This window comes from Notamacropus eugenii, chromosome 2, assembly GCF_028372415.1.
Source record: "Notamacropus eugenii isolate mMacEug1 chromosome 2, mMacEug1.pri_v2, whole genome shotgun sequence".
NCBI classification, from domain to species: Eukaryota; Metazoa; Chordata; class Mammalia; order Diprotodontia; family Macropodidae; genus Notamacropus; species Notamacropus eugenii.
This window is the reverse complement of record NC_092873.1, coordinates 85,892,572-86,179,611: the sequence shown is the minus strand read 5'-3', so window position 1 is coordinate 86,179,611 and position 287,040 is coordinate 85,892,572. Positions and strand designations below refer to the sequence as shown.

At 41.3% G+C, this 287,040-nt stretch overlaps 11 protein-coding genes, 2 long non-coding RNA genes and 2 pseudogenes across 44 annotated transcripts; 8 read left to right on the top strand and 7 right to left on the bottom strand.

Annotated features, from left to right (window-relative positions):
* Positions 1 to 52,131: 52,131 nt before the first annotated feature.
* Positions 52,132 to 160,684, bottom strand: BTNL2 (butyrophilin like 2). 20 transcript variants are annotated; one of them, XM_072637597.1, is made up of 18 exons: positions 149,586 to 149,720; positions 126,218 to 126,329; positions 119,697 to 119,782; positions 105,819 to 106,044; positions 103,079 to 103,256; positions 98,880 to 99,054; positions 96,442 to 98,461; positions 84,821 to 84,907; positions 81,506 to 81,853; positions 79,699 to 79,980; positions 79,047 to 79,067; positions 74,461 to 74,808; positions 69,338 to 70,057; positions 66,247 to 66,267; positions 66,110 to 66,136; positions 65,337 to 65,363; positions 55,323 to 55,349; positions 52,132 to 54,039 (listed from the first exon to the last, which is right to left on the bottom strand). In XM_072637597.1, exons 8-18 carry the CDS (start codon positions 84,900 to 84,902, stop codon positions 53,516 to 53,518), a joined length of 2,427 nt encoding a protein of 808 aa, XP_072493698.1. In that variant the 5' UTR covers positions 84,903 to 84,907; positions 96,442 to 98,461; positions 98,880 to 99,054; positions 103,079 to 103,256; positions 105,819 to 106,044; positions 119,697 to 119,782; positions 126,218 to 126,329; positions 149,586 to 149,720; the 3' UTR covers positions 52,132 to 53,515. The 20 variants fall into 20 exon arrangements, with proteins under 20 accessions (XP_072493698.1, XP_072493703.1, XP_072493699.1 ...); XM_072637602.1 differs by lacking the exon at positions 149,586 to 149,720 and adding an exon at positions 149,085 to 149,288; XM_072637598.1 differs by lacking the exons at positions 126,218 to 126,329; positions 149,586 to 149,720 and adding exons at positions 86,768 to 86,825; positions 120,813 to 121,166.
* Positions 72,990 to 73,573, top strand: LOC140530389 (male-enhanced antigen 1 pseudogene; annotated as a pseudogene).
* On the top strand, positions 137,982 to 173,066 carry LOC140522324 (uncharacterized). Its single transcript, XM_072637629.1, has 11 exons — positions 137,982 to 138,022; positions 147,897 to 147,932; positions 148,326 to 148,346; positions 151,354 to 151,383; positions 159,869 to 159,889; positions 160,098 to 160,118; positions 161,528 to 161,548; positions 162,517 to 162,537; positions 163,603 to 163,623; positions 170,375 to 170,395; positions 172,223 to 173,066. Exons 1-11 carry the CDS (start codon positions 138,019 to 138,021, stop codon positions 172,678 to 172,680), a joined length of 675 nt encoding a protein of 224 aa, XP_072493730.1. The 5' UTR covers positions 137,982 to 138,018; the 3' UTR covers positions 172,681 to 173,066.
* On the bottom strand, positions 167,947 to 170,042 carry LOC140530388 (vesicle-associated membrane protein 4 pseudogene; annotated as a pseudogene).
* LOC140522327 (uncharacterized) lies at positions 172,944 to 233,495 on the bottom strand. The gene is made up of 6 exons (XR_011973286.1): positions 233,409 to 233,495; positions 219,770 to 229,004; positions 218,792 to 219,010; positions 218,064 to 218,181; positions 216,662 to 216,776; positions 172,944 to 173,030 (listed from the first exon to the last, which is right to left on the bottom strand). It is a non-coding gene; the product is annotated as an uncharacterized lncRNA (long non-coding RNA).
* On the top strand, positions 203,329 to 234,740 carry NOTCH4 (notch receptor 4). Of its 2 annotated transcripts, XM_072637593.1 has the most exons (30): positions 203,329 to 203,516; positions 204,341 to 204,422; positions 204,755 to 205,035; positions 207,377 to 207,721; positions 207,829 to 207,951; positions 208,092 to 208,328; positions 209,880 to 210,035; positions 211,032 to 211,226; positions 217,141 to 217,254; positions 217,850 to 217,963; positions 218,085 to 218,207; positions 218,509 to 218,659; positions 220,131 to 220,276; positions 220,534 to 220,686; positions 220,947 to 221,064; positions 221,258 to 221,345; positions 221,765 to 221,918; positions 222,920 to 223,104; positions 223,793 to 224,042; positions 224,349 to 224,461; positions 225,416 to 225,948; positions 226,577 to 226,960; positions 227,050 to 227,225; positions 227,583 to 227,808; positions 228,059 to 228,140; positions 228,245 to 228,383; positions 228,706 to 228,995; positions 230,321 to 230,468; positions 233,092 to 233,189; positions 233,431 to 234,740. In XM_072637593.1, exons 1-30 carry the CDS (start codon positions 203,462 to 203,464, stop codon positions 234,100 to 234,102), a joined length of 5,931 nt encoding a protein of 1,976 aa, XP_072493694.1. In that variant the 5' UTR covers positions 203,329 to 203,461; the 3' UTR covers positions 234,103 to 234,740. The 2 variants fall into 2 exon arrangements, with proteins under 2 accessions (XP_072493694.1, XP_072493695.1); XM_072637594.1 differs by lacking the exons at positions 204,341 to 204,422; positions 204,755 to 205,035 and having other exon boundaries at positions 203,361 to 203,516.
* A 1,117-nt stretch (positions 234,741 to 235,857) lies between these two features.
* Positions 235,858 to 238,929, bottom strand: LOC140522328 (uncharacterized). Its single transcript, XR_011973287.1, has 2 exons — positions 238,835 to 238,929; positions 235,858 to 236,427 (listed from the first exon to the last, which is right to left on the bottom strand). It is a non-coding gene; the product is annotated as an uncharacterized lncRNA (long non-coding RNA).
* GPSM3 (G protein signaling modulator 3) lies at positions 237,300 to 239,856 on the top strand. Its single transcript, XM_072637632.1, has 4 exons — positions 237,300 to 237,800; positions 237,980 to 238,079; positions 238,340 to 238,536; positions 238,857 to 239,856. Exons 1-4 carry the CDS (start codon positions 237,753 to 237,755, stop codon positions 238,992 to 238,994), a joined length of 483 nt encoding a protein of 160 aa, XP_072493733.1. The 5' UTR covers positions 237,300 to 237,752; the 3' UTR covers positions 238,995 to 239,856.
* Positions 239,857 to 240,454: 598 nt separating this feature from the next.
* On the top strand, positions 240,455 to 245,997 carry PBX2 (PBX homeobox 2). Of its 2 annotated transcripts, XM_072637617.1 has the most exons (9): positions 240,456 to 240,976; positions 241,877 to 241,950; positions 242,280 to 242,527; positions 242,628 to 242,818; positions 242,971 to 243,106; positions 243,316 to 243,469; positions 243,853 to 243,941; positions 244,134 to 244,220; positions 244,355 to 245,997. In XM_072637617.1, the coding sequence occupies exons 1-9, from the start codon at positions 240,756 to 240,758 to the stop codon at positions 244,445 to 244,447; spliced, it is 1,293 nt and encodes a 430-aa protein (XP_072493718.1). In that variant the 5' UTR covers positions 240,456 to 240,755; the 3' UTR covers positions 244,448 to 245,997. The 2 variants fall into 2 exon arrangements, with proteins under 2 accessions (XP_072493719.1, XP_072493718.1); XM_072637618.1 differs by lacking the exon at positions 244,134 to 244,220 and having other exon boundaries at positions 240,455 to 240,976.
* A 771-nt stretch (positions 245,998 to 246,768) lies between these two features.
* AGER (advanced glycosylation end-product specific receptor) lies at positions 246,769 to 249,870 on the top strand. Of its 2 annotated transcripts, XM_072637616.1 has the most exons (11): positions 246,769 to 246,855; positions 247,133 to 247,233; positions 247,334 to 247,526; positions 247,644 to 247,708; positions 247,814 to 247,901; positions 248,075 to 248,263; positions 248,435 to 248,565; positions 248,788 to 248,929; positions 249,271 to 249,297; positions 249,397 to 249,526; positions 249,606 to 249,870. In XM_072637616.1, the coding sequence occupies exons 1-11, from the start codon at positions 246,804 to 246,806 to the stop codon at positions 249,700 to 249,702; spliced, it is 1,215 nt and encodes a 404-aa protein (XP_072493717.1). In that variant the 5' UTR covers positions 246,769 to 246,803; the 3' UTR covers positions 249,703 to 249,870. The 2 variants fall into 2 exon arrangements, with proteins under 2 accessions (XP_072493717.1, XP_072493716.1); XM_072637615.1 differs by having other exon boundaries at positions 247,644 to 247,901.
* Positions 249,871 to 250,003: 133 nt separating this feature from the next.
* Positions 250,004 to 254,548, bottom strand: RNF5 (ring finger protein 5). Of its 2 annotated transcripts, XM_072637630.1 has the most exons (7): positions 254,492 to 254,548; positions 253,952 to 254,244; positions 251,258 to 251,276; positions 251,036 to 251,148; positions 250,868 to 250,922; positions 250,666 to 250,783; positions 250,004 to 250,558 (listed from the first exon to the last, which is right to left on the bottom strand). In XM_072637630.1, the coding sequence occupies exons 2-7, from the start codon at positions 254,089 to 254,091 to the stop codon at positions 250,461 to 250,463; spliced, it is 543 nt and encodes a 180-aa protein (XP_072493731.1). In that variant the 5' UTR covers positions 254,092 to 254,244; positions 254,492 to 254,548; the 3' UTR covers positions 250,004 to 250,460. The 2 variants fall into 2 exon arrangements, with proteins under 2 accessions (XP_072493731.1, XP_072493732.1); XM_072637631.1 differs by lacking the exon at positions 254,492 to 254,548 and having other exon boundaries at positions 254,145 to 254,444.
* Positions 254,549 to 254,574: 26 nt separating this feature from the next.
* Positions 254,575 to 265,866, top strand: AGPAT1 (1-acylglycerol-3-phosphate O-acyltransferase 1). 7 transcript variants are annotated; one of them, XM_072637624.1, is made up of 7 exons: positions 254,575 to 255,575; positions 260,652 to 260,860; positions 261,157 to 261,290; positions 261,811 to 261,986; positions 262,167 to 262,262; positions 262,461 to 262,533; positions 263,955 to 265,866. In XM_072637624.1, exons 2-7 carry the CDS (start codon positions 260,661 to 260,663, stop codon positions 264,137 to 264,139), a joined length of 864 nt encoding a protein of 287 aa, XP_072493725.1. In that variant the 5' UTR covers positions 254,575 to 255,575; positions 260,652 to 260,660; the 3' UTR covers positions 264,140 to 265,866. The 7 variants fall into 7 exon arrangements, with proteins under 7 accessions (XP_072493725.1, XP_072493724.1, XP_072493721.1 ...); XM_072637623.1 differs by having other exon boundaries at positions 260,605 to 260,860; XM_072637620.1 differs by having other exon boundaries at positions 254,749 to 255,346.
* EGFL8 (EGF like domain multiple 8) lies at positions 265,795 to 270,166 on the bottom strand. Of its 2 annotated transcripts, none has more exons than XM_072637627.1 (9): positions 269,446 to 270,166; positions 268,665 to 268,780; positions 268,374 to 268,496; positions 268,058 to 268,170; positions 267,847 to 267,942; positions 267,585 to 267,755; positions 266,849 to 266,928; positions 266,539 to 266,692; positions 265,795 to 266,200 (listed from the first exon to the last, which is right to left on the bottom strand). In XM_072637627.1, exons 2-9 carry the CDS (start codon positions 268,763 to 268,765, stop codon positions 266,151 to 266,153), a joined length of 888 nt encoding a protein of 295 aa, XP_072493728.1. In that variant the 5' UTR covers positions 268,766 to 268,780; positions 269,446 to 270,166; the 3' UTR covers positions 265,795 to 266,150. The 2 variants fall into 2 exon arrangements, with proteins under 2 accessions (XP_072493728.1, XP_072493729.1); XM_072637628.1 differs by having other exon boundaries at positions 269,674 to 270,166.
* A 386-nt stretch (positions 270,167 to 270,552) lies between these two features.
* PPT2 (palmitoyl-protein thioesterase 2) lies at positions 270,553 to 275,598 on the bottom strand. The gene is made up of 9 exons (XM_072637626.1): positions 275,442 to 275,598; positions 274,167 to 274,357; positions 273,739 to 273,892; positions 273,271 to 273,366; positions 272,881 to 272,988; positions 272,053 to 272,136; positions 271,795 to 271,879; positions 271,569 to 271,623; positions 270,553 to 271,393 (listed from the first exon to the last, which is right to left on the bottom strand). The coding sequence occupies exons 1-9, from the start codon at positions 275,461 to 275,463 to the stop codon at positions 271,250 to 271,252; spliced, it is 939 nt and encodes a 312-aa protein (XP_072493727.1). The 5' UTR covers positions 275,464 to 275,598; the 3' UTR covers positions 270,553 to 271,249.
* A 4,811-nt stretch (positions 275,599 to 280,409) lies between these two features.
* PRRT1 (proline rich transmembrane protein 1) lies at positions 280,410 to 284,300 on the top strand. 2 transcript variants are annotated; one of them, XM_072637592.1, is made up of 4 exons: positions 280,410 to 280,551; positions 281,634 to 282,071; positions 282,630 to 282,815; positions 283,185 to 284,300. In XM_072637592.1, exons 1-4 carry the CDS (start codon positions 280,533 to 280,535, stop codon positions 283,430 to 283,432), a joined length of 891 nt encoding a protein of 296 aa, XP_072493693.1. In that variant the 5' UTR covers positions 280,410 to 280,532; the 3' UTR covers positions 283,433 to 284,300. The 2 variants fall into 2 exon arrangements, with proteins under 2 accessions (XP_072493693.1, XP_072493692.1); XM_072637591.1 differs by having other exon boundaries at positions 281,634 to 282,172.
* The last annotated feature ends 2,740 nt before the right edge of the window (positions 284,301 to 287,040 follow it).

Here is a 287,040-nt window from a genome sequence, read left to right as displayed (position 1 = left end):
ACCATTCTGAAATAGGTTCTACAATGCTATCAAACAGCATTACGTTCTATCAAAAAAAAAAAAAACCTTTCATGAAAAGAAGAGTCAATCAGTAAAGAAAATGACGTCTTATTTTTTAAAATTTCCATAGCCACCCGTTTTAAGAAATTGCCACAGCCACTCCAACCTTTGCAATCAACACTCTGATCAGCCATCAACACTGAGGCAAGACCCTCCATTAGCAAAATAATTATTACTCAGCAAAGACTCAGATGATGGTTAGGATTGTTTAGAAATAAAATATCTTTAAATCAATATGTGTGCATCTTAGACATTTCCATTGCATATTTAATAGATTACAGTATAGTATAAACATAACTTTTACATGGACTGGAAACCAAAAAAATTCATGTGACTTGCTTTATTGTGATATTCACTTTATTGTGATGGTCTAGAACCAAACCTGCAATATTATTGAGGTATTCCTGCACAACAATTTCCTCTAGGAAATAGGAATGCTTTAAATGTAGACATATTTCCTTTTTATCTCAAATCCTAGTATATGACTGGTCTCTTAACAAATAGTTATTGAACTGAATTCCCCACAATTTTTGAAAGATCTTACAGTGACTCCAAATTCAAAATTAAAAACTGTTTCACTATTTACTAGTACATTTTGAATGTTTCTTTGGATCAATTCATTGTTTGTAATTAGTTGTTCAATGATTAAAAGACATTTAGATGTCTGTGTGACCCAATTTTCTCATTTGTCACAAGGATATAATACCTTGCTTACCTAATTTATGGGGTGGCTTTGTGTACTACAGGATATAATGAACATGAAAGTTCTTTACATATTTTTAAAATCTTTATACAAATTGAGAGATTCTTAATACTACACTCTCACACATGTAGTCAAATGCCCTTCAGATACTTCTACCTTGACTCTCTAACTAGATTGTCAGTTTGCTGAGGAAATACAAAAGGGCATCATTTGTCTTATATCCTGCACATTCCCCACATATCCTTCACATGAGTCTTTGGACACAGTAGGGAGTCAATTAATGATCACTCTCACTCACTAATTCTGGGAGCAGGATACAAAAATTCATTTATTGTCAAAGGGCATCCTTCTGCATTCACAGGATTATTGGGTCTGAAAGAAGGCTTGTGGATGATTTAAGCATTTGGAGGCAGTTGCTTCTTGAAGTTGTCAGGTATGTGAAGTTTTATTTAGCCTTCAGTAACCCACAAACCATTGTTGTACCAAGACAATTTAGTGAGAGAAAAGAGGATAGAGCCTAAAGGATCAAAGTGAGAGGGTTGATGAATATATGCCCTTTGCCCAGTTGGGGCATATGTAGCTGCCACATTTCTCCCTAGAATTTTAATGTATCTATGCCTCATTGGTTCTGATTAATATCCTTGATTAGCAACGGTCATTGCCATAGAAAACAATGAGGGCAATCTCAGTGGGAACTGTCCAGCAAAATGGAATCAAGGAAGTGGAGGGTACAATGGAATATCCAGAGTCAGGGTTGAAAAAGTCCAAAAGTCTCCAGAAAGCAGAGCTTGACCAAAACAAAACAAAAAAAAAACAAAAAAACAAAAACAAAAACAAGGCCAACTCAATCCTTCATTGTTTACCCTGGTACCTATCTCCTAAAACCTGACGCCAGGTTTCACCTTCAGCTGGACCTCCTGAAGTTGGTTTTATTCCAGTTCTGATACCACTCTCCTCCTCTGGGTTGTTTGCTTGTTTGTTTGTGTGTGTGTGTGTGTGTGTGTGTGTGTGTGTGTGTGTGTGTGTGTGTGTGTACATTTTCCCGTATTTAGGTTAAGAAGATTGTCTTACATCTTTATAAAAACTGACCATGTTTTAGAGCATAAAATGTCCAAGACACAATTGTACAAAAGCAGAAACATCAAATGCACTCTTTTAGACCATAATGAGATAAAAAATTATATTCAGTAAAGGGCCTTGGAAGCATATCTTAAAAATTAATTGGAAACTAAATAATCTAACCCTAAAAATAAGCATAAATTTTTTCTGATAAATGTCTTATTTCTAAGACAGACATGTGTGCATGCATAAATATATGTGTTATTGCTGCCGCTACTACTGTTGTTGTTGTTCAGCTGTTTCAGTCATGTCTGACTGTAACCCCATTTAGGGTTTTCTTGGCAAAGATACTGGAGTGGTTTTGCCATTTCCTTCTCCAGTTCATTTTACAGATGAGGAACTGAGGTAAACAGGGTTAAGTGACTTGCCCAGGGTTACACAACTAGTAAGGATATGAGGCAAGATTTGAACTCGAAGATTCTTCAGGCCCTGTATTCCGTCTACTCTGTCACCTAGCTGAGAAATACATACACAAACATACATATACACATATATATGGAAATGAACCAAATTTATAAGAGTAAGAGTCATTCACCAATTGATAAATGGTCAAAAGATCTGAATAGGCAGTTTTCAGAGGAATAAATCCAAGCTAGGAATAGCCATAAAAAAACAAATTCTAAAAGAACTTGTGTGCATACAATATTTATAGTAGTTCTATTTGTGGTATTAAAGAGTTACAAACTGAGGATTTGCCCATCATTTGGGGCAGGGTTGTACAAATTATGAACGTTATATAAATGTGAGGGAATACTATTGTTCTGTAGGAAATGATGAAGGCGGTGGTCTCAGTGAGATCTGTCCGGCTAAAGAGATCCAAGGAAGTAGAGTCATAGTTGGGTGTTTGTAAATGTCCAAACTCCTCCAGAAAGCAGAATGGGACAAAATAAAAGAATTGTTGGCCAGAGATTCTATGCCTCATTGCTTTCCCTACAGAATGACCCCAGGCCTCACTTGGAGCTCCTGAAATTGTTTCTATTCTCATTCTTGACATCATTGTCTGCCTCTGACCAGTTAGTACAAGTTTCTGGATTTAGGTTATTGTTCATCCTTCATTTTCTAAGAGGACCAATGACAACATGAGATAATGTTTTGACTTGTTCATGAATTGGATTTAAATGACACAGGGTTGTACAATGTCATCAGCCTCACTCCCTCTTCCAGAGTCATCAAAGTCCAGTGGAAAGACAGAAGGAAAGACAACTGATGATGTCCTGGGACTCAGTGGATGACCTTGACATCTCCTGTATCTGACCAAGTTCTAAACACTCCATAGTGCCTGCCTCAGCCACCTTCACAGCCATGAAAACAAATTATTCTCATCTGCCCATTCTATCAGGAGAAAACTTCAAATGCTTGGGATAAACATCCCCCAACTCACTGTTGGGTTTGAGACTTGTTGGTTACCTTTATCCTGGTTTAGTCCATTTGCCAAGATGATTTCACCAGGGGGCAGAGCCAAGATGGCAGAGTGAGAGCAAGGACTCACCTAAGCTCTTGGACAAACTCCTTCAGATACCTCTGAAAGGAGAATCTGACCAAATCCAGTGGGAGACAGATTGTGATGGATTCAGAGCCCAGGACAGACTGGAAGGTCCACAGGAAGGATCTGTTCCACAGGGGTGAGCCCACAATGCACAACGCAGTGCGTCCAGTGCAGCACAGCAGAAGGGCCCCAGGAAACCAGAGAGCAGCAGGGAGAACCAGCAGAGCAGCAGCTGAGGGTGGGAAACCAGACGAGCCAGTGAGAGCCACTGAGCACCAGATATCAGCGCAGCAGTTCCTGAGACTTTCAGTCCACAGATTAAACATTGGTAAGTCACCTACTTGAACTTCTGGGAGTCAGGATGGCAGAGGGATCATTAAATGCTCTCTCCTCCCCCACTGATGATCGTGAAAGAACCATAAAATATTTCCCCAGAAAAATCCTGGCTCAGCGGGAACAGCAGAGGGGGCAAATAGTCTCATAACACCTGAGGCTAGAAAAATAGCTAAGGTGGATTCCTCCTACTGTGGCTGAGGCAAACCAGAAGGTCAGAGGACCCAGGGCAGAGAAAACTCACACTAGGACCCAGGTGAGCCTCAGCACCAGGAGAAGAGCCCCAGGAGGGATGGGAACCTGCACTAACATCTAGGAGTGCCTCAGCACTCCAGGGGAAACGAGAAGACAATAGGGCAGCTGTGATCACCATCCCCTGAGCTCGCCTTTGCCTCAGTGCAGCTGAGGAGCTCTCCCATGACCAGACCACCCCTCCCACACACTTAACAAGCTAACCCCAGGGCTAATCTGGGAAACACAAAACAAAAATATGCTCTTAGCTTTTTCACATGTCAGCTCAACACCAAGTTCTGCAGCTTCTAACTGAAAGAACTAGAAGCCACAACACACAATCAACATCATGAACAAGAAAAAGCAAAAGAGGGGCGAAAAAACCATAGAATCTTTCTATGGGGATAAGGACTAAAACAAATACCAAAGAGGTCAGTACTGAGACTGTACTTCCATCTGAAACTTCAGAAGGGACTATGAACTGCTCGCATGTACAAACAACTGTCATGGAACAGCTGAAGAAGGAAATAGAAGAAAAACTAGCCAACAATTTTAAAATTATAAAAAAAAAAAAAAGATGATTTCACCAGGGTGTGGCTTTTCCAAATGCTACAGTTTCTTGGAGCTACTTCCAGATTCTCTCTGAACGGGAATTCCTTGATTTTGGTCATCCAGCTTCCCAAATGAGAACAAATGCATCTAGTGCCTTGGAACCTGCTGTGCCATAATCTACATTAAGTACTGGCCCCACCCTGGAAAGTTCTAGAGGGAATATTAATCTAATACATGACAACCATTTAAGTGAAAGAGACTTTGCCTCTTTCCAGTGGCCCCAATTCTGCCACCAAATTCTCTTAAGGCATAAACCAAGGTAACATACTGGGGTCATATATTTAGAATTAGAAGAGACCATAAAGGCAATTGAGCCCAGCCTTCTCATTTTACAGTTGGAGAAAGTGAGGCTCACACCAGTTAAATTACTTACTCAAGATCACAGGTAATAAGGGACAGAGTCAGGATGTGAAACTAGATTTTCTGACACCATACATAACACTCACTCTTTGCACCAGGCTAGATTGTAGGTCCTAATTTCTCCTTTTCCCCACCTCAGTACCTTTCTTTTATCCCAAGAGATGATTTTCAGATAATCTTCAAGTATCCTTCTAACTAAAAATAAAATCAATAAAAAATAATTTTTTAAATAAAATTTGCTGTAAAACAGACATAAAGGTTGGCAATTTGAGTCATTGGGATTTTTTTTAATTTCCAGCTTGTATTTTATCTCCACACAAGTAATACATCTGCATATACTTGTTTTATGATTTTTCTGAAGACAAGGGCATCTCCTCTCTTTTGTAAATGGCCCAAGTGTCTTCTTTCATCAGCCTACAACTCAAGCACAGTCATGGAGCAGTGATCACTTCAATGCTTCAGGGAACAAGGGGATTCCTTAAATCATTGGACATCATAATCCATCCACACCTACTCATCTGTGTGATTCCAGTCCATGTTCTCCCTTAGATCCTCTAAAAGAATCACACATTTCCAATACCTTCCATTATCATATACAGATGATCTAAAAACTGAGGCTCAGCAAATTAAAACAACCTTCAGATATCATTTTACACCCATCAGGTTAGCTAAAATGACTGAAGAGGAAAGAGACAATGTTGGAGGGGAGGAGGAAAAAATGGGACACATTCCCTATTGGTGGAACTGTGAACTGATCCAACCGTTTTGGAGAGCAATCTGGAATTATTCCCAAGGAAATATTAAACTGCCTATACTCTTTGACCCAGCAATACCACTACTAGTTCTATTTCCAATGATGATTAAGGAAAAAGAAAGAAGCTACATGTTCTGAAATATTTGTAGCAGCTCTCTTTATGGTGGCAAAGAACTGGAAATTGCAGGAATGTCCATCAGTTAGGGAAAGGCTGAACAAATTGTGGTATATGATTGTGATGAAATACTGCTGTGCTACAAAAAACGATGAGTTCGATCTTAAAAAACATGGATAGAGTTGTACAAAATAATGAATAATGAAATGAGAAGAATCAAGAGAACACTGTATATAGCAATAGCAACATTGTTTTAAGCACAACTTCCAGTGACTAAGTTATTTTAACTATTATAAATACCCAAATTAACTACAAAAGACCTATGAAGGAAGACCCTATCTGCATCCAGAAAAGGAACTGATAAACAGAAGTATGTATAGAATGATTTTATATGTATATGAACATACACATATGCACACATACATACATACATATACATACATACATACATATTTGTGTCTAATGGTAGCCATCTCTAAGGTAGGGGGGGAGTGGAAAGAAAAGAGGGAAGAAAAAAAGAAAGTTAGCTACATAATAACTTTAATATACACCATCCATATGTTGAACCACTGGTTACAGCAAAACAAGAGATTTTTAATACTGTTATTAATACTGATAATTTGTAATGTAATACTGTAATAATTGTAATAATGTAATAATTTGTTATGTAATACTGATAATTTCACTTACCTTGGCAGCATGCTTTCCAGGGATGTACACATGAGGCCGGTGCATGCATTGTCAGAGCTAGGGATTGGGAGGCTTGGAAGGAATGTGTAGGAGAGAAGAGTACCATTCCAGGAAATTGAATCTCTTCCATTTAAATTGTCTTAGGAACCTTCCACTTAAATTGTCTTAGGAACATTGTGAAGATCACATAGCAAGATACTAATGTCCTTTTTCAAGCTGATCTTTCAAGCATTCAAACTCTACTGAGGATATCACAACTCTGATTGGGCTAGCCACATTGTCTGAACGCCAAACATACATTTACCTACAAGACTATCTGTAAGGTCTGGAATTCCCCCACCTTTACCTCCCTCTCAAATAGTGGAGCAAATTTGATACCAAAGAAAGAGGCCAAGGAGCTCCAGATCGATCATAGGTAGTAGTTTAATCAATTGGTTTATTTACATTAGGGGAAGTATGATGGATCTTTGTCAAGAGATAACAATCTTTGGTCTGGGTTGGTGATCAGGCCACAGGCTGGGTCCCCACAAAGACCTCAGGAAATTCCAGTGATAAATATAGAGCACAAAGGGAGGAGGAGCTAGAGAGTGTATCACTACTTATTGGCAAATATTTTGGATTTCTGCTTAGTAATGAGCATATTTCCAAGCCTGGGCATTAAGACAATGTTGATGAATAAATGCTCAAACACAAGACTGTATACTGGTCATGTACTGGACATGAATTGGTCACTGTATCCATGTTAGGGATTTCATTATTCACAGTATCTGAGTTATGAATCAGTGTCGAAATAATGATTTTCAACAGGTCACCATGTCTAGGCTTCCACGCTTCACCAAGTTTAAGTCAGTGAATTTTCACTTCTTACCATATATTATGGATTTTCCCTAATCAGGATCCCACACATGGAGAACTCACACAAGGAAACATTCACATGGACATCAAAAGAAATAATACAAGGACACTCTCAAGGTCTCTCAGAAGAACTGTGAAATGTATTGTGAGACATGTGAGACATTGGCACAAGACCACTCAACATGGTATGCCTATAACAAAGAAGTCACTGTGTTCTATGAGCAAAGCAGAATGATAGTAGCTCAAAAGAAACAGGAGATGTGCACATTTAAAGACATCTCCACTTCAAACATTAATATAGGTTATTTGTGCCTGATGGTGGTAGAGCCTCCCAAGAGCATAGTGGTCTAATCAGCCACAGTCAGCCACACTGTACCTTCACCTTGACATAATGGTGCCATTTTGGTCCTCTTCAAGCACAAAGGGCAACACACATACTGTGTGTGTGGGTCTGTGTGTGCACAAGCACATGTAAACAGACAGACAGAGACAGAGATATACATACACATTACTCTTTTATGAGACAAATATAGTCCTAATAGTTTAACAGGGAAGGAAGAAGAACTATAGACTAATATAATTAAGAAATAGCAATTTAAAATTTTTAAATAAAATCTCGTCCAACAGAATACAATTATTCATCCAAGAAATCATTCATTAATGACTATTGCATTTTTATCAGATATGCAAGAATGGTTCAGCATTAAGAAAATATATTAAATTCAAAACCATTAAAAAACAATATGATAATCTCAATAGATACAGAAAAACCTTTGACAAAGCACAATATTCATTTACACTATTTTTAACTGTACAAAAAATTGACACATAAAGACTCTTTTTAATATTAAAAAAACCTCTGTCTAAAACCAAAATCAAGACTCATCAGCAACAAGAATACACTAGAATGTTTCCCAATAATTGTGGGAGTAAAGCAAGGATGCTTGCTCTCCTTATGCTAGCAATAGAAAGAAGACAAAATAAGGAAATTAAAGGTGTAAAGATAGATAAAATGGAGATAAAACTTTACCTATCTGATGATGACATAATGGTTTACTTGGAAAATAATATGGAATCAACAAAGACACTAACTGATACAATTACTTCAGGAAAGTTGCAGGCCATAAAATAAACTATTAAAAATCAATACTTATTTAAAGTCAATTACAAAATATTCCTTAGAGAAACAAAGAACAACTGAAATAACTACAGGAACTTTCAATTCTCATTCCTATATAATACAATAAAAATGACAATATTACTGAAGTTAATTTACACTTTTAGTGTGATGCCAATCAAATTATTAAAGGAATACCTTATAGAACTTGATAAAATAACAAAAAAATGGAAAAAGGAAAGTTTTAGTTTTAAGGAAAACTGTAAAGAAGTAGAGATGAAAGGGTGATAGCACTTCCAGACATCAGATTATATTATAAAGTAGCAATCATCAAAATCATCTGATATTGGTTTTAAAATAGAGATAGATCAATGGGATAGACCAGATAAGGAAGAATCAAATGTAACCTCGAAGCCCATGAGAATGGAACTCTCCTAATTGGTGGAGATGAATATTCTGCCTTGCATAAGGGACAGCACAGAGTTGGTGATAACAGGAGATTTCCAGCCTTCTTCAATATTCTTTGGGAGCCTTCAAGTTTCAAGTCACTTTGAGAACTTGCAGTTTCCAGGTTCAAGAGGAAGATGGAAGAAGCCAACCCTACTTCAAGCTGCTGAAGGAAAAGATTCTAGGAAGACATGAGAGGAGCTAGCAGACTCCATCATGTCCCTATCCTTGGTTTTCTACTATACAGACTTCAAAGAGTTTCCCCTTGGGTGAGATCTAAGATTATCTCTTGGTTGAACTGAGGTATCTTACTCCCAGTTGAAGAACTTCTTTGTTCTATATGGTCTGATATGTATTTTCCTATATACGCCTTCTCTGATTTCTGTTTTGTATATTTTGGATAAATGGGTTTCTTTTGTGTGTTAATTGTGAAACTGTTATTTGGTGGGAAAGGGGTCAAACCTTGGATTTAAAGAGTCTGGGGTCTCTTTATAGATCAATAATTAGGGATTATTAGAAGTATTAGTATAATAGGGAGTATTAGAAGTAATATTGAACCTGATAATATCCCCTAGAATGATAATATTTAAGGGAACAGTGGGGAAAATAGAGTGGCCTCTGACTCCAACTTTCTGTTTCCCCTCCTGGAAGGAATGAAAGCCTCCCTTGGGGAAGGGTGGAAGGACAAGAAGTTAGAAACATCTATTCTGCCTCCCTTCAAGTCACAAAATAATAACCTCATGCTACAGGCAGGGGAGTGAGAAAAGCACATGCCACACACGGGGCCTCACTACACATGAGTCTTCTCTACATGTGGGATCTCACCTACATGCAGGCTCCTCATTACAGAGAGAGAGAGAGAGAGAGAGAGAGAGAGAGAGAGAGAGAGAGAGAGTTTAATCACCTAGAATTCATAAACTAGAAAATAGAAATTACTTAGGAATGAGCTGTTTATTTGATGCGTGTTTGTCCTTTATTGCCAAAGAAGACCATGCCATCAGAGAAATGACATGACTTGCACTTAAGTTTGTTTTGAGTGAAGGATGGCTGTGCAGATCACCATCCTCACTTCTCCTCCAGAGCCATCTGAATCCAGTGACCAGATATTCATCAGGATGACTGAAGATGACCCAGGATGAGGCAATTGGGGTTAAGTGACTTGCCCAACAATTTCTGGGAATACCAGAAAGTGGACTCCTTGAAATTAGACTTAGACAAACACCTTATTCCATGTTCCACAACATATTCTAAATAGATACATGACCTTAAGTCATATTATAAAGAAATTAGAAGAGAAAACAGTCACATACATTTCATAGTTATGGGTAGGAGATGTATTCTTAACCAAACAAAAGATAGGGGCCAGTGTAAAAGGCCCCTAATACATCTCAAAAGACAAAATAGATAATTGATTACATGTAACTGAAAATGTTTGCACAAATTAAATGAATGCATTTAAGATAAGAAGAAAAATGGATGAATGAGAGAAAAAATTATTGTATCAAATTTCTCTGACAAGAGTTTAGTATCCCAGACATATAAACAACATAGTAACAGACATATATAACCATTCTCCAATAGTTATGTGGTAAAAGAATATTAATGAATAGTTCCCTAAAAGAATTATTGCAAACTATTAAGTCACTTGAAAGAATGCTTCAAATCACTAATGATAAGAGAAACGCAAATCAAAACAACCCTCAGGTTCTACATTGAAAATTGACAAAAATGACAAAAGATGAAAACAGCCAATGTTTGAGGGATTGTGGGAAGACAAACACACTGGTGCATTGTTACACCACTTAAAAAGCTCAATCATTTTGGACAGCAATTTGGAATTATTCAAATGAAGTGACTAAAATTTCTATGCCCTTTCACCCAAAAATTTCATTACTAGATTAATTTCTCATGGCAGCCATTGATGAAAGGAAAATTCTGAAACATGCTGAAATATTTGTAGCAGCACTTTTGTCATAACAAAGCATTGAGAAGAAAGTAGATGCTCATCATTTGGGGAATGGCTAGACAAATTGAGGTACATAAATAGAATATTACTGTGCAGTAAAAAAATAATGAATATGAGGAATACAAAGAATCACAGACCTATCTACATGAACAAAAGCAAAGTAAAGCAGGCAGAACAAAAAACAATAAAAACAATGATTACAACAATGTAAATTAAAAGAACAATCCAAAAAATCAATAGTAAATATTGCAAAATTACAAGGAGTAAGATTGGCTCAAACAAAGTATCATGAGAACACATCCCAGAGGTTGGAAGGCCACACGTCTTGTATGTAGCACATATTTTCAGACTGTGTTGATGTATTGATCACGTGCTGATTTTTTCCTCTTTTTTTAGTCTTTAGAAATATTATCTGTTATATGGGAGGGCATTCCACTGAAGTCAGAAGTATATTGGAGAAATTTATGGTAATATTGAAAACAAACAAAAGCAATAAAACATGTTAATTTTTTAAGAAAAACAACTGAAGGAATGATTGCACAGTACTAATATCTATCTTTTTAAAAATTGATTTCATTGATATGTGTAGAGGGCTAAGGGGAGTGCGAGTCCCATGATCAAGGCCATAGCTGAGGCAAAGCCTGTTCCCATGGGACTTGTGCTTACACAAACCCTGGCAAAAGCTCTCCATGACCCTGGAAACTGATGTTCCTGCAGATACTGACGTTTTTTGCGGAAAGTTGCAATTGGGCCTGGGAACTCAGGAACTAGCTTCAGGAGCAGGATAAGCTTTGATATTTGCTTGGGAGACAAGGATGTGGGTAAGTCATGGGATGGTGAAGTAATGTCATGAGATGATGAAGTAATGGGATGAGCTCAGCCTGCACATGATTGTGGTTACAGCCTTTAAATACCCTGACCCTCAGCTGAATAAACAGATTGCTCTCTTGCTTTCCCGCCTGCCCCAGTCTTTCTTATCAATTGCTTGCAGCACTCCGTGGATCGCTGGTCTCCTGCAGCAGATATGTTTTGTTTTTATGTTGCTTAAATTTTCTCCTGTATCCCACACACTCTTGGCTCCCACAGAACCCTCCTTAGTAACAAAGATAGACCCACTAATGTATTGTCAGTGGAGCTGCAAATTAGTACAACCATTTTGGATTAAAAATTGGAATTATGCAAACAATGTGGCTAAAATGTTCATAATTTTGGATTCATATATTGTACTAATAGGTACATGCCCCAAAGAGGACACTTACAAAAATGAAAGTTCTATTAACAATAACTCCTTTTGTGTTGCCAAAGAACTGGAAAGAAAGTAAAAGCTCATAGATTCAGAATGGCTAAACATGCTAAATTGTGGCACATGAATGTCATGGAATATCACTGTACTATAAGAAATGAGAAACATGATAAATACAGAGAACAATGGAAACATCTATATGAACTAATGCAGAGAAAAGGGCAAAGTTAAGAAAACAATGTACATAATGACTACAACAATGCATATTGAAAGGACAAATGAAAATATATGTGCAAAAGTATAAAGAATCAGCTTGACCCAAATGAAGAGATATCAGAAAAAACATCCCTTACATCCTGCTGAGATAGCAGGAACATGGATAGCAAAACACTGACTATAATGTCAAATTTATTCCACATGCAAATTTGGTTATCCTGAATTTTTAAATATTTTTTTTATTTTTGTTTTATCTTTTTAAAAAAAAATCTATATAGGATGATATTTTGAAAGTGGACAGGGGATAGAATCCAGGAGGAAATCTAAATAATATGTACAATATATAATATATACAAATTATATCAATGAAAGTCTACTTTAAAAGATAAATATTAGTGATGCCAAACCATTCCTTCTGTATCTTTTTTTAAAGCTTTCAAAATAAGTTTTTACTGAAGTCCTTTATTTTTTAACATCACCATAATTTCCACCCTTGCATACTATCTTCCTAGAGAACCACCTAATGCAACAAAAGGTATTTTTAAAGACAAAAAAGGGGGGGAATTTTGTGAGAAACAAAATTAAAGTTAAAAGATGGAATTAGTGTTGGGAATTAGGATTACAACTAGAATTATGATTATAAACACAGAATTAGGACTAGAAATGAATTTGGGTTAGAATTAGTGTTATGCTAAGATGAACATTTGATAACACATACCACAAAGAGCTGAAAATGATTATACAACTTGAATGTTAGATGTTGCAGCAGTTTTAAAAAGAAAATTATCAAGTAACTCTAATAGTTATGGTTATGAGTTTTTAACACCCAGACTGGTTAAAATTAATATTCTAACCAAAAAATTTCAAGCATCCACTATTCTCTCCAACTCCTTCCCTCATACTGGGGAACATCAACACACAAACTGACCCTCCTCCAAAAACACAAAACATTCAGTTCCTAAATCTATTCACTTCTGATGACCTAATCTTGCATCCTGTCTCAGCTTCACACAAAGACAGTTTGGTAGGGTTCAATCAGTGATATCATAAAGGGACCAGTGTGTCAAGAGAAGTATATAGTTTATAGTTGAACTGGTTTACCAGAGGATTAAGATAAGGAAAAGAGAAGAGAATGGCTAGTGCAGGGGTAATGGCCTGCAAGAGAACTAAGGAGTTGAGGGATTAGAGATCACAATGTGGACAAAAAAGTGTGTACCAAAGTATGAGAAGGCAGTTTTCAAGGCAAGTTTTTCAATTTTTTTACAAGGCAAGTTTTCAAACCCTCCTCAACCCTCTTGTGCATCTCCACCCTACCCCAACCAAGCTGAGAACCTTGCCTCATATTTTATAGAAAAAAGGGACATTTTTGAGAACTACTTTTTTCTCTTGGTTTTGCACAAATGCACCACCTCCATGTTCAAGAATTTGGAGGTCTCTTTATCTGACCAAAATCAGTTGATTTTCTCTCTCTCCCTCTGTGATTTATTCTAACAGCTTCCTAGAACAGAGAGATTACTTTCACTAAGATGTCCCTAGGTTTAAAATGGGTCAGCAATTTTTCCATAGATGCCTGAGGTAAGTCAAGCACCACCATTAACTTCTTTTCCATATGACCAAAGTTAAAAAGAAAATCACTCCCCAAGAAAGGAGGGGCTGAGGTAAAGTTATGTACCCAAAAAAGAGATACAGAGTTAGAAATATATGTAGACAGAGGGTGTAGGCTAAATTGACTCTGATAGGATAAGATCAAAAACCAAACAAAAAAGAAAATTAAGGAATGAGAAAGAGGATTGCACTAGAAGAAGAGGGAAGGGAGAGGTAGAATGGGGTAAATCTCACATGAAGAGAAATGAAGGACCTATTATGGTCGAGGGAAATATTGGGGGAGGGAGGCATTGCTTGAACCTTGTTCTCATAGAAATTGGCTCAAAGAGGAAATAACATACAAGCTTAGTTGGGTATAGAAATCTATCTTGCACTATAGAGAAGAGGTAAGAAAGATAACAAGAAAGGAAATTATTAAAAGAAAAAAGGAGAGCAGATTGGGAGAGGTGGTGGTCAGAAGCATAACGCTAGTGAAGAGAGACAAGTTGAAAGGAAAGAGAGAAGGATAAACAGGGGAAAGATATAATAGAGGGAAATAGACAGTTAGTAATCATAACTGTGAATGTGAATGGCATGAACTCACCCATAAAACAGAGGCAGATGGCAGAGTGGTTTAAAAACCAGAATCCTATAATATGTTGCTTAGAAGAAACACATTTAGAGCAGAGAGAGACATACACACAGAGGAAAGGCAAGAGGCTGGAGTGGAATTTATTATGAAGTAATAAAAAAAAGTTTAAAAAAACAGGGAGAACAGTCATGATCTCATAAAAAACAAAAAAAAAATAGATCTAATTTAAAATACAAGCAAAGAAACTAATCTTGCTAAAAGGAGCCATAGACATGAAGCAATATCAGTATTACATATACATGCACTAAATGATATAACATCCAAATTTCTAAAGTATAAGTTAAATGAGATACAGAAAGAAATGGTAAAAGTATACTAGCCATGGACCTCAACTTTTCTCTCTCAGAACTAGCTAAATCTAACAAAAAAATAAACAAGAAAGATATGAAAGAACAAAATTTATCTCAATTTAAATTTTAGAATTTTGAAGAAGTTAGATATGATAGACCTCTGTGAAAAAACTAAATGAGAATAGAAAGGAATATACATTAAATTCAAAGGTTTTTACACAAAGCCAATCCAACCAAGATTAGAAGGGATGTAGAAAACTGGGAAAGAATTTTTACAACTAGTACCTGTGATAAAAGCCTCATTTCTAAAATATATAGAGAACTGACTCAAATTTATAGGAATACAAGTCATTCCCCAATTGATAAATTGTCAAAGGATATGAATAGGCAGTTTTCAGAGGAAGAAAATAAAGATATCTACAATTACATGAAAAAATGCTCTAAATCACTTTTGATTAGAGAGATGCAAATCAAAACAATTTTCAGATGCCACATCACACCTATCAGATTGGCTAACATGACAAAACAGGAAAATGATAAATATAGTAGAAGACATGGGAGAGTTGGAACACTAGTTCATTGTTGGTGAAGCTGTGAGCTGATCTAACCACTCTGGAGAGCAGTTTAGAACTATGCCCAAAGGGCTATAAAAATGTGCATACCTTTGACCCAGAAGTATTGCTTCCAGGGCTGTATCCCAAAGAGATCACAAAAATGCGAAAAGGACCTACATGTACAAAAATATTTATAGCAGTTCTTTTTGTGCTGGCCAAGAACTGGAAATTGAGGGAATGTCCATCAATTGGGGAATGGCTGAACAAGTTGTGGTATATGAATGTAATGGAATACTATTGTGCTATAAGAAATGACAAACAGGTAGACTTCAGAAAAGCTTGGAAAGACTTATATGAACTGATGCTGAGTGAAGTGAGAGGAGAACATTATACAGAGTAACAACCACAGTGTGTGAGGATGGTTTTTGATAGACTTACTCCTTCAGAGCAATGCAAGGAACTAAAACACTTCCAAGGGACTCATGATGCAAAGTGCCTTCCACATTCAAAGAAAGAACTATGGAGTCAGAACACAGAACAAAGCAGACTATTTTTTCTTTTATTATGTTTTGTTTTGTTTTGTTATTCTCATGGTTTCTCCAACTCATTTTAATTCTTCTATGCAATGACTAATGTGAACATATGTTTAATAAGAATGTATGTGTAGAACCCATAGAAGATTGCATGCCATCTTGGGGAGTGAGGGGGAGAAAGTTTAAAACTTATGGAAGTGATTGTTGAAAACCGAAAACAAATTCATAAATTTGGGGAAAGGGGAAAGAATGAGTGAATCAAAGAATAAATTATAGAAACAATCAACAATTTCATTAAAGAGAATGACAGCAATGAGAAAACATACCAAAATATATGGGGTGTAGCACTTGGGCAAAAATTTATATCACTAAGTGAGTATGTTAAAATAAAGAAAGAGCAGGTCAAGCAATTGGGCATGTAACTTAAAAAAAACTAGAAAAAGGTCAAACTAAAAATTCCCAATTAAACACTAAATTGGAAAAAATGAAAATCAAAGAAAATAATAATAAAATTGAGAGAAAGCCAGTGAATCAATAAATAACACTAGGAGCTGGTTTTATGAGAAAACAACTAAATAGGTCAACCATTAGTTTAATTTGATTTAAAAAACAAAAGATGAAAACTAAATTACCAGTACCAAAAATGGAAAAAGTGAATTCATCAGCAATGAAGAGGAAATTAAAGCAATATTAGGAGTTATTTTGCTCAATTAAATGCCATTGAATCTGACAATTTAAATGAACTTAATTAATGTTTACAAAAAACAAATTGCCCAGATTAATAGAAAAGAAAATAGAGTGCTTAAATAAACCCATCTTAGAAAGAGAAATGTAATAAGACATCAATGAACTCCCTAAGAAAAATCCCTAGGCCAGATAGATTCATGAATGAATTCTATCAAATCTTTAAAGAACAATTAATTATAATATTATATAAACTATTTGGAAAAATAGGCAAAAGAGTCCGACCAAATTCCTTTTATGACACAAATATGGTGCTGATTCCTAAACTGGGAAGAGCAAAAAGAGAGAAAGAAAATCATAGATCAATTTCCCTAATGAATATTGATGCATAAGTTTTAAATACAATATTAGCAAGGTGATTAAAGCAATGTGTCACAAGGTTCATATATCATGAGCAGGTGGGATTTATTCAAAGAATTCAGGGCTGGTTCAATATTAGAAAAACAATCAGCATAACTGACCATATCAATAACAAAACCAACAGAAATGATGTGATAATTTCAATAGATGCAGAAAAAGCCTTTAACAAAATACAACACCCATTCCTATTAAAAACACTAGGGAGCACAGGAATAAATGGAACTTTCCTTAAGATGATAAGTAACATCTATCTAAAGCCATCAGCACACATTATCTGTAATGGTGTAAGCTAGAAACTTTCCCAATAAGATCAGGGGCGAAGCAAGGATGCCCATTATCACCACTATTATTCAATACTGTATGAGAAATACTAGCTAGTGCAAAAAGAAGAGAAAAAGAAATTAAGGGAATTAGAATAGGCAATGAGGAAACAAAACTACCACTCTTTGCACATATGATAGCACTTAGAATATTCGAGACAATCAATTTAAAAACTAGTTAAAATAATTAACAACTTTAGCAAAGTTGCAGGATATAAAATAAACCCATATAAATCATCAGCATTTCTATTTATTATCAACAAAGTCCAGAAGCAAGAGAAAGAAATATAAATTCCATTTAAAGTAACTGCAGACAATACAAAATACTTGGAAATCAACCCGACAAGAGAAACTCAAGAATTATGAAAACAATTATAAACACTTTTCACACAAATAAAGTCAAATGCAAACAATTGGGAAAATATCAGTTGCTCATGGGTAGGCTGAGTCAATATAATAAATATGACAAATCTATCCAAATTAATTTGCTTATTCAGTACCATGCCAATCAAACTACCAAAAAATTATTTTATAGAGCTAGCAAAAATAACAGTAAAATTCATCTGGAAGATGAATATAATTGGGAAAATATTACTTTAAAGGAGAAAGAGAGAGGCCAGGGAACTTCACACAATACAATACAAATACTTCACACCACACAAAGTCAGAGGGAAAGCCAAATGACTGACAGCAAGTCCTGTTTGCTTACCAGCTAAACAAGTCATATTGTGTGTGTGTGTGTGTGTGTGTGTGTATTTTTATATAGTGATTAAGGACTGGATCTATGACTTGATTGATATGAACAATGAGATAAGAAGCTTTATCATTTAATGCAGGTCTACCGCTATTCTGCAAGTTATAATCTTAGAGAGTTGCCCAGAGTTCTGAGAAGCTAAATGATTTGCCCAGGGTCACAATAGACAGTATGTGTCAGAACCAGGATTTGAATCCAGGTTCCTCTGGCTTTCAGGTTAGCTTTCTACCCACCATAGGGCTCAGTCAGAAAAATGAAAGAAAAAAAAGTAGAAACAGGACCTTTGGACTGAACTATTCATTCTTTTATGATAGTCATAAAAAATTATCATTAAATCAATGACAAAGACTTTTGAAATAATTATCTTCTGAGGTCTTTCTTACTGGGCCTTTCAGAAAGTGCTGACAGGGTGGTTTATCCAAGAATTCAGGGTGTGACATCTTAGAATGTCATGGGTTTTCATTCAGGAATAATAAGATTCAAAGGCAACAGGCTGACAGTAACCAAACTCACTCAAATCTCAGTTATAAACCTCATACCATTTTATTCATTTCTGTGTGGGATAAAATTGCCCTAAAAAAATATAAATCCACACCTATTCCCCCTTCTTGCAGTATCATAGCATTCCAAGAATCTCTTTAAGCAGGAGGCTATCTAGAGAGCAAAGACCAAATTGAAAAGGGAAGTTTGTCTTTAAAAGTATCAGGCTGTGATGAAATTCCCTATTGGGAATTACATTGTAATTGTAGAGTCCACTGGTCATGCTCTTCTCCTCTGGGCAGTTGTAAAGACATTCTCACTCTTCACTTCTCCTTTTCTATAAATATACTTTAGGTAGAGAAAAGGATGAAGAATAATGATTAAATTCATTATGCTGAAATGGACGTTATTTCCCCTCCCCCCCCAGAGCCCCTGGGTTGAGAAATGCCTGTTGAGTTTCTAGGCAGGGTTGGGCCTAGTAGCCACTTACTGTTAGTGGCTACACTTTCTGTTGTACCCCTTTGCCTAGCAGCTGTCTGGGCCCCTATCTCTGTTGTATCCCTTTGCCTAGCAGCTGCCTGGGCCCCCATCTCTGTTGTATCCCTTTGCCTAGCAGCTGCTTGGGCCCCCCTCTCTGTTGTGCCCCCTTGCCTAACAGTACCTAGGAACCCCTGTCAAAACTGTTCCATGAAAAATGTGTGCTATTGGAACCCCAAGGCTGTACCAGGAGGTGCTAAGATGCTTAAAAGGCACACACACCTTTGTTCAGGGCTGCCTCTTCGGAGGACAGCCGCCGGCTGATAAAGATGCTCCCAAATTCTCAACTGACTCTTGCCTGTGCCTGTCTCAGTCTGTCCATTACACTTGGAGGTCCCACCAAGATGGCTTTTGGCTCTGTGAGCACAGGCACCTGCCTGTACTTTTTTCCACTGAGACTGCCTTTGGCTCTGTGTGCACAGGCACCTGCCTGTGATTTTTCTTCAACCAAGACAGCCTTTTGCTCTGTGTGCATGGGCAACCTGTCTGTGCTTTTTCTCAATCGGTTCAACCAAGACAGCCTCTGGCTCTGTGTGCACAGGCAAACCGTCTGCCCTGGATGGCTGGACTGTGCTTTGACTTCAGGGGGTGGCCACTGGGATTGATGTTCCCTGGCCCAATCTCAAAGCACAGCCATGAGAACCAGGCTCCCGGTAGCAAAATTCCTCTGATCTGTCCATTTTGAGCGCGCTGTGTAGGTGAGTACTCTTGTGGCGTAAGTGGCAAGACTGGACACAGTGGGAAACGCCCCTACTGGCCTCCATGGGACGCCGCATGAGGCCCTGTGTAGACTGTCCTGTATTTTTGGGTTTCCGAGAGTCCAGACCGCTTGACTGACTCTGTGCTCTGTATCTTGTCTGGCTCTCCTGTATTTTTGGGTTTCCGAGAGTCTGGACCACTTGACTGAGTCTGTATTCTGCATTTTGACGGTCTCCTGTTTTGTGTTTTTGTTTGAGTCTGGACTGTCTAACTGTGTCCATGCATTTTGTCAGTCTCTTGTTTTGTGTTTTTGTTTGACCCCCAGTTTAATCGGACTTTGTATCTTACTCTCCTTTCCCGGTCTCATGGGCCAAAGACATTCAGGTCCCGAGACCCCGTTGCAGTTCATGATAAAGTGTTTTAAACAACTCCAATAAGCTGCAGCTGGTTATGGGTAAATAGTCTCCAAGGATAAATTAACTTTACTCTGTAAACAAGAGTGGCCCACCTTCGGGGTGGATTGGCCACCAGAGGGGACTTTTGATAAATCGATTGCAGGACGGGTGCGGAGAATAGTGAATGGGGATCCAGGCCATCCAGATCAGATCCCATATATCAGCATCTGGATAGATTTGATTCCCCGCCCTAACCCTAAGGTCTCTCTAAAGCCTCCCCACACACGGGGAAGAAGAAAAATTGAGAAAATGAAAAAAAAAAAGAAAGAAAAAGAAAAAAGAGAGAGAAAAAAGACACCTCAGAGATAGGGCTGTGAAACTTCCAAGTGAAAGGGAGGAGACTAGGCCCCAAGGGACTTTGTTCCAGAGTCTCCCTCACTTCCACTTGCAGTTTCACAACTTTTTCTTTCAAAAACTTTTAAGGAGTGGACACAGATGCGAAATTTTCTTGAGTAAAAGTTAGAACCATCAAGATTTTTATTTTACTCTATAATCCAGAAATGATGTTAGAGAAAGCAATTTGTAATCTGAATTTTGTTGAAACTAAAAGATGTTGGAAAAATTGTGTAAGGTCAGTTATATTATTTAGAAAACCAGATATTTTCACCTTTGCCTGTTAAAAAAAAAGTTACATCTAAGAAGCTGCTGTTTTAATGCTAAACCTAAAATTGGTAATTGATTACTATGTGTGGAAAAAAATGAATGGAGTAATAATTTATTTAGACTGGTTCTGCCCATTCAGAACAGTCCTCCTATATGTTTGGGATTGGCAGGCATGGGATCCAAGCCAATTCCTTTTATTTTGTAAAACTGCCAAGGCTCCTTTCATGTGGACATGGTCATCAGTCCTAAGAAAATTGTTTGGCTTATATAATTCATTAACAATGAATGTGACTTGCTCAAAAGTTGTAACAATTGGTTTTTATATCAGGACAAGTTTTAAATTTGAGAAGGAAGGATCTTAAATGAAATCTCTTACGTATGTGAGTCCTGTTAATCTTCATTGCTTATTTCAACTCCATGGGAATACAAATAACTGTATTTGGCTTTAAGTTGGGATTAGTGAAATTTGCTGTTTAAGATAAAAGCATTTGGGACCATAAATATTTTTGTTTAAGTTTGAAATTGGGTATAGTTGTCTGCATTAAATCAGTATCTGAAAGAATATGCCACAAGTTACTCAGACGGACTGTGATCCTGCATCCTGTTCTATTATCATGTGAAATTTGTATCTGGAGAGGAAACACCAAGAGGACAATTCTAGACTCAATCTAGGATGGGATCCTCCTGGTCAGTTTCCCCACTGTGTCCTTTTATAAAGGAATCGTTCCCACCTGACTGTTCCTGAGTCTGGCTATAATACAGATACTGCATGATTGGAAAATTTCACCCCTACCTGAATTCAAAGAGAGTCAAGGATGGTCCTTAGCCAATGTGAAATTATAGTCATATCTGAAACCTGATTACTGGAACTTGCTATTCTAAGATGTCATGGGACTATTAACTGCCTGTTCTTCTGAGTCTAACTCCAGGTGTGGATAGCAAGAAAGGTGGTCTGAGCCTTTGATCCATGATGTCAGTAAGCCTGTGATGGTAAAGTTGGGAGAACGGCTGTTCAGCCTGGGCTGAGGTAGGATTCTCCTGACTCAATTTCCCCACTGACACCTGGCAGACTTTAAGCCTGGCTGAATGCCAGCTGACAATCTGCTCCTGCCTGGAATTGATATGAAGTTAGGGAGATGTTGTTTCCCTGAAATGTCCCTACTCTTAGTGGCAATTTCCTATAGTCAAAGGTTTTTGTAAGTTTAATATCAGATTTATGAAATAACAGATTGCTGGTAGGGGAACATCTGAGGCTAAGTCTAAAATTAAACTATCAGGTTTAAGACTTTAGATCTGAGTATAAGATGTAAATACTGGGTTCTAATGTAGATTTCTTAAATATGACAATTGGCCAAAGTCCCAATTTTGATTTTGTAGAGTGATAAAGGTATAAAGCTTAAGAATGGTCATCTGAAATGGTATTAAGGTCAGTATTGTAGGAGAGTGGACATCCAAATTTCTACAAGAAGATAAAGAATGTGCAAAGATGCTGTGCTGAAGATGACTGAAGGAGCATCTAGATCAGAAAACTGCATCAGAGGATGTCCCTTCCCAGATGAGATGAAACCTCTGAATGGATAATTCATTGATCTACCTTTGTATCTTAAATCTCTGTATCTATACTTATAACATGGGATAGTGCCCTTGTAAATAAAGGGGATAGATGAAGGGAAGAATGTACAGGGGAAAGAATGTGAGGATTGTATTTAATTTTCCATAAGGCCTTCTCCTTGGATACCTGAGTTTCAGGTATCCAGGGCTTGTGGATGGTCGGTTGGTTTCCCCCCTTTACCATCTACCAGCATTCTTTGTGAAAGCGCTGTGGGCTGTAGCTGAAACCTGGAAGTCACTCAGATCTCCCCATTGTTTGTTGTACTGTTGTCTTGCTTCTCCGCCTCCCCTTTTTATTAAAGCCACATGAGCAATTAAGTGGGATTCTCTGAGTTAGGGTCTGTAAGTTGCCTCCCTCCACCAGATTCCCTGACCTGATGGAGGGACGTCCCTTTCTCAAGAATTGTAATATCACCTATCACCCTCTGAATCGTCAAGTTCCTCGTACTGGTTAAAGACCCAACCCCTCCAATGTTGGGACCCTGTGAGGCAGGGTCAGCCCTACGTCCAGTCTCAGCAGGAAGCAGTTTCAGAAGCCGAGAACTTCGTTCCTTATCCCAAAATATGTTGGGTCCCATCTGCTTAAAAGGGGACAGGGTGGGGTGCTTGAGTACATGTACTTGGGCCCCAGAGTTCAGGCCAGGTAGAAAGGATGACTAGGACCCTGAAGGAGCATATTGCCAAGCTAAAGGTTGAAACTGGCGAGACCTGGGTGAGTCTCCTTCCTTTTGCCCTGCTTCGGGATAGGTGTATTCCCCCCCCCCAATCCCACGGCTCTCTCTCTGGCCCCCTGCCCGAGGCGACTCCCGGGCCTTCGCCTTCTACTTACCTATCCCCGGTCTTCGCACGTCTCCGGCCCCTCTCCTGGTTGGGGGAGGGGAATTCCCTCTCCCTGTTGGGGGAGGGGAATAAACAGGCAGAGCACCCGAAAGGAGTTGCAGCCAGCAAGCTTTATTGCATTTCTTCTCCTCCAGCTCTTGTGGTCATCCCCTTTTATTATCCCCTGTCACCTCCCCCGTACCTCCCATGGGCAGGCGAGCTCCTCCCAAGTGCCTCCCCGTGGGTGGAGCCAGCCTGTTACCAGGGCCATCCCAGTACCCCACAAGGGGGCAGGTTTGGACCCTCAGGCGTCTCACGGTCCTCACGGGGGACCCCGGTCCAGAGCTGTCCCCCAACATCTCCCCCTTTTTGTTTTACATGGGTAGGTTGGGCGATTCCCCCCATGGGGACCTGCCCTCGCGGTGTCTCAGAGACAAGACATTGCCTTTAAGACTCTCCAGTGCCCGTGTCAATAATTGCAGGAGGAACTTCAGGAGGCATGACAGGACGAGACACATAAGGACAAGAACTGCAACGGAGGAGAGCACCCCTGGCAGTCAATGCAAGTCCAGGATTCGTTGTAACCAATCGAAGATGGAACACTCTTCTTGTTCACGCTTTTCCTCAAACGTTCTGGAAAGGTTATTCAGCTGATCAATAAGCAAGTCCAACTGATGGATGTCATCTGTGGCGTTGTAAGCCAGCATAGCCCCTGGAGGGCTTTGCGGACCGCCGGCCATTGATTGGGGAAGGTTGAGGAATCAATTGGGAGGTTAAGTATGCAAAGCGGGCGATATTTATAATGGCATTGTAACATCTCATAGCGTTGATGTAACGCCATTTGGTCTCCTAGCCAAATTACCGTGTCTTGCAGGGCGGTGATTTGGCTTTGGAGGAGATGGTCTGTGTGGTCCTGATGGTGCCACGCCGCTACCTCTGATTTCATGAAAGATTGGAGAGTGGAAGCTAATAATTGTCCTTCCTCTATTAGTTGTTGAATCTGAAACTCTTCATAAGGCGGGGAGTCCCTGTGCTAATGCCCAGTAGGTGTCGCCCCTTTGATCCGCGGCTCGCTGCTCTGCGGGGGTGGCATTGTACCATTTGGACTGGACAGCCTCGGACCCAGGAAGGAACTGTTGTAAGGCCATCAGAAGTGTGAGCATGGTTATCTCACGCTGTTTGCACACCCGCTTTGGACGGTGCCTTCCTCTCCGCCCTCGTCTCCTCCTTGCTTTCGGCTTCTCGCAGCTCAACTGCCCATCGTGTGGGGATCCAGATCTCCGTCCCTGGGTTGGCTCCATCTGGTTGGACACAAAGATACCCCTGACCTCTCGCTATAACTACTCCAGGGCCATGCCATTTGCCTTCTTGGTCCCTCCACCGGATTCGAGCTCCGGTGAGGCAGGCAGTAGGGGCCTTTAACGGCCTTTCCCTTCTGCCTCCCATCTCGTGGAGATAAAATCTTTGTGCGGGGCATGTGCCATCATCTCGGATTTGCAAAAAATTGTGAGTGAAGACGGCTTGTGCCAGATCACCTCGGGAGAGGCGCCCCGCCGCCCTTACTCCCCCTTTTTGTTTTAACAGAAGAGTTTTTATAGTGCGGTTAGCACGCTCAACAATGGCCTGACCTGTGGGATTATATGGGATGCCAGTAATATGAATAATAGAAAATTCTCTACAAAAGGCGGCAAAGGCAGAGGAAATATAAGCTGGCCCATTGTCTGTCTTTATGGCTCGAGGCACCCCAACCATGGCAAAGCAACCATAGAGGTGGTCGATCACTGCACGGGCTGTTTCCTTAGGCTGTATAGAGGCCATAATAAAATTGGAGGCCGTATCAATACAAACATGTATAAGAACTTTGCCAAAATGTGTTACATCCATTTGCCAAAGATCGTTAGGGAGATCACCACGGGGGTTAATTGCGGTGTCTCGGGCAAGAGGGCGAAATGGGGCACAATTGATACACTGTTTGATTATTTGGTGAGCGTTTTCTCTGGACAATCCATAAAGGCGTCGCAAAGATCGGGCAGATAGGTGATACTTATCATGGGCTGCCTGTGCTTCTAAATGCAGAGGGAATATAAGGGCTTTATCTACAATATCATTACCCTGATAAATGGGTCCTATGGTGGACATATGTGAGCGAATATGCAATACATAAAGAGGAGTAGAGCGTTGTAACATGGACTCTTGAATATCATATAGGATTTGAGCTATAGTTGAAGCACGGGGATTAATGAGGGCAAAAGGTAAAGCAGCAATAGCATTTGCACAATACAAGCTATCAGTAACAAGATTAAAGCTCTCATTAGGTAATATGGAGAGAGCATATTGTATTGCCAGCAATTCATTTTTCTGGGCTGAGGAATGCTCGGTGGTGTACACCTTAAGGAATTGCCTGGAAGGGATATAAACCGCAGCCCTATGGTTTTTAGTAGCATCCGTAAAAACAGTGGGTCCCGTAACTGGCTGTAGAGATACAATAGTAAAAGGCATATGGATAGGAAGGACTTCCCATCCTCTAAGCGCTGGGGGGAGCGGAAGCTTTATGGTATTACACATACATAAAAGAGAGGCCCATTCTGGAATCTCATCGGAGAAGCACCTTAAGGCTTCCTCTGATGCCTCTAAATTCAAAATGGGAAATCTGCCAAAAGCCAATAGGCAGTGCTCGGCACCTAAAAGAAAAAATTGGGCGACCATTCGCCATTTATGTGGAAGGGCCTTTTTGTTGCGAGGGGGGTACAGCCACTCCAAAATGCCATGTGATTGATAGAGGCACCCAATGAAAGTACTGGCTTTTAATATAGTGGCATAAATGGGTTGGTTGGGTTCCTGCCGCACAACAACTGTGGATCATCTGTTGAGGATGCTCTTGGCTGCCATTAAGGCCTCGGATGTCCAATGTCTGGGTGAAAGCAGAGCGGGATCCCCTCGCAGCAAATCATACAACGGGTATAATTCACCATCAGGGATAGGGGTAACTGCCCGCATCCACTGTATAGCGCCAATCAGCTTTTGAAAATCGTTGAGAGTGGTGAGCTGAGAAAGATCAATGCTCGGAGGACGGCGAGCAATCCATCTTTGTTTCAATTCATGGCCAAGATACTGAAAAGGGGGTGTAGTCTGTACCTTGTCTGGAGCCACAGTTAGCCCGTGGGCAGCTAAGGTATCGACCATAAGTTGAGTAAGCGCCATCGTGGAATCCTGACTAGGTGTGGCAATAAGAATGTCATCCATATAATGAATGATAATGGCCTTGGGGAAGCACTGTCTGAGTGGGGAGAGGATGGCGTGGACATACATTTGGCACATAGTAGGACTGTTTGCCATCCCTTGAGGGAGCACGGTAAAATGATACCTTTCATATGGCTGCTGGCGATTTTCCGAGGGAATGGAAAAGGCAAATTTGACTCTATCTTGTGGATGTAAGGGAATGCTATAGAAACAATCTTTGATGTCAATAATTGTCATACTAAAATCTCGGGGGATCGCAGCAGGGCTAGGGAGACCAGGTTGTAGCGCCCCCATAGGCAGCATGCATTTATTAATCTCTCTAAGGTCTATGAGCATGCGCCAAGATCCATTTTTCTTTTTTATAACAAAAACAGGAGAATTGTAAGGGCTTGTAGTGGGCTCAATGCGGTCCTGTTTCAAAAGGGAAGCAACTATAAAGCGTAAGGCGGTGAGCTTTTGAGGGGTTAGGGGCCACTGCTCAACCCACACAGGGGTCTCGGTTTTCCATGTTATAGGTGGGCTGCTCACCGTCACAGTGGCCCTGGAATGTTTAATTGAAGGTGTTCTGGGGTGGTAAGGTGTAACCCAAGTTGCTGAAGAAGGTCACGCCCCCAAAGGACGTAGGCAAGGCCGGTCAGTTTCAAAGGCCTAAAATACCCCTGATGATTCTCAAAGGTCCAATTCAAATGTTTAGCAGCCCGTAGTGCCAAACTGGCACCCCCTACTCCAGCAACCTGGGCAGCACCATCGTTCACCGCCCAACTGGGGTCCCACTGAGATGCATTGATGACTGAAATATCTGCTCTGGTGTCGAGCAGACCCATGATTGGGCGTACATCAACCAAAACTTGTACCATGGGGCGATCGCCCACAATGGGAGAGCACCAATTAACTTGATGGGTTTCCTGCCCGGACTCTTCAACCCAAGGCAGAGAGATACCCCTCCCAACGGGAGTTCCTGGGGCAATGTTTATGGGATAACAATGAGGATTGTTCAAATAAATGGTAGAGGATCCGCTAGCCAACAATTGAGTATGGACTATAAATGGCACATAGCCAGAGGGTCCCATCACCAGACGGGGGAAAGGAGCGGGGGGCACGTCGATCCCTTCAGTATGCCAAGGTCTTATAACTAAATCGGCATCGGGGGAATCCGTGGTAGACGTGCATATTAGGGTTGCAATTTTTGGAGAGCCTGTTGATACTGCTGCGGGAACGATAGGGGTACAGAATTCCCGGGCTGGGGGGCAGGGACAGGGCCTACAGCCTCCACTGGGAAGATCTGTTTCTGGGGTCGGGGGCCCCCCGAGGGAGGCCCCCTTTCCCATTTCTCGACCGAGGTGGTTGAGGCTGCTGCTTTAAACGGCAATGTTTGGCAATATGGCCCGGTTTCCCACAGTGAAAACAGGTGGGCAATGCTCCCATTTTAGCGACAGGGCACTGGCTCTTAAAGTGCCCCATTTGGCCACAGCAATAACATTGTTTCTGGGCCTTGGTACCTTGAAGGGCCTGAGTCACCCCTTGGGCCACTGCCGTCACCATGGCTTGGTGGGTGTCTTTAGGTGGAATGTCTAACAGCCTCTCTACTATCTCTTCGAGGGAGGCGAGAGGTGGGCTTGGGAGCATTCTGGACGCAAGCCATCTCAGACCAGCTGAGCTATCAGGGAATCCGTTCCTGGTCCCGAGCCAAGAGACCGCCGGACCGCAAGCTGGACCCGACTCACAAAATCAGTGGGGGACTCGCTAGCCCTCTGCTTTAGCCCTATCAACTTATCCCTCATAGTCCCCGGGGCGTCAATCTTGGCAAAACCCCTAATATGACAATACTGAACTGCAGCCATCACCTGAGGATAGAATTGGAGCTGGTCAATAAGCTGCGAGTATGGCCCTGCCCCTGTTATCATATTCACAGCGTCCTCTGTCTCTGCAATATTGTGTTCCTTGACATATCTGAGCACCTCTTGTCTAACGGCAGCGCCATAAGCCACTAACTGTCCTGGTGTAAGGATAGCCCCCGACACTTCCTTCCAATCAGCTGGGGCCCACGGCCAAGTGGCTGTGGTATTCGCAAAGAGATGCTTCACATAAGGTGACGAAGGGCCATATTTGGAAACGGCCTCCTTCAGTTCTTTCAATAATTTGAAGGGCACCGGTCGATGGAAACGGTTCTCGTTTCCCATCGGATCCCACTCCACAATGACAGGGTAAGCGCCGGCCCCCTCCCACTCCTCTAAATCTGTCTCCTGTCCCTCTGCCAAAGCTGCGGATAGGCTCTGAGTGAGTACACTCAGAGGCTCCGAGGGCCCGGACCGCCCGTAGGTAAATGACCGCGCTCCTTGTGATGATTGTGACAAGGACGTGGCGGCTGGGGAGAAGGAGAGGGCATTCAGCCCGACCTTGGGAGGACTGGGAGTTCCCAAATTCCATTGAAACTTCTTCCTGCGAGTTCCCCAGCCCTCTCTTGCTGTTTCAGGGACTTCCCATTCCTTCTTGAGTGTTCCTCCCTCATTGGACTTTCCCTTTGTCTTGGGAACTTTCCACTCCCTCTTGGGCATTCCCTCCTCATCAGACTTTCCCTTTGTCTCGGGAGCTTTCCAGGGGACCTTCCACTCCCTCTTGGGTGTTCCCTCCTCATCAGACTTTCCCTTTGTCTCAGGGGCTTTCCACTCCCTCTTGGGCATTCCCTCCTCATCAAACTTCCCTTTTGTTCTTCCCCTCGGGGCTCTAGAGTCCCGCCCCTTGCTCAGCCATGCACCACCTTGAAGGGCGCGGTCCTGGTCCCTGCCTGCACATTCTCTTAACATACCCCATGGATATAAAGGCTTGGGGTTGGGATCATCCTCATCGGATTCCTCTTCTTCTTCTGTCGTCCCTTGAAGGGACTGCCCTGTCTGGGTCTCGCCGTTTGATCGCCAGGGGGGACGGGGATCCGAGCACAAAAGTGCGGCGACCACTTGAAAGAACGTAAAGTCCTCCTCTGTTAATACACCCGGGTTCACCCTCTCATAGGCAACCATCTGTTGTCCCACTATGTATCATTTATCTGGGCGTAACCCACAATGCTCTAGCCAAGAGGAGACATCCCAGATCTTTTCCACAAATGCTCTACAGTCCCGAATGTGGGGCTTAAGCCCATGGATCTTACAAAGCTTATACAGCTGACAAGCAAGTACTCCTTTATCTTCGGGCTTTAAACTGGGAAAACTATTTCCCCGACCCATCCTGGCCACTTCCCAATATTAAGACTGCCTGAATCTTCCCATAGTAGCGAGGCAAGGCCACTTCTCAATACTGAGGCTGCCTGAATCTTCCCGCAGTAGCGGAGCAAGGCTACTACTGCGGGGCAAGGCGGATTCTCCTCTCCCTACGGCGGTCCCTGTCCGGGCGCCAGATGCCCGGGGCGACTCCCGGGCCTTCGCCTTCTACTTACCTATCCCCGGTCTTCGCACGTCTCCGGCCCCTCTCCTGGTTGGGGGAGGGGAATTCCCTCTCCCTTTTGGGGGAGGAGAATAAACAGGCAGAGCACCCGAAAGGAGTTGCAGCCAGCAAGCTTTATTGTGTTTCTTCTCCTCCAGCTCTCGTGGTCATCCCCTTTTATTATCCCCTGTCTCCTCCCCCGTACCTCCCATGGGCGGGCGAGCTCCTCCCAAGTGCCTCCCCGTGGGTGGAGCCAGCCTGTTACCAGGGCCATCCCAGTACCCCACAAGGGGGCAGGTTCGGACCCTCAGGCGTCTCATGGTCCTCACGGGGGACCCCGGTCCAGAGCTGTCCCCCAACAGCCCCCCTTTGAAATCATATTCAGAGTAGACCCCTGGTTGTTCCTTGAGTTGTTAATTCTGGGTGTTGGCTTCCCAACTTTTCTAATGTTGCCCTCCTTAAGTCCTTACAGGTTCTGCATGAGGTCCAGAGTGCTCTCAAATCTTTATATCAAGCAACAACTACCCCAGGGATCCTTGCTTGAACCTTGGTGGACCAGGCCTTTTCAAGTGATCCTGTCAAATTTATCAGTGGTTAAGGTCGCAGGACGTAAGGCGTGGATACATCGTTCACACGTCAAGCCAGTTATACCCCTTTGGACTCTGATGAGTCCCTCATTTAAATTAGTTACATGAAAAGGGGGGAGTGAAATGGACATTATTTCCCCTCCCCCCCAGAGCCCCTGGGTTGAGAAATATCTGTTGAGTTTCTAGGCAGGGTTGGGCCTAGTAGCCACTTACTGTTAGTGGCTACACTTTCTGTTGTACCCCTTTGCCTAGCAGCTGTCTGGGCCCCTATCTCTGTTGTATCCCTTTGCCTAGCAGCTGCCTGGGCCCCCATCTCTGTTGTACCCCTTTGCCTAGCAGCTGCCTGGGCCCCCATCTCTGTTGTACCCCCTTGCCTAACAGTACCTAGGAACCCCTGTCAAAACTGTTCTGTGAAAAATGTGTGCTATTGGAACCTCAAGGCTGTACCAGGAGGTGCTAAGATGCTTAAAAGGCACACACACCTTTGTTCAGGGCTGCCTCTTCAGAGGACAGCCGCCAGCTGATAAAGATGCTCCCAAATTCTCAATTGACTCTTGCCTGTGCCTGTCTCAGTCTGTCCGTTACAATGCATTAACGTGTCTGCAACATATGCTAGCCCTGAGCTGTGTTGGGGACACATACAAAAAAACTGAAGCAGTTCCTGTCCTGAATGCACTTGTGCAGCACATTATATGTAAGACACAGAAGGAGTGAGAAATAGATTAACTAGAGACAAAATCATTCATCTAGGGAGATGATAAAGGGAGGGAGATATCTTTCAAAAGAATGAGCTTATGACCCTTTTCCTTGATCAAGGCTAACATTAGCCACAAAGAACCAGCAAAAGGTGTGATTCCTGCCTTCTGTATTTAGGGTACATCACTTCAAAGCATCCATTTCCCATGTGATCGATTGTTCTATGGGGGCCCAGGGACCTACTTCAGCTTCTCATCCATGTCCACTGATCTACCTGTCCATAAGAAAATGTATGTGGGAAGTTGTTTTTTTTTTTCATCTTCCAGTTTAAACAGTAGTCTGGACAGGATTTTGATCAAGAATACAAGCATACCACAGAGGTATTGCGAGTTTGGTTCCAGACCACTGCAATAAAACAAATATTGAAATAAAACAAGTAGCACAATTTTTTTGGTTTTTCAATGCATATAAAAGTTATGGGCAATTATATGACACAGTGGCTAGAATGCCGTCAGGAAGACTCATCTCCCTGAGTTCAAATCTGGCTTCAGACACTTATTAACCGTGTGAACTTGAGCAAGTCATTTAACCCTCTTTGCCTCAGTTTCTCATCTATAAAATGAGCTGGAGAAGGAAATAGCAAAACAATTCTAGTGTCTTTGTCAAGAAAACCCCAAAGGGGGTCACAAACATTCAGACACAACTGAACAACAAAAATAAAAGTTATGTTTATAATATATTGTAATCTATTAAGTGTGCAATAATAGTATGTCTAAAAAGAACGTTTTTATCTTAATCAAAAAATAACCTTTATCTGAGCCTTCGATGAGTTGTAAACTTTTTGTTAGCAGAGGATCTTGTCTCAATGTTGATGGCTGCTAACTAATCAGGGTGATGGTTGCTGAAGACTGAGGTGGCTATGGCAATTTCTTAAAATAAAACAACAATGAAGTTCACTGCATTGATTGACTTCCTTTCACAAAAGATTTCTGTGCAGCATCTGATGTTGTTTGATAGCATTTTACTCACAGCAGAACTTCTTGCAAAACTGGAGTCAATCCTCTCAAACACTGTGACTGCTTTTTCAACTAAGCTTATGTAATATTCAATACTTTTAGTGCCCCAGGGAATAGGAAGACCCCAGGAGAATGACCAGTAGGTGGAGTAGTCAGAACATTTATCAGTTAAGTTCCCATCTTATATTGATGTTATTCATGGCTCTCCAAAACAATTACAAAAGTGACATTAAAGATTACTGTTCACAAATCAATATAACAATATTATATATTATATATCATAATTACATATTATGATATATAATTATATAAATATAATAATACTGTATACATATTACATTTATATATATAATCTATATTTATTTAATATATTTATACATAATATATATAATATATTTACATGTAATATAACAATACAACAGATATAATGATAATGGGAAAGCTTTCAATACTACGAGAATTACCAAAATGTGACGAAGAGAAAAAATGTGAGCACATACTATTGGAAAAATGCACCAATAGATTTGCCTGAGAGAAGGTTGTCACAAATCTTCAACTTGTAAAAAAAAATTTGAAATAAAAAATGTGTATATACACACATATGTATATCTTATCTATATATGTGTGTATACATATGCACACATATACATACATAACTGTAAAGCACAATAAAGCAAAACACCATAAAACAAGGTATGCCTGCATAGAAGGAGAAGCAGTTTCATTTTAGCCAAATACATGCAAACATAGAGATTGGATCAAGGGATATTTACTGCAAACTTTTAGTATTTGGTGTGTAGAATTTTTCCTAATTAACAGCTTCTAATCATAAAATAATTTTGATTGTGCAAAATCATTTAAGTTTATCCTTTCTTTAGTTAATGATTCTCCCTAGTCTGATCTCCATATCAAAAAAAGTCTGATATATATACCTGTGGGAAAACTACTACCACCTCTTCAAAGGAGTGAGACAGGCTTATTTTCATATCTCTTCCTTAAGACAAAGTTTATTTTTTATAATTCCACAACAATCAGTTTTGATTGTTTTGTGACTATTGTTCTTTCCATTTATATTGTTGTAATTATCTTGTATACATGTATTTTTTTTTTCTTGGATCTGCTCACTCATCATTCAAAGTTTTCCTTGAATTTCATCATATTCATTCTTCTTATAACAGTAATATTTCATTATATCCAGATATTACAATACATTTAGACTCCCCAATAGTCAGATATCTACTTTATTTCCAGTTCTTTACTACAACAAAAGATCCTGCTATAAATCCTTTCTTGTTTATGGAGACTTTTTTTTTTAATGGCTTCTTTGGAAGAACTATAGACCAGTATCTTTATTTTTCTATTTTTTATTTATTTTGTATTCAAAAATCTTAAATAAAATCCTGTCAAAGTGACTACAGGGAATTATGCAAGAAATCATTATGACCAAATTTATGCCAAGGATGCAAAGATAGCCCATATCAGGAAAATAATCAACATAATTAATCATATTAAAAACAAAAAATCCAAAAGACTACATAATTATCTCCACAGATGCAGAAAAGGTCTTTGACAAAATGCAATATTCCTTTATGCTTAAAAAAAAAAACCTATAAAATACTGGCATATTATACAGAGGCACCTTTTATAATATCATAGAAAAAATATCCAGGAGCAAGAATGATATGCAATGGTACAACAGCAATTTAAATGGAAAGATCTTTCTCATTAATTAACAGGTCCAGGTGATATGTTAAAATTCCCTGAAAGCCTGGGTCACATGTGGTAGGAGGAGCTTGCTGAAGAGGTGGAACAGGAAGGGTGGAGCAGAACTGGGAGGAAGTGAGTGAGTGGGGTCAGGGCAAAGCAGAAAGAATGCAGGTCAATTGACACAAGCGCAACTGACATTGTAACAGTTGATGGTGAGAAGTCCCTGGCTGGGGGAGGGGAAGTTTGAGACTGATACATTGTGACAGGTGATGGTGCGAATGCCCTGACTGGGGGGGGAGGAGGTTTGAGACTGATACATTGTGACAGTTGATGGTGAGAAGTCCCTGGTTGGGGGTGGGGAGGAGGTTTGAGACTGATACATTGTGACAGTTGATGGTGAGAATGCCCTGACTGGGGGGGGGGTAGGAGGTTTGAGACTGATACATTGTGACAGTTGATGGGGAGAAGTCCCTGGTTGGGGGTGGGGAGGAGGTTTGAGACTGATACATTGTGACAGTTGATGGTGAGAATGCCCTGACTGGGGGGGGGGAGGAGGTTTGAGACTGATACATTGTGACAGTTGATGGGGAGAAGTCCCTGGTTGGGGGTGGGGAGGAGGTTTGAGACTGATACATTGTGACAGTTGATGGTGAGAATGCCCTGACTGGGGGGGGAGGAGGTTTGAGACTGATACATTGTGACAGTTGATGGGGAGAAGTCCCTGGTTGAGGGTGGGGAGGAGGTTTGAGACTGATACATTGTGACAGTTGATGGTGAGAATGCCCTGACTGAGGGGGAGGAGGTTTGAGACTGATACATTGTGACAGTTGATGGTGAGAACGCCCTGGTTGGGGGAGGGGAGGTTTGAGAATGTGTTTGCCCTCTGCTGTGATCATGCTTATTAACTTCTTGGTCACCATGACAGATTTTGCTTTCTACTTCTGGGATTTGACTTTCTGGTGTTTAAACAAATGTTTTTCTTCTGCCTTCCATATGGAAAGTCTTATATTTTGTGATTGAGAACTACACTGGCATATTCATAGTCACCACCAGTGCTGTGAATATTGCCTTGTTGATACATTAGAACCTTTCCCACTAAAGACAGGATTAAAGCAAGTATATCCACTCTTCCATTATTATCCTGTGCCTAGAATTTGGTTGGTAAGAGTTTGCTAATTTCCAATTTTCCTCACTATGCCCAAAGGCTGGGTTTTACTTCAGGTTAACTTAATAGGGTTTCACATATTGCTCTTCCCTGTCAGAGAGAAGGAAGGCTCTCTTGAATGCAAGTGAGTAATACTCAGGACCTTTCCTTCATTAAAACATAAGTTTCTTGAGGGAAGGGACTGCATTTTTTTTCTCCTGCTTTAGTATTTCCCAGCACTTAGCACAGTGAATGGCACATCATAAGCACTTAAAAAACTCTCTCCCCAATCCTCGCAGCTGTCTTGTCAGCAGGTCTATTCTGAAACAGAAAAGTCATAGTCAGAAAACTCTTTGGTAGACCTTTCTACGCATAATTTAGCCTTTAGTCTTCCAGTACTAAGCTTTTTACAATATAAAGTATAAGGCTGAGGAAGGGAAAGGAGGTTTCTAGATGCTGTCTTCATAGCTCCGTTATCTTTCAGACTGAATGGCGGTCAATATCTATCCTGGTGAGTTACTCTCTTAATTCCTGGAGATCCTAGATTATCTACACCCAGGGATGTCAGGCTTTTTCTGCCAAGAAGAACCCACACATGACACACAGACCCTTTACCCACAGCCAGCTTGAGGGAAGTAAAGGATAGAATGATGGGAGTATGATGTCCTAATCCATCTTTTATCATTCATTCTAGTGCTTTTCTCTCTTCCCAAGAAAGGTGAGAGAATTGTCCCCTTTTTCAGGATATTCTGAGCATTGTCTCATATGTGTATATTTATATTTTCCTTTTCAGATGGGAGAAAGGAGCATTTTCAAGCATCTCAATAATGTTGATTTTGTCTTCAGGACTTCCTTTTCTCCTGCCCCAATTAAGCCATCCCAGACAGAAAATGTTCCATCTGATCTTTATAAATATCATCTTTCTAGAGAATAGTAAATACTCTACTATTCATGTGTTTCAAAGCCTATCACCTCCTTCTCAAGGTATTTTTTACTGAAATCTAGCCTTAATCTTTCCTGTTGCAAATGTAAGTCATTTTCCTCTAATTCAGTATTGAATATGAATGTGAAAACCCTATTATATCCCTCTGTATACAAGGCCTCTAAACTTTAAAACCATGAACTGCCTCTCCAGTCTTCTCTGCTCTGTATAATTCCATTTTGGGGAACTTTTCTTTATAATTCTTGCTGTCTAGTATTTCAGTTATATGCTATTTCTCCTCTTCTTCATCAGCTCAAATCTCTTTTTTTTCCCCTCATGATCTCCCCCCACTGAAAATAGACAAAAGTTTCTAGCTCCTACCTTTCCTCCTATCTCCAACTTCCTATGAGAATGTGATGATGAAAATGAGAATGTTGAATCTACCGAAGAAAAGGCTAAGGAATGCCCCTATGTAAGGGGGCAGACCAACCTGCCCTAATTAGGCAAATTGTAGGGTGGATACCCTCTGAGAGTATACTAAAAAAGAAGGGCTCATACTGGCTTGGTTATTAGTAGGTTTTATTAGGATTTATTAACTTAAATGGGTTGTTTTAGGGAGTTTATTAACAAGAGGTCAGTCATCCTGGGCAGCAGCAGGACAAAATAAGATCTTGGATCCCCATACCAACCCCAGGCCAGGTCAAGTATTATACAGAAACAGAGCAAATAAAGAAGGCAGAGTAACATGGTCCAGGGAAACATGCAAGTTTTCCCATGGTATAGCTGAAGCTTCTTTTACTGTTTACATTTGCTGTTTATATTTTTCTGTGGAGTCATAGAAAATGTTCTCACTCTAGACTGCCTCTATACACATTTTCTTCAAGTACAATAAGTCTGAATGAGTGACATGTAGAAGATTAAGGAATATATTCACAAAGAGAGGGATAGGAGTAAATAGACTTATGTTAAATAAGAGAAACTGTGATTGGGCAAGAGGAAGTACTTTTTGACAAGAGAGGGAAGAAAATACTCAAATGAGTGACTTAGAGAGATACCATACTTGGAATTTCTTTTAAATTTAAAAGGATAGACAAGTGTTAGCGCTGTATAGTTCAAACACGTTCCTCTCTGAGGATTAGGAGTTGGACTAGATGATGATGATTCAAAGTCTCCCTAGGAATATGTTATAATACATATATTCCATGACTCTGGATTACAGAAGTTATTATAGTATGAATATAACCCTCAAACTCCTTACATGCCATGTCCCTATTCTCCTAATCCACAACCACAGTACTTAAGCTAATAGATCATTCGTATTTATATATAGTATATACATATGTGTGTATATATTTATGTATGTATTTTAACCTGTCCTTATAGAACAAAATATTATTTTTGCTGGGAATTTCCAAACTTAATGTCCTATTCATGACACTTTCTTCCCATAAATGTGCAAAGTTATGGCAGAAGAGGTTGTCAATAAAGGGATTGCTTTGTTTATTTTTAACCAAAAGGAGATCCTTGCTCTATGAGAGGGGAGAGCATGAGGGGAGGGTGGAGGGGCATTTTCCAGAAATACTTTGCTTCGCAACAGAAAAGAGAGATAGCATTATTTGGGCAGAAGAGAAGGAGATGAAGCAATTTTCCCAACTCCTAAATAAACAGCAATGAAGGGAAAATAACCATAGAGGTCTGGAGGTCTCCCTGGGAACTACCTAAGATGTTGGTCCTATCCTGACCATAAGCTCACCTGAGGCAAAGCTTAGAATGTATGGGCTGGCCAAGTGTAAGTTATTAACCTCAAGGATTTCCAAAGGCTCCACTAGGAACAATGGGGGATCAAGACCCTTAGAATGAGGTGTCATTCCAATCCCCTTAGAATGAGGTGTCATTCCAATCCCCTTAGAATCAGCCTCTATTGGTGATCTCTCCCACAGCTCCTACACCACTCTTCCTCTAAGGTTTCCCTGATTCCAGCTCAAAGCTGACTCCATGTCTCTCTCTACAGTGGAGGTAACTTTGGATCCAGACACAGCCACCTGACCTCATTTCATCTGAGAACAGAAGATGTTTTACCTGAGCAAAGTAATCCCAGGACCTATCCAACTCTGATAAGAGATTTGACTCCAAGCATTGTGTGCTGGGCCTGGAGAACATCACTTTAGCGAAATACTTTTGGGAGGTAGAAGTTGAGAACAGGCCTGATTGGACCTGGAAGTCTGTAGAAATGATATGCGGAGAAAGGAAAACCTGATAGTGTCCCCTGAGAATAAGGATGAATACTAGACCCTCAACAATCCCCCCAACTTTACTCAATTTAATACAAAACCCACCAAAGAATGTTTTTTTCCTAGATTATGATACTGGAGAAGTCTCATTCCATGACAGTTCCCATATGTACACTTTTACTTTCATCTCATTCTATGGGGCTCTGTGCTCTTTTCTCAGACTTTGGTCTTCTGCTGCAGACCCCCAACCATCTCTCCAAAACCTTAGAGAAGTTTTCTATCCCTGACCTCTCTTGAGACCAACCTAGCTAGTTTGTACTTTTAGAGATGAAGTAGGGCTGTATAACCTCTAAAGATCTTTCTAGTGTTAAAATCTTTGAAAATTATAAGATGGGAGAAAGGGGAGAAGATAAAGGGGGGATCTCTGCAGGGGTAGTAGGTTAAGTAACCAGAAGGGAAGGTAGCAGGTAGAAAAAAAGTAGAGGAGTCTGGATGGATAAGAAATAGGAAATACACACAAACATAAAATAAAGCCAAGAATAGAACTGATTAGGAAAAAAACAGGGGTAGTAATCATGCACTATATGTCAGCCATATTAATATTGTTACAGACTGTTTAAAATAGCTAGACAGTATAAGATTGGAATATTGCTGTGGTGCAGGAAATGATGAGTAGGTAGACTTAGAAAAATATGGAAAGACTTGGACTTTAGAAGGAAGATGTTATCCAACCTGAATATGGTCTTATATAGATGCATATGAATGTGTATTTCTATATATGAGTATGATTATAGATATCTAATTATACGTATGGGTATATAAGTGTATGCATGTTTGTGAATAGGTATATGTTTGTGTGTATATGTATATATGTATGTAAATATCTGTTTAGATCATATGTATACATCTGTGTGTTTATATGTATGCATATGTATGTAAGAATTATTAAGATGTGTATATGTATGTATATATGTATGTGTGTTTGCATGTGTAAATATATCCTCACTTAATTATAGCCTGGGGGAAGAGGAAGGGGGTGGAAAGAACAAAATAAAAAGTACACAGCAGAGAACAAAAGAAAACTTACAAGAAGCAAAGAAAAGATGGACAGCTCTGAACACAATGTGTAGCATTTATTATATACACTTTCTTGAAATGGAAATTTATTGCTGTATATTTTGAATCCTCTCTTACATTCTGCTGTGCACAAACAAATGCTTTTTTTCTTATTTTGTGTCTGTTTTAGTATTTAAGCTTAATAAAACAGAAATTTTAGAAGATTTAGAAACTTAAGAAAAAAGAAAAACATAATGTAATACATGCTCTCATTTCTCTCCATGGAGGAAGTGGGTCTCATTGGGATAAACAAGTTCATTAAGAGTTTTAATTACCTATAGGATCAATGATAAAGAATATCAAAAAATGTAAAAAACATGTCAAAAATCAAAGTAAATTAAGAATGTTGGGCGCTTAATCTTTGAGGATCAACTCAACTTTGTCATGTGTGTAACCACAGTCTTCCCATAGGCTATATCTTGATGGCTGGATCATAACTTTAGTTCAGAGAACAACAGAAATATCTCAGGATAATTTTTTAAATGTATTTGTCACCAGTATATTTACAGGGGAAGAAAGAACGAACCTAAAGTAAAACAGACAGTGGGACTAGCACAATAGTTTTCTTTGGGAACATGGGTTGGCCATAACAAAGTCTTTAAATGTGAAAAGCAGCAATACAAGGTGTCCTAATGTACTTAAAGTCAATAAACATTTATCATCTGGATGGAGTTGCCCTGTCTTTGTCACGTTATATTTAAAGTCCAATAAACCTATCATACTTGTTCTGGGATCTGGGTCAGGAGGCACATACTATGGAACACATAACTTCTTGTTCATTAGCTATTGGTTCCAGGTGGCAGCACTATGAGTTAAAGAGTTCTCCCCAAGAGAAGACTCTTGAGATGCAGAGAAAGAGTTCTCACTTCAAGAATTTGCTCAGTCACTAGATGTTTGATTTTTAGGAGGGTCATTTCATCTCTGAAACTCTGTTTCCCCATCAGCAAAATGATGAGGTTGGATGAGGAGACTTATTAGCTCCTCCTGAGCTCTAACAATGAATTTAGATGGGGGGGGGGGGGGGAGGGAAGGAGGTGATAAAAAAAATGGATAGAATGCTGGACTTGGATTCAGACAGATCTAGATTTAATGCCACCTGTGACACTAGCCCCTCTGAGCCTCAGTTTCCTCATCTGTAAAATGAGGAGGTTGAACTTCTTAGATCCCTTCATGTTATAAAGCTATGATCCTATCAGACTTACTCTTCCTGGTTATTCAAGTCTATGCTCCAATCCAGAATAGGAATTTGATTTCTAATCCCTGAGTCATTTCTTTTTTGAAAATACGTCAATTCATATCTTTGGTTGTTACACCTAAATTTCTCCCAGGATCTCTCCCTATCTCCTCTCCAAAGAGACACTCCATATATCAAAGAATATTTTTAAAGAAATAAAAAAGAATACAAAAGGGAAAAAAACAAAAAAATTATCAAAACCAATCAATATATCAAAAAAAAAGTCTGAAAATACATATACCCTTGCACACAAGTGGACCTCTCCCCTCCAGAAATGTAGAAGGAAGCACCTTCTCATATCTCTTCTTTTGAGTCCTTAGGTCATTTTCATTCTCCTGAACTCTTCTTAGTACCTGATTGATGCTGTACTCCTGATAGAATTGGCTTCCTCTAAAGAAGAAGCCCTTTACTCCGTGGTTCTCAAAGTGGTCTGTAGATCCCTGTAGATCCCTGGTGGTGCCTGAGACCCTTTCAAGGGATCAATGAAGTGAAAACTATTTTCAAAAGTAAGAAGACATTATTTGCTATTAAAATGCTCCTCCTTTTTCCAGCTACATAACTGTGTGGGACTAGATCTTCGCCATTTCCTTCAGAACCAAAGTAACATACCACAATAGTGTGAATACAAAAGCAGATACGAGAATCTAGCTGCCTTTTATTATGCCAGATTTTAAAGAGATCTGCAAAAATATATAAAATGATGCCACTCTTCTAACTATTCTTTTGCTATGGCAAGTAGTTATTTATCACTAAAATGTTATTTATGCTAATACACAATAGCCTAGAATTCTGGGAAATGTGGTTGAAATCCAGCTTCAGGCAATTCCTAGCTGTGTGACCCTGTCTCTTAACCTGTTTACCTCAGTTTCCACATCTATAAAATGAGTTGGAGAAGGAAAGGGCAAACAAATCACTCCAGTATTTCAATCCTGTCTGACTCTTGGTGACCCCATTTGGGGTTTTCTTGGCAAAGATACTGGAGTGGTTTTCCATTTCCTTTTCCAGCACATTTTACAGATGAGGAAACTGATTTAAACAAAGATGGAATGACTTGCCCTGGGTCACACAGTGACTGACAAACACTTAGCAAGTGTCTGAGGATTTTGGACGGGCGCTCTATGCACTGCGCCACCTAGCGGCCCAAGGCCTCCCCCACAGCCCGGATCCCCCCGTTGCCGCTACTGCAGCGGAGGGCCGGGCGGAGGGTAGGGGGGATTACAGAAGGGCGGGGGCTGTGCGGAGAGGGCTGCCGCCTTCGGACGCGCCCCAGGGGAGACTTCTCGAGGCCCAGATCCTCCCCCAGGCTCCCTGGACCCAATCAAGACTGGGACGATCCACAGGAAGGCCCCGGCTCACGTCCAGTCTCCCCCGGCTCCGGCCGGCTTCCAGACTCCCCGCTGGGCCTGAACCCCGCAACCTGCCGCACCAATCATCCCATACCGGGAGACTTGCAAACTCCTGATGATGATTTCCGCCCTGCCCCCACCCCTTCATGGGTGGACCAGGGGCAGGAGCAGCAGGGACCTGGAGAGAGGGCAGACGCTGGCGGGGCCCACGCCCCCCCATCCCGACCCCGCGAGGTGCAGACGGATGGTGTGGGAGAAGGAGACCAGGGGAGCCGCGAGGATGGGCCGTGGTAAAGAGCGGTCTGGGAGGGCACGTGAACTCGGGAGAGCGTCTGGGATAGGGAGCTGAGGCACCCTCTCCTGCAGCTGCGAGCAGCAGCCTGACAAACCCAGCGTTAGAGGCCTTCCTTATCCCGAGGTTACTGGTCCAGCTTGCTGATTTCTCTTACCTACGCAGTTCCAAATTGCCAGAGGCTGTTCACCTTGGAGACCTGCTGCGGGTGTGGGTACGACCTGCAGGGAGATAGATACCCTCTCCCCGTCATTTTCTGGGGCCACCGAGAGCTCACTGGAGCCAGCGGAACCCCAACCCTTTCCAAGTCACGAACTTGGAAATCCCTAAATGGGAGCCACTGATCCATCTATAAAGTCTGAATCAGAAGTTGTGAAGTCAGTCTCTAAAAGCAGATCTTAGCTTTGTTGCACTTTACGTTTGTGACCATGGCCTTAGCTCTCTATTCCTTTGTCTTTGCCCATCTCTCTTTCACTAAAGAAGATTAGATGAGAGTGGATGGATGGATGCTCAGCACTCTATGGTGGAAAAAAAAAACAACACAAAATCTTGAACTACTGGGGGGAAAAATGTTTCCGTGCATTCATTGTAAACAAGAACATGGCTTCCCCTTACTGAAAGGAAGAAACACATCATTTTCTGCGGTAGTCCAGCACAAATAGACCTGTTCACTGAATGCGGTTTACTTCACTCAAACTGAGAACGTAGCTTTAAAAAGGGACAGGGTCTCCCATTGCATCCTGGACCATCTCCAGTTATCCTGATGAATATATCTGGCCACCGGACCCAGATAGCTCTGGTGCAGAAAGTGAGGCAGGTGACTTTGCACAGCCCTCCCTGACTCAAATCCTATTCAATTGCAAGTCATGTCGTCATCTTCCAGATGCCATGGTCCTCTTCGAAAATGAGGGACATACCACAACCACAACCAGATCTATTTAAAGGCACCTGATCTCTAGGTGAAAGATTGGGGAAAAAGGAGAAAGAAAGTGGTTCAGACAGTGGTACAATAGCGGTAGAGCAAGATTCAAGAAGAAAAGTAGACAGATTAACTGTAAACCTTTGTGTGTTCATCCTTTGTTGCCAAAGAAGACCATGCCATCGGAGAAATAATGGCATGACTTGTACTTGACTTTGTTTTGAGTGAAGGAGGGCTGTGCAGGTCACAAGCCTCACTTCTCCTCCAGAGCCATAAGAATCCAGTGACCAGATATTCATCAGAATGACTGGAGATGACCCAGGAGGAGGCAATTGGGGTTAAGTGACTTGCCCAAGGTCACACAGCTAGTGAGTGTCAAGTGTCTGAGGTGAGATTTGAATTCAGGTCCTCCTGACTCCTGCACTGGTGCTCTATCCACTGCGCCACCTAGCTGCCCAACTGTAAACCTTTAGAACTAGAAGAAATCTTAGGGGTCATCAAGTCATTTTATAGACTAGGGAAACTGAGGCATTACTACAAAAAAATATGTTTTCTATCTTCTACCTCTCCACTTAAAAATTTCTCTCCAGAGCTACTCTACAAGGCTAGTACTGTCACTGGAATCATGAATTAAGAAAGCAGATCAAGATCAAGAACAGGTCAAAGATAACAGAATAGGCAAGGTTTGAGTATTACCGAGAGTGAAGCAAAGGTCAAGACTCAGGATTCCAATTTACCCAGAGGCATAGGCAGATGCCCCTTGGGGAGATCTTAACACATGAGATGCCCAGTTACAGAGTATCTGTAGCATCCTGGGGATGGGTCCACTTAGAAAAACAGATTGCAAGATTAGCAAATATGACAGGATAAGACACAATAGAGCCCAGTAGAGCCTCACAACTATTTCAACAAACAACACCAGACCAATTCATGATTGTCAAATCAAAGGGAAAAGTATATTGGGTCATTTTTCCAGCTCAGGTCAGTATAGAAAGACAATCATTAGTCTGTGGGACACTGTCTATGTGAGGGAAAATGAGCAAAGCCTCCCAACACAGTCACTGAACTGGGGCCTGCAGCTATTTATACAAGGGCTAGATGTGGTCAAAAAGGGAGCAGCATATGCAGGGAGCAGAAAGAGGATCTACTAAGGAGAGGATCTGTTTGGAAGGACAATCAACCCGCAGCTAAGAACCCTACAGAAATAAATAAAAATCTATTGAAACAATTAACATATTCATCAAATATGCAGGATATAAAATAATTTCATACAAATCATTGTTTTCGAATACTACCAATAAAACCGAAAGGGAAGAAAAAGAAAAAAGAAATTGCATTTCAAATAATTACAGAATCCATAAATTACTGGGAAGTCTAACTACTAAGCCATATACACAAGAACCATATAACAATTACAAAATAGTCTGTGCAAAAATACATATTTAAATAATTGGAAAAATATTAATTGCGCATGACTAGGTCAATCCAATGTAATAAAAATGATACTACTTAAGTTAATGTGCTTTCAAGGCAATAAAAACCCCAAAGAATTATTTAATAAAGGTTAAAAAAAAATCATCTTGAAGACAAAAGGACAAAAATCTCAAGGGAAATAATGAGAAAAGAGGATAGGAAGAGATCTCAACAGGACCATATCTCTCTCAAATTATATTCCAAAACTAAGTCTCCAAAAAATCTGTTTAAAAAATAGACTGATCAATGGAACATATTAGGTATATAACCTATAGAAAAGCAAATATACCTAGTAAAATAGCTAGAATGTATGTATATATGCATGTGTGTGTACAGTCAAAATGTGCATGATATAGCCAAAGACATCAACTACTAAGACTTCACCCTTTGACAAAAATTTCTGGGAAAATTGGACAGTTGTCCAATGGAAATTAGGTTTAGAAAAATGTTTCACACATATTTAGGGAATCTATTCAAATTTACAAGAATAAAAACCATTCACCAATTGATACTAGTCAAAGGATATAAATAGGCAATTTTCAAAAGAAGAAATTCAACCTATCAAGGACCACATTTTTTAAAAATTTTCCAAATCATTAATAGAGAAATGTAAGTTTAAAAATTAAAGTTCTACTTCACACTCATCAGATTGGCAAAGTTGACAAAAAAGGAAAATGACAAATGCTGGTGGGGTGACAGGAAAATAACCACCTCAATTCATTGGTGATGGAGCCTTGAGTTGGTATAGCCATTCTGAAAAGCAATTTGGAACTATACCCAAAAGATCACTAAAATGTACATACCCTTAGACCCTGCAATATTACTATTAAATCTATACCCCAAAGAGATTAAGGAAAGAGGAAAAGTACTAATATTATGAAAATAGGTGCTCATTGACTGGGAATAGTCAAGCAAATTATAACATATCAATGTAATGGAATATTGTAGTGCCATAAGAAATGAGGAAAGGGGTGATTTCAGAGAAACTGGCAAAGACTTTTATGAATTGGAGCAGAATGAAATGAGTGGAACCAGGAGAACAATTCCAACCCAAGTCTTGGTGGGTTCAAGAGCATTGAGAAGACCTATAATTCATTCATTCAAATGCTACCCTTCTTCCTTTAGGCTTGCAGATCACAGGGTAATGAATTGGGTGAAGTAAATTGAGGGTTAACTAGGGAAGTTACATACAACAATTGTATGCATGGTCACATACAGATGGGGAAAATGAAGACTAGATAAGTCAAATAACTTTCCCAAGACCATAGAAGTATCCCAATAGATTTAATGAACTCAAAGCCTTTAGGAATTCCACATCCACTGGTTTTGAGGTCGACATTCTCTTCCTTTCTTAATTAATGCTTACTTCACATTACTCATGTCATCTCCTATTTCCATTAATCTTCTTTTTATGGCCAAGCAACCTCCATCTCTCTTCTTTTGTTCTTAAATATGACTGATGGCATCAGGCAGAACCAAAATAGTGGAGAGAAACCACGAAGTTGCCTGAGCTCTCCCAAGTTTCTCTCAGAAACTAAGTTAAATCAAGCCTCTAAATGGATTCTGGAGTGACAAAACCTAAAAAAAGACAGTGAAACAATTTTCAAGCTTAAGATAACATAGAAGGACTTCAGGAAAGGTCTGTCTCACTTGGGTAAAAGGGGAATGCAGCCCAATGCATATGGTGTCCAGGCAAACCAGCAGGAAACTCTTAGCCATAGCATAGATCAGCAACTGAGACCCCTCAGTCCTGGCTCAGCAGGCCACCAATGAAGTCTAGCCTCAGCATGGAAGGGAAATTGCTAGTTCCAGAACCCTGGCACAATAGGCACAGATAGGCTAGACCACTACCAGCACAGTGGGCAAGCAGCAAGCTCTTGGGGCTCTGGCATGGAAAGCCAGTGATCAGGCCCCTAGTTCCTAGCATAAGAAGCTTCAGACAGTGCGCTGCCTCTACCCCAAGAGCAGAGTTCAACTTTAAAAATCACAAAATAGACTTGAAAACAAGTAAGAAACAGAAGAGAGCTCTGAACAGAGAAAGCTACTGTGGTGACAGAGGAGATCAAAAACCAAACTCGGAAGAGGACAACGTCAAGATGCCTTGATGTAAAGATTCAAAGGGGAGTATGAATTGGTTTCAAGCCCAAAAAAGTCTTCTTGGAAGAGCTGAAAAAGGATCTTAAAAATCAAGTAAGAGAGATAGAAGAATGATTTGGAAAAGAAATGAGAGTTATACAGAAGAATTATGAAAAAAAGTTAACAGCTTGGAAATGGAAATACAAAAATTGATTAAAGAAAATGATTCCCTAGAAAAATAGAATTGACTGAATTGCTATGGGGGAAATCCACTGAAGAAAACAATTCCTTTAAAAGTAGAATTGGCCGAATGGAAAAGTACAAAAGCTAACTGAAGAAAATAATTCCTTAAAAATTAGAATTGGACAAGTGGAAGCTAATGACTCTATGAGACCTCAAGAATCAGTCAAATAAAAGCAAATGAATTAAAAATAGAAGAAAATGTGAACTACTTCATTGGAAAAACAATTAATCTGGAAAATAGATGCAGGAGAGATATTTTAAGAATTAATGCACTTCCTAAAGGCCATGATCAAAAGGAGATCCTGGACAGCATCTTCCAAAAAATTATCAAGAAAAACTGCCCTGATATCCTAGAACCAGAGAGTAAAATAGTCTTTGAAAGAATTCACCAACCACCTCCTGAAAGAGACCAAAAAATAAAAACTCCAGGGAATACTATCACCAAATTCCAGAATTAAATACCACAAACATCGAGAAAAAAAAAATTCAAATCAAGGAGCCACAGTCAGAATTGCACAGGACTTAGAGGTTTCTACATTAAAAAATCAGAGAGCTTGGAATATGGTATTCTGGAAGGCAAAGGAGTTTAGATTTCAACCAAGAATCAACTAGCAAAAATGAGCAGAGGAAAAGATGGACATTCAATGAAAGAGGGAACTTTGAAACTTTCCTGATGAAAAGACCAGAACTGAACAGAAAATTCAGTATTCAAATGCAAGACACAAGAGAAGCATAAACAGTAAAAACAGAAGAAAAAAACGTTATCCAATAGGGTTTAAACTGTTTTCCCTACACAGAAAGATGATGCTTGTAATTCTTGAGAACTGCATCTCTATTAGGGCAGTTAGAAGAAGTATATATAGACAAAGGAAAGGGTGAAAAAAAGATTGTACAGGGAGAAGAGGAAAGGAAAAAGAATAGGGTAAATTACATCACCTGAAAAGGTACAAAAGACTTATTACAGTAGAGGGAAAGAAGGGAGGGGGTAAGCATTGTTTGAACCTTACTCTCTTTGGATGTCGCTCAAAGAGGGAATAACATACAAACTTAGCTGGGTATAGAAATTTACCTTACCATATAGGGAAGTAAGAGGGGAAAGAAAAATAGAGGAGGGTTTGATTGAAGGGAGGGCAGAACTAGGAGGGGAAAGGGAAAAGAAAACGGGGTTCTGATGGAAGAAAGGGTAAATTCAGAGAGGTCATGGTCAGAAGCAAAACTCTGCTGAGGAGAGGAAAAGTGAAAGGAGAAAAAAAGTATAAATAGGGTGGAAAATAGGATAGAGGGAAATACACAGTTAGTAATCATAACTGTGAATGTGAATGGAATGAATTCTCCCATAAAACAGAAGTGGATAGCAGAGTGGATCAAAAACCAGATTCCTACAACATGTTGTTTACAAAAAACACATTTGAAGCAGAGAGACAGTTGTTATCCTTTGTTCTCGAAGAGGACCAAAATGACATCACTATGATAAAGCCAAGTTTCAGCATGTCCCACTGTGGTTGATCAGACCAATATGAGTTCGGAATGCTCTACCACAAATTGGGTACAGATAGTCTGTGTGAACATTTGGGATGGATACTCTAAATTTGGGCATCCTATGTTTCCTTTGAGCTGTTTAAATTCTGCTTTGCTCATAGAGCACAAAACCTTTGATGTGGGCATGCCATCCTAAGCAGTCCTGTGTCAGCGTCTTCCATGTCACACAGTCAATTCCAAAGTTCTTGAGAGAAACCTTGAGAGTGTCCTTGTATCGCTTTTTCTGACCACCACGTGATCATTTGCCTTGTGCGAGTTGTCCATAAAATGGTCTTTTTGGCAAGCGTACATTTTGCATTCAAACAACATGGACAGCCCATCAGAGTTGTGCTCTTTGAAACATAGTTTTAATGCTTGGCAGTTTAGTTCAAGTAAGGACCTCAGTCTCTGGTACCTTATCCTGCCAGGTGATCTTCAGAATCTTCCTAAGACAGTTCAAACAGAAGCGATTCAGTTTCCTGGCATGGCTCTGGTAGACTGTCCATGTTTCACGGGCATACAACAAAGAGGTCAGCAGAATGGCTCTGTAGACCTTCAGCTTGGTAGTCAGTTTCATACCTCTTCTTTCCTCCAGAACCTCCCAAACCCTGAGCTAGCTCTGGCAACGTTAACTTCATTATCATGCGTCAACTTCATTATTAATGTGTACATTCCTGGAAAGTACACTACCAAGGTAAGTGAACTTATCCACAGCATTCAAAACTTCTCCATTTGCTGTAACCAATGGTTCCACATATGGATGGTGTGGTGGTGGCTGATGGAGCACCTGTGTTTTCTTGATGTTAATTGTTAGGCCAAAATTAGCACAGACAGCAGAGAATTGATCCATACTTTGATGCATCTCAGCTTCAGAGGCTACACTGAGTGCACAATCATCTGCAAACAGAAAATCTTGTACCAACTGTCCCTTCATTTTGGTCTTGGCTTGTAGCCTTTTCAAATTGAAGAATTTACCACCAGTGTGGTAGCTGACCTTGATGCCCATGTTCATCCTCCTTAAAAGCATTTGACAACATGGCTGAAAGCATCATACTAAAAAGCATGGGAGCATGCACACACCCCTGTTTCAATCCATTGGTGACTGGGAAGGCACAAGAGCTTTCTCTGCTAATCAGAACCCAGACAAACATGCCATCATGAAATTGACATACAATGCTGATGAACTTCTCTGGGCAACCGAATTTTGACGTAATTTTCCATAAACCCTCACAACTAACAGTATCAAAGGCCTTGTCAGATCTACAAATGTTGTGTACCAACCTCTATTCTGTTTCTGACATTTCTGCTGGAGTTGTCCGGCAGCAAAGACCATATTCTTCAGCACTTTCTGAATTTTAGATTCATGCGTAAATTGGATTTAAGTGAGTCAGAGTTGCACATCAGCCTCACTCTCTCCACCAGAGTCATCACAGTCCAGTGGCAGGACAGAATCAAGATGACTGGCAATGGCTCAGGATGCAATGGATGATCTCGGCGTCTTTGATGTCTAGCTCTAAGCATTCTGCATTGCCTGCTTCAGCTGCCTTCATGGCCATCGGAACAAAGTGTTCTCATTCACCCATTCCACCAGGGAAAGTCTTTACATGCTTGGGGTAGACACTCTCCTAACTCACCAATGGGTTTAAGACCCCTTCATTACCCTCAACCTCGTTTGGCCTATCTGCTGAAACAGTTTACGGGATGTGGCTGCTGCACATGCTACAGCTTCTTGGAGCCACAAGTGAGAGCTGGGTAGAACAAGTGGACACTGAAGGTGGAAACAGCCCTGAAAAGGGTTCAGCAATCATCACATCAGAAGTACTAGTCTTCCATGAACACAACCTACACTCCAAAGCAGAGAGATGCACACAGAGTATAGGTAAGAGGATGGAACAGTTATATCATGATTCAGCTGAAGCAAAAGAAAAAAAAACAGGGATAGCAATTCTAATCTCAGGCAAAGCAAAAGCAAAAATAGATGTAATTAAAAGGGATAAGGAAGGAAACTACATCTTACTAAAAGGCACCATAGACAATGCAGTAACATACATACTAAATATATATACACTAAGTGGTATAGCATTCAGTTTCTTAGAAGAGAAGTTAAATGAGGTACAAGAAGAAATAGACAACGGAATTCTACTGCTAGAAGACCTCAACGTCCTCCTCTCAGAACTAGATAAATCTAACTACAAAAAAAAAAAACAAGAAAGAAGTTAAGGGTGTGAATAGAGTTTTTAAAAAGTTTTGACAGACCTCTGCAGAAAATTGAGTGGGGATACAAAGTAATATACCTTTTTCTCAGTGGTACATGGCACCTACACAAAAATTGATCATTTACATTACTAATGTAAAAATGCAGAAATACGAAATGCAATCTTTTCAATAAAGATTAAATAAAATTATTTAAATAATAATAATAAATAAAAATTATGTGTAATAAAGGGCCATTAAAGATAGGCTAAAAACTAATTGGAAACTAAATAATGTAATCCTAAAGAAGGAGGGGATAAAACAACAAATCACAGAAACAATAATTTCATCAAAGAGAATGACAATAATGAGACAACACACCAAAACTGCAGGCAAAGCAGTTCTTAGGGGAAATTTTATATCTCTAAATGCTTACATGAATAAAATAGAGAAAGATGAGACCAACGACTTGGGTATGCAACTAAAAAAAAGTATAAAAAGGACAAATTAAAAAGCCCAATTAAATGCCAAATTAGAAATTCTGAAACTCAAAGGAGAGATTAATAAAATTAAAAGCAAGGAAACTATTGAACTCATAAATAAAACTAAGAGCTGATTTTGTGAAAAATAATAAAATAGATAAACCTTCAGTTAACTTAATTTTTAAAAAAGAAAGAAGAAAACCAAATTACCAATTGTGTTCATCCTTCAATGCTGAAGAAGACCATGCCATCAGAGAAATGATCACATGACTTGCACTTGACTTTGTTTTGAGTGAAGGAGGGCTGTGCAAGGTCCACCAGCCTCACTTCTTCTCCGGAGTCATCTGGATCCAGAGAGCAGATATTCATCAGGATGAATGGAGATGGCCCAGGATACAATGGGAGAACTTGGGCCCTTTAGGCCAAGGCCTATTAAGTACTTACTTAGGGTGAGGTAATGCCCATTCAAAAAACAGGCCTATTTAAGAAGTAGTCATGGGATGGCCCCTTTAATGAGGCAAAGAAAAAATCACTAAATCAAGCTGGGAGAGAAATAGCAACGGTTTATCAAAAATGAAAAGGGTGAATTCACCACAAATGAAGAGGAAATTAAAACTATAATTAGGAGCTATTTTGCTCAACTCTATACTAATAAATCTGACTAAATTTATCTAAGGATGAATATTTACAAAAATACAAAACTGCCCAGATTAACAGAAGAAATAAAATACTTAAATGACTCCATTTTAGAAAAAGAAATCAAACAAGTCATCAATGAACACTTTAAGAAAAAATCTCCAGGGCCAGATTGATTTACAAATGAATTTGGCTAAACATTAAAAAAAATTAATTCCTATACAATATAAACTATTTGGAAAAAATAAGTGGAGTCCTGTCAAATTCCTTTTATGATATAAATATGGTGATGATACCTAAACCAGGAAAAGTCAAAATAAAGAAAGAAAATTATAGACCAATTTCTCTGATGGATATTGATGCAAAATTTTTAATAAAATATTAGCAAAGAGATAACAGCAATTTATCACCACAATAATACACTATAAACAGGTGGGATTTATATCAGCAATGCAGCGATGGTTAAAAGTTAGGAAAAGTATCAGCATAATTGACCATATCTATAACAAACTAACAGAAATCATAGGATTATCTAAATAGGTGCAGAAAAAGCTTTTGACAAAATACAACACCCATTCCGATTAAAAACACTAGAGAGCACAGAAATAGAGTTTTCCTTTAAAAAATAGCCATATCTATCTAAAATCATCAGCCAGCATTATATGTAATGGGAATAAGCTAGAAGTATTCCCAATAAGATCAGGGGTCAAACAATATTATTCAGTATTGTACTGTGGCTGAATACTCTTGTGCTATAAGAAATGATAAGCAGGCAGATTTCAGGAAAACCCAGAAAGACTTACATGAAGTGACGCTGAGTGAAGTGAGCAGAACCAGAAAAACGTCATACAGAGTAACAGCAACTTTGTGCAATGATTAACCATGATAGACTTAGCTCTTCTCAGCAATACAATGATTCAACACAATTCCAAAATACATGATGGAAAATGCTAACCACATCCAGAGAAATAAGTATGGAGTCTGAATGCAGATCGAAGCATACGATTTTCATATTTTTGGGCTTTGGTTTTTTTCTCATGTTTTTTCCCTATTGTTCTGATCTTTCTTTCACAACATGACTAATATGGAAATATATCTAACATTATTTTACATGTCAAATTGCTTGCTCTCTTGGGGAGGGAGGAGGGAAAGGGGAGAGGGAAAAAATTTGGAAACCAAAATTTCACAAAAATCAATGTTGAAAACTATCTTTACATATAATTGGGAAAGAATAAAATACTATTAAGCAAAAAAATAGGATTAATGGACCTGATTCTAGATTATCTCTAAGCATTCTTTCTCAAAGTCCAGGATTCTTATACTCTTATAATTAAAAGGATTAAACAGACAGAGAAGCTCCCTGAAACAAAATTTTTAGTTTTATTTTTCCTGACACAGAAAGAACCCAGAGGAAGGTGTCATTTCTTCTGGCATCATTCCTTGCATGGAGAGCAAAGGAGAAGCAGGCTGATGGAGAAATAACCTAAAACAATAAATTTTTAAAGCATAGCAAAAACCAATTAAACTTTATTTTGGAACAGGAGTCAAAAACAAAATTGGAGGAGGGAAAGTGGTACCCACTGTGGGACACCTGAGAATTGACAGAAAACAAGGATGGGGCTTGGTTTAAGAATTTAAGGACACACACCTCCCTCTCACCACCACTCCCTCCCTGTCCCTTCTAGAATGAGATGGAAGACAGGTAGGCAGAGACAGGGAATTTCTCTAAGTCTCTGGACAGATGATCACGGGAGTTTTGTCACACGACCAAAGTCTAATATAAGGGCAGAGGGTCCCAGAAAAGGACTGTGAAGTAAAATTATACATATGGGACCCATCATTCATATTGTAGAATGAGACATCTCCAAAATCATAGTCTACAAAAATGGCCACCTTGTGAGGGGACTGTCTCAAGGAGAGGCAAGTTGGAGGGGAAGAGAGGGCCAGATATTTGTCATTATACAGCCTGAGAGCCCAGAAGCCATTCTCAGAGGATACTATGACCTCTCCTTTCTTTTTCACATCCTCTCTACAAACACCCAACTCCCAGTCACCTCTGTTTCCAACCTCTACCTCCCAGTAATGTCTCTCTGAGATGATCTTCTCTCGGCCCAAAACACAAAGCAGAGAGTCAAATCTCTTAGCAGTGTCAGGATAATCCTGGGTATTTTCTCCTCGGATAACATGCCTCCATTTCTCAGATAAGATAAGCTCTGGATGTGCTGTGTCTGGATCCAAAGTCACATTCACTGCAAAAAGAGCCATGAGGTTAATGCTCCATCAGTCCTGTGACAGATGATTAACTGGACCTCTGTTTTGTTGGAACCCTATTTTATTCCAATCAGTATTAATCAGTCTGATATGATTTCATAGGGCTAGCGATTATAAGTTCTGATATTGGGCCTCAGATGTATGAACTGCAGATTGTAAGTTCACTTGCTTGATCATAGGAAGCTAACTAGAGGACCTCTACCCTTATTTTTCCTTCTAATGGTGACCCAAGTCCAATGTAGTGAAAGTAACTCAATTACATGGAAAGCCCCCAAGCTATTTTGGTTGTCACTCCAACCCTTGTCATCCATCCAATGCCCAACATGGGGAGATGATCATGAGCACTTGACAAACAAGTGGCCCTGGTTGCCAGCCTGCACCCTACATTTCTACCATTCCATGGTGTGCTCATCAGGACTTTCTGAAAGGTTAAGATAGGTCTGTAAGGGTCTGTTCATTAGCCTGTAAACCAGTGGGCTCTGTATTTTGTGTAGACTCTCCTGGAGGGTCAAGAGCAAGGTCTACCAACCAATGAGATTGTGTAATTTTGGTCTGTTCCACCTGTATTGTCTGAGTGACAAGAACTATAAAACTATGGCCCCAGAGGAAGGGGGCATCTCACATTGTGAGGAAGAACTATGGTCCACTTCATTAGAAGGGACCATGGACCCTTTAATAAAGTGCCATTGGCTCAGATCTCTGCCTCAGTGGGTTTGTTTTTTACAGACTGAACAACTTTAAATGCAACAGTCCCAATGATGTGAGATTGTGATCTGAGATGTGCTTAACTCTAAGGGGGGATATTGGGGGGAAGTGGGGAAGGGAGCCAGCTCAATCTGGAGAATTTCTAATGATTCTCAAGGATAGTTGCCTAATTCAACTTGGCCTCAGTGATCATAGAAGTATGACTTAGACAGAATAATGAAGGGTCCAGTCATGAGGGACAGGACAGGGATCTTAGGCAATTGTGATATGGATCATCACATCTCTGGCTGCTCTTCCTTCACTGACATCCATATGGAATTTGATACACCTGTTCTTACCCTCCCCCAAAGAGTTACTCATGCCTCCATCATATCTCTTAGGGTTAGGAATCTGGAAAAATGCATTGAGGAAGTTCCCTCTTCCCTCCCCCATTCTCTCCTATCTTTGGAAGTCCCTCTATTTGTTACAAAATAAGAACATCTCCTAAGCTACTCCCCTCCACTCATCAACAAAGCAACTGGGGGTGAGACTTAAAAGGAAAACTCAAGGTACTTACATGCCTGGAACTGTTCTTTCCTCCAGTCTGAAAAGAAACAGCACAAACAAACACACAATGAAAGGTGTAACACAACATATCTTTTGAGGAGTTCACAGATTTGCTCAGCTTCTATTTTCATGATCTTTTCCAAAATGGTAGCATTCCCAAGAAAGCTCTCTGAAATAACCTGAACAAAGATATTCTCTCTCCCCACTGCTCTGCTTTTAAAGGATTTCCCTCTAGTTTGGGAAAATTGTGAGGAGGAGGTCACTTATAGGAAACCATATATCTATTTACTTAACATGGTCTGAGAGGGAAGGAAAAGAATAAAGGCCCAGATTTGGGGGAGTGGGAGTGAGGGGGAGGAGAGGGATCTTTATCAGCTCCCCTTCTTCAATACTTTTTCAGGACTTACTCCATTTTATGTATGTGCTCTGTTTATCCAAGTCTTTGGTTTATTCAATTCCTGTTTCTCCTTACAACACTATACCACCTCCTCCATTACTATTTCTTCCTTCTTAAATTTTTCTATATCCTTCTCCTCCAAGATTCAGCTCAAGAATTCTCTCCTCATAGAGTCTGGTAGTTGGAATGTGGCTCAAAAGTCAACTTGTCCTCTACTTGAGCAGTAATCCCTTCTACAATATCCTGGACAGGTGGTTGTGCAGCTTCAGCTTGAAGACTGTTACCTATGGAGAATTCTCTACTTCTGGAGCTAACTCATTTTATTTTGGAGTAGCTCTAATTGTTAGCCAGCAATTCCTAATTCTGCATTGCTCCTAGCCATGTCCTCCTGGGTCAAGCAAAACAAAACTAATCTTTCTTCCTTATAATAAGCAATCAAATACTTGAAGACTAAGATCATTTCCCTTTAAGTTTCTTCCTCTCCAGTTCTCTTGACTGTTCTTCACAGGGTAAGGATTCCTATGCTATCACCATCAATGATGATTTTCCTCTGAATGTTCCCAGCTTGTCTATATTCATCCTAAAGTTTGGTGCCCCACAAATGACAGCAATTTTCCAGCTTATGATCAAGGAAAAGTAGTAGTAACAATAATTCTTCTCCTCTCCTCAATTTCCTGTGGTACCCCAATCTCCTCCTATCAAAACATTCAGATATTTTCCCTATTTCCTCCTTCCATAGTCTCAGATAAAGAGGTGGCCCTTCTCCTGACCAAGGCAAACTACTCAGGAAGTGTCCTTGATCCTATACCCTTCTGACTCTTCCAGAATTATTCCCTACCCTTTTTTTTAAACTTCAGGCTTTCCCAACCTACTGATTTCTTCCATGAAGGCTGAAAATGTCTATCCCATCTTAAAGAAGCCCTCACTTGGAAGATGGCAGAATAAAAGTGGTGATATGTTTGAGCTCTCCCCCAAGTCCCTCTAAATACTTATAAAAAATGACTCTAAACAAATTCTATAACATCAGAATGCACAAAATGACAGAGTGAAACAAATTTCTAGCCCAAGACAACCTGGAAAGTCAACAGAAAGGATCTGTTGCACTAGTCTGAGAAAGGAGAACAGTCTAGCATGGACCATGCTGGCACAGACCAGGCCCTCACAAACATGGAGCAGGCCTCAGGGGACTGAACCACCAGCAGTTGTGGCAGTTTCCAGACCCACGAACACCAAAGACAACTTAGGTCAGTAGGAAACATCTATTAAACCTAGGTGAGACAGGAGCACAGTCTGGTCCCAGTCCCATTGTAGCAGCAACTGTTTCCAGAGCTCTCAGACCTCAGACAGTGGGGGAATCTAGTTGCTGATCATAGGGGGATTGCAAGGCTGATGCTGAGGTAGGATTCTCTTGCCACGCTGCTTAGTTCTGGGTCACAGTCCTGGGTGATGGTCCTGGGGTAAGAAGAAGTGCTGGTGTGGTGGAGCTTGTGGTGGCAGAGGAGAGGGAATTCTCCTCACAGTTCCAAAGCAGAAAAGAATGCTTGTGGTCAATCATAGACCAGAGGAGAAGTAAACACCTTTCCTTTGATCGTACCACCTTGGAAGAACTGAGAGTTTATAGGTACCTAGAAATATCTCTGAAAACAGCTACACAAAACTCTTGAAGATTAGAACAGTACACTCACCACATGGGAAGCAGACCTCTACCTTAACAAAAATTTAAATACTCAAGTAATTGGTTTGAAAAATGAGCAAAGAGCAGGATAAACTCAGACTATAGAATCTTACTTTCGTGACAAAGAAGATCAAAACATACAACTAGAAGAAGACAACAAAAATCAATGCTCCTACATCTAAAGCCTCCAAGAAAAATATGAATTGGTCTCAAGTCAAGGAAGAACTCAAAAAGAATTTTTAAAATCAATTAAGAAATGTAGAGAAAAAATGGGAAGAGAAATGAAAGTGATGCAAGAAAACCGTGAAAAATGAGTCAACAACTTGCTAAAGGAGACCAAAAAAATACTGAAGAAAATAGACTCATTAAAAAATAGACTAACCCAAATGGCAAAAGAGGTCCAAAAAATCAATGAGGAGAAGAATGCCTTAAAAAGCAGAACTGGTCAAATGGAAAAGAAGGTCCAAAAATTCACTGAAGAAAATAATCCTTTAAAAATTAGAATGGAAAAAATGGAAGCTAATGACTCTATAAGAAATCAAGAAATTATAAAACAAAACCAGAAGAATGAAAAAAATAGAAGACAATGTTAAATATCTCATTAAAAAAAAACAACTGGTCAAGAAAATAGATCCAGGAGAGAGAATTCAAAAATTATTGGACAACCTTAAATTCATGATCAAAAAAAAGAGCCTAGACATCATCTTTCAAGAAATTATCAAAGAAAACTGCCCTGATGTTCTGGAACCAGAGGGTAAAACAGATATTGAAAGAATCCACCAATCACCTCCTGAAAGAAATCCCAAAAGGAAAACTTCTAAGAATATTATAGCCAAATTCCAGAGTTCTCAGGTCAAGGAGAAAATATTGCAAACAGACAAAAAAAACCAATTCAAGAATTGTGAAAACACAATCAGGAAACACATCACAAGATTTAACACCTTCTCTATTAAGGGATAGGAGGGCTTGGAATATGATATTCCAGAGGTCAAAGGAGCTAGAATCACCTGTCCAGAAAAACTGAATATAATCCTTCAGAGGAAAAAAATTAACATTCAGTGAAATAGAGGACTTTCAAGCATTCTTGATGAAAAGATCAGAGCTGAATAGAAAATCTGACTTTCAAATAGAAGAATCTAAAGAAGCATAAAAAGGTAAAACAGGAAAGAGAAATCACAAGGGATTTATTGAAGTTGAACTGTTTACATTCCTACATGGAAAGATAATATTTCTAACTCATGAGACCTTTCTCAATATTAGGATAGTTGGAAGATATATATGTGTGTATTTATGTGTGTATGTATATATGTATACAGAGGTCATAGGGTGAGTTGATTATGAAGGGATAATATCTAAAAAATAAAATTAAGAGATGAGAGAGGAATACATTCAGAGAGGGAGAAAGGGAGGGGTAGAATGGGGTAAATTATCTCACACAAAAGAAACAAGAAAAAGCTTTTACAATAGAGGGGAGGAGGAGGAAGGTAAGAAGGAATGAGTAAACCTTAATCTCATCAGGTTTGGCTTAAGGAGGGAATAACATACACACTCAGTTGGGTATGGAAATCTATCTTACTTTACAAGAAAATAAGGGGGAAGTTATGAGATGGGGGAGGGATTATAGGAGGGAGGGCAGATTAGGGAAGAGCTAATCAAAAGTAAACATTTTCAAGGAAGGACAGAGTCAAAAGAGAGAATAGAATAAATGGCGCTAGGATAGGATGGAGGGAAATACAGTTAGTCTTTCACAATATGACTATTATGGAAGTGTTTCCAAGACTACACATATATAAATGATATCAAATTGCTTGTTTTCTCAATGAGGGTGAGTAGGGAGGGAGGGAGGCAGAGAATTCGGAATTCAAAATTTTTAAAACGAATGTTAAAACTGTCTTTACCGCAAGTGGGAAATAAGATATACAGGCAATGGGATATAGAAATCTATCTTACACTACAGGAAAAGAGAAGCGAAAGGGGATAGGAGAAGGGAGGCAGTGATAGAAGGGAGGCCAGATTTGGGGAAGGAGTAATCAGAATGCATGGTCCTGGAGCAGGAGGAGGGGAGAGAAGGGGAGAAATTTTGGAACTAAAAGTCTTGTGGAAGTGAATGTTGAAAACTAAAAATAAAGAAATTTTTTTTAAAAATTAAAAAAAAAGAAACCCTCACTTAATTTTCCCATTCCTCCCAGCTACAATCTTGTAATTCTCCTGCTATTTGTGGCTCAATTTCTTTACATCTACAAGTGGAGCCTCTACTTCCTCTCCAAAACTCTTTGAAATATGGGAAAGGGAAAATGGTTTAAGTGATTATATAGTGCCTACTGTATGCCAGGTACTGTGATAAGCACTTTACAAATATTATCTCTGTTAATCCTCACAACTGATAATATTTAATATAAATTTTAGACTTTAATAAGGTTCAAAGTTTGAATTAAGAAGAGCCTGAACCTAATAGTCCCCTTTGTTTAACTTAGAGGATGCCTTTTGATGTCAAGCAAATGGGACTTCCTTACCAGACCCTTCTTCTAGTATCCTAGGGATAAGAGAAAAACACAGATACCTTGGGTTGTAACTTCAGCTTTGTCAACTCTGTTAAGATAAACAACTTCAAAGGCATGCTAGGGAAAGAAGATGCCCAGAGCTTGGGATCATAAAACCCAACTGATGCCACTTTGTTTTCAGTGTGTTTATCTAAGAGAACTCCTTTCTCACGGCAAAATGTATATAAGCCAGAAGATTTCTGTACTGGGTAGCCAGAACATTTCTGTGCATTATGTTACCGTTGCCTTTAATAGGGAATTGATCAATTAATTAATTAAATCATAAAATGTATGCATTTAGCCTATTGCCTTTTCTCTAATCAAGTTTTAAGGTCAACACAACTCTACAGGGTAAGTGCTGTTATTATCACCTTTTTACATTTGAGAAAATTGGGACAAACAGGTTAAGTGGCTTGCCTAGAGTCACACAGCTAATAAATATCAGAAATCAGGTTTGAACCCAGGTCTTCCTGACTCCAGAACCAGTGCTCTATCCAATTTGCCACCTAGCTGTCTCATATGACTTTCAACTTCATCATTCAGCTGAAACTGCCTTTTCCAAAGTTATCAGTGCACTCTTAATTGCCAAATCTAATGACCTTTTCTCAGTCATTGCTGATCCTTGATGCTTCTGCAGTATGTATTTTATTTTTGAAGAGTATTTTATCTTTTCCCAATTACATGTCAAGACAACTTTTAGCATTCATTTGTACCAGATTTTGAGTTCCAAATTTTCCTCCCTCCCTCCTTTCTCCTCCTCCTAAAATGGTAGACAATTTGATATAGACTATATTAACGTGTTATCATGCAAAACATATTTCTATATTAGTCAGAATTGTGAAAGAAGAAATGGATCAAAAGGGATAAAAACACGAAAAAGAATAAAGTAAGTGGAAAAAAGTATGCTTTGATCTGCATTCCAAATCCATCAGTTCTTTATCTGGATGTGGATAGCATTTTCCTTCACAAGTCCTATGTATTTGTCTTGGATCATTAGGTTCCTGAGAAGAACTGAATTATTCATACTTGATCATACATTGTTCCTGATATTGTGTACAATGTTGCTAATACTGTGTGCAATGTTTTCCTGGCTTTGCTCATTTCATTTTGCATCAGTTCATGTAAGTCTTTCCAGGTTTCTCAGAAATCTGCCTGTTCATCATGTCTTATTGCACCATGGTATTCCATTACATTCAAATACCACAGCTTTTTCAGTCATTCCCCAGTTGTTGGGCATCCACTCAATTTCCAATATTTTTCCACCACAAAAAGAGCTACCATGAATATTTTTGTACATATAGGTCATTTTCCCTGTTTTGTGATTTCTTTAGGATGCAGACCTAGTAGTGGTATTGCTGGATCAAAGGGCATGCACAGTTTGGTTGCCCTTTGGGCATAATTCCAAATTACTTGTCAGGATGGTTGGATCAGTTCACAACTCCATCAACAATGCATTATCCCAACTTTCCCACATCCTCTACAACATTTATTATTTTCCTTTCTTGTCATATTAGCCAACCTGATAAGTGTGAGTTAGTACCTCAGAGTTATTTTAATTTGCATCTCTTTAATAAAAAGGTGATTTAGAGCACTTCTTCATATGTCTATAGATAGCTTTGATTTCTTCATCTGATAACTGCCTGTTAATATCCTTTGACCCTTTATCAATTGGGGAATGACTTGTATTTTTATAAATTTGACACAGTTCTCTATATATTTGAGAAATGAGGCCTTTATCAGAGGCAATTGCTATGAAAATTGTTTCCCAACTTTCTGCTTTCCTGCTAATCTTGGTGGCATTGATTTTGTTTGTGTAAAAGCTTTTAATTTAATATAATCAAAATTATCTATTTTATATTTTGCAATGCTCTCTATCTCTTGTTTGGTCATGAGCCTGTCACTCACTTAAATTCTCCTCTAATAATTTGGAATCTACACCACTTGGTGCACATATGTTTAGTTCTGATATTACCTCATGATCTATGGTACCTTTAAGTCAGATGCAATTTCCTTCCTTTCTCTTTTAAATAGGTCTATTTTTGCTCTTGCTATGTCTAAGAACAGGACTGCTACCCCTGCTTTTTTTTTACTTCACTTGAAGCATAACAGATTCTGCTCCAGCCCCTTACCTTTGCTCTGTGTGTCTCTCTGCTTCAAATGTGTATCTTGTAAAAAAACATATTTTAGGATTCTGCTTTTTTATATATTCTGCTATCTGCTTCCATTTTGTGGGAGAGTTCATCCCATTCAGATTCACAATTATGATTATTGTGTTTCTACCTCTATCTATCTATTTTTCCTCTTGCTCATTCTCTCTCTCCTTTTACCATTTCCCTCCTCACCAGTGTTTTGTTTCCATCTACCACTTCCCCTGATCTGCCATCTCTTCTGTCAGCACACCACTTTATGTAATCTCCCCTCCTACTTTCCTATTAGGTAACATAGATTTCTATATTCGATTGATTGTGTATATTATTTCTTCTTTGAGCCAATGCTGATGACAGTAAGGTTCAAGCAATGCCTATCACCCCCTCTCCCATCTCTCCCTCCACTTAATAAGTTTTTCATGCTTCTTCACATGAAATATTTTACTCTATTCTACCTCTTCCTTCTTTCTGCACCCGGTGTACTCCTTTTTCTCATCCTTTAATTATTTTTATGTCATTGCCTCAAATTCACTTTATACCCATACCCCTCTATCTATGTACATTCCTTCTATCTATATTATCAGTGGTACAATTTTTAAGAATTATAAGTATTATCTTCCCATGTATGGATGTAAACAGTTCAGTTCCATTGGGTCCCTTATGTTGTCTCTTCTTTTGGCTTTTTAGGCTTCTCTTCAGACTTAATATTGGAGATTAAATTTGTTGTTTAACTCTCGTCTTATAAAAACTTGAAATCCTTCTATTTCATTGAATACCCTTTTTTTCCCTTGAATTATTTTGCTTAATTTCATGGGGTAGGTGATTCTTGCTTGTAGTCCTAGCTCCTTTGCCTCCCAGAATATCATGTTCCACGACCTCTGATTCTTTGATGTTGCAGCTGCTAAGTCCTGTGCAATCCTGACTATGGCTCCTCAACATTTGAATTGTTTCTTTCTGGTCACTTGCAGTACATTTTTCCTTGACCCAATAGTTCTGAAAATTTGGCTATAATGTTACTTGGAGTAACATTTGGGGATCTCTTTCCAGACATGATCAATGAATTCTTTCAGTGTCTTTATCTTGCCCTCTGGTTCTAGGACATTAAAGCAGTTTTCCTTGATAATTTCTTGAAAGATGCTGTCCAGGTCCTCTTTTTGATTATGGTTTTCAGATAGTCCAATGACTCTGACATTGTCTCTCCTGCATCATTTTCCAGATTAGTTGTTTTCCAATGAAGTATTTTATGTTTTCTTCCATTTTTCCGTTCTTCTGGATTTGTTTGATTGACTCGATGTCTCACAGAGTCATTAGCTTCTATTTGTCCACTTCTAATTTTTAAAGTGTTGTTTTCCTTAATTAGCTTTTGTACTTTCTTTTCCATTTGGTCAATTTCACTTTTTAAGGAGTGGTTTTCTTCAGTGCATTTTTTTTGCATCTCATTTTCCTTTTGGCCAATTTGATGTTATAAATAGTTGTTTTCTTTTTCCAAGCTGTTGACTCTTTTTTCATAAGTCTCTTGTATCACTCTCCTTTCTTTGCCAAATTCTTTTCTACCTCTTCTGTATGATTTTTAAGCTCTTTTTTGAGTTCTTCCAAGAGTTCTTTCTGGAGTTTTGTCTATAAGAATTTTGACATTGTTTTCCTCTTCTGAATTTGTATTTTGATCTTCCCTGTCACCATAATCATTTTCTATGTTCAGATTCTTCTTGTTGTTGTCAGCTCATCTTTTTTGGCCTATTTCCTTTCTTTTAAATTTGAGCTTTGCTCCCAGGATGAAAGGGGCACTACCTCAGACTTCTTGTGCCAGAGACAGCAGGCCCTGGCTGTTTACCTGATACTGTACTGAAGGGAACACATGTATCTGGTGATGAACTGAAAGGGTTGGGGGGTGGCTGGCACTGCTGGAGGCTGTAGGGGTCTGGAAGTTAACCTGGTGCTGAGTCAGGGTCCTAGTGCTATTGTCTGGCATGTGCTGAGGTGAGTGGGGTGTTTGTGTGTTTCCTTGGAGCTACACTAAAGCACGTGAAGGTCTAGCTACTGGAAGTTGCCTATTTGTCCTGGGCTACACTGAAGCACATAGTTCTCAGACATACAACATCCCCCTTCCCCAGCTATGCTGAAGCACATAGGGGTCCTGGTGTTGTCTTTTGCCTGCTCCACTGTACTGGGGCTCAGAATCTCTTGCTGGCTTACTGAGGTGGGGCCTGTTGCTGGCTTACTGGGATGCTTCTTGTCCTGAACTGTAATCTTTTACCTAAGTGAGACAGACCTTTCTTTCTGTTCTTCCAAGTTTCTTGGGCTAAAAGATTGTTTTGCCCCATCTTTTTGCTGATTCTGCTATTCCAGGATTTATTTTGGGGCACTGCTTTATGGTTGTTTGGGGGTGAATATGGGAGACTTATAGAGATTTACTGCTTACTCTGCCATCTTGGCTCCCAGAATCTTCAGTATTATTAAGACTATTGATCACCCTCTCCTCTTGGATACTTTCTCTTTTGTAAGTTTTTGTGAGTCTTCTATCCTCTTCCCCTTCCTATCTGTCCAAATGCTCCTTCTCAGTTTGCTTTACTGTTTCTTCATATCTTTTTCACCAACTGTGACTGTTTTCTAAAACTCTGTCCTGGACCCCTTTTTCTATCTCATTTTGTGATCACATTAGATTTGTGTATTCTATTACCATCTCTAGGCAGATGATTCCCAAATCGATGTATTCAGCCCTAACCTCTCTCCAGATCTAGTTACTCACCTCCATCTCCTTCTTAAATATCTTGAACAAGTGACCCATGGGCATTTTAAATTCAACATGTCCAAAGCATAATTCATTATCATTGCACTAAAACCTTTCCCCATCACACCCCTATTACTGAGAAGGGCACCACTATCCTCCCAGTCACCTAGGTTCACAATCACAGCATCATTCCCCCGTTCTTCACTATCACTCACTCCATATATCCAATCCCTTGCCATATACTGCTATGTCTTCATGCACAACATCCCTCTTATAATTGCATTTCCTTTTACTCATATGGCCACAATGCTAATTCACAACCTTATAGACTCTTGCAATAGTTTTTTAACTGGTCTCTAATATCTTTCAGCTCCATTCTCTATTTAACTACCAAGATGATTTTTCTACAGCCTATGTCTGGCCACATCATTCACCTTCTCTCCCTATTACCACCACAATACTCTCTGGAGCTATACAGAATAAGTCTAATCCCAGTGTTGATGAGGACTGACAAGAGAGAATAATGATATCACTTACCAGCATAGATATGGGCCTTTCTCCAGTCTGAAACAAACAAGCACAAAGAAAAAATGATTGGGGATAGAAAGGAAGCTTTTTCATCAGGGCCCTGACAGATGTGAATGGGAGGAAGGGAAAATCAAATTGATATTGTCTTATCAGTGTCATATACATTTAACGCCTGTCTTTTTTTTAATTCTGTGGCCTAACCTGGATTTTCCTCTCACTATAATTTTCCCCCATATGCAGCAATGATAACAGAGAGTCATCTGTGACTCCAAGAAATATCCTAGAAATGTAGCTTCTTGCTTATCTCCTCTGAACCCCTCATTTTACAGACAAGGAAACTGAGAACCAGAGAGGGTAAGTAACTAGCCCAAGACCATAGATGAGGCAAAGTCAGCTCACACCAGATCTTAAGAGTCAGTTGTTAAATTTGGGGTGTGAGCATTTATACTTCAGAAAAAAATCAGGGTTTGGTTTATTGTCTTGTCTATTGTAAAGGCTAAAAAAAGTGATAGGAAAATGTTAATAAGGCATATTAAACTTAAAAGAATGTGATGTACTTTTTTTCTGGATGACTGGTGCTTGAAATTTTAGTAGCACACTTCTGATTAGAATAGAAAACCTTGTGAAAACACAAGGTTATTTCCATTTTACCACACTGCCTTAAATTAGAAACAACATTAAGAGATTGAACCCTCCCCTTAGGCTCTTCATCTTCAATCCTGTAGCAATAATATGTATTTTCCTTTTTCTGGGAATAAAGAGAAAATATCAGGGTCACTCACCTTCCTTGTATAGAGTCTTTCTTCTCTCTAAAAGGAAACACAGAAAGAGAGAGAGATATGTCACATGAGATAGAGGCAGAAACCACTTATCAGAGGAAGAAAGTAGAGCCAGATTTAAAAGGAAAAATGAAACTTACCAATTTCTTCCTGGAGAGAAACTGAAAAAGAAATGAAAAGAAGTTCATTATCTAAGGAACACTAAAAACTAAGAGACTACAAATTCTTCCAAATACCCTAGCTGGTTCTACCCTTCACATTCCTATTCCCTCATCATTCCACCAAAATTATTGTCTTCAACATTACCAATGATCTCCCTATTGCCAAGTCGAATGGTTTTCCCTCAATCCTCATGCTTCTTCAACTCTCTGAAGTTATTAACACTGTCAATAAGCCTTTTCCCCTTGATGCTCTCTTCTTTCTAAATTTCTGGGACACCACTCTCTTCTAGTTTTCTTCCCACCTGTCTTACTGGTCCTTTTTTGTCTCCTTTGCTAGATCCTTCTCCAGATCATGCCTTCTAAACTAAGAGTCCCTCAGGGTTCAATCTTGGTCCCTCTTCTCTTCTCCCTCTATACCACCTCACTTGATGATTCCATCAGCTCCCCTGGATTTAATTACCCTGTCTTATGCTGATGATTCTCAACCTCCCTGTCTTGCTCTAATCTCTCTACTGATCTCCAACTGCCTTTCAGATATTTCAAATTGGACATCTAGTAGATATCTTAAATTCAATAAGTCCAAAGGTAAATTCATTATATTTATCCCTAAAGCTTCCCCCATCACCTCCTAACTTCCCTGTCACTGTGGAGGGCAACATCACCCTCCTAGTACCTCAGGCTTAAAACCTAAGTGTCTCTCAATTCCTCACTATCTCTAACTCCTAACAGCCACTTTGCTGCTCAAAACCTGTCCATTCCTCATTTGCAACATCTCTCAAATGGCCCCCTTTCTGTCCTCAGATACTTCCACCACTCTGGGGCAGGTTTTCATCACCTTACACCTAGACTATAGCAATAGCCTGCTTGGAGGTCTGTCTGCCTCAAGTCTCTTCTCACTCCACCCCATCCTACATTCAGCCATCAAAGTGATTTTCCTAAAGCATAGGTCTGACCATGTCACACAACACACACACACACACACACACACACACACACACACACACACACACACACACCCCTTGCCACCCACACAATCAACTCTAGGATCAAACACCAAATCCTCTGTTTGATGTCCAAAGCCCTTCATAACCCAGACCTCTTCTACCTTTCCAGTCTTCTTACACTTTACTCCCCTCCACATGCTCTTTGATCCAGTGACACTGGCCACCTTGCTGCTCGTTGAACAAGATGTTCCACCTCTTGGGTCTAGGAATTTTCTCTGGCTGTCCTTCATTCCTGCAATGCTCTCCTTCCTCACCTCCACCTCCTAGATCCCCTGGCTTCCTTTAGACCTTAATTAAAATCCCCTTGCTATAGGAAGCCTTTCCTAACCCCTGTTAATTCTGGTACCTTCCCTCTTTTAATTATTTCCTGTCTATCCTATGTATAGCTTGTTTGTATACATTTGTTTACTTGTTGATTCCACCATTGGATTAGTTGCTCCTTGAGGGAAGGGACTGTCTTTTTCCTCTTATTTGCATCCCTAGCACTTAGCACAGTGCCTAGCATATAATACGCTTAATAAAAGTTTATTGACCGACTGACCAACTGATTCTTCCCTTTTGGAAAATTCTTGCAGCTCTGGTTCTAGGGCTCATGAAGATTCAGTTAAATACATGATAAGCAAAATGAGATGTGAGGGGTAAGGGGAGAAAAAAGGGAAGATAAAGACAAGAAATCAGGTAAGCAGGGTCATCATGCATCACTTACTCACCCTTAGCTTCAGAGACTTGGCCTGTGCTGAGAAAGGGGATGAAGAGACAACAACCAGGAAAGTTCAAGGATCTCGAAATCCTGGCCTAGTTCTCTCTAGAAAAGAATCTTTTCCCTGCCTGCAGACATACTAGGAAAGGCAGTCTCTGGGATCTTTTGTAGCTCCAGGAAAGAGAGTGAAAATAGATGGAGACCTTCAGGACCAGCTGTTGGCCCCTAGAGGGCCAGGGCAGTTTAACTAGTCCTCCTCCTACTGTTGGATGGGCATCAGGGTCAGGGTCAAGGTCAAGGTCAAGAACAAGTCTACGGTGAAGTCTAAAATAGTGGAGGTGGAGACTGATAGTTTTTCTGAACATTTGAAAAAAAAAAAATCTTACCTAATACTGAGATTTTAACCTATCCACTGGGATGCACCTAAGAACTCCTAGACTTCTGATATACCTCTAAACCATTCTTTTAAACATGTTTTTAAAAGGGAAGTGATTCAGTGTTTTAACTGTGGGGAATGTATTATGGAATTTGTCTACAAAGGAGCAATATTTATGATCATCACAGTACCCAATTAGAGTGCTAATAAGAGCTTTTATCCTAATAATCCTCATGGAGGGCCCTGCAGAGGGACAAAGAAGCTAACTACCTGGGTATTCCTGGGCAACTGTCTGCTGCCACTTGCTACCCAATGTCCCAGATTCTAGGTAGGATCCCCAGGAAGGCCAGATTCATGTCAGCTCTGAATCCCTGAGCTGCTTACAGGCCAAAAATCCCAAGCGCGAGAGCTGGCCCTAGGTTGTAGCCCCATTTCCTGGGATGAGGGTAGAGGAAACAAGAGCAGAGAAAAAGGTAGGCCATCCATAGTACCACTGGGCCATGATCCTTTCCTTCCTTTTCTTTCTTATTCATTTATCCTCAATTTCAAGGACCTTCCCTGTGTTAGGAAAGGGGAGGGACAAAAAAGAAACAAACAAGTTGGGAGATTTCTAAGTTTAGACCTAGCTGTCTCTAGGGGGAAATTTTTCCTGCCTCCAAATAGGCCTGGAAAGCAGAGAAGCAAAGCACAGCCCCAAGTCGCTGACATATCTCCCTGAGATAAGTTAAATGAATGAAAACTGGTAGAGATTTTCTACTCTGGAGGTCAGCAATTCAATTGATTCTTCCAAGGGCTGACTCCCCTTTCCCTCTTGAGGAGATTATGTGATTTATTGTCCTTCATTCATATGTCTCCAAAAAGAATCCTATATATCTTGTGGCACAACCTTCTTTGCCATGTTAACTGTGTCCTGGTATTTTGTCTTCTTGCCTAGATTTTCTTTTTCCTCAACAAATTTAGTCATCCCAAACAAGTCATTTGTTTTCCTACCTTGAGATTTCTTCTCTTTATCAAGATCTTCTTCTTTTGGAGTAAATGAGTGTTTCTTTACACCCAGGAACATTGCTTCTTTCTTCATTGACCTTTTCTCTGTTTTCAAGGACTCCTTCTCTTTAGCCAAGACTTTTCTCTCTTTGACCAATAATTCTCTCTCTTTAACCAATGACTCTTTGTCTGTATCCAAAGATTCCTTCTCTTTAGTCAAGGACTCCCTCTCTTTAGCCAAGGATTCCCTTTCTTTAGCCAATGATTCTCTGTTCATATACAAAGATTCCTTCTCTTTATGCAAAAATTCTCTGCCTATATTCAAGGATTCCTTCTCTTCAACCAAGGATTCACTCTCTTTATTCAAGCGTTCCCTCTCAGCAGCCAAGGATTCTCTTTCTTTACAAAAGGCGTCCATTAGTTTGGTCAGTGACTCTCTCTCCTTGGCTATGTATTCACTTTTTCCCCAGTACTCTGAGTCTTTTTCTAAGTCTTTCTGCTCTGCTCGACTACTTGCATAGTGCAATGTATCCAATGACTCTCTGAGCACTTGGTTTTGCTCCCACTCTGATGTCTCTCTTTGACAACGTTTTCTCTGGCATATGTGCTGCTTTCCAGTGTCTTCTCTCTTTTTTCTCTGGCAATTAATTTCCTTATTTATGATGAGACAGATAAAAAGAGCCACACATACTCGAAGCCCAGTTGTTGATATTCTGGTCCTTGTAACTAAAAAATAAAAAATAAATTCATTCAGAAACTCAGGGACACATATAAAATGTCTTTCTATTTCAGAGTATTTTTCTCTGGAACCCCATAACATGCTCAGCCCCAGACTCATCCCTTAGCTTATAGGCTCCATTGCCTAAAGCAGAAATGCCTGTTGCTTGTCCCGGGGAGACAAAGGGTCTTCTCACTCCTTTTCACCTCATTAGAACTTGGGACAGATTCATAATTAGTTTTTCTGCCCATGGGCTTTGTTTAACTTTTGCATTTTACCTGGAAGGCCTTATATACATTTCCCACCTCTCTGCTTCTTAATTACTTATTAATCACCTATAGCAATTGTCACTCAGAGACATACAGGTAGTCATTGTAAACCAAATATTTATGGGAGCAGTTCTATGTAGCAATACACAAAGGAATATAGGCCATCTCCCAAGTGAAAGCACTCATCCAGGAATTGTGTGAGAGAGGTACAGACAGCAAAGACTATAAGGATTCAAAGAATTGAACTGGACTTTGGAGGATAGACAGGACTTGGATAAGTGAGTAAATGGAAGGGATTCCAAACAGAAAATTGGTAAAGAAAGGCAGAGAGGAATCTGTGGTATTTCATACTTCTCTATAGAGAAGAAATCAGTTTAGTTGGAGCAGAGGGTTTGTAGAGGGAATACTGGAAGCTCAAATTGGAGAGTTAAGTTAGGGCTATAGAATGGAAGGCTTTGAATCTCAGGCTCAAGAAATGAAAATTTATCCAACACTTTCCTAGGAAATGTTGCAATTTCAAACAGAAGCAGAGAAGGAGTTATGAATCACATTGGGTCTGGGCTACCATTAGGATGTTGGTGAAACTCTATATATCCATTGCTTCAAATGGACCTGAGAATCACCAACTACCAGACCAAACATCTGAATTTATATTTTCATCCCCAGTGTGGCTTCTCTAGACACACACTTTCTAGGAAATAGGACTAAAAATGGCCATCTCCTGAGTATGAATATGGCATACTTTTACTAATGTTTCCCTCCAGAATCACTTCCTTCATTAATGCTGTCCTCCCCACTATTTCTCGCCTCTTTACTTTCATGCCCCTTCAGCCCCATTATGATATTGGAACAAGAAGATAGAAATGGGAGGGAGCAGAATCTTATTTTCATGCACTCTGTGTCCTTCTTAGAAGAGTCTTACATAGCATGAAATCTGCTACCAGCCTGACAAGGATAGGTTGGGCAAGGCCATCAACACTGGATTCAATTTCTGTCATAGCTACAGATAGAGAAACTGTTAGAAGGTCTATTCAATTAGTTAAATGAGGAAGATGAGAGAAATATGTCCAGTACAGAAAGGGGATTATGAATAAATCCCAGCAACTCCTCTGGGATTTATGGGGTTTTTTAATTTATCTATTATTGTTTTTATCTGTTATTATCTTAATTTATATTTATATGTCATATATACCTATTATTATCTTAATTTATATATTTTTATATTTATGGCTTATAGCTTTATGTTTGAGGGCAGATTGACAATATGTCTAGGTATTCTCTGATATAAGAAGTGTATATGAGCTGTGTCATACACAGGAAAAAGTGACACAAAGAAGGGACAAACACCTCCAGTGATCCCATGGGAAATAGAAGGAAAAGAGAGCAGACTACGTGACAATCATCAGGCTCCTGAGATCCAAAAACAGCCAACCCTGCTCATGGCAGCAGATTTAACAGAAGCACAACTTCTCCTCAGGCTGGGGGGTAGGAAGATAGCAGGAGATACAGGATAACTAGAAGTGGGAAAAGGAAAAACACCTTTCATAATTATTTAATAGCTTACATTTATTTAGCACTTTGTTTTCACACATACTATAATTTATCTTTGTAACAATACAGTAGGTAATGCTTAGGAAACTGAGTCTTAGAAGGTTTAAGTGACCTGTTCAATGTAAAAGCTAACACATGGTAGACCCAGGAATCAAAGTCAAGTCTTCCGGCTCCCAAATCCCTGATTTTTCCATATTCGTCTCAGAATAAAAAAGCAGAAAGTTTTAGCTACACACCTACAGATATTTCTCACGATATTCGTCCATGGTTCCCTACATCTAAGAAAACCATTCTCAGGAAAACATCCTGAAGTTTTCATAGAAGAATATACAGTAGTAGGGTAGAGTGAATATGACCCATGACGCCTCCCAAACCTTTTGCTTCACAGTCCCACTTTGTGATATTCTGTATCCACACTTCTCATCATACTCTCTCCTCCCTGAACAGCCAGGAATAGTTACCCATTCCTAGGACAGAGCTGGGTGTAAAATTGAGATCTTTCAGGTGGTGGGTTGAGACGGACTAAGAACACACTTAGACAGGTAATTCATGTAAAATCAACCTATGGAAGGCACAGATGGAGTGAAGAGGACTTTCCTTCCTCTTTTCTGAAAGTCAGAGAAGTTGATTCCTCTTCAAAACACATCTGTCTCCTCTTAAATCCAATTCATACACAAGTCAAGACATCACCCCATGATGTCATTGGTCCTATTGGAAAATGAGAAAATGACTCTCTTTAGCTACTGATTCTCTTCCTTTGTGCAAGCATTTTCTCCCTTTGGACACTGTGTCTCTCCTTTCATCTAATGGCTCTCCTCTTTGGACTATGCTTCCTCTTTCCTTTCAGCTAATAAATTTGGGAATTTTTTTCTGCCAAACACTTCTTTCTCTTTGTGGCATCTCTCTCCCTCTCTGTCTCTCTGTCTGTCTCTCTGTCTATCTCTCTCTGTCTCTCTGTCTCTGTCTCTGTCTCTCTCTCTCTCTCTCTCTCTCTCTCTCTCTCTCTCTCTCTCTCTCTCTCTCTCTCTCTGTCTGTCTGTCTGTCTCTCTCGACATTGTCCTTTTATATTTCTCAAGAAAGGGTATAAGAAAGTCAGGGAGGGGGTTCAGCTGTGGGCTCAGAGCAGCCCAGTCCTGCATGGCAGCAGTAGTTTTGGGGGAAGATAAGATGGGACATGTGTATATCTTCCCAAATCAGTATGAGGATCAGGATCAGCATCAGTGTTCCGCAGATGGCACAGGTGACAAAAGCAGCAAAGAACCTGAGGAAAAGCCTGAAGATTTCTACCAACAAATTATTCCTACTAGTCTCTGAATGAGGATCCTGAGCAAGAAGAAGTAGATTTGGTACTAGTGGAAGGGGGTGAAAATACTATCACTGACATTCAGGGGCATATCCCGACCCTGGGGTTGCACCTGCCTCATCCTCCTGTGGAAAATGAAGAGGAGGAAGAGGAGGGAGCTGGAGCACAGAGTAATAGAAGCTTCAAACTCATGGACCCAGAACATGTGGAGCTAATGAAACAGACAATGGCCTGTCCCAGGAGTCCCTACATTTCAGATGCCCAGTAGGATGATGTGATATAGAAGACTCTCAAGGCTCAAGAGGCAATCTCTACATGGAAGTGGCTAACCCCGAGAACATGCTTATTTCTTTTTACCTTAATTCTAAACCTAGTGGAGTCACAATGTACAACTAGATAAATCTCTGGTCTCAAATTATTCCCTTTTATTCCCTTCTCTATCACAGTCAAACTTGGACTTCTTTCCAGTGACCCACTTTATTTAGTTTGTATATAAGGGAGCATCTCCCCAAGCCAAACTAACCTTAGCATATAAAACTTTGCACAGAATAAAGTACCTTGTGTACACATACACACACACACACACACACACACACACACACACACACAGGAGATGGCATGTCTTTTTGCAATGGATTTTTAGTTTTCCTTCATTAATCTCTCTTTTTTTAACATATATTCTCCTTTTTCCTGTTTTTTTCTCAATTTAGTCTTCAGCTAAGTTGTGAGTGCTTAGAGAATAAATAATAAATAGAAAATTAATAGAGAATAGAAAAATGTGAGAAGCAATACAAAGAGTGAAAATTTCTCAAGAGAGAAATTTCTCATGAATCTCTAATTAATGTAGAAAAATTAAATTAGAAATCTAATTCCCAATATCCCCAATCTTACTACTGATTTCATTTTCTATTCCACAATGTCAGAATTATTGTCATCCTCCAATCTATCCATTGAGTCACCAATACACATCAGCTCTAGTCAACAAGGTTTGAAAAAATGTATCTGTCTTCACTCTCTCCCTGTTAACTGTAGATTCTGATTTCCAACCACAATTATATGAAATCAATAATAAACATTAAGAATAGATGGGAGAAATTGAAAACTTAAGAGTAAGCCTCCAAATCTATCAAATTTGTATGAAAGTATATCTGATTCCTGTCAGAATGTAGATAATGAGGAACGTATAAGTGAAAAAATAATTCATGTTTTAATCTAAAGATTAGTAATGCTCTTCAGTATGAAATATTATCTAATTTGTTCTATATAAAATACAAACCAATAACTTACCGTCTACTTTTATTTTCAACATGGCTCTTTGAAACACTTGATTTTTCTCAAAATAGCACTGGTATGGACCACCATCAGAAACTAGGATATTTCTGATTTTCAAATCATCACTCCCATTAGTGATGGTGTCCTTTGTGAATAGTGTTCTTCTTCTGTATTCTGCCATCTGCTCATCTTCCTGATCTTTCTCATCCTGATACATGTAGACAGTATCAGAGAACTGGGATTGAATCCAGCACACCTGCATGTGCTGAGCATTTGCTTCAGGGAACAGTTGACATGGCAACAATGCATCTTCACCCAGACTGGTGATAATGAACTCTGTAGGTTCAATCACTTTTCTCAAAGCTGTTGGAAAAAGTAGAAAACAAGGGTTCAAACTAAAGTTAGCAAGTATAAGAGTAAGAGACTTTCTATGGAAGAAATACTAATGAAAATGATACAAACTGAGCTTTCTAATAACTAGTACTCATATAGCACTTTAACATTTGCAGAGAACCATACATATCTCATTTAATCCTCACAACAATCTTATGAGGTAAGTGCCATTATTATCTCCATTTTACAGATGAGCAAACTGATACTCAGAAAGGTTGTGACTCGACCAGGGTCATACAGTGAGTAAATGCCTGAGGTGGGATTTAAACTCAGGTTTTCCTGACTCTAAGTCCAGCACTCTTCCTTACTGCCCCCCCTTAGCTATTATAGCTATTAAATATTATTACATTACACCCAGGTTTAGAATGCTCTCTTCCCTCTTGATTTTCTTGAACATTTAGCACTGAGCAGTAGAAGTTCCATACCTCTGGACCCTGAACATGTGGAGATGGTGAAATGGACATTGGCCTGCCCCAGGAATCCCTACATTTCAGATGCCCAGTAGGAGGATGTAGTATAGAAGACTCTCCAGGATCAACAGGCAGTCTCTACATGTTAGTGACTACCACTGAGAACAGCCTCATTTCTTTTAACCTTAATTCCAGACCTACTATCACTTCAGTGTATAACTAGATAAATCTCTGAGGGACTTTTCTTGTTTCTCCAGCTGTCACTGTGCTCCCCTTCAAAGTTACCTTCTGTTTCCTTCATATGCATCTTACATATGTGTATATATTGTCCTCCCTGTTTGATGGTAAGCTCCTTGAGAGGAGTGAGGTTTCACTTTTGATTTTGTATGCACAGCACCTAGGACAGTGCCTGGCACATAGAAGTCAAATAATAAATGTTTGTTAATTGAGGGATTTATTGATGATCTCATTGGAGTCTCATAACAACCTGGTAAGGCTAGTAGTATAAGCAACATTATCCCTATTTACCAAATGAAAAAACTGAATTTCAAAACCTCTAGCGACACTCTGTCAATCAACTCACCTAATTACATAATTCACCATCCCTGAACCTCCTAGGACCAGAGCACCCTTTCACTGCCACCACTCCTTTACATATTGCTTTCCCCTATTAGACTAGAACTCCTTGAAGGCAGGGACTGACTCATTTTTGTATTTGTATCTTCAATGCTCAGCTGAGTTCTCGATGCATAATAAATACTTTTAATAAGTGCTTTTCGAGAATTCATCCAGCAACTTCCCTAAAGTCTCGTAAAACTGGTGGACCTGGGACTTGAATGCAAGTCTACTGACTCCAAATTCAGTACTTTTTTCTTCATGATACATATTAAATGCAGGCATTTCTTTTCCATCAAAAGAATATAGAATAAAGTCTCAAAGGGACAGAGAAAATAACTACTCTTTCCTCTTGGAAACAATGTTTTATCAGGAGCAAAACCTAATAAAATGCCTGAAGTGCTGTCAGCATGCATACCACCATGATTACTACTATTTGATATAGTTTTACAAATGTTAGTTATGGCAGTAAGATAAGAAAAAGAAATTGAGATAATAAGTCTAGGAATAAGAGGAAATAAAACCATAGTTTTTACATATGACATAATGATTTATTTTGAAAATCCTGGAGAACTGATTAAAAATTCATTGAAATAATAAATTCAGCATAGGATACAAAATAAACCGTCATAAATCATCAACCCTTTTGTATATTATCAACAAAGAAAGTGAGGGAGAGTAAAAAGAGAAATTCCATTTGAAAAACCACAGTATTTATTTTTACCTACCAAGAGACACACAGGAACTACAGGAATACAATTACCAAATACTTTATGGAAATAAAGACATAGTTTAATAACTGGAGAAATGGTAGTTGCTTATAGGTAGGCCAAGTAAAGACCATAAAAATGACACTACAATCTAAATTAAATTATTTTTCAGGGCCATATCCATCAAATTGCCAAAGGATCACTTTATAAAACTAGAAAACATAATAACAAAATTCTTCTGAAGGAAAGAAGTTCAAGAAAGAGAAATATTTTTTTTCCATAGGAAGGAAGGGAGCCTTGAATCACCAGATGTCAAACTATATTACAGACAATCATGAAAGTAATTTGGTATTGGTTCTTTTAAAAAACTGAAGAGTTAATCAGTGGAACAGATTGGGTAAACACCATACTGGTACAGTGATCAGTCATTCTAAACACTCCAGTTACTGATTTAGGACTCATGGTTTGACAAAACTGTTAGGAAAACTGGAAAGTAGTCTGACAGAAATTAGATTTACACTGACAACTCACACTACATATCAGGATAAACTCCAAATGAATGCATGATTTAGATATAAAAGTTCACATCATAAAGGGGCAAGAAAAAAAATGACCTTTCAGATTTATGAACTGGGAAAGAATTTAGGACCAAACAAGGGATACAGAATATAAAATGAACAATTTTGATTTTACGAAATTTTAAAATTTTTGCACAAGCAAAACCAATATATCTAAGGTTAACTGGGTAGGTGGGGAGCCTTGGTAGTAAATCTCTCTATCACAGGTCTCATAAAATAATGACAATAAGAGATATTATTTACATAATGCTTTGAGGTTCAAAAAACACTTTACATAGACTATCTCATTTGATCCTCACAACAACGAAGTAAATAACATTATTCTCTCCGTTTTGCAGGAGGAAATTGAAGCAAAAGGAAGTTGTGACTTACCCAGGGTCACACAGCTAGTTTGAGGCAGTGCTTGAGCTCAGGGGTTCCTGAGTCCAAGTATCTCTATCTGATTCTATTCACTGTACCACCGATCTAATATAACTTTTCTAAGATGTACGAAGAATTAATTCAAATTTATAAGAATAAGAGCCATTCTCTAATCAAATGACTTAAACAGGAAGTTTTCAAGGGAAGAAATCTAAGCTATTAAAAGTCACCTTTAAAAAATATTCCAAATTACTTATCAGTAGAAAAATATAAATTAAAGCAACTGAAGGTTCACATCACACACATCAGACTGGAAACGGGAAATGACAAATATTGTAAGGAGTGTAGGGAGGAAAAGAGTTCATTAATATAATATTGGTGGGGCTGTGAAGTGGTCCAGCTATTATGGAAAGCAATTTAATACTATGTCCGAAAAAAGGTACCAGACTGTGTATACTGCTTGACCTAGGCTTAGTCGCTAATGAGATAAAAGAAAAAAGAGGAAAAGAACTCCTCTGCACAAAAATAATTTAGCAGCTTTTTGTTGTGGCAAACAACAGGAAACTTTGGGGGTGAAGAAAGTCTGAACAAATTATGACATATGAATATAGTGGAATACCATTGTGTCTGTAATAATAAAGAGATGGATGCATAGAAAGCTGGGAAATTTTGTATGAACTGATATAGACAAAAGTGAATAAAACCAAAAGAACAATTTATACAGTAATACAACATATTAAAAGTATTGAGAAAAAAATCTATTCATTAAAGTGACTAGAGGACTGATGATGAACCATGCTACCTACATCCTGACAGAAAGTTGATGGATACAAGATACAAAATGAGATGGAATTTTTTGGATATAGCTAGTTTGAGGACTTGTTTGCTTGACTCTTCATAGTTATTACAAAAGTTTTTATTTGCTTTCCTCTTTTTTTCAATGTGACTTGGAGTGAGAGAAAATAAATACTTATTAATGTTTTAATTTATTTTGTAAACAGATAAAAGCAAAAAAAAGAAAAAAGCTGAGTCACCTATAACATCAAACTTGGCCAGGTATTTCGAAAGTGAAAAAATAATAAATTCAATTAATAATTCTTCAGTTATCATTATGTGCTCAGAGTTATCAGGGTACAAACTACATATGGGGTACCCCTCAAAATAGGGAGTTTTTGTTTCTCTCTTAGTGTCTACCTGGGAGAACCAGGGTTCCAGAGTTCCTTTGACCACTATGATGATATTTGAGATTCTTCGCCCCATCAGCTTTCTATCCCAGAAAAAAAAGAGGCAACAATGAATGGATTTTCAGATATTAAGAAAAGGAAATAAGGATGTTAGGAGTATGGGAGGGAAGAAGTCAACCTTTATAGACACTGAATTAAATGTCAAAGAAAATGGAGTCAAAAGACAAGATCTTAGTTAGACAATAGGATTCTGTGAATAAGAAATGGTAATGGTGGAAATAAAGTTAATTACTTGACTATATCAGGAGAGACAAAGAGCTAATTATTACTTGAAGGGGGGAAATAACTCACCAAGTTCTTCATCAAGCTTTTCTGAAAAACAAAAAATAGATGTAATCTTATCAATCAAAATCCACAATTAGAATTTGCAGAAAAAAATAAATGACAGTGAAAGCAATTATCTTTCCAATTATAATTTACAAAAAATAGTGACAGACCATAGTAACAATAATTATTGACCCCAATACATGTTTACATTGCTAGTCATGGCTCCTCTCTGATCCACAAAGCCTAGGCAGGGGTGGGGAATCTGCAGCCTCAAGGCCATATGTGGCCCTCTAGGTCCTCAAGTGCAGCCCTTTGACTGAATCCAAACTTCACAGAACAAACTGTGTGGATGCAAAGTGTTGCACTTGAGGACCTAGAGGGTCACAGGTGGCCTCGAGGCCGCAGGTTCCCCACCCCTGGCATAGAGTATAAATTCGAAAAGAAAGAGAAGCACACAATTTTATCTCTTAACCAAATAAAAATGTATCCACAGATTTGGTGCTTTTTTGATAGTAGGAACTTAACTCCCTCTCAACCCCACTAACTCCTTGCTATTCCCCTTTCAGAATGAATGTTCTCCCTGAGGGATCCAAGTCTCTAACAAGATTTCAAATACCTCTCCTCTTACTCTATCACCTACAACCACAGTAACCTCTTTGATACTCTGTTCACTGACCTGGGATATAAATGAAGGACACCTTCTCCTCATCAAGGATCGGATTATAGATAGAACAGGACACATTTCTCCCAGAACTGTCTTCTCTAATCATGAGGGACATTTCCACATGGAATAGCCCATCAATGACTAGGATCTGAGTCTTTGAGGAAAGTGGTTCTTCTCTCCCAACATATCTCCACTTTGCCTGGGGTTCTGGGAACCACCCCCTTGACGTACACACTAATCGGATTCTTTTGTTGACAGGCCTCTCCATTCTAATATGAGGGGCAGTGCCGAGACCTGGGAAAAAACCAATGAACTTGAGTTCCAGAAACTCTTTAAAAAATTGTCCCTCACATCTTCTGTCCTCCCTCTCCACAGTTCCCTGGACTTTTGGGTTCAGCTTGTAAGGTCATTGACCCTACAAGTGCTAGTAGAAAGGAAAGAAAAATTAAGTATATGAGAATCTGGGATTCAGGCAAGAACAATTCTCCCCATTAAATAGATGGGAAAAGAGAGAATAAGAAAAGAAAGAGGTCAGGATTTATCTAGGGTGATATATCAAATCAGTATCAGGGCTTTGGTTGGATTGCTGTCCTTCTGTCCCCTGGGATTCTTCTCTATTCTCAAACTAAGACTAAAAACACTACTAGATCACTCAGGAGACTTAGTGACAAGGATTTCACACATTTATATGTAGAAATGTATTGATGAGAATAGGCTCTGATATCCTGAATTCATTCCAAAAGAATTTTATGCTATTGTTGAGTTTTGTTGGTCTACATTAATTCAGTTAAGGCAGCATTGTCCCTGGGCCCTTAGATTGGATGTAAAATCTCTACCTCAGAGAATGGATCCAGGAACAAAACCATCTCAACAGGAATTTCCAAATTCCTCATTTTACAAATAAAAAAGTTGGAATCTGTAATGGTTAAATTCTTTGCACAAATTATACAGCTACATGGCATTTTCATTCAAATTCTGAAACAGAAGGTTGTAACTATCTTTTAGACTGTTGTGATCTTCATTTAAGAGAAAGGATTTATTGAAATTATCTATTTTATAATTTTCCCTAAAATATGCAATGTATTATTAAGTTCTGGGAAATTTCTAGTAGAATAATTAGGAAAAATAATTAGAAAGATTTATAATTTTCCTCATTTTCTGGTATGTGCAATAAATAAGGTAATAGAAATTAAGGAATACACATGTAATACTGAATTAGATGAGCCTACATTTAACTTAAAGCTTTGTTATTGCCTTATAAACCTGTTGATATGGTTTATAATTAAAATGTCTTTATGAAGATGAAAAAAAAATCATAAAGCCACTTAGTGATGCCAAGCCAGCTGCTTCTCCTTCTACAGAGATCTCAAAGAAGTTAGGTACTTTTTATATTTTCTTAGAATTCTTTGGGTGTTTTAATCACCTCTATTAGAATACAGGCTCCCTGAGAGCAAGCATCATGTTTTATTTATAAATAGTTGTATCCACCACAGAACTGGGGATATTCCCTTGCACATAATGGGCATTTAACAAATGTTAAATGGAATTAGGTAGAATAAATTTAATAAAATTCAACATTTTTCGGACAGTACAGACAAAAATAATAGCAAAAAGTGAAAAGAAATAGGAAGGAACTAGAAACTAAACCACTGCTATTTATGACAAAATCATGAAGTAGGACTTACGGACAAAATATTGGTACCTGAGATACTGATAAATGAAATTATTTCCTCTCCTTTCCCACTCAGTGGAAGGAAATCTCTCCAGTTTTTTTTTCTTAACCACTAGAAATTTAAAAAGACAAAATCCAGCAACTCACTTGTTACAATCACCTCTGATTTGGCTTCTCCATATTCAAGGTTTTCCTGAAATCGGCACCAGTATTGTCCACTGTCTGATAGCCTGACACTTCGGATTCGCAGGGTCACATTCCCCTCAGCAATAGTGTCCTTGACAAGCTCAATCCTTCCTCTGTACTCCACTGCCTGCTCTTCATCTTGTGCTTTCCCATTCCGGTACACAAAGACAGCATCGGAGAAGTGAGATCGGAACCAACTCAATTCCATGTGTTCAGCACTCATTTTGGGGGAGAGGTGACAAGGTAACAGGACATCTTCATTCAGCTTAACAAGGATAGGCTCAGCAGGTCCTATCACTGTGAAATGGTCTAGTTGGTATAGCAGAAAACAGGGGAGAATCAGAGAGGAGCCACTAGTAGGGTATCATGCATATGAATCTATAGCAGAAAGATAAACTCACCATCATGGTCTTTTCCAGCGATTATCTGGAATAGAATATAAACAAGGGACCACTACAGGCTGCCAAATAACATAAACCCCAGGTGAGATATTAAAAATTAAAGAAAATATGAAAAACAAGTTCAAAAAAGGAATATGGTTAACTGGAATCCCCATTCTGTCAATGATATACTATGAAGCCTGCCCAAAAGCAGTCCCTAGAAACCACATCAAAAATGCACTCGGTGGAAAACAGGACACTAAAGTTATCAAGACACTGTGATGATGTTTCCATTAAGCAGAAATGTAGACAGCAGAAAGCAACATCTATTTAAAAAAAAAAAAGGTCATTTAAGAACAATCCATGAAGTCTTCCCTAATCACACTTACATGGCGTACATATTGAATCCTTAAGGGCAGGGACTGCATCAATTTTTGCCCTTGTGTCTTCAGCACCTGGGATAGTGCTTTAAATATAACTGGGTCCCAAACAATTAATCTTATGACATGCCTGCCTATATTCATATTTGTACTATTCAAGGTTATAATTATATAAAATATGGTAATTGGTTCCAACTCAATGCAGGACTTCAAATAATGCAGGTTGTATATTGTGATTTGTCCTTCATTCTCAAAGAAGACAACAACATCAGGAAGATATTGCAATGACTTGCAAGTGAAATGAACTTAAGTGACGGTGGGCTATGCAAAGTTACCAGCCTTGCTTTCTCCTCCATTTGGGTCCAGTGGCCAGATGTAGATCAGGACAATTGGAGATGGCCCAGAATGCAGTGGGGGACCTTGGCCTTTTTAAACTAATGTCTTTTTGAGTTCTCATTTTGACTGAAGCAATGCTCACTGAGAGATTAGGGATGTGTAAGAAGTAAACCAAGGTAGGGCCCCTTTAATCCGAAAAAAAAATCAAAGTACTAGGAGAAGATCCTCGGGGTTTCCAGTCAAAAGAGAAACAGTTACTATTTACATTCATTCTGAGCAATCAGGGACCAAAAAATAACCACTAAGTGATGTTTAGATAGGGACCAGCCAAGGAGAGTCAGAGTGAATTGGGTTTAAGGTATAGTTTTTAAGAAATAAATCTAGCCTATCAACCCCAAAATACCAAAGTAGGTTTCAGCCTACAAAATTTACCTTCCTTTGGGGAGAGCATCCTCAGGTAAGGGCATGATACCTGAAGTGGACAGAGTACAATTGGAAAAAAGAATACTGAATGTATGGTTGGCAGAGCTGTGAATTAGTACAACCATTCTGGAAAGCAATTTGGAATTTTTTAAATAAAATAATTAAGATAGCAATACATTTTGACCCACAGATTTTTACTACTTGTGTTGTTGTTATGTTTATCCTTTGTTCTTGAAGAGGATCATGACATCAGGGAGATGATGCTATGACTTGTAGTTGACTTTGATTTGTGTGAGGGAGGGCTGTACAAGGTCATAAGCCTTACTTTCTCCTCCAGAGCCAGATATTCATCATAGCAATTGGAGATGACCCAGAATGTAAAAGAATAGCCTTTTCAGGCTAAGGTCTTTTTCAGGTTCTCACTTTGAGTGAGGTAACACCCATTCAGTGAATAGGCCTCTTAAGAAGTAAGTCAAAGGATGGCCCCTTTAATCAAAAAAAGAAAAAACTCAAACTGGGAGAGGAAGACCCTAAGGATTGCTGGCCAAAAGAGAAACTATTTACATTTACTCCGAGCCAGGAGGGCCCAAAAAATAACCATTAAGTGGTACCTGGGCAAGGACCTCTTGTCTAATCTATTAACTCCAAGTGAAATGGGTTTAAGGTTTGATCTTTGAGAAAGTAAACCCCAAGTCAACTAGGCAGATTTTGACCATCATAATTTTATTTTTTTAACAACGCATTTGGGGATGGTAAAGAACTAGAAATAAAGTAGATGCCTATAAATTGCGGATGCTAAACAAATTGTAAATTGTGAGACTAGTGGGATATTACTGCCCTGTAAGAAACAATGAATATAGTGAACACAGAAAAATTCACATCAACTGATGCAGAGTGAAGTAAGCAGAACCAGGAAAACAATATAAGCAAAGACTATGACAGTGTAAATGGAAAGAATAATCATCACACACACACACACACACACACACACACACACACACACACTCGCACACAAAGTGAATGTTGTCAAATATCAAGCAAGAAGCTTAGTCCCAAAGAAGAGCTATGAAAAGATTCTTCCATCAACCATTCTTCAGGGGGTATGTATGGGGGTGAGCGTTGTCCACAGATATGGAACACTGAATATAATATCAGATTGTTTTGACATATTGATCAATTGTTCTGATTTACTCTCTTCTTCCTTTTCCTTTTTCTCTCTTTTATAAGCTCTTTGCTAAAGGGAGGCTCTCTGGAAGACAGGAAAGGAAGAATACAGAGGGAAGACTAGGTTATATCAATATAAAAGATATCAATCATAATCTATTAGAATTCATTTTAAAAAGAAAAATCAATCAATAAGTTGGTGATTGCTTTGCAAATTCATCTATTCTGAAGTTTGTTTGGTATTAATAAATTCCCCATGACTTAGTCAACCCTGAAAGAACACATATAGTCCAGTTGGTATGATGGAAGGTTACAAAACCAAACACCTCACTAGAGAAAACCACACCAGAGAGAAAGAAGTCTAAAATTCTTCCATCATATACTAGTTTCCTATAAATGGATCTTATCAATGGGGTGGAAGAATTGATCTCTACACATGGTACCCAAGAGTGGGATCATATCTGCTATGCTGAGCTGTCAAGAAGTCTTGAGTTTTCCCAATGGAGAAACTTGGCTGACGCAAACTGGGCTAACTATAAACTGCTCCATTCATTTGAAGAGCCAATACAGGAGAGAGAGAGAGAAATGCTTACCTGAAGTTCTTATGACCAGAATTCCAAGAAAGCCTGCTATGCTAGCACTGACACTCAGCACAGTCCAGGATGTGGCATCCATTATGTCTGTGAAAACAAAAGACCAGAAAACAACATAGGAGATTCAGGCAATGGCTATAATACAGGAAAAGAAGATTTTAATTGGGAGAATTAATCTTCTATACTCTCCTCCTCCCTTCTCCCCTCAAAAGAGCTAAAATTACCAAAAAAAAAATTTAATTCTTTGTGTGTAAGGAGGATTTTGTTATCCTTTTTGGAGTTCAGTTTCTCAGGATTCATGGCCATGGCAATATCTAGTTTCCAGGTGTTAGATAATAACTCCCAGGTTAGCCCCAAGAATCCTAGCTAGTAATTGCTAGAATCATAGTGATAGTCCTACTGAGGTTGCACCAGGAGATATGAGGGTGACATAATGTGACATTTACTATGCTTGTGCAGAATGACAATATTGCTAAAGTTAACCAGAGAGCTTAATTTTGCAAGATGCCTTCTTTGTTGCCCTATATAGCAAGTGGGCACTGGTCAGTGAGGGGGAAACCACAAGGAATCCATAGGAGAACCCATTTGGGATTTGAGTAATGCATAGAGGAATGTATGTACCTGCCTCAACTGGCCCCTATTGAGGCTTGAGGGAATACAGGGGAGTGCAGAAGCTGTGCCTGTCTCGAATGACCCCATTGAGACACAGGGGTAGTTGACCCCCCGCTCCCCACTCCACTTCTCACCAGCCTCTGCAAGAAGGGTGATTATCAAATGCTGCAGGAGCTGGTGTTCCCATTATCAACAACTTCCTTGAGGAAGATTAGATTAGAATAAAGCTGATTATTAACCTCTCCGAAGTTGTCTACCTGTCTGACTAGATTAAGAGTTAACCTATTAAAGATTGGAGTCCAAAACCTCCAGTGTCTCCTACGTGTTATCTGTGAAACACCTATGATCATTGCATTTCTACTCTGTCCTATTGAAATCTCTGGCTTCAGAACTTTGAGTAGCCTATTTAAGATCACATTTCAATTCTTTCTCTGGATTTGTTGGGGCTCATGTAGGTCTGTGAGCAGTTTCTCAATGATAAGACTTTTTTCTGTCACTGCCCCACATTCTGGCCATATTTCCTTGATCAAATTAGATATGACAGACCTTTGTCAATTATATAAGGGTACCTTAAGTCATATACCAATATTTCAGCATTTCGGAAATTGAACACATGCTAGGGCATACAGAGCTTACAAAATAAAAAATGTCAAAATAAGTGAGTACATCCTTTACAGACAATAATGGAATAAAAACATTTTTAAAGTAAGTATGAACAAAGGACATAAGAATAAATAATGGATAAGTTAAAGAAAATAATAGAAACAACAAACAATTGTAGAAAATTATAACTGTAAGACAATAAACTAAAAATTTGTGGGATGCAGCTAATGTGGTCCTTAGAGGAAAATAAATATTTCTGAACATGTGTTTAAACAAAAGAGAGAAAAATAAAACCATTAAATTGAGCATCCTAGAGATGAGTATCAGCTATGGGACTGAGAGAGAACATTTCATTCCAAAAAAAATCAGACTTGTTAGTAATTTGTAAAGCAAGTTACTTTATTAGTGCTTCTTTTAAGTCATGCGAAGAGAGGCTCAGGATTCAAAGTATAATACCTAGGGGCAAAAGCATGTGGGAATAAGGAACAGGGAAAGACACCACCAGAGTGGTAACCTAGAGCCTCAAAGTGGGCTGGTCTTTAAGCATTCAAAGTTGGTCATTTGGAGAGGCTGTCTTCAGAATCAGCACGCCGGCTCCAATGAGTTCTCCATTATCCATCCTAAGTCATTAAAAGACTGCGAATGCCTTCGCACAAGGGCAGCTTCCTAAGAAAACCCAAGATTATGATTTGGTGAGAGAGGATACAGGAGGAAATGGAAAGAGGTTCTTACTGATTCAGTTGGTTTTCTGGTTGGTTTTCCAGCTCTCATGTCACAGACAGAGATATGCCTGGTATAAATGGGAAAAGATCCAGTTGAATCAAATAGTGAGTATAAACACAGTATGAAATTGTAGTCCCTGTTCCCAAAGCCTCTTCTACAGAAGAAATAGCAATTTACGATCTCTTTAAGGAAAAAAGCTAAAAAGAGTTACAGTTCTAAACAGTGGAATCAACTATACAGGCTCAGAAGAGACAATTGCTAAATTTTCAGTGTAAACATTTAAACCTCAGAAATAAGTTAGGTGGCTCAGTGTTTAGAGTGGCCTTGGACACTACTAGCTGTATGACCCTGGTCAAGTCACTTAATCCTGTTTTCCTCACTTCCTAATTTATAAAATGAGCTGGAGAAGGAAATGGCAGACCACTCTAGTATCTTTGCCAAGAAAACCCCAAATGGGGACACAGAGAGTCACACGTGCCTGAAACAACAATAATAACAAAAAAAATTAATTTATTTAACTTAATTTATTATTTTCTTGATTGTCTAATTTTAAAAATGGAGAACATATTAATAACAAATTTAATTGAAAAGTATGCCGTGGGTATATTTAGTTTTCAGACAGTTTCTTATTAAATATTTATCAGCACACCACCAGTTGTAAGTATCTTTATATGAAATGTTTCTCTTTGTGGAATCAGGAAGATTGTACATGACTTTGTCCTTGAGCCATGAGGAGCTATAAGATAAGCCAAGGAGAAAACGAAAAGATGAGAAGAAACTTTTTTCTTGCCAGAACTGCCCTAACATATTTTATGAAGAAATATTATGAAGGAGTTTTGTGAGTTCAGAAAGAGACTGTTAAGGGTGATATCTTGAAACTACATCCCAAAAGCTATTAAATTATTCCCACTCAGTGATACCTCTACTTAGACCTATGTCTCAAAGAGATCAAAGTAAGAGGGAAGAGACCCATATGTCCAAAACTATTTATAGTAGCACTTCTCATGATAGCAAAGAAAGAAAAATGAAACTAAAGGATTGCTCATTAAGTGGGGAAATGATTGAATAAGCTAAAGTATATTTAAGTGATAGAAAGCTATTGTACTGTAAGAAATGAGGAAGAGTATGATTTTAGAAAAACCTGAAAAGATTTACATGAACTGATGCAAAGTGAAGAGAGTAGAACCAGGAGAACAAGTTATCCAAAAAGCAAGACTATAATGACAAATAACTTTCAAAGACTTAGGAATAGTGATCAATACGAAGGAACCAACCACAGTTGCAGTGGACTCATGATGAAACGTGGTATCTATTTCTAAATAAAGAGGAAATTGGTGAATCTGTGCCCAAAAGAAGTACAGATTGAAAGACAGATCACCCTTTTTTTAATGACATGCTGGGATTTGTTTTGCTTGACAATTCATGTTTATAATTGGTTTTGTTTTTATTGTTTTCTTAATGAGTGGTATAGGTGAGGGAGGAAGTGGAGAATTATGAGCTAAAAATTAAATAAAATTGAATTTTAAAAATTTTGAGAGTAATGCCTTGCAACAGACTGAAGTTATTTTCTCAGAAAGAAACTGAGAGATAATAGGAAGATAACAGGGGGATATCTTCCTTCTTTATTGAATCCATGATCCACTGGGGACTGGATTAACTAGAGTTTGATAAGGCCTCAGCTTTACCAAGTGCTCTGATATGCATTGCCTAGATCTGAAGAGTAATGGCTCCCAAGCAATCTGGGAAGCAATTAGACCAGATAAAGGAGGCACACAATTTCTCTCTCTCAATGCTTACTCATCCTCAAGCAACTTCAGTTAATACTCCTGGCGTTGCAATAGATAGAGCAATAGGCATGAAGTCAGGAATATCTGTGTTCAAATCTGGTCTCAGAAACTCACAATCTGTGTGATCCTGGGCAAGTCGTTTAACTTCGTCACAGTTTCTTCTATTATAAATGAGGATTATAGCAGCACCTACCTTGCTGAGTTATTGTGTAGATCAAATGAAATAATATTTGTAAAAAGCATTTAGCACAAAGTGCCTGTGCTAATATTCATTATTAGCACATGTTAGGTACTATGTAAATGCTTATTCCCTTTCCTTTTTCTTACCTCTTAGAATCATGAGGAAAGTACTTTGGGAATTATCCAAAAGCTCCTTTCTCCCCCTTGATCGTGCATTAGAATGACAGCGTATGTGTAGAGTGTGCCATTCCCAGGATTCTGACTATAGCCTCCAAGCAAAGAGTGAAGGACAATTGGATTACTAAATAGAGACTCAGACAATTCCAAAAGACTCATGATGGAAAATGTTATCCCCATCCAAAGAAAGAACTATGGAGAATGAATGCAGTTTGAAGCATACTATTTTCTCTTTTTTTGTTGGTTTTGTTTATTGATTTTTCTTTCTCATGGTTTTTCCCTTTTGTTCTGATTCTGACTAATGTGGAAACAGGCTTAATATGATTGTACATGTATAACCTATATCAGATTGCATGCTGTCTTGGAGAGGGAAGACAGGAGGTAAGGGGGAAAAGTTAGAACTCAGAATCTTATAAAAGTGAATGTTGAAAACTAAGAATAAATAAATACATAAATAAATTTTAAAAGAAAAAACCAAGTCAGAGGTCGCGTAAGTAGGTGCGAGGAAACATGCCAGAAGAGCCAGGCTAGTGATCAGCCCACACAATAAGTAGAAAAGTTAATTGTTTAGTAGCATATCAAATCTAACACTTATGGTGGAACTAAAGGAGGCCAAATGGGAAAGAGAAAAAATTATTTTAGAAGGGAAAGTCAGCTTGTAATGAATATATTTCTAGAGAGGAGGAGACCACAGGCGTGTGTTTTGTCCTAGTTGTTCCTTTTTTAGCTGTAGTCTCAAACTATGTGCTTTTCATGCAAAGAATTATACACATAACCTCTAGTAGCTAAATTTAAATATTGCCTGTTATCTCTCTGTTATTTCATTAGCCTATAATCATTTCAGCTGAAAAGACTCATGGAAAAATCAAATGTATCTCCTTCAAGTCCTAAAATAATTTATGTGTTTTGACTTAAAAACACCAATTACTTAACTGCATTCTGACTCCAAAAAACTGTGCCTTAGACTTCTTTTGTGTCCCTAACAAGGAGCACAATCATTCATACACTGAGTCAGTCAACTAACACTTATTAAGAGCCAAACTATATGCCAGACACCAAAGCTAAGCCGCTCAATACAGTTACTGAAATATGGACAGGAAACTGCATCATGCACCAAGGGAGACATAAAGATGAAAAACAACTGTGGCTGTCCTTGCAGAACTCACAGTTTTGAAGGAGAAATAAGATACTAGCAGAAGTGTCACATGGGTGTGAAGGAGATATAGATTTTAAATCAGAAGACCATACTTCAAAACTCAGTTCTTCACTATTTATTCGAGCTTGAGCAAATCACTTAACTTCTCTTTTCCTCAGTTTCCTCATCTATCAAATGAGAGGTCTGAGCTAGATGACCCCTATGGCCCCATTTTGTTCTATGCTTATCATTTATTTGTTTGTTTGTTCATTCATTCATTTGGTTGCTTGTCTGTCTAGTTATCTATTTCTTTTTAGCTTTTATTTTATGTATTTATCATCTTAGGAACCAAACGCTTTAGCAATTCCAATAAGAGAAGCATCCTCGATGTGACCAAGGAAAGCTTCACGGAGGAGGCAGCATTATTTCAATAAATGAAATAGCAGAAGAGCATCTCATCTGAAGGGTAAATTATGTCATAGGCAAGAATCAGAAATACACTATCTAAGAATTCAAAAGGATTTCAGCACACATCCATGCCTATACAGGAAACCCCTCTAAAATATCTCCAGGTGGTCATCTAGTCTGCATATCAGGACCTCCAAAGAGGGGAGAACTTATTACCTTACAAGGTGGCCCATTTCACTTTGGGATAGTTCTTACTGGAAAATTTTTTCCATACATCAAGTCTTAATCTGCCTCTCTACAAGATCTATATGTTGCACCTAGTTCTATCGTCTACAGTCAAGCAGTGGGTGACAAGTTTCATCCTTTCAATATAATGGGTCTTCAGAAATTTGAATATAACTATTCTACTCCCACTCCATTCCCAGCTTTTCTTCCCCAGGCTCATCAACTCCAATTCTTCATCTGATTCTCATATGTCATAGTCTCACAGTCCCCTTGAAATTCTTATCACCCTCCTCTAGTATGATCCAGTTTGTCAATACCCTTTATAAATTGTGGCATCCAAAATATATGAAGTAGGCCCAGCGCTATGTACAGTGGTACCATCACTTCCATCATTCCTATGTTTTCCTTTATGTGATCAAAGATCACTTTAGTTGCTGGATTATATTGAGCTTTCAGGTTATTAAAGATCTATCATATAAACTTGTGTCAGGCTATGTCTCATTCATCTGGTACTTGTGAAGTTAATTTTTTTTAAGTCAAATGTGATACTTTATATCGATGTCTATTAAATGTTGTTCTTTTAGATTCAGCCCACTAGACCAACTATCTCTTTAGGATCAGGATGCTGCCATTCAGTGTATTAGCTATCCCTTCCAACTTTGTGTCACATGCAAATTTGATAAGTATGTCGCATATGCCTTCATCCAACTCTTTGATAAAATTGTTAAGTAGCAAAGGGTCAACCACATATTCCTAGACATTCCAATAGAGTCCTTCCTCCAAGCTGACATTGACCTATTAATAACTACTCTTAAGATCCAGTCATTCAACCAAAAGGAGAAGTTTTAACAAATATTTTGCTGACATCATATTATGTCTTTACAGTTCTTCTGCTCTAGTAATCTAATAACCCAGGTAAAAAAAAAACTAATATTAGGCTGGTATGACCTACCTGTGAAGAAGCCATGAAAATTACTCCATTTCCCATTCTAAACATTCACAAATCATTCCTTTAACAATGAGTTCTAGAATTTTGCTAAAGTGATCAAAATCAGAGACACTCTCTTGCCTATTTTAAAAACCAAGAATTTTGATTTTCCTTGTCTTCTTTACTGCAAATTCTAAAAATGAAGTAATCAGTTCAACCCAACTCCTGTCATTTCTATTTTAGCAACCAATTCTTTCTTGATCAGACTTCATCCAGAAGTATAGCTTCCTTCTCCTCTTTCTCTACCTTCTAAAGAATGATGTTAAACTGAGGCACCCAAAGGTCTACCAGGACTTCTTGTAGATACCATAAATTAGAAAGTGATCTCCATGAAAGTAAGAAATATTTTGATTTTCTGTTTGTTAACCTAGTGCTTTTTCATTCATTCATACACATACAATTTTACAATATTCTCATAATCCCCAAGTAGTTCGTTGATTTAGCTTCCTAGAAATAAACTTCTAAGTCCTAAAAGCAATTATATGTAAATTAGCTTTTGGGAAACAATCCAATGCAGCCATCATTACAATGCACCTGTCCTTTTGTTGCTGAAAGGCAGATTTTCATTTCAGTCCTCTCAGAACTTTATGTGTCTCTTCTTTAGTAGTTTTATCTGAAGGGATACTTTTCCCTCAGAATTACTTGTTATTCTCCTTGAACTACTTTCTCTGCCTTTCTCATATCAATGTTCCTTTCATTAATTAAAGTATCCATATAAGAAATGGATAATATCTTTTTTTGTTGTTGGTAAGTTGTTTCAGTCATTTCTGATTCTTCATGATCCCATTTGAAGTTTTCTTGACTAAGATACTGGAGTGGTTTGTCATTTCCTTCTCCAACTCATTTTACAAATGAGGAAACTGAGGAAAACAGGGTTAAGTAACTTGCCCAGGGTCACACAGCTAGCAAATGTCTTGGCTGGGATTTGAAATCATCCTGCCCTCAAGAAGCTTATATCATAGTGTAGAAGATGAGCCAAAGAGGGTGGGGAGGAGGCGATGATGGTACTGGTAGGGGCCAAGGTAGAGAAAGTCTAGAGAAGAGTACAGCCTGGAGGGGAATGAAGACATGGTTATCCTGGGCATCCTATTTAAAATGGAGGTTCTGGAGGAAGCAATCAGAGGGATAATCTACAGGGGAGGAGGACACTCATTGTGAGTAGTTCAGGGGTGGAATCAGTTTATGGGGTGAAGAGGTTTTTATGATCTGGTAGAGAAAGTCCTGTGGAGAGTCAGGAGGACACCATTTTCACTTCTTGTTTCTACATTTCTGATACCCTGTAACATCCTGGATCAGAAATAGGAGTTAGCATACTTCTTACTCCCCATTTCAGACCCTCCCACTGCCACTCAGAAACCTCTCCTTTGATTTTCATTCCCACTGTCCATATCACCCTCCTCCCCTTCTCTTTCCTCCCCCCCACCCCGGCCCCATTCAGATCTGTATGGTTATCTTCTATCAAAATCAACCTCACTATCCCTCTTCTGTCAAGGAGACCAGGGTAGGAAATGTCTTTCTGCTTTTTTTTATATTCCCAACATTTAGCACAGTGCCCTGTACATACTAAGGGCTTAAAAACCATTGCTGATCAATTAGATGCAATAAGGAAACCAACATGATTTTGGTCAGATTGAAAAGCAGCAACAATTAAAGGATGTTCTTGAAGAGAGAATTTTCCCAGAAGCCAATTACCATTAACGGTGAATATATTCATTTTTAATGGGGTATTGGACTATCTCTAAGCCAGTTTGAAGACCAAACATTTAGATCACTACTCTCTCTTCAATGTTGTTTCATCATTGTTTTGTCCTTGTATGTTCACCATTGTATTTTAAGGGTTTTGGGTTTTTTTTTTTTTTAATTTCAACAATAAAGAGGGTCAGGTTGACCTTTTTCTGGAAAAAAAACATTGTTGACTCAGCTGGTTTAGATTATGTTATTATTATTACTATTGCCTTTGCCTTCTTGTTTAGTAAATGTTTGTGTTTGAGTTAGGTGCTCTCAACAATTGTGATGCTTTTGTGTCATTTAAAAGCACACCAATAGAAAGGGTTCAGAATTTAAAGCTCAGCTCAGAGACCACATTCTTGCAGCCTTTTCAGATCCCCTGCTCCACCCATTTATCTCTCCTTCAAATTACCTTGTATCTATTTATCTCTGTATATGTTATACCTGGGCTCTCAGATTCCCCACAGAATCAAAACTACTGGACTTGCGTTTACTGTTTCATTTTTGTGTTTGAATGCCAGACATCCAGCATAGTGCCTTATACACTGTGATGTTAAGTTGTTTGCTTGTGTCTAACTCTTCATGCATAGACTTTGTCCATAGGGATTTCTTGGCAAGGATATAGGAGTACTTTGTCATTTCCTTCTTCATGTCTTTTTTTTTTTTTTTTTTTTTGCAGATGAGGACCTGGAGGCAAACAAGGTTAAATGATTTCTCCAGGATCGCACAACTAGAAAGTGTCTGAGGTCAGATTTGAACTCAAAGCTTCCTAATTATAAGCCCATATTCTGTCCACTGCACCACCTAGCTTCCCTTGTGTATCCTAGGTACTGAATAAATATTTGTTGTAGCTGTTTCTGCTGCTGCTGCTGTTTTAAAAGGTAGAAGAATCAAGGACATGTTTAAGTGAGGCAATCTGGAATCTAGAATGTCAATTAAATTAAATTAGACTGAACTAAACACATATTATTATACCTATTAAGGATTCTATGAGGTAGCAGTAAAGAAGTATGAAGAACAGCTGGGAGATGAGAGAAGGGAGGGAGAGTGTCTAGTTCAGGAAATATCATTCAACCAAGCTGGAACGTAGAGTGTGTAAAGAAAAACAATGTGAAATCTTACTTTCTAAGAAGCATAGGGACCAAGGCAGGAGGCACTCCAAAATCTCAAGCAAAAAGTCCAAAGCAAAATTGTTATTGCTATTGCTGTTTTAAGAGAAAAGAGTCAATAATTATATGACTGAATGAGTCACTTCACCTTCTTTGGAATTCGATTTCCTCCTCTTAAAAATGAATGAGTTGGAATAGGAAATTTCCAAGTTCCTTTCCAACTCCCTAACATGAATCTATGATTTGAATACTTACTAATTTAATTTCAGGATTTCAGGCAACAAAATAGAATATACATGCAATTTTGTTCCTTTTTTTCTCTTTTCCAAGAAAATCATAAAAATGAATCAAAATATCATGTATAAAGTTATATCTCTATCTTACTGGTGAGGAAACTGAGGTTCAGAACACTGAAATGACTTTTCCATGGTCATGCAGTCAGTGTTAACCATGACCTAGAAAGTAGTCTGTGTGTACCAGGTAAGTCTGGCTAGAATTAATTGAAAAAAACAACATGGTGTTTCTGGTGTTTAAAAAAATCTTATGAAAAGTGATACATAGTCAACTCAATTTAATTTAATTCAACAAACATTTATATAGTGATACCATGTCTTACCTAAGCAGAGGGCTTCCTTAGAAAGGTCAAATGATGTTATATGATGAGTGGGAAAAAATCTCCTTTAATCCACTGGCTATCTCACTCACTTTCATTCCATGTAGCTCTAGAACTTTCACTCCACTTTATCACAGGATCACCTTCATAATCCATGTTGCACTCTTCCCTCCATGCTCAGGTGGAGACTCAGCACACACATCTCAGTGAGGATGTTCAGGGTACTCTAGATCCTCCACCACTCCCCTAGGAAGGTTTTATTTCCAAATAAGCCTTTCTACAATCAGCTTCAGTGTTTTCTCAGGGGCCCTCTGAAAGCTCCAGTCTTTCCAGCCACCTACTCTGAGACCCAAAACTATACAGGACTTTGTACTGGAACACACCTCTTGCCAGACACTTTCGAAATACATGTAGCTTTCCAATCATCTCAATTCAACAAATACATCATGATAATGACACTTGGTTCAGTTTAAAAAAGTACTGTGCTTAAAGTCAAAGGATCTAAGTTCAAATCTTATCTTTTCCACTTTTATTGGTGTGACCTTTCAGGGGTAAGTCACTCTCTGAACCTCAGTTTCCTCATCTATAAAATAAAGGGGTTTGACTAAATTACTTAAGATTCCTTCTAGTTCTAAATCTAAGTTCCCATAATTCTCACACCCAGAGCATACAGAGAAAGGAGAAAGATTCAGGACTGAGATATTAATTTCTTTGTATATGAGAAGAAATCATGGCTATGACAAATTATGACCATCCAATGAATAATACTCATATAGGCACAAGGTGAATTCTGGGGCTTACCCTGTTGAAATCAGTCTTGCTCACGTTCCACTTCTGCAATCACTTGATTTGATTTATTCTCACAAAGGTTAAACGACACAATTCAATTCCTTATGGATATGTTCTGTTAACTTCTCGAAGTCTGAATTACTAATCTGAGGCCAGCAGGACCTTCAACATCTGTGCTTAGCAATCAATGAAAGAATCATATTGGGCAACTAATTGGAATAGTGGCTACAGCACTGAGCCTGGAGTCAGGAAAACAAGTTCAAGTCCAGCTTCAGGCACTTACCACCTGTGTGATCCTGAACAAGTCACTTGACTCCAGTTCTCTCCATTTTCTTGTCTGCAAAATGAGCTGGAGAAGGATATAGCAAAACCATCCCAGTATTCATTGTAAAGAAAACCCCAAATGGGTCTCAAAGAATCAGACATGACTGAAACAATGAACCACAGAATCATATAAGCTAAAAGGAAACCTTTGAGGTCATCTAGTCCAAAGTCTGCATACAGGTAGAGATAATAGTTAACACATAGACAGCGCATTACTTACTAGCTGTGTGACCCTGGGCAAATCACTTGACCCTGTTTGTCCCCATTTCCTCATCTGCAAAATGAGCTGGAGAAGAGAGCAGCAAAACCACTCCAGTATCTCTGCCAAGAAAACAAAACCCAAATGGGGTCATGAAGGACGAGGCACAACTGAAAAACAACCCAACAACAAATAAAGTACTTTAAGGTTTGCACAACATTTTACATGCATATTATTTGATCCTCACAACAGCCCTGGGACATACATGCTATTTTTGTCCGCATTTTACAGATAAGGATTTTAATTCTGGGAAAAGTTAAATGACTTGCCCAGGGTCACAAAGCTAATTAAATGGCCAGGTCTTCCTGACTCTGACTCTCACACTTTATCCTCTGCGTTGCCTAGCTGAAAGGAGCCATACTACAATATCCCTGCAAAGTTTCTGTCTGGGGGAACTCTGAGTTTAACTATGAAACAAAGGCTCTCCACCACCCTTACTCCACATGCTATTGCCATGGGAAGAAGTCTAATATAAAGGAAATGCCAGCACCATACCCTATACTGAGAAGACAGGAACTTAGGAAATTGAATCCAATGTGTTATTTAGCAACCAGTCATTAAAAGGACGACTAAGAGGGAGCCCACTACTTCCTCTCCTCAGAATGCCACCATTCTTTCAATAATATTGAGTCAAATTTATTTACTATGTGACCTCAGGCAAGTCATTTAGCCTCTGCTTGCTTCAGTTTCCTCACCTGTAAAGCACAGAGTTGTTGTAATCGATAAAATGAGATAATCTTTGCAAAACACTTTGCAAACTTTAAAGCACTCTATATATTTTAGCTATTATTTTTATTGATTATCATTTTTTCTAAGGCCTTTTCCTCACAGCAACTCTATGGGGAAGGTCATGTATCTCATTTTTATAGACAAGGGAACTGAGGTACACAAAAGTAAAATTACTTTCCCCAGGCCACACAACTATTAAATCTTGACTGTAAATGAGTATATGGGCTGTGAATGACCTTGGTAAACTTGGTTATAATGCATTAAAACTACCTGAGAGGGGAACAGAGAGCAAAACTAGATTCTATATAATTCAGGAAGTACTTACTGAATAATTGGTATGGGCCTAGCACTATCCTAGAACCACATAGACTTAACATGGTACTTGCTACTGCCTGCCCACCTGGCATCCTAGACCGCCTGCCTTGGAACATAATGCCCTTAAACACTGGGAGAGATGTTCACCCTGATGCTTTTTGGCCACATTCTTGGGATCTGAAGTTGGTCTGTCAAGAGAATTGACTGCACTGTAGTGAAAACAGTACTGAACCTGAAGTTGGAAGATTTGCTTCCAGTCCCTGAGCTGCCACTTGTTAGCTATGTGACCTTAATAGCTTGGTAAGCTAATAACTCTTCCTCCAACACTCAGTTCATCTATAAATGAGACTAAAAAATGCTTTCACCCACAGATTTGTTTTATGGATAACTTTATAATCTCTAAAGTGCTCTATGATTAAAAACTTACTTCAAAACTTAAGATAGATCTATGATTTCCTATGTGAAGGAAAGCCAAAAATATCCCCTCTTTCCTTTTGGAAAACAGTTGTAATGAGTTGCTGTGGCCCAAAACCTTCATGACCTAGTTTTCAACCCTCTCATGCTGTGCTTCCTCACATTTAACTTGGTTGTTTTAGACAGCACACTCCCATACTATCCAAGGGCTCCACCTGAAGCTGTCTTATTTGGTGAGACCCTCCAGAGCTTGTATTTTGGTCACAGATCTTGCCAGAAGTCATATCACAATTGATTGGCAAAGCCATTGGAGGCACTACCAAATCTGGGGACCCCATACTCAAGTTGGAAGCACCCCCTATCAACCAGTTATACACATAATAGAACATCATTTTATCCTTAATAGAGAAGGCTCCTGCATAGTTTCAAGTGCCCTCAGTAATAAGAACACTGCTGTTCATTGGAGGAAATTCCATGACATCATCCTTGCAGTCATGCACAGAGTACTTCATGAGGTGCCAACCTGGAAAAGATAGAAGTGAAATGAGAGGGAGCAGCACACACAGAGATGTCAGGGGGTACTCGAGCTGATGTCAGCCAAACTGAAATAGACTGTTGTCAAAGTTTTCTCACCAGGCAATGCCAACCACATAATCTGAACTCAGAGGACAAGAACTAAGGAAACTGACTCCATCACATGGAAGTCAGAGCCCAAAGGGCTTTAGTAGAATTCCTTCCTTCCAGTTACTAAAAACATGCTGGAGAAGGCAGTGAAACACTTGCCCATTTCTTCACCCTATCCACACATGAACTGAAGGACAGTTTTGTTTCTCCATCTCTCACCTCAGAAGGCAGGACAGATTAAACTTGACACTATCTGGAGATAACAATAATAATAGCTAGCACTTATCTAGTGTTGTAAGGTTTGTAAAGCACTTTACCTATGTTATTCCACAACAATCCCAGAAGGTAGATGCTAGTATTATCCTTGTTTTACAGATGAGAAAATAGAGACCAGGAGAGGTTAGGTGAGGTACTCAGGATCACACAAGAGTGGGAGGCACTATTTCCAGTCAGTTCTTCCAGATCCCAACTTCACTCTATCCACCTTGCAACCTAGTTTGAGGAAAGGGAAGGAAAAAGAACTCATTATACCTTTAGGGAAGTTAACTTGCCAAATTCTTGAAACTGTGGCATAGCTCAGTCAAGATTTTCTGCACACAAAGAAAGATACTTGGAGGTCCTCTCCCTCAGAGGAATAATTTCTCACTCCTGTCCCAGATCTAAGAAGAGAAAACCACATGCAATTTTTGTCATCTATCAGCTTCCACAGAGACTTGGTTGAACTTCGTGGTCCCAACTTTGACTGAGTGTTTTAGAATGCTCAGAGGTATCACCTTCGAGGAGTGGGAAGAGCAGGGGGAGATCAAACACCTCCTGCGTATAACTGTCTATAGTTGTGATTGGTAAATTTCTGAAAAATATTAATAACTCATGCTTCTATCTGGCATTCCACCCTACAATCATTCTGAAGATCACTGCTGCCCCTAATACTAATACAAATAAATCAGACTGCTACCAGAATAAGGCATAGGTGATGTAAGGACTCCAAAAGTCACAACAGACTCATAAACCTAAGGAGCTGGAAAATACATAAGAGGTCATCTACTAAGAGTTTGTGACTAGAAACCATTTTTCCAAAGTTATTGTATAGAGGGAGATTGTGAAATATCTTTCTGTTTTATCAAGAATACTTCAAAATTGCTTCAAAGTGAATTATATTCCAACCAAATTGATCCTGGCATGAGACAGGAAGAACTTTGCCAGACATAGATAACATTTTATAGGGGCATTTTACTCCCTTCAGATACCATAAATTACTCTGAGGGCATTTACATTCTCAGAGGACTCTGACTTCCCAAACATATATCTCCATTGTTAATAGGGTGTGAGAGGGATAAAGTCCATTAGTAACTCTAATTGGTGATCCCTTTTTATTTCAAACAGGGAGTGAGTGGAAACTAAAGACATGTTGTAGTCTGTGTTATCCCACTATGAAATCACAGATCCCTTGTGGACCATCTTATTGTGGATTATGATTTCTGGGTGTAGTGAAAAAGAACTCAGCAAATAACTCTGGAAAAAGCTATAGATGTGACCCAGAGAAGGTTAAGTGATATACTCAAAGTCACATAGCTAATAAGTGTCATCAGTGGGAGCTGAAGACAGGTCTTCTGGGCCCCAAGTCCAACATTCGAAGAGCAAGAGAATCACTGACTTACACACAGTAAGGAATTTACCCTCACAATTCTAAGTCCCACAATAAATGATGAGATCAAAATGCCTCTAGATAGCTGGTCAAAGTCAAAAGAGAATCTAATTAATTTAAAATAGACCACACCCTATGATTGCAATGGAGTATTATTGTGCTATAAGAAATGACAAGGAGGGTGATTTCAGAAAAACCTGGAAAAACTGACATGAAATGGTGCAAAGTGAAGTGAGCAGAACCAGGAGAACATTACACACAGTAATAGCAATATTGTATGATGAAGAATTGTGAATGACTTAGCTATTCTCAGTAATACAAGGATACAAGATAATCCCAAAGGACTCATAATAAAATGTGCTACCATGTTGATATTGTCTGAAAACAAACTGAAGCATGCTGTTTTTTTACTTTCATTTTTTTGTTTTTGATTTGTTTGAGTCTTCTTGCACAAAATAATCAATAAAGAAATGTTTTACATGATTGTACATGTGTATGTGTGTGTATGTATGTGTACGTGTGTACATGTGTGTACGTGTGTGTGCGTGTATTATTGGATTGTTTATTGCCTCAAAGAAGAAGGAGAAAATTTAAATCTAAAAACTTTTTTTTTAAATGTTTAACATGTAATTGAGAGGAAAAATATTATTTAAAAAATAAGCCAAATCTTTGGCAACAGAACATTGAGAAGGGGAAGAGGATTGTATTGTAACTGGTGTTCTGATAAATGTGCAAAGAATGACCCTGATGACCATGGTTTGGTTTTTTTTTCCTTCTTCATCTCCACTTGTGAATTTATTGGTGTAGACAACTCTATCAATGCAGATTTTAGAAAGTTACCTGAGTGATAGAGAGAGCCCAGAGTGACACAGCAAGGATACATCAGAGATAGAACTTGAACTGAAATCCCCCTGAATCTAAGGCTAGCTCTCTGTCCATTATACTATATTATGTCTTACTTGGTTATCAAGGAGAGACAAAATCTGAGCTTTTCCCACATTGTGCAGGGAAGAGCACCCTTTCAGTGGGCAACAATGTGGAAAACAAAATCTCTGTCACTTTGGCCTTCAATTTCTTGTCTAAGTCTCCATAATTATCTCCTAAATGGGCATGTTGCTCTGCCCTTTCCAGTCCTTCCTCCACAACGTTACTAATGACACTAAAAGGCCCAAGGTCTCCCAGTGCATCCTAGGTCATCTCCAGTCATCCTGATGAATATCTGGTCACTGGATCCAGATGGCTCTGGAGGAGAAGTGAGGCTGGTGACCTGCGCAGCCCTCCCTCACTCAAAACAAAGTCAAGTGCCAGTCATGTCATCATTTCTCTGATGGCATGGTCTTCTTCAGCAACAAAGGACAAACACAACAACAATCACACTCCTCTGCTCAAAAAACTTCAAGGTTTTTCCCACTCTTTACAGAAAAGACTATTAACTTCTTACTCTGGCATTCAGGTGGCATAGTGGATAGAGCACTGGGCCTGGAGTCAGGAAGACTTGAGTTCAAATCTGGTCTCAGACACTTACAAGTTGTGTGACCCTGGGCAAGTCACTTAACTTATATTTGCCTCAGTTCCTCATCTGTAAAATGGAGACACACTAGAGAAGGAAATGGCACTCTAGCATCTTTGCCAAGAAAACTCCATAGACTATGTCAATGGGGTCACAAAGAGTCGGACATGACTTAACAACGGCAACAACTGGCATTCAAGGCCTTCCAGAATCTGACCCCAGACCACTTATCTAGTCTTATCTTGTACTACTCTCCTACATGCTATCTGTATTTGAATCAAACTGATCTACTCTCCATCTCCTGTTCTCATCCTACCTTCTCGTATGTTTGTGTCTCCAACCCTATCCTTGTTGTTAAAGTCCCTTCCTTTTTACAAGGTCCAACTCAGATCACCTTCTTCATGAAACCTTCCCTAACCCTTACATTCCTAGGTAAAAGTGATCTTTCCTTCTTCATCTCTCATTGTACTCTTCCTGAACTGCTTTTTTTATTTCACCCTCCCTGACAATCAGTCCATAGATATTTATTAAGTTCCTACTACATACCAGATACTGTGCTAAGCACTGGGGATACAAATGTTGTTCATCCTTTGTTTTCTAAGAGGACCAATGATAATCACAAGTAATGTGTTGATTTGCTCATGAACTAGATTTAAGTGAGGCAGAGTTGCAGAAAGTCATCAGCCTCACTTTCTTCCAGAGTCATCAGAGTACAACAACAGGACAAAAGCCAAGATGATTGGCAACGGCCTGGGTTGCAGTGGATGACCTTGGGTATCTTCAATGCCTAACCAGGTCTAAGAAGCCTGTTGGTTTGGTTTTTTTTTTTAAATGATTGCTAAAATTAATTGGATGAGTACTATGAAATATAGTTGGAAATGTTGGGTAGAGCCAGACTTTAGAGCTCCTTAGACACTAAGATACCAAGTTTATTATTTATGTAATAGTCAGTGAGGAGCCTCTGAAGTTCTTTTGAGCAATGGAATGCCATAAGCAAATTCATTCATTAGGAAATTTATTAAGTTATGAGTGCATAGGATGGTACATAGTATAGAGATTAAATAGGAAAGAGACTTGAGACAGGGACAAAATAGGAAGCTACTCCCATAGTAGTCAAATAATGAGAGCCCAGACTTAGGGTGGTACCAGGGAAAATTGGGGGAAGGAAATTGACTTGACACTACAAGGAAGCAGAATCAAGACATCTGCCCTTCTCTAACATATTTTGTTAGACTTTGTTTACCTTCTAGGAAATACCTCTCTTCTCTTTCTTTCCTTTTTAGAAATAGAATAGATATTTCTTATCTATTTAGTTGGCTGTTCATATTGATACCCAAGGGCAGAACAGCTCATTAACTTACCTCCTTTCTTCCACTTCCCTTTTTGACACAAAGTTTATGAAATTTTTCTCAATGGCAGAAATCTTATTACTACTAGGAAGGGTCATGAATCTTCTTCTTTGAGCCATCTCTCATTTACTCCGAGGGTCCTCTTGTCAGATATTTGGAGGGATACTCCCTTCTAGATATTTTGGAAAATCTGAAATATTCCAAGAGATCTAACTTAAACAACTCCAGCATCCTGACAATTCAATTCAAACTGACACATCAAATACCTGTGTGCAATAGGGATATTTTTTTAAAATAATGTGATTCCTATTATTCAAAAGCTTGCATTCTGGGAGAAAGAGTACTAAAACTTTAAAATAAATATGTATAATTATTTATATATATTTTATTTATATTTTATAAATATGTTTAACATTTATTAAAAATAAATCAGTGTAATAATTAGAAAGTAATCTGGGTAAAAGGAGTGATTCATACAAAGGCTGTAGGAAAGTACGAAGGGGAGAGGAGAGTACTCTCACCTGAAATAAGCCAGAGAAGTTGAGGGGAAGAGACTGTCCTTCTGTGACTACAGGAAATTCTTCTACCTGCCTTCTTTCTTGGCACTTTCCTACTTAGCTCTTCCACTTCTAAGGCTCTAGTCCTTTGTTGTGACATAGCTTCTGGAATATTCTCAAGTCACACGCCCACATTCTGTTTCAACCTTATTAGAGGGAGCTGCTTTCAACCTGCAACACCTTTATTCTCTACTCTCCTCTATTTTACTGCTTTCCCAGACTTAGGTCATTCCCAGCACCACACAACCAGAAAGAGTATGATAATGGTTGGCAACAGTGGAAACTGACCATTCACATCTCTCAGACACAAGAAGGCAGATGGACTGGAACGTGAATTTACTGGGTAGGGACAAATCTCCTCTCTAGGACATTCTTCTCTGAACTCAAACCTTCATTTTCCCTTACTTTCTTTTCTATCATGATATTTCCTTTCATTTTTACTTATTTCCTCTACCCCATCCCCCAATGAATCTTATTCATCCCCCACTATGAGTATCTCTCATCAGCTGCTTTTTCCATTCTTTTTCCCACTCAGGGTGTTAATCTTTGCTGGAGAAAGTAGATATCCTTCAGGAATCTTCTCACCTCCCATCCTCCGCATCATAAATCTCATTTTTTCCATTTTTCCTTTGCTCTCAGAGGGAAAATTGTCTCTAATTGTCTAACTCAGGAGTGGGGAACCTGCAGTCTTGAGGCCACATGTGGCCTTCTAAGTCCTTGGGTGCAGCCTTTTGACTGAGTCCGTTTTACAGAACAAATCCTTTTATTAAGGGATTTTTTTCTGTGAAGTTTGGCTTTGGTCAAAGAGCTGCACTTGAGGACCTAGAGGGCCACATGTGGCCTCGAGGTCTGTAAGCATAAGCAAAGTGAGTTGTTTTTTTTTTCTGGAGTTCAGTTTCCTAGGCTCAGATTAAATTGTAAACATCTGAAGGATTAATCTCCTTTGAACCCTGATATTTCACAGTGATACTGAACCAAGTAGGTTCTGAACCAATCAAGGGCCGAGTGTTATATATTCTGGGAGGTTGGCATTTTGCTTTGGGGGCTCTCTCATGAGAAGGACCTTTTGATTCTCTGGACAGGACTCTATGTAGTCATTTGTTAAGAGCCCCCCTATTCCTCAGATGTCTGTGCTTTCCCAGGCTGGTGGTGTATGTAGGTGATTGTATTCTGTTTAGACATTTGGAGCCCTGTCTATTGAATTCTTTCTTGGACTACTTTTCTTTCCTTATCTGTTAATTAAAGTATGACTGTTAACCTCTTTAAAGCTATCTTTCCTTAAAAAAAGCAGATCAAAGAACATGTGCTAGCATCTCATCCTGTATGCTAGTATGGTTGCTACTGCAAGGCCACAGTTTCCCCACCCCTGATCTAACCCCCTTCCTTTGTGCCTTTCTTCTTACTGCCCTCCTACTGCCTCTTCCAAATAACCCCTGTGCTTTTTATATCTTCAATCACATCCCCGTCTTCCCTACAAATATACTCAGACTTCCTTTGTTCTTTAAAAAAAAATCCCTAAATTCTACTTCCCTTCAGAATCAAACCACCATCCTCCCTCTGTTTCCATCTCTACCTGTCCATGTCTATGTCTTTATCTCTGTCTGGCTCTTTCTCTGTCTCTCTGTCTCTGTCTCTCTGTCTGTCTGTCTCTCCCTTTCTCCCCTTACTATTAAACTTTTAAAAACAATAGTCCATAGTCACCATCCCCGTTAGTTCACTATTCAATCACCGCATAAGCCCTTACAAACTCATTTCCAACCCCATCACTTTACAGAAAATTATATCTTAGAAGTCACCAATGGTCTTCCCTCTGTTCTTTTCATCTCTGTCATCCCTGTAATATTTGACATTGTTAATCATCCTTTCCTTCTTAATCACCATCTGATTCAGGATTCCAAGTCCAGTGAGCTACCTACTATGACAACCAACCGCCTCTTGACCCATATCTTTACTCTAGACAAATTGGGCTACATATCCTGCTCCTTCCATATATTTGTCTCTCTATGTTGGATCACAATTTACCCTCTACAAAAAATACTGTTGTTTCAGTCTTCAAGACCCCACTCAAATTCTATCTTCCCTATGAAGACAATTGCTTCTCTAGCAGAAAATATGCCCTATGTTTGCACCTCTCTCATTCCACTTATCACATAGTGGCAAATGTTATAATTATTTGGATCACTGTTATCTCTCACCTACTGACTGAAGCCTCTTGAGTGCAGGGATAGTATGTCTGTTAAAACATTCTTTAATGGCCCTCATATTACAGACCCTATTTGGTGAAGGGTGCTGGAAGTCAATAGAAATGGCATATGTCTGATGGTTTGGTCATAAGGTAAATTCAGGTGAATTTCTCTTTCAGCTGTTCTTCTGGCTTTGATCTTCACCATTCTAGGACTCGTCGCAGTGGCAGCTCTAGCTCTGAAATATATACGATACAGGAAAAACTGTGAGTCATGATAGGATAACAATTTTTATGAAAACTGAGAGGGGAAGGGAGGAAGGGAAGGAGGGTTAAAATGTTGGCAATGTGCCTTCCCTTATGAATATATATATGTATGTATGTATGTATGTATGTATGTATGTATGTATGTATGTATGTATATGTGCGTGTCTAGTCGGTAACTAGTCTCCTTGCTCTAGACAAAGGTACTAGTGCAGAAGTCTGAGATTCCTTGGATTTCTGACTCCTCTGTTCTCACTTCACCTCATAGCTCACTATGACTAATTATGTCAGCCCAGAAAGAAATATTACCTAATTGAGTCTGACAAAAAATCAACACATTGTCAATAAAAAACACTGTTAAGAAGAAATTAAATCAGAAGGAAATCCTTTGAATAACAGATAGGAGGAAGAGGAAGATCTTTATATTAGTGACTTAAAGAGAGACACCATGACATCATGGATAGAAAACCAGTCTCAGAGTCAGGAAGACTTGGATTCAAGTCTAATCTCTGACATGCCCTGGCTAAGTGACCCTAGCAAGTCACTTATCTTCTTAGTGCCTACAGGCAACTCTCTAAGACTATAAATGGCAGAATGATTGGCTAATCTTCATTAGCAGAGGAAGTTTCCTCAATTTCTTCATAGGGTATTCCTATAGCAATAGTCCAAGGTCCAGACTGAAAAGAAAACTACTAGTGGCAGTTCAGAGTTGTATGGAGACAGGCAATTGCAGGAATTTTTAAAAGTGAAGGAAGAATCTAAAGATAGATAATGACTAATGAGAAGCATTAACCAATCTAGTCTTGGGTAAAGAACACAATGTTAAGAGTCAAAAGACCTTAGTTTTATCCTTGGATCCACTACTTCCTAATCATGTGGCTTTGGGGGCCTCTCTGGACCTTAGTTTTCACCTCCAGCAAATAAGGAGGTTGGTCTCTACAATACCTTCCAGTTCTGACACTCTGTGTTTGTGTAATTCCATAAAAAAGGGGCCATGGAACCAACCTAAACCAATTGCCTTTGGTAACAATTTCCTGAACTAAGATTTGGTGTTTGCCCTAGTCACCTGCATCCCCACCCTGCCATTAACTCTTTAGTCCCTCCTTTCACTCACTGAAATGTAGGGAGTAGGTGGAAATAGTTTCGGGGTTAGTGGGTAGGAGAGAAAAAACGGGACAAGAAGGGATAGAAAGTAGGTGCCCTTTTAGCAAAGAACACTATGGGATGGGGATGGCTCAGGGAGTTAGATACCACAAGCAAGTGGTCAACAAAAAAAATTTTCCTTTTTTCTTCCCTAGTGTTTGGACCTTGCAATGCAGAACAACGTAAGTGACTATATCCAAGAGAAAGTGACAGGTCAAGTGAGCTGTTGTTTAATGTTTTGCCCTATCCATTCAATAGTGCATAAGATACATCCATTGGAATCTCTTGCCAACATATGAACTCTGTCATAATGGAAACAAAACATACAATTCCCACCTCCTTCCCTTAAAAAATACCATCCTTTCCCAATTGATCTTTTATACCTGGTTGCCTAGTTCAAAGTTTGGGATAACCTTTAATATTTCCTCCTTCAAAACTTGACTCAAAATTCTCTTCCAGGTAGCTTTTTCATGATGATGTATTCCTATCCTACATTTCCCAATTAACACTTTCAGGAATCATATAAAGAAAGAAAAAGAAATCAATACATGAAATGAAAAAACTCTAAAACTATTGAAAAGAATGAAAAATAGAAGGGAAGGAACAAGTAGAGGAGTGGAACCTATGGGAATAGGGTTATAGATTAATCAAAATGAATAGTAAGGAAGAAAGAACTAACCTAAGAGAAGGAACCCAAAAAATATATTACATATGAATGGACCATAAGAAATGACAAAATGGACAGTTTCAGGGAAACCAGGTATTATCTCTATGAATTCTGATGCAGAGTGAAGTGAACTTAACCAAGAGAATAACTTATACAAAAATGTTAATGCACTCCCATTTCACTTCTGACTCTTTGATTCCCTGGCATTCCTCAAGACTCAGATCAAATCTCATCTTCTAAAAAAGGCATTTCCTAGTCGTTGTCCACTTCCCTGCCCCACTCCAACAATTGCTAGTACCTTTCCTCTGAGATTACCTCCCTTAACATTGTAGATGTCTTGAATATACACAGTTGTTTATATTTCTCATCCATAAGAATTTGAGCTGCTTGAAAGGACCATGATTTTGCTTTCCTTTGTATTTTCAACATTTATTACAGTACCTGGAACATAGTAAGCACTTAATAAATGCTTGATGATTAACTGACTGGCAACATTATAAAGGAAAATATCTTTGGAAGACTTGAGAACTCATAAATGTAATAACCAACTGTGATTCTTATTATTTTGATAATGCAGATTATGAAGTGTGCTACCTTCTTTTTGGCAGAGAAGTGGTGAATCCAAAATGCAGAATACGTACATTTTTGGACACAGATAATATGGCAATTTGTTTTGCTTAACTATGCATATTTAATACAAAAGGCTTGTTTTCCTTTATCCTTTTCCAATGAAAGTAGGACTAACCGAGGGGAACAGTGGATAGGGATGGGGAGCGGGGAGAGAAAGGAAGAAAATAAGATTATGGAAATATTTATTTAAAATTCAGGGCAGAGAAGAGAAGGGAGGCCAGAAAGAAACAAGACAAGTAAGACAGCTTTGAAAGCTACCAACTGTATTCACCACATATCTAAAAAGAAAAGTAAGCTCCATATAATGGAGATCTACAGTTTCATGTGCAATTTACTTTTTCTATTCTACAACATTTATGAAGGTGACTTTTTTGTCTTTTGTAAAGTTCAGAATAAAAACTTTTTAAAGCAAAAACAATGAGACAATATACCCAAATGTCTGGGATGCCGTTATAAAGCCGTCCTAAGAGAAAAAAGTATATCCAGAAAAGCATATATTAGCCAAATAGAATTTTAAAAAAGAGGGTTAATGCATTAAATATCTTTTTTAATATAGAAAACAAAATTAACTGGGGGAAAAGGAAAAAAGGAAATCTTGAACATTATAGAAGAAATTTATGTTGGAAACCAAAAAGAGTATGGTACTTATAAATAAAACTAAAAATTGATTCTTTGAAAAAAAACTAACAAGACTGATAAACCTTTAGCTAATTTGATTTTAAAGAGGTGAAGAAAATCAATAAAATCAAATCTGAACAAACTAAAAATGTAAGAAAATAAGAAGAAACCTAATTATTAGAACTTACATATGTCAACAAAACTAAGAAGATAAAGGAAATAAAGGATTTCTTTGGAATAAGATAACAAAACACTAATAATCCATTCTCAGAAAAATTCTAGCTGTAAAGGACCTATCAAAGAGGGGGGAAGTGCTGACCTTGATGAATTTGTGGGAAAATTCTACCAAACTTTTAAAAAACAACTAATATCTATGCTACAAAAGTAATTTTTATTTTACTTGAGAAAGAAAGCAATCTATTATATTCCTTTTATGAGGCAAATATATTCTTAATACCAGAAATAGGAACAGATAAAGCAAAGTTTTCTTTGACATAGACCAATATAATTAACTAATACTGATTCAAAAGTCTTAAATACAATCCTGATAAACAGAATAGAATTTGTCCCCCAAAAAAATCATTCATTATGACCAGGTTGGATTTTTATCATGTATTCAAGGATAGTTCAACTTTGGGTAAACAATCAACATAATTAATCATGTCAAAAACAAAAATATCAAAAGTTACATGATTATCTCAGTAAGTACAGAAAAAGCTTTTGACAAAGTACAACCCTCATTTATGCGTAAAAAAAACTTACAAAATATAGGCAAAGAGAGACTTTTTAATATCATTAAATGCACCTATGTGAAACTAAAAGCAAATATTTTATTTCATGAGTATATATTTGAAGCTTTTCCAATACAGGGAATAAATACAGGGATAAAAGAAGGATGCCAACTCTCCCTGGTAATATTTAATATAGTTCTAGAAATGTTAGCAGTACCATAAAAAAGATTAAAGGCTTAAAAATAAGCAAAGGGAAGATAAACTGTCCCTATTTTCTAATGACATTAAAACTTAGAAAATTCAAGGGAAGCAACAAAGAAATTGAGACAATAGTTTGAGACAATGGCAAAATTACAGGCTACAAAATGAACCTAGGGGAAAAGGGGGCATATCTAATAACAAAATTAATGAGGTAATAATAGGAAGGGAAGATCCATTCAAAATAATCACAAAATGCACAAAATAGATGAGTGAATCAACCAAACCACACTCAACGCCCACATAGATTCAATTACAAAAATGTTCTTTAAGGAAATCAAGAGCAAATTAAATAGCTGGAAGAATATTCAGTGCTTGTGATTGGACCACATCAATGTAATAAAAGAGACAGTGCTACCAAAGTTAATTTACAACTTTAGTGCTATATTTAGTTCAATATGGCTACTTTAAATTGCCAAACTGATACTTGACAGAGATAGATAAAATAATAACAAACTTCATTTGGATAAATAAGGGATACAGGATATAAAGGGAAATATTGAATAATAAAGGGAGAACACTTCAAGATCTCTAATTATAAGGCAGTAATCATCAAAATCATTTACTGGTGCTGGTTAGAAAACAGAAAGTAGATCAGTAAAACAGACTAGAAGCAGAAAAAACAGATGCAAACTAGACTGGAGTTCAGGAAACATGGAGGCACTCAAGAGAGGCCCTTAGAACATATCCAAGTTGCTTAATTTGAAGCCTTCTGCATCCTCTACTATGAGGGAAGAGGTAGCTTCCTTTGACTGACTACTTGCAATATTAAAACTGGCAAGACTGATCCAGCTGATCCTTTTTTCCTGCCACATTTTTCTTTCATTCACTCTCTTTTTAGGAAAAGAGTGAAAATAGCAGTTCATCCATGTGGAAGTGGATGCACACTTCCATATTATCTGAATTGGGTATATCCAGATCAGCCAGCAGATAGAAGCTACAAAAAAAAAGAATTCAGCTGTGAAAAGTGTAGCAAGAAAAGAATGCAGAAAAATAAATGAATAAATAAATAAATGGAAAGGCAAATGATTCAACCTCACCAGTTTTAAAGATATAAGCACCCATTAAAAAAAAAAAGGCTACTCCATTCACATGGTAGAGAATTCAGTAGGAAGGTTGTTAGGCAAATGGGACATGCTCAAAAGATCCCTCAAGGGCATCTATCTCCATGTTAGAATTAGGTGTGCCCAGAGAAGCCCAGGTTATACAGATGTAATTAAATACTGCAACCTAATATTTAATAAATTCTTGCTTAATAAACTTTATATTTGATAAGAAATGTTAGGAAAACTGAAAAATGGTGGAAATTAGACTTAGACAAACCTCTTGCACTAAATTTCACAATAAATTAAAAATGGATATGTAACCTAAATATTAAAAATGAATACATTTTAAAAACAGGAAAGAAGCATAAAAACCTTTCACATGTATGTGTAAGAGATGCATTCTTAACCAATTAAGTGACAGACACAATTAGAAAAGATTTTTAAAAGATAATTTTGATAATATCAAATTGAAAACTTTTACACAAACAAAATAACGTATCTAGAAAAAGGAAAGTAATGGACTGGGGGAATACATTCTTCAATCAAATATCTCTAATAATAGTTTGATATCCATGATGTAGCAACAACTAACCAAAATATATGACCAAAATCCACTTCACAATAGAGAAATGGTCAAAGAATATGAACAGTTCTCAAGAGAATCACAAATTATTAACAGTCACAGGAAAGAATTCTCCAAATTACTAATAATAAGGAAAAAAGCAAAACAAAACAATCATTTTATTCTGAGAAAACTGAAAATGATGACAAAATGAAGACAAAACTGGGGGTGGAAGATGGCTGGGGAGAAACAGAAACACACACATCCATTGCAAGTGGAGCTATGACTTTGTCCAATCATTTGGGAAAGCAATTTGGAATTATCCAAATTAAATTTCAATATATTCATATTCTTTGACACAGAGATTCTACTGCTAAGCACATCTCAAAGAAATCAATGGCAAAAAAATAAGGGCTCTATATAAATCAAAATATTTATAGCAGCCCTATTTTGTGGCCACAAGGAGGTGTAAGTAAAGTAGCTGCCTATGTGTTAGAGAACGGCTAAACAAATTGTGATATTTGAATGTAATGGAATATGATTCTGTTGTAAGATATTTCAAACAAGATGAATACAGAGTTGTATATATAGCCAGACTCTGAACTTATTATTTAAACCCATCCATTCACTAGTACTTTAGTTCCCTTGTATACAGCTGCCTACCTCTCCCCCTCAAGATTCTAGGGCACCCCTGAAGGACAGTACAATTCTTCTGATGCTATTAGCTCAAGCCCTAATTCAATAGGTGCTCCCCCAACACTAACAATTGTCGGGTACCAGTCAAAAATCTCAGTGCCACTGATACTAGCAATTGTTCAGTTGTTTCAGTTGTGTCCAACTCTTCATGAATTTTCTTGGCAAAAGATACTGGAGCAGTTTGCCATTTCCTTCTACGCCTCATTTTTATACATAAGGAAGCTGAGGCAAACAGGGTTAAGTGACTTGCCGAGGGTCACACATTAAGTGTCTGAGGCCAGATTTGAACTTAGGTCCTCCTGATTCAAAGCCTCTATCCACTGTGCCACCTAGCTGTCCAATTGGCAATTGATTAGTGCCCCACTATCAATTTAACCAGTTGATTTATGCTCTATGTCAATTAACCAATTAATACCAATTAGCTTTTACAAATGGATATTTTCTGAAAAGATATGGTAATCCTCAGGCACATTATCCATTCTACCTCCTTGGTTCCTGGGGAGAGTGGCCTCCAACTTACAGAGTCAGTGGACTCATCACTCCCCAGCTTTCAAGGCACAGAGTCTTGGCTGCTGAGCACATTCACTACTGGCAAGGGTTAAGTAGTTAACTTCTCAGAGCTGGCTCCTTACCAGGCTTAGCTGCTGGACTTCCTAGACTGAGCTGCTGTAAGCTCATGGTTTCCAACCTCTCAAAATCTCACATGGCTTTGTACCAAAGGAAAGAAAGCACAGAACAAAAAAAGGTCTCAACCTAGACACGTTTTCTTAGGAAGCCATGCATTCATTGATCAGCAGAAGAGCAATCTCACCTCCATCACCCATCTGGAGCTCAAAGAATCATCCTTAAACTTCATGGCCAACAGGAAGAAAAAAGGAAATATTTAAACTGTTCGTGCATTTTGAATGAAGGTGGCTACTTCATAGCCACTTAACAAGGCTTTTCTTCATCACAAAGGAAAAGGACAGAAACTAGAGAACATCTGTGCATCTTCTAAAGTGGAAGGCCATGATCAAAAGCAAACTGTGTCCAACACAGGCATCTGCCTCTGTTTTCTTCAGTTTCCTCAACTGTAAAATGGTCTTAATAATATTGTCTAAAGGATAGTTGTGAGGATCAAATAAGTTTCTATTCGTAAAAAACAAAGAAAAACAAAAAAACCATTTAGCACAGTGCCTGGCATATATTAGGTACAATAAAAATCTTATGGGTTGCCAGTAGGCAATGTAGATTGAGCATGTTCCAAGGACTGGACCTCTATTGTGATCCAGTTCATTACACATGGAAAGATTTACATGAACTGATATAAAATGAGGTCAACAGAGCCAAGAAAACAATGTACACTTACTGCAGTGAGGTAAATGGAAAGAACAACCACAAAACATTTGAAACAAAATGATTTGAAATTATAAAGAGCAAACTCAGCACTAAAGAACGAATCATTAGAAGTTGGCTCAACCCCATATCCTTTGCAGAGGTGGGGTCAAGTCCATGGATATGGAACACTTCCTACAAGTTTTTTTTTCCTGTATTTCCTGCTTTTTCTTTTAAAAAAAATCTCTTTTTTCTTCTTTCTCATAAAGGATGACTCTCTGGAAGGAGGGGAGAATACAGGGTGAAATGGAGGCAATGACAGAACAAAAGATGACAAGAAAAATCAACTTTAAAAAAAAAAAGTAGACACTTCCTTTACAGGCTACGAGGGTGCGATTTATAAGGTTCAAATGAATTAACTCAAAATCAAAAAGGGAATATTTATATAAATAGGGGAAGGGAAGATACATATGTAACATATATAAAACAAAAAGGGAATATATATAACAAATATATAAAACAAAAGGGAATACATATATAAAGGGAATGCTTTATAAGGTGGAAACGTTATCACTTGAAATCTGAAACCTTATATTTTATTGTCTTTATTACCTGGCTCTTGTATCTTACATTTTATCAAATAGATCCAGGTGACTCAGTTCCTTAGAATTTTCCTGTCCAATACTGCTCCTTCACAGATAAGCACTAATCATGACAATAGTGTTTTGTTCCCTAGCACCAAGTCACATAAGTGAATAAGTGGTATGACCTATATATTATGGTTCTTTATGTTTGCATATACCTGGACACTGCTTTGTAAATGCTCAGATACCTTGTCATATTCATGAATTGTTTGTGCCCTGGAACAGGGACCATCTCTCTCCTTTTGTATGCCTCCATTCACCTTTCCTGGTTCAAGCAACATATTCTACTTTTGGAGTAGAAGAGTTACATAATGAAATTGGGAGTTGGGGGATGATCTGGCAGTGGTGTGAAGGATGGGTGAAGCAGCAAGAGAGAGAACAGAACCTAATCAGGAGATAACTGCAGAAACTCAGGTTAGAGGGTAATAAGACTTAAGTCAGGGTAATGATAGGAAAAATGGAAAAGGGGATATAAGAGATGCCTCAAAATAATAGAACTCAGTGACTGAATGAATGTGATGAATAAAAGAAAGGGATCAAAAACTCCCATGCCTATGAAAAGAATGGTAACACAGAATTGGGGAGCTAAGAGGTGGAACTGACTTGAAGGAAATATGAGTTCACTTTTAGTCAGGTTGAATATCCTGTTGTAGGAGAGGTCAAATATGGAATATTTGTGAGTCACAGTCAAAGCCAAAAGAATAGACAAGTTCTCTAAGGGAAAGTGACCACAGAACTAAGGATCAAGTTTTGAGGAACATTCTATAATCTGGGGCAAAAAAAACTGAGGAGATATTGGTTGAAAATGTAGAAAAAGAACCAGAGTAGTATAGTACTTCAGAAGCTGAGAAATGAATGAGCTCCAATGAGAAGATGACATTGAATAAAAGACTAAAAAAAATTTTCGAGACTATTTTTCCCTTAGTAAAATAGGAACAATCATCCCTGAACACCTACCTCACAGGGTTGTTGGAAAATTTAAATTAGATAGCGTCTAAAATGCTTTGGAAACATAAAGGACTATATGAATGAGTTCTTTTCCTCCTTGTGTATCTTAAATAAAGCTCAGCAGTATAGATAAATGTAGACTTCATTTCTACATGTTATGTAGAATAAGTTAAAATAATGCAATCTAATCTCTGTTTTTCAGGAGAGTGTCTTTTGAATTGCCAGGAACGGAAAGGTAAATAGACTTGGAATTGATAGGTGACTAATGAAGGTTTTTGTGCACCAGAGGACAAAATAAAATACTGGCTCCTTTGCAACATGTCTTGTTAGATTAGTGTGAATCTATTAAAATATTCATCGATCCATCTACTAACCAATAGGAAAGGATTATGTATTCTCCTTCAGAAAAGTCAAATTTCTGCACATCCATAGAAGAGATCTTGAACTCACAATTAACCTTTCTTAATAAGTGTTTTATAAATGCCTACTAATGCCAGGAACTAACTAGTAAAGATGCAAAGACAAAGGTAGTTAGGTGACCTAGTAGATATAGCCCTAGGTGTGGAGGCAGGAAAATCTGAGTTCAAATCCAGTCTTGGACAGTTCGATCCTAGGCAAGTCACTTAATCTGTGCTTGTCACAGTTTCCTCAAATGTAAAAATGGGGATAATAATTATACATACCTCATAGGGTTGTTGTAAGGTTAATATTTGTGAATACCTGGCACAGTAGTAGGCATTGTACAAATTTTTATTCATTCCCTCTCCTCCCCTGTCTATTCTGTCAAAGGAGAACCATGTACATCAATGGATACAAAACAAATACAATGTAAAATTGTAGCAAGCAAAGCATTAGCAGATAGAATTAGGAGCATGGCCAATTGGCATCCAGCCAATAGACAGTGATCTTCTAATTCTACTACAGGGAAATTTTTACATTTAATAAAGGGATAACAGGGCAATACTTTGCATTTCATCAACCAATGTTATTCATTACTTATGTTATCTTGGGGGAGGAAGAGAGATGGGAACCAAACAATCCCCCCAGAGAAAAGCACACATTCTATTTCTCGATGAGCTACAGCTTATATGTTTCTCCAAAGGGTCCCCTCCAGCACCCCCAGAAATAATTGTGTTCATCTTGTCTCCTACAACTCACTTAATGGATATCTTTGTGTTTGTTTTTCATTTTTAGCTCTGTGTGACAGATCCATCTGTAAGTGTCTTGTCATTTTTATTACTTCTAGATATCTAGTGTTTGCCACCTACCATTTCCGAACAAGACTGACTACCAAAGCTTGAAAACTGACTTTTCTCTTTGCACTAAGTTCCTCCCTCCCTCAGTTGCTCCAGGTCCTTCCCCACCACGCCTTACTGGTCTGCAGATCCCAGAGATGAAGTTGCTGGGTGTACCATGGTCTAAAGTAGAGAAATCAAATGTTTGGGTTTGGGGAAATTTTAACCATAATTTCATTTAGGCTGGGAAACAATGCCCCTAGAGAATTTGGCATGCTTTCCTGACACTGACCATGTTCATTCTGGGTAAAAGGATTTTAGCCTCAGTCTCTTGCTTCTCTACTGCTCAGCTGTCCCGATCTAGATCATTTATGGAATTTCCTATCTTCCAGGACAAGGTCCCATTTTCATCTGTAAGTGAATTATAGTTGATTTCATTCAGACTAGAATTATGCCCCTCATTGTTCCTAATACACATCGCCCTTTCCCAGGCCATAATGGGACTATCTTTTCCAACTCCCAGCAGCGTTACCACAAATGGAGTCGTTCTTCATCTGGGTCCTAGGAAATGTTTTTAAAATATGAATTTTGATAACTATTTTAATATAATTGGTTTTCTTTATAATTCTGTTTTTATATATATTTGAAAACATCAGTCTGAGAAAAGTTTCAAAAGGTTCACCAGTTGTCATTGATCACTGCAGAAGTGCACATGCAAACACACGCACATATACACATCCCACTTTACAGTACTGATAGCATTTACAGAGATTTTAAAAAAAAATTTCCAGACTATTAATCCTGTCTAACAGTGCCACAGCGACATCTGCTGGTTACAAACAGTTATTATAGCTTTTCGACAAAAAGTTGATGGGTCTCAGAAAAGAATGAAGAAAGACAAGGAAATAAAAATAGGAAGGAATGGAGAAAAAAGTGGCAGCAAGGAAATATAGAAATCAATGTTAGGCTAGTATTATGCCCCTTCCTCTTCCACAAAACTTCCAGCCAGGTCATGACAGAAAAAGTCAAAGTAGATTTAAGAGTGTTTGAAGGATTGAGGGCATGGCAGACCAGGGTAACATGGGTATTTTTCCTTCTCCAAGGTCCTGGGCAAGACTGTGAGGTCCAGGCTGTTTGTGCCCCATAATGGAAAATTCCTCTCCCTAACACTTGTTAGTATAAAAGCATAACGCAGGAATGAAGCTGAATATCATCATGGATAAAGATCCAAAGTCAAAGGTTACCTGAATGGGACACGTTAGATGAGGAAGGACAGAAAGCTTCAGGAGTTCCTGAATCACTCTCAACAGATGGAAACATCAGAGCTTTCTGTCATGATCCAAAGGGGAGGCCAGGAAAAAAATCCTCCCCTTGGGAACAGCTGGGAGGGGTGGGATGGAGAGAATTGAGGGAGTTTGAGGAAGGGCCTGCTTACTGCAGAGGATTGCTGTCTGAGTGAAGGATTAGGAATCTTGTTTGCAGTGGACTGATTCATTGATATCACTGACTTTATTTATTTCTGATATTCTGATGAATATTTTTATGACATATTTTGTACCTGAATCGATGAAGCACACAACCAGTGATATGATGAAAGGGAAAAGTCAATAGGATGCGGATTATAACCATGAGATTTGATTAGATAATCCACGCATAATAAATCTAGATTTCAAAGACAACTCAACAGCAATTACAAAGGGATAGAACTAAGGAAAGATAAGAAAGCAGTTATCTGGAAGCCAGAGTTTAAAGTTACCTTACGTAGACCATCCTCTCTTGTTAGGTGGTGTGCATTCTAGGTGGGAAGTAGCATTTGATAGCATCTGTTCCTTACTGTGGTTTGTTAGTCACAGAATCCTCTAGCTGTTCACCTGATTGGATTTTATGAGTCTATTTATTTGCTTGTTTAATATTGGAATATGGGTTTTTTAATAAGTTTAGAGCAACCTACATATTTACCTAGAAATTTTTTACAAGAATTTCTGTTTATTGCTCCTAGTGCGAATTCCATTCTGAATATAACTGCTGGATTTAATTGTGCCTCTAATTTCATTGTCTGACTGCACTGTCTTGCTTATTACTTTGCTTGATTTTGTGCTTAAGTTTAAAATCTATTGCATTGCTATGAATGCCATGATTTTAGGTAAAATAGGAAGACTTTGGAGCACTGCTGCAATACCTTAGAATCAAGTCTCCATGAAGAATTTTTGATATTAGAAGTGCCTCCAAGTACTAAGGGAAAAGACATTAAGGATGTCCTTCATGACTCCTTGAATACCTTAGAGAAATGAAAAATATTTATTCAACATCACAAGGAGGTAAACAGGACACTCTGTAATATATGTTAGTGAAATCAGTAATATGTTCAAAAAAATCTGTGAAAGAAACTGTAAATTCAACACTAGATTCCTCCCCCAAAATATACAGAGAGAGAAAGACAGAGACAGAGAGAGAGAAAGAGAGAGAAGAGATATAAAGAAGAGATATAAAAAAGCTCAAGACTCTTGTATAGAGTAAAGAATTGTCTGAGGATACAGTGAGACCCATGTATGTGAGAAAATCAGGATCTGGAAACGGAAAACATGCTGGATATAAGCCAATGTAAGAACGCTACTTAGTAAGTTACACACTTTCTCAGGAGAGATGCTCAGGCCATGTGGAAAGGAACTGTTTGACACTAAAATAGTACAGCACTGCCTGTATTGTATGCCAGTTTCATGATGGCATACTTGCATGAGTTCTGGATAATGAATGATGCTCTCACACTTTTCCATTTACCAATGGGGTGAAGCAAGGTTGTGTGCTTGCTCCCATGTTTTTTAGCATGATGTTTGCAGGGTTGTTGTTAAAGATGCCTTCAACAAGTATGAAAATAGCATCAAGCTCAGCTACATCACTGAAGGCAAATTATTTAACTTGAAAGACTATAAGCCAAGACTAAAGGAGAGTTGGTTGCACAACTTTTTGTTTACGGGTGATTGTGCCCTCAAAGCAGCTCCTGTGACTGAGATGCGATAAAGTATGGCCTGAGAATTAATCCCAAAATGTTCTCCACCAGCCAGCACCATACCAAACATGGAACTATCAGTAACAGAAAATGGAGAAATTTTGAATACTGTGGATAAGTTCACTTACCTTGGCCGTATACTTTCCAGGGATGTACGCAGAGATGATTAGGTTGATGTATGCATTGCCCAAGCTAATTCAGTGTTTGAGCGGCTCTGAAGGAAAGTAAAGGAGAAAAGAGGGATTAGGATGCCTACCAGACTGAAGGTAAACAGAGCCATTATGCAGACCTCATTGTTATATACCCATATAAAGTGGACTTTAACTGAAAAACTCAGAAACTATATTTATGAAACTCAGTTTTAAGTGTATACTGGCAACTATTAATTAACTTATATTTTTACCAGAATGAAACTGGACTCTAGCTGTCTGGAAGGGGATAGGAAAAGGAGAAGCCACATTCTAGTAATGACATACCCCATTTCATCTAAATATGCAAAAATATGCCCAATCATCTAATGAGAAAGTATTTATAGTTGCTTAGGTATTGTAGGACAAATATTTCCATGTATATGTCCTTGCAAGGTTCTACTCTGACAAAGAAAGAGGTTTTCAGAGAAATCTACCTCTACTTTGACTTTGTCAGAATTCAAGAAATCTAAAACTATACCTTACCACCCTCAAGGAGACCCATAGCATTTTGATCACACAACGTAAAATAAAAGGAACCCTGTGACCTGAAGGGAAAGTTCATTGGAGTCAAACATGGCATTCCTAGTGCATGCAAGCAATGACTCAAAGAAAAATGCTACAATATTTACAACATATCTTGATATCTGGGAGAGAGTCACATTTGCCTCCTATGCTTTGAAGTCTCCAAAGATGAAGAAAATGTGGAGACTCAAAAGTACATTTCTCAACTGAGAGATTAGCTAAATGGGGCATGATCCCAACTCAAAATAGCTATGATTGAAACAAATGACATTATGAGGCTTGAGTTCACTGTGAGGACCTTTGGGAAGAGAATGGAGTTCTAAGATGAAACATTGGTGTCTAGGGAAGATACAGTGGAAATGTAACCCAAGTAGTTGAGAGATTCGGCAATTTGCCAGTTCATGCTCCTGCTCAAGAGGGTGATCAGGATCTTGGCAAGATATTGCCTAATGAGGAGTTAGACTGCATGAGTAGGAGAGAAGGAGTAATGGAGAGCCAGATGAATGGACTTTAAGGAAGAAAGTTACTCACCAGCAGAGTCCTATGATCCGTTCTAGGCTGTACAACTTTACACTAATAAGCTGGAGAATATCCTGAGAAAGACAACCAGCATAATAAAGGGTCTTGGGTTCATTTCAAATGAAGATTGATATTTAGTCAAGAGACAAGAAGACTAACAGGGGACTTAATAGTCTTCAAGCATTTGAAGGAGAAGTATTGGACAGAAGTTGCAAAGAGGTAGATTCAGATTCAATGTCAGGAAAAGGTGTAACAATTAGAGATGTCCAAAAGTGAAATGGGCTACTTCAAGAAAGTACATTCCCCCTCCTTGGAGGTCTTCAAGCAGAGGCTGCTGTTATCAATTATAATATGTAAATAAATATATAAATTATATAATAATTAAATTATATGTAACAGCAAGGGCCCTGACATAAATAGGAGGGGCTGCTGTACAGGTTCTTAGATCCGCTTTTCTACAAGAAAAGCAACTTCTGAGGGATCAACAATTTACTTTAATCAAACACATATATCATTCATTTAGTTCAGGGGGAAAAGTAAGCACCCTGAACTTCAGAGAAAATACAAACAGAGAAATAAAAACTAACAGACTGGGCTTCCAACTGTCTGACCATAAGCAATATATGGTTACCAGAGAAAGAAGCACCAACATCTGGGTTTTCAAAGTGGAGTGGGGAGAGACCCTTCTTAGCATTTACCCAGAGTCTCATCTGGTCAAACAAACAGTTCTAATGAGTAAGCCCCAAAACAAAACCTCACTTCAGAGTATATGTACACTTTTCAGAGCCAGAGGGCATCACAGTCCTTGAGAACCAGTGCCTCATTAGAAATTAACAAAAGGTATGAGCCTTCCTACAAAACAAATCTCCCTTAATCAAACTTCCCTTAATTCCATTATACTTTCTATGTGTTGGACCAAATAGTTTCTGAGGTCTCTTCCAAATCTCAAATTCCCAGATTGTGTGTAACAGAGGATTTGGTACTCTCAGAGGTGCCCATTTCTGAAGTTTTCCCCTAGGACAAAGTAACAATAGAAATGGCAATTTTTTTGTAACAGAAAATTCACCCTGATTTCTTTGTTTTTATTTGAATAGCACAATCTACAGCCTCTTCTTACATTCCAGGTAAGTTGTGTGTGTGTGTGTGTGTGTGTGTGTGTGTGTGTGTGTGTGTGTGTGTCTGATACCATTCTGGTACTACAGTGTCTCTGGGGTTCTTCCCTGTCCCAGAAATTTCCCTCTCTACATGTCCAGTAGCTGAAGGTCACACTTGTTTCCATCCTAAGTCCCAGCACATCCCTTTATTTATGAGGCTTTAATCTCAAAAATCAGACTAAGGATCGCCTCTAAGGACTGGGTCAGTCAGACTGGATCTCAAAGCAGGACAGGGCTCATTTCAAGTGTCACCTCCTGCAAGAGGCTTTTCCTGATTCCCCTAGTTGTTAATGTTCCCATGCCCAAAATTAATCATACCTATTTTGTATAAATACTGCATTTATTTATCCTAGTATGTGTTATGTATGTCCAGCAGTACCCTGAGGGCAAGAACAGCCTTGTTTTGGGGTTTGGTTTTTGGTTTGGCTCTTTTTTTGGTCTTTGTATCCCCGGTTTCTAATACAGTGTCTGGCACCCAGAAAGTATTCAATAAGTGCTTGTTGAATTGAATATGTGGCAAGGCAAAGACTCAAATCCAGGTCTTTCAGACTCCAAGTCCCTTCTCTTTTCACTATACAACACTGCCCTGTTGTCTTAATTAACTCCTGAGTGTGTTTTCTCTTTCGGAAAGTTACTTTAATTTTTTTAAGAATTATTTTCATTTTTCTTGGTATTGTTGGAGATTATATTTTTCCCATAATTTTTGGTAGGATTGTTCCAAAGAAGGAGAAGAAGACATAGAAATTCTATACCACTTTTCTGAACATCTCCCTCTCTTCCACCTCCACCATCCATATTTTACTGAAGCTTACATGGAGGGTTCTGATACACACGGGAACGTTCTAATGCTTTTCTCTGAATAGAGTGTTTGTGTGAACTGTGTTGTCCTTATGTCAGATGAGCCACACTGATTTTTATGTCTATGTTTCTTTTTTAGCAATATCTTCAGGCAGTCTAAGTAAGTTCCTTGTCTGTTTCTCTACTCTCATGTCCTTTGACCTCTTCTGGTGTCTAAAGGAAATGTTCCTGACTGGCCCTTCCTATTTCTACTTATGAGACTTAAGGCTCATGTTTCTTAACCTGGCTTGCTTCCTCATTACCCATCCTAGGTTATGAGGAATTTTTATACAGCAAAAGTCCCATTAAATAAAATGAAGAAGAAAAACAGAGGCAAACACTTTGGTAATAATATTATTTTCTAGCTTATCAACATCAAGGACAGGCAGCAAGACATAGCAGATAGAAAAGTGGTCTTAAAATCAGAACAGTCAAGGTTAAGATTCCATATATGTAACCTTGGGCAAGTAAGGTAACTACTTAGTGTTCCAGGGAAATCCCTAAGACTTTAAATGTATATCAGTGAACATCAAAAGAAAGAGTTTCCTCAAGACATAGCAGATAGAAAAGTGGTCTTAAAATCAGAACAGTCAAGGTTAAGATTCCATATATGTAACCTTGGGCAAGTAAGGTAACTACTTAGTGTTCCAGGGAAATCCCTAAGACTTTAAATGTATATCAGTGAACATCAAAAGAAAGAGTTTCCTCAACCAGGATTCTGTTAAGTGTGAAATAACAGGTCTGATAAAAAAAAAAAAAAAAAACCAGTTTCAAACTGAAGCACCTTCCAAGATAAAAGACAGAATAAGTAGAGGAAAAATAAAGGAGATGAGGAGGCAGGTAGTAGCGAAAGGGTAGAAAAAGGATGGGAAAGGGAAACGTAGGCAACATTTTAGTTTGCATAATATTCCTTCAATTCCATGGAAGATTCCAGGCCTCAGAAGTGCTTAAAAAGAAAATAAGTTGAGTCCTCAAACGCAGAAAAACTCCAAGGGGCTGCTAAAGGCTTTCTACATGAAATTTGCCCACAGACCCAAGCCCTCCACATTACAGATACTGAGGCTTAGTAGTGTGAGGGTAGTGTGGTGTAGTAATAGGACAGTGGAGTTGGAATCAGGAAGTCGTGGATTCCGCCTTAGTTGAGTCACTCATCATCTCTGTCCCTCAGATTCCTCACCTGTAATGAGAAAAGGATTGTACTTAATGATGCTATGGTCCTTTCAATTCTAAATCTATGATCTTATGATCCATTTATGAAAATGTTCCTACAAGTATTTCTGAAGAATAAATTTTCTTCAGTCACAGGAGCCTTATTGAACTAACTCCTTTTTAGCTGAACCTTGGTCTCTTATTTTTTCCATTCTGAGGATTATAATCTGTAGGGTCTGGATAGAGCTTGCCCTGCCCTGCTTGAATCCATTTCCTACCAGATTCTTGTATCTAAAGTTCATGTTTCTCCATCTTCTTATTTTCCCCATCTCCCAGTAACCTTTGGGTTATTGATGAATTTTCAGAAAGTAGATGCCTCACTGGTTACAGAAAGGAATTCGGAGGACAAAAGTCTTCTGACCCTAGTTGTTGAGGGCTTGTTAATACCAGCCAGAATAAATCTCCAATCTAGATGGAGAAGGTAAGAAGAGGGGGAGAGGAAGGACAGAATGAAAAATAAAAATAGGGAGAAAAATAGAAGTACTAAAGGTTCTTAAGAGAAAAATTATTCTAGCTTCCTGAGAGTCTCCATCTTTTTGTGGACAGAAGCGGCAAGGACAGGGAAGAGGGAGTTTTCTTACATGCTCACAACCATATTAACAGATCTTCCTAAACCTGAACTGCAAGATCTGGGTCTACTAGGATGCTTAATCTCCCATCCCATTTCATATTGAGCAAAATGGACAGTTTGGATCATTGAGAAGTGGTAACCTGGAAAGAATGGAAAGTATGTTCTCTGTTTTCGTATTAAACCATCTCACTGACTTGTCTCTTTCTCTTTATTTCCTTTAGCTTCAGAGAGGGGTAAGTTTTTTATCTGTTTATCATCTCATATCATTTGGTCTTTGAGAAGAGGGGAAAGAAGGTGGGGTACATGCACTGCCGTTTCCTACAGTTTATATTTCTCAGCCTCCTTTCCTTCCCCATTAGCAGCACATATACTTTTGGGTTATTGATGAAATTTTAGAAAGTGGCAAATTCACTGAGTTTTTTTTTAGAATAATGTAATAGGTTCTTCAGGGATTTATAGGAAATCTCCCTTTCCCATTTTTCCTGAATCTACTCAGGATTAGATTCAACATGGTCTACATTATTTCAGCCACTTCTCCCACTAGAAACTCCTATCTCTTAGATATAACGGTTGTTAACAAACCGTTTAAACCTCAAATAGTAACCAAAAATAGTGTCATATGATATTTCGTGCCCCCCCTTATCTATCTCTCTAATACACACATATACATGCATTCATGCACTTGTACATAAATATTAGATTAGGAAAATGTAGTAATGTAAAGGATTATAATCATCATTCAATATAAGGTTGCTAAAGTTTTAGTGTATTTTTAAGTTTTAATAGCTCTAAAATGCAATTAGACTTTTAGGGGACCATGTATAACATATAAACAAATACCCATAACTTTTATTTCAACTCTTAAAACCATCCCCTCTACCCCATTATATCTCCATTCCTACACACACACACACACACACACACACACACACACACACACACACACACACACACACACACACCTATGCTGACTAGAGCCAATATCGCCTTCCCTCACCTCCAAGTCAGAGTCTGATTGCTCTTGTCTCCTCGTACAGCTTCCAAGTCACAGAAATGGAAGCAAGATAAATTTTTCATGGGAATGACTGAGACACTAACAAGTTTTGCGAAGGCTGATTACCATGGACCTCTGAGACAATTATGGGACTTGTTAGCTAATCCATAATTGGGTTCTCATGCAGCACTGTTGTTCTGGCTTATCATAAATGGAAAGAAACTATCTTGCACCTAACACATATGAGACAGATCACTGTCCGTCTCATAATAGCAGGAATGAGGCATGCACAGTGCTCTGATCACAGTATCCATTATCTCTCTTCTCCATATCTTTTTTCTTTTTTTTCAAAACTCCCAGAGATAAATGCTTAACCATTCAGAGTAAAATTCCCATGAGCAGGAAGAAAGAGCAAAGAGGGTTGAGATGATATGTCAGCATTCAAGCAGAGTATCAGAATGTCTCTTTTTTTAAGAAAGACAAAGATCAACTAGGTCTAATTATAATGAATGGATCCAAAATGGATTTTGAAACTGTAAGTGGGAGAAGAAAAAACATTTGCTTCTATTCATTTATGTTTTACATAATTCCCAAGAAGTTCTCCACTCTGATGTCCTTTGCTCTCTTATACACTCCAACAACTTTTCCCTACTTCAGATACTTCAGTTTCAACATCTTCAGGGATTTTGATGCTCTTTGCTTTCACCTCTGCCCCAGATTTCCAGATCAGTACATGCCAACAATTGAGAGAACTTGTATAATGCCTATGAAAAAAGGAGGTTGGGAAATTGTGGAGAAAGTAGCAAACTTTCTTTGGATTTTGCCTTTGAACTTGACAGAGTCAAATTTGTATTAAGGTCATTCATATACATAACATCTCCCCTGCTGTTATAACTTCCATGAGGACAGAAACTATAACATTTCATCTTGTATCCACGGTCCCCTTACCCAATAGACCCAGTGAGGAGGAAGACGTATGCATATGTATATACGTCAGACATAATTTGTGAAAGGATGGATGGATGGATGGCATGTGTGGGTGTGGGTGTGGGCATTTGTATGAACAAAAACACATGGAGATGGTGTAAAGGGGAATAGTAGAAATGTGAAGAGATACTATATAAAGGAAGCAGCCACACATAGACACTGTGTCTATATATTCATATATACAATGTAAAGAAAAATGGTGGGGTATGTGTAACAGAGTGATACAGGGAGACAGTATACATGCCAGAGTGAGGATGGTAAAAGGACAAGGCTACAATGTGGATCACGTGGAAAAATGTCCATTTTGGACAATGGTGATCTCATAGCAAAAAAAGGGGGGAAAAGACTTGTTTTGATTCCTACCACTACCCAGCTCCTGTTTCTTGTCCCTTCCAGTATGTGCTAGAATTATTCTTTTTTCCCCCAGAAACCCTATCCACAAAATTTTCAGAATACCAGAATTACAAAGAACATATTTATAAAATGCTTCTCTGGATTAGGTTGTTATGAACTTATTCTTAGATAAGCAGACCCTTCCATTCTTCTGAGAATCACTTCTGTCAGAGATCAACCTCACCATCCAAATACCTTACCTAATCTTTCACAGACTCAAATTCTTGGGAGCAAGAAAGCCTCTATAGTTCCAAGCACCCACCAATAATTTTATGCCCAACCATTCCATTTGACACATGAATTCAAAGTAAAAGACATTTTATAAAACCAAGTAGCAAGGCAAGTAACAAGAAATAAAATTTCTTGGCACCCATCCATATAAAGTGGCTGCTCCCTCTTTTTTCTCCAGTTAACTTCACAATTTGTCCTCCTGATTCTTCAGCATGGCAGGAGAACCATTTAAATTCATGATCCTCTTAGCTCTTGAGGGTAGAGATTGCTGCTCATCCTGGATAGGATATACTAAAGCCTCTTGCCATATCCCCACAAACACCATGAGTTTAAGAACACCAAGCCAAATGCCTTCTTTCCCTACCTCAGGCTATTGCTGCTGGCTCTGTTGCTTTTCCCATCCTCCAGTCATCCCCCTTCTCAGACACCTGTACCACCATCACTTCTCAGTCATCCACATCCCTACTGACTCTGCCACAAATTTCAGAATCTCTTGCAAAACTCCCACTGTCTTTTTAAACTTCAAGCAGAATTATCACCCAATTAGATTCCATGCAAAGTGATATCACCATGAGCAGACTCATACATGGACTTCTCGGTAATCTAATCTAGAAAATTTGTCCCATAAGTAAGCCTTTCTCAGCCTCAACTATTGTGGGAAATGGAATTTACAGATAAATCTATTTATGTAAAAATCTATTTAAAATAGAATTTTAAATCACAAAGTTGAAAGAAAACTGAGAGATAATCCTCCTAGGTTTTTTCAGTTAAGAAAATTTTATTTAATTCAATAAATACTTAGTAAGGCCAGCTAAGTCAAAGTCCTGCATAGGACACAAACAAGGAAGGAAAACATAAGACCAACGGACTAAAAAAGTGTAAGGCAAGTTGTGAGAAAACAATCTAGGACAAGGTTATTGGGGACACTGAGGAGTAGGTAGGTGGCCTTAGTGAAGGTAGTCAGATCACTCTATTCTATGCCCAGAGAAGAAACTATATAGGACATGTTTGGGATGCTCTTTGCATTTGCAGATATACACTGAAGACATTATTATCCGGGACTCTCGTGAATGACCTCTGTATGCATTTGCAAAGATCCATCAGGCAAAAATTAGTATTTTTGTTTTGTTTTCATCCTATAAATGGATACTATTTTCTGATTTGTTTTCTTTCCAAGTCAGATCAGCCTCTTTGACATTACTTCTGCATGGCGAATTGCATGTTACTGATATCTATTGTATTACTGTGTCCATTCTGAGTCTGAAAGAGGACATGAGCATTAAAATACTTGTACTTAGGAATTTGACTAGAGACCACAATGGGAACTCATCTTTATTATTTTTTTTTGTCCATTCATTTTACTTTTGAGCAGAAGCCAATGGGTTTTTCTCAATCTTCATTCTCCCAGACCTCTCCGTAGCCTTTGACACTGTTGATCACTCCCCCTTGACACTCTCTTCTCTCCAATTTTCAGGACACCACTTTCTCTTAGTTTTCCTCCTACCTTTCTGACTGTTCCTTCTCTGTCTGCTTTACTGGATCCTCATCTGGATCACAACTTCTAACTGTAGGTATCCTACAGGGTTCTACCCTGGGACCTTTTCCCTTCTCTGTCACTACTATTTCATTTGTCGATCTCATAAGTTCCCACGGATATAATTACTATCTTTATCATCAAATCTACCTATCCTGCTGACCTCCAATCTCACTTCTCCAGCTGCCTTTCAGACATCTCAAACTGGATTTCTAGTACACATGTTAAACTCAGTATGTCCAAAATGGAGCTTATTATTTTTGACCCTAAACCCTCTATCTCTCCTAACTTCCCCACTACTGTTGAATGTAACACTACCCTCCCAGTCCTTAAGGCTCACAACTTGGGTGTCATCCTTGACTCCTTACTATCTCTCAACACCCCCACCCACCCCCATATCCAATCTGTTGCCAAAGACCTGTCAGAATTCTACTTTTGCAACATCACTCACCTCTTGGCTTCCCTGGCTTCCTTTAAGTCCCAACTAAAATCCCATCCTCTACAGGAAGTCCTTCCCAACCCCTCTTTCCCTCTTTTAATTCTGTATATAGCTTGTCTGTACATATTTTTGTCATCTCCCCCATTAGATTGTGAGCTCCTTGAAGGCAGAGATTATCTTTTGCTTCTGTTTGTATCCCCAGTACTTATCATAGTACCTGCCACATAATCAAGGTTTATTGACTGACTGACAAATCTAGATTGTTTGCCTTACTGTGGCATAAGTATAGACAAATTCATCTGAGATTCTTATGGATCCATATGATAAGATTAGCCCAATGTCCTATAGACCGCAAGTACTTATTTCTTTTTAGAGAATCTCACAACTGTGGGGGCAATTTTGATTTCTTTTTAAAATAACCTGCTACAGCTAGAATTTCAAAAATCAGGTCAACACATGGGGCTTCAATATTCTGTCATATAGTTGATGCCAAATTAATAAAATTTCAAATAAAATAAAATAATATGCTAGTCCTGACAGGAGATAGGAGGAAGTTCGTATCTCTAATTGGAATACTTTAGGTATGGTAGCAGTTCTCTGAAAAAAAAAAAAAAAGATGTTGATTGTCCTATATGATACAGGAACCAAGCGTTATTCACCTAGGAGAGAGTACTTTCTCATCAGAAGATGAGGAGGTGACTTCTAGTTACCCCACATCCCTTATTCTTTTGAGATGTCTATTTGAGATCACACTTTCCATCTATTTCCCTTTTCTTTGCTGTCTTTGGGTTGAAGTTGGTCTTTGTAAAGAACTAAGACAAGCAGTAACCTATGAGAATTTTTCCAAAATGGCATTTGTTTGTTAAATTGTATAACCCTATTTTTGGAGATAAGTATAAATACTAGGCCCATTGATTGCAATAGACCTGGGCACTCATGGATACTACTATATCTAGTCCCAGCCTCTCATTTACAGTCTAAATAGTTGGCCCAACTTCACACATCTAATAAGTGTCAGAGGCAGGATTTGAATTCTGACTTCTTGTCCAACACACTATTCCTCAAGGCACACTGCCTCTTGACAGTGTTTGGGCCTCCCCAAAGTCACTGGAGTGTTCTCCAGATTTGGGACAGTGGAAATATGTCCAAAGTGACACGGTGCATTTGCTGAGGACAACAAATGTTGAAATAAGGAGAGAAATCAACAACTCCTTCCCCCCTCACTACATTAGGATCAAGTCTGAGAACACTGATATCAACAAGTACAGAGTAAGGTAGGAGTCATCAGAAAAAGTTTAAAAAGAAGTCAAATAATTGGAAATTAACACAAAGTCATTCGGGTAACATATGCTAGAGAAGGCAGATGATGAGAGTAATTCAGAGCTGTGACTGGGCAAGAGAGAAACAAAGGGTGGGGCAAGAGATTCAAGAGTACAAGGCAATGTGTCATGGAAATGACTAGCTGTTGGACTGGGATTTGAGAGCAAGGAAAATGAAATCGGAGCAGACATATGGCTTGAGAAAGTACTGAAGGTTGGAGGTCTCAATCAGAAAGATAAACATACGCAGGAGAGGTGAAACATGGGGAGATAAAATGATAGGAGATTATGGTCAGATAGGGAAATGTCAGACTTTCTCATTAGCAAAGTAGAACATTTTTGGTTAAGGCAAGATCTAATGTGTGAGTATCTCAACGTTGATGCTAACGTAAAGGGAAAAAGTAGCTCATGGGAAGTTGAGGAAACAGGATGTTGGGGAGTTTGAGGGCACATCTACATGAATGTTAAAGTTCTCTATCATTGGGGCAATAGTTGAGAAAGGAAGGTGGTGAATCAGACAGTGAACCCCTTGCCTGTAGAGGACTAGAATGTTTTCTTTGAGAAAAAAAAATCAGAACACACTGGGTACAACAAGCACCAAACGTCATAAAAAGTAAAATTGTATTTTGATAGGAAAAATTCATTACAGATGTATAAAGTGATTCCTGAACAGCTGCAGGCAGACAACCAAATTGTCAAAACAAATATTGAAATTACTACAAAACTAAAAGGAGAAAAATATGTTTTACAATTGGAATAACTGTATACTTGACAAACTTATCTGAGACATCAAAAATGGAAACCAGAGTAGATAGAATAGTAATAACAATAGTACTTATTGCTGCACTTATTATGTACCAGGCACTGTACTAAGCACTTTGCAAATATCTCATTTGATCCTAACAACAACCTTGGGAAGCACAAGCTATTATTATCCCATTTTACAGATAAGGAAACTGAGGCAAACACAGATTAAATGACTTATCCAGGATTGCATGGCTAGTAAGTATCTAAGGCTAGATTTGAGCTCCAGGCTTCCTGATTCCAGGCCCAGCACTTTATCCACTGAAACACCTATCTGTCTTAGGATTAAGTTTATTTCATATAAATATTTATTCATTCTAAAATTATCTACCATAAAAATAAGACTAAAAGGGCCTAAAAAGTCCCTTAGTCAGCAACCTGTTATTTGCCAAGTAGAAAGAGATGGCAGCCAAGGGCAATACCAGTTTAAAACACCAACTTTTTAGTAAAAGTTTAAGAAGCATGCTGGAAGAAAGATTATGAGCAGTAGGGGGTCAAACCAGTTTAAAAAAAACTTTGCAAAAAATCCCTCTAAGCAAAGTCATCCTATGGGCATTAGGGATGCAAGTGGAAGAACAACAAATGGATAAAAAAATGCAAAAGGTCTGTCAAAATGTTTATAACAAAGTCTTTTCACTATCAAGAAAAATAGAGTCACCACATTTAGATTCTAACAAAGAAGGGGTGGAAATAGCGCCAAAGAAAACAGGGAGAGGGAACTGATTCAGATTAGACCAAGTATACACAGAGGAGATTTTTGAATACATCACAAATATGAGGTTATCAAGGAATAAAATCACAAGGTTTCTGAAGGAGGTGAAGGTACCAAAAGTATAATTCAAAAATAAAACTAGACTTCTGTCAGTACTTACCCCTCTAACCAGAAAAAAAATCACCAACTCTAACCCAAATGTGTGTCCCCATCTTTATCAAATTTCTATGGAAATCATCTATATGTAGATCAAGGGCATCCTTTATAAGGATGTTAATAGAAAACAGGCAAGACTTTCTGTAGCAGTATCCCATAATAAACCATATCTTTATCATCATAAAATTAACTAAGAGATATAAATACAAGATACCACTGAGCTTATGATGACTACCAAAAAAAAAAACCTTTTGATAGAGAAAATGCCACCTGGTAGTCTCTCTTCCAACAAGGTTTGTTTTTGTTCAGTGGTTTTCAGTCACGTCTAACTCTCCATGACGCCATTTGGGGTTTCTTGGAAAAGCTACTAGAGTGGTTTGCCATTTCCTTCTCCAGCTCATTTTACAGATAAGAAAACTGGGGCAAACAGGATTAAGTGATTTGCACATGGTGACATAGCTAGCAAGTGTCTGAGGCTGAATTTGAACTCAGAAGGATGAGTCTTACTAATTCCAGGCCCAGCACTCTATCCACTGTGCCACCCAGCTGCGTGCCCTGCCCATCACCCCCAAACAAGATATCTCTCAACTATTTGGAGAAGTGGAGAGCACCTGTTACTTTATTGGCATAGAAAATTCTTGATAAGTCTTGAAAACTCTCTGCCAGCGCAGACGGAGGGATGTAGAGACTTGCCTAGGAAACCTAGGTGATGTAAATAAAGTGCAGTGAGATCATTGTGCACAATAACAGTAATGCTGTAATGAAGATCAACTGTGGCTACTCTGATCAATACAATTATCCAAGACAGTTGCAAATGACTCATGATGAAAAAAACGTTATCTATCTCCAGAGAGAAGACTGACAAACTCTGGATGCAAATTGAAGTATCACTTTCTCACTTTATTTTTCTTGCTTTTTTTAAAATCTAACTAATATGGAAATGTTTTGCATGATTTCACATGTATAATTGATATATTGCTTGCTTTCTCGGTAGGTGTGAGAGGGAGGGAGAGAATTTGGAATTCAAAATTTAAAAAGAAAAGAATGTTAAAAAAAAACAAACAAACAAATGTTTTTTAAAAGGCATTCAACCTCAGTGTTTGAGAGACATAGGCACAATCTAAAGTTCCAGATACATTGTATTTATGTCTCTATGTACATGTTGCTCTCTACCTACCATGGGATGCAAATTGAGATAGACAGAAAAAAAGACAGAGACAGAGACAGAAAGAGAGAGAGATACAGGAAGAGAAGGAGAGAGAAGGGGGAGACAGAGACAGAGAGAAAGACAGAAATAGAGAGGGAGAGAGGAAGAGAGAAACAAAAGAGAGAAAGAGAGAAAAGAGAGAGAGACATAGGGAGGCAGAGACAGAGACACATAGATAGACAGAGAAAGAGATAGAGGAAGAGGAGAGAGAGAAGGGGAGACAGAGACAGAGAGAGAGAGGGAGGGAGGGAGAGAGAAACAAAAGACAGAGAGAGAAGTAGGGAGGGAGAGAGACATACACCCACGGAGACAAAGAGAGAGTTCTCTAAGGTCACACAGTCAGCAGATCAAAGGCAGGACTTGAAAACAGGTATTCCTGGCTCCAAGGTTGGCTCTGTCTTTTATTAGAATTATTTTAGATTCCTTGAAAGATATAAAAATAAAGATAACTTACTTCAATGACCTTCTGGGAATTAATATCAAGTGACATATAAAACAAAAATGTGTCCTTGACAATTGCATTTCTCCCCGTCATGAAGGCAATATAATATAAAGTCCAAAGTAAATAGGGAGGGACTCTATAAATTCTCCAGATGCTCCTCTTTGTGGACGGCATTGCTATGGTTGCATGAAGTCCCAGGGCACTGTAGCAATGGATGGATGAGAACTATAACCATTCCAAAAAAGTGTGAACTAATGATACACAAGGACAGCTAAGTGGCAGAGCAGAGCACCAAGCCTGGAGTCAAGAAGACTCATCTTCCTGAGTTCAAATTCAGCCTCAGACACTTACTAGCTGTGTGATCCTGGGCAAGTGACTTAACCCTGTTTGCCTCAGTTTCCTCATCTGTAAAATAAACTGGAGAAGGAAATGGTAAACCACTCCAATATTTTTGTCAAGGAAACCCCAAATGGGGTCATGAGTCAGATATGACTGAATCAACCAACAACGACAATGATGCATAAAGGAAAAGTAAAGGAGATAAAGAATGCCTGCTGTTCAGATTACCTCATGTAAATAGATAGACAAACTTAAACCACATTCATCAATATATAAATCCTGGACAGAAGGTGTAAATGGATAACAAATAGGCCCAGAATAAAACGGGTGTGGGGGAACAAACTAGATTGCCTTTCGGAATTTGCAAAGCAGCTTTAAACTTCTCCCAGAAGCAAAAGCCCATAATTTTCGTGCCACTGAGGCTAGACAATTTCAAGTCATAAAACATTTCTTTTCCCTCTTTTCTAGTTTTCTTGGCAGTAGTCCTTGGGGGGTTTGAAATGTTATAACCCCTGTGTAGGGAGAAGTGAATAGCTTGATAAGGAAAACTAACTTTCCTAAAAGGGAAAGTCCACTCTCGCCACCTGCTGCTTACAACTGGATGCAAAGTAAGCATCCAAAGAATTCATTTCCGAAACTGACATCCTCATCCTCACATCAAATGGTTCATACAATAAGTAACTTAGAACTAGGTGTTTAAAGTCAGCTTCAGAATCACTCTCTGCGCATGTTCTCAACATCAGCAGTCACTTAGAACATCTGCCTTCTCAGCACAGCTACAGTCAGCGTAAACTCCAGAGCAGTTCTTAGGAGCAGCAAGCATCACTGTCATAATCAAGGTCCAGAAAGAATGCTGAAGAATGAAGCACATCTGTCATTTTCTTCTCCATTTCATTTCTTCTTTTCCAGTTCCAACCTGAACTTCTCACCTCCCATCTCTCAGGAGATCTCTATGAAGTGTCACTGAATCAGCTTTAATAACCAAGCCCCAGTTAGTTGTGGACATCTTCTAGAAACCTCTTACACTAATCAACAGCAGAAAACAGCAGTCAAAAAAAGCTAATGTGATGTGATTGTATTAAGAGAATATGACTTGTCAATTGGGAAATGGCTAAGATGGCTTTAAAAAATTGTGATGCATAAATGTAATGGAATATTTCTGTGTAATAAAAACCAGTGATAAGGGAAAATTCAGAGAAACATAGGAAGACTGTTAGCTGAGGCAAAATGAAGAAAGTGCAAACAGGAAAAAAAATATGCACAATGATTATAGCATAAATGAAAAGATCAAAAACAACTGAAAAGTTTATAAAAAGCAAACATGTCTACAGAGATGATATCAGAAAATACACCTCTATCTCTTCTTTGCAGCGGTGGAGCACAGTCATACTCAGTTAATATGTTTTGTTTGTTTGCTTAGCTGCGTGTTTTTTTCTCTCTTGTTTATTCTTTGATACAAGGAATGACTCAGTGAGTAGCAGAAAAGAAGGCATATGTTTGAAAATTAAGGTATAAAAAAAATATGAAATAATAGTTTAAAAAGAGAATAATTTCCAAAACAATGGAAGCCATAGTCCTGCAGTACTTTATTTTGGTCAAACTACATATGGAATACTGCATATAGTTCTAAGTACCACATTTTAGAAAGACATCTAGATGGTGTGGTGGATAGAAAGCTAGATGTGGAGTCAGGAAAATCTGAGTTCAAATCTTGCCACAGTCACAAGATTTATTAAGTGCCTAATATGTGTCAGGCACTGTGTTTTTCACAAATATTATCTCAATTGATCCTCCCAGCAACCCTGGGAGGGAGATGTTATTATCCCCATTTTGCACCCCTCACCCCAACCTCTTAGAATTCTGGTCACATATTTCCACTTACCTATTGGTTATCTACACTGTGATATTGTGCTAGCACTTCAAACCCAATATATCCAAAACTGAACTTCTATTATCCTTTCAAAATCTACCTCTCCTCCTAATTTATCTATTTCTATTGATAGTTCTAATTAAATCATTCCAGAGTCTGACTTAGTCCCTCCAAGGAGATAATAACATACAAAGGAGACCAATGAAAGCCTTTCTTACTTCAATCAATCCAAGAGAATATTTTACCTATCTAGGAAGCATGATCAGGGTCACTCCCACATAACCAAAGTTACACAACAAGCTTCATCAGATTACTCAAACTGGCATGATCATTAATCTATACTTCCAAGAAATCTTGGTGGATCATGACTGCAAATTCTCTCTAACTATTGATCCAATCCTCTCTGCTTTATCTGGTTTCCTTAAAACATATTCACAGCAGGTTATTATTGCTGGTTCTGCCTTTAAATAAAGTTTAAATTCACTCACTGTTGCCCTAAACCCAGAGTGGGGAACCAAATGTGGCCTTTGAGGTCTTTGGGTGCAGCCCTTTGGCTGAGTCCAAGTCTTGTAGAACAAATCCTTTTATTAATGGGATTTGTTCTGTGAAGTTTGGATTCAGACAGAGGGCCGCACTTGAGGACCTAGAGGGTCACATGTAGCCTCGAGGTCAAGGTTCTCCACCCCTGCTAGGCATTCACAGCCCTATTTCTTTCTGGAACCACTTGATCAGTGACCATAAGGCTTATCTTTTATTGTGTGTGAGCCTTAGTTTCCCACACTTGATCTAAACTACTGTTCAAAACCTAGATCCCTTGTAGGAATTTCCAACAAGTTCCTAGATAAAACAGACACACTCTGCAATCAAATAACATTTCACTCTTTTTCCTGACCCAGGATGCCTGCCCTCATCTACTTTTTCTGCTCTCAAAGGGATGGATGAATTATTGCCTAAATCTCTTCCCTAAGAGACTTTTTTTTCAGACTCCAGATTTGTAATAGAATGAAAAGTTACCTACAGCAACAGATGATGGACAGTTGTCCCCTAAACTAGAAAAAGAAGCTCAAAAGGGTGTTCATGGCTTTACAGAACTCAAAAACTCCACAGACTAAGAGAAATAGTAAAAAATAAACTAACACTGCCCTGTTCATGATTATAATGACTTGACAATAATAAAGAAAATGGTCCCTTCAGACAGTTAAAGGAGGAAAGATCAGACCAGATGGGTCACTGGACCCAGATGACTCAGGAGGAGAAAGTGAGGTCGATGACCTTGCACAGTCCTCCCTCACTCAAAACAAAGTCAAGTGCAAGTCATGTCATCATTTCTCTGATGTCATGGTCTTCTTCAAAAACAAAGAACAAACACAGACAGACAGAGGAGGAAAGGAAATTTTTTCATGGAACATGAATAAGGAAAAAAAGAGGGAAGAAGGAAATGAAGACAGGACAGTATCCATGAATAGGATTTTGCCAGTTCTTTACTTGGTAAGAAATCAATGAATATAATCTCTTATCTTTTGTCCATCAAGTTCAGGAGTTCAGGGAAGCCACTAGAAGTGTCATGTCATTGTGCATAATGACTTGTTCAGACATTAGCACTACAGTTGACATGCAGAGGTTCGGTGCTCTTTGGAAGCCCTGTTTTAATAATCATTCCCACACTCGAGAGCAGTACCTGATGGCACAATGGATGGGGTGCTGATCTGGAATCAGAAGCCCTGAATTCCACTCTGGCCTCAGACACTTCCTAATTCTGTGACTCTAGGCAACTCACTTGTCTCAGTTTCCTCAACTGTATAATGAAGCAACTACCTCCAAGGGTTGTTTTGAGGTTTAAATGTGATGGTATTTGCAAAAGTGTTTACCACAGTCAAGCAGGTAGTTAATAAATTCTTATTCTCTTCCCTTCCCTACACCCCCAAAAATATGTAAGTGGGAACCTGTGAATTCTTTGTGTCAGGAAAACTAAAATGATTTCTCCATTTATGTTTTTATTTCAGCAAGACTCTCAAGATCAATGGGTAAGTTCTTTATTCGTTTGTCAGTTCTGGGATCCTTTGGTGCTTTACAACGTCTAAAGCCTTTCTCTGTCTCCTCTACTCCTGATTTCAGGTGCTCTTCATGAGCTTAGAGTTCTTCTTGCCTCCCTGTCCTCCATTACTACCTCATATTTCTGTTAAGTTAAGCAGATCAGAGTCATGGTACTGTACATTGATCTATGAATTTGTTGTGAGGCAGCTAATTCTATTAAGCACAAACTACCTCACCATGCAAAAGAAATTATGTAGCCCTTCCCAGTCAGGGAGGAGGGAGAGGAGGAATTGTCATTTTTATGGGGAGGGGGATGAGTATAGAAAGCAAGGTACCTCATAGAAAACCTGAAAAAAGGGTGGGAAGTAGGGAGGTGGAAAGTGAAGAACCATAGTTATATGAAAGGACATTAACCCACATTACAACTACTATCAGTGATAAAATGAGGAAGGAGAGAGAAAGAGAATATGAATGAATGAAAAGTAAGGTATAGTGGAAAACATCTTACTAGATTTGAAATTAGAGAACCTGGGTTCAAGTTCCAGTTCTCTGCCACTTACCTGCGTGATATTTGGCAAGTCAGTCAACATTTCCCAGGGCTCAATTTCATCAGTAAAATTAGAGAGCTGCATTAGATCAGTGGCTTCCATAGATTTTTGTTCTATGAATACCTTTCCAAAAAAATGTGCTGTGAGCCCCCTGAGCAATTTAATATACTATTCATAATATTCTTTTTGATTTATCCATTAAATGCTTATGATAATAACTTTTATCCTCCAAAGTTTCAAATATAATTTTGTTATGTAAGTATATAATAATTATGAAATAATTATATAAGTGTATAATATGTATAATAATAAGTATATAAAATATAATAAGTATATAATAATTATGAAAATCCTAATTATAAAACTCTAGTTGTAAAATAATCAATATTTCATATGGGACACTGTAAGAATTAAAAGAAGTCATGTAGCAAAATCTCATATGTTTACTATTACATGTAAGACTTCATATTGATTTTATTTTACAAACTTTGTTGATTATAAATAATATAAATTATAAATAAGTTACAATTTGGAAGATGTTTAACATAATGTAATAATCACAGATAAGTTTAACTTCAATGTTAGACATTTTTATTTGAACAAAGATCTGTGATATTTGGCACAACACCAGACCAAAATGGCCTTAAATCTGGTTCCACATCAAGTTTATTTCTGCATTTCAATTTGAAACAAGAATAAAATATAAGTGCTTGTTTATAAAACTGTGTGGTGGAAAATGGTAAAAGAGATTATCAAGTTCTCTTACTAAGGAATGGAAGTTAATTTTTTATATTAAGCCACCTAGCCAATCAATGAAAATGAATAGCTAGTTATAACGTAAAATATTTACTTTTCTACTAGATAATGGCAAGCTCTGTATTAAATAATAAATGTACTTAGTTCTTATTTTTTACATCTTTATTTTTAACAATGTTCATATACAGATTGGTCTTTGTAAAGAAACAATTTCTTCAAATGTAATTTTCTTGTGTTCTACAACGGGCATACCAGCTACATTCTCACAGAAATTCTATTTATTGACTGATGAGTTTTGCCAAATAGTTCATTTGAAAATCCTCCAGAGAGAAGAATAATAACATAAGCAGAGGACAAATTTAAAACAAAAAAAAAGGCTTAATAAGAAAAACGCAATATAAGGTTTGGGGTTTGTTTGTTTTTTCCTGCAATATGTTTGTAATGGTCCACAACAGTTTCAAGATGGCATGTAATGCATATCCAGAAAACACAGTTTAAACAGCCTAACATCTGCACTGCAAGAATGTAAGTGTTTATAACATCTCAATCATGTGATTACACAGATAATGAGAAATTATTCTAGGACAACAGAGGAATGAGGGAGCTACTCTGTTACAGCGTACAGAACACAGCTGAGGTATGCTCATACATCTGACCATCTGTTGGGAATCAGTGTGTGCTTGAATTTCAAACTCTTGTGGTGGTCTAGAAACAATTTGATGAAAGGTTGAGAAAATGCAAAAACATGTATAGGGTGGGAACCTACATGTTGTGAGGCCCACATGTGGCAAGGGCTGTCCTTGTCCTTGTTCTGCTCAAAGGAAGACAATTGGGGCTGAAAGCCACTCTGTTCTCCTCAGAGAAAAGGAATACTGGGCTAGAATTATATCTTTCTACTTCCTTAAATATTATTAGTCTAGGGAATATGTTCAGTTTCAATCTAACATCTGATGACCTTGTCATTGTTAGGGGGGAGGCAAGTTCTATACCCAAAGTTTGGCCCTTTTCTTACCAAATATCAGTTCCACAATGAAGAAGATCTGTTTATCCAAATCATAACAAAATAGAAATCCGAAAAGGTAAACATATAAGAATATATATACAGCCACACAGAGTAAAGGAGCTCTTCTATTAGGAGTCAGGTGACTCAGCTCAACTAAGAGAGAATCCTTGATCTCACATGAGAGAAACTCTTTGTAGTCTTTAGTGTAACAAACTAGGAATGGGGACATGATGGAGACTGCCAATTCCTCCTACATGTTCCCAGAGTCAGCCTTTGGCAGCCTGAATTGGAGTTGGCCTCTTTCATCTTCCATCCAGAATCTGAAAGCCAGAATCACCCAAAGCAACTCAAAGGTCAAAGAATACTTGGAACTTGAAGAGTCCCAAAGAGGACAGAAAGAGGCTAGAGCTCTCCCACTCTCACCAACTCACCAATGCCCCTCATTCACCTCCATTAATAAGGAAAGAGCCCCTTACCAATTGGGACAGGGGTTACATAAGAGTTTAGAAGCTATGAGAGACTGATGCAATCACTACATGAACACCAAAATTATTATGTCCATAATCATAAAAGTTTCAAATCATCGCAGAAACAAACCTATAATTCTCCAAACACACACATGCTTCTTGTCACAAAGGAAAAATATATTCATAACACAACTGAGTAATTATTTACAGCTTAAGGAAGTATTAAAGAATTTTTAGTGGGAATCCCTTGTACTATCATCATGAATTAACTCCCAAAGAATTAAAGAACCACTACATGGGAACCACTAGACTAGACTCCCAGTAAGCTACCTTCCAGCTCCATTTATGGTCCTATGAAATGGATAAAGTGGGTAAGGAGGAAAAGGGTAAAGAAAGAATGGCAAAATATGAGAGATCAGAAAAACTGTCTACAGAGCAGTTGTGTTGACCTCATTATTGTATGCCTGTGAAAGCCAGATAGTATACCAGTGCTATGCCAGGAAACTGAATCGCTTCCATTTAAATTGTCTTAGGAAGATTCTGAAGATCACCTGGCCAACTAAGGTATGGGACACTGAGGTCCTTTCTGGAGCTGAACTGACAAGCATTCAAACTCTACTGCAGAGAGTGCAACTCCAATGGGCTGGCCATATTGTTTGAATTCCAAACATGTGTTTGCCTAAAAAACTATTTTACAGAGAACTCATACAAGGTAAACACTCACATGGAGGTCAGAAAAAGTGATATTAGGACACTCTCAAGTTGTTTCTGAAGAACTTTGGAATCAACGGGAGATGCTAGCAAAGGACCACTTAGCATAGCATGCCAGCATCAAAGAAAGCACTGTGCTCTTTGAATGAAGCAGAATTGCAGTAGCTCTAAAGAAATGTAAGGTGCACAAATTTAGAGATGTCTCCATTCCAAATGCTCATGTGGACTATTTGTGCCCAACCTGTGCCTTCCAAGTTCATGCTGATCTGATCAGCCACAGCAGGACACACTGTACCTTGATGTCAACAGAGTGATGACATTTTGATTCTCTTCAAGACTGAAGGACAAAAACCACTGCCTTTTGAAATTCCCATGAATTTTCTAGTCTGGCACTTCATCATAGCTTTTTCAATACTTTTTTTTTCAAAGTGGCATTTTATTTTCAAATTTGAAAGCTCGTTTTTGAAATAAAATTCATCATGGTATGAAATCTGAAGATTTAACACAAATGTAAAGGCATGACTTAGAAATTTACTCTGAAACTCTGAGGTATGTCAGCTTAATAGCATTCACCTGAAGATGAGCAAGGTTTTATTTCATTGATTTAAAGCTTTTTTTCCTTAAATGAGAGGAGTTTTTTAGTCTATGTAATAATAGGGATGACCTTTGGTGGGAAGACAAACAAAAACCTCAAGTTAAAAAAAAGTCATAAATATATGCAATTTTTGTAACATGAAAATTCATTCATAGGACTTCTGAAAAGATAGCAGAATAAGAAGAGTCAAGGAGTCAGTCTCTTCATAGTCCCTCTAAATACAGTCAGAAATGCTTTTTTTTAAGTTCTAGAAATCTTAACAACAAAATAAAATTCATCTGAAAGACAATGAACAAATCTGAGAGAAGGCTCTGAAACAATTTTATTTTGTTTAAGAAAACAAAAGGAAAATTTGACAATTTGGAAAATTTGAAATTTTGACAAGAAGACTATCAATTTGTACTAGAAACAATTTAAGAAATAAGGCAGGATAAGTTTGATTAATATAACAAACAGTTACACAGAATTAATGACAATTCAAACTCAACCATGAATACAACTAAAGTATTCTGGAATAAGACAAGAAAAAAATGTTTTTAAAAAATGACTAAAAGAAACATGATTGGAAGCAGGAAAAAAACTAGAACAAATGCAAAGAACAGCAAAGAAATCCAAGTGGAAGAGCAAATCCATAAAGCACTTTTTTTAATCAAAGGCAATTCAAGGAAGAATATTTATCTCATTTAGAGACCTGATCTAGAAAAATAAAGATTAGAATTGTTGGTGTCCTAGAATACATTGAAAAGGAAAGGAAGCAGGGCATTATATTTCCAGAATTTACTTAAGAAACACCACAAATATCAAGAAAAACAACACAGTATTCTAATGTGAAGAAATTTTAATTTCAACTTTCCAAAGCACGATACCAAATTTAAAAATTACAGACACACACAAACTTCTAGAAAGAAGAAAAAGTATATCCAGAAGCACCCATTGGCAGCTCACCAATTTATTTGAGAGAAGGGATGATGACAAAATTTAAGTTAGAACTGATTATTTAGTTCCTAGTTGAATAAGAATAGACCTACAGCCTAGAATCTAAGCAAGCTCAATCATTTTCTTTGAAGGTAAAAGATCATCACTAAAATAAATATGGTACTCATGCTAAAGACCGCTAAAGACTCTGAGCTTACATGGACCAGGTCCCATCCTGGAAGCTCAACCCCACAAGTCAGGTTTTCTTTGTGATGCTGTTCCCAACTCAGAGTAACTACAAGGAAATTTCTAAAAACAAAACAGATATGGCTTATTTCTAGGATGGTTCCCAAAAAAAATGGGTATCAGAATCCCCTCTCACAAAAATATTTTATATTCAATAACAGTGTGGGATACCATACAGAAAATGCCCAAGACACAAAGGATACAAAGGCACACTTGAACAAATATGAAAAACAGAAAACATCTCCACTAGGTCATACATGTTGTCTTTCTCATCAGAACATGAGTTCCTTGAGGGCAGGGACCATATTTTGGTCTTTCTTTGTATCCCCAGATCCTTATCCTTTAATCACTGCCTTGTCATAGTAGAGGACCTTGCACAATTCAATAAAACAATGAGCTAAGCTGTGCAGAATTACTCAAGATGGACAGGTCGTAGTGGATGATCACAAAAAGTGATCCACTGGAGAAGGATATGACAAATCACTCCACTGTCTTTGCCAAGAAAACCCCATGGACACTACTAAAATGATAAAAGAGATGATATCAGAAGATGACCCCCTCAAGATGAAGGGCAGAAGCACTCCTAACAACAAAGCTAGTGGAGGTGATGAAATTACAGATGAGTTAAGTACTCCACTCAGTATGCCAGCAAATTTGGAAAATAACATTGGCCACTGGATTAGAAAAGATCAGTTTATGTCCCAGGTCCTAAATAAGGGCAATACCAAGGAATGTTCCAATTCCTGAACAAATGCATCCATTTCACATGCTACTAGGCTTCAAAAACATGTGAATTGAGAATTACCAGAAGAGCAGGCTGGTTTTCAAAAAGGCAGAGGAACTATAGAGATCAAATAGCCAACACTTACTGGATTATGGAGAAAGCAAGAGAGTTTCAGAAAAACATCTACACTAAAGCCTTTAACTGTGTAGATCATAACAAAATGTGGCAAGTCCTCAGAGACAGGAGTACTAGATCATTTTATTTGTCTCCTAAGGAACTTGTGTGCTGGACACGAAGCAACAGTTAGAACTGAATGTGGAAAAACAGATTGGTTTAAGATTGGAAAAGGAGTATGGCAAGGTTGTATATTGTCATCTTACTCATTTAACTTACAAGCAGAGTACATTATTTGAAAGGCCAGACTGGATAAATCAAAAACTGGAATTAAAGTTTCTGGGAGAAACATCAACAATGTCAGATGTGCAGACAATACCACTTTAATGTCAGAAAGTGAAGAGGAATAAAGAAGTCTCTTGATGAGGACGGAAAAAGGAGAGTATAAAAGCTGGGTCAAAGCTGGCTTAACATTGAAAGAACTAAGATCGTGGCAATTGGTCCTATCATCTCCTGGCAAATAAAAGGAAAAGAAATAGAAGCAGTGTCAGCTTTTATATTCTTGGGGTCAAAGATCACTGCAGATGGCAAATGCAGCCACGAAATTAAAAGAAGTTTGCTGCTTAGGAAAAAAGTTATGGCAAATCTGGACAGCATACAAAAAAACAGAGACGTCACCTTGCCAGCAAAGATCCATATAGTCAAAGTTATGCTTTTCTCAGTAGCAATGTATGACTGTGAGAGTTGGACTACAAGGAAAGCTGAGTGCTACAGAACTGATGCTTTCAAATTGCGGTACTGGACATAAAAGAACAACTGAAAGGCAACAGGACAGTATTATTTTATACCCATTACATTGTTAAAAATAATTAAACTCTATTTTTTAATTAGTTTGGCATTAGGGAAACATATGCCTTCATAAATTGTGAATCAATTGTAAAATTTCAGCCAGGCGGTTAAGTGGATAGAGCATCCTGGAGTCAGGAAGACCTGAGTCAGAATCCAGATTCAGACACTTAGTAGCTGTGTGGCCCTGGGCAAGTCATTTAATCTCTTTGGATTTTTTTTCAGTTTCTTTATCTGTAAAGTAGAGATAACAATAGCACTAACATCACAGAGTTGTTGTGAGGGTCAAATGAGTTATCATATGTAAAAGCACTTTGCAAATCTTAAAGAACTGAATAAATGCTAGGTGGCTATTAGGGCAGCTAGATCATGCAGTGGACAGAGTACTGGTTCTAGAATCAGGAAGACCTGAATTCAAATCCAGCCTCAGACATTTATCTGCTGTGTGACTCTGATCAAGTCATTTACCCCGTTTGCCTCCATTTTGTCATCTATAAGATGAGCTGGAGAAAGAAATGATAAACCATTCCAGTATCTGGAAAGGAAAGGGAAGGGAAGGGAAAGAAAGGGAAGGGAAGGGAAGGGAAGGGAAGGAAAGGAAAGGAAAGGAAAGGAAAGGAAAGGAAAGGAAAGGAAAGGAAAGGAAAGGAAAGGAAAGGGGAGGAAAGGGGAGGAAAGGGGGGGAGAGGGGAGGAAAAAGGAGAGGAAAAAGGAGAGGAAAAAGGAGAGGAAAGGAGAGGAAAGGAGAGGAAAGGAAAGGAAAGGAGAGGAAAGGAGAGGAAAGGAGAGGAAAGGAAAGGAAAGGAAAGGAGAGGAGAGGAGAGGAGAGGAGAGGAGAGGAGAGGAGAGGAGAGGAGAGGAGAGGAGAGGAGAGGAGAGGAGAGGAGAGGAAAGGAAAGGAAAGGAAAGGAAAGGAAAGGAAAGGAAAGGAAAGGAAAGGAAAGGAAAGGAAAGGAAAGGAAAGGAAAGGAAAGGAAAGGAAAGGAAAGGAAAGGAAAGGAACCTAAATGAACTCACAGTTGAAAAACAACTAAGGAACAAATTGATGTTGTTAAGAGCAATTTGACAGCAGAGAAAAAACTGATTTAATACTTTGGACCAGTGATCCCCTTGCTGAGAACATATTCTAAAGATACAACTGTATAAAAACATCTCCCACAAAAGTCTTCCAATGCTACACTGTAACATAAAGATGATCTGAGTGTATCTAAGACCATGCTTATGGAACACGAGCTACAATGGGATCATACGAACTGGAAAGATTGTGCCTAACGAAGCAGAGGTAGGCTCATCCCCAACAGACAGGTGATAAATTCTTTGGACTTGGAAATGCACAAAACAAAACAAAAGAATAAAATGGCTTTCAATAACGTATGTCCCATGCTTACTTCTGCAGTGACACTAAAAGGACAGAAAAGGGGGCAGAGGATGCTAAGAATAATTTATTTCTGAATTACCAAGTTTAGACTGCCTACAAATATTAATATAGGTATGTGAGACGGGAGAATTTTGTTCAGTGATAAACCAGGTCATTGGAGGAACTGCAGCACAGGGATATTGACATATTCTTGCTATAAATGTAGCCAAAAGACACAAAGAAGTTGTGGCTAAATGACTCACAAAAAAAGTTGTCAGTGTTGCTCTTGCCTTAAAACTTATGATGAGTTTAAGCAGAAAGATTAGCAGGAGAATGGAGTTTCTGTGACAATACTTGTTACAGAGAACGAAAAGAACTTCACAAGACTCTCCAAATCAATATGTATCTTGCTACATGGTAACTTAAATGTGGAACTGTCCACAAGGGAGAAGGGGGAAGAGACAGACACAGACACAGAGAAACAGAGACACAGAGATGAAAATGGATATGACAAATACAAATAGAGACATGAATATGGATCAAGATATGGTTATAATACAGCTACTGATATAAATATGGATATAAATAATATACAGATATATAAATATGGATATTTATGTGAATGATATAGATTAATATATCCAGATATACCTATAGATATATGCATGAATATAGATACGGATATAAATATCATTTAGATGTTGATGTAAGTAACAACATTGCTAGATTATATCAAGATATAAATTAAGATATAGATAATATAGATATGTGTACATGTATATGTGTATATGTGTATGCTTATTTACGTATTCATGTGTACATATATGTATATATACACATATATACATATATGTGTGTATGTGTATTCATGCCAGAAAATATGGTTCAGGATAAAAAATGTTTTGTATGTTACTAATAAATCTCATGCCTGTAAAGGTATATTAGAAGCAAGCTGAGAAGAATGTTAAATGCCAAGCAAAGGAGCTTGTACTTAATCCTAAAGAAATAAAGGGAGTTACTGAATTTGAGCCACTCTTATACTTCAAGATGATTATTTTGACTACTTTGTGGAGGATGAATTAGAATAGAGGGGAAATATCAACTGGGAGTACAATTAGGAAGCTATTGCAACATTCCAAGAGGGAGACAATTAATGCCCAAATGAGGGTGGTCATCATGTGAATAGAGAGAAAGGGGATGTCCTGAAAACATGTCATGGAGATAGGATTAATGAGATGTGACAACTGATTGGATATGATGAGGAAAGGAGAGGGAAGGGACACAGATGAGATTCTGAGGTTGTGGACCTGAGTTACTGGAAAGATGGTATTGTCCTCAACAGGAATAGAAAAGTTAGGAAGAGGAGTGAGTTTAGAAGGAAAGGGAATTAATTTCCATTTTGGATTTACTGAGTTTTAAATTTTCTACAGTCAGTCCTATGAGACAGATCTGCATATTTCACTTCATGGATTGTAAGATCCTTGAGGGTAGCACTTTGTCTTGTTTCACCTTCCAGTCCCCAACGCAGTATCTCATAAGCACTTAATAAAGGCTTTTGGCATAATACTTGATTTCATTGTAGGTGACATAAAAGAACATAGAAGATCAGGATTATCATGTAAGTTTTCTGGCTTTCCCCTGGTTCCATTATGCATCCTCTGTTGGACATAGGGGGTTTCCCTGCTCTTTTCATTCCCTTTTCCCTAGTCTGTGATAGTCTAAGGTGCTTCCCAACCTTGTCTCCTTCCACATTTCCAAGAATCCCTCCTACAATAATTAAGTTTGTCAAAGCAGAAACTCATGAAATTTTTCATCAATTAAAAAGCAAAGCTAGAGGAGAAAATCTACAGCAAAGGCTGCTTGACTCCTCAAGTTTCCACTATAGCTAACATGGAGGGCTGGATGTTTTTAAGGGTTCCATTTCTGATGTTTTCTCCCACCCACCTCCCCCAGTCCATATCACTGGGAACCATTATTTCCCCACTGATTTATTTTTTTGTTTGTATTTTAGCGGGAACTGCAGAATCCAAAAGTAAGTTCCTCTTTGGTTTCTTAACTGTGCTATGTCTTCATCTCCTATCATTTCTGAGATTGCGGGTGAGTCCCCCAGGAGGCTGCTCTCACTTCCAGTGATGCCAGACTGGAAACTCCTACTTTTCCCTAACTGCCTCATTCATTCAGTACATAACTATCTCAGAAGGTTTCTAAATATTTGTGAGGAAACTTTGCCATTTTGCTATTTTCATATCCCCAAAGATTTGTGAAAACTACATGTGTGTGACTATCTCCGCTCAACTTCCCTCCTGGCTTACAGCCAGGTCCTCCACCCCTAACAGCAATCAGACTATTTCATATATGCTCCAAGAGGACCTCTGGCAAATCCCCTTTATGCCATATACTGCTGTTGAGCTTAGAGACACTGAAAAACCTCTTAAATCAATATGAAGAATCATAATCCTAGCAATTTTTCCCTTGTAATGATCCAAATGATACATAAATATTAAAGGATTTTCCCAAACTTAAGGAAACCCCAGTTTACTGGCCTTGAAAAGCCCCCAAGGAGGACTAGGGAAGACTGGAACTCCCAGTCTTCTCAGACATTCTGCCCCGCCCTCTGCAAGGCATAGCATTCATTTCCACCAATCAGAAGGGTTTGGGGACTAGGATTGCATAAAGGAAAAGAGAAAGAAATAGGCAAATTCAGATGGAAAGGATGGGAGAAGAAAGGGAGGGAAAGAAAAAAAGTCATATAAATTCAATAGAATCTTACCACTCTTCTGAAAGATGTCAGTGCCCTGTACAGGAAAGAAGAGGGGAGTGGCCCTTTCTCCAGTCCAGGACTTCCTTCTTCTTCCAGTTACCCAATTAAAACAGCCCTGGAATAATAAGCCTCAAAAAACTTCTATACTTACTAGTTTGAACATAACTGCTCTGTGTGTGTGTGTGTCTGTGTGTCTGTGTCTGTGTCTGTGTCTGTGTGTGTGTGTCTGTGTGTGTGTGTGTGTGTGTGTGGTTGTGGGTGGGAGTGGGTTGGGCTGCGTGTGGGTGGTTGTGAGAGGGGGTGAGGGGGGTGGGGGGGATGGGGAGGCGTGGGAGTGGCAGAGAAATTAGAATTCCCTGTGGGTCTATTTATTTGCACTAGAAGGATTGTCCTTGGGAAGCATGCTCTGTTTATGCCAAACTCTAATGAGTTTGGGTTTTTTCTTGTTTGTATTTTCCAGTGCATTTCATAGCACCCATCCATAAATTCTATATATTACTCAACTCTTACCCACTTGTAGTCTTTACAATATTAGAAGGACCGTCTTCTTGGGCTGCTGCTTCCATTTCCAGAGGTGCAGGGACTTAGGGCTCATTTTTATCAGTTTCTTATATCCCCATTACTCTGTATCCTCATGCACCAGAACTGATTTGGGAGAAAGTAGAAATCCACTAATTAACATAAAGAACAAAGAATAGAGAGAAAGTCTCTTGACTGTGGTTTATAATGGCCTTTCACCCAGTGAGGAATTTAAATTGATGAAAAAGGTCTGAAGAAAAGAAAGAATATGAGGTTAAGAGGTAAACAAAGGCAGCAGACTAGAAATGGAATGAAATTTTATCACCCTGTGAAGGCTTTTAGGACTATGCAGTCAAGAAAAAGAAGAACCCATCCTTAGAAGTTCTGCACCCAGGACAAACACCACAAAGCACACCTGAGACAAGCAAACACCAAAGAAAAGGAAGGTGCAATGAGACACCACCCTCAGGGAAGTGAAGCCAAACCTCCAGGACACAAATTTGAAAACACTGCTGGGTTGGCTGTCACCCAGACTGGGGAAAGAAATTACCCAGCATGCCACCTGGACGCTTCTTCTTTCAACTAATTTTCTTTCAGATGAGTTGCTTGAGCTCTGTTGTTTCTGTGTTACTGAAAGACTGCAAGTACCATCAACACTATCTAAATGTGTTGTCCTAGAGAAAAGTTCTAACTGTCCCAGCCTAGTTATGGCTCTGGAAAGAATAAACCACCCCCTTTCCTATGTACATCTCAGATTGAGCAAAGAGCTGAAGCCACCAACAGCAGTGCCTGGCACATAGTAGGTGCTTGTGTGTTCATCCTTCATTGCCAAAGAAGACCATGCCATCAAAGAACTGATGACATGACTTACACTTGACTTTGTTTTCAGTGAGGGAGGGCTGTGCAGGTCACCAGCCTCACTTTTCCTCCTGAGCCATCTGAATCCAGTGACCAGATATTCATCAAGATGACTGGAGATGACCCAGGATGAGGCAACTGGAGTTAAGTGACTTGCCCAAGGTCATACAGCTAGTGAGTGTCAAGTGTCTGAGGTGAGATTTGAACTCAGGTCCTCCTGACTTCTGCACTGGTGCTCTATCCACTGCACCAGCTAGCTGCCCTGAACATAGTAGCAGGTGCTTAATACATGTTGATTGGTTGATCTAATAATAGTGGATGAAATTATCCCACTCCCTTACACTGAAAGGGTACGATCTAAGAGTTTCATTACTGAAATCCAGTCCCCCAAGAAAAAGTGTGTTCTCTTTATGCAGATCATCTTCACTGGCTTTTTTGTTCATGTCCGCCTTTTAGCTGGACCTAGGTGACCCATTAATAAGTTATTTGTTCTGATTAGCCTCATTTGCCTTCAGAATCTGATGGCAGTCTCACCCTATGTTAGCTGAAGGCCTTTGAGGCTAATAATTCCTTTGCCTCTCCTGATTCCTCGATACCCAGAATCCCCCCAGGTTAATCTACAACTCTGTCCTGATTTTTGAGTCTCCTCCAATATCTGCAGGAAGCTGAGCCTTACAGTGGCTGCACTTTTTTGAAGTTCTTTATTTCTTTGATCTCTCTTGCTTACCCAGAATCCTTCTAAATGATTAAGAATTGAGGAAAATGAAAACCACGGCACTATAATAGGAGATAATGAATGATCTCAGTACACCAAATCATACCCAACCCTGAATGTGGTGATCCTCAGGGAGACAGTTTTCCTCAAGTCAAAAATGACACCCTGACTTGTTTTGTTTTTCAGAGCTCTCTCAGAAGACAAACAGATTCTTACGTAAGTTGCCTGTGTCTCAATTTGAGTGTCACTTGCTCTTTTACAGTCCCCAAAATCTTCCTCTAACCTTTATATTTATTTCTTTCTAGTTGTGCAATTGCTCTAAAATCCATGTGTCTCAGATTGGGGGCGAGACACTACTCTATTACCAACAACTCTTGTGAGGATCAAATGTGTTTGCAAACCTTAAAGTACTCTATAAATGATAGCTATTATATTATTATCCTTCTGATTATCCTGGTTTTTGTTTCTTTTTTTACACATTTATTACTTTCTTATTTTTAACATTCTTTTTTAAATTTTGAATTCCAAATTCTCTCCCTCCCTTCGCCTCTTCCCCACCTATTAAGAAGTGAAGCAATGTGATGTCAATTACATAAGTGAAACCATACAAAACATATTTCCATATTCCAAAAAAGCAAGAAAAAAAAGTGAGAAAACTAGAGTTCAGTTTGCACTCAGTTCATCAGCCCTTTCTCTAGATAGAGGTAGCACTTTTCTAGAATATTCTTGGATCATTATATTACCAGAGTAGCTAAGTCTTTCACAGTGATGATCATTTAAATAGTGCTGTGACTGTGTACAATGATCTCCTTAATCTGCTTACTTCAGTTTGCATCAGTTCATATAGATCTTCCCATATCATGATTTTTCTTAGGGATGAGAGTGGAGAAGAGAAAGGTTGTGTTCCTGGTGGAGATAGCTAGGGAAAAGTGAACACTTTGTGATCTTTCACCATAACTCCCTTGTTTATGCTTGGTGGTGATAACAGGGTTTTTTCGTCCAGTATTTCTATGGTTGAACTTCACCTTTGGTTTTGGGTTTTGGCTAGGTTTTTTTTGGTTGGTTGGGTTTTGGTTTGTGGTTTTGAGGGGCTTTCGGTTATTTTTTGTAGGGAGGAGGGTTGGTTCTTAGTCAACTACTCTATTATAAGAATCTGCATTCTCTGGCATTAAAGAAGGAATCATCGTTTGTTGAATTAGATGGCCTTGAAGTTCCAAGCAGTCAGGCAAACTTAATGAAAAAATTGAATATAACAGCTACTAAATTCTCAGATTGGCTGCAAATGTCTCTTTATTAGAGTGATTCAAGTTAAGTAATACAAACCAAAGATATTTCTGGCACATAAACTACTTGCCTCACATCTATAAAACCCGTTTTTCCCTGAATTTCCTAATCATAGTTTAAAGTTTCATTTGTACTTTTCTTTCTTGGAGGAAAACAAATAATAATCATCCAATTTTTTTTAAACCAACTTCTTTGTATGGTTAGCCCCAGCTTCTTATAGTCTTTATCCCCAAAGCAGCTGTTGTTAATGATGATGAGGATTGATGATGATGGTGGTGGTGGTGTTGATGATGATGAAGGGAGTGACTCTGAACACATTTATGAAAATGAAAAAATGAAAACAATGCTTTAAATGGTGTGTTGGTTTCCAGTCTGCCAGCCAGCCTCTAAAAGTCCTCTTAAAACTTTTGTCTATAAAATCAGAATATTACTTATCTGGCCTACATCCACAGGATTGGTATGGATCAAATAAAAAGGATGTTTGTGAAACTGCTTTTCCACTTTCATTTCCAGGAAAATGTGACCAAGTTCAAATACACTTTGCCCTGTATTAAATAAGCTGCTTTGTTAACAAACTAAACGGCTTCCCAGAACTGAAAAAAAAAACAGGCAGAGAATGAGGGAGGATGTAGAAAGGATCAGAGAACAAGAAGAAAGGAAGGAAGAATTGAGGGGGGGGAGAAAAAAGGGAGAGGAGAGGGGATAAATAAGATGAGAGGGAGAGCAAAGAGAAAGATAAGTAAAGATAAGTAAAAGAGGTAAGAAAGAAGAAAAGTCAGGAAGGAAGAAAAAGAGGGAAGGGAAAGATCTAGTGAGGTGGTAATGACAAAGAAATATTTTAAAAGTAGAGAGGGAATCAGTAAGAAGTAAAGGGTAAAACTCATGGAGGGAAAAAAATATGGAAAAGGAGACATCAAAGTTGAAATTAAGAAACTAGATTTCCCAGTTTTTAATGACTTATTACACCATCAGGTGGGCAGATGTCTGCTTTGGGGCCAAGGTAGCCTTTTATACAGTTGTAGACAACCTATGCCTGGCTTTGTGACAGGTCATTTCTACATCCAGTGGAGATAAATTCACAATGAAGTGTGCTTTTCTGAGGAGACTGTCTATAGCTTAGAATCAGAAGCAATAAACATTAAGTACCATGTCCAGGCACTGTGCTACATGCTGGAGATAAAAAGACAGAGCATAAAAGAGTCCCCACTTTCAAGGAGTTATCTACTGGGGAAGACAATATATAAAAAGAAGCTAAAAAGTTAGAGAAAGTTGAGGGAAAAAATTACCCAGAGCTGGATGAAATCCTGCTACCTGGGTAGGAAGTAGTCTATGGAAGTGAGAGTTTCAGATTTGATTTCACCTTGCAGAATGATGAGTTTGTGGGAATCATGAAGTCCAGGAAAGTAGCTGAAAGGAAAGTGATAAAGTGAATTGTCTGGGTATCCTTCAAGAGTGGAGGATCTAGCAGGGGTAGGGAGCCTGAGGCCTCGAGGCCACATACAGCCCTCTAGGTCCTCAAATACAGCCCTTTGGCTGAATCCAAACTTCCCTCCAAATTTCCCAGAAAAAAAATCCCCTTAATGAAAGGATTTGTTCTGTCAAACTTGGACTCAGTCAAAAAGTCGCACTTAAGGACCTAGAGCGCTACATGTGGCCTGGAGGCCACAAGTTCCCCATCCCTGATCTAGAAGAATCTCTCCAATCAGAAGTGTAGTTTAGTGGAGTAGTATTTGAGAGTACAGAAGCCCATAAACTCTGACCTCAGGGGAAAGAATTGCCCATTAGTGTTTGTAAGAATGTTAAAGATCAAAAGGACCCCTTCAATCAGGCAGCACCAATTGTGATTCACTCTCCCTATCACCATAGCCAAAAGGCTCAGTTTAGATTGTAGAGAAAGATGTCACGCAAGCTCCTTCCTAAATTCAACCCCTCTGCTATGACTTCTGAAGGGCAGCTAGGTGGCGCAGTGGATAGAACTTTGGTCCTGGAGTCAGGAAGGCCAGAGTTACAAAGGTGATGTCAGGTACTTATTAACTGTATGACTTTAGGAAACCTATTTTGCCTCATCTGTAAAAATGAGCTGGAGAAAGACATGGAAAACCACTCCAGTACCTTTACCAAGAAAACTCCAACTATGGTCAAGAAAAGTCATGAAATAACCACTATGCATAAACTAGGGAATTATGGAGAAAGGTCATATACTATTCACTTTTCCTTGACTGCCTCCTTAGGAAGATGACCCCTCTCTTCCCTAAGAAAAACAATAATAATTAATTAGAAGAATAACAATATACTTTTAACTAGTATTTAAATAGCACTTTAATGTTTACAAAGTACTTTACATATGGTAACTCACATGAGGTAGGTGCTATTATTATCCCCATTTTACAGATGAGTAAACTGAGACACAGAAAGGTAAAGTGATTTGCCCAGGGTCCCACAACTAGTTAGTGTCTGAGGCAAATAGTTTTCCTGACTCCAAGTCCTCCTGTCTATCTACTGAGCCATAGATTACCTTATAAGGATGGTCATTTAACCTGAGTATAGTCATAGCATTTTAAATTCAGAGATGAAAGGGATTTCAGAGTCCATCTAGTCTATCTCCTCCCCTCACTCCATTTTACAGATAAGGAAACTGAGACCTAGCAAAGGAGTCAAAGTAGCATGCCCAAAATCACAGATAGTATCAAAGACAGGATTTGAACTCAGGATTTCAGACTCCAAAGTTAGCAATGTTTCCTTTTGGCTAGGCAGCCTCCTTTCCTTAGAGGTAATTATATCTTTAACAGTAGATGAGAAACAGCAGAAGGAAGGAGTGGACTTTTTTCTAGGTTCCCTAATTGAGAGGTGAGAGGGAAAGGACTTATCCCCAACCTCAGGTTGCAATATTGCAGAAGATCTCCTAGATTTCCTTATAACTTACACCAATTAGATACTCTTCACCAGAAAGAATATCAATGGGAAATGTGTTCTTGAGCTAGACAACTGAGCTAACCTATTTGGGTTTCTTTTCTGTATGCCTGTCTATCATTTTCATTACTACTGTTATAATATATGATCTCCTTTGGTCACCCTCCTAGAACTTCAAAGATAAAAGGGGCCTTTAGAGATCATGTAATCCAATCCCTTGATTTTGTAGAGGAAGAAATTGAGGTCTGGACAAGTTAAATGATTTGCCCAAGGGCACACAGAAAGGAGGTTAAAAAGGTAAGACTAGAATCCAAGTCTTCTGGGGTCTCTTAGGCTCACCACAGCTTTTTCCACTACACCAAGTTAGTTCTCCTGCTGTGATGCCTTGTCACTCCGTCATAACTTCTTATTCATAATGTGCTGTGATCGTCTTATTCCCACCATGCACTTCTCCATTGTCCTATGTGATACTAATGATTTTGAATTCATTAGAGACTGTGGTGTTCCATGACTTGCAACCATATAACAACACTGGTAAAATACTGGTATTATAAAGGGAGGCCTTCATTTCAGGGAAAAGTTGGGGGGAGGTAATTAAAATAATTTTACCTATCACAGAGGTTATCTCTTTACTCTCATTCCTCTTTTTCAATTCTGGGATAGATATGTTGTCTAAGATAAATACATTGGGGTCCTATGTCATTCAGCAAATTGTACATCATAGTCAATCAACCAACAAGCTTTTATTACCAACCAAGCAGAGTGCTAAGCACTGGGGATACAAAAGCAAAAATGAAACTGTCCCTGCCTTCCAGGAGTTTACATTCTATTAGGAGGAAAAACATGTACATAAATAAGTTTATACAAAGTAAAGGGGATAGGGGAAATAGGTGGGAGAAACAGGAAGTCTTTCTATAGAAGGTTTTACTTGAACAGTTTTGAAAATAACGAGATTCTATGAGGCAGAGGTGAGGGTGTCAGGCCTAGAGGCCTAAGGGCTACCCGAGTCTTTCCTTACCTGTCACAGGTCTTCGGCTGGCCAAACCGGATAAACGTATGAGAGAAGAGACTCTCCAGAGCTGAACAAGGGTTAGGCTTTATTCAGGGTCTTGGTTACATATGCAGGGTGAATTCTTCCTTAGGAGAGAGGAATCCTCTTCCCAAGGAGGCAAAGATCTTACAGTAAGAGAATGGAAGTGGAAGTGGGAGAGGGGAGAGGGAAGAGGGAAGAAGGAAGAGGGAAGAGGGAAGAGGGGCCTTCTGTCCTCTAAGGGCCCCTCAGAGCTAAGAGCGCCTTCAGGCTTTCCTGACCCTACTTAAGCTCTCCCACCGCGTAGTTTGCACCTGAATACCATGCCTGTTCCCAGCCCTTAGACAACAATAGGTGTACTCAGACTATGGATTAATCTCGAGGGCGGGGATGCTCTCTCCAGCAAGTTTCCCACGGGGAAGAGGCGGAAATGCACACCCCGGGTCTCACACCTCAATTCCCAGCTGTTCCCTGGGGGGCCTCATGAGAACTCTAAGGTTTAGAAGTCCTCACCTTTACCTGCCCGAGACTGTCCACACAGAACTGAGCTTACACCGCCAACATGAAGGGAGAAGTACATTCCAGAGATAGGGGACAGCTAGTACAAAGACATGGAGGAAGCTAGGTAATGACTTGGAGTCAGGAAGACTTGAGTTCAAATCTTGCCTCAGACACTTAGTAGCTTTGTGATCCTGGGCAGGTCACTGAACCACTTGTGGCCTCAGTTTCCTCATCTGTAAAGTAGAGATATTACCTACCTTACAGGGCTATTGTGAGTACTAAATGAGATAATATCTGTAAAGAGCCTTGCAAACCTTAAAGAGCCATATAAATGCTTGAGGAGGAGGAGGAGGAGGAGGAGAAGGAGGAGGAGGAAGAGGAGGAGGAGGATTATAGGCGAAATGTCCTGTTGGGAACAGCAAGAAAGCCAATGATCTGACCAATAGGTATTCTTTATCCTCTTCTTATTGGGGGTGTTTTTCCTCTGTTATTTGCAGATCAAATTCCTTTGAGTGATTATTCTCATCCAGGAAACTCTCCAGCGTTCCAGGGCTTGATCAAATCAGTACAATGTCTGTTAACAGAAAGATCTGGAGCACCTCACCATGTGTAGGGAATATCTCTGTAACACGGACTTTATGCTGGATTTCCTCCACAATAGTGGCAAACACCTTAGGAAGCTTATATCTCACTGTTTTATACCTCCTCTGATATTAATGATCACAAGGTCATCCTTGTTATTTCTTTCAAGAAATTCTTGAATAATTTTGATATGTGCATGGGACTATCTTGTTGGAAGAAAGCATTTAAAGTGGCCAGTCAAATTAAATACTTTTGCATAGTGAACAAACAAGTAGAATGAAATCTTGATTGTAATTCTATGGTTACTATTACGTTTGACTGGAACTTCACTTTGGAAATTTTATCAATTCTCTTCTAACTTAGCAAGAATACTCTTAAGATTCCTTAATATGTGGACAGAGTGTCCTCTTAAAAATTTTATATAGAGGGAAAATAGTCACAAAAGTCAGTGGTTAATGTTCTCAGGCATCTTTTGGGGAATAAATCTGAAATTATATTTTAATGCCTTTGGCAACTTCTCCTTCAGATGTCATGAGACTGCATACCTCAATGCCCTCACATTTATATAACCTCCAATGAAAGCCTCTTCTGTGTATACAGAATCTAGTCCATCTACTTTTTCCCATATCTGCTCTCTTCAGGGTTATCTCTACCCCCTCTGTAAGCATATCTGGGATGGGGATATTAGAATCCAAGTATGATGGCTCTACTGTACTGGATGGTGAAAAAAAAGTTTGCTATAAAAATCTTTGTACATTTTTTCCATCTTTTATCTGTTTATTTATCCCCTTCCAGTTTCACCATTAAATGCCTATGCTAAGTTGAATACCTTTCCCTGTCTTGTCTGCTTCTCTCTCTAGGTGTTATGGGGACTTGAGGTTCAGTTTCTTTTGTTTCCCCACTACTCTAGTATAACCCAAGTTCCAAAGCCCATTGGTATGGGACTTTGTTCTCATTGGTGGAGATCAATGGCCCACAACTATGTGAAGGGAGCAAGAGAAAAGTGAGGCTCCCTGAGTCTCTTCTGGTTCTTCAGGCTTTGGACACTGTAGTCACCAGACAATGTCCCACATCTGTGTGAGGAGTGAGGCAAAGTTGGTGAAAGCAAGAAAATTTCAAATCTCTTCAGTTTCTTTGGGCTCTTCAGGCTTCAGGCTCTGAAGCTTCAGGTGGTTCTGTCTTCCAGTTTCAAGAGAAAAAAAAATGGAAGATGCCACTTGCACTTCAGATTGCTGAAGGAAAAAACTCTGGGAAGAAACTGGCAGTCTCCATCATATCCTTCCCCCAGCTTGTTACAATAGAAACTTAGAAGAATTACCCCTTTGGATAAGATCAACAACTCTCTTGGTTAAGCAGAGTTTTCTTGCTTCCAATGGAGGAGCTCCTTCACTCTCTGTTGTCTGGTATATATTCTCTGATGTTTCTCTAGTTTCTGCTTTGCTATGCATTTGGATAAATGGGTTTCTTTACTACTTCCTATGTGTGTTCATTTTGGAATTGGTATTTGGTAGGAAGGCAGTTGAGTCTTGGATATAAAGTTTGATCTCCCTTTCCCCACTAAGAAAAAATAATTAGAAGTTTACCCTGAACCCAAAAACCACATCCCCTAAATCAGGGGTGGGGAACCTGTGGTCTCAAGGCCAGAAAACTTGTAATATTTAAGGAAGCAAATTCTAGTCCAGAGGAAAGCAGCCCCAATTTCAATCTGGCCTCAATCTCCTGATTCCTTTCCTGCCAGGAAATAAATTCTCCCTTGGAGAAAGGGTGGGGGGGAGAGAAAGAGGCTAGTGATGTCTCCTCTACCTCCCTTCAATCCAGACAACAACATTCCTATGCTACATGGGGAATATGCTACATGAACATTGGCCCAAATCATTGCTGAATCTCAGAGAATGGAAACTGCACAGATTAACATAAAGAATTTTTTCTTTGGAAAATCCCTCTGTCAATGATTATGATGACTTGTCAACAACCAACAAGGACAGTAGGAAGGGTGGGGGACAAGAGCGAGTGGGATGAGAGAAACAGAGACAGAAATGAGGTTTAGCTAAAATCAGATTTTGAAAATGCCTTCCAGAATTTTATTCCTTTTTAAGGTATTGTAGAAGGGGAAGAAAGGACCTAGAAGCCTCTGACCTAGGCTAATCCTACCTTTTTCTGATTCTCTGGTCTGAGAAGACCATGAGGCAATATTATATATGACCCAGAGTTGCATCATTATTGCAAAGGAAGCTTCCTCCCCCACAACCCTGCACTGAAGCTGATAGTGATGGCTCAGTGTTACTGAAGGTTACACTTTTTATTTTCTTTAATGAACAATACATCTTTGGGAACTGTATTCCGTTTCTGCCCAACAATCTCTTGCTGATTTCTGTTGCTTTGTTTTGTTTTTAGCAATTTCTCGAGGAAGCATGAGTAAGTTATTTCTTTTTCTTTCATTATTATAATAATCCTTAGTGTCAAGAGGACCTTTCCACATTCACATCCAATATCAATAGACTCAAGGTTACTGAGGGTTCTATTTCCAATGTTTTTCTATGACAAGCACATTAGTGGGCACTATCTTCTACCAGAAAGGATTTATTTCTCTGTTTTGTTGTTTGTTTGTTTGTTTGTTTTTTAGTTCTCCCTCATGGAGCCATTGGTAAGTTATTTCATTGTCTTTCTCTTTCTCTGATATTTGTAGAGTATAAGGACAACCTTTCTCTACCATTGCTACTCTTGTTTCCAGGCAATATATTGGCTACAGGTTCAATTTCTCTTGCCTTCCCCATTACAAAACCTTTCCCTAATTATTAGAGTCTGTAGAAAATGAAAACTCTTTCTGATTAATATAAAGAAGACAGGTCAATGGAATATTCCTGTGACAGTGGCGATGATAATTTATCAATAACCAACAAAGATGTTCTGAAATAACAGAGAAAGGGGAAAGGCAGAAGAAAACTTGGGCAAATTACTTAACCTCCCTGGTCTTCAGTTTCCTCCTCTGTAAAATGAAGGGTTGTACTATAGTCTCTGAGGTCCCTTCCAGCTCTTGACCTATTAACCTGATGAGTAAAAATGAAAGAAATGAAGACAGGTTTACCTGTGGTGAGACATTAAAGCTGTCCTCAAGAACATCAATCTTTTTCCATAAATAAGATGGAGAACCAAATGACTTCAACCGTAAGTTGTACCCAACACATTTCACTTTCACAAGTCTGAAAGAAATGTTAAAACAACCTTTCTGCCCAGTGCTGAATCATTCCCACCCACTGTGCTCTGTAGCTAACACAAAGAACTTGGCATTACTGGGAATTCCATTTCTGATGTCCTTTTATGGAAAGTGTACCAATGGAAACCGTGATCTCCTGCCAGACAGTCTCTCATGGACTTCACTTATTTGGCTCTGCTTAGAGAACTTATTCTTTTTCTTTAGTTTTTCCATGTTCTTACAATGTAATACCCTGTCTGTTTCTAATTCCAGGGGATGTGGGGATGTGAGGCTCAGTTTCTCTAGCTTTGTCCCTTACTCAGCCTTGCCCTAACTTAATATTAAGATTCTGAAAAGTGGGAAATCTGCTAATTGAGAAAAGAGGTAAAACTAATAAATGTTCACCCTGGTAATGATTGGGTTGGCTTGTCAACAACCAACAAGAATACTCTGAAACAACAGGGAAGGAAAGAAGGACTAAAAGGCGATGTATGAGAAAAATGGAAGCAGGAATGAAATGTTTTCAGGAGCAAGATCTCAATAATGCCCTCAAGACAGTCCCTCTTTCTTACGAAGAGAGGAAAGGGAACAGAGGGGATAGAAGCCTCTAAACTTGGCTGTAACTTGCCCTTTTCAGATTCACTAAACTACCCAACTACCTGTAACAACCCTACCACCCAGAGCTATATCTTCTTAACAGGTGATGCTTAATCCACCACTACCATGAATTGCAACTGATACAGAGAGCTTGGGAGTTACTGAGCATCTTATTTCGAGTATTCTTCTATAGGAAATCTATGAGTGACAACTGTATCCTCCTGACAAACAATCTCACAATTTTTTTTGTTTTTTGTTTTTAGCTCTACCTCCAGGAACTATTAGTAAGTTATTTCCTTGTCTTTCTTTACTCTGGTGTTTTTACAGGAGCAGGGGACCTTCTCTGCCCTAACTATTCCTGTTTCCACATAATACAGAGCTCCTATGGAAAATGAAAACCCTAATAATTAATACCACAAAATATAACCATCAGGTGGCACCATTGAGCTGTAACTTGCGCTAAGAAGAAACTTAAACAGATCTCTTCAAGGAGGCATAGATTTCTTAGCAACTTATTCTCCTTCCTTTTGTGGGAGTGTAGTTTTCTTAATAGTTCACTCCCCTCTTGCTTTCCAGTCTATCATATCTTTCTTCCTACAACTATATCATCATCATCATCATCATCATCATCATCATCATCATCATCATCATCATCATCATCATCATCATCAATTAACCCCCTACCCACTCTGCACTACAGCTAATACAAAGGGATTGACATTAGTGGGAGTTTCATTTCTAAAGGAAAATACATATTCCCTTGCTCTGGGTCAGTCTCTTGGTGAGGATCAAAATGAGGGTTGCCAAAAAAAGGTAAATTTCCTCCTGGTAATTATGATGGCTTATCAAAAACCAAGAAGGACATCCTAAAATACAAGAGAGGGGGAAAGGGAGACTAAAAACAGGAAGAATGAAATAAATGGTGGCAAGACTGTGGTTTAGTCACACTAAAATTTTGATAGGTCCCTCAAACATTTCAATCCATTTTATCAAATAAAGGAAAGTAAAAAATGGTAGCAGATGTCCATACCCTGTACTGAACTAAGAGGAATCAGAAAGAGCCAGGGCTGCAATATCATAGGCAAGGGATGCTTAAACCCCACCTCCCCACACTGTAGCTGATACAGAGGTCTTGGAGTTAATGGAGGTTTCTGATATTCTTCACTTGAAAACATTTTAGATGTTTGGTTTTTTTTCTGTCGGACATTCCCTCATTGATTTCTGAGGTTTTTTGTTTTGTTTTCATTTTTAGCTATTCCTCACGGAGCCATTGGTAAGTTATTTCTTTCTCTTTTCTACTCTGGTGTCTTTTTTTCTTCTACAGCATCAGGAAGACCTTTCTCTAACCTGTTCCTGTTTCCAAGAAATAAATTAAATAGATTAGGCTCAGTTTATCTTTCTTCCCTATTGCCCTAGTCTTGCCCAAAAATATTGTTGAGTAGAAAAGAAAGTGAAAATCCTTCTGATTAACATAAAGAAGAAATACCAGTGGGCTATTTCCTGGTAGTGACTAAGATTATCAACAACCAATAAGGATATTCTGAAATAACAGAGGGAGGGGAAAGGGAGAATAAAAACTGGAGGCATGAATAAGATTTTAAAATAGGGGCAGCAATGAGATTTAGCAAGAGTAAGATTTTATTACTACCCCCAAGAGTTTTCCCCTGTTTCATGGACTAGAGTTGGGGCAAGGGGGAAGAGGGAAGGAAAAACAGGGAGCCAGAGACCTCTAGTTCAGGTTGAGTCTTACCTTCTTCTGTTTCTCTAAGTTCAGAGAACTCTGAAGCAACCCTATTGCCCAGAGCGGCATCATTACATTAGGAAATACTTAACCTTCCGCCCGACTGTACTACTACTAGTTCAGAGGGCTTAGTGTTACTGAAGGGTATAATTTCTGATAGTCTTTGATAGAAAACATTTCAGTGGGAGCTGTGTTCTCTTTCCTCTAGGGGAAGGGTGGCAAATACACATTTCTGTAGTGCCTATTATGTACCACACACTGTGCTAAATGTTGATCTCATTTGATCCTCACCAGCCTGGGAGGTAAGTGCTATTATGATCGCCATTTTATAGTTGAAGAAATTGTGGCAGACATAGGTTAAATGACTTGTGCAGGGTCACACAGCCAATAAATGCCTAAGGTCAAATTTGAACTCAGGTCTATCTGTCTCAAAGCCCAAATGCTCTATTCACTATACTAACCAACCAATCAATAAATATTTCTTAAGGTCCTACTTTGTTCCAGGCACTGTGTTAAGCACTGGGGACACAAAAAGAGGCTAAAGTCAATCTCTGCCCTCAGACAATTCCTCACTGATTTCTCTGTTTTGTCTTTTAGCTGTTCCTCAGGGAGTCAAAGGTATGTTATGTGTCTGCCTTTTTCTGTTATCCTTACTTCATCTGCCATATCTGTTTCTATTTCCAAGCAATATAAGAACTCAAGGTTCAGTTTCTCTTGCTTTCCATCACCCAGCATTACGTAAGGTTACCACAAATTCCGTGGGAAAAGTGGAAAATCTACTGATAAACATAAAGAGAAAAGAACCAGTAAAATATGTGTATGTACACAATGCTTTGATATATACGTGTATATACATATATATGCATATTGATACATGTATACATACACATATGTAGAGTTACATATACGCATTCATATACATATACTTTTTTTCTGGTATCCCCTGGTAGTGATAATGATGACTTTTTCAACAGCTCAAAAAGGATGTTCTAAAATTTTAAAAATAGGAGTTGGGGAAAGAAGGGGTAGTAAAAGGCAAAAGAGGTGAGAGAAATAAGAGGCTGGAATTCATTTTGGGTTTGTTTTTTTTTCCAAAAGACACTGCCACAAAGACTGTAAAGCTGGGATCCAAAGTTGAAGTTTACAAGGAGGCAAATTTCAGCTAAAAATGTTCCAACCGTTAAAGGTATCCCAACAGCAGAACCTCAAAATCCAGTGTGTCACCCCCTTCCTATCCCTAAAAGTGTTCAAGCAAAAACTAGATAACCTTTCTCAGGGATGGTGTAATGGAATTCCTTCATTGTCCAATAGGAGTTTGTATAAAATGACCTCTCAAATCCCTTTGATTTTATAAGCTCCCAGAAAAACACATCAGTGTGAGTTCTCTCTGCTGGGTCAGCACTACTGAAATTATCTGGTTGATTTCTTTCTTAGCCATATCTGAGTCAAGCATCAGTGAGTTCTTTGCTTTTGACACAATATATTTTCATCACCTACAGTGAATGAGAGACCTTTCCCTTGCTTCCCCTTATGAGACTTTGTCTTAAGGCTTGGGGAGGTTCAGGAGTGTGTCTAAATTAAGACTTAGGAAAGTTCAGGATAAAAAAAAAAAAAAACAAGGAGCTCATAATGAGACAGTAAAGTAAGCCAGCTTTATTGAAGGGGGATAAAGGGGAAATCAGGGAGATTAGACACAAGGCTAGAATTCTGGATAGAGTTAGGCACCCCCTGGGACCCCAGAGAGAATAGGGCATTTTCTCTGATATTGGTTCATGCTAGGGGGAGGCACTGAGGAAGAAATGCCTGGGGAAATAGCAGCTAGTTAATAGTCAAACTCTGTACTAGCAAGAAAGGGGTTTTGGACAGTTATTATCGTTCTTGATGACCTTTCTCTGACAGGATAACTCAGGGGGTTTTGAGCTCCTCCTCAACTTCTTCTACTCATTACCTAATGCAAGAAACATTACTCAGCCTTTCTCAGTTTAGCCATTACCCTGAAAGTGTATAGGCAACTATAGATCTGGGGAAAGCCCAAACTCTAGGGGTTAGCATGAAACCTGACACGTGATTTCCTGGATTTCAAAATCTCCCAAAGAGAAAATTCCTTCCACCAGTGCTTTTATCCTGGAGAGCTGCCCAGGTTCAAAGAGTCAGTATGTGTCAGAGATAGCAGTTTGGGGCCAAGTTTTCTCCACTATGAAGTCAGTTTTCTATCCAGTATGTTACACTACCTCTTAACATAAATTAAAAAAAAAAAAAACACTAGAAAAAAAAGCAGTCCCCGGCATTGTTTATAAAAGAGGAATCAAGAGTGAGGAAATAGAGACAACACAGTTTAAGAAAGAGCGAAATCTTGCTAGCCCCCAGAAGCTGGTTGAAAATTTAGTGCCTAAAACTAAGAACTGTGAACCACTCCTATGTTTCTTTTTTCCTTTCTCCTATAAGTCACTCAGACTAAGAAGTGGGATAAAACCACGCTACAGAAGGCCACAGAACAATAGTGGGTGATGCTTAATCCTCCCATCAGACTTCCTCTTGATTTGCCAACTGTCACCCACAAGCATTCCACTTCCATCCTCCTGATGGCAGGAAAATCCTTTATCTGACCATAATTTGTTGTCTTTCCACTGCTTGAAGCTCCAAAGTCTGTTTGTTGTTCAACCTCACTAAGATCTCCACCTCTACTATCTCCAGTTCAACTCTATATTGTTCCTTTCTCTCCAGGCCCTTTTATCTAATCACCAATCTTGCCCTGCCAAATCTCTGTCTTGTATAACTCCCACCATCTGCTGCATTTGCTCCTACTCATTTGCTGCTGAATGAAACTGGAGAAAAATCACAAGCCATACTGAGTGGGTCCACTAAAAATCTAGGTAGCAAGATCTCAGCTAGATTTTCAATTTGCAAGGAAATGCTTTTACATGATCCCAATCAACTCACTTCTACTCAGCACAATGACTTCTCCCACCCCAAACCCCATCCTCCCTCAAAACTCCCAACACTCTCCTCTCCCCTCACCCTCTCTGCTGAGGACCTTGTTTCACATTTCACAGACAAACAAGGCACCCTCTTCTTCCCCTCCTCCTCATCTCATGTTACCCAGATGTCTTCTGTCACTATCACCTCCTTCACTCTTGTCTCACATGAAAAAGTGGGCCTTCTCCTTGCCAAAGCAAACCCCACTATATGCACAAGTGATCCCATTCCATTCCATCTTTCCCAGAAGAGTGCCCCTCTGTCTCTGCTGTCTCACTAATCTTCAATCTCTCCCTGTCTACAGACATGTGCATGCCTCACCTATCCTCAAAAAATCCTCACTTGATCTGTCCATCCCTCCTAGCTATCATCCCATTTTCTTCTTTCCTGTCCTAGCTACACTCTCTGAAAATGTCATCTATAATGGGTGCCTCCATTGGCTTTTTTCTTACTCTTTTCTTAATTCTCTACAATCTGACCTCCAACCTCATCATTCAACTGAAATGTTACTCTTAACTGTCAAATGTTTTTTCTACTGATCATGTTTTTTTATTTTTATTAATTAATTTATTTTTAGTTTTCAACATTCATTTCCATAAGATTTTAAGCTCTACATTCTCTTCTCCCTTCCCTCCTTTCCTCCCCAAGACAGCATGCAATCTGACTCTACATATACATTCATATTATACATATTTTCACATTACTCATGTTGTAAAGAAGTTAATGACCTTTTCTAAGTCCTCATTCATCCTAACCTCTAAGGCTTTTGTGATACTTCTCTTTCCTGACTCTCCTCTTAACTGTCTGGCTGCTCCTTCTCAGTATCTTACTAATTGTGGGTATCCCCCATGTCTCTATCTGTACCCTCTTTTCTTTTCAGTAATTTTCAGTTGTGCTTGACTCTTCATGACCCCTTTTGAGGGTTTTCTTGCCAAAGTTACTGGAGTGGTTTGCCATTTCCTTCTCCAGCTCACTTTACAGATAAGGAAATTGAGGCAAACAGGGTTAAGTAACTTGCCCAGAATCACACAGCTAGTAAGTGTGAGGCCAAATTTGAACTCAGGAAGATGATTCTTCCCAAGTCCAAGCCTGTCACTCTATGCACTGCACCATCTAGCTGCCCCCAAAACCAAAGGTTTTTGGATTTGACTGTGGAAGTTGTTGTTGAGTCATTTCAGTTGTATCTAACTCTTCGCTACCCCTTTTGGGGATTTTCATGGCAAAGATACTAGAATGGTTTGCTATTTCCTTCTCTAGCTCATTTTATAGATGAGGGAACTGAGGCAAACAAGGCTAAGTGACTTGCCCAGGGTCACATAGCTAGTAAATGTCTGAGGTCAGATTTGAACTCATGAAGATGAATCTTCCTGATTCCAAGTCCACTGCTCTATCCACTGCACCACCTGACTACCTGGTCTTTTTCCTCTATACTCTTTTGTTTAGGGATCTCATTAGTTTCCGTAAATTTATTATTTTTATGCTGGTGATTTTCAAATCTATTTATCCAGTCATAACCTCTCTCCTAATCTCTAGTCTCACACGTCCAACTGCCTATTGGACATCTTGAACTATTTGTTCCATAGATATTTTAACTCAGCATGTTTAAAATTTGAACTCATTATCTTTCCCCGAAAGCCAGTCTTCACTATTACTATCAAGGATACCACCATGCTCCCAGGCTCACCACCTAGGTGTCATCTTTAGCTTCTCAATCTTTCTTACTTCCCATATCCAATTTGCTTCCAAGTCCTGTTGATTCTATCTTCAAAATATCTCTTGAATACACCCCCTTCTCACATTGCCATCACCCTGTTATGGGCCTTTATCACCTTCAAGCTAGGCTTTTGCAATAGCCTGTTGACTAACATACCTGCCTCAACTCTCTTCTCAACCTACAACTCATCAGACAAAGTGATCTTTTCTTCTTTAGTTATTCATTAAGTTAAGATCAAGAAATATGTTAAACTTTCAGCATTAGCCAGCATGTGATTTTTTAGATACAGATAATCCAATTGTGGATTCCTCAGGCTCCTGGAGACTTCTCCTACATCCTGCCGATTGTTTTTGGCCATCTCGTGGCAAATGAGTATTTCTACCAGAGAACAGATGGTAACCAGAGAAAGGCTGTCGAGCCCAAATCATCTGATTTTTGTTACTTGTTAGCAGCTCTGGAAAGAGGTTTTGTGGAAGGCAAAATACTGGAACAAATGGGTTTCCTTTATTCCTGATGTCTTAATTTCTCTCCTATTCCTGGAGGGAAAAATGAAAGTTAGCTGTTTTCTATTGAAATGTGCCCTACATATGTTGGAGTCATGATTCTCAAACACTCCACTGATGCTCCCCTTTCCTTCAATCTCATTCCCTGCCTTAACTGTGCCAGCCTGTGCTTTAAGATTGATAAGAATATACTACCAAAGCCCCAGAGCTGAAAAATAAATTGTCACAAATCTACATACAAGCAAATTGGGTTTACTGGAATGTCTTTAGTCACAGTTGAAAGTTGCAGTATTTAAAACATAAACATATGGAAACAATTTCTAAAACCTATTTTGAGAAAAATTATCCACTTTGTAATAATTAACTGAATGGTTAACATCCCTTTTACATAATGTTTCCATCTTCTACGTATAATTTTTACCTCCCACCCTATCCCTGAACTTAATGTAATAATCCCTACCTCTCTAATTTACAGCAGGAAATTGTGTTAATTATAAATATCATATCTTTTAACTCTACAGATAATGTATTGGCAAGTATCTAGTTGCAAATTAGGCTCCTAAAAGATGGTAAAGTAGATGTTTCTGTTTTAAAAATAAACTAATAAAAGCATATTTTGGTGACGGGAAGGAGGCCAATTAGGAACTTGTCAATGTTTCCAATTTGAACTTGAGTATTTTTACTTCTTAAGAAAAAAAAACTTCTGAAAGTCATATACTTATTTCATTCAAGTAGGCAGCAATTTCCTTTTTTTTTTTAATTTTCCCAGAATTGTTTTATTTTAGATCTCTGGTTGTTGCCAAATCAAGTCCGATATTTCAGGACAATAGGATTGACGATAACTAGCTAAAGAGTAAGAGCAACCAAAGCCATGATGGCCTTCCTTTTGTATCTGTACCACCATATTTGTCTTTGAAGTTATTTAGATTTGTTGCTAAAGATCAGCTTTCTGATTTGTCTTGTAACTCATCCAGTCTCTCTCCTCATTCAATCACTTTTGTAACGTTCTCTCTAATGACATTAATTACTTCCTCCACCTGATTCTGTACATACTTAATTTTGTTATTCCCAGGTCCAAATGTTGGTCCAGATGGGCCCCTTAAGAAAAGGAATCCTCTTCTTCATCTGAATCTTTTTCCAAAAAGATTTCTCCTTTCACTTTTCATGGAACCAGTGACATCATTATCATTTCAGTGGTTCTTCTTGAATTTAGAAGGCACCTTTATTATTCAAAAAGTTGTTTTCCTCTTCCCAACTTTAACAGGCAGATATATACCACCTGGGTACTCCTTGGAGCCAGGCCAGGAAAGGTCAAGAAGGGAAAGAAAGAGAAAGGAAGGAGAAAAGGGAGCAGGGGGAGAGGGAAAAGACCTTGATCAGGACCCAGCATCAGCCACTCGGCTCCTCTACTACTCCCCACTCCAGTGCTCATTCAGTTACTCCCAGGTCTGATCATGGCACTCTCATACACATAAACACACTCCTCCCTACTCAGTAAACTCCAGTGGCTCCCTATTACCTCCAGAATCAAATAGAAAATCCTCTTTTCAGCTTTAAAGCCCTACCTTTCCAGTCTTCTTAGATTTTACATCCCTTCACAGATCCTATGATCCAGTGATGCCGGATTCCTTGCCTCCTGCTTTGAATGTTACACTCCATCTCCCAGCTGTGAGCATTATCACTAGCTGTTGCCCATCCCTGGAATTCTCTCCCCACATCTCTCTGCCTCCTGACTTCCTTCAAGTCTCAGCTAAAGTCTTACCTTTGCCAAGAAGTCTTTCCCAGTCTTTAATCTTTAGTGCCTTTCTTCTGAAGTTTTCCCCACATATTCCTACACTGTCCATATCTTATTTGTATATAGCTGTTTGAATGTTATCTCCCCATGAGATGGTGAGCGCCTTGAGAGCAAAGACAGTCTTTTTCCTTTCTTTGTACTCCTGGTGCGTAGCATAGTACATGGCACAAATTAAGTGCTTCAGAAGCCTTTGGTGGTGTTTTGTGGTTTGTGATTGTTGTCATTTCTAACCAACGATGGTCAGTACATGCTCATGTAACTGAGCAGCATGGAAGCAAGAAAACAAAGGAGTCTCATTTTAGACACTCCAGAAAAAAGTATTAGAGGGAATTTGGTTCTTGTGCCAAACAATTCTCAATGATTTCTCTGTTATTTTTTCAGGTGAATCTTCAGGAAGCTATTGTAAGTATTCTCCTTCTTCACACTAGTGTCCTTTGGTCTCCTGGGATGTGTGTATAGACATGGGAATTGCTGGATAGGGGAGGTAGGAAAGAGTATCCTCAGGTCTGTGTTTCTTATGAAATGTAGAGGGTGGAAGAGGAGGAGAGAGGATTGAAACTCATTTCTCAGTCTCTTGCTTTCCAATTAAGGGTCAGTCCTACAGGGCCACAAGATCTAAATCTATAAGTTATCTATTAAAGACCACCTACGTGTAATTCCCTCATTTTAAGGATGAGGAAAAAAGAGACCTATAAATTAAATCAGGGGTGGGAAACCTATGGCCTCGAAACCACATGTGACTTTCTAGGTCTTTGGGTGCTGCCTTTTGACAGAGTCCAAGTTTTACAGAACAAAACCCCCTTTGACAGAATCCAAACTTCACAGAATGGATCCCCTTAATAAAACGATTTGTTCTGTAAAACTTGGACTCAATCAAAAGGCTGCACTCAAGGACCTAGAAAGCCACATGTGGTCTCGAGGCCATAGGTTCTCCACCCCTAAGTTCAGTGATTTGTCCAGGGTCATATAGCTAAAAATAACAAAGGTGGAATCTAAACCAGACTTCAGACTCATTCCCCTATAATCTGCTACCTCTCTTATGCCCCGCCTCCTCCTAACTTGATGACTGGGGGCAACTGAAATACTCCATGGAATAATTTTTTAAATAAAAAGAAGAGGACAAAGTTCCCAATGCTTTTTGCCTCACCAGGATGATTCCCATTACACTCAAGAGTCTCATTCTTAGGTAGTAGCTACAGAAAGGGAAAGGGCACAACAGCCTCTACACTACGCTTTTCAGGTGAATTAGAGTGAGAAGCCTCTGCCACCCTATGACCCAGGGCTGCCAACAATGCTAAATGTCTCCACCTCACTGCAGTGTTTCTGACATGGGAAGGGGGTGGGGATCAGTCTTAGTGGAATTCCCATTTCTAATGCTTTCCCCTTAAAGTTTCACTAGGAACTGTGTTGTTCTTGTACCCAGCAACCGTTTCTGATTTCTCTGTGGCTATACCTGTTTTATTTGGGATTTCCTTTTTAGGGAGAAGAGGTATTTTTTTTAAGTGCTATCCCAGACAATAGCAAATTCAACTTCTTTATCTTAATATTAATTTTGTTGTCTTTGCGGCCACCTAGTTCAGGAATTACAAGAACTAGAAAGTGCTCTCTTTCTCTTTCTCTCTCTCTCTCTCTTCCTCCCTCCCTCTCCCTCTCCCTCTCCTTTTTCATATTCTCAGTCAAGGATAATAATGTTTAGCCAAAAAAGGGAGAATTTGCATAACTAGGTGGGGACCAAGAGCCCAAGAGCAATGAAAAGATTTTGAGAACACCAGCTACTCTCAAAAAGTCTTAAATCTTTTGACCTAGAGAAATTGGGTTCTATAGTACTGAAAGGGAGAAAGGAATAAGCACTTATATAGGGCCTACTATGTGCCAGGCAATAAACTAAGCACTTTTTTTATTACCTCATTTGATCCTCACAACAAAGCTGTGAAATCGGTGCAATTATGATCCCCAATTTACAGTTGAGAAAACTGAGGCAAACAGGTTAAGTGACTCAACTAAGGTTACACAGTAAGTATCTGAGTCCACATTTGAACTCAGATCTTTCTGACTCAAGGTCTAGCACTCTATACATCATTCCACTAGCTGCCACTAAATTGTCATCAAGATCTCAAGTTATGACCTCAGGCATAAGGTAGAAGTATGGGGATCCAATTTCATACAAAAAAAGTGTAAGAAGAGAAGAAATATTTCACATCTGAATTATTTGTTTCATTAAATTTCCAGGTTACTTGTCTGGAAGCACCCCAAATATCATCCAAAGAGATATCTGGGTACAAGGAATGATTGAAGAATGCATTGACTTAGGAGTAGGAAAAATCCACTGTATCGAAGAGGAAGACTTCCAGGAAAGGGAAAGGAAAGTCAGCAGAAATAAAACTGAGGAAAAGCTGGAAATGGATGTGGAAAGAAATGAAACTGTCCTTAAAGGCAAAGGAAGGGAAGATAGGCAAACTAGACTGAACAAGGAGAACGAAATCAAATCCATGTTGAAGGGTGAAGGAAAGAAGGAAAAAGAGATTGAAGATAAGAAATCAGAGAAGGGTGAAGAAAAGAAGAAAAAAGAGACTGAAGATAAGAAATCAGAGAAGAGTGAAGAAAAGAAAGAAAAAGAGATTGAAGATAAGAAATCAGAGGGGGAGGACAAAGGGGAGGACTTAGGGGAAGAAAGAGTTCTGGAATAGGTGGAAATGTGGGAAGACTGAGAGGTGGCTGGAGATGAAAAGTAAAAGCTAAGGACATTTTTTTAAAGGAAGCCAATGGGGTGTTAAGGAAGAGAAAGTGACCCAAAGGAAATGATCAGCTTACTAGAACTCCTCACCTCTGTTTCCTGTGCCAGTCATCAGTTAGGATAGGAACATTCTTTTAGTCTATGAATTCACGAACTTTCTACTCCTCTGTGTGTAATTTGAAAAAAAAAAAGTCCTTCGGAGGTTTCATCTTCTTAGTTCTCTCGGTCACAAACCTCGGGTTCCAAATGTCTGTTTTATGAGTTCATGTTCATATTATTGTGTCAGGAAGAAATGAGGATTTTCTGAAATAGAGTATTGATTAAAGCAACTTAGAATCACTTCCTTTGATTTAGTCTGGCATCTCTGTGGGAGCCTCTATCAACCCAAATGAGATTAATTAATTATCTATTATTAACAACAATAATAATGGCAGTTTTGCATTTATGTAGAGCTTGTTACAAGGCAGCTAGGTGGTGCAGTGGATAGAGTGCTAGGCTTGAAATCAGGAAGACTCATCTTTCTGAGTTCAAATCAAGCCTCAGACACTTACTAGCTGTGTTACCCTGGGCAAGTCACTTAACCCTGTTTGCCTTAGTTCCTCATCTATAAAATGAGCTGGAAAAGGAAATGGAAAACCACTCCAGCATCTTTGCTAAGAAAACCCCAAATGAGGTGACGACGAGTCGACAAGACAAATGCCTGAAGCAAAACACCTTTCCAGTGAATAAAGGCTTTCCTCTGTGTTTCTACTGCCCTCCTGTGGCTTCTAGACCTCAAGATGTTGACTTTTATGCTGAAGAAAAGATCGTGCTGGACTTTTCTGCTGCAAAAATGGGAGGAATTCAGAGAACCTCAGGAATTCCCCTGAGAACCAGATGAAAGGAATCTTAGAGACAGTCTAGTTGAATTCATTTATTTAATAGATAAGGGAAATGAGGCCCAAAGAGAGAAAGTCACTTACTTACTTCTCTGATAGGAAAGCATCTCTCCCTAAGTCCCGATTGGCCCCCAAAGCCACACTCCCTCAAACTTGTCCTGAGACACTAAGGTATTTTAGTAGCTTGGGGTCTGGTAACTGAGGTCTACCCTGTTCCTACTCCTCAGCCTCCACTTCCCCAACTGCCCATCTCTGCTGCTTTGGGAAGCAAGGTTAGGGGCTCATGGTCACATAGCTAAGAAGCATCAGAGGCAGGATTTGAACCAAGACATCTTGATTTGAAGTTCAGCTCTTTATTCATCACACTATATTCCCTCTGTCAGTTTGATGAAGTGATCAGGTTAGAAAAACAGGGCTTAAATATTCATGTGTTAGGACAGGAAGCAGTTATTAAGCATCTGTGCTCAGCACAGAGGGGGAGACACAAAAGAAATTATCTGGTAGGGAAGACAGGAAATACATGAAAAACTCAACCATTTATATAGTTTAAAAAAAAAATTTCCATGCCTTGTTCAGAAAGAGGAAACAACAGGATGCCCCTGCTAGTGGTGAGGGAGAAAAGATCTGAGCTCCAGACACAGCTGAAACATTCTCCATGCAATCCCCTCTACCTACCCACTCAGTTTCTCAGCCTCCATTCCTACAGCTGTAGACATAAGAAGTGAGAAAAACAATCTTGAGTGCTCTGCTGTAACTATAATCTGGAGAATCTAAAACCTGTGAACCACAAAAATCGCTTGTTGATTAATCCACAGCTTTGAGTGATAAGTTCAAAGAGACTAAAAACTCAGAGCTAATGCCTTGCCTCAGCCCCAGAAGATGTGGACAATTACACTACTTGATGAATGACTGATACTGCATGCCAAAAGTTGGGGGGAGCGGGGAGGAAATAGAGGGAGAAGAGAAAATAACACAGAAGGATATAGGGTCACTTCAGTGATAGAGAATAGGAGCTAAGAATAAGGTCACAGTGTGGGGAAATGAAATCTGATCAGGGAAATGATATGGGGGAAGTGCAAGGAGACAGATGAGTAGCTCCTTTACGCCTCAAGAAGGGGATAAGAAATCTGTCACCAGGAAATGGAAAAATGCATTCACTAGGGGAGGAGGTGAAGTCCAAAGAAGAACAGTCATTGTAGAAGTGCAGGAAGAGGACATGGTCAGGGGTCCTAGACACTGTGACTATTTGGAGGTCCCATTAGTTCCTGTTGAGAAAAAATATATGACAAGCCATTTTAAGAGCTCCCTGTTGAGACCTTATGCTCACTCCAAACCCCCCAACTCCCCAGGAAGGAAAGGGGAGGAATGAAAGAGTGAGGAAGATATGTTGTAAGCAACCCGACTTTAGCCTCTCTCCCTCCCATCTTTACCATTCTGATAACCACCATGAACAAGACATCAACTACTAGGCCAATGATGAGTCCCACAAATGGGAAGGGGATCCTCTGAAGCTACAGGTGAGGAGATGGCAGCAGCTCTGGGAGGCAAGAAGCTGGAAAGAGATGAGGTGAAGTGAGCAGTCTTAACTCTGCTTCCAGGACTTAGCCCCCTGTCCTCATCCCCTTGCTACAGTATAGAAGTTCACAAGCCCTGCCTCAGGGCATCTCTTCCAGGGATACAGCAAATCACCCAAAGCTCCTTCACCCATAAAATCAATTCCATTTTAGTTCAAAAATCCCTCCAAAGATTTAATCCTGCTGGTTTTCCTGGCACTGCTCAAGTCCTCAATTACGTATTAATTTGCCGGAGCCAAATGTAGGGAGAATATACACCAAGGCGTGGAATTTATTTGCAGGCCTCCAGCAGCCTTGTTTATAAAAGACTGTAGTACCTACTTAGCAACAATAATTAGTTAAAATTGTGTAACTCTTAAAGAGACAATTGAATGTGACTCTCCTCATTGGTTGAGACTAGTTTCTCAATGTCTAAGTGAGGAAAGAGGTTGGTGAGACAGGGAGAGAACAGATATCCTGACTCTTTGGTTTCCAGCTTTGAGAGAGAAAATGCAGGATTTCAACTTCTCTTCAGGTTGCTGAAAGAAACTGAGAAGTCAATGTGAAAGGAGCTGGCAGTCTCTATCATACCCCTACTCCACAGCTTGTTACACTGGAGACTTCACAAAATTTCCTCTTGAGTGAGATCTGGGATTTACTCTCTTGGTTGCACTAAGTTATCTTTCTCCCAAAGAGAGAGCTCATTTACTCTGAGCTCTGTGGTATATATTCTCCTTATGTGTACTTTCTCTGATTTCTGTTTTGTTATTGATTTAGATAAGTGGATTTATTTGCTTTGTGTGTTTACTGTGGAACTAGCATCTGATGGGGAGGTCAAACCTTGAATATGAAACTTGGGGATCTCCTTGCCTGTTAAGAAATAGCAATCAGAAACTTAGCTTAAACCAGAAAGATTGCTTCCCTTAGATTAACTACTTAAGGGAACAGATATAATTCTGGCTCAGCAGCACCTCTAAGGAAAACAGAATGGCCAAGGTAGAGGAGACTTCTGGCAAAGGCACCATATTACATTGCCACAACATAGCAATCTCTAAACTTAAACTGAACACCCAACACAAAATTTACATGATGGTTAAACTCATTACAATTGCTCCTGCCCACACATTTCTTTTGTAACTTCTCTTTTCTTTCAAAGCTGTCCTCAAAGTCCATTTTTACCACATTTTGCCTGGATACAAATGTTGATGTGACAGAATATTTTGTTGTCCTGCTTTGTACTCCTAGGAATGGTTCTGGTCCTCTGGATCCCCTGTCTCCCTCTTCCCTTCCACCTACTATCTTACCCCATTTCAGGCTGAGGGATTCATTCAGCTCCCGGTGATGCACAGAAAAGGAGTACCTCTACTCCTCTCCCTAGAAAACATTTACAGACACCCGATTCTGGAAGCCTCTATCTCCTGCTGGTCATGTCATATTCAGCATTCTGAATATCTTCTTCCTCATCTCTGAACCAAGCCACTGGAGTCTCAGATCTGGCACCTCCAAGTAGTCATTTCATTAGGGTGGGTCACATTCCTTGTTGGAGTCACTAGAAAGGTTGTGAAGTAAGGAATGTCCCCTTCAATACCCTAAATCCCCTTCCCAAACAAAGGACTTCTTCTTGTCACAAGTAGATATGCTGAGTTTGCTCCCCAGAGAAGATGGTGGGAAGAAGCTTGATATACTCCTTTATACTGAGATATGACAGATGACCTTTATTTCTTCAAATATTTAATAATTTATTGTGAACTTCATTTTAAACATCCATAAAGCTTTGGCAAAATCAATAATCAATATGCCATACAAACATTTACATTTGGAAAAAATATATGTCAACATGTAAAATATCTATAGCAATTTATCAGTTGTTCCTTCTGTCTCCTCCTCAGCTTTCATTCACTAATCTTGCATATATATTCTTATGTCCATTTTCCCCCTTCATATAGTCATAGAATATATTCTTGTGGTTCTACTTCCTTCGCTTTGCATCACCTCATAAGTGTCTTTCTATGTGTTTTTATATTCTTTATATCTATCACTCTTAAATGTGTTATAGTACTCTACAGCATCGACGGAACAAATTTATCGACTCATTCCCCCAAATGTTAGGCATTAAAGATTATTTCCTGTTGGGGGTGTAAGCTCAGTTTTCACGTGGACAGTCTCAGGCAGGTAAAAGTGAGGACCTCTAAACCTCAGAGTTCTCACGAGGCCCCCCAGGGAACAGCTGGGGATTGAGGCGTGAAACACAGGCTGTCTTGTGCATTTCCACCTCTTCTCAGTGGGAAACTTGCTGGGGAGAGCATCCCACCCTTGAGATTGGGCCGTGGTCTGAGCACACCTGTTGTTAATTAGCTAGGGGCTGAGAGCACGCACGGTATTCACGTGCAAACTATGCGGCTGGGAGAGCTTAAATAGGGACAGGAAAGCCTGAAGGTTCTCTTCTGGATGCAGGGTCCCCTCCGGGGGCTCTTCTTGCTGCGGGGCCCTTAGAGGGAAGAGGGTCTCTCCCCTCTTCCACTCCTATCCTCTTGCTGTATGATCCTTGCCCCTTGGGAGGAGGAGGATTCCTCTCTCCTGAGGAAGAATTTGCCCTGCATATGGATACGTAACTAAGACCCTGAATAAAGCCTAACCCTTGTTTGACTCTGGAAAGTCTTTTCTCTCAATACGTTTATCCAGTTGGCCACTGAAGACCTGTGAAAGGTAAGAAGACTCGGGTAGCTCATCGGCCCCTAGGCCGAACAATTTCCATTGTTTTTGCAGTTACAAATAATGCTGTTGTAACCATCTTTGAGCAGAGAGCTCTCTTTGTTATTTTCATAACTCTCAGGATATTATCAAAAATGGGATGTGTGGGTCAAAGAGTATGATTACTTTTTTAACTCCTACATTATGTTACCAGTTGTTTCTCCATAAAGACTCCACACATTTTCCACCAGCAGTGTATTCATGCAAATGTCACTCCATAACTCAACAAGCACTGGGATTTTTTAATTATTTCTGATGGATGTGTGGTAGCACCTCAAATTTGTTTTAATTTTCATCTCTTTGATTAATGAGGTTATACTTTTTTGAGAGATTATTTATAGTTTGTGTTTCCTTGACCATGCAATATCTGTCCATATTCCTTGATTATCCATTCATTAGAAACTATATATGCTATAGAACATTTAGCTCCTTACTAATTTTAAGTAAGTTTGGAATTTGTTTATTTTTTTAAGTATGAACCTGTAAATTCATTGGCATAGTGAACTCCTGTGAGGAAATTCCCTCTAACAATGCAGAGAGGTAACTATCCTATGTAGTCACCTGGACTAAGTTATTTGATTGAAGCAGGTTTTGTCCTGGAAATAGTAGATTATCTACCACAAGATAGTCTCTTGTTCTGGAGTGATACATCCTCTTCTCTGAACAGGGGAAAAGTGACTAGCATGGTCACCTCTGTCCTTTTGCCTCAAACTCCATAGAAACAGAAGAGTGAATAACTGTTGTAACATGAATTCAGTATTGACTTTCAGTACTGACATTCAGCGAGGTGGCGTAGTGGATAAAGCACTGGGCCTGGTGTCAGGAAGATTTCCTGACTTCAGATCTGGTCTCAGACACTTACCAGCTATCTGACCCTGGCCAAATCACTTAACCCTATTTGCCTCACTTCCTCATCCATAAAATAAGCTGGAGAAGGAAATGGCACAAACCACTCCAGTATCTTTGCCAAGAAAACCCCAAATGGGGTCATGGAGGATAAAATACAACTGAAAAAACAATCGAACAACTGACTTTTAACAAGCGGTTAACGGTAATTTGCTTATATAAATAAAACCAATGTAGCCAGGAATAGAGGGAATGCAGAAAATTGGGGGGAAGGGGAGAACTTTCATAAACAACCTCTCAGGATGTGATTATGCTGAAATATTGCTGTGGTATAGAAAATAATGAGCTGGCTGATTTAAAAAAAACATGGAAAGACTTGAATTTGTGAAGGAAGATACGATCCACCTTCAGAGAAAGAGATGACAAGTGGAAATGTGCATAGTACAGTCTTACATATATGTGTGTGTTTACAGTTATCTATGTATATGTGTGTATATGTGTATGTGTATTTCCACATTTAACTGTAGCTTTCTTTAAAGTAGAGAGGGAGGGAGCGGAGAAAAAAGTGAAAAGTGCATGACAGAGAACAAAAGAAAACCTACAAGGAAGCAAAGAAAAGCTGGGAAGCTTTAAAAACAATGAGTAGTATTTATTACCTAGGTTTCCTTGACTTGGAAATTTATTGTTTTATAATTGAATTCTCTCTTGCGTTCTACTGTGTACATGGCAATGTTCTTTTTCTTTTCTTGTTTTGTATTTAAGTTTAAAATGAATTTTTTAAATTACCCAAAAGAAACCCCAAAAATTTGGTTGGTCTGTCAATAAATAGTCATTAAATGTGTACTATGTGCCAAGCACTGTAGTGTTACATTAGAAAATTAAGGAGCATGATCTTTTATTAAGTTTATTAAGTTTATTAATTAGGCTAGTAGTAATCAATAAGTGGGTCAGTGACCTCTCTCGATGACCAAAGAACCTGAGGTAGGGCTTATTAGCCTTTGGTTGTTGTCCATTCTCCAAGGGGACCCAAATGACATCACCATGATAATGTTAAGTTTCAATGTGTCTGACTGTGGCTGATCGGAACAATTCGAGCTTGTAATGCTCTACCACAGACTGGGCACAGATTACCCACGTGAACATTTGGGGTGAATACTCCAAATTTATGCATCCTATGTTTCCTTTGAAACGTAGTTTTGGAAATTTTGGGGGCAAGTACAAGAGAATAAGAACAGAGTTGGGTAGGTGGGAAAGACAATGCAATTGGTTACAGAGTAGAAATCATGGTGGGGGGGACACAACCAGATTGGCTAGAAATTGGGAATGAGGATCTAGCCACAACCTCTTCCTTCCGTTCTGTGACTAAGAAATGTTCACTGTTTGAGTCCATCTACAAGATTAGAAATAATGGACGAGACTTCTTTGGATAACAAACCACACACCTTTGAAGGATGGCTCAGTGGTGCAAAGATACTAGACCAGCCTCCCTGGTGTCTACCTGTCTCCTTCAAGGGTAACAGATTTCCTTGAGGTAAGAATAGTACAGTGATTAGCAGAAGAATTGAATTTCTAAGCTTAACTTATTACAGGCCAGCTGAATTACATTCAGAGACAAAGAAGCTTAGCTTATTCAATCTTGTCCCACTCTTTGTGTCCCTGTAGGCCATAGCCTGCCAATACTGTTCATAGAATTTTCCAGTTTCTCCAAAGGGCTTGTTGAGGCGTTCCCAGGTATTCTAAACCAATTACGAATTATTGCCACATACTAGCAGAAAACCACAGACCAGATGCCAAGACAAACAAACATGAGGTAGTTTGAGGCATTAGTGGAAAGTCTTCGTTAAGTAAAGGACCTCCTCTGCTTGGAGAAGTTAAAAATATTTTTACTGGCCCAATTTCCAGTCTAGAAGGAATATTCGTGGAGTCTCCAGGAATGCCCTGGCTGAGGTTTTAATCAGTTCAGGAAACCCTCCTGAAAGACCACACAGCTTAGTTGAACAGTCTTGCCACAGACCTTGTGCTCAGATTATTAATCTAACCATGGTTCAGGAATCCCTTCCTGATTGTTCAAATTGTCAAAAAACTGGATGCCAGGTTTTTAGCACCAGAACTGGTGGTCAATTAATGGCTAAGGAAAAAACCCATGGATTATTATGCCTATGCTTTTGGTATAAAAGGAACCTCCTGGGGAGATAGGAGTCCCCCAATGACCTTTGTTTTCTAAAACTAAATTCATAATGCCAAACTCACCCAGCTTAGGAGTCGCTGCCAATGAATTCAGTCCTTTGCCAAGGGACCTAGTTTATAAACTAATGGAAGGCAAGATTAAGAGCTAAACGTAGAGACCAGTTCTCTCTCCCTAAACAAATCAGAGGGGTGTTGCCACTCAATGCCACTGATTAGAACAAAAACAAGCATGCTGCTATTACCACACACACACACATACACACACACGCACCAGGCTGATCAGACCAAGAAGGAAAAAAGCAGCTTGCTTTATATTCATATACATACACTCACTCACACAAATCCCCTTTACACGAATAGTGGGATATAAATCAATTTGCTCTGTATGCCCCAAGGGCCTCAACCAGGAGACTATAATATCTCAGGAGGTTCCTCAATTTACCAAACAAAGGAAACACCAGTAGCAATCATTCCAGTTAGAAATATTATTCTCAACTCCTCAAAAATATTGGGGAGCCAATGGAAACAAATTAGTGTTTGTTTTCCTGGTAGGGAAGTAGGACTCCCTCAGTTTCTCCAATTCGGAAAACATCAAAGACTTGGTGCACATTCAAGTTGATCCCCTAATTATCTCCCAATCCTATTTGAAGAGACTTTATTTGAAGGAAACAACTCCCTTCAAAGGCAGTCCAGGGAACATACCAAGGTTTTATTGCCAATTATTTCCAAATGCATAGACAACATTGCAATTTTTAATATAAAAAATATCCCCAATGGAGTACTTGTCTTCCTTGCCTTTCAGTGGAGAGTCAGATCACAGCATAAATTCCCTAAAAGAAAAACCCTCCCTTCAGATGGAAAATCTCCAACAGGACCCAAAGAAGGAAGAGAGTCTTCTTTTTTTTTTTTTTTTTTTTTTTTTTTTTATTAATTTTTTAATTTTTTTTAATGTTTAACAATCACTGCCATACAATTGCGATTTTATCCCTCCCCACCCACCCCCCACTACCTCCCTCCCTCCCCACGACTGCATACAATTCTGTATAGATTCTACATATACTTTCCTATTGAGTATATTTTCACTATCGTCATGCTATGTAGTCAGACTAAGATAAATGAAAGAATCCGTATAACAAATCAGAACATGATACACAAACAGATACACATACACAAACATGATCTGCTACATTATGTGAGTGACTTCCATATTTCTCTCTCTGAGTGTGGAAGGCTTTTTGCCTTGAGGTCCACCATTGGGATTTTTTTTTTTTTTCAGAAGTTCTTGTGTTATTACAAAAATCTAAGTCTACCAGAAAAAACTCTCACACACTGTGGTTGTTGCTGTGCATAAAGTTCTCCTGGTTCTGCTCCTTTCACTCAGCATCAGGTCATATAAGTCCTTCCAGGCCTCTCTGAAGTCTTCTTGTTCATCATTTCTTATGGCACAATAGTACTCCATTACATTCATATACCATAATTTATTCAGCCATTCCCCAATTGATGGACATCCCCTTGACTTCCAGTTTTTGGCAACTACATAGAGTGCTGCTATAAATATTTTTGTACATGTGGGACCCTTTCCCATTTTTATGATCTCTTGGAAGAGAGTCTTCTAAAGAGTCTGGGGGACCTGGCTTTCACCCCTAAATCCTGGATAAGCCCCCAAAACTGTGATGAGTAAAATTTCAACAACCACCATTTTCTCCGGTGCAAGATATCATTTTTATTAACAGTGATGCATTATACTGTTAGCAAAACAGGTCATGCTGGCACCTCAGCAAAAAGCTAAGGACCTGAGCATGATCAATTTGATAGCCAAACATCTAGAGTGAGGGCCAACAATGCCTTTTAAACTTAGATGTGTCTTCCTTCTAACAACCTGACAGTACATCATTTGGAACTCCCCTGGCAAAGACAAGACAATTCCAATTGGCAGACATTTTAATGAGGTGGGTTGAGAGTTACCTTAACTCCTCCCTCTTACTTAATCTTTGGGATTTAGAAGTAATCCCAAGTAATAGGATTAGTCTGTAGTTGGAGACTTCTGGACTTCAGATGTGGTTGATTATTCACCTCTGACATTTGAGGAATGCTAGTTGTTTTATGAGATCCAAATCCCTTTAGCAATCTGGACTAGAAAACCAAAAACCATTCAATCAGGTTGCCCCCAGTTTGTCCTCCCCTTTGGAGGCCAAGCCACCCCTAACTTTGAGAAGGAAAGCAAGGACAGGAGAGTTATCCCTTGGAGGGGGCCTAGTCTAAGCTGATTCTCTGTTTGGTTATTGTCCTTTGTGCTGAAAGAAGATCAAAGTGACATCACTGTGTCAGGGTCAACATACAGTGTGTCCAACTGAGGCTGATCAGACCAAGATGAGCTTGGAAGGCTCTCCCACAGGTCAGGCACAAATAGTCCTCATGATCATGTGGAGTGCAGATGTCTCTAAATTTGCATATCTCATTTCTTTTGAACCACTGAAATTCTGTTTTGCTCATAAAGCATAGCACCTTCTGTGATGTGGGCATACCAGGTTGGGCGGTTCTTTGCAAGCATCTCCTATGTCTCGCAATCAATTCCAAAGTTCTTCAGACAGACCTTGAAAGTATCCTTGTATCACTTCTTTTGACTACCAGATGAGTGCTTGCCTTGTATGAGTTCTCCATAAAATAATCTTTTAGGCAAACAGGTGTTTAGCATTTGAATCATGTGCACTGCCCATTAGGGTTGTACTCTCTGAAGTACAGTCTGAATGTTTGTCAGTTCAGCTGAGAAAGGACCTCAGTGTCTAGTAGCTTGTCTTGTTAGGTAATCTTCAGAATCTTCCTAAGACAATTCAAATGGAAATAATTCAGTTTCTTTGGCATGGTGCTGACATACTGTCCAGGTTTCACAGACGTACAACAAAGAGGTCTGCTCTGTAGACCTTCAGTTTGGTAAGCAGCCTAATACCTTTTCTCTGCTACACTTTCCTTCGGAGCCTCCCAAACACTGAGCTAGCTCTGACAATGCATCAACCTCATCAACTATGTGTACATCCCTGGAAAGTATATTGCTTCTCAGCCTCATGGTCTACACTGAGTGCACAATCATCTTGCAAATAAAAAGTTGTGTACCAACTCTCCCTCTGCTTTAGTCTTGGCTTGTAGCCTATTCAAGTTAAATAATTTACTGTCCATTTGGTAGCTGACCTTGATATCATTTTCATCCTTGTTGAAGGCAGCCAACATCACTGAAAAAATGCTAAAAAGCATGGGAGTAAGCACACAGCCCTGCTTCACTCTACTGATGACTGGGAAAATGTGAGAGCATCATCTTTTATCTGGAACCCATACAAACATGCTATCATGGAACTGGTATACAATAATGATAAACTTCTCCAGGAGACCAAATTTGGCCATGAACAAGCCCTCCTAATTGATAGTATCAAAGACCTTGGTCAGATTGACAAATGTTGTGTACAGACCTCTGTTCTGCTCCTGGCATTTCTCCTGGAGTTGTGAGGCAGCAAATACTAGATCAAATGTTCCTTGGCCCTTTCTGAAGCCACACTGGCTCTCAGGAAGATAACCATCTTCCAGGTGGAGAATCAGCCTATTAAGAAGGACTCTGGCAAGAATCTTGCCAGCAATGACTAAGAGAGAGACTGCCCCACCACCACCACCCCATGATTGTTATAGTACACCCTATTTCCTTTTCCTTTTATAGAGATGGACAATGGAGCCATCCTTGAATTCCTGGGGGATAATCTCTTCTTGCCATATAACCCAGAAGCTTCCAGTCAGCTTATGTATGAGCAGTGGACAGTTTGCCTTGTAAATCTCAGCTGGAATAGAATCAGCACCAGATACTTTGCCACAGGAGAGGAGCCTAACGGCATTCAAAAAATCTTGAGTTGAAAGTTCAGCTAGAGAGGGACTGACTTCAACCTGACATATATGGTCAATAGCTTCAGCACTGATGATAGTCTGTTGAGAACACCATGAAAGTGTTCAGCCCATCTCGCTAGGATCATGTCCTTATCACTAATCAGTTTGTCTCTATCAGGACCATAGGTCTTTGGTCCATAAATAACCTTCAGGGCATCATAAAAATGCTTTGGATTATTACAATCAGCATAAAGCTGAATTTCATCTGCCTTCTTACTGAGCCAAGAATTCTGCTTCTCTCTAAGCTTTGCTGCACTTTACTTTTGATGGAGGGGCAGTTAGGTGTTGCAATAGACAGAGCACCAGTGCAGGAGTCAGGAGAACTTGAGTTCAAATCTCACCTCAGACACTTGACACTCACTAGCTGTGTGACTTTGGGCAAGTCACTTAACCCCAATTGCCTCATCCTGGGTCATCTCCAGTCATCCTGATGAATATCTGGTCAGTGGATTCAGATGACTCTGGAAAAGAAGTGAGGCTGGTGATCTGCACAGTCCTCCCTCGCGCAAAACAAAGTCAAGTTTAAGTCATGTCATTATTTCTCTGATGGCATGGTCTTCTTTGGCAACAAAGGACGAACACACACTTTTGATGGAGTAAACACTGTCTTCTTAGAGATGGACAAATTATCATGCTAGTAAACCCTATGGAGTTCTTGGTTTTTGTTTAATAACTTCTGAATGTCCCCAACATTTTCATCAAATCAGTCCTGATATTTGTGAGTATTCTGGCCCGATGAGGAAACACAGTGCTGTACATCAAATTTCTGAAAGCCTCCCCCTCCTTTTCTGCTCCACTATTGCCAAGCTGTGTGTTGGCTCAGATTTCCCTCCAAGTTAGCAACAAACTGTTCACCCATGGAGAAGCATTCTAATCTGTTGATATTAAGTTTTCTGGTAGTAGTCTTGCCTTGGGGCTGCCACTTTTGTTTAATACACATGAAAAGCTTAGAGAGGATAAGTCAATGACTGGTCCAGCACTCTGCATCACATAGCCTCTCACTCTCATATCCTTCTCCTTACAATAACAGCTATTGCCCACAGCTCCAAATTTAGCAATCCCAAAGAAGAGGCTGTATGAATAGGCTATGGCAGTACAATTTCAAAGGCTTGATAGCACTTCTACCTTCTTAAAGTTTTTAGCGATATTTATCAAATGCAAATTGACAATGCAGAGTACACATTTAAATACTTAAGACTATCATTACCAGAAGAGAACTAGTCTGACAGGTTAAGTCTAGCTATGTAATGGGTCCTAGGTCATAAATCAACCTCAGCATTCTGAAGGACCTAATTTATCAATGTTACAAATAAATCACATTATACATCATTCCAAAATCAAAAGTACTTCTATGCAATAATTCCTAAGTCAAAATGTAAGAAACTTATAGGTTAACATTTATATAAAACAATTTCATAGACTTAAAGACAAAATAAAATGTATTACTTATCCAATGACTTTAATTCAGTGGCATGTATCTCCAAATCATCCACATGGAAAAACCATTCTACCCATCTACTAACACTGACATTCTATGCTAACTGAATTCAGAAATCTATACTATATAGAGTGGTTATCACATTTGCTCTCACAGCTCCAAAAGTGTGACATCCACAGTTACTATTCAAAGCATAGATCAACGATACTATCAATAATAATTTTCCCCAATGAATTTATCTGAACAAGTATAGGTCCAAATTTAAGCTACTCGACTTTAAAGATTGCTACTTAATTCCAGCTGCTTTTCATCATCTATAATCTGTGAAATTAAGCTTGAAAATCAGCAAAAACTCACTCCAACTTCCTGAGGAGGAAAGAAGCATTTCTCCAAGTGGCATTTCACAGCCTTACTGGCATAGAACATTTGCTATTCTCATCATATCTTGATGACACCTTCCTTAAATTTACATTTCTTTTTTCCAAAGTCATGGTGCTTTTTTCACCTCTACTGTTTTTTTTAAGTTGGCCCTTACTGTAAAATCTGATAGCTGGCCAAATTGCAGTCACCCTGTTAGAGTGAAAAATCACTGCTTCTATTTTCTGCAGTGGGGAAATGAGGAATTGAAACTGCTCCCCTAGGTTTTAGATGAATTTAGTGTCTATGTATGCAGAGGTGTATTTTTCAGAATTTTCTACTTTTAAGAGCAACTTTATGCACTTGTCATTGTTTTTGAAATGAACTTCAGGTCTATGCTTCATCAATGTAAACCACTTCTTATTTCCTTTTTCATTCTCTATTTTTTTTACTGGTTATAATTAATCCAAACTGGGCCAGGCAAATGACAGAACTGTATTTCTTTGCATATTGATTCAGCATTTCACTTTCTAATAGTGTTAGTTTCTTAACCTCATACTTCTCTGCTTTCAAATCATGTTTCAAATTGCTTTCAGATCATTTCCTCTTTTTTTTGTTGTTGAATCTCTTATGCATCTCAAGTTCATTGCAAAACTTTGCTTTTAGATGACCAGAGCTAAAACTTCCAGGTTTGTAGATCGTTTTTCATTTTGCCAAATAAAACACTTCCAGCTTGGCTTCTCACTTAAGAGCTTGAAAATGTATAGTTTATTCTAAATTCTTTTAGATGACTTTACTTCTACTTTACCTAGGCAATTAAATTCTATCAAATCATTCAAAAGCTCCTAAAATGAAATTTTGCCTTTTTCCAAATTGTTATGTTTACATTTTCTGAGGCAAAGTCTCCTTGGATCAAGTTTATTTAAATGAAAGAAAATTTAAGAGAACAAATAGTTACCAGGGGATTTCAAAACCACATAAGGCTCAGGTTCAAACTAAAAATTTCAAAATCCTCTTCACTTTTTTATCTCTACTTTTTTAGTCCCAAGCAATCTGCTGCCCAAAGCTCAGAAGAAAGTGAAAAAAGCTTAACTGTCACCAGATCATAGAATTAGGTACAATTTCACTTATTGTCAGAGATACTGCTGGATTTTGACTTGGTTGGGTGTGTGCTAGCAAACATTTAATGAAAGAAAAAGAAAGAGAGAGAGAGAAAGGAAGGAAGAAAGAGAAAGGGAAGGAAGGAAGGAAGGAAGGAAGGAAGGAAGGAAGGAAGGAAGGAAGGAAGGAAGGAAGGAAGGAAGGAAGGAAGGAAGGAAGGAAGGAAGTCCAACATATTTTAAGTTTAATCTTAAGATGCAGAATGATATACATTTTTTAAAATGACCAGTGTGGGAATTTGTTTTGCTCAACTATGTGGATTTGTTATAAGAGTTTTCTTTTTTCTTTTTCTTTTTCTTTTCTGGGGGCTGAAGGGGGGGAGTGAGGAGAGAGGTAGAAGTGAGGGGAGATAAGGATAGGTTTCCCAAAAATATGAGGGAAGAACAGAAGGAAAGCCTGAAGGAGTAACAAAGCAGAACAGCTTTGAAAGTTGCATGATTAATTTATTTTATATTTAAAAATCAAAGCAAGTTCTACATAAGAAACATTCACTATATCAGGTACAATCTCCTATTCTACAATGTCTATGGAAATGCTAATTTTATTTGGTATTTTTAATTAAAAAGAATACAAATTAAAAGGAAATAAAGCAGAGTTTTATTCACATTCAGGCTTTATTCCCCTGGTTCACCTCCCCAACCTTATCTACACACAAATACACTGAAAATTTCTCCAAGAGATTCGTACTTAAAACCATCAAAACATAAAGCAATTTATTGGTTTGTAAAACTGACATTTCACCATTTCACCTTGGCTCTGCAGTATCCAAACAATTCCCTCCAAGTCCATGTTTTCTAGCAAGCCTAGCCAGAGTCTCCTCATGTCAGTGACATCTTCCATAACAGACAAACTCCCCTTGCTTCCAGTCAGCTCCAGTCAAAGGACCCAGGACCTCTGGAGCACTTAAACTCACAAGGTGAGAAATGTGTATCTCAGGATTTGTTCTTAGTCACTTAACAGCTAGGTGGTTCAGTGGTTAGAGACCTGGACCTGGAGTCAGACACTTACTAGCTATCTGAACCTGGGCAAGTCACTTAACCTCAATTTGTCTAATCCACTGGAAAAGGAAATAGCAAGCCACTCCAGCAACCTTGCCAAGAAAACTCCATGGATCATAGGGCCTACAGGGTCACGAAGAATTGGACACAACTGAACAACCCCACCAACAATCAGGCAAAGAAATACAAAGCAAAAGAGACAGCTAAAGCTCTTAGATCTATATGCAAGCAGGACATAGATTTTAGCTACCATGTGCTCATAGTCACTATTTCAAAGGCAGCTCAAAGTTATCTGTTGACTCAGTCTCCCATTGTTCCCAGTCCTGCTTGTCAATTAGTGTTGGGGGAAGGCATCACCCAGTCCCCTGATGTTGGTCACATAGCCAAGTCATCCCCTACCTGTGACCTTTGTACCCCTACCTACAAATTGTCATGTTCTTACTACCTTGAGGAGAAACTGAGATACAAAGACCCAGTCTCTTCTGCTGAGGTGGACTTATTTGAATTGTCTTAAAGTTACCTATAAAAGCTACCTATAAAAGCTGACCCCACCTAGAAGCCATCTTCAGTGATCAGCCCGTCACTGTCACAATGTTGCTTCTTTGATGTACTTGTAATAAACTCCTTTTAATTCTCTTCATCCTGAGTTTTGCCTCTTTAATCAGGGTGAAATCTCAAATGAAGAATTTTCCTTTCAACATTCATAGTAGAGACCCAGATAAATGCTACAGCTCTGAAGCTAGAAAGAGAAGTGAGCAACCAAAGGCAGGTCAATCCTTTCAAAGATCCACTAATCGGTTCTTCCTGCTTTGGTGGCCAATAAAGAGATGACTTCATCTGCCCCAAAGCACTTGGGTCCTTCAGCAAATGCCTTTACTTTGAAATAATTGTGTTCTTTGGCTGACTACGGTAAAAGTAAGTATACTAATGGGAACTTATGAGTCACAGTTTTAAAAGTGTGGACCCACAGAGTACTCTTGAGCCAGAAGTAGCTGCTCCCAAGGCACACACCTTTGATTTCAAGGAGGGGATAGCTCTAAGGGGAACTACAAATACCTGTATTTGTTACCTCACAGTATAGTCATAGCCATCAAATGAGTTAATGTATATGAAGGCAAGACAGTGGTTTTTTTGGTTAGTTGGTTTTTGTTTTGTTTTGTTTTTAAGACACATAGTTGCTAGCTCTGTCCTTCCCTCCAGTGTAACTAACTAAAGCTCTGAAATGGTGATCTGTATGGACTAGGATTTGTAGCATGGAAATGGAAAGAATTTGAAAGGAAATAACTCCCTGGAAAGCCAGGATTCTTTTCCTTGGGGTTCATGAATTTTTAAAAATATTTTGATAACAACATTTCAACAGAATTTATTTTCTGTATACATTTAAAAACTTTACTCTGAGAAGGTGTCCATAGACTTCACTAGATTGTCAATGGGGCACATGACTCACAGAATGACAACTTAGATAAATCAAAGGAAGTGAAAAGTAAAGTTTAACCATAACCAGAAGGATTTCTGCTGACCAATATTGGATGATGTCTTTGGGGTCTGAATTACAGAAGAAAGAAATAGTCCTAGATTTTTGTTAGTAAAGCTAAAAATTTCTCCTTGAAATAAATAAAAGGGAAAAGTCAGATAGCAGTGGCATATCATTAGCAGACCAGCAGGTGGCAGTAGATAGCAGCAGAGAGGAACAAAGAACCCACACATCCAATGTTGCCAAGTCTTTTGTGGTTTCTGCTTTCATATCTCTCATATGCATACCCTTTGCTCCTCTGATAGCGCCATTACCTTGGTGCGGACCCTTATCACCTCATTAACTGGAGCCTGTTGATCTCCCTGCTTCAAGTCTCTCCCCACTCTAATCCATCCTCCAATCAGCTACCAAAGTGATTTTCCTAAATAAAGTGCAGGTCTGACTACGTCGTCCCAATTATTTGATAAACTCCAATGGCTCCCTATTACCTCTAGGGTCAAATATGAAATTCTGTTTGGACTTTAAAGTCCTTTATAACTTGATTCCTTAGTACCTTTCCAATCTTCTTACCCTTTCTTCCCCTCCAAGAACTCTACAATCCAGTGGCCTCGACGCTCCTCACACAGGACCATCATCTCCTAACGCCTTCTCTTTTGAATGGCTCTCCCTCATGGTTGAAATGCTTTTCTTATTCACCTCAACGTCTCTGGCATCCCTAGCTTTCTTTAAACCAGAGAAAAGTAAGCACTTAAGAAGTGCTTATTGACTAGATTGTGTCAAATAAGAGTGCCAGAGGTAGAATGCCAAAATGGCAGAAGGGGGCAGCCCGTGGGAGACCAGCAGGTAGCCAAACAGTGGAGAGGATGACCTACAGCTAGATGACATCACTAGACCAGCTGGATGACATCATTTGGATATGCAAGTTGGAGGCACAAGTTTATTGTAAGGACATCATCCTACTAGAGTAATTTCTTGGCTACACACATTAGGCAGCTAGGTGGCACAGTGGATAGAATGTTGGACCTGGAGTCAGGAAGACTTAAGTTCAAATCCAACCTCAGACACTTACCAGCTCTGTGATCCTAGCCAAGTCACTTCACCCTGAATGAGATGGAGAAGGAAATGGCAAACCACTCCAGTGTCTTTGCCAAGAAAACCCCCAAAGGGATCACAATGAGTCGGAGGCAACTGAAAAATGATTAGACAATACAAGTAATACACATGTTCTAAACACATGGTCTCCTAGGTGGGATTAAGAAAGAAAATGTTTGAATTTTTATTAATATTTATTTTTATCTAAAAACAAAGAATGAAATTAAGTTTACTAGATATTTAATGTATGAACTAACACTGGTGCCTTCATTCAGTTCATATGAAAGGTGATCATACAATACATTCTAATGGAAGAGTGGGAATTTTGCAACATGGAAAGATTCTCAGCAGAAGGAATAGTCCTGAAGTATAGCCCACTCTTATTTGTTTGCTTTTAGAGGCAGGTAGGTGGCAAAGTGGGCCCTAGAGTCAGGAAGACCTGAGTTCAAATCCTATCTCAGATAATTCCTAGCTAAGTGACCTAGGGCAAATCACTTAACTTCTGTCTCAGTTTCCTCATCTGTAAAACGGGCATGATAAGAGCATCTACCTCATAGAATTATCATAAGGATAAAATGAGATAATATTTGCAAAGGACTTACGACAGAGCCTTGTACAGAGTAGGAGCTTAATAAGCGTTTGTTCCTTACCTACCTTTCTTCCCCTTTTAGAATATTGTAAATATATCAGATTTTGTGTGCCCAACTCACTTCCAAATTACAAGTCAAAAACAAATGGCAATCTAATCTGATCTAACAAGAAGCCTGTCACAAAAATTTGAAACTATCAAGGTTATCTGAAACATGAATTTGCTTACACGATCATTAATAATGAATCTTGCCCTAAGTGTATATCATGCCTTCAGATATTGCTCATGATAGTATGAAGCATCACAATTAATAAGACATTTTACACTAATCTATTTTTGCTGAAAGTGATATATTATCACCCACAAAAACATTTATGACTGCTCATATCACATCTGATTAAACTTCCTAAGAGTTTCAGTGAGTTTTGAACTCATTTGTTTAAAATATAAAAATGCGTCACCTTCTCATTAGTTTGCAAGAAGAGTTGATTGACATTAGCAAAGATGAAAATGTACTTCTCAAATTTCCACAAAAACTTTTGCATAATTGGATGGGACTGAAAGGTAAGCAAAGCAACCTGATTTTGTAAGCACAGTCAATAATGCACTTCCATGAAGATCTACATATCTTGGTGAGGTATTTATTTTATGCAACTGGGTTTTGAGAATGCCCAAATCATCTAAAATGGAGGAACCATGTGGGAGATATCAGGGACCTGTTTTTGGGAGAAGTCATCCTGCTTTACTACCACATGGATAGGAATAACGTCTTTGTCTTTATGACAGTATGGAGGAGTGGGGGAGGGGAATCCTTTGAACTAAAGGTTCAATCACAGTAAGGGAACCATGTACTGATCTGGGTGTGAAGGGAAGATCTATTTCCCTCCTCCCCCTAACCCTGGCTCTTTGGCCCCAAGAATTGGGCTTGGGGTTTTGGTCTGTTTTGTTTGTCCTTTTAAGTTCTAAGAACACCCTGAATCATGATGACCTTAGAGTCAAGATTCCAAGCCAGTTATCTCTGCCAATGAAACCTTGAGAAGTTATGGTCCCAGGGAGGCTTTGGACTTAGAACTTGGTGGGACCATGCTATAAAGGAACAGAGTTAACCTGTGAACCTAATGCCTCTTGGCTTCACTGAGACTGTGGGGGGAGGGAGGGGGAGGAGGATCATGCCTTCTAGGTGAGAGAAAGAAGAGGAAGGTTTGCATGTTTGTTTTAGTTATACCTTTGAAGTAAATAGTCCTTGTAAAAGCTACTCTATTAAGTGGTTAAACAGAACTGAGATGTAGAGGACCCCTACAACTGAGGGGACACATTCAGTAGGGCCTTGAACCAGGAGTAGAGACCAGACACTCCCAAACCCCCTTAAGGGTACTAGAGACTTCGAGGTGAGGGACAAAATGTAACAGGCTTGGTTTAGTATCCCAGACAATTGGGACTACAGTAGTCACTATTACATCTATTTGAGAACCTTTAAACCAAATATCAAAATAAATTGAACTTAGAACTAGACTTCTAAATCAAATTAGGTGCAGCTAAATGGCACAGTGGTTGGAGGACAGGTCCTGGAGTCAGGAAGCCCTGAGTTCAAATCTAGCCTTAGACACTTACTAGCTGTATGACCCTAGGCAAGTTATTTAACCTCTGTTAGGTTCAGTTTCCTCATATGTAAAACGAGAATAATAATTGCACCTCCTTCCCAGGGTTATTGTGAGAATCAAATGAGATAAAAACTGTAAAGTGCTCAGCACAGTACCTGGCACACAGTAGGTGCTACATAGATGTTAGCCATGATTGCTATTAAGTCACTGAATCACAAATCATTGAACCAACATTTTAAAAATAACATGGCACATTCAATTATACTGCTCTCACTAAAAATGCTGCAATGAAATTTTGTTCAAATGAAAATCTGCCTTCTCCCTCCCCTCTGAAATACCACCCCCCTCCACAATGGGAAAGCAAAAGGAAAAAATCTCTTGTTTCACACGTGCATAATCAAGCAAAAACAAATGCACTTATTGACTATTGTATTGATCTGTCTTTTTAAATTGTCCTCAAAAGACTGTTGGCGGTGTATAAAATGTTCTCCTGGTTCTGTTCACTTCACTCTGCATTTATTCATACAAGTTATCCCAGGTCTCCTTGAACCATCACCTTCCTCAAAATATTCCAATATTAATGATATTTTTAGTAAGAGAAAAAAGGTTTTGTGCCATTAACAAAATAAAAATTATTTTTAAATGTTGCTTATTTCATTTTTATCTAATCCTTTTTAATTTCTGGTTTTGCATATTTTATACACATGTACATTGGTACAGTAGTACATATGCATCACTTGCAAATAAATAAATATGCATATATTATGGGTATGTGGTCAAAATATTTTGCTGATAGGGATGTATAATTTTTTAAATCATTTTTCTCCATCAACAAAAATCTGTCTTCTCACACTTCTAATTCAGATCCTTTCACATTTGAGAAGTGGAGAAAAACAAACCTTGGTATAAATATACATAATCAAAACTAATTTCCACATGTCTAAGGCCAAAAAAAAAGTCTCATTCTGCACTCTGAGTTCTTCTTATCTCTGTTAGGAGATGAGTAGTATGTTTTAGAATGAGTCTTCCGTAAGAGTTCCTAATCTTTCAAAGTTGTTTGCTTTTACCATATTGTTATCATTGTATACATTTTTCTCCTGCTTCTGATCACTTCATTCAGCATCAGATCATATAAGTCTACCCAGGATTTTCTTAAATCATCTCTTTCATTATTTCTTATAATAGTATCCCATCACATTTATAAAGCATTACTTGTTCATCTACTCCCCAATTTATGAGCACGAGTTACCTGATTTTTAAAATTTGGAGACACTAACTAACCTACACATGTACCCTCTTGTACATATCACCTGGCCATATATCTTCCCCACACATATTTCCCGGGCTTGTTGCCTGGACAGAGATGTGTTCCCTCTCCCACCATTGGTACGGTAATCTGCAGAAGCATCTACCCATGTGTATATGTAGGGGCTTTTCCTGGATATTTATTTTGCTATGCTTTTTAATTAAATGTCTTTTGCTTGGAATTAGTCCATCTTCTGGTTGGTCAGGTAAACAAAACATCCATGGGGATTCCTGAAGCTGGAATAGCTCTTAAGAGATCCTTGGGCTACATACATAAAATATTTTGTAATCATAAATCCTATGTGTTAATTATTATAATAATAATTACAAAGAGAGAGTAGGCCAAAAAGCTCCAGGCAGCCCTGGCCCAGGATTTCAGGTGAGATTAGAATATGGTTGGATTCCTTTCCTTGTAGAGTACCCAATTATTCAAATGTCCACGTCCATGAAGCAAGCACACAGCCCTTTCTAGGTTGGGAGGGTGGGGAATTTTTATACTAAATGACTCCTGAGAAATTTTTTTAAACCAGCCCTGACCTCCAGTAATGATATAAAAGTGAGCATAGGCTCTCCAAGTAGAGGACAAGGTTTGAAAAGTCTTACCAAATTTGGAGGGGCATTGAGTAGAGTCAGAGAGACATTTGGTTTTTCTGTTACCAGAAGACTACCTAAATACAGAAAGATTCATCACTAGCAGGCTGGTCACTAGGTAATGAATCCTTTGGCCATGGGAATCTATGAAACAGATATTTTGGTAGGAGTTGGGGCTGGAACTGCAATATCTTTTCTTTTATCATGCAAAGGGGAATCTCTAAGCAAACATGAAGCCAAGGTGTGCTTGGCTTCCTCCCAAACCAATCAATCCTTCTCCCTTGAATGGCACAGGAACAGCTCCCAGAAATTTGAATAATCTCACTCAGTTGGCTGCAGATGGACTCACAGAATCCCAGAATCTCAGATTTGGAAAGGGAGCAAATCCCCATCAGAACACATCCAACGAATAGTCATAGAGACTTTGTTCAAAGATCTCTAATAAGGGGAGCTCATTATCTCCTGAGGCAGCCATTGTACTTGGGACAGCTCTAATTGTTAGGAAGTTTTTCCTGACATCAAACCCGAATTTGCCTCTTTCCAACTTCAACCCATTACCAGTGGTGCCAATGAGAGAAAGTATAATTACTCTTTTGCATTACAGTCTTTTAGATACTTGATTTAGTGCCCCCCCCCTCAGTCTCCTCCAGGTTAAACATCTTTATTTTCTTAAACTATTATTAATATGACATGAGTAGAAAAGCACAAGGTAGTAAAGTGGATAGAGTGCTGAGCCTGGCATAAGAAAGACCTAAGGTGAAATCTGGTCTCAGACATTTACTAGCAGTGTGACCCTGGGCAAGTCATTTAACCTATGTCTGCCTTGATTTCCTCAACTGTGAAATGGGGATAATAATAGTACCTACTTCCCAGGGTTGTTGTGAGGATCAAATGAGATAATATTTGCAAAACATTGTACAGTGTGAGGCACATAGTAGATGATTAATTAAATGCTTTTTCGGGGCAGCTAGTTGGCATAGAGCACAGGCCCTGGAGTCAGGAGTACCTGAGTTCAAATGCAGCTTCAGACACTTGACACTTACTAGCTACATGACCTTGGGCAAGTCACTTAATCTCAATTGCCTTGCCTTCCCCTCTTCATAAATAAATAAATGCTTATGTCCTTCCCTTGTGAGATCAAGGCCTTTCATCATGTTAGTTGCCCTTCTCTGGACACTCTCCAACTTACCAATGTCTTCTTCAGCTGTAATGCCCAGAACTGAGTAGAATACTCCAGACGTCATATGACCAGGATAGAGTACAGAGGAATTTTCACTTCCTTATTCCTAGACACTATGTCCTTTTAAATGTAATCCAGTATCACATTAGCTGCCATTTAACCCAGTTCACCCATATGAGTTTGCAGTCCATCAAAATCCTAAGTGGTGGTGTTTTTTTTTCCCCAGACAAACTGCTATATTGCCATGTGCTTCCCCCATATTATTGTTGGCATGTCTATCTGGGTCCTAAGTGTAAGATTTTATACTCATTCTTATCAAGTTGTATCTCATTAAATTCAGCTCTGTCCTATTTCTTAAGATCTTTTTTGGATGCTGACTCTATCATCCATTGGGCTAACCTTTCCCAAGCATGCCATCTATGTCTTTGTCCAAGTCACATACAAAAGTAAACAGCACCTGCCAACTTGACATCCAATCATTAACCATGATGCTTTGAGACCAGTCATTTGACTGGATCCTGATTCATTGAATTATATCATAATCTGGCCTACATCTTTTCCTCAAGAATATTTAGAAATACTTTATCACATGCGTTGCTAAAATCTACAAAATCTATAGCTACAATATTCTCCTCACCTATCAATTTAGTTGTCCTGGTATAACCTGTTTTCAGTAAAGCTCTGCTGGTTCTATAAGATCACTGCTTCCTCTTCTAGATCTTCTTTAACCATCTCTTTAATCATCCGTTCCATAAATTTTTCAGGAATCAAAGTTAAGCTTACTGACCAATGGTTTAAATATTATTCTTTTCCCTTTTGTGAGAATTGAAACATCTGCCCCATTTTGTAGTCTTGTAATATCTTTCTCATTTCTCTGTATTCTTTTTTTCCCTATCCATACTCCCTTCATATATCACTGGTGGTTTAGGAATCACTCCAGCTAATTTTGTCAGTAACTGAGGATATAGTTTATGTGGACCAAGTGACCTGAATTTATCACAAGCAGCTGGTGCTTTCTTATGATCTTTTTATTCATGTTGGTTATCAACTTCCTATTGCCATTTTTTATTTTGTTCATTCCAGTCCAAAAGCAATTATTGTCTTTGGCAGAGAAAACAGAAGAAAAATTCAAATATAGCAGCTCTATCTTCTCTCTACTATCAGTTATCCCTGTCCCATCCACTCTAAAAAGGCCTATTGCTTCTTTGATCCTTCTGTATATGGAATCTGGCTCATAGGCAGGCTCCATCAATGTGCTCCCCTGATGTAACCTCTCCAAAAGGAAGACACCAAGGAGTTCATTTCAGGAAGAATGGTGCTCATATGTAAGGGTGTGGAGCATGTAGAGACATTACATAACTGGCTCCAGTAAGTTAACAAAGTGGTGAAGGGGAGGTTCTTTGGACTCTGAAGCATTCAGAAAGGCCTCTCAGCATCAGCCAATACTCTTTTTGCCTCAGTTGCTCTTGGGTGACTTCAGTGCCTCTTGTGCTCCTAGCATCCTCCACACTGGTTTATCAGTAAGTTGATGTAGTCTGTGCATACATCAGACCCTCATTACACTTCCCTTTCCCCTAATAGCGCTAAACAAAAACAAAACCCTTTCTTCATGCATAAGCATCATTGTCAGCCTGAGCTCAGCCTGAGTTTCAGCAATCATCACAAGGTCCTCACAGGATCATGGTAGGCTTGTATTCATCCTTGCTTCCCTGAGCATGCCTTGTTAAAAGTCTAAATTGGTCATGGGTTCTTTAGTTGCCCACACAGGTCTCTTCAGACAATCACTGTTTACTCATAGTCATGAGAATGATTTCCCTTTGTGTCTTCAGCGTTTCGTTATTGAAACTGTCCTTTGAAAGTCTAGAATTTTAGCTCATGGATTCTACTTATCCTTCCTCTCAAACACTTGAGATCTGCTCTCCCAGAATCTAGGGCACATATGAGACTGTGCTCAGCTCTCCTCTTCTCCATCACACACTCTAAGAGGTAATGGTCACTTTCCCTAATTTTCCCATCATTTCCACCCCAGCAAACCAGGTTAGTGAGAATCAGGTCAAAAATGGAATTTCCCTTTATTTATTCTCTCATTAACACAAGTCGATATATTATTAGTTGCTTACCTTTTGGCAGAGTGGAAGCTCCTACCAGAGAGAGAGAGAGAGAGAGAGAGAGAAAGAGAGAATGAGACAGAGACAGTGAGACAGAGAGAGTGAGAGAGACAGAGACAGACAGAGACAGAGAGACAAAGAGAGACAGAGAGAGAGAAAAAAACAGGGAGAGATGTTTGGTCCCCCATCATTATTGCATCAAGCCTCTGCACCAGTCTTTAATCCATTTACCGAATATCTATTTCTTCTTTTTATCTAAGAGGTGTGTACTCTACCCTCATTTCTGTTTTTCCCTCCATTGGTCTTTACCAAAAATTGCCCATCATGGACTTATCTTCTGGTTTCTGGGTTTTCTCCTATGAGTACATTTTCTTAATATAAAATGTTATGTCACCTCCCTTATCTATTCTTATTCTTTTTAATTAATTATTTTTAGTTTTCAATATTCAATTCCACAAGCTATTGAGTTTTAAATTTAACTCCACTTCCCTCCCGTCCCCAAGACAGCGTGCAATCTGATATAGGCTCTACGTATACATTCATATTAAACATATTTCCACATTAGTCATGTTGTAAAGAAGAATTGGAACCAATGGGATGAACCATGAGAGTATTCTTATGAATAAGATGTATCCGTACAAAGTGACATTCCAGTCATAGGTTGCATCCTGCGAAGTCTCTGTGACACTAATGAGGTCAAATTTGTCTCCTTGGATTAGGACCTTTAATCATGAGGCACAAGGGGACAATAAGAAGGAAATCAGGGCCTTGTATCAAGCCTTTGCACCCATGGACAGTGCTGGTGGGGTTGGCAGGTGCTGGAGAAAAGAAAACACTAGATTATAAAATTCACTCTGAATCAATCTGGTATTGTGAAAAGCTACATACTTGGAAGTTGAGAAGGGCAGAGTGTTCCTGACAACTAAGGACCCTTCTAGGTCAACAGATCTGTACCTCAAGGGAGAAGTCCAGAATTCCTCTGACAATACATTAGAACTTGACACAGGGAGACCAAGGGTCTCTAGCCAAGACAAGGGAGCTTTGGGTATCATACCATGATATACTGTGGAAGTAGCCTCTGACTAGCTGAGAGCTGCAAAAACAATGGTAATGGACATTTTAGGCTGAAAGCCACACAAAAAAATTAATGTCATCTGCTAGAAAAGTGAAGAGGAAGAGAAACTTCAGAGAGCAGCAGAGGTGCCATGATAGAAAGTGGCTATGGGAAGTAACATGTCATCTTCTGGGAGATGCAGAGACTTGTAAGCTGTGTACATCGCGCAGATAGCCAGAAAGACCATTTTGTAAAAATTGCATCTTGTCCTTGTTCCCCTGAGCACACCCCTCACCCCGGCTCCTAGTCAGTATAATAAGTTTATAAGTAGCCAGTATAAAGGGGCAATAGCAGGAAATAAGATTGCAAAGGGGAACCTGGAAGTCAGATGCAAAACATCCCAAAGATCAAGGAAGCATAATTTACAAATCATATCATATATTAACCAAAATTCACATCCTGATATCTGGTAAATCAGAGGAAGCAATTCAAACCCTACTTATCAGGGTTTTAAGTTCACTGATATGAAAAGGCCAGACAAAATCCAAACCTCCTCAGTTCCATACCAGCAGAATATTAAAAAAGGTGCTGATAACTTTGAGATGATTTGGATATGTTAATGAACTAACCCCAAGGTGGCACAGAGAGATTAGTATGTTTCCAAAACAAAAAAAAACACCCTATAAAAATGAGACCTCAAACTCCTGCCCCACCCTACCCCCAGCATTTTTCCATCTCCTGCTGCTTGTGTGCTCCCAACTCTGAGTTTACTAAATGACTCATTCCCTCTCCATCCTCTTCCCCATGCTCCCTGACTTCCTTTCCTATATGTCATCTACCTCTGTATCCCCTCTTTTAATCGCTTATTACTATTTTCTGAGACATTCACCTTTACACCCATGGTAGTTATTAAAGTGTGATTCCTATCCTGTTTCCAACTGACAATTGTGATCTTTCCTAGCAAGTACCCAAAGAATCAGATGTGCCTGCCTCCAATTCAGTCATGAAGAGGAACAATGATGAGGCAGGGCCCTGAGCACCCTCCTGGAACTGTGGACAGCCTCAGTAGGAGACATATAGCTAACATCTTTACATGGTGCTTTGAAGTTTGCAAAGCACTTTATATACGCTATCTCATTTGATCATATACCCAGGAGCCATGCCAGAGTCCACACCCCTCCTGGGACCTTACTTAGCAGTAGAAACCTATGGCTCAAGATGTCAGTGTTTTCCATGAACTCTGTTATGAACTATATTTTTTTAAGATCACAGATCAGCAATTTAGAGTTCCAAGGGACCTTAGAGGCAGCTAAGTCCAATTACCTTACTGTACAAATGAAGAAACTGAAGCCCAGAGAGGTTAAGTGATTTACTCAGGGTCACATAGCTAGTGTCTGAAGTAGAATTTGAACTAAAATCAACCTGATTCCAAGCCAAGCACTCTAGTCAATGCTCTAGGCTATGTATGGCATATTATAAAAAATAACTTGCAACCAAGCAGAGAAATAAAGGACATCATTGAGCATGTATATGTCAAGAAAGGGAGGCGGAACCATGAAGAAGGAAGCACCACTATGTGCCAGGCACTGTGCTAAGTACTTTACAAATAATTATCTTATTTGATCCTCAGAACAAGCCTGGGAGGGAGGTGCTATTATTATTCCCATTTTACAATTGAGGAAACTGAGACAGACATAGGTTAAGTGACTAGCCCTGGGTCATACCTCTAAGTTTCAGATCCAAGCTGAACTCAGGTCTTCCTGACTCCAGTGCCAGCACCCTATCCACTTTAACACCTTGCTGCCTTGATAGGTCACATAGAGTGCAGAACAGCAAATGTGACCCGAGTTTAGCCTGGGTCTCCATGCACAGGAAGACATACAGGGCACTCTATATATCTGTACAGAGGATTCACTAAAGGATTTCAATGTGAGTCATTCTCACAGGATGAGACAATGGCAGAAGATTTTGCATCAGTGACATCACATATCCATCAAAATACTTCGGTATGACAGGAAAACACAGAGAGGAAATAAAAACAAGTGTGGGAAAGTTTTCAAAGTTGCAAGAACCTAAAGATGTCTTATGATCAGGGATGGTCTTCACTGGTGTTAAAAAGAGAGCTTGGGCTGATCTCTTGGCTGCCTTTTTGTAGCACCTGTTATTTTTTAGGCAAGAGATCTCCCTATTAATGGCTTCTACATCTCTTTTATGCCCCAGGAAGAATTTCCTGGGACCTTTTCCCTTCAGTAAATAAGCTTCCATATGAGGCAGGTTTTCTCTCTTGATCCAGTAAAAATGTGATTACTTCTGGGTGCTAATGACAAATCTATCGGTACCCAAAGGAATCATAGAATTACAAACTCATAGGTAGTTAGAGCTGGAAAGGTCCTTAGACATCACTTAATTCAGACTCCTTCTTTTATAGATGACTCCAATGAGAGTAATTCACATCAACAAGTTATTAAGTGCTTACTATAGCTTCCCATCTCACAAAGGAAAGTTATCCTAGGTCACCCATGACATTATGTTCCAAAGCAGCCTCTTCATCCTCTCTTCTTACTCATCCCTCTCCCCTTTCTTCTTGTGCCACCTCTGCTCCCTGTTAAGTCTAGTCCTGCAGGCCTCCAGATTTCAGCTAGATGTGGAGAAGAGAGAAAACTACTCTGCCATCAAAAGGCAGGAGGCATCTGCTTCCTGAAATACTAAATATCTTTATGCCTATGTTAGAAGTATCTAAGTACCTCTGTGGTTCAGTGGTTAGAGCACTGGGCCTGGAGTCAGGAAGACCTCAGTTCAAATTTGATCTCCAATACTCAATAACTGTGTCACCCAGGGCAAGTCACTTAACCTCTGTCTGTCTGTTTCCTCCACTGTAAAATGGGGATAACAGTAACAACTTCAAAGGGTCGTTGTAAGGATCAAATAATATTGGTAAAGTGTTTAATACTGTCTTGTACTGATTGGTGGTTAATACATGCTTGTTCCCTTCTGAGAAGGAATTAAGGTATCTTTGAGGGATGTTGATGACCCCAGAAGTTTCCTTTGGCCCCTCTACCATAGCTGGGTAAATTCACATGAAAGTAGTTGGCTCTGGGGAGGTGTCCATCCTAGCAGTATGAAACAAGTGTCCTGTCCTGGTAGCAGCCCCCCAAGGGGAGGAGAAGTCTCCACCACTCCATCATAACTTTTTTTTCCCAATCCTAGCTTCTACTCAGCCTTTGGAATATCAGGGGTTGTTCAGCCAATCAGAGCAGCTGGAAAGACATGGGGTTCCCTAGGGATGAGTGTTCCATAAAATGCCTCCATGTATTCTGTTCCCCTCTCCATCTGAACCCCCATGCACACTACCCTCCATTCAACCTCTCATCCAAGCAATGACAAGGGGCTTTCAGGGATAGAAGGCCCCTCCTCCCCTTCTTCCCCCACCAAGTTCACTGCTCCCAACTCCCTCCTCTTCCCTCCCCCCATCCCAAGGGTGTCCAGGACATTGTGTGTCTCAGGAAACAGTTCAGACGTGGGGCCTGGAGGAGGAGGAGGAAGGGGATGTGAGAACAGAGGAGACTCTCCTGCCACAACCAACCAAAGACTCTGGGGGGGTCCCCTCCTGGAGAGAGGAGGGTGTGGAGCCTGGGGGAGTGTCAAAGATGCAGCACCCCTCCACGCTGCTGCTGCTACTGATCTCCCTACCACTGACCAGAGGTAAGGATGTTGGCATGGATAGGAGCAGGGAGTCACTCTCTCCAGTAAGATTTAGAAATGAACGGAGGAAGAGAATGTTGGTGCAGGGCGTTGCAGCAATTAAGGGGAAAGGGGGAGGTTGAGGAGAAGCCACAGGATACACTGGTCTTGCACCTGTAGAGGAGGTGAGACAGTCATAGGAAATGAGAGCTGCAAAGGCCAGATACTAAAGACCTAAATCTTCTACTTCACCCCTATCCCCACCCTACCACCCACTGACCTCACTCCAGTCCTGCCCAGAAGAAGGAACAGAGAAAGGTGACAGTCTAGTTTGGGAAACTACAGAAACTTTAACTCACAGATTCTCTAGCTACACAATTTGGAGGGGGAGAAGGAGTTGAGAATGTGAGCCCAATCTGGCTGTCCCCACCCCTGATTAGCTCAGCACTGGGCCTTTCCGGTAGGATATCCCTTCAGTATCTCAACCATTCACCTCCTAGGTCCCTCTTGGCCCCCTCCCTAGGCCTGTCATCTGCTTCCGAGGGACAGGCCTACAAGCACAGAATGGGGAAGCCAAGGAATAAACAGGAAGGGAGTGGGGAGACTGAGAGAAGGGGGGACCAGGATCTGGGATGCTGCAGAATTGGGTAAGGGAGTACAAGTGTGGAGGAAAAGGTATCCTTTACTCTCCTAGAAGGAATGGGGACTGAAAGAGTCCATGAAGGGGGTCATGGGGAAGAAAGTTCTCATTCTTAAAAACAAAGGTCCTCAGAAGCTAGTAAGGAAAGGGTTCCAAGTGGACAGTTCTTTCCCCAATATTCCAGCCCCTGTCCCTTAATTCCTAGGACTGTCATGTGAGAGGTTCCCAGAGCCCTGTGCCAATGGGGGCACCTGCCTGAGCTTGCCCCAGGGTGAAGAAACCTGTCAGTGAGTGTTGGGTATTGGGTCTGGATAAAAGGAAGAGGGAGAGGAGAAAAAGAAGGGATGTGGAGGGGAAAGCAAGTGTGGTGAGCAGGGGAGAGATGGAGGAAGATTGAAAGCAGTAAGGAGGGATAGGAAGGATGGATGAAAGGGAGAAAAGAAGACAGAAGAAGAGGGAAGAAGTGAGACAGGAAAATGGGAAGGAGGGGTTGGAAAGAGATGGAAGGGAAAGAAAGGCAAGGTTTGGGGAAACAAGAATGGAGAAAGAAGACTTGTGGTAGGAAGGAGAAAAGTGAGGTTTAGATGGGTCTCCTCCTATGTCTGTTCCCCATTCCCAGGTGCGCCCCAGGCTTCTTGGGTGAGAGGTGCCAGTTTCCAGATCCTTGCCAGAATGCCAAGCCCTGCCAGAACGGAGGCAGTTGTGAGAGCCTGTTCCCCAATCACCAGGGCACTTCCTCCCCCCACCCTCCCAGTTTCTTCTGCTCCTGTCCCCCTGGCTTTGGAGGATCATGGTGCCAACTCAAAGACCCCTGCCTGTCCTATCCCTGTTACCATAAAGGCCGATGCCATGTCTTGCCTTCTGGCCAGCCTCGATGTCACTGTCTAGCTGGATGGACAGGTATTGGAATAAAGCCAGGAAGAGGAGAAATGAACGATGTTGTGTTCTCTCCTCTTCCTTCTCATTTCTTCTATCTTTTTGCCTCTTCCTCCCAATATCTTCCTATTTTCCCCTCCCTTCCTCTCCATATTTCTGTGATCTAATATAGGTAATAGGAAACTTGGCAGGGAGAAAGGGGATCCTCCCCAAGGGCAAGGACCAGGTCTTTTGCTTTGATCATCAAATACTTCATTTGTTTAACAAATGATTATCGAGCATTTATCACATGCAATATAGCAGCTGCTTGCCTTCAAGGAATTTACAATCCAATAAGAGGCTAGGGCACCTTCATAAATAGCATAAAGGAAAGTAGAATGTGGTAAGGGCAAAGTTCTATATGAAATCTGAGGCAAGATAAATCACTTCTATTCACATATAATGTTTCAGGGAGGGGTAACAGCTTAAAGTATGGGAGCCCTGAAGGAAGGAAGAATTTCAATAGGCAGAAAAACAGAATGGAATATAAACATACATAATAATAACAATAATAACTAACATTTGTATAACACTTTAAAATTTGCAAAGTGCTTTACAAATATCTCTTTTGATCCTCCCAAACCTGGAAAGTAGGAAGTGCTATTATTACCATTTTATAGATGAGGAAACTGAGGCAGGTAGAGGTTAAATGACTTGCCCAGGGTCACACAATTAAGTGGCTGAGGCTGGATCTGAACTCAGTTCTTTCTAACTCAAAGTCTAGTGCTCTATCTACTGCACTATCATCTAATTCTCATCTATTTTGATGGGATTTCAACTAAAAACAACACTGGAACAAGTCATTATCCACTATTATAATTTTATTTTTAGTGGAATACAGACTACTGCAAAGATGAATACAACAAATGGGTTTTGAAGCTGAATAAAAACATAAGTATGTAAGGTCAGCACACGCAGATCAGCAAAAATGAAAATGTCTCTATAAGCTCACTGAAAACATCTTTGGTACAACTCTAGGAGCAGATGGGATAATAAGGACAAAATTATTCTGTTCCCACATGATTTTGACCTCCTCTGTTGGGTTTCTATATTTTGGAAGCTTTTTGTTCCATGTTGCTTGGAGATTGTGGGTATTTGGAATGGTGATATCTATTAAACACTGCTCTTAAGTTTTTCTGTGGGCCAGTGTCATGTCTGGGTGGGCAACAGTTTGGTCTGCAATGGTCCATTTCCAATATTACAATACCGTCTGTTGGATGAGTTCTCCAGAATATTACAATTACTAATACTACTAATACTACTACTACTACTACTACTACTACTACTACTACTACTACTACTACTACTACTACCACTACCACTACTACCACTACTACTACTACCACTACCAGTACAAGTACCACTACCACCACTACTATTACTATTTCTACTGCTACTGCCACTGCTACTGCTACTAATACTGTTACATAAGGTTGCTCAAAGTAACTTTCAAAGATCACCAGCTAAGTTTCAGAGAGGCAGTAATCTTCATCAGTGAAAAGGCTACTCACAATAGAGAGAATGTAAGCTCCTTGAGGAGAGGAACTAGTTCATTTCTGTCTTTGTATCCCCAGTACCTGGCACATATAGTAGTAGGTGTGGAATACATGCTTGTTGATTAACGGTGGAAACCCAGATCCTTGAAATCTTAAAAGTATATGATATATAATATGTAAGATATAATAATGTGATATAATGTCTGTATGATATAAGCAGGGTGTGCTATATAACCCAAGTGCAGGAGATATGCAAACTAAGCAGGATACAACCCAGACAAGATGTGGTCAAAATAGGATGAGTTGTGACAGATAGAACCCAGTCAAGTGTGATTAAAAGGTAGCTAGAGTCATTATGATTACCCAAGAAAAGTAGAATAGAACTTTAAAGATGATAATAAAACTGAGATACATTCATGTATATCCGGGCAGCTAGGTGGCACAGTGAATAGAGAGCTGGGTCTGGAATTAGAAAAACCTAAGGAGAAATCTGGTCTCAGACATTTACGAGCTGAGTGACCCTGGGCAAATCATTTAACCCTGTTTGCCTCAGTTCCTCATCTATAAAATGAGCTGGAGAAGAAAATGGCAAACCATCCCAGTACCACTGCCAAGAAACTGGGGTCACAAAGAGTTAGATATGATTGAAATGACTTAAAAACAAATCATGTATATAACTAAGAAAAAGATACAATAAAGGCTGTAAAAAATTAATGTGAATATGAGATAAAAAAATCTGTTACATACCATATAGAACAGGCTATAACTCATGCAGGGTGTAAAATGCTTTCCTTTTCTCTCCTCTCTCTTCTCCTACCCCCACACCCTAGGTGAGCACTGCCAGCATCATGACTTCTGTAAAGCAAACCCCTGTGCCAATGGAGGGGTCTGTCTGGCCACATACCCCTATATTCTATGTGACTGCCCCCAAGGCTTTGAGGGCAATAGCTGTCAACATGATGTCAACGAGTGTTTCCAGGACTCAGAGATCTGCCCCATAGGTGCCACCTGCCACAATATACTGGGCTCCTACAAATGTCTCTGTCCCCCAGGGCAGGATGGGCCCCAATGTGAATTCCAGGTAGGGCCCTGCTCTGCTACAGGCTGCCAAAATGGGGGCACCTGCCAACTAGCTCTTGGGTCCACCACTCTGCACCACTGCCTCTGCCTCCCAGGTGAGTGCTTATGAGAACCTTTCCCCAGCCCTGCTTTCTATCCCAACATTAAGACATTCTCCTTTAAGACCCCTATTACCCAAATGATCTCCATGATCCCTGTGCAGGTTTCACAGGCCGGAAGTGTGAAGTGAATCCAGATGATTGCATTGGACACAGTTGTCAGAATGGAGGCACCTGCCAAGATGGACTAAATGCCTACACCTGTCTCTGCCCTGAGACCTGGGCAGGTGAGTTACTGAGGTCATAGACAGGGTAGGATCTATGACCCAATTGTCCAGTTCTAAGATGTGGAACTCGTGTTTAGTCTCTCTTAACTTTCAGAAACCATGGTATTAGGTCCCACACCCCTGTTCTTTTTCCTCCATAGGACGGGACTGTTCAGAGGATGTGGATGAGTGTGGAACCATTAGCCCCTCAAGATGCCAGAATGGCGGTACCTGTCAGAACACCCCTGGCAGCTTTCACTGTGTGTGTGTGAGTGGCTGGGGTGGCCCAAACTGTGAAGAGAACCTGGATGACTGTGCTTCTGCCACTTGCGCCCAAGGGTCTACATGCATTGATAGAGTGGGCTCCTTCACTTGCCTCTGCCCCCCAGGTCTCACAGGTAGGAGGCTGAAGGGACATCGAGGGAGTGGGGGAGATGGAACTTGGACAAGTTAGAGAATAAATAAGATATTTGTAAAGTTATTAGCACAATGTAGCACAAAATAGATACTTAATGCATTTTCCCTCCCTCCATCCCATTGCAAGAGACATAGAAATAAGAGGATATGGGGGAAGCACTGGAGATGTGAGAGGAATATTACCTGGCACATAGTAGGTACCTAATGATTAGTGATTGATAAAGAGACAGCGGGAAAACTCAGGAGGCAGTGGTAAGGGAATGGGAATACATGAATATGAAGGGTATGGAGTTAATGGAAAAAACCAATTCATCAATCAATAAGTATTTACTAAGCACCTTCTATGTATCAGATACTGTACAGACAATAAGTAGGGAACAATTTCTCCATATAAGAAGGGGAGGACTGACTAGGACAGACAAGCATATACAGAATAAATGTAAAGAGAATAGATACAAAATAATTAAGTACAAGGTAGTTTGGGGAGCGAAGTGGATAGAGCACTGGGCCTGGAGTCAGCAAATTCTGAGTCAAATCTAGCCTCAGACACTAGCTGTGTGACCGTGGGCAAATCACTTAACTGCTATTTGCCTCAGTTCCTCATCTGTAAAATGGGGACACCACTCCAGTACCTCTGCCAAGAAAACACCACGGACAAAGTCCATTGCATCACATGGAGTGCGACATCACTGAACAACCACAAAAGTTTGGGAAGAAGGGCACTCACAGCTGATGGGAATCAAGAAAGGCTGCATGCAAAAGGTGGTACCTGAGCTGTGTCTTGAAGGCAAAGAGATTCTATTAGGCAGAGTTAAGGAGGGAATGCATTCCAGGCAAGGGTGACAAGCCAGTACAAAAGCATGGGTGGGAAATGGAGTGCTGAATGTGAGGAGCAGAGAGAAAGTCACTTTAGCCAGACTGGAACATTCAGGAAGGGCAGTTACGTCCAATGAGTCTAGAAAGATAGGCTGGGACCAGGTTGTGTAGGGTTTTAAAAACTAAACAGAAAAGCTTATATATGATCTTAGAAACAAGAGAGAGCCACTGAAATTGATTGAATAGGACAGTAACGTGTCAGATGGGCACTTAAGGAAAATCACTTTGGCAGTGGTGTGCAGGATGGACAGGAACGGGAAATCAAGGCAGGGAGAAGAATGGGGAGATTGTTACAATAATCAAGAAAAGAGGTGATAAAGGTTAAAGGTGAAGATTTGAATAAAACACCAACGTCATAAACCTAAGAGACTAGAAGAATAGTGGTTTCTTCAACAGAAATAAAGAAGTTGGGAAGAAGCGTAAATTTAGGGGAAAAGATAATGAGTTATACAAGGAGATCACAAGAAAGAAGTGGGAAGATGGCAGAATGTAAAAGTGGAAGACACTGAAGAAAAAGTAGAAAAAAGAAAAACAGTGATAAGGAGGGAGACGCAGAAACCTCTGCAAAGGATATATAGGGTGACATAGGGACCTCAATCTATTCTCATGCTTGCTCTCTCTGTCTCTGTCTACCCCTGCCCCTCTCTCCGCTCTAGGTCTTCTATGCCAGCTACAAGACATGTGTCTGAGTCAGCCCTGCCACCCCAAAGCCCAATGCAGTACCAACCCCATCTCAGGAGCCATGCTTTGTCTATGCCAGCCTGGCTACTCCGGCCCCACCTGCCACCAGGATCTGGATGAATGTCAGATGGGTGAGGAACCCCAGTATTCACTTCTCCAACCAAGCCTATTCACCCTATTTCCCACAAAAGAAATATGAAAGTCAAGGGGAAGGGGAAACAGTAGTAAATGAGATTTTCCTATACTTCCTCAGGTTTTTCCAGTTTCCCAGGGGGGAAAAAAAACACAACACCTTTATTTTCTGAATATTTCTAGAATTCTTCCAAGCCATCACATCTCTATTCTACATTCTCCCTTCTGATTTTCTGCTGTGCAACCCTCTATGGACACTACCTTTCACCTCCATATAGATGCCATCCTTCATTGTCCCCTAGAGCTACATACTCTCTTCCCTATCTCCCATAGAGGCAGTGTGGTATAATGGAAAGTGCTCTGGAGGCAGAAGTAGAAGACTAGGCTCTTCCAGCTGATGGACCTTGGACAAGTCACTTATAATCTTTTAGATGTTAAGGCAGCTAACTGGAACAGTGGATAAAGCCTGGAGTCAGGAAGACCTGAGTTCAAATCCAGCCTCAGACACTTACTAGCTGTGTGACTCTGGGCAAGTCACTTCACCCTGTTTCCCTCAGTTTCCTTATCTGTAAAATGAGCTGGAGAATGAAATGGCAAACAACTCCGGTATCTTTGACAAAAAAAAAAAAAAAAACAAATGAGATCAAAAAGAGTCAGATGCAATTCAAATGACTCAACGACTACAAAAGTTATTATTAGCATCATAGACTGAACCAGAAGGAAGTTCAGAGAGTCATTTAGTCCAACTCTTCCCCCTTTTTCACAGATAAGGAAACTGAGGCTTAAGTGGAATCACCCTGCTAGTAAGTGACAGAACTGGAACCCTCTAACTCTAAATACAGAATGCTTTCTACTACAGCACCTTCCACTGTATCATCAAGGTTCTTTTCAAATACATTCCATCTTCCTACTTTCATCCTCTATCCATATGCTCATCTCTAAGATACATCCTCTTCCTTGTCCCCTAAGACACATCTCAGTCTCTCTCTTCTCAGTCCACCAAAGCCTTAGTCCCTGTGAACACGGTGGCTCCTGTCTCAACACCCCAGGATCCTTCAACTGCCTCTGCACCCCAGGCTACACCGGCTCCCGATGCGAGACTGACCATAATGAGTGTCTATCTCAGCCCTGTCACCCTGGCAGCACCTGTCTTGACCTGCTCGCCACTTTCCACTGCCTCTGTCCTCCAGGTATGGAACGACACTGGACAGCCTGTGGGCAAGGGTGGTGGTGTGGTTCTGGGCAAAGGGATGATAGCAACCACAGGCACAAAAGCAAAGAGGAATCCACTTTCCACTCAGCTGAACAGATCGGTTTTCAGGAGCTTACTCACAATCCTGAGGAGCAGGAAGGAAAATAGGACAGGTACTTCACCTGAACCACTGTTGACCCCAAGCCCAACTGCCCACTGGGAGAATTCCTATGTGGAGAAAGGTAGACAAAATGAAAATGGAAGATTGACGGATGGGGGAAAAGTACAGTTAAGAATATGGTTGGTACATGATGCTTCCCTGGTCCTACAGTCCTAAACAAGTTATCATGTCCCCAAAGTATTTATTTCCTGAGATCCAAGGTCAAATTAGTTCCTTTTGTTTTCTCATTACTACCACCCAATACTTCCAACTAGGAATTAATCTTTCCTAGCCCAGCTGTAGATTCAAAACACAATATTGACCTCCTCTACAGCTTTCTCTACTGCCCTTCAATTAGGCACAATATTCTTTTTAAGATTTTGTAATAATTTAAAATTAATGCATACAGCAGATGGTAATCAAGGCCAGAGGATATCCATAGATAAAATGAAAAGTTCAAAGTGACAAAGCATATAAAATAAATGTCCCTGAATCTTGAATTTAAAAGTTTTATCAGCTTTCTGAATTACCTAGAAAACAGTCTGTTCATGTCCCTGGTATGACTCCATATCTGAGTAAAGAAAAAAATCCATTTGTACAACCAAGAGAGACTCTATGCCAGCCAACTATGTTGCTGAGTAGTTATTGGAAGGAAGCTGAACAGTCCTTAACCCCAACCTGTCTGTGCCATTGACTCATTATGTGTCATTGAACAACTCACTTCCCCTCTCTGTCTTCAGTTTCCTTATCAGTAAAATGAAAGGTCTGGACTTAATGATCTCAATGGGCTCTGCTTCTTTTTGCCAATACTTGTTAGACAAATCCCAAACTAGGGCTTCGGGTAAGCAACCAAAATGCTATGTATGTAATATACTTTATTCAGATTTAGAATTTTCTGTTCCCCCATAATCAGGATTGGATTTGGCATCACCTATAAAGGGCAGGACATGTCTTTCTTTCTCGGGGCCTTTGTTTCTTCATCTGTGAGATGAAAGGATTACACTAGATGAGACCAAGGGGACCACCTGATCAAAAACCCATATTTGTGGGAGCCATGTGAACATAATTATATAATTAATCATATCCAGCTTCATTGCAATTATGAATTGATCTAAGCTTAATGACATGATAAATAACTACCACTCAGAGCTTTGTACAGTACCTGGCACTTAGAAGGCATTTAATAAATGTTAACTGAATGACTTAAAGGTTTGTAAAGCACTTCTTCACAACAGACTTGAGAGATAGATGATGCAGGTATTATTATCTTCACTTTATAGATGAGGAAACCGAGGCTCAGAAAGGTGAAGTTATCTGCCTATGGTCATAAAACTACTAAGTATAAAAACCTGGATTTGGACCCAGGTTTCCTGACTCCAAGTCCAGCACAATAGAGGTAATTTTTACCTGAACTACTGTAGGAGCCTCTTGTTTGACCTTCTTGCCTCAGGTCTCCCACACACACACACGTCCAATCCATTCTCTACTCAGTTGCCAAAGTGACCGTACCATTTGCCTATTCATTATACTTGGCTCCCTAATTACCTGTAGGATCAAGTATAAAATTATCTTTAGGCATTTACAGACACTCCTAAGCCAGTCCCTACCTACCCTCCCAGGCTTACTGCACTCCATTCTCCTTCACATGCACTATGCATGATCTGGCCAAACTTGCCTTCTTAACTAAGCCTTTCTCACTTGCAATAGCACTACAGTGAATGACTGATCCTCCACAGGTCAAAATGCACTGTTTTCTCCAGAAAAATCCCTGCATGAACTTGAATAGGATACAAACTGGTGTTTTAAGGGCCCTGAAGAAGGTCCTAACAAGCAAACAGCTTGTTAGAAATTGTACATACTATCCTTTGGGGATTTCCCAATGCTCCAATGCCTGCTGAAAAGGGAATAGGAAGGCTTTGGACCAAATATACAAATGCATTTTATCCAATACCTGAGTCTCCACTGCCTGAGCCTCTGCACTAATTCCAGTGTCAGCAAACTCTCCCTATCTGCTCTATCTGTTCATCTTAAAACTGCTTCCCTGGGTGGCTAGTGGAATCTGAAATGACTGAGGAAACAAATCAAATCAATTTATTAAGAAAAGAATGCCAATTGTAGGGCAACTGGTGGCATTGTAGATAGAGTACTTAGCCTGGAGTCAGGAAGACCTGAGTTCAAATCCAGCCCCAGACATTTACTAGCTTTGACCCTGGGCAAGTCATTTTACCCTGTTTGCCTCAGTTTCCTCATCTGTAAAATGAGCTAAAGAAGGAAATTGCAAACCACTCCAGTGTCTTCAACTAGAAAACCCTAAATGTGGTCACAAAGAGTAGAACGTGACTGAAACAACTAAACAACAACATGCCAATTACATAATAAATCAGGACCAAGTCTCCTCAGTTTTGTCACTGGACCCTAAATACAGGAGGAGACAGATTTTTTATGTATTAAAAGCAATCAAATAAGACCAATTATTTAAAAGGAAACAATTAATAGGATATAAACCAGGATACAAGATTAGATAATCTGATTTTAATTGGAAGAATGATTACAGGACTTTCCAAATGGGGAAGGAGAGTTAACAGGTGCAATTCCCTGAAATCAGAAAAAGAGGTGTCCCACTCCTCCCCAAGTGTCCGTATTCAATCAAAGGAAGAAGGAAACAGTAACTGACCAGTAGGAGACCAGTTTTCAGATAAGACATAATGACTGCTTGAGATATATAATTGTGAGGAAACTCCTTGCATCAGTCTTCAGATCTGATTAAGCTTTTGGTCAGTATAATCTCGGACCTAAGTTAAGCATTAAAGAAATTTTATCCCTGAGCAACAGGTGGGGGTAGTACAGCTTCCCAGCCATGCAGGGCTAGTTTCAAACAATGCAAAAAAGTTTTCTCACAGTTCCCATGGTTGAATAAAGTTTTCTCACAAGATAGAAATTGAACTAGACCCATAACTGAATAGAAAGGGAACTGAGCTGTATCCAGAATTGAGTCACAAGATGGGAGTCAGTATTGTTCACTCAATTCCCACAATTCTCTCAATTCCCTCACCTGTGACCATCATCATATGGCCTCTGGCTCCACCTTCTTCCAAAGCAGCAGGCTTTGCTGCTCTGGGCTAGGGTTTTAGGCCATGACAACAAATCGCCAAACCTGTGCTAAACCAGTTAGGATGGCATGATATGCCTAAGAAGTCAGGACATGACTAAGGTAGGCAGCTAGCTGTTACTTTAATACAGAAGCTAAGAAGGGTACATATATACTTGTATATCACTATAGCTGCGTGTTTTTGCTTATTGGTTGGTTTTTAATTTTAACAACTTTATATATGACCTTTCCACTAGTGTAATCAGATCACGTTTTCAAATATCATCTCTATTCAGATGATGCTCAGATCTACATATCCAGCCATCACCCCCCCCCCCGCCGAGCGCCAGTCCTGCATCACTCATCACTACCTTGCAACTTGGCCTCTACCTGGATGTCCCATAAATATCTGCAAATCAACATGTCCCAAATAGAACTCATTATCTTCTCCCCTAAAGGTCCCCTATTATTTTTGCTAAGAACATCACCAATCTCCCAGTCATTTAGGTCCATGACCCTCCTTTCTCCCTTACCCCTTATATCTAAGCAGTTGCCAAGACTTACCAACTCTACTTGCCAACTCTACCAATACAATTTTTCTTATCTCCACTCTTATATTCTGGCCCTTGTCACCTCTCTCCTGAACTATTTATGAGCCTCCGAATTGTCATCCTTGCTTCCATTCTCTTCTCTCCAATCCATCCTTCACACAATTGGCAAAATGACCCTCCTAAGGCAGAGATTTGACCATAGGGCCTGGCACATAGTAGACACTTGATAAGTGTTTACTGACTGCCCCAAAATCTTCTCCATTATCTCTAAGATAAAATACAAACTCCTTGGCCAGTCACTGAAGACATACCACAGTATTCCTGCTATCTGCCTTCATACAATCTCCATTCATGAACTCTTATATTCCAGTCACACTAGAGTACTAGCCATTCCTTTATCTACTTCTCCTGCATTCACACACAAGCTATTCCCTGGGCCTGAAATGCACTAGTTATCTCTACTTCTCAGTATCCTTACCTTTCTTTAAAGTTCAGTTCCACTGCCAACTCCTCCATAAAGCCTTTCTGATGCTTACTGTTCTCTCCTTTTTTTTGTACTATATTTATGTACATGTTGTGTCTCCCCAGTATTCGTGTAAGGCTTCTTGAGGACAAATACTGCCATGCTTTTTGTCTTTGTGTCCCAAGTGCCTATCACAATTCCATGCACACAGTAAGCACTTTTAATTGAATTCTTCTGTTACCAAAGCCCACCCCTAAAGTCACTCCTGTCTCTGGGGAATAAAATATTACTGGACTTGGTGAGGCCTTCCAAATCTCCTCTGCCTAGCCTGGCATTACCCACTAGAAACCTTCTTGGAGCTAAGCCTTCGTCTACAGCCAGCCTATTTGCCCTTAATTCTCTCATGGATTCTCTAGACATTGTTTCATGGCTCTCTCTAGAGTTATTCCTATTTGTTTTGTTCTGTTTTGTTTTTTTAACATTCTCTACCTCGGTGCCATCTCCAGCCTTGGTCAGACCAGTCTTTAGATACTGTCCCCATCCAAAGCTTCTTACTATTCAGAGCCATATCTCCTGACATGACAAAAAACAATTCTGCATGTTTTCCACACTAAACGATCTGAGCCCCAGATGCCTGTACCTCTAACCAGCTCCAGGGTCTTCATTCTATCCAATTGTGCTGCAACAGTTTGCCCACATAAACTCTACTCCTCTGTAGCCATCATCACAACACTGAGACCTAGCTTTTCCCTTCCTCTTGTGAGCTGGGATCTCAGCTGTTCCCAGGAATCACCAAGCATGTGCCCAAGTGTCTTTAGATCCCACTACTATACCCAAATCTTAGACCACCTACTTTGAAGATATTTTTCCCTTGGGTCCCATTTTCTCAATTACTACCACCCAGTGTTTCCACTTCAGAATTAACAGTTTTCAACTCAAATGATCCAAGAAGACTTGTGCTATTCTTTTCCCCTTTTCCTACTAGCCCCTCAAGTTTTCTTAGGTTTTCTAAGGATATTTACTACTAGTGACAAAGAGGAAAGACATAGAGGAAAGCTACCAAGATGTTCAGTAAGAATTCAAAATCTTCCAAGTTGAATGTCAAATCTTCTTGAGTGGATTTCAAAATTCACTATCTGGCCTGATTTCCCCAGGTTTCTATGCTACTCACCTCCTGCTCAGACTCTTGACTTCCTGGGCTTTCTTCAGTCTCTCACTGGAAATTCAAAATCTCTCTTTTGGATTGGGAGGCTCTGCCTCTGCTCTCTTTTGCATTTCTATTGGTTCTAGAAGAAAATGGAAAGATTATTGTACTGGGTGCTAATACCCAATATTTACTTTGATGTGGCAGCTGAGGTCAGAGCCATTTGCATAGTATAAAAGAGACCAGACAGCTATGTCTGACCCTGAACACAGAGAAATAATGGGAAGTATACCAAATGACTTTTGGAACTTGGGTTACATCAATTCTATTTTATTTTCAGATTCCCATTGTCTCCCTCCCACACATGCGCCACAAACCCCAATGAGAAAACAAGAAATAAAACCCCTTTTCTTCAGATTTGGATAGAGAGGAATCAAGGGCCCAAATGGACCAAGTTGAAAGGGATGCATGAACTCACTTGATTAACCCAACCCTGTGTCCTGTAGGTTTTGAGGGACAGCTATGTGAGATGGAGATAAACGAGTGTAAGTCAGAACCCTGCCAGCATCAGGGAATCTGCCATGATCAAGTGAATGGCTTCCTGTGCGAATGCCTTCCTGGTGAGTACTTCACACCTGCACCACCTCTACTCCTGCCCTGAGTATCCAAAATACTCTGGAGCTATCAGCTTCCTTAACGCTAAACTCCTCAATACAACCTCAATCCCTGCTTCCCTACAAAATAATCCCCAATCATCTGAGCCCCTTCAAATCTCCCACCCCACCATTGACCACAAATTGCCCTTTTCACAAGTCACTTCTCTGTTTCCCAAACTCTTATGCCCCCAATATTTGTTTACCTCCATTCTCGAACCACTTCCATGTCTTCCAGATCTCCTTAAGTTACCACTTTTTCCCCCCTCCTTCCCCACCTCCATTCCCTTTAATTTCCTCTTTCAGTTCTGCTTGCACCTCCTCTCTGGGCCTTATCTCTTCCCCCAGTTTCTTCAGATTTCCCTCTGTCTTCTGCTATCTCTGTTCCCTACCACTCAATACATTCCCAAAACTGCACTCCTCCCTAACAGTTACCCCCTTATGTCTGCATCCCCTGGGAAACCCTCCCAGATACACATTTTTGCTAGCAGACAGTCAGAAATGAAGTCCTTCTCCTTCCCTCACCTTTGACTCACCCCTCTCTCCCATATTTACATACCAGGCTTCACTGGCCCCCATTGTGAGGAGGATGTAGATGAGTGTGCCAGCTCTCCCTGTGCCCATGGTGGAAAGTGCCAAGACCAGCCTGGGGCCTTTCAGTGCCAGTGTCCTTCAGGTGAAAGCTGGGGCAGGGGAGGAAGGGACTGGGTACCAGGAAACCTTAAAGTTGTATAGGGATTGTGTGGGTGTGTGTATTTCAAAGGTCTCAAACTTACCTTCTTTTCCCATACATCCAGGATTTGAAGGTCCTCAGTGCCAGGTGGAAATAGATGAATGTCTTAGTGACCCCTGCTCCTCAGGATCTACCTGTCTTGATCTTCATGGCTCCTTCTCCTGCAATTGCCCCCAAAATGTTACAGGTCAACAGAGAATTGGATTAGAAATAATAAATACTTGAAATGAGGGGTGGGGAAAGATAGAGGAAACATTTTCAGAATAGGATGAAAGGTGCTGTGGGGTCAATGTTGGTATCAATTATTGTGCCCAGGGTTCAGCTAGGAGAGACTGGGGTTGGGTAGGGGGGAGGGCAGTTCTTAAAGGTAGACTGGAGGTCATCTAAGGGATTTATCATGTAAATGGACTTCATTGGAGATTTTCTCAGAGAGGACATGGAGGACTCTGAGAGCCTAACCCTTCTGTCTTATTTTTCATCTATCTTAGGACGACTCTGTGAGTTCTCCTTGTGCCCACTCACCTTGTGCCCTCCAAAGTGGGAATGTCAAGCAGAAAGCCAGTGCCTCTGCCCTGATGGAAACCCCAGCTGTCCCCCTGCCAAAGACAACTGTACCTGCAAACATGGACAATGCCAAGGGTAATACCTCCTCACATTCCACCTCTAGATGCTCCCCTTAATTGGGACTAGAAGGGAGAGAGACAGGAGAACACAAGCAATAGAGAGACAATGGGAAATGGTCAATGATGAGAGAATGGGTAGCACTAATACCAGTAACAAGTAAGATCTCTAGTCTGTGTCCAGAGATGTTCTATCCTTTGCATAATCTCCCAGATATTTGAAGGTCATAATTGGGTCACCCTTCAGTTTTCATTATCATCCCAATATGCTTAGATTTTCTTCATAGGCCCTTTTTTCCCCTTTATTCATCTTGTTTGTCTCCTCTGAAGTACTTCAGATCTCCCACATTTCAAGTTATCAGGCCCAAGGCTAGAAATTTAATGAGAGAAAGACCAGAGGTGAGCAGAATGGGAGGATGATTTCAAACATCTATGTCTCATATGCTTTCATTTCTGCAGCTTATTATCCCCATAGTTACATCTCAGGACCAATGTTTAGGATAGGCAATTAATAGATACCTTTTTATTTTAAAAAAAATTCTCTCTGTTTATTCTGCTCAATTTCTCCCTGTCTTGCACTCAAATTTTTTATATAAAGGGCAAAACTGTCAACATGTTCCTGACTGAGAAGGTAGCATTATAATTCCTATTCAGGAAATGTCATAGCTTAAACCTGATTAAGATGACATCATCTCAATTTGGTGAGCCCCCTTCAAGCTCCTCTAAAGTAGAATGTCAAGCAGAGAGAGAGGAAAGCCTTTGCCTCTGCCCCAATGGAAACCAAGCTGTGCCATCCCATGCCTTTTCCCTCCCACCATTTGTACCTGCAAATGTGGACAATGCCAAGGACCAAAGAGCCAGAAAGGATGGTAGAGATCATTTAGTCCAGGGGTGGGGAACTTACCACCGTGAGGCCACATGTGGCCCTCAATGTCCTCAAGTGTGGTCCTTTGAATGAATTCAAACTTCATAGAACAAATCAGTTTGGATTCAGTCAAAGGCTGTACTTGAGGACCTAGAGGGTCACATGTGGGTGGCCTCAAGGCTACAGGTTCCCCACCCCTGATCTAGTCCAACTCCCTCACTTTATGGAAGAGGAAACTGAAGCTTAGAGAGGTTAATGACTTACCTGGGGTAACACAGCTATTAACTGTCTGAGGCAAGATTTGAACTCTGTTCTTCCTGATTCCAAGCCCAGCAATTTATCTACTACACCATGCTGCCTCTGCCATGTGGAGGAAAGATCTATTGAGTCAGAACTGATGGTGGAAGAGATCATTTAGTTCTAGAGTCAATGGAAAAAATAGTCATTCAGTTGAGATCATTTGGGAAAGGGAAACTCAGTGAGGAACAAGGTCAAAAACTCAAAGCCAATGGAGATAATTGGTCAACAGGAAGGAAAGGAAAATGGGGTGAGGTGGAATCTAAATGAAGGAGCTGAGTCCCCACCCACATGCACCCAATATGCACTCTTCTCCTTTCATACCTAGATCTACATGTGTGTGTGATGTGGGTTGGACAGGGCAAGATTGTGAGGAGGAGCTGGGGGGCTGCGTTTCAGAGCCTTGTGCCCATGGGGGTACATGCCATCCTTGGTCCCATGGCTACAACTGCACCTGCCCCACTGGATACACAGGTGAGGCTCCTTTGACAACCTAAAATCAAAGAGAGAAGGAAGGGAAGGGAAAGGAAGGAAAGGGAAGGGGAGGGAAGAGAAGGGGAGGATGGAAAAAAAGCAAAAAGGTGATGGAAGACATGGGAATGGGGAAATAAAGGAGTGGAAAGAAGATAAAAGGGGGGAGATGAACTAGAGAGAAGGAAGGAAATGATCAGGCAAAAAGAGCAGGCAAAGAAACAAGTACCCTGGGTTAGACCCTTATCCATTTATCCTAGGCCCCACCTGCAGTGAGGAGGTGACCAAGTGCGACTCCAGGCCATGTCTTAATGGTGGCTCCTGCACCCCTACCCCTGAAGGTTACTCTTGCACCTGCCTGCCTAGCTATACTGGGTCCCATTGCCAGATTAGCAGGGACCACTGCATATCTGGTGAGTGCGTATTATGAACTGGGGCAAGGGGGGGGGGGCAGGAGGGGGGAGGCAGTAGCAATGGCTGAGTTCAACTTGTGCTGAGTACAATTTAAGTGTTGATTTATACTGAATGGAAATGAGGGACTAAACTCTGTTACATTAACGTCCTAAACTATGTTACATTGACCTGGATGTGAAGTAAATAATATTGTTACATCTGGAGAACCAACTGGAGACCAAAATCCTCACAATTCTTCTCTCTATGCCCCTCCCCCCAGCCTTATGTCTCAATGGGGGCACCTGTATGGATGGAACCAGTACCTTTATCTGCCTTTGTCCCATGGGATTCAAAGGGACATATTGTGAAGAGAAAGCTCCCCCGAACTGTGCAGACAGGTGAGCAGTGGGGTTCAGGAAAGGGAAACTCTGACTCGTTCCAACTCTCCCTTTCCCTACTCCCCTGGACCTGGGTTCTCTCACCCTCTATTTTCTAAAAGTTGCCCTGATGGCTTCACTCTTTGTCTTACATCTCCTGTGTAACCATCACCATCCTTCCCCCCCATATTTTCCCTGTTTCCATCTTATCTAGACCCTGTAGGAATGGGGGGACCTGCCAAGAAGGCTTGGAGGGACTTCACTGCCTCTGCCCTCATGGTTACACCGGAGACAGATGCCAGGTGAGGGGTCACAGGGATTCTACGGTAGAAATCTGACAAAAGGGAGATTTTGGGGAAAAGGAGGTTTTTTCAAGTGAGAAACTATCAGAGAAGTTAAGATATTATGATTTACAGAAACCAGGATAATCTGGGAATTAGTATCCACACAAATCTGGGATACTGAGATGTGATTAAGAGTCCGAAGGCTACTTTAAGACTGAGGAGAGCTTTCTCTAGGTTTAGACAGGGGAATGATAGAGGAGAATCAAGAGGAATTTCAGGTGTAGGAGACAGTTTTAGAATTAGGAGAATCCCAGTAAATGTGGGAGACTTTTGAGACTGTACATTGTGAATGCATTGAAGGTGGAGAGTGTTTTTCGGGGGGTGAAAGTCAGTATACTGGAGGTAGCTAGACTCATGCTTCTCCTGCCTCTTCATAGAACCCCCTGGACCTCTGTGCTCCAAATCCCTGTCAACACAATGCCTACTGCTTCCAGACTGGCTCCTCCTTTCAGTGTCTTTGCCCTGGGGGCTGGACAGGGTCTCTCTGTGAACTGCCTCTCTCTCTCTGCCAAGTGGCTGCCCTGAACCAAGGTATCTATCCTATAATCAACTTAGGTGACCCATACCCAAAGGGCTAACTTAGGGTATTTACCTACCCACCAACACTGATGAGTATTATCATTATTAATGTCATGTTTATATAATGCTTTCAGGTTTAAAAAATACTTTCTTCACAATGATCCTTAAGGCAGATGGTGCAACTATTATTATCCCCATTTTACATATGAAAAAGCTGAAGCTAAATGATTAAATTACTTGTCCATGATCACTTGGTTAAGAGTCATGACCGTTTGTGGGCCTAACAGTCTTTCCACTATCACACAGTTAATATACTACAACTCAACACAACTCTAATCAACATGGTTCAAGTACACTCACAGCAGCTGGATACAACTCAGCCATACCTAACAAACTTCAACACAACACAGCTCAATGACATTTCCAACTCAACATAGCTGAACTCAAAATATTAAAATTGGAAGACACCTTTAAAATTACCTGACTCAACACTCTCATTGTAAAAATAGACCCCAAGGTATATAGCTATTTAGTGGCAGAGACTATAGGATTCAAATTCAGGTTTTATAATTCTAAGTCCAGGACTCTCTCAGTGCAACCCAGATAACCCAAACCAACCCAGCTAATAGCACAAAGCAACCACTATCATTATAATTCAATCTCAACGAATGTACCTCACTCTCAACATAACTTAACCATAGTCAACCACGTCAAACCCAGCTATCAACAGCCCAACACAATATAACTACATCTTATGTTCTTAGAATTATGAGAAATTCTTCATTTAACAGACAACCTTTATTTGTCATTCTCTCATAATCTTGGAGGGGTTGGGGGTGGTAGCAGGGAGGACGGGCAGCCTGAGGTTTTAACCTATTTTCTGCCAAGGAAAATCCTCTTTACACTAGGAATGTAACTGATACAAAAGGGAAGGGTTAGTTTCCTTTCTAGTTAGTTGAGCATTCTATTAGGCTGATCTTTCCCCCTTTTTTCCCCCATGTCTCTCTTCCTAGGCATAGAGGTCTCTTCCTTGTGTCAGAATGGAGGGCTCTGCATGGATGATGGTATGTCCCATTTCTGTCAGTGCCCACCTGGGTTCCAAGGCAGCTCATGCCAGGACAAAGTGAATGTGTGTGAGTTGGGGCCCTGCCAGCACGGGGCTACATGTATGGCCCATCCCAATGGGTACTTCTGCCAGGTGAGAAGGACTAAGGTGCAAGGAAGATTCAGGGAGCTTGGAGGAGTGGGAATACAGTCACATCAGGGACACTGAAGAGATATTTGATTTGGGAAGAGACCCTAAGTTAAGGAGAGTTGGGAAGGAGTTGCTAAAAAGTGCTGAAGAGGGGGACAAGAAAGTGTGTTGCCTAAAGTTCAGTTGTATAAAATAGTTGTGTGTTTGTATATATTGTGGTTATAATAACATGAATGGATCCTGAGCTGAAACAAATTGATGGTGGTAAGTTATGTTAAGTGAAAAGAAGAACGATTAAGCTGTGGGGATATATGGGTAAAAATGATTTTGTCTTAGAGCTAGGAAGAATCTCAAAGACCATCTAGTCCACTTCTTTCATTCTACAGATCTGGAAACAGGCCAAGAAAGATAAAAGGGACGTGCTCAAGGTCACACTGCAAGTTATCAGTACAGCCAATACTATATAATTCAAGTCTCCTTGACTTGACTCCCAATTTGGTGCCTTTTCCATACTCCTATTTATTAAACTGGTTTTAATCATGAACTGTACTATCCATACTGAATTTTCTGTGAAATTGCATTGAATTATGTCAAAATGCGTTAAATTATATTTGGTTGTAGTGATTTGTGCTGGGCTAATCACAGACTCACATTCCCTGCCTCAGCCTGAGCTACCCTCCTGACCCCACAGTGTGCCCCTGGCTATCACGGACAGAACTGCTCAGAAGTGGATGCTTGTCAGTCCCAACCTTGCCATAATCATGGCACCTGTTCCTCAGTCCCTGGTGGCTTCCACTGTTCCTGCCCCCCTGGCTTTGTAGGACTGCGCTGTGAGGGTGATGTGGATGAATGCCTGGACCAGCCTTGCTACCCTGCAGGCACTGTGGCCTGCCATCCTCTGGCCAATGCTTTCTTCTGCCAGTGTCTCCCAGGATACACAGGTGATGAATGGAGACTAAGGGTGGAAATCAAGGACAAGGAGATTAGAGAGAACAAAGCAACATCCCCTTCCACCCCATTCAATCCCACTAACTGGGCTGGCAGAGTCACTTTTCCACCTCCCCCCAGGTTCCATGTCATATATCTCTCCCCACCCCATTCAGGACAGGAGACTCCACTCTATCACCACCACCATGAATTCCTTTGCCCATACCTCTTATACCCCAAAGTAAACATGAGAAAAGAGTAAAGGGAGAAGTGTGAGAAGCACTAATTCCTCACAGTAGGTGTCATCCTCACATCTCCAGGTCAGAGGTGTGAGGAAAAGTTGGACGCCTGCAAGAGTCAGCCCTGCTCCCATGGTGGAACCTGCGAAGTGGTAGTTGGAAGTCACCTTGGCTTTACCTGCCACTGCCCTGAGGTGAGTCATCTCCCACTCTACACACAGCTCACCTTGGTCACCTTCACTACAATCAGCAAACATCCAAGGAGGTCAGGATATAGTTATAGGAGAACACAGGAAAGAGGCAGGAGAGGAAAGGTCAGGTGTAGGCAGTGGGAAGCAATGGTCAGGTCCTCAGGGAAAGAGTTATGGGGGAGCACTGGAATCAGTCAGTAACATATATGGAACATATATACCTAATGTATAGAGAGGTCAGGAAATCATGAGCAAGTGGATGGTGATGATCAGAAGAACATATGTTACTAATCAGTGAGGTTCTGTGATTGAAAGGCAGGAGCCCTGGGTTTTAGTCGCAGCTCTGCAACCAATAATAATGAACATTTATGTATCACCTTAAGGTTTACAAAACATTTTCCTATATTATCTCATTTGATCCGCACAACTACTTTGTGCTATGTATTATTACCTCCACTGTACGGAGGAAACAGAAGCTCAGAGAACACACAGCTGGTGCCTGAGTTGGATCTCTCTGACTCTGAGCTCAGTGTCCTATCTGCTACATTCCCTAGCAGGTGTCTTCATGTCCACATCATCTATCTGGGTCCCAGCTTCTCTACCTATGAAATAAAGAAACTGGACTAGGTGACCTTTAGGTCCCTTCTAACTCTAACATTCTTGCAGCATAATGCATTGGAAAAACCACTAGACAAATCCCAATGAGCTTAAATGCTGGTACAAACACTATGTGACTGCAACAAGTCACTTCACCTCCTGAGCCTCAGTTTCCTCAACTGCAAAGTGGGCATAAAACTTTCCCTACCTACCACCTCACAAGATTATTGTCAAGTGTTTTAAGAGTACCATGGAAATATGAATTGATCATAGGTGTTGACTTGGAGGCAGAAAAAGGTTATAGTGAGAGTGAGCTGTCCAGAGTTCTTAGTCTTAATTTTTTCCTCTCTTTCCATCCAGGGTTTTGAGGGTCCCACCTGCCTCCATGGTGCCCCTTCCTGTGGCCCCTACCACTGCCATCATGGGGGCCTCTGTCTGACCTCTTCCCAGCCAGGCTCTGTCCCTCACTGTGCCTGCCTCAGAGGTTATGGGGGCCCTGACTGCCTGCTTCCTCCAGTCCCTCAGGGTTGTGGATTTCCTTCTCCTTGCCTACACAATGGCAGCTGCATAGAGTCCCATGGAGTGAAGGGCCCTGGTGGCTCTAGTTTCCATTGTTCCTGCCCCCCTGGGTTCCTAGGGCCTCGATGCCAAACATCTGAGGCACAGGGATGTAAAGGTCGAGGTGGAGATGGAGCCTGTGATCCTGACTGCAGTAGTCCTGATGGTGCCTGGGATGGGGGAGACTGCTCCCTGGGGATCCCAGATCCCTGGAAGGGCTGCCCTCTCCATGTTCGATGCTGGCTCCTCTTCAGAGATGGGCAGTGTCACCCACAATGCAACAATGAGGAGTGTCTGTTTGATGGCTACGACTGTGAGACCCCCCAAACCTGCATGTAAGGCTCCCAAGGGACATTTGGGGAGAGAAGAGTGACATAACAGCTAAGCCAGGACCAAGGTCTCAGGTCTCATTAGGCCTCTTATGCTACTGTAATTCCTCCCCTTATAACATCAACTGGGAGTCAGGGCAAGGGAGAAAGGAACCCTGAGCTAAAGGAATCCTAGGAGTAGGGTGAGATAGGACATCAGAAGCCTCTGATAAAACCCAGAAAACAGAGACCTATGAGCTCTTCTTGGGTACTGTGAGCATCCTGACAGACTAGGTCCCAGGGGAACATAGTATATTCCACCCCACCCTATTTCCATCAAATAGAGTCACTGAGAGAAAGGAACTTGTAGTTCCTACCTCAAGAGTTTAGGCAGATAAGTGATGTTTGGGGACCAGAAAATGAGGAAGACATGAGGAACCCTAGTTCTAGATCTCCAAGAAATGACCAGGAGTCATTAGATACCATTATTGATGGGGTTTTCCCATTTCACAGTCAAAGTCTTTGAGGAGAATAGTGTGTAGAGCTACTGACATCTTTAGTTAGGGGCACAGAATGTGGTACCTGAAAAGATCCAATAGGAGAGCACAGTTTGGTGGGAGGAGAGATCCTGAATCCTCTTCTCCCCACCTCTCAGTCCAGCCTATGACCAGTACTGCCAGGATCACTTCCACAACGGACACTGCGAGAAAGGTTGTGACACTGCAGAGTGCGGCTGGGATGGAGGGGACTGTAGGACAACAGCCTCCAACCCTGAAACAGGTCCTTCTCTGGCCCTGCTGGTGGTATTGAGCCCTACTAACCTAGACCAGCAGCTGCCCACCCTTGCCCGGGTTCTCTCCTTGGTGCTGAGGGTGGGGCTATGGGTGAGGAAGGACCAAGAAGGCAGAGAGATGGTATACCCCTACCCTGGACCTCAAGCTGAGGAAGAGCTCCGCAGAAATAGAAACAACCCCCAACAAGAAAGAACAGCACCACCCACCCACCTCTCCAACAAAGACACTGACACCCTCCCTGCTGGGTAAGGAAAATTAAGGCAAAGTAGGACTAAGGCCAGGGACAGCGAACCAGTACCCACATAACTAGGCTTTCATGATTCTACCCATACAGATTTGTGGTGGTGCTGGGTGTGGATTCATCCCGCTGTGGCTCTGCCCCTCCCACCTCCCGATGCCCATGGGACCCAGGCTTCCTGCTCCGCTTCCTAGCTGCAATGGCTGCTGTTGGGGCCCTGGAGACCCTATTGCCTGGGCCCCTGCTAGTTGCCCATCCCCAAGAAGGCACAGGTAGATGCTATCACCCTCAACTCTTAATTTTCCCTTGAATTTTCCCTCCCCCTATCTCTGACCAGGTACAGGTACTCAACCACCTGAGTGTTATCCCATAGTCATCCACAGCCTTTTCCAGGACTATCTGTTGTCCATCACTTACTGTTGTCTATAAGAGAGGGAACAGGATGACTGGACTCTCAGGGTAGCCTGTAATGAGGCCACACTGATCCCCTGCCCCTCCTTCTATACCTATGTGCTTTATCTGTCTGTCTCTATACTCTCTGCATCAGATGCATCTTTGCTAAAGCAGACAAAATTATTTTGTCTATCACTTTCTGGATCTCTGATTTTGTCTTCATCTCTCTACCCCAGCACCCCTAGCACCCCACCTCCCCTGGCCTGTGTTCTTTTCCCCAGTGGCTGGGGTGATTCTCCTGGTTCTGAGTGGGCTCCTGGTCCTCCAACTTATCCGGAGAAGGCGCCGGGAGCATGGGGCTCTCTGGCTGCCCCCTGGTTTCTCCAGTAGACCTCGATCTCGAGCAAGACCTGCCCCCCGTGGACGTCGGCCCCCTCTGGGTGAAGATAGCATTGGACTCAAGTAAGAGCAGGAGAGACCCCCAAATGGCTCTGGAGGAATAAGGAAAGTGTATTACAGAAAGAGAAACAAGGGAAAGAGGGAATGATGATTTCACAGAAACAATGAGTCCTAAAGGCAGAAGGAATCAAATTAGCATGCAAGATTGGATGACAGAAGTCATCTATGATAAAAATGAAATTCTGAGATTCTTCAGAGTTTCACGTTAACTCTAATCACATGTCCTCATTCCCTGTTCCTTCCCCTCTCCCAGGCCACTGAAACCAGAGACTGAGGCTGATGAGGATGGGGTTGTGATTTGTTCAGGTCCTGAAGAAGGAGAAGAGATATACCAGGTAAGGAGTATGAGATGGAGATGGGGCCAAGAAGCAGCCTGGGATCAAGAGTGGAATTGAGGGATAGAGAAGTTCATCCCAATTATTGGCCTACTTTAACTCAGGCTGAGGAAGGGGTCCCACCACCCAAACGCCAACTCTGGCCTCTGAGTGGAAGAGGACAAGAGTGTCTCCAGGTGGCCATGCTTACCCCTCCCCAGGAGCCTGAGAATGAAGCCCCTGATGTAGATGCCTGTGGACCAGGTATGTAAATAATATTCGATGTTTAAAAAAAAAAAAAAAAAAAGGAAAACCAACCACCCTTCTCTCCACCCTCCATTAATGTTTAGAATCATTGAATTATAGAATATTGGGACTGGAAAAAACCTTAGAGATCATCTTGTCCAAGCCCCACCCTACTCTCATTCGCAAATAAGGAAATTGAGGCCCATAGAATTTAAGTGCTTTGTCCTAGGTCATATAGCTAGTTAGTAGCATTTTTCCTTTCTAACTCCTCAGTTTCTTTTCAAACCACCAAATCTGTCACTTTGTTCTGTTGTTTTTCCCTTCAATCCCTCCTCTGCAGATGGGGTAACCCCATTGATGTCAGCTGTGTGCTGTGGGGGATCAGAGCCTAAAATACAAGAGGGGCCACAGGGAACAGAGCCATGGGAACCACTCCTGGGTGGTGGGGCAAACCCCCAAACCCATACTGTGGGGTCAGGGGAGACCCCTTTGCACCTAGCAGCCCGATTCTCCCGTCTACCTGCTGCCCGACGCCTCCTTGAAGCTGGTGCCAACCCCAATGAGCCAGACAGAATGGGGCGTACCCCCCTCCACACAGCTGTGGCTGCTGATGCCCGAGAAGTCTGTCAGGTCAGGCCCCTAAAGGGAGCAGAGATTGGGGGAAAGGGATAATAAGCCAGAGAGGACAGGTAAAAGGGGAATAGAATGGGGGCTCCAATGCTTTGATTCATCCTTTATGCCTCACTGACCTTAATGCCAGGTTCCCAGGGCTCCTCTATTTGGAAATGGACCAGGGGACTTACACTATATTTTAAACCTTCCCTGATATATATGAACGGTAGCTCAAGCACAGAACCTTCAGGAGTTTTTTGAATACTGAGTTCCCTTCACTACCTGAATTTAGTGATCTGCAATATGAGGAAGCTCAACTTCCTCTGATGTCACCACCACCTCCAAGTAATCAGTTTTAACAGCCATTTCCCTCTCCCCTTTAATAATCTTACACATACTCCAGATCACAAGAGTAAATTCTCTAGGATTTAATTGCAAAGGAAATTAAATAAATACAAATAATATATAAGGATAAGGTAAATGTAAGTGCACATGAAGGAAAATCTCAAATATGTAGCATTTAAAATTTTCTAACCTAACCTTTAAAGTTCCTTAGGCTAGTATCAGCCTTGATGCCTTATATTTGTGTGGGACCCCCATCCCCATGACATTCCCCTTCCTCCAGGAGAATTTCCTCTTTCCTCCCAGAAAAAAAAAAAAAGGAAATTATTCCCCATCCCACTCCACCCCACTCTGAGACCCCACTTAGACCCAGTGGATTAAGTTCATTGGGTCATCCTCCCATTCCCAGGTTAATGCCCACCAATTACCAATCTTTACAGAGGGTCTTTATGTATTAAACCAAAACTCATAATTAGTATAGGACAACAAATTTAGACAGTGTTTTTTAAGTTTGGGCAATTAAAAACAACAGGACTTGGAATCCAGTAGGAATAATTAGGTAAAATCATGATAGGTCCTAGTTACACCTATATTGCTGTGCAATTGCTTAGTTAATTAACTTGATCCAAAATTGATAAGAGGATAAAAAGAACTATCAAAGTTTTCCCCCAAAAAATAATTCAATGCAAATACCATCCCAAAAGTTAATAACAAAGACACTTTTCTTTCCTTCATCAGGAGATCAGAGAGAATAGGAAGCAGAATGGGTTTGGGGTTGAAGAGGAAGAAGGGTTTGGAATATGGAAAAGAGGAAAGAAGGGTGGAGAAGAGAGATAAGAAAAAGAGAAGGGTGGTGTAAAGATGAGTATAAGAAAGAAAAGAAAGTGAAGAAGATAGGAAAGTCAGGCAAAGCAAGACTATATGGGACTCAAGGCTGGGAGTTCAGTCTCATTGTTGTTCCTCTACTGTCCTCTGCCCACCCCCAAAACCCTCTACTCCAGCTCCTTCTTAGGAGTAGGCAAACTTCAGTTGATGCTAGAACAGAGGATGGGACAACGCCCCTCATGCTGGCTGCCCGGCTAGCTGCAGAGGACCTGGTAGAAGAGCTGATTGCTGCCCAAGCAGATGTGGGAGCCAGAGATAAATGGGGTAAGGACCCAGTGGGACAGATGGCTTCTAAAGGTGTAGGGGCTGGCGAACTAGGGATTACTGGAGCGAGAAACAAGATAACGAGTTATTCATAGAGATAGGATACCAAGGATATTCTTCAATTCAATAGAGTAATTAAGAACTTACCATATGTAAAATATTGTGCTAACTGCTAAGGGTTCAAAGACAAAAACAGAAGCCTCTGAGTTCCAGTTTCTGTTATACTACATGTGCACAGAAAAGTAAATATAAGGCAGTTTGAGGGGGGAACAATCTTGTAGGAAATGCCACTTAAACTGAGCCTGGAAGAAAGCTAGGAATAAAGAGGGAATCCAGGGGAAACAATCTGAAAAAGGGCATAGAGATGGGAAATGGAGTATCAATGTTTGGGGAGAAGGTTATAGGAAAGGATGCCTAGAACATATAGCACATTAAAGGAAATAATATGAACTAAGACTGCAAAGGCAGGTTGGAGAAATACTATGGAAGGTTTGAACTCCTAGGCTTAGAGGTTTGTATTTTCTCCTAAAGACATTAAGGAGCAATTAAAGAGTTTTGAGCAAAGGGGTAACATGATCAAACTTATGCCTTGGAAAGATTATCTTAACAGCAGTGTGACAGTGTGATTAGGGAAACGCTGTACAATTTACCTGGATTTTAGTGAATCATTTGATAGTCTCATGCTATTCTTGTGAAAAACATGGAATGATGTAAATTAGATGGATTTGGAAGTGGTTGAGTCTCTGCACTCAAGTGGTCACTACCAGGTGGTGTCAACATGAAAGGTCTACAGTGGATGACCCCTATCTTTTCTAATTTTGTGTCATCTGCCAGAATCAGGATCCCAAAAAAGAGTTTGACAGGCTAGAACATGAAGCTAAATCTAGTAAGATGAAATTCAACAGGAACAAATGCAAAGTCTTATACTTAGGTTCAAGAAATCACTAGAATCACTAGAGCAGGACCAGGGAGGCACGGTCAGACAGTACTTAGTCTAAAAAAAGAGTTGGATGTTTTAATGGACTGCAAGCTCAGTATGAATCAGCCATGTGATTAAAAAAATAAAAAAGAGAATATGACTTCACTGCATTAAGGAAGGCAAAGTTTCCAAGGATAAATGTTAGTCCTTCTGAACTCTGCTCTAGTCAGAGCATATCTGGAGTATTGTTTTTCTCCTGGGCACCACAGTTTAAGAAAGAAATTGATAAGCTGGTAAAGGTAAATAGAATGGTGTAGGGGACCTTAATCCCATGTCAAGTGAATAGTGGTTAAAAAAATAGGAGTGTTTACCTTGAAGAAGCTAGAGAGAACAAGAGAGCTACTTTGAAGCCTCTGAAAAGCTATCCTTTGGAAGAGAAACTAGACTTATGTATTTGGACCCAGAGGGCAGAACTGAGAGCAAAGAAGCAAATTTAGGCTTCATGGAAGGAAAAATTTCCTAATTAGAGAGAAACAAAAAGTAGAATGAGCTACCTCAAGAGATAGTGGGGTTTACCCCCATCATCCAATGTATGTGTTAACTGTGAGAAAGGAGAATGGAATCAGAGACCAATTCAGAATCTATTGCAAAATAGCACTGGAGAGAAGTGATCAAAGCCTCAACTAGGAATCATGGGCTTAATTTAAGAGACAGATGCAAAAAAATGTTGTGGAGACAGAATCAATGAGATATGGCAACACTCTTGTATTAATGCAGGAAATTTCTACAAGAGCCTGAAGGGAAAAAAGTCTTAGATGCCAGTGAGACATCCAATGGACAAGTGTGAACAATTGTGTGATAAAGAACTGAAGTTCTGGAGAGATTAGGGTTGGATGTGTAGATATGGAAAGTCACACTTGTAAAAACTTGTGGGAGCTGATGCTACCACCAAGAGAAAATGTGGGAACCTAGGCCAAAGAACTGAGACCTATGAATAAAGAGGAGGACATGGGATGATCCAGCAAAGACTGAGAAAGCTGATCAGAGCTGAAAAACAGACTGGTCTCTAGGAAGAAAGGCTGCAAATGTTTTAGAGGTAGAGGAAGACTAAGAAAAAGCCACTGATTTAGCAGTTAATAAGAGATAAATAACCTTGGAGGGTACAGTTTCAGTGGAGTGGTGAGGACAGAAGTCAGATGGCAGGGGACTGAAGAGTGGGAGGTGAGCAAGTGTAGACAGCTTTGAAAGAGATAAGGGATAATAAATAAGATAAACCAAACTGGTGGCAGAATCACTTGAAGGGTTTGCCTGTGGGACTGGAGGCACATCCAGGGGTTATGCCTCCAGTAAGCACACAATCTGCCAGCCACGGTCCAGAGGAGCAGGGAAAGCAGTGGGAACAGACTGGGGAGGGCGAAGGGGAGGAGGGAGGGGTCCCTATCCCCTAGGCCACAGAACAATGCCCCATTGTCCCTGAGGGTGACGTCACCGGGGCAAAGCTTCCTGCCCTCCGGCGCCATCTCCATGGTAACGCTTCCCGCCATTGACCAGCAGAGGGGGACCCCATGCCAGCCCTAGCTGTCCTCTTTCTCCTACTCCCAATCCCGTGAGAAAATTCTCCCAGACGTCTCCCCCCAAGGGACCCAGGCATCCGTTTCCCCAACCCTAGAATCACCCCTCTTTGCCCTGCCTCTGCCTCCCCAGGAAAGACAGCCCTACACTGGGCCGCCGCGGTGAACAATGCTCGGGCCGCCAGCGCCCTGCTCCAGGCCGGGGCCGACAAGGACGCTCAGGACAGCAGGGTCAGAGGGGCCAAAGTCTTTTAAGGGAGGGGCCAAGTTCAAAGTGCGGCTGGTGGGGGGGAGAGGAGGAGGAGGAAGAAAGAGGGGAAGGGGGAGGGGAAAGAGAGAAAGGAGAGGAGGAGGGGAGGGGAAGAAACTGGGCGGGGCCACCACGTGACGCAGAGGGGGGGGGGCCTGGAGGAATGGGCCTCCTGAGGCGTGGCCTTTCCCTGACCCCACCTGCCTGCTGCCCCTCCCCTAGGAGCAAACGCCGCTCTTCTTGACTGCCCGGGAAGGGGCGGTGGAAGTGGCCCGGTTACTACTGGAGGCAGGGGCGGCCCGGGGATTGCGGGACCAGGCGGGGTTCGGACCCCAAGACATCGCCCGTCGGCGCGGACACTGGGACCTGCTGACGCTCCTAGAAGGGGAAGGGCTTCCGGAGTCTCGGCCCTCTTTGCGTCACAAAGCCTCCCTGGGCTCGGTGGGTGGAGACAAGACCGAGAAAGGCGCCTTCCCGCGCACTAGGACCTTTCCTAGAGGCGGGGCTTTTCCGCGCGGCCGGATGACGTCAGGAGGAGGAAACACGCACGGGGGTGGGGCTTACCCTCCCGGTCGAACAATGTCAATGGATGCGGCTCCGCATGGGGGCGCGGCCTTCCCCCGTAGCCGGAGCCTCTCAGGAGGTAGAGCCCCGCCCCTTCGCGGCCTGAGGTCCCCAGCAAGCATGCGCGGAGCTCGACATGATCCTAGGTTACTCTTGGCTCGATCCCGCGAACACAGAAGCGAAGCTACAACAGGAGGCTGGCCTTATGATTGGGTGGCTCTGGGAACCTGTGGCCCCACCCCCAGGACTCCGGTCCCGCCCCCATGCCTTACTCCCTCTCTTGAGCAAAGTTCCCCCGAAGCAGCCTGGGTACCCAATCCCTCGGAGTGATGCTCCTTAAACCGAGGGGTGGTAGTACATGGGGAGATGTGGGGAGATGGATGCTCAAAGCAGCAGAGTCTGAGGATCCCCCAGATTCTAGGCCGAGAAGACTCAAGTGCAGGAAGATCCTCCTCCACAATGGAATGGAAGGATGTGTCTGCTCCTAAAATAAATTTTCCCCCGCTTGAATGAGCAATGCTTTCCCTAACAAGGGAGAGGACCTCAGCTATCCCTCTCCTGCATTGGGATAAAGACTCCAAAGAGGGAGGTGACATACCAATACCACCACTACCACCACCACCCCCCAAAGAAAGATTATGGGACTGATAAGGAGCAGAAACAGTAGAAAAGGAGACAGGCGAACCAAAATGCAGGGATGCTGGGAGATCGCCCCGAAACTGAAGTGAGGATTGCCCCCAAGAGAAAGGAAACGGGATATGAAATTGTTTTCCCTGTACAGATAGCTTCCAACGGGAGCCTGCCTCTGGAGGAGCCCCAGGTCAGAGCCAATGACTCCTTGTGTTTCTCCCCTTCCCCCATTTAATGAGGTCACTTAAGGATGAGGCATCCAACTCTTACAGTCATCTCCTCACTATTCCCAGATGTACTGGATTGTTATCTCCTAATAAAGTTGATTTCAAATTTCACCTGTTCTCTCGTGCCTGAAGGATTGTAGGAAAAGTGGTAGGACTGTACATAACAGCACTGAAGTGACTACTGGCTAGGCTTCTGGGACTACACACACACATACACACACACACACACACACACACACACACACACACACAAACTTGTCCAGGAATGAGTGATTCAAATGCATATGAAAAAACATGTCACTTTGGGGTGACCTAGGGTCACCCCTAGAGAATTTTAATCATCTGCACTCACAGCAATTAGATACAAAACTTCCCAGACTTTACTCAGTGAAGGAATCCAAATACCACCTTATTCTCTGCGGACATCCCCTAAAATAAATACAGAGTAGCCACTTAACCAGTAGGATAGATTTAAAGGGCAAAATTTGTGCAACTTGAATAAGGGGAAGGAAGTGCACTGAATATCTTAAAGGAGATAATTACTAGTCTTCAGCATTATATTCATCCTGTTCAAGAACTAGAGACCACCTAATACCTAGAGTCTTTGGGAAATGGGAGGGCTAGACATTAGGAAAAAACTCACCTGTGTATCCTTAGGGGCACAAGTCCATGAAGCCACATCCTCTGTTATCCTTGATCATCTCCAACCCTGCTTACCATCAAATGATGAGTTCCATGGTCCAGAACATGAATATAAATGTTTTCTCTATGCAAAAAAGATCCAGAGGTGTTGTCCCATCTATTCTTTGTTTCTAGTTCCTCATCACTGACTACTAAAAAGTTGCCCCCTACCCCAGGGCCTAAATGTGATACATCTTGAGGCTTTGGCTTTTCAACTCATTGAGGACAAGGACCATCCTACATTACATTTCATATCCTTTGCATGGGATTGGAGAAATAGCATCATAGGATGGTAGCCAAGAAGGACTTTAGAGATACCCTAGTCCCAGTATCACAGAATAACAGATCTAGAACTGAAAGATACCTCAGAAGCCAATCCCAGAGACAAAGGGAGGTGGAAGGGACACACAGGTCAGATGTAAGATCTGAACACAAGCCCTTTGATTCCAAAGCCCATGTCTTTCTTTTCATACTATGCTAAAGAAACTTATATGGGTCTGTTATTAAGTTGGTTGGAAATCCCTTCAGTAAAACAGAGACCATCCACTCATGTCTTTGCATTTATTCTCTGCTACTCTTGCCCATGCCCTCTGCATTCACCACAGGGCGTCCCCCAAACAGACTGGAGACCATTCTTGTTTCCTCTTGACATTGTGAAACTATCAATGGAGTGGGCAGGTTGCCCTCACTCGTTCCTTCTCAATAAACCAGGCTTTTTTTTCCTGCTCATACATTTCTTTGATAACATTTTTACTGTAGTCCTTCATTTGTAATGGGCTCCACCCACCATGTACTTCTCCATTGCCCTCTGAGTGAAACTTATTTTTCAATTCTCTGGAAACCATCATGTCACATGATTCACAACCATATAACACTTCTGGAAAATTGGTATTAAAAAGACAGGATTTTGTTTCAAGATGAAACTTGTTGGGAGAGGCTCCAAAGTTGTTTTGTGCTACCAAAGTTGTAAATACTTGTAGTTTAATTAACTGATGTAGAAGCTTCTCAAATTGGAATTCTTCATTCAATGTGGAGGCATCCAGGAGAGGGCAGGAAATTCCAAGACAGAAGAATTTCTGTTAAGTCATTTGGTCTCTCTGAACTTCAGTTTCCTCATCTGTAAAATGGGTATAAACCGTGAATGAGTAGCACCTTCCCTTCTCTTCCCTGCCCTCCCCTCCTGTTCTGCACAGGGTAAGGTAAGCTCCATGGCCAAAAGCTGCCTTTTTTCCTTTGGGTTTACTGGCTACATTTCTTGCTCAAAGATCAAGCCTTTAACCTAATTCATTCTGGAGCTCATAGACTAGACAAGTCCCCACCCACCTAGCACAGAGTGGATGCAATAACTAAATGGTAACTGTTTCTCTTTTACCCAGGAACCCTGAGGGTCTTCCTCTCCCAGTTTGACTTTTTTTTTTTTATTAAAGGGGCCATCTCTTGAGTAACTTAGAGAAGCCTATTCATTGAGTAGGTGTATCTCACTCAAAGTAAGATTGTGCTAAGACCTTAGCCTGAAAGGGCCTGGGTCTTCCATTGCATCCTGGGCTATCTCCAGTCTTCCTGCTAAATATCAGGCCACTAGCCCCAGAAGGCTCTGGAGGAGTAAGTGAGGCTGGTGACCTTGCACAGCCCTCCCTCACCCAAATCAAAGTCAACTGCAAGTCATATCTTCATCTTGATGTCGTGGTCTTCTTTGAGAATGAAGGACAAATACAACACAATATAATATTGGCACTCCCTACATCAAGATTTGTTTTTGTTTTTTAATGAAAGAAAATGATAGATAAATGTGAAGTATCACCATTAAGATCCTCCAGCCTCCCAGCAGGAAAGAACCTCCCCTAGCCCCTAGGTGGATATGGGCAGGGGGAGTGGGGGTGGGGGGTTTTACAGAGAAAGAATCTTCTATAAGGTCAAGGCTATTCCCTAAGGGAGGGGAAGGACTGAAGGGGGGGAGGAGTAAAACCACTTCCTCTACAGCTAGTTCCTGTGTTGACAGAGTCAGCTAGGAAGAACAGACCTGTTTTGGGGGGAGGTGTAAAGAGAAAGAGGGAGCAGTGCTGAAGACTGATAGAGTCTCCCCAATAGCTATTTCTCTCCATCAACATTCATTTCCCCAGCACTCTCAAACTGACAAAAGCAGATTTTATTGTATCCCTCACACTCCCTTGGGGATAAGAGACTGAGAGTAGTAGAGGGTGGAAAAGGGGAACAGGAGGAAGTTGGGGGGGAGCGTCACCAAGAGCGATGGGTGGGGCTTAGGATGGGGGGGGGGGCGATAACCCAGAACCCAGCTTCCTTCTTAGAACCCAGGCATCTGGCCCTCAAGCTCTCCCCCCCCAACCCTATTCCATCTCTTGCTACCTTCAAGGGCTCAGGTGTCCAAGCCTACAACCATCACTACTGCCTCCAACCCCCTTCCCACCTCCCCTGTTAAAGGGGATGGAGACAGAGAGACTTCAGGAAGAAGAGGAAGATGAGATTGAGCAGGTGAGTAGGGGAAAGTTGGGAGGAAGGTATAAAGAGGAAAATAGGTACAGGAGAACAAATTAAGACTCTTAGAAATACAGAGTATACAGACAGACAAACAGAATGGGTTGGAGTTCCAAGCCAGGCACTTTGTCTTGCCTCGGGATTAGTCTATCTGTGACCCTATCTATCATTCTCAGAGCTTTCCCCCAGATGATCAAGGCTGGCCCCCCCTGAATACTATCAGACCTTGGAGATCGGCACCCCCAACCCCTCCCCATTCCAGGGACCAAAACACAGGTAACTCAACTATTACTTCTCTGTGCTGCTTTAATCATGACCCCTGACCTCATTTCTGGCCTTAGTACTAATCTCAGACTCAATTCTAACCCCTGCCTCATTTCTAACTGGCAGGCTCCCCATCACCCCACTTCCCACCTATAAAGAGTGTGCCTTTTACAGCCCTCCAATATTCAATCCTCCCCCACCATATTTCTTACTGCTTCTCATGTCCCTATCTCCTTAACCTCTGACCATCACCCCTACACATATTCCCCCAGCCCTAGGACCCCGCTCGGCCTCCATGCTCTCCTTGCAGACAGAACTCTTCCTAGACTTAGTAGCAGAAGCTCAGTCCAAAAGGCTGGAAGGACAGAGAGCCACCTTCCATACTCCCCCTGGCTCCCTAGCCACATCTGCCCAAGTCCAGGTTACAGAGGACAGAGACCAGCTCTACAGCACCATCCTCAGTCACCAGGTGAGACCAGAGCCTTCCTCAATTCCCTTAGGTATCCAGTTCCATCCTGCCCCTCAGTCCCCAGGTTCCCTTTCATACAGCACCCATTCCTCTTACAGACCCAGGAATCTGTAACACCCCCACCCATTCTACCCATCTGTCCTTATCCCAACTTTTGTTTCCTTCAGAGAGAAAATCAGGTATCTAGCCCCAACCAGTTCCTAGATGCTCCCCTACACAATCACCCAACCCCCCAACCCCAGGACATCATTCCCTCAGGATCTTAGGCATTCAATTTCCCCTCCCCTGCTCACCTTACCTCTGCCCCTCCTTCTCCCCAGTGCCAGCGCATTGAAGCTCAGCGGTCAGACCCGCCCCTTCCACCAGGAGGGCAAGAGCTCCTGGAGCTGCTGTTGAGGGTGCAGGGAAGTGGTCGAATGGAGGAGCAAAGGTCCAGACCTCCTACACATACCTACTGAGCTCTCCCCTCCCCTCCTGAAGTTGGGGGTGGTGGAGTAAGGGACTGAGAACACTGCCTAAGAATTGTCTCAGCGAAGACCTGTCTCCAAAGGACACTAGGGACTGCAGAAGGCAGTGAACACCTCAGAATCAACTCCCCACCTCCATTCTTATGTGTGGGTGTACTGATGCTGAGACCCCTAAACTTTCCCCACTGAGGCCAGGACACCTGGAATTTCTCTAGGAGAATCAAGATTGGGGATAGGACGGACAAAGAAGAACAAGGACATTGTGGAGGGGGAAGGGGGTGAAAAGGGGAAATCTTTGTAATTTAAACTTTCCCTGAATGACACCTACCCACTTCCGTCCCACTTGGATCTGAAGTGCTGTGGTCAGAACAAAATTCAGTCTTAAGGAATGACTGAGACTATCTGGATCCGACCAGACGTACTGCCAGAAAATGTCAGTATCCCAAAGGTTTCACTGCCCTCCTAAGAAATTCCCAGGGGAAGTGAAAATGGGACAGCACCTCTACACCTTACCCCAGGTCTGTACCCAAGCTGAAGACTTCAATGCCCCCTGAGGGGGATCAATTTCCATCTACACTCCCTCCCTGCCTTCAGAGAGGCCAAGACCTTTGAGGGGATAGAGTGCTGCCCTAGATAAACAACTGTGGCCTCTTTCCCCCTTCCCAGCACCCTCCTTTCCCTTCAGTGAGGGGAGGGGTTTGGGAACTCTACCATCTTTCTCATCTTTTGAGAGGATGGGATGAAGGGGGAGATCCAAAGCCCGAGTGATCAGAGATATCACACCCCTTCTCCATCCTATCTTCCCAGATGTTTGATGTTTCAATTTTGTGAATAAATTTAATTTCCTTCTCAACTGAAGACTGGTGACTAAGTGAGAGGGGGGGGTGGGATCATTGGGGAGAGTAGCAAAGGGGAAAGGCCTGAGGCAAGGGCTGGGGAGCTCTCCTTTGTCTGGCTGCCGGCCAGCTCACCTCCCAGGCTGGTTAATTACTGGCTCATTAAGCATCGGCTGGAGACCTCCCTAATTACATGCCCACCCCCTCCCCTCCATGCCCGGCTCCCACTCTCCTGGTCTTAATTAAGTAGAACAGGGAGGGGAGTCTTTAGGACAAGAAATATGAACGGAGCTGTCCAAGAACCCAGGCATCTGGCATTCTAGCCCCTGCCCTTCTCAGGATTCAACTGCTACCCCTCCCCCTCCGGATCCTGATTTCCTTCCCCACTGAAGACCAAGATAAGCCCCAGACCCACAGTTTTCTCCTTTCCATCCTTCTCCCTAAAGAACCTTCTCCTCACACCATCTCCCTCTCCCCTCATCTCCTTCTCCTCCTTCTCCTTCTCTTCCCCCCCTCCTCCTCTTTGGTCTCCGTTCTTTGGTCTATCTCTCCGCCCACAACTCCTCCCTGTTCCTCCTCTCCTCTCTCCTCCTCTTCCTCCTAGTCTCCCCTCCCCCAGCCTCCCCCCTCCTCCCTCCCTCTCTCTCACACACACCCCCGCCTGGGCCTCCTCTCTCTCCGGCTCCATTTTCTCCGCCGCCGGGGGCCGGGGTCTCCTCTGGGGGGGCCCAGCCCATACCCCAGAGCTCCCCCCAAGGCAGGGACCCCCCAGGAAGCCAGGAGAGGGGGAGACAGGAAGGGGTGGTGGCAGTAGGAGCATCGGCCCAAGCAATTTTTCAAGAAAAGGGGGGAACCCGGGAGAGAGGAGGGGCTGATAAGGGAGGGGGCTCCGGGGGGAGGGGGGCCCCCCCCAGCCATGGACGAAAGGCTACTAGGGCCACCCCCTCCAGGCGGGGGCCGGGGAGGCCTGGGACTAGTAGGTGGGGAGCCAGGGGGACCTGGGGAACCTCCCGGTGGTGGAGAACCCGGAGGCGGGGCTGGGGGGGTCCCAGGAGGACGGGGAAAGCAGGACATCGGGGACATCCTGCAGCAGATCATGACCATCACCGACCAAAGCCTGGATGAGGCCCAGGCCAAGTGAGTCCCCCCCAAACCCTTCTCCAAATCTGAGACCTCTTCACACAGATGGGCTTTTGGGACCCTCCCCCATATCCCTGACCCCCTACAGTCCTCTCACTGTCTTTTGGTCCTTTCTAAGTCCCCCTAATTACTTTACCTCCTCCCCACCCCCTTACCCTAAGGAACTCTTCACCTCCTTAGACTTGCCCTCCACAATCTCTTTCGGTGCTTGTGAACTCCCTAAGTGCTCAGTCCCACTCCTGACCTCTCAGTAACCCCTAAACCCCTTGAAATAACCAATCCTTCAAGGTCTCCTTTTAGTACCCAGTCTGGGATTTTTCTCTTCACAGCTTCTAGTACCCCTACCCGCAACCACCCCCAGATCACTTGGTCACAATCTCCTGGTCACCCCGACCCTATCATTTTATCTAGATGCAGAAAGAATCCCCAAACTTTCCCACTTGAGCTTCCCTTGCTCCTCTACTGTTAGCTCCCTACAACTATCCCTTCCCCACAGTCCCCCTGTAATATCCTCCTAGTGACCCCACAAACTCCTCACCTCATTCCGTGCCCTGGCCCCCAAATATATTTTTCCATACCCCTTTGAAACTCATTCCCCCATGTTCCAGAACACAGTTTTCAATCTGTGGAGACATTTTTTTCAGTCCTCCCATGACACATATCACACACACACACACACACACACACGCATCCCTGGCAGACTTGGTCCCCTGCTCTGGCCCTCTGGTCTCTCAATTCCTTTGCCCCCATCCAACTTCTTTCTACCTTTCTTATTTCTCCCTGGAGTTCTCTCTCTATTCTTGGCCCTCACATTATTCAGTCTCTTCTCTAACACCCACAAAGCTCTTGAACTGACTCTTCTATCTTCCATCCCTCTTTTTTCCCCTCCTCCCCCAGGAAACATGCCCTGAATTGCCACCGAATGAAGCCTGCTCTTTTTAGTGTCCTATGTGAGATCAAAGAGAAGACTGGTATGTATGCTCCCCTTTCGCACTCCTTTCCTGGAAATGAAATCCATCTCACAATAGAGGTAGGGGAAACAGGGGGGATGTCTGGGTCCCCAACAAGTGGGAAGGTAGTTATGCAGAGTTCCCCAAGGAAAAAAAAAAAGAGCCTGCTGAGTAGTTAGATACCATAGACCTATAGCTAAAAAGAGTTCCCAACCCCCTCATTTTACAGATGAGGTAACTAAGGCCCAGGAAGGTTAAATAAAATTGCTTAAAGTTACACAGATAGTAAATGTGGGAAGTGGGATTTGAACCTACACCCTGAAGCCCCAATGCTTCATCCTGCATGGCAGGCCTCAGTATCCGAAGCTCACAGGAGGAGGAGCCTGTGGACCCCCAACTGATGCGTTTGGACAACATGCTTCTGGCAGAAGGGGTGGCAGGACCAGAGAAGGGAGGAGGGTCTGCAGCAGCTGCAGCAGCAGCGGCAGCCTCTGGTGGTGGAGTATCTCCTGACAACTCCATTGAGCACTCTGACTATCGAAGTAAACTGGCCCAGATCCGCCATATCTACCATTCTGAGCTGGAGAAGTATGAACAGGTACAGAGAAGCCTTTTGGGCCCAGGTCAAGGAGAGGGGCATTGGGAGGCTATGGATGGGACTCCACATACTAATCTGATGCCCCTGGTTATCCACCTAGGCGTGTAATGAGTTCACTACTCATGTGATGAACCTGCTTCGAGAACAGAGCCGCACACGGCCCGTGGCTCCCAAGGAGATGGAGCGTATGGTTGGTATCATCCACCGAAAGTTCAGTGCCATTCAGATGCAGCTCAAGCAGAGCACATGTGAAGCTGTCATGATCCTTCGCTCACGTTTCCTGGATGCCAGGTGGGGATTTTGAAATCTAGGATCCTAGCCCATGCCTCTTTTACTAGCCCTCTCCCCCTTATAGACCACCACCAACTGTCCCCCTCCCCACCACCACAATTCCATCTCTTAGGGCTCCAGCATTCTCACAAACCCTCTCCATTTCCCTGCAGAAGAAAACGCCGTAACTTCAGCAAACAGGCCACTGAGGTCTTAAACGAATATTTCTACTCCCACCTGAGTAACCCTTATCCCAGTGAAGAGGCCAAGGAGGAGCTCGCTAAGAAATGTGGGATCACTGTCTCCCAGGTAATGGTGTCAGGTACTGTGGCATGAAAGGCTTCTGTATCCCAAGGAGAGAGGGAGAAGAATAGAGGAGAAGAATAAGAAGAACTGAGAGGAAGGTTGTCAGTTCTTGGAGGGATGGAGGAAAGCAGGGCAGTCAAGTGGGGGTGGGGGGGGTCTTCAGAAAATGCTATTCTCCCTCTTAGCCCTCTCCTCTCCCTTGCACTCCAAAGGTCTCCAACTGGTTCGGCAACAAACGGATCAGATATAAGAAAAATATTGGCAAGTTCCAGGAAGAAGCAAATATCTACGCAGTGAAAACTGCCGTGTCTGTTACTCAAGGGGGGCATAGCCGTGCCAGTTCCCCTACACCTCCCTCTTCTGCAGGTTGGACCTCTCATCATTCCTTTGGTTTGCACTCCTGAATTTGTTTGCTTTCTTCTCCTGTCTGATCTCAGTTAAAGCAGAAAGGGACCCTATCTGGGTGCAGGTGACCAAAATGGGATGGTTTGGAACATATCACAGCCATCTTAGAGAACTTGCCCCTTGCCTTCGCTTCTAAACAGAGAAGGTCCATGGGAAGGGTCCATTTGGAGGGAAGGAGAAGATGAAATCTTCCCTTTCTGTACTGACAATGTTTTTTGCCAGTTCCTTGCATATGGAAGTAAACTTCCTAGGGAAATGGTTCTGTGGGGGATCCTGGGTAGAAGAAATGGAATCCAGATATCTGAGTTTCCCATCTTCCTCTCTATTCTTCTGCTTCCTCATAGGCTCTGGTGGTTCCTTCAACCTCTCAGGATCTGGAGACATGTTCCTAGGGATGCCCGGGCTCAATGGAGACTCCTACCCCAGCTCCCAGGTCGGTTGCACAGCATAAGGCTCCTTCTCAATACCGCGCCCCCTCCACACTCCCTGGAATATGCACACATGCATTTCACCTTGTAATTCTAGGGTCTAAGAACCATTTCTCTTGCCCTGGTCTCCCTTTTCCTATGGGAAAATGGCTTTTGCAGCTCCCTCTCTCCCTCACCCCTCCTTTTGCCTCTCTCAGGTGGAATCGCTCCGTCACTCAATGGGCACTGGGGGCTACGGGGATAGCCTTGGGGGAGGCCAGATGTACAGCCCCCGGGAAATGAGGGTGAGTCTGTATATAGAACCACCCCTACTCTCCCCAGGATTGGTGAGAGGTATCCTACATTCTCCTTTCACACCCTTTCTCAAAATATGAGAACCTCCTCCCTTGTAATCCTGTATGTCCTTCTCCTTTTCTAGGCTAATGGCGGCTGGCAAGAAGCAGTGACCCCATCTTCAGTGACATCCCCAACAGAGGGACCTGGGAGCGTTCACTCTGACACATCCAACTGATCCAGTCTCTGTCTCAGGGGTGGGGGCACATGGGGTTACTCTTGGAGAGGCCCCAGACATCCAGTGGACACACCCCACCCAGAGGAGAAGCACAAGGCAGAGGGGCAAATGGGGTTTTTCCTCATAAAGAAGGCGTCTCAGTGCTTGGGGTGCGAACCACAGGGTGGGAAGGCTCTCCCAAGGGATCCTTCTCAGTTTCTCCCCTTTTCCCTGCCCTCTACCCTGCTTTTCTTTTTTTATTTAGTCTCTCTCCCCTCCCTTTCTCTCTCTCTCTTTCTGACATGACCTATTCTCTTGCCCTCCCCACTCCACCCCACCCCACTTATTTGCTCTAGAATTGGACAGAGACGCCACCTTGCCTGTCTAGTGACGCCAAAAATGGGGACAAAATTTCTGGACAGAGGACACAGGCCATGCCCCCTGTGCACCCCGCCCCCTGCCCCCTAAGACAGCTCTTATTACCTCATATGCAGCTCATCTTAAACCAATAGAATCGCTCGGTGGACAAGAGTGTCTGACTCAGATATCTACCTCGGAGGGAGTTTCTGCTACTTTAGAGAAAATGTTGACTGGGCTTTGGATTTTTTTTTTTCTTAAAAAAAGAAAAAGAAAAAGAAAACCTGGGATTCATCTGGATTTTTTGTTTGGTTTTTAATTTTTAATTTAGGTTTGTTTGTTTTTTTCCTGGGGTTGGGTGGGTAAGTGTATTGACTCTTTGGGTTTCTTCCTTTCCCATATTAGGGTTAATAGCCAGAAGTGTCCTGTTATAGGAATAGGAGGGATAAGCCAACCAATCTAAGAGGACCCAGCCAACCCCACTCCCCAATTGGGTCCATCAGGGAGTCTGATCAGCAGGGTCTGTGCAAAGAGTGGAATAAACCCTCCCTTCAGATTTGCTGAGTACTGGAGGCTTTTCAATTGCATGTGCAAATCAGCCTGCTTCATTATCCCAGACTCTTGGTAATAGGATGACTAAAGGGGATAAATGACCTTCCCATGTAACCCTTCCCAGGAAAAAAATTGGGGAGTAGGTTAACAGAGCTGAGGATTTAGTGACTTTGAAGAAGGAAAAATATCACCTGCCTCCTCTCCCAGGGACTAACACATCTTAATATCTGTTTTTGCATTTTTCTTTATTTTATTGTTATCCTAGCTTGAGGGGGGGAGGTTGGGGGGGCTTGTTGCCAAATATATTAAAGAGGAGGGTATGCTTGTTGTCTCTCCCTCAGTTTCCCCAGAAATGAGGTTTCTGTTCTCACCCCAATCAGGGGTTATGGGGAGAAGGGAGGGCAACAGGGGCCAAGTGTGGGGGGAGGGAATATTAGAAATATCCCATATCCCCACCCCTCTCCCCTCCTGGCTAAACCCCTCAAACATCCTCAGGATTTGGTGTGTGTGTTGGGGTGAGAGGACTCCTCCCACTACAGGTGATCTGGGGTGGGGTCAGGGAACAAAGGGGATTGTTGGGGGGCAGTTATCTCCTCACTTGTAAACTTGTAGTTTCACAGAACAAATGGCAGTTTTAAATAAAGAAATTTCTTTTTTCCCTGGGTTTGGTGGAGAATTTTTTTTCACACATGTGAGAACTTGAATTTCCTAGGTTTTTACATTCTTTCCCACAAATCTGGTGTCGTCATGGTTTAGTGGAACAAACATTGGACTGGAGGTCCAGGAGTCCTGAGTTTGAAACTTATTTTCACCACTTACTGGTTTGTGACCGTTGGGCAAGCCATTTTAATCTCTGTGACCCTTAGTTTCCTCATCTATGAAATGAGGACTGGCACTACTTACCTCACAGGTAAAATTTTATAAAGCATACATATCTATATATCTACCACAAATTTTAAAAGTTTATAAACCATAAATCAACATGTAAATGTTACTTAAAAGTGTGTTATCCAACTTCCCTCGTCTGACTCTTTTTCCTTCTCTCCTAGTTTCTTCCAATTCAATACCCTTTCTCCCAGGGAGAATAGGCTTGTCCCTAGTTCTACTATCTGGCAGCCTCTCCTCTGTTAGGACAGGCTAAGGTATGCTCGTTAGTCTTCAGTGGCTTGGCTTGGGGGTGAGGGGAGTTGGTTGGGGGTGCCAAGATTTAGAGCATGCTTCTCCTCAGACTCCATGGGTGTGGCTTTGCTAAGAGTCAGCAGTATCTGGGTTGGGGGACACAAAAGTTTCTTCTGGTACGTCAAGGGCCCTTGTTGAGAACCCAGCTGAATTCCTGACATTCCCTAGGTGAGCAGACAGAGTACACTGAGAGAAAAAGGGGAGGAGAGAGACAGGGTGCTGGCTTTACATGGGGTAGTGGCAAGACGGTAAGAGGGTCAAATAACCAGGAGGCTGGGGAGAAGGCAGGATGGCATCTCTGACATCCACAGGAGCCTGGGTGCTGATCCTTAGCCTAGGGGGTGAGGGACTCCCCCTGATAAGCCCCTCTAACCTTTGAGTACTCCCCCTCTTCCTTGAATGACCTCTGCTACTCTATTCAGCTACTACTAACTCCCCTATCATCCCTACTCCTCTTCAAAAACTCCTGCCTCCCAGACCTGTCCCTCCTGTTCTTCCCCAGCTATGTCCTTGCCTGATGCTACTTCATTAGTGGCCCCCAACCCTGTCCTGGTTGTCTCATATCTCTGGTCTTCCCCATACCCACCCCCAACATATCATGCTTTTTCCTCGGGGCAGTGGTTGGCAGTCAGAACATCTCAGCCAGAATTGGGGAGCCCTTGGTGCTAACCTGTAAGGGGGCCCCTAAGAAACCACCCCAGCAACTTGAATGGAAACTGGTAAGTAGGGATCCTCTCTTAAGCCACATGAACTTTCTCCCCTGTCTAATTGTCACCCTTCTCTGCGTAAGGTCTGAAGCTTCCTAAACTCTTTCCCCAGAACACAGGTCGGACTGAAGCTTGGAAAATCCTCTCTCCTGAAGGGGACCCTTGGGAGAGTGTGGCTAGAGTCCTTCCCAACGGCTCCCTCCTCCTACCAGCTGTCGGGATCCAGGATGAAGGGACATTCAGGTGCAGGGCAACCAATCGCCATGGGAAGGAAGTCAAGTCCAACTACCGACTCCGTGTCTACCGTAAGGACAAAAAGAACTTCTCTCTAGTAATCTTCGGTATCCTTGAACTTGGGGCTTCCTCCACCTAGGATGTCAGAACCATCCCCTGACGGCTCCTGATCTTATTTTCCCCTCTAGAGATTCCAGGGAAGCCACAAATAGAGGACCCTGCCTCTGAGCTCATTGCTGGCATTCCCAACAAGGTAGGAGAACTGAAGATGGAATTAAGAAGAGAAATGGTGCATGAGGGCTGGAGAGGGCACTCAATGGGAAAGATGGAGGGTAATGAGGTCACTCTGGTGTACCAGGTAGGAACATGCCTGTCAGAAGGGGGATACCCAGCAGGGACTCTTAGCTGGCATCTGGATGGGAAAGCCCTGGTGCCTGATGGGAAAGGTGAGTGCTTCCCCAAGAAAACCTTCTCCTCTGTAGTTTAAGGTATAATATTTCCTCTCCCTGTGATCTCCCCCATCTTAAAAGCCTTCTTCCTTGCCATGGATTTTTCCCCTACCATAATCTACTGTCCTCTACTTTTTTGAGACATGATAGTCTCCCTCTTTCCCCACCAGGAGTGTCTGTAAGAGAGGAGACCAGAAGACATCCTGACACAGGACTTTTCATAGTACAGTCGGAGTTGACAATGACCCCAGTCCGAGGAGGCCCTCTGAACCCCACCTTTTCTTGCAGCCTCAGCCTCAGTCCTGGTGTGCCTGGACGACGGGCCCTCCATGCAACTCCTATCCAACCCAATGTTTGGGGTGAGAGTTGAGTGGAAGAGAAACTTCCATAATCTCAGACAGAGGAATCTATAGGCTTGTGTATAGAGAGTCTTTGGTGGAAGGGGCAAGAGAAAGAGGGTGGGGGGTGCATATTTCAAGGAGATAAGCAATGTGCTGCAGAGGGGATATAACTACCATTCCCATCCCCAGAGCCCTTGCCCTTCGAGGAAGTTCGACTAGTAGTAGAGCCAGAGAGTGGAGCAGTGGCCCCTGGAGAAGCAATAACCCTGACCTGTGAGGTCTCTGCCCAGCCTCCACCACAAATCCATTGGCTCAAGGATGTGAGTGACCAGTTCCTTGGTGGTACTGTGGGTTTAATGAAAAGGAGAGCAACCTGAACTACTTGGGAGGTGAAAGAGCTGGAGACTAATGATTTGGACTGGGTATGGGGAGGGAACAGGTGGCAGCAGTTACAGAAAAACTGGGGGTTTGGGGGAAGAAAATTGAAAGATGGGGGAACCCTGGTAACTACCCAGTATCTCTCCTTCCCCATCTTTTCCCAGGGTTCTCCTCTAGCCATTGCCCCAAGCTCTGTACTGTTCCTTCCTGAGGTTGGAGCCCAAGACCAAGGAATATACAGCTGTGTAGCCACTGACCAAGGTCAAAGGTCAAGAGAAAGTCCTGGTGTTAGTGTCAGCATCATTGGTGAGAGAAGTTCTCCTGTTCAATTCCTCAATCTCAGAACAGAATGAGAGAGGCCAAACTTCAGGTCTCAATTCTCCATCCCTTCCCAGCTCCCACTTCCCACACTGCCCCCAGAAGTTTGCTCCTGTCCAGGCTCCACTGCCAGAACAGTATCCTTAGCTGCAAGGGTGTTTGGCAGGGGGAAAAGGGGTGGGAGTTGGGAGGAGGAGTTCTTGTTCCCTGAAAATCTGAGGGATAGAGAGAAAAACGGGTCCTAAATTCAGTGGGAATACCTCCTCCTCCCTGCTCTCCTCTTTATTCCAGTTCTAATTCTCTTGACTAAGACCTACTTTGATTTTCAGAGACCAGAGGAAATGGCCAAATGGAAGGTAGGGATCATGGACATGTGGGTGGCTGGTGAGGCAAACTGGGAGTAACACAGAAGCTTGCTCCCTCCCTCTGTCTTTAATTTTGTCATCTCCCCACAGACACTGAGGGAGGCCCAGGGGTAGGCTTACTGGCCCTGGTTCTAGGAGTTCTGGGTGGTCTGATCACAGCTGCAGTGCTGGTGGGCATCATTTTGTGGAAAAGACAACAGTGGCTCCACAGAGAAGAGAGGTAAATAGAGGGAACAGGAAGCCTAAGGCCAGAGGGCAAGAACCAACATCCAGAGTTCTCTCCCATTTTCCTCCTGTAGGAAAGTTCCTGAGTGCCCAGAGGAAGAGGAACAGCAGGCAGAACTAAATCCAACGGAAGAACAGGAAACAGCTGAGAGCAATGCAGGGGGGCCCTGAGCAACCTCTGGCTATCCATCTGACTCCATCCATCTTCTTCCCTCCCCCCTGACTAGCCTCTCTTCTCCATCTCCACTGCTTACCCTAAAAAGTCAACTGAGAGCTCAGCCTCTTGCTTGCTTATGCCCACTCATCCAAACAATGATTATTAAACATCTGACAGTCCTGTGCCCTGTGTGTGTCTCACTCCTTCACAAGCTTAAGAACCTCAAAGGAAAGGTGTCAAATCAGAAAGCTCTTGAGAAGCAGGAAGCAGTGGGATGGGGGGGGGGGGGGGGGGTGGACGGGAGGTTCTCAGACATATTTTCAATTTTTTTTTATTGAATTCCTTACAAATTATGGAGTGAGGGTGGAGATGAGGGTAGGGAGACAGAACCCATCCTAGGCATGGAGGAGAAAATTAAATTAAATCAAAAATGGGGAGAATTACAGATAGCACTTCCTCTTCCTTCCAAAGAGTGGACTTGGGAAGAAGTCGAGAGAAAGTAGACAGTCCCCTTAACCCATCTCCTCACCCCCTCCCCCTAAGCTGGGAGTGAAGCTGCATCTGAGCTTAGCAACCAGAGAAGAAAAGGCTTTCCAGCTTTCCCACTCAGTACTCAACTGGTTCCCTCTCCCTCACACTTTGAGGGATGGGGTTAGGGGAGGCTGTGTCTGGCCTCAGTAAGAAGAGAACAGAGACCTAGAAAAAAAGGGTTTGGGGGTCCCCCAATACTGATTCTCCCTCTGGTTGGGGGAGGGCCCTAAGAGGGGGCAGCTCAGACACTGAGCAGCCAAAAAAAGAAGAAGATGGCGAGGAGCAGGAAGAGGGAGTCCTGCCAGCTGGAGCCTGGACGTCCGGGTCCCAGGTCTACACCTAAAAGGGAAATCAAAAGCTGCAGAAAAGAATCTCTTGTCCCAAGGAATGGGGCTAGAAGACTCTCTCATCATGGGAAAAGAAACCTCTGGGGAGAAGGTTCTCACCTGGGGCCCGGTAGAAAGGCTCATGGGCGTTGAAAACAGTTGTGAAGAAACCAAAGGGAAAGGCGCCAACACCAAAAGAAAGGTGGAAGCCTCCAGCCTCACCATATGTATGGAATCCCTGTCAAGATGAAGAGGTAGTAGACGTGAGTGATGAAAGAGAAATCTTTGGGATAGAGCCATGATGGGAAAAATCAATACTCACCCCTCTGCTTTCAGGAGCAGGCCTTTGGCCCTGTGGACGTGGCGGTGTTTTCAATCTGTTGGAGATGAAGAAAGATTACAAAAGGAAGCTTTCGCTTACCTCTTCTCAAGATAGGCTTAAGAGCCTCATCCCTAGAGCCTGACACTTCCTTCCTTCACTCCCTCTCACCTAGGGTCTTGCTGTTTCTGGCTTCCTCTCCCATAGAGTGGGACAACCTTCTCCCGGCTTATTCCAGCCTTACAAACAGGGCACTCTTGTCTTTCAGGCCGAGTCTCCAGCCACTGAGAAGAAAAGTAGAATATATAGTAAATAGGTGAGGGGATCTAATCCCCACGCCTCTCCATTTCTCAGTACCCATGCCCCATTTCCCATCCCTCTCCATCCACTCACCTGGTGGAGACAAGGCCAGCTTGGTGGGAGGAGAGATCAGAGGTCAGAATAGCTGCAGATAGAAGACACACAGAGTCCCCAAGCCCCAACTGCTTCCCAGCCCCACTCCCCTCACCACTCATTACTATGTACATCCCTTCACCTTGAAGTCTTTTTCAATGTGTCTAATCTCTCACTTCAAATGAATTCATATTTCCCCAAACCTTTTAAGTCTCCCCTACCAATACTTTGTGTCACTTTCTCAGCACCTGCACATCACAATCTGATTTATGCCCCCACCACTTCACATCAAACTGATCTCTCAAAGTGACATTAAAAAATGCAATAGCTCAGTTACACTAAGTAAGCCCAGGGTACCTATCTCCTCCCTTGACTTCAGAGACACCACACACCCCTGATTTTCCTCCTACCTCTAATAATGCCTTCTTTGTCTTCTTTGCTGGCTCCTCTTCCCAACCCTTCAAGGTAAATTCTGTTCTTGGCCCTCTTCTCTCACCTTTGGCAATTTTAATCACTCATGGCTTAAGCTATCACCTCTACAAGACCGATCCCCAAATCCATATCTCCAGCCCTGGTATCTCTTCCTTAACTATATCTACAACTACACAAATAGCTCTGCATCTGCCTATCAGACCAAAATTTCCAATTCAATGATTTTTAGTTAAATCTAAGTTCATTTATGTAGCAGAAACAGATTTAAAGTCAAAGGAATCAGGTTTGAATCTGTGCTGGCCTGTTTTCTGTGAAACTCTGCGCAAGACATTTGACTTAACTGTATCTGTTTCCTTATCAGTAAAACGAGACTTGAACTAAATGATTTCTAAGGTCCTTTCAGCTGTAAATCCCATGATCCTATCTTCCCCCCCAAACCTGTAGATTTCACTAAATCTGTCAATGTCATTCATACAGTCTCCCGTATTCAAAATTAGAATTCCTTTTTATCACCTGTCATATCCAATCAGTAAACAAGTGCTACTGACTTTTACATCTATACCTTTTCTTTCAACAATGCCCTCCTCTTTATTGCCATTACTTCCCTCAATACAGATTGTTCTCCCACTTCCAGCCATCTATCCTCCTACTACTACAGACCAGTCTTCTACTGGTCACTACTCTGCTCAAAAATTTTTAGTGGCTCCCTAAAACCTCTGCCTGGAATTCAAGGATTTCTACAGTTTGGAAACAACCTATCTTTCCAATCTAATCTCACTGCATTACCTTCTGTGTACTCTAGTCTCCAGCAAAACTAGACTGCTAGCTATCACAGCTCTACATATTTGCTCACCCTATCCCATAGGCCTCTAAGTTCAACTACTGGAATGACTACTTATTTTTAAAACCCAACACCCGCCTTCACTTACTGTCACCCTCCAGCAATAACACATTCACATAGCACTTTGTTTTGAACTTCTCATGCACTCTTCATATATAATTTGTATATTATTTCATATAATATCCGCATGCATGTCATATCCCCCTGGAAGCTCCATGAAATCAGGAACCATGTCTTTTCTAAACTTTGTATCTCCCCCAACACCTACCTACTAACATGTTACTCTGAACATTGTGGATATTTAATAATTATTTATTCAGTTGTTATCCCTCCTTATTAATATAGATTAGTTGTGCATCCCAGGTGTGTCATTTTTTTCCCCATTCCCCTCCACTGGAGTACAGGTGTGTATATGTCTGTATTCTCAGCTATCAAAGCAAAGATATGTGATCCCAAGCTGTCAACAGCTCTACTAGTATGTGCGTATGTGTGTGTGTATACACACACATATATACATATATATGTATACATATAAAGTTGTCAGTAAAACATATGTATGTGTGAATGTCCCAGGGCACTGGGAAATGTCTGTGGGTGTGTATGCATTTCCTGATGCTGTCAGCATTATTTAGACAGGGATGCAGCTAGGAGTAGGATATATCTCTTAGAATATGTATTTCATATATATATATGTATATAGAGAGAGCAAGAGAGATACACACATACATACATATATCACACACCAGTATAAAAGTGTGTGTGTGTTTTCATGATATTCTCACCAGTGAAGATATAAGATTTGTAGGTGGGTATCCTGGGGCTGTTGACAGTACAGGTAGGACTCTGGGTGGGAATATCCTGAGGTTCTCATCAGTACTAATACAGTACTAAAACATATGTGTCTGTCTCCTGGAGCTCTCACATCAGTACCAGGAAGAATGTGTGTTGTGGATGTGCTGCAATCCCGTGTCAACATAAGACTAATGACAGTGTGGCCAGTACATATTAGAGGAGTATATATGCCTGTCTCCTAAGGCTCTCTCCATTAGGAATATGTGTGTGTATGTATTTATATATGTAGTGTGTGTGTGTATGTGTGTGGGCATATGTATCCCAGAATGGGTGTATATTGGGAATGGGGTGGGGGTAGTTTCTGGGGTCCAAGAGAGGCTGAGAGCTATGCACGTGTCCCAGAGTTCTCTCCAGTAAAGAGGTGAGTGTGTGGGAGGGTATGGGAGAGAGGAGTGTTCCGGGGCCCTCACTAGTACAGGGGTAGAGAGTGTGTACCTGAGTGTGTGTGTCTGTGTGTGAGGGTGCGTGTCCCGGGGCTCTGGTGGAGGTATGAGTACATGTCCCGGGGTTCTCACCACTACGGTGGGAGTGGGGGTGTGGGGTGTGGGGGTGTGTCCCGGGGCTCTCACCAGTACAGGTGGCCGCACATACTGACCACCGCCTCCCGCGCTGTCTCCAGACAGATGTTACACTCGAAGGCCGCACCTGCCCCTCCCCGGTCGCGGTTTGGCCCTTCGGAGCCCCCGTCCTCCTTCCTGGCCGCTGCCATGGCCCCTCAACTGTTGCCCCCGCAACCCAGGTCTTCCCCCACGAAACACATACACAAGCCCCGATGGTCCGAAAAGCCCGCCCCCCTGCTCGCGCCCATTGGTCATCCGTCAAGGTCTTCGAGACTCCATTGGTGATCCTGCCCACCAGTCACCTAGGGTTCGGAAGGAAAGGATTGGACGACAGTCTGGGGAGGGAGAGGCACGTATTGCCCCGCCCTTGAACAGTGATTATTGGCCAAGGTAGTCGCCAGTCAAGAGGCTGCGTCATAGGATTAGCCGTAAAACGCGCCCTGGCAGACCCCATTGTCCGCGGTGAAGGAGGGTCCACCCTGTCATCACCATTATTTGTCCCCCATTGCTAAGTGTCGTGCTGAACTGGCTCCAGGACGTAGATTCTACCTACTAATAACCTATCCAACTTCCGCCCCCGTCCTTTCTTCACTTCCTCTTCTCTTGAAAAGGATCCTCCTCGAGATCCTATTGGACTAGGAACGCGCAAGTTCCGAAGCAGCCGGTTGGCTAGGAGATGGTCGCAAGCGCGCACGTGAGGGATAGGACGGACCTATCCGGAGGAGGCTTTGCTTCTCGGGACCCGCCCCTTCCTCGCCGTCTTCTTGTCGCTATAGCTCCCGGATCGCAATTGGTCCTGACTTGGCCACCACCCTAGCCTTAAGTTCCTTCCCCCCTCGTCCCTTGCACCCAACCCTCGAATTTGATTGGTTACTCTAGACCTCGAAGATTAGGATTGGGAGCAAAGAGACATATGCTAGTCACCGGGTTCAAAATGGCTTCCGCCGTTTCGGTGACGTAAGAAACCGAATCTGAGTTCGCCCGGCGCCCTTTACAAAGATGTCGGGCCAGGAGAAGGGCGATTGGCCCCATGTCCGTGACGTCACAGATCCATCTCCTGGCTTATAACCCCCTTCCCTCCCCACCCCCATCCCACGAGCGCACACGCACTCGGTCCCCTTTAGTCTTAGCCGACCCACGGAGCGGAACTCGACTCTCCAGGTTCCTTTCTTCGATGACGCACAGAGCAGAAATGAATTTCGCTCCAGTTCAACTTGTGTGCTGCCGTGGAAAAAGAGAGCCGAATTTGGAGTGAGAGAACCTGGGTTCAAACCCTAGCCCAGGCTCTGACTGTTTGGGTGAGCCCAGGAGTCACTGGACTTCCCCCAGATCCAATGTCGTCGTCAGCTGTGGAAAGAGGGGCTGGACGGTCTTGTCTCCATCATGCTTTGGATGATCTCCAAGGTCCTGTCTAGTTGCGATACTCTTACTGTTTCTGCCATGATCTGCAGGGCTAGAATTAGACCCGCCCCTTCCTCCCTGTGACCTACCAAGCAGAACTGGGGTCTTCTTCCTGGGCAGGGTGCCCTTCCCCTACCTGCTCCGGCTCAGCGTGGCCCAGGTGCCTGGTGCAGGCAGCCAGGCTTGGGCAAGTGAGTCTCCCTCCTCCTTGTGGCCCAAGCACAGCAACCTGGTAATAGCCCACCCTTTCTCCCCCTGCTCTCACCCATCCCATCTCCAGTCTCTCTCCTCCAACCCTGGCTTGAAGGCGTAGCCAGTGAGAGACTTAGGTTAATTGTGTGTGTGTGTGTTGGGGGGGGGTGTTGGAGGGATGGAGAGGGAGAGGCAGTAGAGAAGCTTGTGATCTCCACCCAGCTGTTGTCTCCCTAGGCATCAGTTTCCTTGGGTCTTTGTAAAATGAGGGTAGGTGGTCTCCAAGGCTGCCTCCAGCTCCGACATTCTATGTTCTATGGTTCTATGGGAGAGAGGACACAGACCAGACAGGGGCCCTCAGAGGGAAACCAAGACAGCTGGGGGCAAGAATCCAGGAGAACCACAACATCTGGAGGGAACTGGAAAGTAAAAAGAAAGCAGGAAAGGGCTATCCCCAAGTTGATGGAGCTGGTTAGTTGAAGGTAGGGCTCTTATCAGAGAGGGAGAAAACAGGGCCAGGAGACACATCAAGGAAAAGAAGGGAAGGTGGTGGCAGTGTTTTTTGAAAGAGATAGAAAGGAGAGTTGAGTGAAAGGGATGAGGCTGAGGCAGTAGAGGAGTGCCAAGTGGGATGAAATAAGTGTGGGAAGCCAGGGCTAGGGATGTAGTTGAGCTTCCAGAAAACAAGTGTTAGAAACTGGGAATGACAACCTTAAGGAGTTAGTGTCGGCTCCCCATTCCACCCCAAGCTGCATGGTCTGCCCATAGAAGGAAGGAATAATGGTGACCTGATCTCAGTGGTGGAGAAAGCATATACAATTCATCTTTGGGATGACAGGGCAGCCTGGCTAAAGAAGAGAGACCCTGTGGGAAAGGTGCTAGGAAGGGAAGAGAGAAGAGAATTGGGGAATTAAGAAAAGGAGGAGGTCGGCAAGGAAGGTAGAAGGATCAGAGAAGAGGGCAAGATGAAGGAAGGGGAGGACCTGGCTAGTGTTCTGAGAGACCATAGTGAGATAATGGGGAGTAGGGAAGAGGTCAGCCACGAGACAGGGAAAAGATTAGGAGGCACAAAGAGAGATAAGGATGGGAGAGGCCAAGATGAAGTTGAAAGGGCGAGGCAGCTAATAAAAAAGGATGATGAGTAGTGAGAAGCAGAGGAATGGAAGAATTGGGAAAGAGAAAAGGGAGCCTAAAGGACAGAGAGAAGAAAGCTGAGAGAAGTGGAAGGAGGGAGATAGAAGAGCAGGGAAAGCCGGGAAGGACTGGAACCAGAGCCAGAAAAAAAACAGGTTATGAAAGATAGACAGCTGGAAGGAGTAAGGCAGAAGCCTCAGCAGGAGGAGCTAGCAGGAAAAAGATGAGGCAGGGAGGGCTAAAAGCTGGAGGGAGGGAATGCTTGGGTCCCTGTCCAGGCTATTGGCAAGACAGCCCGCCTGTCACCACCCCCCACTTCCTGGCCGGCCCCGGAAACAAGCAGGCGTTGGTGGGGAGGGGGGGGCGGCAGCAGCAGCAGCTTCGGCAGCCCCAGCCCTCCGAGAGAGAGACAGCAGTAAGGGAGGGAGGGAGAGAGCGGGGAACACCCCCCCTCCCACCATTCTCACCACTATGGGTCCGGCCCCCCACTCCCACAGCCCCTCCACCAGCCGGGGCTAGGACACCCCCAAACCCTGAGGGCCCCCTGGCACCGACTCCCCACCAGAGACAGAGACACAGCCGCCACCACCGCTGCCGCAGCCTGGCTGGGGAGGGGGCCGGCCCCCTAGGCCCCCTACCCCACTGAGGTGGGGGAGGGATGGAACTGGGGAAGGGGGGTGAGAGATGGGTCGGGGGAGGAGGGAGCTGGGAGGTCATGGAGGTGGAGAATGGGGTCTGGGGAGAGAGAGTGTAAGGTAGACTTGGGAGAGGAGCCGCTGGGAAAGATGGAGAGAATCCAGACAGAGAGAAAAGGGATGGAGGAGGGAGGGGCTGAGGCCTGGTGAGTGGGGGGCTGGCCTAATTAAGGGGATAGTGATGGGGATAGTGATGGGGTGAGTGAGGATGAGGAGTACTGGTGAGGGGAGAGAGGAATTCGCTACACCCCACCCCCAGTTCCTCTTTCTGCCCCTTGTATCTCTTGGAAGGAGTGTAGATTATAAACTACATTCCTGACTCCTCCTCCAAGAGAATATTGGTTGCTAGGATCATACCAGGACACCCCTCTATTTCCATGCACAGAGCCTAAGGTCTCTACATATCCTGTGTGCATGTTAGGCCCTTCCTGACACACGTGTGTCTTGTGTGTTACCTTGTTTTCTCCATTGAGTGTGCATGCTTTAGACAGTGGGCTGTGTTGGTTGAATATGTTCCCATATGATCCATGGTCATGGCAAATGTCCTCACATTAGCTGGATGTTGTATCCATTCCCCTTTGGGAAGGCTGGCTATAGTGCAATATGGCCTGTCCCTTGTGTCATATCCATTTGGAGTATAATGTACATACCCTACGCATCTGTATGTTCAAATGTTGCCTACTTTCTCAGATCTTTCTGTTGCATATTAGTTGTGTGTTTCTGTTCATGTGCTTTGCCAGTGATCGTCACTGCCAAGGTAGTTGTCTTCACATGTTCTGTTTGTACGCTGTGCCTATGGTGTTTTGTTTTGGTTCATTTGCTGAATCTGTGATTCTTGTCCCTTGGGGTTGCCTTCAGGTAGCTGATTCCATGATTTTATTTATTCTTAACACAGATCTTCATGGTGTATTAATCCACTTTACTGCATGTGTTTTGCTAAGGAAGTCCTAGCATTGCTTGAGCACTTATGTCTTATGTTCTACTGGCATTGCATTTCTGTTCATATAACATCTATTTCACCATTTCCTTCCTGTAATGTTTTATAAATCACATGTTTATGTAACACATCTGGCAATCTCATATGGTTGGATATCCTCTGGATATCCTTAGATATGTGTGTTCCTGAGGAAATCACATATACATAGCCCCTGTAGAGGGTAACGGACCTCCAGACACACAGAAAACCCATAGCATTTGCATATATATTTGCATGTCCTTCCTATGTTTGGCCTGGCCCATATGTCTATGTAACATCCATAGTACCGCTATATTTTGTCACTGTGTACTCATATGACATGTGAATGAGTACATGTGTTACAGGCTCTCATCTATGTCCATGTTTTTATTAATGTTGAACGTTCATCCCACAGCTTCCATCATTTGCATGACTAATGATTTGGCATGTTATTTTCACCCCAGGCATGTTACCACCACTCTGTATGTTTCTTCACTGCATTTTTGTGTTATCTGCATATGATTTACATTCACTGTATTCATTTCTTTATTATGTCATTATCCTTCTGCCTCTTCACGTTATTGAATTTTCCCCTGTACACTTTCCCATTCCCTTTCCAGCGGTCATGACATCCCCATGATTTCTGTGTTCCTGCCAACAGCATAGCATGTTGGGCATGTGCTTGGAGTACATCATATTTCTTGTGAGAAGCAGTATCCCTGGGGCTACACTGTATTAAATACCTATTGTTTTTGTTATCAACAGCGTGAGCATGTCTTCATTCTTGTCTTCTTCACGTGGGTGTGTGTGTGTGTATGTGTATGTGAGAGTTCAGAGGATTGTTACACATGGGGGTTGACTTCTGTTAACACCATCATTTCTTCACTTCCAAGGTCTACTTACTCTCTGACCTGTTTATCACCACCCTGCCCTCTACTTGTTCTCTCCATTTGTGTTTACCTTTTAAGTATCTATTTCATATGGCCTCAATCAGATGTGCTGCTATCATACTTGACTCAATTAAGCAAATACGTATTGTGTGCTTAGTATTATTACCATCCTGTGCATGAGATCTTCATGTTTCAGGGAAGGAAAGAGGGGTAGGTAATGTACTGTAAGCATCTTGTGTATGTTCCTGTTCACAGATGGCTTCTCTGCCAGGCCACTTGAAAATGTGTATGTGTTTGTCACATGTTTTTTCCTTGTGATGTTATCACACTTGGCCAATGGGATAATCTCTTCCTTTACCTTTGACACTCAAGTCAGTCACTGCCTACCCTTAATGAGGCAGAGAATGGGGGGAGGAGAAGGAAGATAAATTGTGTCCACTACTGAGGGAGTCACATTGTCTCCTTTTTCCTCCTGAGCTGTTTCTTCCTCCTGTGGCAGGTAGTGTGATCTTACACACACACATAACCCTTCCTCTGCTTTCACAGTCCTATGGATTCTTTACATTTCTGTGGGATTCTTACATATCACATATGTAACCCTTACCATGTTTCCTCTAATATCTGGAGAAGGGTGAATATTGGGTGGGGGCAGAGGACAAGAGAAACATAACTCTCTGTCCCTGGGACAATCTGTATCTGTCTGTTTGTCCTTAGATTTGTCTGTGTACTTTTAGTGGGATAAGGAGAAAAGTTTGGGTGGAACGGGGATTCTCTGGATGTGTTTCTCTCTGCCTCTGGGAGAGGCAACATGGCCGTAGGGCCAGGAAGACCTGGGTTCACGTCCTGCCTCTGACACATATGGCTGTTTGACCCCGTGCAAGTAATTTAACCTCTCAGAGCTCTAGGTAACTCTCAAAAATTATGAGTCGTATTGAAAGTGCTGCTCTAGATTGGTAAAGGGATTCCTCATTTGGGAGTTCCCTATATTAATGAAATGATAGATCTAGTCCCTATCCCTGTGTGTCTGTATTTGTCTTTCTCCATATATTCCCAGGTGTGTTTGTGCATGTGCATGTGTCTGTCAGACTGTTCATAGTTGTGACTATCTTGCTTTTTCTCCACCAGTCCATATTCTGATGTGCATGTTTTTTTAAATATCTCTTTGAATATGTGTCTGATCTATATGTCTCTCTGTGTATGTATTTTGGGGCCAAAGAACAAAGAGGGAGTTTCCAACTCTTAGGACCCCACTCCCTCTCTGGAGTGTCTTGAGTGGGTGGGAATCTAGAAATGGCAGGTGCCTGCCCCCACCCCTCAATCTGGCCTCTAACTCCTCCATCTGCACTCTTGTCCTATTATTTCTCTTGGCCACTCCCCCAACATTCTCCCTTCTAGTGCCCCAGGCCCACTGTCCTTCCCCTCCCTCCCCCTACTCCTTACAGGTGGCCAGCATGGAGCTGTGGCCAGGGCCATGGACAATGCTGCTGCTCTTTCTGCTGCTGCTTCTGCTGCTGGTGCCTGTGCTCTGGGGTTACAGCGCCAGTGCCAAGTACTTCTGCAAGATGGCATTCTACAACGGTTGGATCCTTTTCCTGGCAGTGCTGGCCATCCCTGTGTGTGCTCTTCGAGGGCGAAATGTGGAGAACATGAAGTAAGAGGGAAACCCAAGGAATGAGAAATGAAATGAGGGTGGGAAAGGTGGATTACAAGAGGCACAAGGGATTAAGGAGCGGGAAAGACACAGAAGGACCAATGGGAGAAAGACATAGATATAAGGCAAAGGAGAAACAGAAAAGGATAGAGAAGGGGAAATTGAGATGGAGAAAAAGACACAGATGGCATGAGGAGGGGGATGGTGTTAGAGGAATAATGAGAAAATATGTGGAAGAAGTATGTGACTTTCTCTGACAAACTCCCAAATGTGGTATCCTGGGCCTATCTCTGTAGGATCCTTCGACTGATGCTGCTGCATATCAAGTACCTGTACGGGATCCGGCTGGAGGTTCGAGGGACCCATCACTTCCCCCCTTCCCAGCCCTACGTTGTTGTCTCCAACCACCAGAGCTCCCTCGACCTACTAGGTAAGACAGCACTCTCTTTCATTAATTCTTCTCTGAGTACCTCTTTTTCTAGCTTTTAAAACTCTCCTCCCCGGGGAGCTTTCATTACCCCACACCCCAAATGCATTGGTTCTTAATAGGAAATATTCCTAGAGCTTCTCATTTTAGAAAGCCCTGCTCCTCTCTTCCTCATTGTTTCCTCCCTGAGAATTTCCCCCCCATCTATATCAGGAACTTCTCTTCATCTTTCCCATCCTTCAGGTCCCTCCTGCCCTCCTCCTCTCACCTCTCTCTGCCCTAGGTCTCTTCTCCCTTTGGAAAAGCTTTCTAGGAGGTAACTCTTCCTGCAATCTACTTCTGTCCCCTCTAAAATATCCTTGACATCCTTGGAGTGTCACTTTCCTGTCATTCCATTCCTCCTCTCATCAAGTAAAAACATCTCCTTTCTTTATTGTCCCACAAATTCTTATTTCCTGCTCTTGACACTGAGAATGGATATCATACTCCCTGGCTCCATTAACCACCCACTTCCCTGCACCAGGAATGATGGAGGTGCTCCCAGGTCGTTGTGTACCCATTGCCAAGCGGGAACTGCTGTGGGCAGGGCCAGCAGGGCTAGCATGCTGGCTGGCTGGAGTCATCTTCATTGACCGGAAACGGACTGGGGATGCAATCAGTGTCATGGCTGAGGCTGCACAGACCCTGCTCAGCCAGAATGTGAGTTGCCCCAAAAGAACATCCATTGGGAATAGGACATTTAGATGACCATGCAGAAGCACCTCTAATATCCCAGAGTTATCACTACTCTGGCACTGATTCCTTCACTCTGTATTGTACTGGCTCTATCTTTGGCTTGTTCTCTGTCTCTTCTTATCTCTGATCCAGTTTCTTCCCTAGGTCCGAGTTTGGGTTTTCCCTGAGGGTACCAGGAACCACAATGGCTCTATGCTTCCCTTCAAACGTGGCGCCTTCCACCTTGCTGTTCAGGCCCAGGTTAGAATTCAGTTTCCTCATTTAACCACTGACTTGCTACCCTACAACTTTCCAGCCAACTCCAGACCCATTTTCTGTCTGTGGGTTGATGAGCAAGGGAAAGAAGCTCACCAGGAGATGATCAGATGTAGGGACTACCAGGGGAGGAGGGCTGAGGAGGGAGGCTCTTCTCTGATTCCCCCCTTCCCCCTCCTGCAGGTCCCCATTATTCCCATTGTCATGTCCTCCTATAAAGACTTCTACTGCAAGAAAGAACGGCGCTTCACCTCGGGTGAGAGTACCAGAGTGCTGGTCATGAAGACTTGGTGGGGAGAGGGTAGAATGGCCAGTGGGATTGTGGGGGAACAATGAAATGTGAGTCTTTGAGAGGTCAGGAAATCATTTAGTCATAGAACCATAGAACATCAGAGCTGGATCATTTAGTCAAGTCCCTGGAAATCAGTTGCAACAAATATAGAATATCTCCAATGTAAGTCATTATGCCAGATGGCACAAAGATGTCCTTCAACGAGCTTATGATCTAGTTGGGAAAATATGACATGAACATATAAAAAAATAGCTAACAATACAAGGTGGTAAAAAGGTGTCGGTGTTTATGGAATGCAGAAAATATGAATCACTTTGGGCTAGAGTGATCAGGGAAGGCTTCAGAGAGACGATGGGTTTGAAACTGGGCCTTGAAAGGAAGAACACTGGCCTGGGAGACTAAAAACCTGGGTTCTAGTAATGGCCCTGCACTGAGTCACTGGATGACCTTAATAGTCATCTAAACAGTCGCGCTTTCTTCCTTTTCTGAAGAAAATGCTGAACTATTCTGAATGTTTTCTTTCTTGTGGGGCAGGAGTCATGATATTTCCCCACCTCTGTCTCCTTGCCCCTCTACCTTCTTCCCTCTGCTTTTACTTCTCAGTGAGATTTTTCACAGACCACTTTAAATAACCCTGGTCAGGTAACCTCCTCTGTAGAGGTGTATCTGTCTGGGAGAAGGATATTATCCCAAATTATAAAGGAGGAAACAGTTCCAGGGTAACAGTGTAGTGTAGCATTTTATAAAGATTCAGTTGCTTTTTTCAACAAACTTGTAAGGTAGATAATGAATTATTATTATCCCCATTCAGCAGATTAGGAAACTGAGGTACAGAGATGACTTGCCCAGCATCACATAGCTAGTAAAAGTCCCGTGATCTCTTTACTAAACTACAGTGCTTCTGAACAACACCTCTGTATTTCTATCCGGAGGCACCTTTGTGGTTATTGGATGAATTAATAACTGATATAATACAGTTCCCATATAGGAGAACAAATAATGGACTAAGCTGTCAAGAACTGTAGCTTCTAGTTCCAGTGTTCCCACTGACTTAAGCTGGGCAAGTCACTTCTTCCCCTCTTCTCCTCTCCTATACAGAGAGGGCATTGGATTTGATTTTCTTAATGGTCTCTTCCAGCTCTGACATCCAGTGGTTTTTTGAATAAGTTCTACTGGAGATAGAAGGAAGAAAATAGAAAGGATAAAGGGGCAGAAAGGAGAAATTTAATGTCTGCTGGGAGGAATGTGTAGTCCAGCTAATGTGGCTTGAGCCAAAGACCTTTTTGGAGTACAATGGAAGATGAAAATAGGAAAAGGGAAGCCAGGAGGGAATGTGGAAAACTGAAGAAGGCCTGAAATGAGTCTTTGTGTCTCCCCGTTCCCAGGGACGTGTCAGGTACGGGTGCTGCCCCCCGTGGCCACAGAAGGGCTGACCCCAGACAACGTGCCCGACCTCGCTGACAGTATCCGCCACTCCATGCTCACAGTTTTCCGGGAGATCTCTACTGACGGCAGGGGAGGGGGTGACTATGTAAAGAAGTCTGGTGGGGCTGGTGAGGCTGGCCCCTGAGCCTTCCTCCTACCACTCCTTCACATTCCCTCTCCCCCAACCCAGTGGTCCCTGGACTGGGCCTGACTCCCCTTTTCACTTCCCCCATCCCATTTCTCCTTTGTGGTACAGCCAAACCTCTCCTCACCCCACTAATTCTCTACTCCGAATCTTCAGCTTCTGAAGTGGACATGGACAAAGCGCTTTTCCTCCACCCCTTTTCCTCTTTCTTCCCAAATCCTAGTCTGTGGACTTTACCGTCTTGGTGCAGCCTACACACTCCCTCCATGCCTCCCATCTTGTCTGTGGAACATTCTGCTCCCCTCTCTGTCTCCTGAGTGGTATGTTCCACTGGGCATCGACCACTCCTACCCCATAGTGGACACTAGGTGGACACTTCCTCTGTGGCTCTCCTCCCCACCCTTGACTTGTGGACGCATCCACCTCTATTGAAGCACTCCGTTCTCTATCCCCTATCCCCCTCCCAGTTCTGTGGATGCAAATGGACTCATCCAACTGGAGGGGGGGTGGGGAGCACCCACCTCGGGAATGGAAGTAGACCCAGCCAGCTCCTCTTTGCAATCCTCCTCTCCAATCTGGCTGCTCTGCCCAACCCAGCCTCTCATTCCTCCCTCCCCACCCCACTGGATGTATGTGGAGTCTTCTTTCCAGGGACTTGGACCTTTCCCTTTCCTTGGTACAGTCCGTTTAACCTGCCTTATCCCTATTCATCCTAGCCCATTCTTTCCTGTGACACACTGACACACACACACAAACTGGTCTCCACAGAATTCCCTCTTCTTTCTCTCCTCACTCCAACTCCTCCTCCTTCTCCCCTTAGGCAGTGGGTGGTACACTCCAGTGGTAGTACAGTACACTCTTAAATTCCCCTGGAGTAGCGGGGAACCAGCCCAACCCAGCACTGTCCCTAGGCCTCAGGCTGTACCATTAGGCCCAGACACCAGGGAAGGGTGGAGTTACAGGTGCTGCATTAATTTCTTACTCCTGGAGGTGGGGTAGGAAGAGCTGAGAGCTGGTTAGAGGAGGCTGGAGTAGGTTTAATTTATTTTTCTTTCCTTTTGCTGCTGAGGAGCTGCACTTCCCCCACCTCCCTGCGTCCAGATTGGCAGCCAAAAGCTCTCAGTGTTAAAAGTCCAAAGGGAGGGGGAGGATCATCCCCAGAGCCTTGGTGAAGCGGGAGTCTGTTTACAAAAAGGGATTGAGGAGAGACCCAGCCAAACCTAGGCTTCCTTGCCTCCATCTCCAGCCTAGTAGAGGAGGATCCCAGCCTTAAGTAGCACATCCCCATTAGGGTGGGAGGGACCAAGAGAACCCCACTCTTCTCTTGGGGGAACCCACAGTCTTGTTGACACCCTTCTCCCAACCTAAGGAGCATTAATGAGAGGGTGGGGCATTGGGGAAAGAAGGGCTATTTGATGCTCCCGTTCTCCCCCCAACCCAGGCCAATGTGACCCGGGGAGGTGAGGGGACTCCCCGGGATTTTCTTTCTCCCAATCAGTTCTGCTTTCCCTCCCAAGGCATTAGCTGGGCCTCCGTATTCCAGTCCTCTCCTCCCCTCTCACGGGTACCAGGACTGCCCTTTTTGTCCTCTCCAAACCTCCCCCCACACACCTCGAGAGGTCTGAAGGGAGGGGATTAAGGGGGCAGTCCAAGGGTTTGCTTCGCTCCATGGTTTTTATTATCTGGATTAACAGCGAGATACGGAGAATAAAGAGAGATGGAAGGATTCCGACTGTGTGGACCTTGTTGGGGAAAGGGATGTCAGTGGTGTCCAAACTCTGTCTTAATCTAAAAGTGGGGTGTGGGAGAGGATTGCAGGAGACAGTAATGTTCTTGCCAGTCCTCTCTGTCAGATGTTTTCATTCCTTCAGGAATTCCCGTCACCTTATCAACCTGGCAATCCTGGCATCTAGTCCCCTTCGCTTTAGTGGATTTCACTATAAATTACCCGGTTGGGGGTGGGGAGGGGCAGGTGTTGCAAATAAAAGGGTGTTGATGTCCTGAACAACCCTCATCTGCGGCGGTTGAGACCTGGACCCAGGCTGTTGTCCTCACAAGAACCTGTTAAAAGACATGTGGAGATCAGGCAAAGTTAGTTACACTCCTTTTACAGCTGATTTCGGCTGCAGCTTTGGGAGCACTGATAAACCCCACCTCTCTCCAAGAATTTGACTGCTACCCTATGGGGGAAAAGATTTAGAAGCAAAACCCGAGAAAGGAGTTGTAGGTAAGAATGAATACTAGGAAGTTTAATGAGGGGTATGGTATGACTTGGCTGAAAACTATAGAGAACAGACACAAATAGGTATGGGGTGAGGGTCAGGAGTATACAAGTGTGTACAGGGAACACATGGGAAGTTAACAGGCACCAAAGAAGGTAAGTGGAGCAGCGGACTCACAGGCGCCCAGTTTCTCCTCCAGAAGCAACACCTGATCGCTAAGCGAGTCAATCCGGTCTCCCCTGCCCCACAGTTCTGCCACTTGCTCTGGCCGGATCGTTTCAGGAGACACTGGTAGCACAGCTCGAACCCAGGCACTCACTTGTCCTGCCCACTGCAGGGACAGGGAGATAAGAAAGGAGCTGTTATTATCACCTAGTCCACTGGGAGGCCACACTCCTTAGCCTGTTCAATTATAACCTGTTGCGTCTAAATTTATCTGGTAGGTAGGATGCTCCCACCTCTCCCTAAGAGCTCTCAGTGGCCTCACCTGCTCCAAGACCTCCAGGCGCCCACGTAATTCTTGGACCTCCTGCTTCAGGGAATGCTCCTCTTTTTCCGCCTCTCGAACTGGAGAATATAGTTCAGCAAACATTAAGGGTACTATACTAGATGACACTGCTCTCTCAGGAAACTTACAGTCAAAAGAGAGAGTAAGGTAAGACGTAAAATAGTTAAGATAAAGTAGAGCAAGAACTGCAAAAAGGAAAATATTGTAGAGGGACTTGGAAGTCAGGGATTTAGAGTCAGGAGAAAGCCTGTTTTCAAATTTCACATGTGACACTAGCTGTAACTGTGAGCCTCAGTTTCCTTGTCGGTAAAATGAGATGGAGCTAGATGAGTCTCTGAGATCCTTTCCAGTTCCAAAATCTATGGTCCCGTAAAATGCTATGAGAAATTTGAAAGAGTCCCCTCTTTTCTGAAGGATCATAAAATCAGATTTAAAACTAGAAGGGACCTCAGAAGCCATTTAGTCCAGAGGAGGGGAGTTACTAGGTACTTGAGGTGTTGGGACTTGAAAAAAGGGAAAATTTTGAGAAGATGGAAATGAAAGTATGAAATGGGAAGGTAGAAAGAGAATGAGGATAGAGTTATATAAAACAAGGCTCACAAGGTAGGAGCCAGAAAATGCCAGGATTTTCTAGTCATGAACCCCAGGAGGTCCTTCACATGATCGTTAATAAGAAGGGGGAGCGATGTTGTGAAGGATAATGTGTTCCTCTTACCTGTCAAGCTAAGGATGCTGGGACTGGGAAGTGGCTCAGGGGGAGCCTCCTCGCAAGTCCTTCCGTCAGTCCCTAGGACTAGACCTTTTGGGCAACCGCAGGTAAAGCTGCCCAGGGTGTTGGAACAGCTATGAGAGCAAAGAATGATGCCAGTTCTGCATTCGTCTACATCTAAAGGGAGAGAAAGTAGCCCTGAAAAGCCGTGGTCTAGATTCCTCAGAGCAGGGAGTCAGAGAGTCTGGACGAGGAGCCTTATACTCACCCACGTGGCAGTGCTTCCCTCCCCAGCCAGGGGTGCATTCGCACTGGTCAGGCTGGACGCAGATTCCTCCATTCTGACAGGGCTTAGGACAGATGGCTGGGGATGGGAAGAAGGGGATGGGGACAGGGTAGAGAACAAGCTCCCCTCTTCCATCTCCCCCACAGGTTCTCACAACCCTACCACCATTCATCCTCCGCTCCTTTCCACACACCTTCTTCGCAGGTCAGCGCCCCTGGGTGCTTCTTCCTCCAGCCCTGACAACATATGGCATGAATCTGTTGCACCTCCCTCCGAACCTCCCTCCACGCAACACGGTACGTGGTCCTAGAGGGAGCAACTGACTTAAGATCCGGGAACGTGGTTCCCTAAAGTCATTCTCGATCTCATCCCAAACCAAGCTCCCCTCAGTGACTCAAGTGTAGTCCTATCCTCAGTTCTTAAGCACAAGTACTCAATTTCCACCCCCTGCAGCTCATGCTCTCTTCCCGGAATGGGACGTCCAAGGTACCACCAACTCATTCACTTACCTGTAGGTGCTGCAGACTCGTCGACCTGCGCATAGTGTCAGATAGGGTTTGTATATTGGCTGACTGTAGGATTCGTTGTACCGAAGTGGAACCATCAGGGTCTGCCTGGAGCAGACTCCCTTACTGCACCCAAGTGGAGGGAGAAGAGGGGATGGATATTCAGAATGGACACGTCCCTGGAGCCGCTTTCACGAATACATTCTCTCTGCCGGACCACGGTATCACCCGCCCTTAAGAATGCTCCACCTAGATGCCCTTACTCCCGCCCCACTAAGGACCCACCATCCTCACCTGTATGGAAGATCCCCATTCGCCCTCTGACCCCCCAAAAACAGCAGGATTGAGAATCCTGCTAGCAGAGAGCACAGCAAAACCCGGACCCTGGACCCCATGATCACTTGTATATCCTGAAAGGAGTGAGAAGGGGTTAATAGAGGAGTGTTTCCACCTATTCCTCTACCTGTCTGCTCTCAGTCTCTCAAAACCCCAGGAGGCATCCCTCATTCGTGTACCTTCCAAGAAGCTGAGTGTGATGTGACCCTGGACATACCCATTCCCTCACACTGCCTGTGACAATCTTCACCTCTCCTTACACTTGTCTCCAGTCATTTACTTCTATACCACTATCAATTGTCAACATACCCTAAATACCTTACACACGCCCTTACTACTGTTCCCTCTCTCCTTACAGACACATAAGAGACACAGACACATACTCCTTTCTTTCATATACTTCTCTACAGACTCCTGCAATGACTATTCCTTCCATTTTTCAAACTCCCCATCCCCCAGACACTCCTCTCCTGACATAATGGTCTGATCTTTCTATGGAGACACATCTTAAATGATTGGTGTCTTGAACATAACAGCGTCTTGAAATGTGTTTTGTGGAATTGAATCAGGTCTTACAAATGCCCTAAACAGACATCTTTACACCTACACCTTTCACATATGCCTCTTTCATATCACAATCTTGCATGATAATCAACACCCTTCACCTCCTCTAACACACTTATCCCTAAGCCCACTCAGAACACCTTTCCATCCTCTGCCCCCCTGTATCCATTCCCACCTGTGCTTTCTCTCTCTCCCTCAGGACACTAGGAATAGCTGCAGACAAGAGTTACTCAGACAGGCAGGCACAAGGAGGAAAGCAAAGAGAAGAGGGGTTGGGCTAGACATAAGGGCCTCCCCTCTCTACTCTCTCCCCGCCTCCTCCTTATTCCCTCTCCCACAACAGGCTGAGATTCTGTGAGAGTTAGCACCAGCATAGGAAGTTGAAGTTAAAGTTTTCACATACCTTCTACTCAACTCCAACAAACCTTTGCAAAGAAGCTTTCTCCAACCTATGCCTCTCCATCCTTTATGTTCCCTATGGTCCCAGAGGCCCCCTTTTCTGGCATCTCTTCAGAGTCCGATGAAGAAGACACTGTGTCCTAAGCCCCCACTTCCCAACTGTGAGACTGAGAAGGAGGTTAGGAGAGAGTATAAGGGTAAAAGAGAGGGGCAGATAAATAAATAGACCTGACTAGAGGAAGATGGAAATAAATTTGGGTCAGGATGTGGGAAACAGGGGAAAGGTAATTTGAGAAAGAAGACAATCCCCCCAAAGTGTAAATGGGGCTAAGCCAGCTCCCCAGTGGGAAATGTTTCTAGCTCCCTCTGGCATTTGTGGGGGGCATAGGAGCTGTGAGTCAGCCTGCCCCCCACTCCAGAGCAGACAGGGCCCCTTTGTCCTGATCAACATTCCTTACTTGGGGGAAAAGGAGGCTTATTGTCTAGTACCAACCCACCCACCCCCAGCCCAACCCCGTAAAGGTCGAGAAGGGGTTCAGATGATGCCCGCCCTGACTCCCACCCCACAGCCTCCATGTCTAGCCTAGGGGGCAGGAGAAAGACATTCCACCCAGTAGGCCTCAGCCTGCTGACAGCTCCTTGGACCCAGGCGTCTGGTGCCTCGAGCCCTGTTCCCCAATCCCAGGGCTGGGACAGGAAGAGAATTGTCCTCAACAGGAAAAAGCCCAGGGAGAATCAGGAACCTATACAGAATGGGCATTGAGAGGGCGGAAACACAGAACCGGCCTCCACCCAGGACCCAGGCACCCTACCATTAGGTTCTCTGTCTCCACCCCTTTTAAGGATCCAGGTGTTGAACCCCGTAGCTGGTGAATGAGCCAGATTATATTGAGCAAATGGAATTTTATTTCCATAAATTCAGGGAAAACATCCCTTCTACACAAAGGCGAGATTTATGGGGTACGGTCCTCAGAGAAACTGCTTCTAGGGGAGACCCCAACACTGAAGACAGGGGGTAGGGGTTACCCCAAACCTGAGACAGGCCTCATCGGCCATAGATACCCCAATACTGATGATTCAAAAACGTATTTGTCCTTGGGATCACCCCAGTGGGGGACTCCAGATCTCCCACCCCAGGTTGTCTTCCTGAGGGCTGAGGTGAGGAGAAAAAGAAAGGGAATACATGGAGAATGGAAACTAAAAATGTCCTGAGTCACTTGGAGGGAACCCCCACTATGAGGGAAAGGGCTGAGTTTTCCCTCCATATCCCCAGAGTATAGGGACAGCAGCAGTCAAGAGATCAAAATCCTAATTTTCTACCACCCTCCCAGAAATGAGAGGATATAGGCATGAGAAAGGGAAAAGGGTCAGATAGCTGGGAGGTTGTAATTTATAACCGATACAGGAAAAGATAGACCTGGGAGTCCTTTTTTAGGGGAAGGGATAGCTTGGTAGAAGTCGGGCAGCCAGGTGATAACAGAAGAACCAGGGCTCATTGCTGCATCTTCAAAGACACAGGTTTAGGAGTTCCAATCTTGGCATCCACAGGTTTAGAGTTCTTGGGTTGTCCAAAAAGGGGTTCAGGAAAGCCAAGGTTCAATGCAGGCCTCATAGAGTGAGCGGTTGGAGTGCCAAGCAGTGTGTGGGATCCCAGGTGTTGGACACCTCACAATGGCCCCCCGGGTCAACAGGGTCTTCAACCCAAAGGAATCCCGGAGATAAACCTTGGACAGAGAAGAAACAGAGGTAGAAACACAGGAGAAAAATACAGGGAGATATGTGAGGGGAAAGATATTGTGTTCCCAGGGCTGGATCTCCTTCCAAATTGCAGAGGAAATTTAGTGTCAGGGTTTCTCTCAGGAGAGAATCAGGGGAATGGGAGTCACAAGGGGTTCTTACCTGCTGCTTTTCCATCTCCAGTACTGTCTCATTTGCATCATAGAAGCCAAAAAAGCTGAAATGATTGGAGGGAGGAGAAGAAAACCTGGTGAATTTTCTTCTCTAGGTGACACAGGTTCCTCTTACTTCTCCTGCACCCAGCAGATTCTCCTCCCTCAATTAGCCATGACTCCACAGAACCCATTGCCCACCCACTATATTCCCCCCTCTTTCCACTGTCTCCAACCTGGACTGCCAAGGAGTGATAACACCATCATCCGGTCCCCCAATCAGAACCACACGCTTCACACGGAGAAAGTTCTTCCGCCACACTGCCCAGGAAAAGAAATTGCAAGTTAGGTTTAGATGCACAAATCAAATAAAGATAGTGGGAAATAGGGCTAAAGCCCTGAACGGAAGAAAGAAATATGAAGGGGGTGAGGATACACGTTGAGGAGAGGGACCTTGGGGAAGGGGCAGAAGAGTTGTAGTCAGGATAGCTCACCAGTGGCATTGGGATGGTCTCTCTCCCCATTGATTAGGGCCAGGAAGCTGCTGGCATTGAGGTACAAGTCAGAGTGGTGGGGATCTGGGGACAGAGAGATAGAAGAGGTATAGGTATTAAATACATAATGGACCCAGGAAGACCTGAGTTCAAATCCTGACTTGACACATATTGACTGAGTATCCGTGTCACTTAACTTCTCAGTTCTCTGGGTAATTCTGATTGTAAGTTGCAGAGAAGATATAGACCAGGGGTAGAGAACCTTTGGCCTCAAGGTCCTGAAGTTCCACCCTTTGACTGAATCCAAACTTCACTGAACAAATCCCCTTAATAAAAAGATTTGTTCCATAAAAGTTGGACTCAAATAAAATGCTGCACCCAAGGACCTAGAAGGCTATATGTGGCCTCAAGGTAGCAGGTTCCTCCACCCCTGATATAGACATAGCTATGAAATAGATATGAATGTTCCATATGTAATAAAATATATTAATATGTACAAATATTCTACACAATGTATGATTGTTCATAAATGTGTATACATAAAATATATATTCATATGTCTATATTAAAAGGAAATATCATCAGGTTGATCACAGCCTAATAAATTTTTCAGCCACATGAACTCTGTAAGAACATCTACTAAGTCATAGAGATGTTTCCATTTGAGTTGGTGAAAAGAGGTACCCACAGATCTTTAAAGAATTTAAGATACATACAGATACATAAAAGGAGAGAGAAACACTTAGAAAAATAGTCAAAGACAAAGAGTTGGACCCTCCCACTCACTGCCACTAATCCACTGTCCCAAGTCCCCTTTCCTCCTCTCACCATGCCAGTAGTTACAGATGGAGAATTCCTGACCCCAGGGGCTGTAGCAGATTCTGTACAGGTTGGACCTCATGGAGGTGGGGAACAACCATTTCAGGTAGTCTGTGTCTGGGAAGAGAAAGCCAGTCAGGTGGAATTGAGGTATATGCCCCCCTCAATATTCCTCAGAGAGCTGGGGAAAGGGGGACAGCCCTCTGATTACACACTGTGCAGGCCCAGCTCCTCATAGACCTGAAGAAAGGAGCTCCTGCCCCCTTCAGGGACTCGGGAAATCCAGCCCAGATTCACATCCTCTCCAGCTTCTGTTCTCTTTAAGGACTTGGGAAATCCAGCAGATGTTACCACTCTCCCCTCCCCCTCAGAGATGAGGCATCAGGAGCCTCTACTCACCTCCATACTGCCCCATCTGTGGAGATGAGAGGGAGATGAAAGTGTCCACATTGTGTTCATCCATGACAGAGAGTAGTGCACGGCAAATGAGGCCCCCTATAGCATGGTAGGGGAAGAAAAGGGGCAGTCATCTCACTGATCCAAAGACAGAAAAGAATATAGGAACTGGGGAAATAAAAGGGGGGTGATGGAGAACAGAGCTAGGTGCTACTCTGGGCACATATATGAGACAAGGACAAAATAATACAATATAAGCTGAGTACATTAATGGGTATGGGGTATAAATGATCAGAGTCAGAAAGTCTAGGGTCAGTAGAGGGGGGCTGGAGTAGTTAAAATGAGGCCAAATGCCAGGGCTATTCATTGGCATCGGGGATGAGAAACAGTAGAATTCAGAGGAAAGAGATAGGGTGAGAAGTGAGGGAGAAATGGTCACAAGTTAGGGAGGTCAGGCACCAAGACTCATACCCTGGGAATAACAGAGAAGATGTACTCCATGGGGGGACTGCTCCATGATAGGAGCCACAGCTTCCCGGAATCCTTGCACTTGTTCCCACAGTGGTCGAAGACTCTCTCCCCCATCGAAGAGATCCAACACTCTCACCAATGTCCCTGGATGTGTCTAGAGTGTGAGGGACAAAACCAGGACACCTATAAGGTGGTATGAGACAACCCTCCCCTACCACCCACATTTCCTCTCAAGTGAGTCTTCCTCTCAACCCAAGATCAAGCCAAAGTGTCTTTTTCCCCCTACTTTCTCCATATTAGCATCAGCTCGGTGGAGAACCCCGAAAAGGCCCCGAATGAGCTTGGAAGGAACCGATGTGTTGTTCCCTCGAAGCCAAGGTGCCCTAGCTTGCTTCCTCCCTCCCTCCCTCCCTGCCCCGCCCCCCCACCTCGTTGATGTACTGCAGCAGGTGCCTAAAGGTGGCAGAGCTGTCAAAGAGTCCATGCACTATGATGATAGGTTTGTAGGGAACTTTGGGGGACTCGGGAGCCGCAGGCAGCAGGAGAGGCAGCAGGGGCAATAGGAACACGACTCCCAGCGTGGGGAGCCGGGGCCCCCAGGACCCCAGCATGCTCCAGCCTGGGAAGGAGGACAAGATGGACCGTCAGCAAGAGTGGGTAAAGAGATCACCCTCCTCCTGCCTCGAGAACCCAGGCGTTTTCCCATTCCATTCTCCTCCCCTAATTCTGCCCATGGTTCCTGATCCAGTGCACCCCACTTTGCAACCTATGCCCGGCTATCTATACCAGCTCTTTTCCCAGCCCCGACTCAATTCTGGGTTCCATTCAGCCCCTTTCTGTTCCAAGTCCCGCATCTTCCTCCAGGTAGGCCCCCACCAAGGATGCTCCATGCTCCCATCTCCCCCCGACCCCCTTCCCATTCTGCAGTTTCAGCTGCAGCCCCGGGCCCCCAAGGAATAAGGAAGTTCAGCGCGCGCCCCCCACGCTCCCTGAACCTCATCATCACCACCCCTCCCGCCCCCCTTGCCTGGATCTGTGAGCTTCGCTCCTCCCCACGTTTACTTCCCCCCAGTCCAGAGCCAAGGGGGAGGGGGGGAGTGAGGAGGAAGAGGTGGGGGATGGGCGGAAGGAGGGGAAAGCGTCCTCCCGCAGAAAGGGTGTGGGTGGGAATTCGGGACTGAGCGACAACCCACGTCACGTCCGGGGCTTTCCCTGGCAACACGGAGGCGTCCCTAGGAACCTTTTGGGAGATTCGGTCCGGGTAAAGGACAGAGACTGATTGGAATGTTCCATCTGCTAAAAGAAGTGAGGGGAGAGGAGGCAGTGGAGGCATCCGTTTGGGAAAGAAACATGGAATCTGGAAAAAGGAATTTGGAGACGCAGGAGAACGACAATAGTCCCTGGTTCGGTTCCAGATAAGGAGACCCAGGGCCTGGCTCCCTTCACCTATTTCCCAGGACCCATTCATCTGCATTCCCTGCCAGTACCCACCGCATACTGTCACTCAGCCTGACCTTCACTGGGAGAGCTGGAGAAAAGTGGAGTCGGATTGGTGGAGAGAACTCAGGACCAAAGCCAGTTCTTCCAGGGCTCAGTTGGAGAGAACTCTGGACCAAAGCCAGTCCTTCCTGGGCTGTTTTCCTCCTTTCTCCGCACCCCCCCTCCCCCGCCCCAGTCCTCTGCCCCCGGGGTTAGTTCCTTACACCTCTTCAGCCTTGAGTGCATGTCGGACCACGGTCTCTAGTCACTGAGAGTCCTCGAAGTCCCTTGAGTGGAGTATGGAGGCTAGTCTGATCGGTACCTCAGGGACAACCTCCCCTACCCCAAATACAACTCCACCCCCACGAATCGTAAGGCCCTAAAGCAACTCGATGACTCACGCTCCTACCAGGGCGGTTCTTCCCTTTCATCTCAGCTGCCCCAATGCTCAAAACTCTGTGATCCCCACCTCATCACCCAGTCCAGCCCTTGGGCTGGGCCCCTCTCCTTGTACTCTGTTTCTTACCAAGCCTGCTAGTTCACTCCTTTTCCTAGCAATCTTCTGTTCTTTTTCAAAAGGCAGGTTTATTACTGCCTCTTGCTCCCCACGTGCCTTTAGTGAAAGTATATGGGAAAACATGTTGATTTTGCAAGATGTCAAAGTCACATTGCAAAATTTCTTTACAAAATGTTGTCTCCAAATAAAACCAATTTCCTCTCTCAAGTTATGTAAGGGTATATTTGAAGAGAGGGAAAGTGTGATGGAAGTGTGTGTTAAGTAGAGTGAGCTTCACAATTTTTGCTGAACCTGGAGGAGAAACACTTAAAATGGTCACAGAATTATCCTGGGAACCTCTGAGATATGAGAGAGGGCGGAGGGAGAGGAAGGGATAGAGAGAAAGAGAGAGCTCTTTAAGCTACAATGCCACCTCTGAGCTCCCTGCATGAACATCACCATGCCCACAGCCATCCCCCTCCTCTCTAACCTTTCCAGTAGGCAAGCCAGGAAACAAACAAACTCTAAAAGATACACATTGAACTAATTGTAGAAAGCCTTAGCAATATGGAAGTTGCAGCATTCTACAGATCCTTAAAGAAATGGAACTGTATTCTGAAGAATGGAATTGACTCTCACAGTGATAGAAGTGGGGGTTGGGAGAAGGGATCACAAGGAGTGATCCAGGTATTACTTGAGAATCTCACTGTCCCTATCCCTACTCCATGCACAACCCAGAAAACTGTTTTTTTCTGTCTTCTTGTCTATTTTCTTCTTGTTTCTGTAGTATCATCCCTGTCTCAGGTATAAATATTTCTGGCTTAATATGCCTAAAACCAAACTTATCTTTCCCAAAAAACCCTCTCCCACTTCCCTATTAGAGTAAGAGAGCAACACCATTCTCCTTCTTCTTCATACTCAAGCATAGGTGTCATCCTCTATCCCTCACTATCTTTTACCCCACCCACGTATCCAATCTGTTGTCAAGGCCTGTCAATTTCACCTTTGCAAGAGGTTGGAGGAGATTTGAGTTACTAGTTATTATCAATCAATCAACCACCATTTATTAAATACCTACTACATGCCAAACATTGTACAATGCAAGAGGGATACAGAGGCAAAAGGCAAAAAAAAGTCTATCCCCTCCAGGAGTTTACATCCTAATGGAGAAGAGAACATATATATATATATATATGTGTGTGTGTGTGTGTGTGTGTGTGTGTGTGTGTGTGTGTGTGTGTGTGTGTGTATACAAAACAGATATGAAGTAATCTAGGGGACTGGAGGGGAGGAATTGGTGAAGGAACCAGGAAAGGCTTCATGATTAAAGAAAGAGGAAAGGGATCCAACATGTTTATAACAGCTCTTTTTATAGTGTCAAAGGATTGGAAATGAAGGGAGTGTCCATTAGTTATGGAATGTCTGAACAACTTAAGATATATGAAAGTAATAGAATATTATTGTGCCATGAGAAATTATCAAAGGGACATTTCAGAGAAACTGGGAAAGCCTTCTATGAACTGATGCAGAGTGAAGTGATTAGAATCAGGGGAACAATTTATGCATAACTTAGGGTCAAGTCTTCATAACTCTCTTTTTATTGATACACAGGATACTGATTGAACCCTGAACCAAGGACCCAAGTGAGGAATAAAGTTGGCTTAAGAGCTTGTGAGAAGAGAGACCTTCTTCCTGCTTTTGAATTTAAGATACATGAATCCAGACTCTTCTGGGAGAAGTATGGAGAGAAAGAGAATGGACATTGAAAGACGGTCGAATAGGGGAAAGCCAATCCTCCAAAACATCCCTAATTTCTAGGTTACCTCTCTAGAGACTTTGGGAGGTTTCCCCTTAGGTGAGATAGGAAAGGTCATTCACTCTGTGTATTGTCTGGTATCTTTTAATCTGTAAAACTTTTCAGATTTCTGTTTATTATCTGTTTCTTGGGTTTATTTAGTATTCACTCTCTGTGGTGTTGCTTGTGTGTGTGTGTGTGTGTGTGTGTGTGTCTAAAAACCAGCATTTGGTGGGAAACAGTCAAGCCTTAAGATATAAGCCTGGGATACTCCTTCCCCTTTAAGGGATAGCAACCAGGGAAGCAGCTTGAACCTAAAAATAATTTACCCTAGAAATATTTAAGGAATGAGCAGATAGATATAATTCTAGCATGATACCTTCTTTCTGAAGAGAAAAGAATAGCCAACCTAGTGGCCCCAATCCACTGCTCCCCTCCAGGCAAGAATCAAAGTCTCCCTTGTAGAGAGGTAGGTTAGATTCCAGAGAGAGTTATTCTTGCCTCTCATAAAGCCATGTTTAGACAACTCAGGCAGAAATACATAACCTACACACACAACACCCACACACTCTACCTGTCCAATAACAATAACATTGTTTAAAAAAAACAACACAACTATGAAGTTCCTAAGAACTATAATACACATAATAATGAACCATGGTTCCAGACAACCAATGATAAATAATGCTGCTATATCCTGACAGAAAGGGGATAGACTCAAAATGCAGAATGAAATGTATATTTATGGAGACAGCCAATGTGGGGATTTGTTTTGTTTGATTATATATATTCATTGCAACCATTTAATTTTCCTTTTTTTGCAATCAGAATGGCAGTTTTGTTCATAAAAAAATAAAATATAAAAAAAGAGAGTCCTCATGCAGAAGGTGGTAATCAGATTTAGTGTTGAAGGAAACCAAGTATTCCTGGAGACTGAGGGGATGAATTCTGGGTGAAGGAGATACACTGTGGGAGACAGTGTCATCAATGAGGAATAACAAATAGGCTGGTTTGACTGGACTCTAGAGAGCATGGAGAGGAATAAAGCATATAACACTAAAACAGTAAATTGGGATCAGTTTGTGAATATTTTTTAAAATGTCAAACTAATTTCTATGTAATCCTAGAGGTCATAGGGAGTCATTAGAATTTATTGAGTTAAGGGATTGTGACATTGTCAGAACTGCACTTTAGGAAAAACACTGGCTGCTGTGTGGAAGATGGACTGAAGTAGAAAGAGATTTGAGGCAAAGAGATCAATTACGATATTGCAGTAATGCAAACAAAACGTAATGAAGTCCCTAATTAGAATGGTGTCTATATAAGTGAAGAGAAGGGGAAAGGGGCAAGATTTGGCAACAGCTTGGATCTGTGACATGAGTAAGAGAGGGGATTTGAGGATACTCCTGATACTGCTGTAATTACGAACCTGTGTGACTGAAAGATAGTAGTACCTTTAACAGAAGTAAAAAAAAAATTTTTGAAAGAGAAGTCTGTTTGGGGAATAAGATGAGTTCAGTTTTGGGCAAGTGAATTTGAGACACCTATAGGTGTCTATCCAGCATACAGTTCATGATATAGTGAGAGAGTAGGGGAAATACACATAGATAAATAGATATTACACATTACATATTATATATAAACACATGTATTATATTATCTATTAATATAATCATATATTACATACAATATGTCTATATACTTTGTGTATGTATGTATCATATTGTATTATCTAGATAGAATTCATCTGCATAAAAGTGATTATTGAACTCATGAGAGCTGATGAAATCACCAAGAAAGATAATAGACCAAGGACAGAGCCTTGAGACACATTAACAGTTAATGGGGCATAATGTGGTTTATGAACCACCAGAAGATACTTAAGAAAGTGTGATCAGATAGGTAGGAAGAAGACTAAAAGACAAGAGGATCATGAAAATCCAAAGGGGAGAGTGGTTAAGAAAATTAGCTCACATTTAGATATCAATTTATAATCAAAAAGACACTTTCCTCACAATTGTCCTGGAAGGTAAGTTACACAAATATTATCCCCCTCTTATAGATGAGAAGACCAAGGTTCTGAGAGTAACTTGTCCACTTGCCCAAAGTCAAAAAACTAATGAGCTATGAAGTGAGGACGGGAACTCAGATCTCCTGATTTAAATACACTTTCTGCTATACAAGCCACCTCTCCCTCCTAATATTAATCTGTATTCTTAATCCATCTCTGAATGCTAAAGAATAAGGGATTTCACCCTGTAGTTGTCCCTCCCTTTTATGTAGGTTCAAATCACAGAAGAGCGCTGAAATCTTCTTTACCAGGAAGAACCCCTAGAACCAAATATTTCCCAACTAGCAGCTAGTTTGGGTCTCTTGCTTCCATGTCCCTATCCATAAACACAGTTTCCCAAAGTGTTTGTCTTCCTAACCATTGGGTTGATGAAGGAAGGAGTCAGTTACTTGGAGGAAGGTTGGACACCTGGGTATTTGTGGAAAGCATCAGGAAATGCAGGTAGAAGAATGAACAGCTGTGCCTGAAGAAATCTTCTCTCAACCTCTTCCCTTCCTATCCTTGTTCCAAACTCAGTTAGTTCAGTAGATTATTGGAGACTGGGAAAGAGGAGCAACACTGAAAAGTCTAATTCCCTCCTCCTTCTACTCCACCTGCTTCAGTTCTAGTCTGTTTCCATGGCAACCTCAGAGGATCAAAAGCTGAGGACCAAGAATCCCTGGGTCCTCCAGGGGGTCAAAGGAAGAAAAAGGCAAGAGTGGAGGTGGTACCAAGAGAGATTGAGTAGGGGTATGTGTGTGGGGCACCCCCTTCCAGCTCGGTCCCTTTAAGCTCCCCCTCCTCTCTCCTCCTTTCCTCCGCCCCCCTTCCTCCCCCTTTCTCCATCTCTCCCCTCTCTCCATCTCTCCTCTGCTCTCTCAGGCTGCGCCATCCGTGCTTCTAGACTCTGTTGTCTGCTGACATCCCCAAACTGACAAGGAACTCCACATTCTGGCACTCCAGATCCCACAGTCATGTCATCAGAAAAATCAGGTAAAAAAAAAATCTTTCTTCTCTGACTTTTTCCCCAGCACATAAATCCTCCTGCCTTCTCTGACCTCTGCAGCCTAAGTTCCCCTCCCCCCCATTTTCCTTGGTATCCAAGACTTGGTTCTGGATTCATCCTTCCCTCCCTTCTGCTTCCCTAATTCCTCTATCTCTCCTTCCTCTTTCTCCTCATTTCAGGTTCTCTGCTTTAATTCCCATCCTCTTCCCTTTCCTACTGCCCACTTTTGCTTCTTCCCTTCTCTTTCCCAGGTTGGGGGGGGGGGTGGGGGGAGGGGGAGAGGAGGAAGGGAGGAAGACTGAGAGAAAGCTAGTTAGGACCACAGTGTTTAGATGTAGATATAAAAGGGAATATACCACAAGTATCAAAATATGGAATGACAGCTATGTAGCTACCCTAGCATATGAACAGTCACATTCACTCATAGAGAATCATAAATACATCCTCGCTTGGGGAGACCGAGAAATCTAGCACTCTTTCTCCCCCTTTAAAGAAATTTCTGAACTCCTCCTACAGTCAGACAGGTAAAGGTACACCACACAGAGATAGACATACTTACAGTTGAGCACATGCAAATAAATACATAAGCTGCCATGTGCTGTCATGGTCTTACATGGACAGATCCAAACAATATTAGCACAAAACATCCCCCGTCAAGGGCTTTCACATAAGATGGGTAAGGTACATTAAGGTGCATGTGGTAGGAACCCTGGCAACTGATGGATTTTGGGGGGAATGGGGATGTTATGATAAGAAGAAGAGCACAGTGACCTAAAAAAAAAAAAAAAGATTAAAAGAGGAGGCTTTGACTGGGGTGGGCTGGGATTTTGTTCGAAGACTGAGACTAGCTTAAATATAACTAACCCCCTTCCCTACTCCCAAGCTGAAGGATGGAGACTTACACCTTTTATTTCTCTCTTCCTTTCTTCCTGCCTCCCTGACCCTGTTTCTATCTGTGTTGGTCTGCCTATCTTTTTCTGTGTCTCTGATTCCTGTGTCGTCTGCATCTCTCCGTATCCCTCTGTTTCTATCTCCCTTCCCTGTTTTCCACCTGCCCGCACCACCTCAGGTCTCCCGGATTCGGTTCCTCATACTTCTCCTCCCCCTTACAATGCACCCCAGCCCCCAGCCGACCCCCCTGCCCCACCTCCTCAGGCACCCTCCACTTCCCATCACCACCATCACCACCACTACCACCAGTCGGGCACCGCCACACTCCCAAGATTAGGGGCTGGTGGGCTGGCTTCTCCAGCCGCCCCTGCCCAACGGGGCCCCTTGTCCTCAGCTACGTTGCCCCGCCCTCCTCACCACGCCCCCCCAGGACCTGCCCCTGGGGCTCCCCCTCCTGGGTGTGCTACCCTGCCCCGCCTGCCCCCAGACCCCTACCTCCAGGAGACCCGCTTTGAGGGTCCACTGCCCCCTCCCCCTCCGGCCGCCGCCGCCCCGCCCCCACCTGCGCCTGCTCCTCCCGCTCCTGCACAGGGTTTTGTGGTGCCCACACACCCAGGTACCGTGGGTACCCTGCCCCTTGGAGGCTACGTGGCCCCTGGGTACCCCCTGCAGCTGCAGCCCTGCACCGCCTATCTGCCCGTCTATCCCGTGGGCGCCGTGAGTGCAGAAGGGTAGATAGGGGAAAGGGAAAGGGGAAGGGGAAACTTGGGGTGGTGTATGGAGGGCATCCGAACCAGGAGAGGAGGTAAGGGACCAGGAGAAGCGGGCACAAGGAGGGTGGTGGGGAAGGCTTGGAGGCACTGGGAAAAAATAAAAAAAAGGAAGGGGTACATCAAGTAAATGGAAGAGGGGCACAAGGGAATAGGAGTGGGAGGCACTGGAGGGGGTACCCAAGAGGCCTGGGCGTGGAGGGATTGGGGATAGCAGGGATGCGGATCCTTAAGGAACAAGCATAGGATTACATTATTGACAATACTTTTGATTAGAAAGAGAGACTTTAATATGATCGGCCTACTGACTGCAAACTGCACTCTTTCGGCCACGGGAGGGATACTGGACATGATAAGTCAGGGTCCTGACTGTGACCCCGGTTCCCTACCCTTTCTTTCCTCAGCCATACACAGGAGGAGCGCCGGGAGGGACTGGAGTGACCCCCACGCTTTCCCCTCCACCCTTGGGCCCAGGGCTGGCCCTATTAGAGCCCAGGCGCCCGCCGCACGACTACTTGCCAATAGCTGTGCTCACCACAATTTGTTGCTTTTGGCCGACCGGCATCATAGCTATCTTCAAGGCGGTACAGGTGAGCGGGTGGAGGTAAAAGGGACCAGGGGGAGGGGCCGGAAATGAGAGAGTGTGGAGTAGGATCCGAAGGGGTCGGAAAGGTAGGCAGAGAGGGCGGTGACTGAGGTAGCCCGGAGTGTGCTGGTAATGGATGCTACAGTGGAGGTGGTTGGGTTAGGGACTGTGCAAACTTGGATTTCATTCTGTCACTTCCCAAGCCTCGTATGGCTGATGGGGAGAGAGAGGTCAAAGACTGGGTCCTTGAGAAACTGAGAGGATCTTGCGAGGAGATTCATCTTTCTCTAGTCCAGGACAGGACAAAGGTGTGTGATGAGTCATTTGTGGGTTGTTTACCTGACCTCGGACCTTCCTCCTCCCTCCCATGCAGGTGCGGACCGCTGTGGCCCGTGGAGACATGGTGTCAGCGGAGATCGCATCTCGGGAGGCTCGGAATTTCTCCTTCATCTCCCTGGCCGTGGGCATCGCAGCCATGGTGCTCTGTACCATTCTCACAGTGGTTATCATCATAGCTGCGCAGCACCACGACACGGACTGGGATCCTTAGGGACTTCCCTCCTCCTCCTGCCTGGAGACTCCTTAAACCCATTTTCCTGGGATACCCTTCCCTTCCCCTAGTGATGGCCTTCCAGTCTCCTATCCTCCTCCCACAATACCCAGCAGACCAGCCCGTGGAGCCTCCAAAGCTGGAAACATCCCTAAAACTGGCCAGGATGTTTTCCACTAGAGGAAACTGCAAATCCAGATCCCTAGGAATATGGCCTTTGGGAAATCTCCAAAGCCCATTTCCCTTAAGCCTCAGAACCTCTGCAGTCAGATACAGAAGCTTGCAACTCCCTATTGGTTCAGCCTAACAGGAACCACAACCTCCCCAGGGTCCAGCAATCAGACTCCCCTTATCACTTGGGGTTAATTTGAGCCTCAGAAGTTAATCCCCTACATGGTCTGCCCCCAGCCCTTAGCAAAGCTTCTCTTTTGGCTCCTGGTGTTATACTCCATTTGCTTCTCAGGCCTCTCTCACCTTCTGGGGGACCTCTGCCAACTCTAGGTATGCCTGTACAGTCCCAAGCTCTCATGACAGCCAGGGAGGCCCTCTTCTCCTTCATTTTACCAGACTTTGGATTACCCTTTATGTGTGGACTAAGATGTTGGGGCCTCTGGCTCCTGAACCTCTTCCAGCCTTACCCCAAGAATGAAGCTCCCCGTACCTTACCCTCCCCAGGCAGAGGAGCCAGAAAAGGAGAGGGAAATCCACAAACTTTACTCCTTTTCTCTGGGCAAGGGAAACCAGGCACCCAGGGTTAGGCCTGGATCCAACCCCTTGTCCTCTGAGGACCCCAACTCTCCAGTTCTCATCTCCCTACCACCTGCTCGGGCTGCTCCCCACCCTTCCCCATACAGTGTTTGACAAACTGTACAGTCTCAAAGATGGTGTGATATTTCCAAAGATGAGATTAAAGAGATATTGTGGTCTTATTGCCCTAAATTCTGGAGACTACTGCTGAACTCATACCCTGAATCCACCCATCCTCACCTCCCACTCTCACAGTGCAGAGGGAAATAGAGATCAATGAAGAATAAGGGAAAGAGGCTGAGGGAAGGAGATACAGACTTCACCTGAAATAAAGAGAAAAGGCAGTAGTGATATATTGGAAAGAGGACTGCAGTAGAAGGAAAGCTAGTATAGTTATTGTGTGACCTTGGCCAAGGCATTTTGCTTTTCTGTAGCCCAGTTTTCTCTTTTGTAAAATGTTGGTCTTTAGGATCCCTTCTAGCCTTCTATAGAACCTTCTAGTTCTATGAATCTAAAACAGGAATGAGAGAGAAGGGAGTAGCTGGTACTTGCAGGCTCTGTCTAATGTCCTCAGGATTCCAGTTGAACTTCTCCCTTCCCTTCCTTATCCCCTATCTACCAGGGAACAGCTTGCCGGGGAGCAAGGTGTACAATGTAGGCCCAGGATCTCCTGGAATAGCTGTCAAAAGCAGATTAATCCAACATCTGAAGTAGTAACACCAAAGCTGAGAAGAGGATCAAGGGCTATCCAGACATTTCCAAATGAAGAGTCAGGATACAGCAAAGAGCTGGAATAAGACAGGAGAATGAGAGAATGAGTTGAGTAGAATTGAGGTTTAAGGTGGTGTCTGTATGGGCAACTCTTACCACAATCTTGGGGGATGGGGAAAGTTAGGTGAGATTGAAGATTCTTCAGTCAAGTTGGGCTGTACCAATCCCTTTCTTCACCCAGAATTCAACAAAGGGAACTTCTTGGGGAAGCCAGGTCTTGGAGATATCAAGGGCAAAAGAGGAAGTTGTGTTTCATATTTGTGTCCATGATTTTGTCTTCCGATATCCTCTGGGAACTTTTCACTTACATCATCCTCTCCCATGTCTTCAATCTCCCCCAATCTACTAAATTCATTCCTGTGGCCTATAATATTATTGGTAACATTTATATAGCACTTTAAGGTTTACAAAGTGTTTCATATACATACACACATATGTATATATAATCCCTTTATATGTGTGTGTGTAGTCTCTTTACAAAGAAGTCCTTCAACTGACCATGCCATACCTTCACATTTTAGATTTTTTTCTTCTTCTGATAAAAAGTCCTAGAAAAAGACATCTCTTCCCTTACCTGACATTTCTCTATCAGTTGTAGCGTGCAGTTCTGACCCCACAACTCAACTGAAATTGCTCTCTTTCAAAGTTATAGGCGATCATTTAGTTGCTAAATCCATCAACCTCTTTTCTGTCTTCAACTTGACCTCTTTATAGCTCTTACTTGTCAACCACCACTTCCTCCTGAACTTCTCTCCTGCCTTGGAATTCATAACACTATCACTCCCACTTCTCCTGCCTGTTTGACCTTTTCTTCTCAGTCTCCTTTGCAGTATCATCCTCCATGACTCACAATCAACACAATAGTGGAGATCTCCACCAGGCTTTGTTCTGGGCACTCTTCTCCACACTCTCTCCCTTGGTGATTTCATCAACTCTCACTGCTTCAATGATCATCTCTTGCATATGATTACCTACTTTCTCTCCAGAGCCCTAGTCTTGCATCACCAGGACTTCCTAGAAGTCTCCACCTGGATGACCCATTGAATCCATGGGAGTTGACAAAATCTCCAGGGGATAGGAGATGGAAAAGAGGGCCTGGAACAGAGTATGTAATAAATTTTATATGCTATTTTCAAAACTGTTCTCCTTGCCTGTGATTCCTTCAGAATATTCTTCTATTATCCTCTGTGCATTTAAAACAATGTTACAATGGTCTTTTTTTGTCTCTATTTGCTAATACTGTACATACACACACATGCACACACGCGCACACACATACACACATTCCTCTGACCTTTCTCCCTAACTAAAAACTGAAAGAGAAAAAAAAAATCCTTGTAACAAATAAGCATAGTCAAGCAGAAAAAAACAAACCCACACAGTAGTCATGTCCAAAAGCATGTCTGTACTTGAGTATACATCACCTCTCTACCAGGAGGTTTGTAAAATGCTTCACCATAGGTCCTTTGAGCACATAGTTGGTCATTGCATTAAGCAGAGTGCTTAAGTCTTTCAAACTTCTTTTTCTTTATAATATTTGTGTCTTTGTATAAATTGTTCTGGTTCTGCTCATTTTACTCTGTCAGTTCATACTGCCTGGGATTCCCTGAATTGGCCTCTTTGTAATTTCTCTCAATAACGTTTCATCAAATTCATATTCCAGTTTAATTTGACATTACCCAGTCATCTAGGAAGCAATCTAAAGCATGCTCTCTCTATACCACCACCACCCCCATCACACCCCTTAGTTTTAGTTTTTCTCCTTTTTTGTTTATTTTATCCCTTCAAGATCCCTGTTGAAGGCAGGAATTATTTCCTTTTCTTGTTTTACTTGTGACTGTTCCTCTCCAAGTATTAATCTCCTTCTTAGTCAGCCCTCCATATCCCTAATTTCTTCCCTGTTGAATTTGAGTAATTTCTTTTCTAAAATAAGTTTTATAGATAGTTTCTGTTTCTTATATCACCATAGTTATCTCAAATATCTCTCTGCATTTTTCTCCCAGAGCTTTGTGAGAGCTGCTAATTTTAGTTTTATTTCTGCCAGACTGTTTTCCAGTTTTCCCAGCAGATTTTTTTTTAATCAAATGAGTTTTTTTCCTAAGTAATTTGTGGTTTTCAATTTATCACACAATGGGTTATTGAATTCGATTGTTTCTGAATC

Bases quoted from the DNA above. Each gene is read 5' to 3' on its own strand.
- BTNL2 (XM_072637595.1), bottom strand. The intron at 81,854-84,820 runs GTAAGCATTTCT...TATACCAACTAG, and splicing joins TCTGGTCATAAGAACTTCAG to ACCATTTCACAGTGATAGGA. The intron at 55,350-65,336 runs GTAAGTGATATC...GTTTCTTTTCAG, and splicing joins AAAGGCCCATATCTATGCTG to ACTGGAGGAAAGAACAGTTC.
- LOC140522324 (XM_072637629.1), top strand. The intron at 160,119-161,527 runs GTAAGTTATTTC...TTTTGTTTTTAG, and splicing joins TCTCCCTCATGGAGCCATTG to CTCTACCTCCAGGAACTATT. The intron at 170,396-172,222 runs GTAAGTATTCTC...TTAAATTTCCAG, and splicing joins TGAATCTTCAGGAAGCTATT to GTTACTTGTCTGGAAGCACC.
- NOTCH4 (XM_072637593.1), top strand. From the start codon at position 203,462: ATGCAGCACCCCTCCACGCTGCTGCTGCTACTGATCTCCCTACCACTG. The intron at 217,255-217,849 runs GTGAGTACTTCA...TTTACATACCAG, and splicing joins CCTGTGCGAATGCCTTCCTG to GCTTCACTGGCCCCCATTGT. The intron at 230,469-233,091 runs GTAAGGACCCAG...CTGCCTCCCCAG, and splicing joins GGGAGCCAGAGATAAATGGG to GAAAGACAGCCCTACACTGG.
- GPSM3 (XM_072637632.1), top strand. From the start codon at position 237,753: ATGGAGACAGAGAGACTTCAGGAAGAAGAGGAAGATGAGATTGAGCAG. The intron at 237,801-237,979 runs GTGAGTAGGGGA...TATCATTCTCAG, and splicing joins AGGAAGATGAGATTGAGCAG to AGCTTTCCCCCAGATGATCA. The intron at 238,080-238,339 runs GTAACTCAACTA...ATATTCCCCCAG, and splicing joins TTCCAGGGACCAAAACACAG to CCCTAGGACCCCGCTCGGCC.
- PBX2 (XM_072637617.1), top strand. From the start codon at position 240,756: ATGGACGAAAGGCTACTAGGGCCACCCCCTCCAGGCGGGGGCCGGGGA. The intron at 242,819-242,970 runs GTGGGGATTTTG...ATTTCCCTGCAG, and splicing joins TCACGTTTCCTGGATGCCAG to AAGAAAACGCCGTAACTTCA. The intron at 243,942-244,133 runs GTCGGTTGCACA...TGCCTCTCTCAG, and splicing joins ACTCCTACCCCAGCTCCCAG to GTGGAATCGCTCCGTCACTC.
- AGER (XM_072637615.1), top strand. From the start codon at position 246,804: ATGGCATCTCTGACATCCACAGGAGCCTGGGTGCTGATCCTTAGCCTA. The intron at 247,527-247,643 runs GTAAGGACAAAA...TTTCCCCTCTAG, and splicing joins CTACCGACTCCGTGTCTACC to AGATTCCAGGGAAGCCACAA. The intron at 248,566-248,787 runs GTGAGTGACCAG...ATCTTTTCCCAG, and splicing joins AAATCCATTGGCTCAAGGAT to GGTTCTCCTCTAGCCATTGC.
- RNF5 (XM_072637630.1), bottom strand. From the start codon at position 254,091: ATGGCAGCGGCCAGGAAGGAGGACGGGGGCTCCGAAGGGCCAAACCGC. The intron at 250,923-251,035 runs GTGAGAGGGAGT...CATCTCCAACAG, and splicing joins CAGAAACAGCAAGACCCTAG to ATTGAAAACACCGCCACGTC. The intron at 250,784-250,867 runs GTGAGTATTGAT...TCATCTTGACAG, and splicing joins CTGCTCCTGAAAGCAGAGGG to GGATTCCATACATATGGTGA.
- AGPAT1 (XM_072637619.1), top strand. From the start codon at position 255,277: ATGTCGTCGTCAGCTGTGGAAAGAGGGGCTGGACGGTCTTGTCTCCAT. The intron at 261,987-262,166 runs GTGAGTTGCCCC...TTTCTTCCCTAG, and splicing joins AGACCCTGCTCAGCCAGAAT to GTCCGAGTTTGGGTTTTCCC. The intron at 262,534-263,954 runs GTGAGAGTACCA...CCCCGTTCCCAG, and splicing joins AGAACGGCGCTTCACCTCGG to GGACGTGTCAGGTACGGGTG.
- EGFL8 (XM_072637627.1), bottom strand. From the start codon at position 268,765: ATGGGGTCCAGGGTCCGGGTTTTGCTGTGCTCTCTGCTAGCAGGATTC. The intron at 268,171-268,373 runs GTAAGTGAATGA...TGCTCCCTCTAG, and splicing joins CGAGTCTGCAGCACCTACAG to GACCACGTACCGTGTTGCGT. The intron at 266,929-267,584 runs GTAAGAGGAACA...TATATTCTCCAG, and splicing joins CAGCATCCTTAGCTTGACAG to TTCGAGAGGCGGAAAAAGAG.
- PPT2 (XM_072637626.1), bottom strand. From the start codon at position 275,463: ATGCACTCAAGGCTGAAGAGGT. The intron at 272,989-273,270 runs GTGAGTAGAGGC...TTCTCTTCCCAG, and splicing joins ACAGATGGGGCAGTATGGAG to ACACAGACTACCTGAAATGG. The intron at 272,137-272,880 runs GTGAGAGGAGGA...CTCTGTCCCCAG, and splicing joins CATCTGTAACTACTGGCATG to ATCCCCACCACTCTGACTTG.
- PRRT1 (XM_072637591.1), top strand. The intron at 282,173-282,629 runs GTGAGTGCAGAA...TTCTTTCCTCAG, and splicing joins CCGTCTATCCCGTGGGCGCC to CCATACACAGGAGGAGCGCC. The intron at 282,816-283,184 runs GTGAGCGGGTGG...CCTCCCATGCAG, and splicing joins CTATCTTCAAGGCGGTACAG to GTGCGGACCGCTGTGGCCCG.